This window comes from Styela clava, chromosome 1 (genome assembly GCF_964204865.1).
Source record: "Styela clava chromosome 1, kaStyClav1.hap1.2, whole genome shotgun sequence".
NCBI lineage: Eukaryota > Metazoa > Chordata > Ascidiacea > Stolidobranchia > Styelidae > Styela > Styela clava.
This window is the reverse complement of record NC_135250.1, coordinates 23,411,926-23,653,988: the sequence shown is the minus strand read 5'-3', so window position 1 is coordinate 23,653,988 and position 242,063 is coordinate 23,411,926. Positions and strand designations below refer to the sequence as shown.

The following is a 242,063-nucleotide window of genomic DNA, read 5'->3' as shown; positions in this document are numbered from 1 at the left end:
GATTAATTCCACTCTAAATTGTCTTGTTTCTCTCAAAACAATGCAATTGAACGAAACCTGAAAAAAGGTGATAAATTTGAAAATTGATATCCAACTCTGTAAGGCTCTCCATAGGTATGTGTACCAATATGGAGGTAACTAATTTTGTTCGCCTACTTTACATCAAGTTTTGTAAAGGAATGGAAGCCTATGGACAGATGGTGTATTCATTTGGCTAACACAGACAGTCTCCGAACGCGTAACAGAACTAAAATAAGGAAAATCGAATAAAATCATGGCCTTAACCCTAATCTGGTACACATACTACGGCAGTACCCTCTGTAATTCTGATCTGAATTTAACATTTTTAAGTTTATAATGTAATGGGTGGAGAATAAATTTTCTTAACTAAACTTGATCATATTTAGGAGCAGAAATATGCATTGCCGGGCATGAAATTACGCACTTTATAAATGTCTTCAGACAAAACATTTCATTTATTATGTTATGTACCAAGAGCAAACTTTCAACCAGTTTCTGTTGTCTCATTTTTTTCGTTAATTTCAATTTTTGGGTTCGATTTGATAATCTTATTCATTATATATATGACTTCTTGACATTGCAAAGACTCTATGTCTATATATGAATTACGTTAAAATTGTATTCAGTAGCCATCTTCCTACAGGGTTCAACGAGCAGAAACTTTCTAGTCGAGCGGTGGCCAATCCGCGGCCCGCCAGACAAATTTGCGCAGGAGATATTTTTTGTTGAACCTAACGGGAATGTAAGTCGGAAATGTCACTTTAGCTTGAAACAAACAGTCCACCATTATTCATAATTTTAATGTGTTCATTCTACATTAAGGTGACCTCCAGGCAACAACGGATTTATGGCACTCATTCTAGGTAAAAAATGTATACCAAACGTACGTTGTTGGGGATAAGTTCCCCATTTTAGGATAAATGGCAATGCATTTTTGATGTGTAAATGGGGGCAAAACTGAAACATAATTTGAGGCCCAAAAAAGCTTTTGGGTTAGACATGGATGCGCTTGAAGGTTCACAAGACGTCTAGGCTTCTCTGATTGAACAAATTCAACATATAACTTTGAATGGTGCTCCAGAAGTATGTGCACCAAGGTGTCGCACAACCTGAACATAGTAGGTGTACCAGGTTAGGATTCAGGTTGTGCGTCATCTTGGTGCATATACTTCTGGAGCGCCCTTTGAATCCCATATGTTAGAAGGCAGTGGCAGTCAGCAATCTCGCACATATATAATTATCCCCGCATGGGAATATATTAATGACTTCAGCTTTTTTATGTAGATTTCGCTTTGACATATTTCCAATTTTTCGTATAGAATAACAATATAAATGGTCATTTGAATGCTCTTGTCCACACAGAGTTAGCCATCATATGGACAGCAGTAATAAGCGAACACATAGGATAATATGCTTCTGATATTCTTCGTGTTGAATGTGTAAAAATAGATTATACTGCTTGAGGCACATGCAGGAACGAATAAACTGCAGTGTTATCGATACTCAGCGTTTCCCAACTTTTTTTGATCGCGGACTAATTTCTCACCGGCGAAAACCCTTGCGGACTCAAGGTGCGTTTATTGCAACCGTACTCTGTGTGAAGATTGAAGGAGCAATAAAACCAAACACAATGGAATTTGAACGAATTTCAAAATCGGAAATTCGCCGCAATTACGCGTCCGTTAAAACAGTCGATTTTGTTAGTGTGTATTGGTCTTTTCTGTCGCACTATATTCAATTCATGACAACGATGAGAATTTGAAATGTCTTTTTATTTTATTTGTGTTCGTGGTAACTCGCGGTTGCGTCGACTTACGACAAGATGATAGCATTACTTCTTTAAAATGCCACAGCAATCTGGTAACATATTGCCCGATTATTACTTATCGATTTTAATCGGTAAGTATGTTGATAGGTATTCGTCTGTCTGTGTGTTTGCCTGTGTGTTTGTCTGTCTGTTAGATGAACGCAATATCTCACGAAAGCAAGATTGAATCTGCTCCAGATTTTGCATGTGCATTCATCATATGTTGGACCAGAAACCTATTGATTTTGGATGAATTATGTCGTATAATTAGCGAGTTATTAATTGATTAGTGATAGGACACAAGGTGTCACTATGGAGTGAGAGCGCTGTTTTGGGGATCCCCTAACTTTCGATCGATAAGTCTTCGGTCTCTGACCGGTATTCTCGTATTTAGTTTTGATACAAAGTTTCCAGAAAGTGCAACTTGATTTAGTACTTATTAAAAATATATTTAAAGTATATATATTTGTAAATCAAAAATACATATTCACCGCCATGCTTTATTATTAATTTGATGGTAATCATTTTAATCTGCGGTTGTGTTGACGAAATAAAAGCAATATTAATCAGAAAATATCATGACAATCCGTGGACACAAAAATGCGTGATAATGTGCCCGATTATATTTTGTTTTGATTCGTATTTTTGTTAATTCGACAAATCTGAGCTGTTCGTACAACACTTACGGCGCTCCAGTACTGTACGTACCAATGTGGAGGCCTAAGGGAAAATGCCTGGTACCTATACTACAGTATCACCCGAAATTTTGCGATTTGCAGTGTCTCAAAAAGCGTTTTTAATCGGTCGCGTACAATCATAAAACAAAAGTTATGGTTTCCTCCTTTTTATTTTCAGTTTTTTGTATTGCCGCTTTTTAATTTAGAAAATTTGGGTTTCCACCATTGACACCTACTAAAAAAAACGAACTCGCGACTCGCGAGAAACGGTTCCATTACATTTGAACCCACATACATTTGAACCCATGACAATTTCACCTGTAAGCTATTGCACCTATGGAATTTTTTTTGTTTTACGGATACTTAAACCCATACTAACCCTAACCCATGGGTTTTAGCACCTGCATATAGATTGAACCCGTGGATATACGCATGGGTTCAAATGTACGGTCACCGCGAGAAACACCACGCGTGTGCTCGGGTTTTCGTCGGAAATTCGCATGTCAGTTGTGAAATTCAATCGTTTTGACCTGTCGTGTCACCTGTTACCAAATTGTCGAATAGTGAATTGCTATTCTAATAGTTGAATATTCGAATATATGCCCAGCCATACTCAGTAACTGGTAATAATTGACTTGAATAATGTGATGTGAATAAACTTGCTTTTGATGTTTTATAGTAAATCGTAACTTGGCTGATATTTAACTTCTGCAAAAACGTTTGTTATTAGCAGTGAATTTCTGGCTCGTTGCGGACTCATTCAAACGCTTCGCGGACTCATTTGAGACCGCGGATTCGAGTTGGGAAACACGGCAATAGATGTTATCTCCATGAGCGAACGTGATTCAGGAGCGCGTCAAGTAATAAACCCTGAATGCGTATTTTAGTTTTACGCTCTGGGCGTATTGTATAGTTTTCTAAGACACGAAAGGAATTGCATTGTTCCAGTAACCCAGTCGCTGACAGCAAACAGTTGTAATTGATTTCGTTGGTATTAGTATAAAATGAGTTCAAGCCTACCTACTTTTCAGTGTACGTGACTGGTCAGTAAAGATATCCTTTCATAATATAGTGAATGAAAATCATTATGATTTCTGCCAATTTATCCGCACTGGTAACAGTTAGATCAAACTATTTTCCTCCATTTCCATATACGTAAAGATCAGATCAGCCGGCTATTTCTACAACCTAATTTTCTTTCTATACGTATATCTCAAAAACATGCAGAATATCGAAAAAATTCTGAAAAATAAAACTAATTGTGTAATGAGAATAGCAATGCATTCAAATATCTTGAATCCGCATCTGAAAATATTTTCGCAAAAAATGATGGATTTGATATAGCACGAGCACCCTACATGTTGCATTTTTATCGCGTTCTTTATCAGAAACGGGTTAATACGTTCCTTATTATTTCACTCCTATTTTGCCGATGAAGTATGTAACAGATAGATCAGTAAAAGAAAAAGTTTTTGAAGTATAGAGAAAGCATGTTTACGGTTTGCACGTGACGTTTTTCTGGCGATTGAAGAGTTAGCCGACGCGTACATAAACGCTTGGTCTGGTTTTGTTTTTTCATTGGTGTTGTATACTTGCGTTACAGAGCATCTTAGTTTAAAAATATTATGAAGGTGTTGAACTATCATCTCCTTGTGTTAGGTAAGTAGTATTTCTCATATAGATTATACCGACAATTCGATCGAATAAAAAATATATAATGTTGAATAATAGTGGGAATTGCAGTTCACAACTAATTAAATTTTCAACCTAATTTTTATATTGCCATCGCAGCTTTAAATTTTTGAACATGTCACATATTACAGGCATTCTGAACATATAAGCATTCTAAAGGGTGGGTATTACATGTTTCCAATAATCCATTCGATATAGTATCTTGAAGGTTGTAAATATATTGCTACCAAAGATAATTGAACTGTAGGGATAGAAGATGTTTTTAATTACGGGATATTCAATGTAGTCGTCAGCATGCAATAATGTTGTTGATCACTTTCGTCTCGACTGCATGACCCACCCTTGAACCGTTCGTGCGTACAAGGTACACACAGTTTGGTGTACCCTTGAGAATTCCGTTGAACCGAGACTGTTAACCCTTCATGTGGCTAGCTGTGACTTTAGTAAAAGTAACAAGGACGCAGTCCTGATGAAAACATTTAGCCAATGCGAGTGAGTCCAATGTTTCATCTAATGATTTTACAACCTTTATATGCATTTCACTCCGACCGGGCCTCAGTACAATCAGTGTACAAGAAGCTACTCTATGTATATATCTTCCTGTTCGGCGTTGCTTGCCGAATTTATTACACCCTGTGTGAGTTGGTGGGCATGGCATTCGAAAGCATGATTTTTCCTGCGATACCAACATAGCTAATTCCAACGCTTTAGCTACGAAGCCAACTACCAGGTTAATTAAACAAATTTCAATTCATTAAGAGTAATAAGTATAATCAAGTGACTATTTCATATTTTATCCCTAAAACTCGTTTCTTTTTGCTAAAAATTAGCCCCGTTTGCGTTTGCGCTTTCGCCGTTTACGTCATGTACCAAAAATTCCTCTCAATCATGATTTCCTCAGAAGCAACATTAATATTATCTCATTATTCTGGCGATTGTGGTAAAAATGTTTTAATGCTAAAGTTTATTATTGATATAAAACACAAATAAAATACAATGTTACATTTCAGGATGTATCTTGTTCTCTGCGCTTTATTTCGTGAACGCTAAAGGACAGGAAAAGAAAGGATGTAAGTTTAGTTCATTCGAGTACCTTACTTAGAATAATCATTTCTACCCTGAATATTCGCAATAACTTTCACAGTGAAAAGTAAACAAAATATTAAGTATTCAAAAGACAAATAATGGGAGGTGCTGAACAGTATGTATTTGGGTTATAAGTCATCATTATTTATTTATTTTAAAGTCTAATACCATTGGCAGCAACTTAAAGTTGATAAAACATTTAGAATGTATATCATAGATGTCAGAAAATGAATGACCATAATGAATGCTACATGCATGAAATAATATTGATGTATGACGTCATTATTTTTAGATGATCCATGTTGTTCCTTTCCTTGTCAAAATTTTGGGATATGCACCAGAATAGGCTTTTCCGACAGATATACTTGTGACTGTTACAATACGGGACGCTATGGGGACAACTGTGAAAAACGTAAGTAAAGTAGTATCGCTGTCATTTGTGCCTCGTTGACAAAATGGCCACGGTCACCTCTGCTCAACTCTTCGATTCTCAATATAGTCCGGCAGAATCGATAAAGTTTTTTTTTATTGTTTAGATATAATGTATATGATATATATAATGATACCCAGGTAGATGTGGAGTATATATAATGTTGAGCAAATTTTTTTAAGTGGATTCAAAGCATCCGGTCCAAGATGACGCACATCCTGAACCCTGACCTGATAAACATACAATCTCCAGGTTGTGCGCCATCTTGGTACGAATACTTCAGGAGCGCCTTTTTGTTAAAAACAATTATTTCATAACTACGTGGTTTAGTTTTGCATACATAGTAACATTGAATCTCCTTACAATGCCAGAAATTTAATTTTAGTAGAATAAATGGTAGTTTATTTCACTAATAGAAGCCAAGATCCATCGACAGCATCTAGCCACCTTCTATTGCGCTCTTCAAACTATTTTTGCGTTGCCACGCGCGTTTCGTTTTTCTCGTTTAAGCTTAGGGACTTGGGAAACATTTCATTAGTTGAATTCGATTGGAATATTTGACCTCGTCTTTCACTCCGAACAAGGCCATGTAAAACCATCCACTGGTATCTAAAGATGTGTAACCTGTTTTCTTTTGGAAGAACCTCAACCTTTCAGTGCTGCATTGACTTTGTGGTAAAATTAATATATCCTTGTGGAGATAGAAGGTATGCGTATGCGAAACCGAGATGTTCACCTGTTATGCCAACATAGTTGAGTCAAACGTTTTGAATACTAGTACATCACACACCTATTCCTGCGTGCTTCGCTTGTACGTAGTAACATTTTTGCGCACATGCATCAAATTCCACTTGATTATTGAGCTATATGTTTTTGACGAGCTTTTGTGTATGATTTCATTCCATAGAAGTTGTATGCTGTTCTGCGTGTTGGTTTCCAACATCCTTAAATCGGTGATGCTAGTTAATCTTCAATACAAAAAGATCAGTAACATCTGCAATAAAAACAGCAGTACCCACTCAAATGACAGCTGGGGGATGGATACTCTTAGTATCTACTCCATCGCGTGCCTCTTACAGTCTTACATGAGTGCCAATTGGTATCTAAAAAGTTTCAGACTGCAGTTGGAGTGACGAAATGTTTTTAAATATATATTCTACTGCATACTACTGAAAGTTCCGCCTTATATGTCTTTTCCCATTGCACTATTCCTTTACTGATATTCGATAATATGACGCTCATCTGACATAGTTCTTAAAGTGTGTAGATGGGTATAATCTTTTCCACGCTGTTCGGACGGGATTGCGCGAATATATATAAGAATTGCTAATATTGGTTTGCAATGCGATAAAATCCCATCTCGGCATTTCTGCCTCTCGCAATTGCTGCGTATACTTATCGGAGAAGTTCTGTGACGTGGTTATCAAATGAAAAAAAAACATGGGAGTATTTTTTCTACTTCTCTACTACTATCAAACCTTGACATTTTGTGAAAACTTTTTTCCATGCAACCTTTTTTTTAAAACATCCCCAACAACCACAATTAATTCTGTTATTAAACTTCCGAAACTAACACATAAAATTATCAACAGATGCATATCACCAAGTAGATATTGCTGAATTAATCTTTATTTTAACATTTTTCATGTAATTCTTTTTGGTAAACCTGTTATCTATCGTAAATACAGCACATTTGACAATGTTGTAGTGTGAATTTTTTGGCCTCACATTTTTGATATTTGTAGTTAGAGCTCTTGGGGCTCTGTCAAACAAAGCTACATACAAAATATCGGTTGTAAATTGCAAAACATGATCATGTTGTTGGAATAACTTGGCATTTTACCACCCGTATTTCATTCATTGTTGAGAATATATTAAAATCTGTTTGCCTCTTTTGGTTTATGACATGGTTTCTTAAAAGTGGACCCCGTCCTCCTTGGAGGCCGCTGATCGGTTATCTTAGAGCACGAACAAACAGATGGAAATGCCAATATATAATAACAATGCATTTTTATACAAGAGAAAGCAAAAGTGTTGAGAGTCTTTGGTAGATTGAAAAGCATTGGCATGGAACATAGGAATGAACTACATTCTTTCCCAAGGATGTACTATAAAATGTAGCAATTTTCTCATTCTTGTTCTCGTGATATCATTATCTTCCACTGCGTCGTCGTGATCATCCCGCTGCATAACAATTCTCGCTAACAAATAATTGACTGTTCTCTACCGGGTGTATATCCACTTGAACCACTGGCGACTGCATTAGCAGGCTTGTATTGTTAATTGCAACGAAAACGGGTATTTTAAAATAGTACTCTTTATTTTACGCGTATGTTTCGACAGTATTTCCATATATTGTATAGGGGTCGCGACCCAAAACTGGCTCAACAAATACCTAAAAGTCATTGATTTTATTTCCTAGTAAATTTGGTGCTTTCGTAGTTTGTGCACCAAGATTGCGCACAACCTGAACATAGTATCGTAACAGGTTATGGTTCAGGTTGTGCGTCATTATAATGCACAGGTTTGACGAAAACCCCTAATACAATTATAGAGCCGTAAAAAAAATTGCTCAAGGCTGTAAACTCCACACCCATGTAGAAATGATGGGCAATGACCCTAAGATGAATAATCACAAATAAAAAAAACTTTATGTCTGAAATCAAACTTGGGCCAAAAAGGTCCCCTTATCTACCGAACTAATACTAAGTACTTATTGTGTTGAGTATTTGTGGTTTCAGGCGTACGATTTATGGTAAAAACAGTTTGCTATGTTTTGTATCCCGTACAATGATCTTTGACTGAAATACTTCATCATGAAAAGAATAATATTGATCAAGTCTCAGAATTTCAAGAAACGTGAATCATTTTTATTAATCGACTGTTCAAAATAACAACTCACTCGCAGTCAGGTTCGGCTGTCGCGCATCACTGAAGCGCGACATTTTAGTCATATTCGCCATGTTTGCCAAACAGCACACCACAATTTCGCCAAGCTTGTAACGCAAACTTGAAGCGACCCACGGTTTTTACACTCACAGTCGCATGTTTCAAATTCTTAAGTTAACAATTAATTTGAATTAACTTGAAGATTATAAAAATTGATTTGATTTTTTGCTTTTTAGAATATTGGAGTTCATGGATAGCTGACTTGATACAGCCATCTCCCTACACAGTCAATAAACTGACGACATACTACAAATATTTTTGGAAATTTATAAACAGTGTTGGATTCCTGCATTCTTCACTTATGGCAAAGATTTTACAAAGTAATATATTCTTCGCTATTCCTGTTGAGTATTTTTTGCAAGTGGGATTGATTCTCCGATCAGAATGAAAGACATAATGTTCAAAAATGTGCAATTCCAGATAGATATGTCTGCAAATCATTAATCTACCATAAGATCTATTTACTAACAATCCCGTAAGTGAAGTTACTATACCCTTATTTAAATAAATCAACCAGCGCTCGCATTGATATTTTGATCTGTAGGTGAATGAAATGAAGATCCGCAATCCATTGAAATATTACGGTGCTTAGGCCTATTCATACTCTGGATCACGAATGTGATAACGTTACTCTTTTTAGGAATAGAACCGGAATATATCAACGAAAAATCTAAAAAATAACCCAGTTTTACATGTTATTCTGTCTTTGGAACTACCCTAGAAAATATCTGCAGTGCCGTTGTGAACTTCTCAAATCGGAAAGCCTATTTCGGTTAAATAGTTCTTGGGTATTTCCCTTTTACTTTAATTTGTGAGACACAAAGCTGAGACAGCATTAATTGATTATTAAGTTGCATATATTGCAATATGTATTCTTACAATTGGGAATTATTTTCATCACTATTCTGTTCTTTATTCACGCCGATTGTTCGCAAAATGCTTAGTTCGACTTTCGATGGAAGAAAATAAATCAGTATATTCATATATTTCATATGAGTCATCCTGTTTTTCAAAATGTATCTTATATTGGTTGTTTATGGTCTATTTGGAATTCATATAACACTTCGCCACGGAGAGAATGTGTATAGAAAAAACAACATCACGCTTCGCTTTTGTATTGTTGTATTGTTTGTTCGCTGAGTTGCAATTATTCCAAGTATCATACCCTGAAATGGCGTAAATACAGCTAAAACTAAATATTGATAGCCAAGTGCGGCAGGAGTTAGAATTGCAACTGAGGCGGAACATACTACTGCTCGATGAGTCACATCGGGGAATTGAGAACTATCATTGTCTGCGATATTTACATACTTTGTTGGAAAACTCTTTTACTAACGCTTACGAGAGTTTTGAATTGAATCAGACAATGGTTACCTTGGTCCTCGACAAAACCTCAAATGCCTTATACTCAGTTACAGAGTTGTACCAAAGAATTTACCTGGACTGCATAATGATACACCATTCAATTCAACTATTATTTGTCATGGCAAAACGAAAACCTGGGAACAATCTATTTTTCAAAATAACATTACTCAACACAATGTGTTTTCACTATTGTTTTGTTCCTACTTCAAAATCTAGACAAGTGTCGTATTATTCTGGTAAAACATTATGTAAGTTTTATCCCTCAACGTGTATGTTTCATCGAAGCATATTTATTTACTTGAAGTCGTATTCATAATTTCTTCAAATATTACTACTGCATCTATTCATATATATTTATATTTCTCTAGTAAAAGCATTGAGACCACCATGGCCTGAAGCACACAATACTTTTGTCGACTATACAACATGGGATGGATACGCTAATAAAACTTATTATGCACTAACTCTACCTCCTGTGCCAAAAAACTGCCCGACTCCGCTTGGAATTGCAGGTAGGATGCTTACCACAAGTGTAGCGTTTAGAACCTAAATCAGGGGTGGCCAACCTATGGGGCATGCGCCAAACGTGGCGCATTGCATGATTAGAGGTGGCGCATTGCATCTTTAACCCTTTTCATGCCAAAATTGTTAATTGCACTTGGCTTCTCCACGCAAAGCCGTTTTTTTGCGATTTACATGGTGACTTTTGATTGTACCTAAAATCTATTCTCCTTACTCCACGTCGCCCACTTACGGCTTGTTGGAATTAGAAACAACAGGCGATTATCGACGTTAGCTTTTGGACGGACTTTATGACATTCATTCTAGACTTTTAGCAAAAATTAGTAAAAGTTACTATTTTTTCCCTACTGAAGTAAAAAGTTCAGAACTTCTGGAAAAATAGAAAATCCTCATTTATCAGCTTGAAACATGAATTTTTCATTGCCCAGACTTCCCAAATATCTCCCAATAACCATTGAACAACCAGTTGAATTGCCCAAGCCTGAAAAATTTATTATAAATCAACCCACAACATGCTGAAAATGACCCCTAAATACCACCTTTTTCATCCAAAGTTCAAATGACCGTTGTCAACAAAAGCGAAGCGTAAAATCGCTTGCTGTGACGCAAGTACTAATCTCGAAGAAGCCTGGAGTAAAATCACGCGACGCTAGGCCAAACAGCTGATTAGCAAAGGATAGGATAGGATAGGATTTACATATTTATCCCGGGGGAGAGGAAAGCCGATAAGACGGCTTATCCATATGGCGAACCACGGCCTCTCGTCCGGTTACCATTCCAAGTCGGGTATGGGATTAGTTTTTACTGTATTGTTTGTTTTCGGAAGCATGGACTTGGTGGTGGAGGAAGCCGTAACCGACCAGCGGTTACGTGAACCACCCAACGACGGCGAGGAGTCCAGCAATCCTCTCGCACATAACCATCCCTACATGGGATTCGAACCTGCGAACCCACGCAGAGTAATTAGAGGTGCGGTGGCGAGCGTATTCCTAACGCTTAGCCCGTTGAGCCACACCGCCGCGCCGATTAGAATCGATTAGAATTTGCCCAGGGTTTTATATGTCGTTTCGGAACGACATATAGATGTGAACAACCATTTTCTGCCATGAAACTAATTAAAAGCAAAGCGAGGTCTTACAGATTTAAATTTGAAGAATGCACTGCTCCTCCCAGTAACAACCTTAACTCCAAGAGTAAAAAAACTGGCGAAAGTAAAACAGCAGCAAAAGTCTCATAAAGGCGGTACTTAAATAAAATTGATCAGTTTTATTTATTATACTTCCTTGCTTAATTTCTATTCATGTGAAGTTATAAATTGTAAAAACTACATATACGTGTGTATATATGTGTGTGTATTATAAATTTATATAATTTCAACAAGAAGCGGACATTAAGCGTGGGAATACAAGAGATTTACGGCGCATCTGAAACATTATGTTTAAAACGTGGCGCATGGTATGTGAAAGGTTGGCCACCCCTGACCTAAATGATTTCCGACTCATTTCATATTTTTCTGTTAAAATATTTTGTAAACCTAGGATAATGAAGACCCGTCTTTTCCTGACATGTCCAAATGTTCAAATGCATGAATAAAGTGGGCACATTCCGACATGCCGACCTTATTCAGCATACATTTTTTTTAATTAAATTTTGCTCAAAGCAAGATGATGCGCACTTACTTAGAATTATGAGCGACCACTAAATACGATCGGAAAAATAGATATAGAGTAATGGGTTACACATGATTGAAGTTCTTTGAAAAGTTTCAGCATAAACTTATTTTGTCTGGTACACAGACTGAAAATAGTACTCATTTGGAATAGGCTAGTTATAGCCTAATGTATTCAGATAGCTCTTAACTGTTCTTAATGTAGTTCTTTCTACAACCATTTACAACACTTTGACAGGGCCGAAAGTACTTCCAGATACAAAAAAGGTTGTCGAAAAAATATTCACAAGAACTGAATTTAAACCTTGTCCACGTGGTACAACTGTGCTAACTCCACTTTACGGACAGCATTTCACTCATCAGGGATTCAAGAGTCTTCATTCGGATCACACTCTCTCATGGAGTGAGCACTCGGTGAGATATTATTTGCCGTCAACATTATTCTGATGAATCTGAGATAATTGAATTTTGATAAAAAGTGAAAGAAAACAGACAACTTTGTCTCGTACCCACAGTGAAAACTAAATTCAAAAATACTGTATATTTTAACCCAAATGGTTTCCATTGTTACTGCATTTGACCCGGCAACGATGCTCTATTATGAAGTGTAAAACCTTTCAATTTAGGAGAACCTGATACAAATAACCAGGGGAAACCGCTGGCCGCACCTTTATTAACAATATAACATGTGCTGCTGGCTTCGCACAAGCTAGCTGCTAACTGCTACGCCATAAGCATTGATAATAAAATGGACCCATGTGTATAGTATTTGCAACGCAAAGGGATTTGAGTTACTGGCATGTACAAAATTAAACTAAATTAAAAATTTGTTTTGCGGGCCAAACACCATTCCAAATTGGCACTTCTGCGTGGGCCGCATAATTTTTCTTGTGGGACGCATTTGGCTCGCGGGCCGCAGGTTGCTAACCCCTGCTCTGGTTTAATGATCGCTTAACTCTAATTCCCGGTTTACAAACTAACCCGTCATAGTTTATCGGCGGCCCGTCAAATCACAAGTTTTTGAAAAAAAAATCACATTCGGGCTGGGAAAAAGTTTGTGGGAAGTAAATTTAGAGAGTGTCAGTATACCGATACGCAGCATCTAGTTCTAGAGAAAATGTAATTTACGACGTTTATGACATGAAAATACAATGATAGTGTGAAGAATTTTTCAGTTATGAATATTCATGCGATCCATGTTTTCACATATGAATGTCATAAAATTGAGTACGATCGTCTCGGTCGAATTCATCCCGTAAAGCTTTTATACTACACATCGCACCCGTTTCGCCATACCTGCTCGTTTGGCTTTCTTGCTTAGTGTGATCGTATCTTAATTCAAATTTCAGATTGATGGTGCTCACATTTATGGAGAAACATTAGAAAAACAGTTTTCATTGAGAACAATGAAAGGAGGAAAAATGAAAATGCAAATGATTAATGGAGAGGTTTGATTAGTACTTAATAATATATGAATATGTGTGTGCTGTAGAGAGCCATGAATTACGAATCGATTTCATCTACGTTCTAAAACTGTATTTAATTGGTATTGACACATTTTAGTTATTAACAGCCAACTGTTACACTTACTTTTGTTTTTCTGATATTCCTCCCCAAAAATCGTTTCCAAAAAATTTCACCAAAAAAATATCTTTATGTTTTATACAATATTAACATGATTTTTATGTCATATTAATGTCAAATCGCCTTATAAATTTTGGTTTTTGTATGACCGCCCGACAATATTTATGTAATGACTGAGTTTGTATAACATACTCTATCCAAAATTCAGAAATATCCACCGCCGCTGAAACAATGCCCTGGAATTAAAATTAAATATCCACCTGAAGTTGACGAAAAACACAAATTTGCCATGGCTCATCCGTTTTTTGCAAAGATACCTAGTCTGTTGTATTACACCACCTTATGGTTGCGTGAACACAACAGAGTATGTGGTATACTAGCCGAACAACATCCAGATTGGGACGACGAACGCTTGTTTCAAACAACTCGACTGATCATAATTGGTGAAATTTTAAAAGTAACTGTGGAATCTTACGTACAACACTTTGGAGGAATGCATTTGCAGTTGACCTATGAACCCAATCTATTGCACGAGACACCCATGCCATGGTCAAGCAATCGAATTCATGTTGAGTTTAATACTGTATATCATTGGCATAATATGATGCCTGATTATTTCAAAATTGGAGGTAAGACGTTCTGAAAATTGAGTGTGAAAATTTGCATAACAAGAGTACACAAAATATACGTTTTTTAGGTTGCTCCTGACATTCTAATACTTCAGAATATACCAATTTGAAGTAGTCTGTTTAATCATTTATACTATTGTTTGATGATATCTGCAAATTTGTGGGTCATACTCAAGCAATCCATTCTGTCCACAAAAGCAAATAAAGTTTTGACAAAGGTTGCGAAGTAATATGCAAACTACACATTTATCATTTTTATTAATGTCCAATACCATCTTTTATATTTTCTAGATAAAAATTATAGCATTGTCGAAACATATTACAACATGGATCCTCTGCTTGATCATGGAATGAACGTTTTCACAACTTCTCTATCAAATCAATTAGCTGGACGTGTAAGTTAAAAATGATCAAACTGTTTAAAATGCACCAAGTATATTTTAATTTGAACAGTACGTGAATTCAACTCCGTTATGCGAGTCTACAAATAACATTTTCAAAACATCGACTCGGTCCACAATTTTGTTAAAAATAACTTCAGTCCTATATTTGTATTGTACATATGGTAAACGAATAGAATGAAATGTAGAAATTGGAAGATAAAAATGTCTTTCTCTTTACCTACTGGATCATCTGGAAACAAAATAATGCGCCCAATAGAAAGAGAGCCAATATATATATATATATTTTTTTTTTTTCATTTGTTCTTCCCCAAATTACACGTCAAATTTTAGGCAAATTTTGTTATTCATTGGGATCATAATCAGAAAAAAATTGAAATATCTGTTTCATACTTTAATTTATAGCATTGTAACTCATAACCATTATCAATTATCATTTTCTCACTGATTCCACTTCTACTTAGGGTGCTGGAGGTCGAAACATGCATAAATCATTGCATCCAGTCGCGATCAGAGTCTTGGAAATGAACAGGAAGGTTCGACTTCAACCTTTCAATCGATACCGGCAATCTTTACATCTGCCTCCATACAAAACATTTGAAGAACTAACAGGTAATTTTTACTCATTTGCAATGCAGTTAGTGAGACGTTCATCATTATTTTTTCATTAAGCTCCATGCGCGCTTCCAATGAGCCGTGCAAATGCGAATACACAGACTGTCTTTGGTTACAGTTCAAGTTCCCGGAGTATTCTGCAGTCAACCATGGTATATAGTTTAGCGGCTATAACTCGCAAACGGACCATAAATGCATGTCTCACTAGTTTGCTACAGTAGGCCCAAGAGATCAAAAAACACTCACTCAATAGCGCTGTGTTTCTGTCCTCATTTAAATAATTATCCACAAAGATGGAGATGTAATTTAAAACGATTTTTCAGCAAACATAACCTAATTCAACCACGAACGCTAAAACATTAGAGCATTGCTTTAAAAATGCGTATACTTCTATTGCTGAATTTTTCAGTTGTGTTGTTTCTGTTTATTTACAGGGGAAACAAAACTTGCTCGTGTATTGAGTGAATTGTACGAAGGCGACATTGATGGAGTGGAATTTTTTGTCGGGGTCATGGTTGAAAAACGACATGATTCGAAAGTATGGGGTTTAACACTGAACGAAGCAATATCCAGCTACTCTATGAGAAGGTACGTTTATCGTTTTATTCAACATGTATTGTACGCACAGCAATCGCTAGGATGCTATTAGTTTTTTCCCTTTTTTAATTCCTACAGGGCCTAATATTTCATATCATATTTTGCTACATTTTCATCACTCGCGGGCCAATTGTTTGCTTATTTGACTGGAATTGCGGTAGACATACAATTTAGGTGTCCATGTATTTGAATATTGTTCTCTTTTATGTCGTAAAACTAACTCTTAGGCTGCTCTATTGAACATTTCAGAAAATTTGAAATTTGTCGATATAATTTTCTCTGTCTCTACCAGACAATAACCAGTAACTGACTGCAGATAATAGTCCAATATCTTCAAATATCTCATTCGGCGACGGCGACATGTACAAAATATTCAACAATATCAACTTTGTGCTTATTTGTTCAGTATATTTTCCAACACTATCGGCTCTCCCTCGTACTGGAGGGAATCAACATTTGGTGGGAAAGTAGGATTCGATATAGTGAAAACAACTACGTTGGAAGATCTCGTCTGTAGAAACATCGAAGGTTGCCCAAAGATTCGTTTCCAGGTAAATTTTCAAATTTCATGCTTAAAATATTAATTTATTGTTTCGGACACAATTTATTGTAATCAATAATATCTCGGTAAGTGTTCCAAGAAAGCAAACTGCATTTAAAATAGTAGAGTAGTTAGTAAAGCAGCGACTGTGGGTTGCCAAAATAAACTCAAAATACCATTACTGTTGGAAAATGTATTTCTCGGTAAAAAATTGTTCAATAAGTCCAGTTTGGTTATCAAGCATTTTATTTGCACATAAAAAGTAAAAGTTATCGCAAAACTTTAACTATATGAAAATAAGCGAAATAGCAAAATATTGCACTGTATGTTACGTTTTTTTTTATTCAAGCCGTTTGCCTTTCATTTTAAATCCCAATGGCCAGCTGGAAATGAATTTGACCTTTAGACAACAACAACATAAGTTCAACAGTTCTTTCAAAGCCTGTCATATTTTGTGATATTTTTTCGAAAACTCAATTGAATTATACAGTGTATAACTGTTGTATTCCGATGGGCGCTAGAAGTGTGTGTACCAATATGGAGGTAACTAATACGCCTACTTTACATTAAGTTGTGTAAAGGGACGAAAGCCTATGGGTAGGGGTATATTCACCTGACTAACATAGACAGTCCCCGAATTTGTAATAGCACTAAAATAAGGAAAATCGAAATAAAATTTTGCCTTGACCCTATCCTGGTACTTACACTACGGTAGTACCCTCCGGTGTAGATGGGACTTCATTTAACAATGATATCTATGGGACAAGAAACAAGCTCTTGTGTTTCAACGTTATATGAATATAGAAAACGAGAATATCGGTCAGAGACCGAAGACTTATCGATCGAAATTTAGGGGATCCCCAAAACAGCGCTCTTACTCCATAGTGACACCTTGTGTCCCATCACTAAATAATCAATAACTCGCTAATTATACGTCATAATTCATCCAAAATCAATCTGGTCCGACATATGATGAATGCACATGCAAAATCTGGAGCAGATTCAATCTTGCTTTCGTGAGATATCGCTTGCATCAAACAGACAGACAAACAGACAAATACCTATCAACATACTTACCGATTAAAATCGATAAGTAATAATACAAATAAGTATAAGTGAGATATAACACGCCATTCAAAGATTTGTATTTATATTACACAATTATTAATTTTCATCTGGATTATAGATGGAAGAGGCGATCAATGAAGACCAAGCTATGGTATACAACGATATCGAATTCACCGAAACGAAAAAGAAAAATACCAAGACCGAGCTTTGAAAACAGTAGCGAAGTTCTAACGAACACTGAAACAAAAATAGTTTCTTTCAATGCTTTTGACACTTTAGCATTAATCATACTCCAAAGTTCAGCTTTTTTGAGGTTATTTAGTGCTGACGTTAGACGTTCAACGTTCAACAAATAACTCATTATACTTCATTAACTCCCTTTCATTATTATTTTGAATATATTACGGTATCAATCACTTAAAACTCACACTTCATTTTATGCACGTGAGTCGATGGGTCTTTGAGCCAAATTTTCGTTTTTTTTTGTTTGGGTTGTTGTCAAAAATTCGCTTTTTTCAAAAGTAATGGACGAATCCATTTTAAGTTTTAATTTTCATAGAAAAAATGTCACTAAGAGCCAACTTTTATTTTTTCTAAATTTCCTTTGACTTCCACGGAACCCGATATTTCACCCCAAAGTTTTTGATTTCTTATTTAATTTCCGAGAACATCTTTTATGACGTATGATGTCAAGTTTGTACACAGAAATTTTCTATGTCATACACAATTTTTGTAGAAAACGGTGATTTTTTATTCCGTGAATCTTGTTCGCCGATCTTTTTAGTCAACTCGATGCTCAGCTATGTCCTTACTGACATAATGATGCGTGTCGTATATCTGAGCATTGCACCCTTGATTCAAATGTATTGGTAACAATCACTTAATTAATGTAAGTCCAATAGATAGATATTGGATTTTTTTCTTGTTTGTCTTATTATTATATACTACCAGTCTATTAGATCCAAAATAACATCATGATATCGGTGTTCTGGACAATAGAAAGATTTCAATTTTGATTTTGAATTGGATGCAGCTCGAATGTATATACATAATAACGTCAGTTTCCGTTGTAAATTGAAATTTTGTCTGTTTGACTCCATGCCTTTTGTGATGCATCATAGCATGCATTTCCACAGAGTGATAGTCATCTACTAATGCAACGAATTCGTTTTTTTTTTCATTTCAAATATATACACAAATTTTGCCTGACGATGAAACGGAAATGCGGGGCTTTTGCTATTAATCATGATTGGAACGTAATTTCGTATTTTCGTTTCGTTTTTATTTCGATACGATTTCTTTCAACTCACTACTTTGTGTAAGAAGCACGTAGATTGTTTCTCAGCTGTTTGTTATACACTTAGATATATAAACGATTGAAATTTCTTTGTCTCATTTGGTAGCAACTATGGGAAAATATATTTCTGTGTTTAGAATTATCGGAGATATGACTGTGAATTGAAAAGGTATCTTTTTCAAAACTGCGAGTTGCAAAGAAATGAGAAATATTTGTTAATCTTAGAATTTTGCTTCGAAAGAATAGCAAGTAGGGGGCTATTAACTCGGCATAGTTTGCTGTGATCAGTTTGTTGGTTATGGACAGCAATGAGAATGTCAGCTAGAAATCACCATGCTGAATTAATCACGCTTATCTAGGTGGGAATTCGCAACATCTAAAATATTATAGGGACTTTACTTTATTGGATATTTAGATATAATGAGACGCGTCACGCGTGTATTTTTTTTTTGTAAATCATCAAGCTAAGTCCACCGTCACACGAGGTATCTGTGCCCTTGACATGGTATTTCAAATCCAAAATTTTGAAATAAAAATCAGAAATACAAAATTGACTGAAATAAATGAGCTATTTTTGTTTCTACTGCTAACGAGGAAGGAAGTAATCCAGTAATTCAATGTGTTAACCAGAGACCCGATTTCCAGCATCCAGATGCTAAAAAACAGCGTCACGTTACAACTCTACACATATAAAAATAGCAAATATCAGCATATATTTATGTTATCACATCAAATACTTTCCGTATTGTATTCCGCCAAGTATGAGCGCGTCAGATGAAAGATATGGAACAAACCCCAATAAGTCTAATATATTCCTTGCGGAACATTCCAGTGGAGTTGAATGACAAAAAAATCAAGTTTTATATGTTGTAGTGTTTTAGGTATAGCAATCTAATCGCACTGGACTATGGTACTGAATGGGTGATTAATATCGACAAAAACACAATTGGCTGTTGCACGTGAGGGAAGTATAGGCTCTGTAAAATACACGAGCAATTGTAATCTCAAATTCAGAACTGATGCGGAGAACAGTGAAGCAACGTTAACGTTGGAAAACTTGATATAAGTGCTAAGTATTGAGACAGTATGGGAGCGTTGAATGAATAAAGACGACAGCTGTTTTGTCCAGGAACGTAAAATCAGTGGTTGGTTGGCCAAGGGTCAATATTTATCGCGGCCCGGTTCTAAGGTTAACAAGAACACCCATTTCACATAGCCATGGTTGCCATAAGATGACGAATATGATAATCTGATTTGAGGTAAAATTGTTCCATACACATATGTTAGCAACTGTATAGTAGTAGCCTATGTTATCATGCGGTATTGTTGAATATTCTACCCTTAAGACGTTTGTTATTATGACCCTATTGAATCGCTGCAATCCTATGTCAGCTTTTGGGCTCAATGTTGAGTCCAGTAACAGTATGTTATTATATAATTTTTATTTTCATGGATGTTTGATTATTTGTCTTGAGCTTTCTGCATTTTTTTTCGAGTACCGGTATATATTTTGATTTTAGCCCAACGAAAAACTCAAAACAAGTTTATATAACGGACAATAACCGGTGCGTTGCTTCACCAAGTTCGTCATCAAACTTTTCATAGACAAGCATGAGATTGCCTGAAGTGCCGTTCAAACATAAACATAATCGTATTTTGTTTGCAGGATCAATGAATCAATCCTGTGGGCACATTGTTGGGTTAATAAAAATAGCCAGGTTAAAATTATCAAAAACAAAATTTCTATTATAATTCATGCGACTGTTAAAAAGACTGGTATCGTTTAAAACAAATTTGCCAAAAATTCCCTTCTGAAAATTTCCAGAATTTCGTATTTGCTAAATTTTATGACCGGGTGTGGACATCCACAGTGAGTCACCACTCAAAGCATAAGCCAATATGAGTTATAGACAGTGAATGTATTATTCATTTGCTATAAATAGCAACTGACTGCCTAGTGGTATACTCTGCTCGTGGATGCGAAAATACATAACTTCTGGCGTATTTTTCGGTATTTATAGATGGTCGCGATATCTTTTACTAGGTGATAGAGAAAATTTCACATTCATTTAGGAGTAATTCAACATTTTTTATATATATATTTTTTCAATGGGGAATAAAAAAACCTACACAATTACTCACAAACGAGAGAAGATTATTCGATAATTCTACACTGTATCCTAAAATGACTCCCATTAGGAAATCCTTGTAAACAGGCCATTGGTTCACGTAATAGGTATGAGATCACTGCGCACTAATTTTCAACTTGTTTACTGACCCGTTGCGAATTAAATATAAGTTATTTCCCAGCGGACACAGAAATAGTCACAAGTCATTTTTAAGTGTTAGAATAGTTCATTTTTATATAGTAAAAGCATTCCAAAACGTCATAAAATTTAGGTAAATAAAGGATAGCTATTATGTAGTAGGCCTAGTATATCACCTGCTGTTTTGATTATTTTTGTGACGACAGATCCTCTAAATACCCTTGGTTTGAAAGTATATATATATATAAACTTGTTCCCGTTGTCTTGAAACGTCTATCACTCTTGTCTGGTATGAATTGCATTTTCCGATCTATCAATGCTGGAAAAACTGAAGATTATGAAGCCTTACGTTACTATACTGATCTTTTTAGGTAAGATATGTAAGATAATTTTTATTTATTACATAAAATAAAATATATACATGAAATTGAAATGATACGAATAGTAGGAGCATTCCCGATTTCGCTGTCTTTCTGTAACTTCTTTATTATACCTTGGATGAATTAAATCATTCTATTTTCAGGTTTACTTCAACTGTTCATTATTCCGGCTTTATCAGAAAAGAAGAACTGTGAGTAAATGTATTGCTAGTGAATGATAGGATACTGTACCAATTGGCACCCTCGTCGTATTGATTAAGTTGAGCAATTTCCATATCACATACGAATTAAATTTTGCAAATTTTAGTGAAAATCTAAATTACCGCAGAAACAAGTAGATTTGATAAACCCGAAATCATATTCTCAACTTTTTAAAATTGCAATTGAAGTTTCGAAACCTTCGTTTTTCCTGGCTTATCCAGATCGCTTAGTAATTACGCGATGAATAAATAACAGTTTATGGTTGATGATTTAACATTTGCTTATTCAGTAACAACTTTGTAATAATACATGTTGATTGTGCCCAAAAAATAAAAATGAATGGCTGATTGGAGTATCGACTTGCGGAATACTGTTCATTTTTTTTCTGACTTTGTGTTGGTGGAACCATATGTACGGACTGCAAGAACACTGTTGTAAAAATCGAAATTGTTAGTATTAAGTGATTCTGCATGACCAAAGTAATACTTCTCATGCAAGTAGTTTACAACGACCATCAAGATCACAGAATAAAATTTATGAAATTGCGGAGTAAAACTTTTGAACCAACCCAAAATGTGATTTATAGATGATCCATGTTGTTCCTACCCTTGTCAACACTTTGGAATTTGCACCAGAATTGGTTTTAGTGATGGATACACGTGCGATTGCTATAGAACTGGTTACTATGGTGACAACTGTGAAATTGGTAGGTCCTTTTTGCTTGTTCAGGTTTATAATGTGTGTTGAGTATTTTTAATCCTAAAAACTACAAATTTTACTCAAAATAATGTTGCTATATGAATAGGAGGAAATTACGTTACAAAAATTTGAAAATTGAAAAAAATAAATTCAAATCTGAGCTTCAGAGTAATATGCTTGTCTGATTCCATCGTTGTAGTGATTACTGATTAACATTTAATCCTTAATTCTTGGCTGGGTGTAATAATATCATCATGTTAGCGTCAATATGATAAACGTACTTGCCAAAAGATTAATTTTGAAGAAAAAAATATCATTTAATGTTTTAATCCTATCAGGAAGCTTTTTGAACATTTAGCTTACAGTAAAGCCTCGACATAAGCCTTATTTCGTTTTGCACATTCCACCCTAGGAAAATGGTAGTGAATTACTAGTATAAATGAAATTTCATACGTAATTCAGTGACACCATATTTTAACTTAACGTCTCTGCACAGAAACTTGGAAGCATTGGTATTCCGAAATCATTCGACCATCACCGTACACTGTTCAAGCAATACTGACTAACGGAAAATGGTTTTGGCAAATAGTGAACAATATAAAAGTGCTACACTCATTCTTTATGACAAAAATATTGCAATGTGAGTTTATTAAATATGCTAAATGCCATTGAATTATTGAACTTATCGTGGTACTTATCTTTTTGACTTGCTAATGTGAGCACTACGCAAACGGTCCACTATTTCCCACGTACAACATATCTTACTTTAGGATAGAATAAGATGTTTATGATTATGAAATCCTCATGCACAAAGTTATCAGCCCACGGGATGCGACCCCGCGCTGGCTAATCGGTGATGCGGGGGCAACAAGCACGATGTGCCATACCGCCGACCCCGAGTTTAATTATGAAACCCTTTGATCATGATCATATCTACACTTTGTCAACAACAATACGTGCTCAATTGGTGATATTTCTTCATATTATTTTTCAAAACTCCTCAAGTTCAGAATACTGCAGTCGGTTATTGATTCCAGCTATACTTTTATTGTGTATTGGGTTATTCGCATTCAAAGAAAATCTATGCTTAATATTTTAGTGAAAGCGATGTCCCCTGTTTGGCCCGAAGCGCACAATACAGCTGCAGATTACACGACGTTCGATGGATACGCGAACAAAACGTATTGGGCTTTGACTATTCCTCCGGTTCCAAAGAATTGCCCAACTCCTGCTGGTGTTGCCGGTGAGTAAAATGCAGCAAAAGTTTTTATATTTGTTTTATAATTTTTGTGGATTTAGAAATGAAGTTTGTATTTGTAATTTCTATAATGAAATATGCCCTAGTAAATTTGGTTTGCTGCACCCCGATGAAAGCTTCGAAGGTATACATAAGCACAACTTTCGCACTAATTTTTCACTTTACAATTGGCAGGTCCTCGAGAACTTCCAGATGCTGAAACACTTGTGAAAACAGTGTTCACAAGGACTGAATTTAAGCCTTGTCCACGCGGAACATCTGTCATCGTTCCTTTCTATGGACAACACTTTACTCACCAAGGATTCAAGTCACGAATGCCAGATCGCTCGATGACATGGGGATCGCACATGGTAGTTGTCCACCCTGAGACATGTTTGAATTCAGATGTTTTTCATTCATTTTAATGTACCCCCCTCTTTCTCTCGTTCTCTCTCTCTTTAATCTGACAGCAGGAAACCCACGTGCTTTATTTAATCTTTGGACTGTTGACAAAATCACTTAGCAGGATTCTTTGACTTTGACCCATGCATATACATATCTGTTGAAACAATTCAAATCGAAATCTTATCCAGGTGGATGGAAGTCATATTTACGGTGAAACGTTAGAGAAACAGCACGCATTAAGAACTATGAGCGGTGGGAAGATGAAGATGCAAATTTACAATGGAGAGGTTTGATTTTTTACCCCACTTCGGATAACATTCCATATTTTTTTTTGCCATTTCAGATAAATGCAATATTATGACGAACACCGAATGCAATTACAATATATATATATTAGAGGTTTTGCGATGCACGATCCGTCAAATAAAATAGAGCATGCATCATATTTTTGTTCAAAGTTCAATACTGTTCCATTTCCTGGTATTACGTTCACGTGCTTATTTTCAAGCTTATAAAACTGAATTAGTATCCAGTAGTTTGGCATCAAAAATTCTGTTTTGTGTCCTTTAAATTAATATACCAATACCATGTTTGAATTGTTGTTGCGAGGAATAAAAACGCAGTCACAGTCGAGTTTTCCGACAGCTCGAAGTAGGCTCAAATAAAAATTTGCATGACCTGCACTCCGTGATGCCTCACTGAAACTCGTGACCAAATTGTTCCATGTTTTTCACAGGAATATCCCCCCAATGTTAAAGACTGTCCGGGAATCTACATGCAATATCCAGCATTCGTGAAAGAAGAAAACAAATTTGCATTAGGACATCCACTTTATGGAATGTTGCCCAGCCTCGTGTACTACACTACGTTGTGGCTACGGGAACATAACAGAGCATGCGATATAATGGCTGAACTACATCCGGATTGGGACGATGAAAGGCTGTTTCAAACTACAAAACTTATCGTACTCGGTAAATTATGATATATTGTGAAGGGAGATTTTTCACTTTGCTTTTCGAACTCTAGTCTAAATTTACACGCTTTTGAGTTACGAAAAAGCACAGGAGTGCAAATATTTACTTCGTAATGAATACTAACATTTAGCTACGTTTTTGGTCTTTATAACTTCTAAATATTTCTATATCATTTTCTTCTTTCGTAATATAGGATTGTGTAGAATTTAAGTATTATCCATGGAAGAGGCAAATTCCGATAAGATGTACTCGTATGGCGACATCAAATTACTTATAACGTTCTCGTTAAAAATGGAGTCTATAGATAGAGCATTCGTTTTGTATTATTAACACTAGCCATTACTCATTTATTTCTCAGGTGAAATAATGAAAATCACCATTGAAACGTACGTTCAACACGTTTCTGGGATGCATTTCCAGTTGACATATGAACCTCATTTATTGCACGACTTACCGATGCGATGGTCCAGCAGTCGAATTCACGTAGAATTCAATACACTTTATCACTGGCATAATCTGATACCAGACTATTTCCTGATAGGAGGTAAACAAACACATTTCCTGGTGGAATACCGGAAAGCTTTTATCAAAACGATGAAAGTATATTTTAATCGGGCAGATATTGGGAGGTTAAGCTATGAAGCATACGGAACAAAAACACATTTTGGACGATTTTATACTTACTTATTCCAAATTTTATTACATTATAGTTCCATTGTAAGCTTTGCTGTTTGATCTACTTTAATTTTTTGATTATAATCATAGAAAAAATTGGAAGTATATATGTGCAATGTGTATTAATGCTGTTCCCTTTTTAAAATACAGATGATAAGCATAATTATTCATTTTTATTTCAATTTCGTTTCAGATAGAAACTACAGCTTGCCTGAAATTTATTACAACATGAACCCTCTGCTAGATCACGGAATGAATGTTTTTACAACTTCGTTATCAAATCAAATAGCTGGTCGTGTAAGTCACGTTATGCTACCAACATGTAATATATAAGCGGATTTGAAATTTTGTTATATATGTTGGCAATGGTATGATTGATAAACGTTCCTCTTTATAAAATATGAAACAGTAACATCAAATCATGATATCTACATTTTGAATACAAGTGAATAAAGTTATTGATTTTATCTGCATCGCACCTTACAAAGCATTATCATTTTCAAGTCCATGTAACTATAGTAAACGGGCGTTCCTGCCCATTGATTTGATCAATATGACAGAATTCTATTCTCATACGGCATATATTTGTTATTATTTAGGGTGCTGGAGGTCGAAACATGCCAGAATCTCTTCACAGAATTGCAATTGAGACTGTCAAAATGAACCGGAAAGTTCGTCTCCAGCCGTTCAATAGATATCGACAATATTTTCGACTTCCACCTTACAAGACGTTTGAAGATTTAACAGGTATATATAAGACAATCACATTAACTCAGTTCAAAATAACTAGTAGAATAAACATTTACATTGAACCGAGAAACATCCCTGATTTTAAAACCAAATGTAAAATTTCAAACCATGGTGAAGCCTGTAGGAATATTAGATAAATCCAAATCGTTATTTATTGTATATCAGAGAATCGATGTTGTTTACATCTTAAAATATCAGAATATATTACCACCTTGCCCATGCTTTTGAAGAACTAATAATATCTTTCGAAAACTGTACTTCTTACCAGTATACTTTTATAAACGTCGATGTGTAAGAAGTAATGCTCGAGGCAAAGTTCACCTCTCAGAAATCTTTAATTGTTTACTCTTCAATTAAATATTTTAACAGGAGAAACTAAATTTGCTAAAGTATTGAGCGACATTTATGGCGGAGACATTGATGCTGTTGAATTTTATATCGGAATAATGGTCGAAAAACGGTACAAATCGAAAATGTGGGGAATCACACTGAACGAGGCAATATCAAGTTATTCTCTACGCAGGTATGGTGAACTAATCGATATTATGATATGGTTTGAAAAACAAATTAAAACTTGACTTTGTGTATTTCCACAACGCAGAGGTTTTCAACAATATGACTGTCACAAACTAATATTCACACCCAAGCTCCTGTTTAAATTAAGATTAGTTAAATTGTTTAACAATACAATATATATATGTGCTTTTCTTTTCATAGCGTGTTCTCCAGCACCATTGGGTCGCCTGAATATTGGAAAGAATCAACGTTTGGCGGCAAAGTTGGATTTGATTTAGTTAAAACAACAAATATGCAAAATCTTGTTTGTCGAAACATTCAAGGATGTCCAAAAATACAATTTCAGGTAAAATATATTTATAGAGCCTAATATAAGCGGTTTATTTTGTGGAGACAAAGCTTGAGGAAGAAAGCATATGTAATACGTTATAGATTTTAATAACATAATAAAAAATCATATATATGATACAAATGCGAATAGTGCAAATTTGGGGATCTAGTAAGGTAGTAAAAGTGTTACCTATATAAAGATTTCTTTATATCCAGAAGCAATCAAACACAAATTAGAATCAGTAATTTGTCCCATAAGTATAGTATAAAATGTTACTGTTTATCAATAGTTTTAAGGAAAACCACCTCGATTTTTCAGTTACCGCGTGTGTATTTTTGCATTGTCTGTATATATGAATCACATCGGGTATATTCTAATCAAAGAATTTGAAAGTAATGTGCGTTGAGTCACACTTTTCCTGAAATATCGATATTGGCTAGTTTTGGATATATTGCATCTGAATTGATGTAAAAATACGAATAGAAACATTGAAAATCGCATAGCATAGAAATATATTTTCATAATTATCCCATAATAAGAATCCATATGACGGCTCAATCACATGACCAGCCGTGGTCTCTCAGTCAGTCAGAAACTTCCGAATCCACATACAGGGTAACTGGTAGTATACTTGTTTAATTCAGATTCCAGAAGATGTCAATGAAGATAAGGACCCAGGGATGATTTATAACGACTGTGAACAATTAAAAGCAGAAACAATAAACCAGAAGACCGAGTTATAATGAAAAGCAGTAACATCGACGTACTAATAAATAGATAAGGTGTTTCTTATACACTGTATGAATTACACTCAAACTGAGTTTAATCATTTTGTCATATATATATATACACCAGAGGATAAATTTGTTTTCAGTTTTCGAATAAAATACCTTGTTTTAAAACGATGAGTTTGCTGGATTTTATTGGGAACGCTTTACTGCAAAGACAACGCTACAGTGTCTTGAATATTTTGATTCTCATTATTGTACGGTGAATGTTAGATTGAAAATTTCGACTGCATTGTTAACTACAATATCGTCCGTATAGACATGATTAGGCAGGATAGAACAACGCTTTATTGATAGATCTAGGGAGATATTACAAGTCGGGGTGCGAAAAACGAAGTGAATTAGTGCATTTCATATTACCTATGAGCACTCTTTGAGAAGGGACGCGTTAGTCCACTGAGTAAAGAAAATAAAAATAAAACGTTGAGGGGCTTTTGACTACTAACGGATCAGCCACTAAAATGTCAGGGCTTCTGAATGGCCAGTTATGGTTAGCGCTAGACTTTTTGTGGTCCAGGAGACAGCTATTCGCGGATTACCTTGCTTTTTATGTACGCTGGAGGTTGCACTTTTTTGGTAATTTAATGTAAAAACAAATTTAGAGTTTCGATTCAAAATCGAAGTTGGTATTGAATAGAATAGACTAATAGAGGCTATCTATTTTTGGCGCTCCCGAAGTATGTGAACCAAGATGGCGCACAACCTGAACTCTAACCTGGTACACATACTATGTTCAGGTTGTGCGCCATCTTGGTGCACATACTTCTGGAGGTCCAAAACTTATCATGTAACTAGGATTTGGATTCGGACAAATTTAACCTATACGTCACTGACCCGAATTTCTCCCAATTATCAATATGAGCGATCATTCCTAGGACAGAGAATTTATGCATTCGTCTCATCCTTCTGCACCGACTGTGGGTGGATAATTCTAGTGGTGGGGTTGGTCGGAACTCGTTTTCGAAATGTCGTAATAGTTAGCAAAATTGTTCTTATTTTTCGTTTTAGACGTTAGACGATTGTAGCAGGTGTGGAATGTGCGCCACAGCTGACGATTAGAGTTATATTTGGCGTTTCTGAAAGTTTTGTATCAGATTTATGTAAAGCGTGTCTTTTTATTGCGGCTTACATAGGGACATACATACATTTTCTGAAATGAGGAAGCCTGTTGTTTGTGCGTTCGATACAATATAGAGCCCGTTGTTAAAATTTTCAATCACATTACCCGTAAATATCATTACCTACTAGTAAAGTCTGTACAACTAAATACCGGTAATTGGTTAACTATTTCCAATGACATTAAACAACATGATGCGCAACTCCGGCATTTTTGTCCGAAGATCGTATTCGATAGCACGCTCCAATGCACATACTTGACGAGACGAAAACGAGCGGATGTGTGCTGCTTTCAAGGCGTAGCACGAATGGTGTTCGTGCCTGCTTTGACAGTTGTTGTCGATTTTAATGATATTTTTGAAAGTTGGGGTAAAAAGAAATCGGTAAAAGGTAAGGTGAATACTATTGTTGTATATCACACCCGGGCATCGCACTGTTAAGTACATGTGGGAAAGCCAGCCTTTGTCAAATACTACGAAGTTATTAATTCAGTACGGTACGTAGTTGCCCATTTGCCGAAATTACATATTTACTTACTCCTTATGGTTTCAAATAGTTCATGCACCTCCAGTTAGATTTTTTTAATCAGTGAGGATATATACTCATTGTTGATTGCTGCTCATTGTAACATACTATTACGCATTCACTTTTATTTGCGTATTTAATCAAAGTGTTAACAAGTTCACCTAACATTTCACTCATACCGGTCTATATTGTATAGTCTGATTTCTCAAGTATTTGGAGCCACGAATGCTTGTAATTTTCTGACTAAACCCTTTTATTAGTTGGTTTATTTTCCAAAATTCAGTAAAATATTTTTTAAATAAAACATGAGATATTGGATTTATTAGCTTTTCCATTCTGAATCATATAGACTGCTTTATTTATTCTTAACGAAAATTAATAAATCTCCTCTCTTTCTTTAGATGTGAAAGTTGTGGACAAACCTGTCTAAGCATTGTGAGACTCTTGCAGCACAAGAGGCAATAGCAGAAATAGTAAGTATATCAATCAAGAAATTAAGCCGACATAAAGCAAAACTTTCAACTATTCGTCTAATCTCAATTTCCTATTATTTATTCACAGGACAACTATAGCAGACGTGGAGATATCAGAAGTCTGGCGACATATCAGGGACAGTGTGATTCCAAGAAATATAATGCAATTGAAAATAGAAAATTGCAATAGAAAAACAACCTATGGAGGCATGCAAAGACATTTGACCCTCCGGTAGAGTTGTGTATGGCCCCCACATCCTGCAGGGCTTGAGGAAAATAACTAAAAATTCCAAAGCGTAAGATTGCATAAGCGGTCTTATTTGTAAAAAGGCACAAAACACGCCAGACATACTTAAAACAGCTTTGGAAATGAGGATTACGGGTACCTCACTGCACCTGTGTTATATTTGGTTCATCAACTTTTGGTAGTACTATAGAAGAAATTCCGAAAGGGGTATAATCATCATTCATGATAAAATACTATAATATATTTTTTGAACAACTTCAATCTAGACCAGGGATCTCAAACTCGCGGCCCCAGAGAACTTCCAGTGCGGCCCTCGAACGCCTAACAATAATTGTAATAGTATTTTGGAAGTTTTTTTTTTATCTAAATGTAATAGATTTTTCAAACCTTCTAAAGTGAAATTGATTATTCACACAGAAAACAATTTACTGAAAGTAGTTTTGGAATATTAATTTTTTTTGTCCACATTTTGACCCAATTAAGAATACACATCAAGCTAGCAAAAGAATACTTGAATAAAACACTTGAGTAATTAAATTAAACGCAAAGTACACGAAGAAGGTGGCATTTTCGAAGAAAATGGGAGTTGTAACATTTCTGCTCTTCACAAAATTCTGAAGCACATTGTTTAATTTGTCATATTTCCATCAATACAATCAAAAAACACAATAAGCTCAGCAGTCAATATGACAAATTCGAAGACCAACTTCGAACAGAAAATTTCCATGTGTTTGTATATTAATATAATTATACAACGACTTAGTTACTAAAAATCAATATCAATAATAATTCAAGCAATCCTATGCCACGCAATGTAGTGCGAAATGTCTTGTCGAAAAAATCTGTCATTTGTTTTTTTACTGATCTATACATGAAATGATAAAAGTAACTTTTTTGCATTACTGGAATTAATTAAACATTCGTAAAGATCCAGATAAACCCATGATCATGTGGCCTCGTTAGTTAGAGTTGGTACTATAAAATCATTTCAGACTGACCTTAGTATGCTGGTGACACAAAAAAGATGCCAAACGCCAGGACGAATGTAATTATTAAAACATTGAGTTTATACTGTAGTATTTTTGTTAATTTTAGGTTCATATATTTAGATTAAGTTATTTTTAGTGTATGTATTATTCTTTCCTTTTTCAAAGCTTGTTCAAAAATGATTTTGATGGCTGTACATAGAATTTTACGATTTTTTATAATAAATACTGTAACTTGCAAATGTTGCAATAATAGTGGAATGCAAATATTAATATGTAATTGCAGTTGAAATTGAAGAAAATAATAAAACTTAATCCAACTGTTTAGTTGCATCACAATATATGTCACAAACTAAAACTATCTTAAAAATATATTTTAAGTATACATTATCAAAAACTGTTTGCGGCTCTTTTTACAATTTTCAAAATGCAATGCGGCTCTCGAAAACCCATGAGTTTGACACCACTGATCTATTCTAGACGATTCAAGCATTGCTTTGGGAAATTATATCACTTCAATTAAATTGAAATAATCTCGCTATATTAAATACAAAATCGTTGCTATCATAGAGGTAAACCAATTCAGCCACTCGAAATATATTGGCCTTCACAAAGCAATGGAGGCAAAATTGAGAGTTCATGAGCTATGAACATTTGTTTTTTTCTTTGTCTTGAACTTTCCATACTCCACAGCCCCTATTAATTTTTATTAATTTTAATTACCATGTGATGGTCATACATATCTTTAACTTGTATTTTCTGTCATGATGTATTATCTCAATGTGCCAAACTATTAATTTGTGTGCATATTTTGCTTCCAGATGACATAAATGTATTGTCATGTTTATTACCTCAGCTTGGAGTATTGACAAGAAAAAGGTGCCAGTAAATTAGGTAAAAAAATTTTCAACTCATTGTTATAATCAGAATTCACAATCAATAGGAATTATAAACAGCCAACAATCAGTGAGAATTAGATGCGAAATCCCTCAGAATAAATTTGTCTAAAATCGGAGGAAGGCAAAAAATATAGGTAGTTTCCATTCACACAAGCATTTCAAGAAGACTTGCTCGAGCCAAACTAAATGAGCATCGTCAGGTGATCGGTAAGGCTGCAAGTTGAATTCAGCCCTGCAACCTCCTGCATAGAAGATAATATTAATTAGTGGGCTATGAGCTAAATTCCTAAATTTAAACAAACCTATCTACGATGCATTATGTACCAGCAATGTTACCTACGATTAACTGAATATGTAATATGTCTAATAAATTCACCTACAAAAGCAAGTTCGATAGGTGCAAACTTTGTGTTATGGAATTGTATCGCAGCACAGTTTTGTATGACACCCTCTTTAAATGAAATTTCAATGATTAAGCGCAAACATTAAAATTACTAACTTTGAACTTTGTCATTATCTGCAAAATGTTCCACACAAATCTTTCCGCTATCGCGTTTGTAATCTTTTCTGATAAAAAAAAAACGTCTATGATGTCCAGAATTGCTCTTTACAGCTTGCCTGTTATTCCAGCTTTCCAAGTAAGCAAAACTTCTTAGATATAGAGATTATTTTGTTTCGTTACAGGCGCAAAAAGGCAGGTACTACACGTAAAAAAGACGCCGAGTAGCAAAAGCGAGCGGAAAACGGACGCGAAAGGCGACGAGAAATATGTGCATTGGAGCGTATCATGAAATACAATGTTTTGCCTGTAGTCTTATGGAGTGACGTCAGAGTTGCCTATCATGTTGTTTAATGTCATTGCTATTTCCCTGTCGGACATGGACTGGTAACTGAACGAGAGGTCGTAGTAGTTTGCAATATATTTAATCCGCATCGACGATCGACTTTCCACTCTCAGACTCCGTCGAAATAAATATGAAAGTCGTATCGGTACTAGCAGACTAGTAAGTGTGGTTTGGTTACCTAGCTTCACAGTGGTTGTTTATATGAACGACTTTCATGGCGTGATTAATACTTTGCTATGCATGACTAAACATTAATTCTTGGGGAAGTGATTGATGAAAAGTGTTGTTCCCGTGAGGTCCGCGAGATCTCCAGGCTTATAATACCGGTACCAGAATACGGTCTGACGGTACCGGTACCGGTACTGTAATACCTGTAGTTAACAAGATTTCCACTCTCCAGTTAGGTGAGGAAATTTCGTGCGGGTAAAACAATTAAATAGTATGACGAGAGGGGTCTGTACCGGTATTCATTTTCCCATTTCAAATTACTGAATTATGATACCTACCATTGCTGCATTGACTAAGTACGGTACCGGTAATTACGGTAGGGGACGGTACCGGTAGTACAGGTACTGTGATAAGTTTACGACCTTTACCAGTACTGCGGCTCGTACAGACGTATTACTTCTTTATTATCTGTAGACTGTATTCCGGTACCATATTATCTGGTTTTACAAAAGTATACTATACCGGTACCGAACCTGTATACGAAGTTAGGATAGGATAGGATTTACATATTTATCCCGGGGGAGAGAAAAGCCGATAAGACGGCTTATCCATATGGCCAACCACGGCCTCTCGTCCGGTTACCATTCCAAGTCGGGTATGGGATTAGTCTTACTGTATTGTTTGTTTTCGGAAGCATGGACTTGGTGGTGGAGAAAGCCGTAACCGACCAGCGGTTACGTGAACCACCCAACGACGGCGAGGAGTCCAGCAATCCTCTCGCACATACAGACATAACCATCCCTGCATGGGATTCGAACCTGCAAACCCACGCAGAGTAATTAGAGGTGCGGTGGCGAGCGTATTCAGGTATTCCTAACGCTTAGCCCGTTGAGCCACACGACACAGCCGCGCCAGTTGATTAATCCAATTACAAAATTACGGTATGCTGTAATGTCAGAATGTTCTGATTTTCTGAATGTTCAAATGTCATAGGCTATTGAAAAATCATCAGCTTGTTGCAGATATAACTCGAACTACAGAAATACCAGTAGGCTTTATTAGTGCCCGAGGTACCGGTAAATGTTCTCAATACAAGATTAAATCCTAGTTTGCTTCTAAAAATATGACTGTATACTGGTACCGGTATAAGGCATAATCCATTCATGCGTTTCAGAATTTATAAAATCTGCTTTCGGGTCTCGTTAGCTCAAACATCGGTCAGAACATTCACCCTGATTAAGGTTGAGTGATTTGTCAGTTTGTATACATCAGGCACTAGCCTACTTTATTGTAATCATGTTTTTTCAAACAGAATTTTTTACTGAAATTCTAAGATATTCATTTGCAACTAAACCTTTTCAACATTATTGAAAAATTCAACATTATTACCTTATATTCTTCTTATTTGTAGAATATTTTTTCCTTGAGTCGAATAAATATATCAGTATATAGATACTGAGATATGGCGGGAGAATATGAAAGGATATTGACTGTAAAACCAGAGGTTTTGGTGTATCGGATTCCGCCAAGATCCACAAATCGTGGCTACAGAGCTGCGGATTGGGGATTGGACAAACCTTCATGGACTGGCAGAATGAGAATAATTGCTACCGGAAATAAAGTCGTTGTCAAACTTGAAGACAGGAATGGTGAATTGTTTGCTCAAGCGCCTATTGATAGTTACCCCGGCATGTCTGTCGAATCAGTTACAGATTCATCAAGATATTTTGTTCTCAAAATCGCAGATGGTTCTGGAAGAACTGCTTATATTGGAATCGGATTTGCAGATCGTGGAGATGCATTTGACTTTAATGTCACACTTCAAGATCATTTTAATTCTGTTAAGAAAGATAAAGAAATTGAACAAAACGTTAACACACAGCCTGCTTTAGACTTACAACTCAAAGAAGGACAGACCTTTAAAATAAATCTTGGCGGGAAACTTGGGTCAAAAACTCAAGGTTCTGCCCGACCAAGGACTAATGCTCCTTTATCAGGTGGTGGGTTATTGCTTCCACCTCCACCGGGTGGGGTAGCTGCGCCAAAGCCACAAACAAGCTATCAGCAGCCTGCGGCTAGCTCAGTTAGTGCCGATCTTCTTGGTATGAACGCTTCGAATTCTCAGCCCCAAGCGTCAAATCCTTTTGGACAATCAGATTGGGGTGAGTTCGCAAGTGCACAATCGAATCCTACTAATAATACAAATAGTGACCCAGGTTGGGTACAGTTTTAGGCAATAGAATATTACTTGAATCAAATGCTCTGCATTCCATGTGACAATTCATCGGTTTCTTTAATATTGAAATCATCATTGCCTATTAATAAAATCAAATAAAAGGATTTGTGTAGTTTTTGCCATTTTCGCTATACCTTGAAAGCGAAATGAAATTTTTACCCACTTCTCACGTTCACCATCTAAAACTTTTTCACTATTACTAATTATTATATTGTGGAGTGAAATCAAATAAACTTTGACCCCAAATGGGGTATCTAATCGATTCAAAACTAAACTTTTCTAGAAAAACTTTTCAAGTATATAAATTAATAAAATACAAATCTTTGAATATTATGTTACTGTTGTCTGATTTGTGATGAACTGTAATGTCATTTCAATCGCTGCTGTCATGTATAGAAGGTATATAAAAAAATTCAGAAACCGAAGGGCTTTATAGGAAAAAGGGAGGTTGGTATCAGTAATACTGTAATTCCATGGTTTCACAACACAAATTAATACAAGTTGGTTTGAATACACTGTATAAGTAAACAACACAAATTTCTCTATCTAATTAATCTTACCAATGGCAAGCCTATCTTAGTTTTGGTTATTAATTCTCCAATCATGATTTATAAATTGTTTCATTTTAATAATTATCTTGCGACAAAAATTCTAAATTATGTCTGGAATTGTGCTTTTTTGTTAATGGGTAAAAACCATAGATTCAGAGGCGAGCTTATGTATGTTGTATCTTTTTAGTATGTTGTATATTCCTCTCACAGCATGAGAAAATGTTACATTTACTATACTGATACTACTACTGTAGACACTACTGTACTGATCGAAATTTTTTGCATAGAATAGGGCTGCATTTTTATTCCATGTTCAAGTATTGAACTAACGTGTTTGGAGAGGATGCATATTGTTACAAATGATTATAACAGATCACCTGTTCATTTTATAGCTATCATTACATATCAATATGTCATGACTATGAGCGAATTCTTTACCATTTCAAATACATTCTGAAATAAAAGTAATACTTTTACATGTAAAATTGTGAATATATTCTAAATTTGTGAAGGTTCAACGGGTATAGTCTCACATATTCATGGAGATTGCCTTTTATAAGACAGAAAATTTTAAATAAACTGAAATACCATTATCGAAAGTAAAGTAGACGTTAAATGATCTGGACACCAGATGTCATATAAATTTCAATTGAAATATTTTAATTCTTTTCAAAATCAAAATTTCTTTACTAATTTTGAATATATTTGACTGTTTGATTCAATAATTTACACCTGGTCATGACATCTATTGCATTCCAGTTATATACCTATGTTATGGTCATATCATTCCCTTTATTTTCAAATCTGTATGTGACATAGAACATTATCAAATAAATTTCTATGATTCCAACTTTGTAGAGCTTCTTGCTTCTTAAGTAGTCCTAGTGTTATTTAATATTTATCATATGAAACTGTAAATAAAGTGTGGTGTACCGTACTTGTATATCAGGAGTATATATAGTAGATCCCTGATTTGCCATATCTTATTTCACTTTTCTCTCTCTGGGATAAATATGAAATCCCATCCTATATTTATATATGAAAAATCCTATAGCTATATAAGGCACTCTCTACTATATTCTCATCAAGTATCATACGAAGGTGCCAAAGTATCTTATGGTGGAAGATTTAACATATACGAAACACCTAATGTATTCTTTCACAGTTTGTGATTCACAATTCTGAAAGTTTAAACAAATTTTGTAGGTTCTGTGATCTTAGATTGTGGTGTTGTTAGATTTATTTATGATGGCATCGAAGATTAAAATCTCTGTTCAAATTCCATGTTCACCAGCTCACCCGGGGTGTACTGCCAGGTAGGCAATGCCCTCATCCGGAAGATTCTAGTTCAGGGGTTCTCAACCTTTTTCCTGTTAATTACCCCCGAGTCACGAAACAATCCATCCGAGCCCCCAGTAATCAGACACCAAACAAAGTTGTAATATATAACAATTTGCTGCAACAACAATTTATTGACCAACTAAATTTAATCTTTGTGTTGATGTTATTACCCTTGTCCTCCACCTAACTAATGAATTCTCAAGTTTCAATTAGCATATCACTTTCTGCAATGCTTGCAGCACATTGTCTTTTGACAGTGATTTCACAGTTTGTCTGCAAAGTGGTGTATTTCACATTGTTGTGCACTACAATGCAAGATCATGCTGAGTTTCAATCGGCACGCATTTTCCTCTGGTAGTATAGGATATTGAAAAATAGCGACACATGAAAACTCAACTGCCGACCAAGTACCCATGGAACTCTTCCTGTGAACCCCTGGGGGTTCGCGAACGCTAGGTTGAGAACCCTTGTTCTAGTTCTTCCGAACTATGAAAGTGACTGCTTGTGCAATCTTGCTCAGAGCAAGTGTCGTATCATTACGGCGCATACAAATAATTATTTCATAATTTGCATATTATGTCTATACCACGAAGTTCAGCGATTCCATTTTTTCCTACGTTTTGGTCGACATTAGTGAGAAAATTTTCATTTTCAGCGATTTGTTTACAATTGAAAGCTGAGGAATTTTTCATAATGTGTGAATTTAAATATGACAATATTTAATATAAACATTCAAAATATTTTCATCTCGTGATATTTGTATTCTAAAAGTTCTAAAGTGTATTGATTAGAATTCATTTTGTTATAAAAATGCACCCTTGATTCACAATATATACATTGTATAGTTTATTCTTTTTTTCTGTATGAAAATGTGCAAAATCAGCCAATTAGAGTGTAAAGTATAGTATTTGTTGCTTATTCAGTCAGAAATTGGTGAATTTAATCAAATATATTCACAATAAATATAGACCAACCATAACTATATTTTCCACGTAGTAGTATAATTGTTTATCAATTTCTGACTATCTTGCTATATTCAAATAAAATATTGTCATTTCCAAGTTAATTTGCATATTATATACATTATTTATCGAGAATGGCATCAACACGAGAGGTTCATATGTCGTCGTCTGTCGATTTGAAAGACTCCTCTCCGATACACTCTGGAGATTCACACGCCTCGCAACCTCAAAAACAAAGCTGGCGTGAAATTAAAGAAGCCGTCATGATGTCGAGAAAATTTCATATGCAGTTTGCAAGCAAGATACCTCATGATTTTCGATTTTTCAAAATTGATCCGGAGTTATATCCAGATAGAAAGTGGATGTTTCCTAAAGACGTGGAAAGTTATTCTCATAGAATTTTCTTTCTTGGAATATTACCAAACAAAAGGGAGAATGAACTATTGTATGTGGATGTTCCTAAAGAACCTAAAGCTGCATGGATTGATAAAGCTGTTGCTTGGAAGCCTGTCGTAGCAATGTATCAGGTATTTTTCATTGCGCAATTTTCTCACTGCTGTTTTTTGAGTGTTCTTTGCAATTAAATTTAGACTGAAATCAGATATTCATGATATAAAAATTAAGAACTTTAAGTTCAACCCAAATTGCGAAAACTAACTTAGAAAGCCTGTTTTAGAAAATAATGAAAACGTGTATTTCGAGGTTTTAAACTTAATGTCATTTTTTCTTAAAATATTGGATGAATATTGCTTCTACCAATGGTTAGATACCAGTTGCACCTATTTTTTATTATTATCAAATAAATTTTAACATTTGCATTAACTTCAGGAAAAAGTCCAACAAATCATAAATTTCATCGTATTTCATTTTTAACGCTATAAAAATTAAAAAGCTCAATCAAAGCAATGCCTATCTGATCAATTCTGTATTGACAAGATTTCCAAATCTGAAAAAACTTTCAGGATGTGTTTGGAATAGTACATTATTCGGTTTAAGTCATCCCTTATTATAAATACTGCACAATTTAGTGTTTTTGACTTTACATTCCATGGCTTAATGCAGCAAAGGGTGATTTCTCTCTGCCCTCGTGTTAGTGAATTCTTGTGCACTTACTCGAGATGCTATAACAAGAGTTAAGGCTGTAAACAGCTGAAGGGTTCAAAGGTCAATCACCACACTTTCAAATATTTTATTCTGTAGGATATTTCATGTAAGGTTTTTTTACAGGGTTCACTACAGCCTTCTTATTCGCGTGAAGAAGAGTTGCTGAGGGAGAGAAAAAGGGTCGGAGTTCACGGAGTGATTTCTTATGAAATATCCCAGGACAGATCCAGAATATTCTTTCCTGCTGGTGGAGATATGTACTATTATGATGCAAAAGAACTTGGACGGGTAGAACATAAATATTCAATTCGGACGGGACTATGGACTACGGTACTAGGGTGGAAAATATGCAGTGGTATCAGTTTGTGAATGCAAAATTCCATTGCTTGTTTGGCATTGATCAGTCAAATTTAGTTAGGCTTATCATTAATAATATAGGGTTCTGAGGGGAAAAAAGTTCGAAAAAGTTTTTTTTTTAGATTTTTATATTTATCCAAAGAAAGAGGCCCAGATTTTTAATGCATTAGTGCATTATCACCAAACATTTTTGACTGCTGGCCGGGTACGACTCAAACTGTGTTGAAACGGGCCAGACAAATATTTTTGTCAATGCAATACAATAAATTCACAAAAGTTTGGAAATCCATTCAATTTATTCAACAATAAATATAATCTAAATTCCTGAAGACTTGAATATTAAATTCTATCTCTATCGCAGAATATATAAGTATATTTTCCCGCAAAAAAATCATACACAAAACATAAACAATGAATACACAGAAGATTGGGAAAATCTGGGAAACTGGAGAAACTTTTATAAAGGTTTAATAGATTGAGAACATCCTAGTAAAACAAATATACAAGATTTCTATATCTATTCAACTATCCTGAGTTTAGCTGTTAGCAAAACGTTGCTGTCATGAATTAGGAATGTTAAATAATCCACTTTTCCGCGCAAAAAATATGTACGCCATCAAGTCTGCTAGTTACCGCTACGCCGCGTTGGAATATTGCTCATATAAACGACTACGGACTGCCTGCGGTACCTTGGAATTCCAGGAAATATTGACATAATTTAGATGAAATAAACAACTATTATCTGGTATTTGATTTTTTTTATTAGCGCATAAATTTCAAGTTATACGTGGTTCAAATTTTGATATTGTCTATGGACACCAATAAAATTTATGTGAACGTGTGTATTTCCTTCCTAACTTGATACTTACCAATTTATATGAAGTTTGTTATATCAAAACATCTTTAATTATTACCCACAATAAACCACTGTCAAACTAACATGCACAACTCCAGCGTTTATTTGCGACGATAAAATCCTGAAATAGTCTCAATATTCCATAGATGTGACGCAGAATGAAAGATTAGAGATTGATATGTGTTCTTTTTTCATATTTATTACAGTTATTATCTAAAAAGTAATACAATCCTTATGGAAAAAATTGGCATGTCGGGCGGTACTAAAATTCCGATATCTTCGTTGTTTCTAGACCGTTTTTTATAAACTTGTCATCTTATTTTCACTCAGATCTATCCACTGGCGCAAATTTTATTTAAATCGGATGAACTTTAATTTGTTTGTAACATACCCACTTGAATATCCGCATTTAGGCAGTACAAAAGTTAGTGTGACTTGTGAAATTGCAGCAGTACGCGAGGGATCACAGTGCTGTTAGCGCAACATGCACAATGCACATTCGACGTTCATTTCAGCACAAGAAACAGTTTCGTCGAAAGCACGCGCCACAAGTATACGAGTGCATCTTTCGCGAAAAGCGTTTTTCACCGGTAGATAATTTTAGTCTATTTTGTCACAGCTATTTCTAGACTAGTTTTTCATTACTACTATTAGAACTACAACTCTTGAGGAGAAAAAAATTTCGCCATTTTTGCGTGTTATTGCGGGCCGGATTTGGTGACCCCTGCATTAGTGAATAGGATAAAATTTTAGGTATTTATTTGAAAGGAAAGGAAAGACGATAAAATGGCTCAATCATATATTAAATCACAGTTTCTTTCTAATGTTAATATCAAAATGTGACGGTCTAAGAATAATGCAAGTTTCTGGATTGGTTTGTATGCTAATGATAATAGATTTACATGTTTTCCCGCTTCATTTTTTTTTTAATTTTCAACTTCTCTCTGGATGTTCTATTGAATAGGCTAGGAGTTTTATATTTATTCAAGTCGAGGGAAAGCCAAAAAAATGTCTTAATCATATAATTACAGTTTTAGTTAATCTTATTAATATCAAAATGTAATGGTCTGAACAAAAGTAAGACTTAATTTATATGTTAATGATAGTCTTGCCTCGTTAGTTTTGTTAGGTTTAAAAGCATTTTTATTTTTATTTCATGCTTTTACAAGCGTACCATTATGTCTGCGATTTGTTCATTCTTTGGCTGGCATTGTTCGATTCACAATCACATTTTGATTCTCTATGAGAAAGGGGAAGTCATTATTGTTTAATGTTATCTTAGACTTTACAATATCATATTTCACAATTCTGCACTAAATTTCATCACATATAAAATTTCACTTTAATTAATGTTAACTTTGACCTTAATGTTCCAAAACAATGTCGCCCCATTCCCATTTATATTATCTATTATACTTAGAAATTTTATTTTTTTTATTTTCTACAATTTGAACTCATTTTATTCATCCAACTACAACTATTCAGTCACTTGTTTCAAAATTTTTTAATTTACTGATTCATTTCTGTTAATACGCTACAGTCTTTATTAGGAATGCCATAGCCTTATCAAAGAAATAGTTTTTCTCAAATTTCGCCTGAAAATTGTAATTTAGAATATCAATACTGAATCTTTTTTGTCAAAAAGTAACAAATTTTAGCCCTAAAATAATAATAAAAAAGTCCGAATATGTTCTACCTTTTAAAAATAATATTGTAGAATATATTCAGAATTGGGTCTTGTTTGATAAAGACACATAGATGTCTGAATATTCAATTAGTTTGAAACATAGAAAAGTTAAGATAATCACTGATTCAATATATTCTATTCTACTCGGACATCTCTGATGCTATATTGAGTGTTGAATCCTAAAAAAATGAAACTATGACATATTTTATAGCAAGCAATAATATTTTTGATCTCATTTTTTTTTTAATTTATGTTTATTATTGTCTTCAAATTTATCTCAACATTGAACTAGATTAATAATTTGTGTGAATACTGGTTTCTTACCTTTCATTTTTTTTTCATCCAGATGAATCCAAACACTCCAAAATATTTGCAATTCAAACATGATGGAGTCAAGATTGATCCAAAAATGGCCCCAAACAACATTGATGTTGTTGCATATATTATGAACAACGATATATGGGTGAAGCATATTGTCACAGGTGATGAGAAAAGACTCACATTTGCAAACAAAGGTATATAATATTTTTTAGAATGCTGTTTTCTTTTCCTGTAGAATTGTGTCTTGTTGTTCTTTCATAAATAATTTCTCACTGCAGTGTTCTCATCATCAATTAACACAGTACCATCTTGTACACTCAAATCGTGTATCTGGACTATAACTATAATTATTGTATATTCTCGCATACAACCCGGACTTAAAGCTCAAATCGCACTCAAATGAAATAACATTATGCTAACTTAATTTCAACAGCTACAACTCGAACCATGCTGAGTTCTCACGATCAGATATTTTTAGGGTTTGCTTATATGCGTATTATTATAAGTTTGCTGTTTTAGGGCCGATTTTGAGGGTCATCTTATATGTGAGGATATATGGTAATTACTTTATTTAATTAGCTAAAAATCTAACTGGCATATTTACGAGATGAGATTATCGCTCAAAGATTCACTTTATTTTAATCTTCTTTTCTTAAATATAGAATAGCCTACTAATGACCTCTTTTTTGGTTGAAATTTGCCTTCAAATTTGTCAATCTTATCTGATGTTCTGTACTCTCATGACCCATACTCCCTGATCTTATCAATTTTGTTTAAATATTTGAATTTATGCAAAATCGAAGGATGTCAATAATAACAACCATGTTGATTCTTTATCATCACTGAAAATTGGATATTATGTAACATAAGATTAGCTTGTATGCAAAACATCTTATCTGCATATTTCTCTTATGAAATATGTTTATGTTTTACAATTAATTGAGAACTCGCTTGTTTTTATTCTGTATCGTCCCATAAAACAAATCGAATTTCAATTTATTTTTGAGTTAAATAAATTTAATATCATTTCAGGAATGGTTCAGAATTGTTTCATTTGAAAATATATTGTATATCGAGCCACTGAAGCCCTTTACAATTAAATTCATGAACACTCAAATCATTGATGACTAAACTTTCTTGCATTTTCACATTCTAACTCTAGGTCCTGTGTCGAATATGAGCCAATTTAAAATAGATTCGATATTCTTGATGTAACAATCTTTTTTAAATGTAATGTGGATAATAGATTACTCAAATATGGTCATGGCACTTGGCAACTGCTTGTATGCATTCAACTATTTAATGAATAAAATTGTTAATTGGGAACTATTTATACCTGTGGAGGTGAAGTTGTGATCAACTGTTTAATTGGTAACTCATAAAATTGAAATTTTTTAACCAGGTGATAAAGACAATATAAAAGAGCCAATATCTGCTGGTGTTACGTCATACGTTGTGCAAGAGGAATTTGACAGATATACAGGGTACTGGTGGCAACCAGGCACACCTAAAGGTACTTGCTGTTATTTGCTGTTATGATTATCATCTTGTCGGGTTTCTTCTCCACTAAGATATATTTTAAAATCCATTCCCAACTAACGCAAATGAGGAAACATAATATATTTGTTTTGAAATTTCATTTGGAAAAACACTCGATCATAATACCTCAAACTGTTTCTTCAATAATGAAAATGCTTTATATTTACTTTATAAGGAACTTTTGTTTGGTTTGTTCCTGTATTGTTGTCCTCTTCAATTTATTGAAATAAAAAGGCTTTATCTATGAAGCTATTTCTATGCTTGCACAAGATTACCTTAATTGTTGTATCATATTTTATTATTTGTGGCGAAACAATTGTCCGCAATTTAAGTCATGATTTGTTACAAATTACTTTCCTGTTTGGATAAATTATTGAGGTTATAGTGGGGAATCGTGTTTGGATTTTTTGGTTTCTTTGAAAATTGTAGATAATTGTTTCAAATGAAAATTTTAGATCCCCATTGTTTTCCAGCTCATTATAATATTTGGACTTAAATAAATAAATTATCATACCTCAGTTTTCAGCAAGAAAATCAGTTTTTTAAAACAAATAACTCATTTTATTTTGCGAATTCAGGCGTTCATCGGATCTTGTATGAAGAAGTTGACGAATCTCAAGTTCAAGTTCTTCATATTTTTAATCCTCTTACTGAACCCGACATTGATTCTTACCGCTATCCAAGATCTGGTAAATATATCATATTTCAATGTTTTGCATTAAACCAATTTTTTTGATGTTTAGACTCACTAAATGAAGTAAATGTGACATAACTATTTGTTAATTTATGCTGGCTGACAAAAAAAAGATTCTGACACTCATTCTATTCATTAGTTCAAAATTTTAAAATAATTTCCATCGACAAGCAAGAGGGACCAAGGAAGGTGTATTGTTCTTTAAAAATATGTGTGATATTTTTTAAACTTGATGATTTGTAACTATATTCTGAGTGTAACTTTTAATAAGTAGCTTTGTGACAAAAGTCTAATAAAGATTCGAAGTGGAATAAACTGGAAATATACCTTAATTTTTTCATTGCATCATTCCACAACTAGGGATTCCCATATTAGTAGGTTTTCATATTAGAATTGACCAATCCATTCTGATGTGGTTTAATCCCCCTTTGTAAGAAAAGTATTTTTGATTAAAGTGGTAAATTTTGTCTTAAATATTATTAATTTCACCTTTAACAGAAATAAATATTTCAATATAACAATTCATTTTAGGTACAAAGAATGCTTCAACTCAGCTAAAAATCCTAGAATTTACAGTGACAGAGGAAGGAATGGTAGGTGTTAAATTCCATTTTACTATGGTTCTTATTATTTTGAAGATGAAGTAAGATTTTTACCTGATAGTGCTTGTAATCAATTGGAGTAATTATTAATGTTTCATGAGGCACCCTCCGAGTACAAAATGTAAGGATATTATAGGTGGAATCAAACTCTATCACAATTTCAAATATGTACCTTGGTAGCATTTCATATGATCAAAACATGACACATTGTGATAAGCAATGAGAAACGTGTTTGCGATCGCACCTCGACCCGAAGGAATGCTTGATGTTGTGAGGTGGTCCACGCAACTGCTGCTTTTTGTATGGCTTCCTTCATCATTCAAGTCCATGCTTCAGAAACTAATAATCGTTTAACTATTCTACAACCTGACATGGTGCGTCTACCCGACAAGAAGCAATGATTGGCCATGTGATTATCAGCTGTCCTCTCCTCGGAGTTGATATGAAATTCCTATCGCATCAAAGATACACTCTCCCAGACGAACAACTAATGACTATACAATCTTTTTACTTAAAACTTAGTTTATGGTATTTTCTATTGTATAATTAGGCTACTGATTGTTTTGTAATTTTTCCTTGTAATATTTTACAGTCAATGTATATTCCTAAAATAATTTTATATAATTTCCTTTCTTCAGATATCAGATTCTGTAATAAAAATGCTTCCAGAGTCATTAGAATCATTGTTCCCATGGATGGAATATATTGTTAGGGTGGAATGGTTGTCTTCTGGAGATGGGTAAGTAGTAGAAGGAGTCAAAAGTTCATTGTCATTCTTTCGTAACCGCCCTTCGCTTTGAACAAGCCTTTTCTTGTTTAATGAGATGGTTTAAATACAAATTGTGGTTTAAGTGGCTACCCAAGTCGAGAGCCCTCGGGTACTGAATAAATTCTATTTATTTTTATTTAGAGTTCTTTGAAATAAATACAAAGCCTGATCACAATATTTATTGTATTCAAAATTGAATATTTTGTTAGAGATATTTGTATTCCAACAGATTTTTAGTCTAAAATTATAATCGTAATTGAGTTTCAAAATCATGAATATTTTTTTTACTTTCAGTATGTTGGTCCAGATACTCGATAGAATGCAACAACGTACAGCAATAGTTTACGTCCCATTATCTCTTTTTACAACTGTTGTAACGGAGCCCACAGTTCCTCTCGCTGAGCGAGTAAAATCTGGGGAACCTGATGTTGAAATGAAGGATTTAGCAACTCCAACGTCGGACCAGGATCCCTCCATAACAAAGGCACAATCTGCTCTGAATGGAATCAGGATTTTGTTAGAAGAAAGGAATGATATTTGGTTTAATGTACGTATAAATCAAATTAAATGTTAACTATATGGGAAACTGCAAATGTTATGAAAATATTAGGTTTTGAGAAAAAGTGTTCACAATTCAAAATGATTTAAATTGAACTTGGCTGATATGGCAATTGTTTTCTATTGTCTGCTTAAAGCCAACAACTTGCTCTTGAATAAAAATTACAAATTTAAAAAAGTAAATAGGGTGTCTTTTGAAAAGGTGTCATTTTGGAATTTCATTCAAGTTTTGATTTTGAAGTTTTAACATTTCTTTGGTTTATGCTTAAGTTCAATAGTTTATGTATCCTCTGTGTCTTTAGTATATCTGTTGGATCTCTGCTTTAGGAGACTCTTATGCTCCGTTGTTCTTTCTGTCTGTGTGTCAAAGCTTGTAGCGTCTTAACAGCTGGACTGATTTGTATGAAATTTCACACATGGTTTATCCTGTCACCCTAGTAATTTGCGTTTCCTAGAAAGTCCAGATTGGACATTCGTTTCTATGGCATTATTTCAATTAATAATAACTACGGTATATCACTTACATAAAAATGCACAGCGCTTCAAATGAACTGGCAGTTTCAGTAACTCGCACACTCAGTCACACTGCTGGTATAGATCCAGAAGTTTCTATGGATGTTAACCGGTTGCTTGAGTGCCGGCTTCAACTATCAGCGGAGATTTTAGGCGCCTACCAGCTTGTAAAAATCTTAATTACCATATTTTTCAGGTTCATGATACATACTACTTTTACAAGCATCAGTCTGGCTCAAACATCGTCAATTTTATTTGGTCGAGTGAAAAAACTGGTAATCGACATTTATATCACTTAACATGCAAACTCGATGAAACAATAGAAAATGATTCAATACAATGTAAATTCACTGAAAAAACATTGACTGCTGGAGAATGGGATGTCATGGAACACAATGATGCCGTATGTATTTATTTATGTTGAATGTTGATTTTCAAAATTTTGCATTCACAAATGTTTTTATTGGTTTGGATATTCAAATGATTAAAATTGGTGGTATTTCATTTAGTAATATGTGTTTTTATTAAATAAGTTAGTTATAAAAATTTGGACTATTTATTTTTTCATCAGTTTGAGAAATTTGTGAACGAAATCCAGCCCATTTTATATGACTATTGGAATTCAATGTAATGCGTTGAACTTAGACATAATTAAGTATTTTGCCATCGCTAATTAATAATCCACATTCAAATCAGAAGTAATACAAAACAAACATTCTTAACTTTCAAATTATTAGATTCAATCCCTATAAACAGGTATATATTTTCGTTAATTTGTCTGTTAAAATGATCTATATCAATGTAAAATATTGTTCAATATTTAGAGTTTGAAAATGTTTCGTTTAGGCTTGTAAAATCTTCTTCGGCCATCCATAATTAAATTTCTAATATGTTCCGTCAATAAATGAAGTTTTTAAATCTCACTATAACAGTTTAGTGGTTTTAAAACATTGATGTTGTAAAGACTGGAGTTCTTACTTGTTTTTTCTCTCCAAAATCTTTGTTTCATGATTGTTTTATTTGCCTCATATATTTTGAGTTAATAACTACCAATGTATTATTCAGAAAACTATCGTGCAGATTTGGGTGAAAGAAGAAACAAATGAAGTTTTTTTCGTTGGTTTAAAAGATACTCCACTCGAGTCACATTTGTGAGTAACTTATTCTTACTCAATTATTTTTACTGAATGGATATGGATTGTCTTCGTTAATTCTTGTAGTTGTTGTTCCGAATATTGTTGTTGTTGCAAGTAATTCACTTTTTCGCAGAACCTAATTAATTATACGATTTCAGATTTTCAGTACTTAAAAGCTGGTAGAGTCACTTTAGGACATTTTCTTTTATTTTCTTCAAATTGATTTGCCTGTGTACAACTGTTCTAGGACCATATTTTGCACCAATATTTTCTTTTGGTACTCCTGAAGTATGCGCACCAAGATGTCGCATAACCTTACCATAACCTGAGTTCAGGTAGTGCGCATCTTGGTGCGCATACTTCATTCAGGAGGTTCTTTCTTCTTATATACTTTCTCCTGTTTCAGGTATCTTGCGAATCCTGAGGAACCAAGTAATCCTATCAGATTAACTCAACTTGGCAGATCACACACTGTATCCATGGATGAGGTGATTATTTCAATTTTGTTTAAATTGCTTTATACACTTGTCGTATGAAAATATTTACTCAAATTTTGTCCGTTGGTGTTATTAAATTATGTGATATTGTTGAATATCAGTGCATGCCTATGAAGGCAGATTCAACTATATATTTACTAGTGATGCAAACATTTTCAGGATTGTACGATGTTTGTCACTGTATCAAGCAGCACGAACGAGTTATATTCCGCACAGTTGTATCAACTGACGTCTCCTCAGAAAAGACCTGCTATGACTATGAACATCCTGGAAGCTGTTCGTAAGTGATTTTATATCTGTTTATTTTACTAATCACAGCTAATATGTTCTTCCACTTCAGAGACGAATAATTTGCTCGGGAGATGTTCTCTCGGAGCGGTTCAGGCGGTCCATGAGCTTGGCAAGATTGTGTAAATATGAAATAGTTGAATGCAAATCACCATTTTGGTCTAGCTTTCATATAAGTAATATCAAGGGCAACTTTAGTTATAGGCAATTCAGGATATCTCTCATTATTTAAATTGCAAAGAGTCAGGTTCAAGCAAACCAGGTGTGAAATATGCCATAGTGTTGGAATTGCCGGACCTGCCAATTGCCAAATACACAAACTTTCCACGCTCTTACGTATTAATGACTCCTTGCAAATGGCCTTGTTCATAGTGTATGTGGAAAACATTTCAGATTTCGGTTCGCACCTTTCGAGAGCCTTATTCAGAGTGAAGTTCTGAAGTCATTCCATAAAAAACACTCTGTGCTCTTTGTGATTTGTTCATCTCAAAATATCTAATATCATGCTTGTCATATCTTCAGTATTAAAATAAATCCTTTGTCATCTTACCTAGACAAATTACACACAGTAAAATTGATTATACTCCGTTTGTTGAATTTATTTTTTGAATAAAACAATTTGTGAACCCCCCATATCACTCGCTTGCATTCTCAAATTATCATTTCTTATATTTTGACTTATTGTTTGTAAATTATTTTGATCATCAACATCTGGCAACATTGTTTTCTTCTGTAAAGCTCTCAATTTTGCATGAGCAACTGAAGCTACTATAATCGATATTATTGAGATGAAAACGGAGATTGAAATCGAAATGCAGACAATAAGAAGGAGTTGCTTTTGATTGAGTTCCAATTCCTGAAAATAAATAATGCTACATTTTTAGGATTATATGAATGATAAGTAGTTAGTCTTAGGGTAACCCCTACTGTTAGGTACTATATTTTGAAATATGTATCGATGATTTTTTTATCTCATTTAACTTTGAAGTTGTAATAAAATTGATTGACAGCTGTAATGTTAATCAATAGATATGAAACACAAGATAAATGAACCAGTTTGTTGAGAAATCTTTCGAGTTAATTAAAATTGAAAATCAATCCCTATAATTGATATTTTGAAAGGGTTTCGACTTGGATAGTACTGCGAATAGTTTGAACCAAATATTTTTTGAAAATAATATTGTGTTTGAATTCGGTTTTCCAACATTTTTATAATAGAAAATCATGTATTTCCTGTTTTTTAATATTATTGATTCAGATTAAAACCCCTTTCATTTATTATATTATTTCAATGTGTTACACTTTGAATAATTTTCTGTACAAATTTTCTGAGTCCACCATTTTTGGAAAGACTTGGAGCTATAAATTTAGAATTGCCTACACCCTGAGTGCGTTTGCATACATTTTCATTTTATCCCGCCATCTACATTTAATGTTACATGTATTCAAGGGTGACAAAAACTTAATAATTCAGCAAATACAATCTGAGATAACATATTCAAATTGAATGTCGAATGCGTTCTAATTTAAATGGTGTTCAATAAAATGTGGTTTGTCGAAAATTAAATTATTATTGCAAAAAGTTGGAATAAAAGTTACTTTGATTTTTCAATTTTCAATTTTTTAGAAGTTAAGTGAAGTCTATTTTTTGTCGTGAGAATTAAATATTCAAAAAATTGAATATATCCAATTTTCACTATATTTAAATTTGATTATTTTTAGACTTCCCTGAACTTATTACAGACCAAACATTAATTCTTACCTTTAATTTTTCATTCACCAAGTCATTTACTTCTTCCTCGCCAACACATTGATCAAACTCAGAATTTTCTCTTAAAAAATTTTCAATTAAATTCGCCACAGTTTCATAATTGTCATTGTCACCAGCAAAATCCAAAGCATTTTCAATGGCGTACTGGTTCTTGTCTGCTGGTGGAATCTTTTCACTTTGAATTTGAAAGAAGTTTAAACGTTTAAAAAAATACAGTAGTGGTAGCAACACTATTTTAGAATTAGGAAGATGCGCAGAATTCAGATTGAGAACAACTGCTCTTAAGGCATAGATTGGTGACTTGTTGGGACAAAATTTCAGAAGAACATAAACGTGCCTCGTGCAGTCAAGTTTCAATCAGATCGAGGCGTGTAGTGGAAGGAAAGGGAAGATATTTTGAAAAATAACAAAGAATTCTATTATTTATCTTTATAATGCTATTTTCTGCAGAAAAAATTTTTCTTCCTTACATTTATATTGTAGCTATTCCAATAAACATTTGTCTACACTTGGTTTGATCACCCTATTATATGTTCTCGGTCATCTGCCCCTGCTTGCTTCATGCATACAGGGTACCGTACGCTTTGCCTAATTGAAGACTTTTTAAATCACAGTAACTGTTGGTTTTTCAGTGGTCATCGATAAGTTTGCTAAAAAAGGTGTCTTCTTTACTTCTGAGTGAGTGTGCATAATCTTGCTTTGAAAAAATTCTCTTTGAAATGCAAATACAAATACTTTTGATGACTAATATCAAGTCCACTTACAAGGAGTCAAGTACAATTGATTGAAATGAATTATTGGTAAAATCGATCGATATTCCAATTGAAGAAACAGATTATTAAATGGGATGTTTAAAGACTTTCGATAATCAAAAAAAAGTTCAAATTTGAAGGTCCTGTAAAAGGTTTTTTAATAAAACTTGTTTGAATTTATGTAAAATTTGCTAGTTTGTGAAATTCAACATTTGACATCTCATAGGTAGACAAAAGACATTTCTTTAACATAAAAACAATCTTAAAGTTTCTGCAATATCAATTAAGATTTTCATGAATTTATAATGACTAATTCAAATTTGTTAAAAGTTCAGAATGAATTCTAAATATGGAATTAGTTTATTTGGGCGCCGCTGTAGATTAATACAGGTAATTGCAATCTTGTAACATTGCACGCATGCATAAAAACATAGCTTATTCCATGTACTTACCCATTTTCGTCTCTGAAAATACTACAGTTCGTGAAATTCTTTATTCCATTTTCCGCATTGATCTGAATTATCATAAAACATAGAATAAGAAATGCCACCTGTTTGCGAATCTGTCTTTTCATTTTACTTTCAAACTGTCTGGTAAGACGTCGCTGAATGAAACCAAATGAATGCTTATTCACTAAGTAGGAAATGACATCATTCATTTGAATAAGGGCAAAAATTTGACTTCATTCATGCAGTCCTCTGGTATGTTGAATTTGCAATGTAGTCTAGCTAAGCATTTGATGCATTCATAGTAACATGCAACGAGATTTCATTGGAAAATTGTCTCAAGCAAACATTTTTTCAGTGGAATAAAACAATATGCATAACTGCATATATGTATTTTTAACTATTTTTCTACAATGAATTCAAAATTTCGCATAATTATTTATGAAAATATTTGTAATGTAAATTTTGGAAATTTATTTTTTTTTTTTTTCAGTTTTCATTTTCAATAGGTTGCTGTTAATAAAATCGGTGTTTGGACAGGCCAACATACAATACAATCTGTATAACGCATTCACAAATTTCCTCATTTAGTATTAAATTATCATAAGAAAAATCTTAAAATATACTTACATAAATGATCATAACACGACTGAATACTTAGTATGGCCATTAATTTAATAAATATATAAATATAGTCCTAATTCCCCCATTAATTTTAACAAGATTTGATTTGGTATGTCAAGTTCTTAACATAGGTAGGCAAAGTAATTTTTTATGGAAGTAGATCAAAATCATCCCAAACTGTGCATTCAGAGGCACCGCACAGCTTGAGAATTTCTAACCTAGTTATCGTTGCCAACGTCATCTAAATTTTCTCTATAATTTCGGTTTCTACTCTTTCACTCCAATAAATAATTCGAAATTGAACCTTTTTTTTACATCTTTCAGCTCTCATTGCTGAGTACAAACCTCCTGAACTATTCACATACAAAAGTACAACAGGATTTGATATGCATGGAATGATTCATAAACCTCTGGAAATTCAACCTGGCAAGAAATATCCCACTGTGTTGTATGTTTATGGAGGCCCTCGGGTAAGAAAATTGTTTTTGTTTCAATAATTCTATGTTTGCTTTATTTGTGTTTAGTGTTGGGGAGTCAGTCTGTTTCCACTTTTTTGAGACTCGAATTGACTCTTAACCGTTTAAAACAGGGGTTGACAAAGTTCCTCGATCAGGGGCCAAAAAATTTGCCCATCCAGTCTGGCGGGCCATGTAAGGGTCTCATAAAAAGCTACATTTTATGAACAAAATTCACAGTGTTAAAAAAGCAAAAGCAGAAAACAAGCCTCTTGCCAAAACTAAATTTAATCACAACCTCAACAAATTGGCTTGATTTGAAGATCAAAACATAATGAGCGAGTTTTTGAAATTATAAAAAAATAGGGTTACCACATCTGTTAATATTATATTGGAAGTGTTCAAAATTTTCTAGATAATTACAAAAACTTGAACCCAACTTGGAATTTTGGTGTTTGTACCTAACACTAGTTATAGCCAGCAAAACGGAATATTTTATAGAAAAACAATTCAACTTCAATCATAAATTTTTTTATATGGCCAACCTTCTCGAGCGTCATTTTTAATTTTTTTAAAATAATTTTTATAAACATCCCAGAAATAAAATCTGGTACTAAATCCCATTCACGTTTGTTACAGGTACAATTGGTCACAAACTCATTCAAAGGACTGAGGTACGGAAGGTTATTCACTCTGGCAGCACTTGGTTATGCTGTTGTCACCATTGATGGAAGAGGATCAGCTCATAGGGGCTTGGCTTTCGAAGGAGCGGTAAAAAATAAATTGGTAGGTCTATGTACCCACATTTTCTAATGTTCTCTGAACAATGAAGTGTGTATAGCACTTCAGACAAGCTACTCTTTTGATGAAGTCTGGCTTTGGTGGTCAGGATAAAATTTGTGGAAGTGTGACATTTGAACTTCTACAGCACTGGTTCTGCTAACAATAAGCTACAAATAACAGATAGTAAAGCGAAAGTATTTTTTATTAAAAAAAATGTTGAAAATACGTGGATGGAACGTAAATTTCCAATTTTAAGAAATTTAAATATCTTAAATAAGGCGGTAAGATCAAATCTAGCGAACTTAAACTCTAAAAATTAAAATTCTCTTTCTTACAGGGTCAGATTGAAATAGAAGATCAAGTGGAAGGTTTACAGAAAGCTGCAGAAATATTTGATTGTATTGATTTGAAAAGAGTGGCAATTCATGGCTGGTCATATGGTAACTGATACTATGATATACTTTGTTACTGGTAGCCACCAGTAAATGGATTTTAAATCATAAGTTGGTATTTTCTCGGAGCCCTTTATGTCTGTTTTCTGCTGTATTCGTTTTTTTTCACTCAGTGTGCTCTCATAAAGTTTTGGTTCAAAATTTCAGGTGGTTATCTTTCTCTGATGGGATTAGCACAAAGGCCTGATGTGTTCAAGGTAAGTTTAAGAAAATCTTTGAGATTGAACATAATACAATCGGTAAAGGGTCACCATATTCAATAATGTAGAAGATCTTGCAAACTTGCAATGGCAACATAGCCAGAAACTGGAGCTTGTCCTCTAACGTCAAAATTTCTTTATCCAATGTCTGGTATTTTATGTATGGTTTCTTTTTGTAGTATGTTATTGTGTGGGCTGATAAATCTTACCATATTCCGTCTTCTAATTATCAGATGGCAATTGCTGGAGCCCCAGTTACAAGTTGGGAGTTATACGATACTGCATATACTGAAAGATACCTTGGTACTCCAAAGTCTAATCCTGAAGGTTATAGCAAAGGATCGGTGGTGAAGTCTGCTACGAAATTTCCTTCAGAGTAAGTTGTCAAATGATAAAAAAATGATCTCTTTTGCAAGTTGCAATGACGCTAATTATTCCTTTTGTCTAGTTATGTGGGTTATTGAAATGGCTCGGTGGTGGGCCAAACGTGTCAAGGAGTACACTTGCCATCGAACCTCTGATCACCCTGTGTGTGTGTTCACATTTGAATCCTGTGTGGGATAATTATGTGTGAGGGGATTGCTGGACCCCTTACTGCCGTAGGGTGGTTCATGAACCCGCTGGTTGGTTATGGCTTCCTCCACCATCAAGTCCATGCTTCTGAAACACATAACTGGCTAACTAATCCCATACAGACATGGAATGATAATATACATGAATTATATATATATCATTTCATCTACTCACCATTAACTTTTTTCTTTGACAGGCCAAACAGAATATTTTTATTCCAAGGAGTTATTGATGAGAATGTACATTTTGTTCATACGGCTCATTTAGTCAATGCACTTGTTCGATATACCAGACCTTACCATTTACAGGTAGGTGATCTAGTTATTTTTTTTCTTAGACTTTATGGACCGTAGACATCTGATGTTCTTTGAATGGAAATGACAAACATTGCTAGATATAAAAGTCATATGGTTGCGCAACAATTTTTATTAACTTTGGTTTGAAAAATGAAGAGCTGTATTGGGATCCGTAGGAAATTTGTAAAAATTAGATCGTTGAGTGGAGTATGTTGGCATCAAATCTTAAAGATCTTGTCGGCCAAATCCATCGCTTCGGCCAGGGTGCAATTTAAAATTTGATTGGTAACGTAGTACACAGCTTTCGGAATGAATATGTGAAAACATACCCTAGTTTGATTGTTTTTTTTATCCTGCTACCTATCAGAACCACATCTTAAACTCCTGGAAATTCTGAAAATCAATTGGTCATTTTATAAAAAACAATCCTTTGTTTCTATCACACACCGTTTTATGCTCTATAAAATGTCCTAATTTTCTTTTAGATTTATCCCGGTGAAAGGCACGGAATCCGCAGTCCAGAAAGTAACGAACATTATGAAGTTGTCGTTATTTCTTACTTGCAACAGTATTTGTAACTAAGTAATTCATTTTAATTAAGATTTTTAATCTTAACCTCCAAATACCTTTGTATTATCATGAGATTGTGTTTGATCAAGCATGTTCCTAGGATAAGGTGCGACTTCTCTGTGGCATTTAATATAACTGTTTTCCTATGAATTTGCCAATAATTTTGTTCAGTTTTGTTTATTTGAGTTATTTAAAAATGATATATTATTGGAATAGTATATATATTTGCGACATTTTTATGGTATCGATAAAATTATTTTGCTTTGGTACTGTTTTAGTCACATATATGATACAGTCAAGTGATGCTACAGGTCTGTATGGAAGATTATTCTTCAATCTGCCAAAATTTCCACATTCAGCTCATTAGCAGGCAATGAAAATGAACTATCATTGAGTTTTCACTATAATGGCAATTTTGATGCATTTACATTATATATGTTCATCTATGTCATCTGACAAGCCGGAAAGTGCTTCTGTACGCAAAACTCAAAGTCGTTTATTATTGAAAAACTGATTTAGCTTACATTTATTTTAAACTTCAACATATTGGCTTCTCATAGTTTTGTACATTCTTACCCGTATATATGCTCTACTATATAATGAGCTTGTCGCAGATAAGAGCAATCCAGATATAATTGGTTTTTTCTCCAATAGATGATCAATATATCCTAATTGTATGTTGCATAGGAAGATTTATCATTCAATGGTGATCCAAGAATGATTGTGTCATCAACTCTCAAAGGATCTTATATTCTCAATTCCGCTACTTGTTTATTCGATTGAAGCTATTGCCATTGAAACTTGATATATGCCAAGTGCACGACCAGTATAGATATGGGAACTAAAATTTGAGCTAATATCGTTAAAAGTAAGACATAAGGCAGGATTGTGTAACCCAAAATAGAAACATTCAGATTTCAGACATGGTCAATCCAAAACTTGGCTTTAAACAAGGCTTAAAGGTGCACAAAAGAGTTTGACTTAAGTCCTTTAAACTGAGACATAGAGTTGGGGTGCACATCTGGAATAGTCATGCAAGCGAAGAATTTGTCCTAAAATATTTAAAATAAGACAGAGCATGGGTTCAGAACTGAAATGACAATATGAGCCAGAATTTGGCTTTCGGTTGTTTAAACTGAGATGTAAAGCTGGGATGCACAACTGGAATAGGCTTCTAAACTGAAATTTGGTTTGAAACATTCAAACTAAAAACTAGAGCAAGGTTGCACAAATAAAATAGGCATGTAATCCAAATTTGGCCCAAAAGTTACGGTAGTTGTCATTTAAACTAACAATTCTCATGCAGTTTTCAAATCCTCGCAAGGCTGTGTGCCTAGCATTGTGCATCTCTGACATGGAACATTAAAGGCTTGTTGAGTGTCCTGTTTGAACAGAGAAATAGCGGTGACGAGTTAATGCAACGACTTCATAATTTTTCTGTTGTAAAATGTAAATCAAATTGTAAAATCAGAATATATCAAAACCTTCCCCTAAAAATTTACATGGGTCAATTGCGCAATATTTCTCGAATCAGTTCTCCTAACGTTGTCCAGCATATTCTTTAAATTTCTTGATTCCAACTGAAAGTATAGAATATTTTCGTTTGATAAAATTGTTTTGTCTGCATCTCGTGCCAATGACGTAAATTTTTGTTGTGAATTATGATTATTTATGCATATAACTCATTTTTAATACTTCAAATTTGTGTGCCCTGTTTTGCATTATTGACCCGTTATGTAAAAGTAATGCTTAATGATGAAATTAAGCAATTGAACTGAAAATTGATATTGTTTTGTACCAATATTTTAGTGTGCTGTACAAAAAACTGATCTCTTCATTTTCAATATCGTCTATTCCTAGGAGTTATATATATATATATATGGTTTGTAATGCTTTTATTAATTCGGAAATCGTTACTATTTGATGCAGGGTATGTTTAAAATTTTGCTGGCATTCAAGTCTGAAACTTCCTAATCTTTCTTGAGGGTAGGAAAGAAAGAAAAGTCTAAATTAGTACTATGAAAGACTCCAAATGCCAGACGAGAGTCGAAGTCTGTTTTGAACTCCGAGACCGATAAAACACCGTTTTTTTGTTTCCAAGGCTGATGAAACACTTCAAACCATATGTCTTGATTTAATGTGTAAACCGGTAACTCACCAAGTATACTTATTGCTCAAATGAGAATAACTCCAATTTGTTTTCTGATCCTCGTTGTTAGAAATTACTCTACATTCAATGTATCCTGGGGTTAATTAGTGTCTCATAGAGATGCAATTTTACTGTTGTTTATTGTTTCGTCTGATCTCATATCTCATGTATTAATGTTCTACGCCTGCACTGATGATTTTGGTTGCATTTAGGTAATTGATCATGAATAAAGTTTCATTATTTTACATATTTACATTATGTTTGTTGTCTGTTTGAATAAGTTCAAAAAGCAAACAGTCTCTTGGAATGGGAAATAGATTACAGCGACCAGGGAAGATCGTAAAATATTGGTCTATAGAGAAGAGTGCAAGGAGACTCGCATTGACTCAACTGGTATCGCTTTTTTCAAAAACTCAAGTGTGGCAAATCACATAGAAATTAAGATATACTCGACTAACCGCCAGAGATTCTAAGACAATTTGAGCAAACCATCAAAATAGAGAATAAAATTCAGATTTACCAAAATAAACCAAATAATCTGGTATTGGAAATCAAATATAGCTTGTTGCAACAACACTCCATTTTACCTCCAAATATTCGTACTCATGACTATTACAGAGTGCAGTTGCTGATTTCAAAATGTGACTCATGGGCTTAGGGACATGTGGACGGACTTGTACCTCTTTGAGGATTTAAGTCTTTTCCTCCTACAGCATGTACCTTAAGATGAAGCAACTAGACAAATATGAGAGCCTTTACTAGCATTTCATATTGATATATATAATAAATTTTGTGAGAAAACCTTGTGCGTGAGCCACCAAATTAAATTATTAGCCATGAATGCAGTTTTCTGATCTTAATCTAACCATGCTAGCTCACAACATCTTACACAGTCGTAAATGTATACAAAACATAAATTGGCATTTTATAATAAACTAACATGCAAAAGATAATATTGAATTGCACAAATTAAATACAAACAGGAAATATAACTGGTGAAGGTATATAAAGGTCTTTCCCCATTTTATACTAATTGAATAGGAAGATATCTGGCCAAAGATTTCGAGTTGTCTTAACATTATACGATCTCTTACAAACAACTGAAGCAGGCAAATAAATCTAACATACTGAAATTATTGTAAATTGCAATTACCACAGTGATGCAAATTAGACCCTGAAAATGAGCGGCAAGTAAATTTCATCAGGTAATTAAGAGAGAATGTTCTTCCTTAATTTATAATTTAAATCTTTTTCTTGAGATAAAAGTTTGTTGCTGTGTACTTTATATGCTTCATATTCTCTTTTTAATTGTGATAGCTCAGAATCAACAATATCTCTTTCAGCCTAGAATAAAAAAAAATATCCAAATTGAGTCGTGGATATAATTTTAAAACATAATTGGATGGATTTCAATTTGAGATTTTGGATGAAAACACTTCAATTTTTTTGTCAGTTAAGGCTACTATATTAGAATATTTCTCGTTGGTGTCAAAGAGAAATTTTCAGTCAATATTCTTTCGGTTAGAATCCAAATTTCCACAGACACTTAAACATACAATAAAATAACCGGATAGTACCAACGACTACAAATAAAGACTGCATACAGCACAGTTTTAGTCCTCCAAATTTCCTTGTTTTAAATTTTGAAGTCAGGGAGTCAAAATTCTATCAACACATAGTTTATTGAAAGACACATAGTAAGATCAGTCTCAGAGAAGAAGTCAAGACAAGTCCAGCCGCTGATGTCCAGGATCTTAAGTCGAGTCCAGAGTGCATAAACAATTTCCCAAACAACAGTGAAATGGACAAATTAACAAATCATACTTTAATAAAATTTCAATGACTCTCTGAAATTTCAAGTGTCAAGTTCCCCTGGTGGTTATTTAGCACTTTTGTTTGGATAACCAGAGTATTCGAAAAGCATGGTACAAGTCTATTCAATGACTAAGTAGATTTAAGCTTTTCAAAAACGTCACACGAGTCAACAACTAAATTTTCAAAACACTGATTGAAATTGAATAGAAGTTTTCTCTGATACAGTACAACTTATTCACTACTTACTTGTAATTTCTTTACTCTTGAGTTTAGGTTAACCCGATCTTCCATCGTTCTGAATTTTTCTTCAGCTTCTTCTATTTCTTCATCTTTCAGTATTATATCTTGTTCCAGTTTTTCAATATCGGACTGGCGCTCTTGTAGAAGTTTACCGCGTTGCATTACCTGTGATAAAATTTTGAATTTTCATCAAATATTTGTCAGGACTTTGCAAAGTTAGAAAGGATATATGATATAAACTACCTTCGAATCCATTTTGTTTACTAACAGTTTCAGATCTGCATATGACTTCAGTCACAAGCGTGTTTCGAATGAGACGATGCTGCGGCGCAATGGGCTAGGGGTCAAAGCGTTAGATTCAACTGCATTGGCATCACAGATTATACAATACAAGTTTAAATCTTATGCCCCTCACCCAGGGTGTAATATTTTGGATAGTCAATGCCCAACTGGAAAGACTTCTTCTTTTCCAAATTATGGCAACTTCTTTCATATCGTTAAATATCAGTGGCTGTTTGTGTATGGATTTGTTCAGAGCAAAAGGAGTGAATAAGCGTTGTATAGAAATATCTTATTCAAATTCAAAAATGTAAGTTTTTTGTAAAATTGTAATACAAATTATGAAAGGTGGCAAGGCAAAAGCGTGGTGGATGGGTAAACAATGAGCTAGCCCTTCTGAAAGCCTTTAATAGCGTGCAGCTTTTGATCAAAGAGCGCACAAAACATAGTAACATTGTAGAGAAATACCAAAAAAAAAGGCTCAATCGTGACATATACTCGGGGTGGCAATATGCTCATAACTTCGCAACTGCATCCCTGGGACGATTTTGGCCATATTAAAAAAAACGTAACCATTCATTCAAAGCCAGTCATTCAAAAACTTCTTAATGTGAATTATATTATTTCAATCATAACACATCAAAAGCTGTAACACATTACATATTCATAAAAGGGATTTCACCTGTTGCAATAAAATCTCATTTTCTCTTCTGAGTTGTGAATCCGAATTTTCTTTTTGTGATTTAGCAACGTCTCGTTCAGCTTTAGCTTTCGAAGCTGAATCTTCAGACAATTTAAGCTTCCGATATAATTGTTTCATTTCGTTTTTCAATGATTCAACCTGCAAAAGTGATAGAGAATGAAGTACGAAGTGTTCATGGGTTATGGTTCATCATAACATCATTATTTTCCAGGAAAAATTTGCAGTCCGACTGTTGAGTGAAAAAAAATTTAAACCACGAAAAAACTCCAGCTCGAAAATTCAAATTCGAAAACAAAATTTGTGCGTATGCAAGCTATTTTAATACTCTCAAGAACGCTTAGTAAATATGGAGCGTCTTGAGGTTTTGTAAATATTTTTGACTTCTTTCACCACCAGTGTGCTGTAAATAAAACTAAGAAAAACCAGGCAAGACCGTCTCTCTGCCACAGGATAATAATCAATTGTGCAAGAGAGTACTTTGAAATCTTCCATGTGATAAACAGCCACATTTAGTCATGTACTTGCTTGATTGCAAAATTCACCTTTGATGCATAAATTTATCACCAATCGCAAAGCCCTGAATTAAATGAATGGTCAATTGGCATAACAGGACATCTAATAACACAATACCATAATGGAGAGGTTAGCCAATGACTCTCACAAAACTTTTCTTAGGATCGTTTGAAGAAATCATCAACACTGTCATTATGAAACAATATACAAAAAATATCCTGTTAAGTTCACATACCTCATCTGTTAAATTAAAATTTGTATCTCTCATTTCATTAATTGCAGAATCATGATCATCTTCAAGTTGTCGTATCTGTTTCTTCATATTAGATATCATTAATTTCAAACTTGCAATTTGTTTATCTTTTTCTTCAATTGCACCTGCAAGGATGTAAAACATAATTAACTGTAAATAATGGAATTGAAACGACAAAACACATTGGAAAATGTTTACACCAATATCATCAGGCACAAACACATTATAAATTGTTAAACAAATTAATAAAAGTAAACTTTCAATTTGCATTTACTAGGGCAAAAATATTACAACTACAAAATAATTTATTGGCACTGAAATTCAACTGGGCAAAAAGAGTGCATTGTGTTTCAATACATGTAAGTTGAAGGTCAAAACATTCTGCATTTCCATCCAGCTTATCCTCGCTTCAATTTTTCCTAATTGAGAACTTGCAGCACTTAAATTAAAAAGGTTAAGTACTCACTTGAAAATAAACTTTTATTCTCTTTGAGTAATTTTGCATTTTGTTCCATTAAAATTTCATTTCTTCTTTTATGTTCATCTTTAAATTTAATCATTTCTTCATGATTTTCTGCCAATTCATTGAACCTAAAAAACAAAATTTGACAAATAAAAGCCAACAGCAAAAATATTTCTACAACCCTACCTTCCAAAAATTTAAATTTTGTATTTTTCATATTGTTCGTACACGGTGTATTTTCATGAGCGTGAAAAAATAAAATACTGATCACTGATTATCTGCAGTAATATTAGCCTAGACAAGCGTGTACAATAGGAAAATAACAAACTGGAAGCAATATTATGCTCCAGTTACATTGGAGGCATTTTAAAGAGTGATTAAAGTACCTGAATATTGTTACAATAAAAATGAAGAGTAAGGGATAAGTTCCATTAGGCCAAATATTTGAGGTGCCAATAGGTTCAGCGTCTTTACCCACTGCCCTGAAAAGATGCCCTCGATGTTCTTAATCTGTACCAAACTGGATGGTCTCACATACAGTATAATATGTAAAAAATTATATGTGAATATAATATTAAATTTAATTTGATATGTTGATGCACCACAGCATTGATATTTATATATACATATATAATATATAGTTACAATTGTAACTCAATAACCTACTAGATTTTAATCAGTATCAAACTGGCTAGCATCAAATACTGCATTAAAAGGAACTAATATTATATCAATAAAACACTGATGATGAAATACCGTTCATTTTATTTGTCAATATGCTGTAGCATTGACTATTATCTAAATGATTGATGTCCCTGGATTTCTTGTATGAACATCGCAGATTTACCTTAATTCCAGCATATCACATCTCTTGTTTTCCATTTTTATTTCTTCCAAAGCTTGTTCTCTGAGCCTTTCAAGTTCTTTGTTTATGTTATCAAGTGTCTAGAAAATAATGCAATTACTCTCAATAATTTCCACAAAGCTTTGTGAAGATATTGAAATTAAAACAGGGCATATGAATTGGATAGGATAGGATTCACATATTTATTTCGGGAGAGAGGAAAGTCGAAAGAACGGCTTAACCATATGGCGACAACGGCCTCTCGCCCGGGTATGGGATTAGATAGTTATTTGTTTTCGGAAGCATGGACTTGATGTATGACTTTTGGGATGAAGAATGAACTCATGGCAGAAAATGATTATAATACACATGACAAACATACATGATGGAAATTCAAGAAAGTTTCAAAAATTTTGAATGAAACACGATGAGATGAGATAACGTTACTCGCAAATCGGAGTTAGCTCGAGAATAAGCCAGTGTTAGCTTGTTTGCTGGTGCCAGAGTGTTTACTGATGCTTACCTTATTCCGTGTCATAAACTCATCTGCTCGTTTCTTCAAAATACAAATCAATTGTCCTTGCTCATCAATTCTTGATCTCAACATTTCAACTTCATATTTTGCATCTTCATGTGAAATGTGAAGTTTTTCAACTGAAATTGGCATCATTTCACCCTCCTAACAAAGATATATTGCATTGATAGCCTTTTTATGGACTAAACATAGCCGACCAATAAAACTCACAATTTGATCATTTTGATGGACTATTCAGAGATTTGTGTTATCAGTATACACAGAACTGCATACTGCAGATACAGCACAAGCAGCAACCAATTGTAAAAATTGTACTTACTGTATGATTCGAAGATATTATTGTCTTTAAATCTTTCGGATTTCTAACAGGCGACGCCATAATGCACGACCAAATCGATGTACAGCAGACAAAATACTCGGTTTGTTGTAAACAAATCCAAATATTTGTTTGATATGGTTCAGTAGTTCGTTTACATTTGTCGCTAGGCGATAGTATCCGGATAAGACTCCGTCGACTGTCGGATATCAAATTGAAGTGTCGGTTCTCTTCCATATTCTGTGATTTGATGTTTTTTTGAAGAACCTTATTTGAATAATATTCACTTATAATTCACCAAGTCAATATAAAAAATAGCTCAGTAGTTCAATCATGTTTTTTGAATGTACCGAACCGGATAACTTGCAATCCTGCTTAAATTCCCGGTTCCGCAAGTGGGCCTGCAGAGGGACTTGAGGCTCCTGTTTTTCTCTCGGGTATCGTTCGATTTTTATTAATATTACTGCAGGTGTGCGAGAATGGATGCCCAACATACTCTTTTTTTAATTTTACGGAGATTTGAGTATAAAGAGAAAAAAAGTCAAGCTTCCCACATTTGCTTCTCACTGGTTCCCCACCCGGATTAATCATTCTCTATGCCAAGATTCAGATTCTGCCAAGTGAATTAAAATCACCACAATGATGTTTTTTCCGAATTTGAGTCTCTCTGTCTGTCTGACCACATAACTAAGTGTTCGTAACTAAATATTTCATACCGTCATAAAGAACTTCATCTCACACAAGGCTGCTACTAACTCATTTAATCTACAACCATCCCCACACCACTGACTTGTCCCAGCTAAGATTTCCCATTTTTCAATGCAACAAATGCTGTTTTTAAAATGTTTTATAATATTTGTTCAATAATTTGCATGATTATATAGGTAGTACAAAGGTAAAAGTGCAATATACTAAAACTACTTTAATTATAATGTAAATAGATAAGTCAACTCATAATTTGCTTCACCTAGTAGCCAAAAATTATATTATATTACATACTAACTTATTGGGAGCCATTTTAAAGGTGTATTATATATTTATAATGAGGTTTGTCAATGTGAAGAAAATGATTGGTTGCCCTAAAAATATAAAAATGTACTGCATGGTTGAGTATTTCTATATAGCAAACGAAATAGAAAAAATGTGTCATAAAGCGTACCTTGGGCATTACTCCCAGGAATCAGGTAAAAAGTTTAAAAAAAATCACAATAGGATGCCTAATATTTTCTGAAAAAGCAGATAATAAACAAAATGAGGTATCTTGTTCGAATTCGCATGGAATTATTTTGAAGTAAATAATGACAAGTTTTTGAAGGAACATTGAAAGTCCTGCAACATAATTATTCTCATTTATCTCTGCAATATTTATTAACCTTGTTTTTATTTTTGGTACTATATTATTATATCCCAACATAAATTTCATTGCATGGTAAACTGCAGACAAGTAATTAGTGAATATAAAAAAAGGAATGACATGCAACTACACAATATCCTTGGCTAAATGAGATTATGTTCTGGTATATAGGTGGGAATATAAAGTATGTTCTTCTGTTTTATGTAATTTCACTTTGCGATCCTGTCAATGCAGTTGGCAACAAGTGCAGTCCAGCCTGTTTGATGACTGAAAAACAGAATGGTAGGGTTTGAATTCTAGTGTAAACACAAAGTTTAATAAAACGAGCAATGTATATCTAGTGTGAAGCAATGCTTGGTAAATTTAACGCTTATCTCCCAACGATTTAAGGGGGAACAGAATCTACATTTGTTTTAATAAAGGAGACTCATCACCAAGCTAGAATTATGGGCAACCAGTGATCAAAACCACATAAAAGTATGCACCAGACAATGTTGATTGATGTGGACTCGAAGCATTCAGTCGATACGATCAGGGAAAGTAGCTATGAAGTAATGAATTCAACATTACTTGAATTCTTGAAAAAAATCTCAAAGCCATGCACAATATTATGATAGGATATCATATTGATATTTTCAGAATCAAAATACTTAAATCACTGTCACAGCCCAATTCTGAAGACAACTACAATATCTAATATCACTGAAAAAGATAACAAAATTTTTCACCCACCTTGCACCACAACCTCTACCAGTATCTGCATGAAAGTATTCGTAAAACAATACAAGTTCTTTCCAATTTGGATCATTTGCATATCTCATGTCTTCTCCATGACATGGTCTCTTTCCAGTAACTGGGTCAGGTTCAAACAATGAAACTAATCTTCTTGACAATTCTTTTGCCACATCCTAGAAGTGCAAAGAAAAAGAATTTTTCACAGATTCATTCAAACAATTGTGAGTTGTTGCATGTTTTTTAACAAGGTCACAAATTTTGTTATATGAAACTCCTTTAAGTGGAGTTGCGTCAATAGGCCACCAGAGTCTCAGGTCAAGTTGATAACTGATATGATAGGTCTCACTGGTTAGTTGAGTAAAAGTAAATTCATTCAGAGTCACTTTGAGATATTCATAAATAGTGACTAACTCAAGTAGAGTTAATGATTAAAGCTCCCACAACACTCATTTAACCATCTCAATTTCATAATTTTCATAAGCTGGGATACATCACAATAGACATTAAAACTTGAAACATTCTATTTGTTCAACGGATATTGGAAATTGCTCGTTTCTAACAATTTCACCAACGAAAAAGAAAAGAGTTTCAGAAAACCATCATCGCTATACTGTGTATTCATTTACCTTATGACTGTCCACAATTACAAATTAAATCAGCTGAGAATGAAAGTAATCAAATACTTCAAATACTTGTCAGCTGTTCACAAATGCAAAAAAAATTCATACCTTCAATCTCATTTTATTCTTTGATCCAGTAGGACATTCAACCATAAAACTATCGCCGTAAAAATAATCATATCTTTCCAATGCTTCAATGATAAGATAGTTCACTAAAGATAACAATACAGGAATCAATTCAAATATCGCTAATAAGTTGGAAATCTTACAAAACCATAAATGAATTCAACTGATTACAGAAACTTACCACATAGCCATATTGGGCCTCTCCAATTGCTGTTTCCTCCAAATAAGTATGTATTGGATTCACCGGGTACATAATCTACCCTATGTTCTGATCCATTTACATGCATAACAAATGGATGATCCTTATGTACCTATATATTAAAGAATATTAAATGAAAAGGAATTCAATAATGTGATGCATGAACTATTGATGAATTAATATCATGGTTTTTGAAAACTTTTGTTCCACGATTCAGCTAGAGGTGAAAATTAAATAAAGAAGTACAGGATATTAACCAAAGGATTACATCTCGCAGTACGATGATAGGATCTCTATAGAAAAAGTAAATTGAATTTCTACATCATATGGCCAATCACATTTCGGGGCCCTTTTTGGTATGACAATATTTAATCAATTATTCGTTTCAGACGCATGGACCTCAACTGTAAAGATAACTATCAACCAGAAGATAAATGAACCACCTTACAACGTCCAGAAGTCCAGCAATCCTGCTGCAAAGATTTACCTCCCAAGAGTCAGACCTGGGAACCTTAGCAGTGTAACGAAATGTACACTAGCAAATGTGTTACTAAAACTTACACTATGCGACAGTCACCGATTATGTCCAATTTGTGAATAATAAAAGCAGTTTACTGTGTTTTAACGATATTATACTCACCAAAGACAATGATCTGATTCCATAAGGAGAAAGAAATTCTTTTTCATCCAACATGTATTCGAGTAAACTTTCCAATTGTTTACGAGTTGGTATAGCAAGTAATATACGATTTCCTCCTTCACTCATAAAAGATGACTGAAATAGGATTACATTTATTACTCATCGATTTTGATCGGTAAGTATATTGATAGGTATTTGTCTGTCTGTCTGTATGTATGTATGTCTGTTAGATGCACGCGATATCTCATAAAAGCGGAATTGAATCTGCTCCAGATTTTGCATGTGCATTCATCATATCTCGAACCAGAGAAGCCTATTGATTTTGGGTGAATTATGTCGTACAATTAGCGAGTTATTAATTAATTAGTGATGGGACACAAGGTGTCACTATGGAGTAAGAGCGCTGTTTGGGGGGATCCCCTAACTTTCGATCCAATAAGTCTTCGGTCTCTGATCGATATTATATTATTCCAAATTGTGTTGCACAATATATTCATATATTTATTTTTATTATGCGAGAAACATTGCACAAGTAAAATGAATGAAAAAATGGAGGGCCATTATTAGGTTCAGCTGCAGATGATAACCAACATAACAAGAACTAATACTATGATAAATGAAAACCCCAAAATTTGGAAGAATAACATAAATACACTAAACATTTAGCACAATCCTATCTTTTTAATATCCTAGTTATCCCCAAAATCATTTTGCCCAAAAGATTAAAAATATTTGTTCAAGTTTTTTGGATCAACTTTCAAAAAAATCCTACAAATAAATTACTCACCAATGATTTTAAATCTTTTCTGTTTTCTAAAAACCAACAAGTTCTTTTTTTAAATTCTGGAAGAGCTTCTGTGTTTTCTTGATCTAATACTAGACAAGCATATAATGGAATCAACCCAACCATAGAACGAACTCTCAATGGTTCAGCTTTGTCACAAAACCTTAAAACATCGTAGTAAAAGCCATCTTGTTCATCCCAAAGACCTGTAAATATTAAATATTGCCAAACTTCAATTTTTTCCTTGAAAATGGGCTTTAGACAAGGACCAATATAAAAGGCTATTATTGTGTTTTAGAAACCACTGGAATTTTGTTGATATCTTCCATTATAAGGTGTTTTGAGGAATGGTTGTGGTTTAAAATAGCCTCTTGTTACCTCTTGGTTTATACCTTACATGTGTAGGTATACATGGGGTTTGAAAACATATTTTAAAAGGGCAGGAGTCTTTCTGGACCCTCATAGGCCCTGAAATATTTTTAGTTCAAAATAGTGTAATGGTTAAAGTTTTGGACTAGACCCAAAATTCCAATGTTCTAATCCCATGCCCACCACCTCACCCAGAACGTAAAAATTGGGTGGGTAATGCGAAACCGGAACGATTACGTAAATGACTGTACAGACATTCTCGGAGTGAAAGGCAGAGAGGGCTAGAATAATTCTGGCTCCCAAGTATTTTCCATTTCAAAGTAAGTTTCTTTACATCCTTATCTACATGGTAAATATGGGGTTTGGACACATTGTCAAGTTGCTACAACGACAATATAGTCGGGCCAACGATCCAACAATTACAGAGCCAAAATATCATCTGAAATATACAAAAAAGCTACTTATATGAACCACTTCAAAAATTGAAAAAAGGTGTTGACATAAATCTATAAGTATATCCAGTACCGTAATCCTGAAAATGTTAATTCCAAATTACCTTTTCCATTCCCTGCTGCATTCATTGCATCTACAATCATAATGAAGTGCTCAAAGAATTTGCTTGCCATATCTTCATAAGCTCTGTTTTTCAACGCTAAATCAAGTGCTATATCCAACATCACACAACAGAAGAATGCCATCCAAGCTGTGCCGTCAGACTAATAGATGATTTAAAAATTGAATTAAATTAGATTGATTATTCAATTATATAGTTAGAACGTTTTTTCTCAATTTGAATGTATAAAAAAAAAGTTAGCTGTAATGGAATTTATATAGAACAAAAAAACAAAATCTATGAGCCAGATGTGAAAATGTATAAAAAATTGTTGACAAATACCACAACATGCGACAAAACAGTGAGAATATCCGTAAGAAAAAAACTGAATCCAATATTGCAGACAATGGCCTGCATTTGTTTGTTTTATATATTACGATATTCGAAATTCACTGTAACAAACTTCCAACATAGGAAAAAGCTCAGCACTGGATAATATGCTAAAGTAAATCAAACAAACATGTCATGTGCAAGTATAAACAAAGTACCTGTTCTAAAGTCCCACCAGTAGGAAGAGGCTTGGATCGATCAAAAACACCTGGAACAATAGAATAATAACAACATTAGGACGTAGTACAGCAGTGAGTTACTACTAGCAAAGGGGTTAATTTAATATTCATGGTAAGTTTTGATACAGTAAACATATCTATTGCCAAAAAAATATGACTGTGAAGTCGAAGTGCAATCTGTCATGTTTTCATTGACATAGGAATAAATAACACCATACATTGAACAATTTTGCTCACCTATATTATCAAGTCCTAAAAATCCACCAGAAAATATATTTTTTCCATGCGGATCTTTTCTGTTCACCCACCTTGAAATGAGTAAAACAATAGAGTTATCAAAATTTTGAATAAACAATAAAGCAATGCTTACAGACATGAAAGGTTGCGCATCAGCGCAGGTACGATAAGGCCCTAGCTGAGAACCCAGTTTACTGGAATAATCAGGGGAAAAGAGAGGAAATAAAGAGTTCCCATACGTCATTAAAAGTGTTCCCATTAATTGAACAAAACAGCAAAATTTTGGGCGAGATAGAATTCTGAAATATTCTGAATAAAATCCAAAGTCATAGACTATATGCATGTTGCAGAGAAAAATGATTTTTCACAACAAAGACAAATTGACAAAAAGGTCACTTTACGTCCATGTATAAAAAATGACTTAGTAAATAACACACTCACCATGTAAAATTGAGGATGAGTTTGTGAAAGCATCGCTCAAGAAACTTTTGATCACGTTGACCTTTGGGAGCGGTCATTTTATAAACTCGAAAAACTGACCAGGCATGAACTGGCGGATTTACATCATCAAATGCAAACTCATAAGCAGGAATCTGAAACAACATACAAAATATCCTCAAAAAAAGACAGTATCAGTCAATTTGGTATAAAATAGTCAAGAAGATTATATGGTAAACACAGTAAAGTCATTCACATAAAAGCATAACTTATTAGTGCGGAAGAATTTGGGCTGTGGAGTTGGAGCCTGTCGTCTTTGACGGTGTAAGAGCCAAAGTCTTATTTTCAAAACATAAATAGGGCGACGATAATTCAGACATCTCAATGTCAGAATCAAAATATTTAAATCAAAACCGAATAAGGCTGATCAATAATAAATTGAATTCCAGTCGCATTTTCCATTGTTTCAAGTTAGGTGTCTAAGATTACTTTTGAATATCTTGGACTATCGCTCTTGTGAAGAATCAAACACTAAATAAATACACATTCACAGCTATCTCTTCAATCCAAATAAATTAAAATTCTCAAGAACAATGGTTCATTTGTAACACGCAGTCAGTCCATTAGCAAAAATGAACAAACATTGAATCTAGAAAATGTTTTGATTCAGAAGAGGTAAATAAACATACTTGACCACTAGGTGACATGTACCATTCTCTCAAAAACAACATCAATTGTGATTTAGCAAATTCTGGATCAACTCTACAAAATGGAATCATATGGAAAGCAAGGTCCCAGCAAGCATACTGCGAATATAAAACAATATTGATAAGTAAGTTAAAACTAGTACTTTCTTGAATACTAAGTGGATCTATGGATCATTTTGCTGAACTGTTGTTATTGAGGATCTCGTTGTTGTTGTTGTTGACTTTTTTTCGCAAATAAGGGACTAATCGATTTCGAATTTACAGTACATAAGGTACAAGTATTTGCTTGAAGGCTAAAACCTAATTTTTCAGAATTCCATGTGGCTTGATTAGTCACCCATATTTTTGCTATTTTGTGCAAATTGTATCATTACGTGGTATTACACCTTTGCAATTTTGATTCGAAGATTTTGAATGATCAGATAACAGATTTCAATGTACCTAAGTCACTTATGCTACTGAAATTGTGGTTAGTAATTGGACCTTGTGTCCCCATATTTAAGCACTGCTCTCTTGTTTACATTATGAAATTCAACCTACCCACGGATATTCCCATTTATCAGGCATTGACACAACATCACGATTAAAAAGATGAATCCATTCATGGTTACGACCAGAAAATCTGAAAATAAAACATAAATAATATAAAGACTTCGATATGTCTGAAAAATCATCGCAGAAATTGTTGTAAATTGAGAAATAGTAACGCAAAATAGTTCATTCAAAACTGCCATTTATTCATTTCTTTGAAGTATCAGAACAGAACTTGGTTCCAAAAGACACATGAAATCAAAACAAATTAGGTAATGCAAACTTCAAATGCTATTTCACAATACATGTCTCTTTACTAACAATACAATATCAAATACACCTGTATCATCTATGATCAGAATTGTCTGAGTCTGCAAGACTGAATTTCACAACAAAACAAGCTTCATTTAAGATAGTTTTTTGTGCTAGATTATTAGACAGGATTTCATAATAACGTGGGATAGGAGAGGACAGAAGTACTCTTGAAAACTGCTAAAGCAAACAGATGAACGAATCTTACATGAACAAATGACGATGATGGAATGGTAACAATAATAATGACAGATAACACAAGCTAATGTTAAAAAAAAATTCAATTTGAGTTTACAATGTACTTAGGTGAGCAGATGCAAAAATAATATATAGCTAATATAGCTAACTAGAGTAGAGAAATCATATGAGATCTCATTGTTAAAATAATTGCTGTGATTAAAAAATTAATTAAAGGGCCAATGGTAAAGTATTGCTGAGTAGAAAACCCTAAACCACGAGTCCGCAAGTTACGGGTCATCATAGACTAGTGTCGAGTCCAAAGTCGAGATGATCACAGAGCGGTTTGTTGATGACGAGTCTTTTCATTCAGACGACTGGAGTCACTTCTAGTTTTGGAGAAAGGGTGACTTGAGTGGGACTCCCAGGTTGAGGCATAGACAAAAGCCTCCCTAAAGATGTTGTCAGCATTTTATTTTCATTTTTTATTTTTGTCTTCAGTTAGATAGATATAATATGCAATTCCTAAATACGAACATATCCAACAAACAGAAACTTTAGTTGTATGGAACTCATCGATCGTATTAATTCTGACTGCTTTATGCCCATGTCAGTTGGCATTTACTGGCATGTTATGCACCAACTCAAATCTATATAGTTCCAGCAGCTGTTGCATTTCAGTATTTGCTCGAGTATTGTTTATTCCGGAGTGAGTGCATGTGACCTACTCTCCTTATTAATTGAATTTCCTTAAATCCTTATCCCAAAATTTGTATCTATATTTATTACGAAATAAAATTGAACAAATTGAAAAAAAAAATTTCAGATTATAGAAATATTTCATAGAATAGTTTGAAAAAAAAATGAATGACGAGCATATTCATGCATGCTTCAAACTCAATTGTGAATCTCAAGAAAATAAAACACATTGTTGTGCAAGATATGATATGTTTGACCGAATAGAAGCTTTTTGTTGTAGTATTGATGAATTTATAGATCATCATCTGTTACCACAGTAAGTATAAAATAGAAAATTGTATAATACAATGCTTATTGAATAATTCAATAAAGCACACCCCATATAAAGACTTTGGTTGGTACTGAGGAGATGCAGCAGTACCAATAACATCATTTCACAATACTTATTCAATTATTATCAAATACTTTTTAGACCAGCTGTTGGAGATTTTATAATTTGAACTTTAATCGAGAGTATTCACAAGGTGAAATTTTTGAAGCAAATCCACTACACTGTATTTCACCGCACATTGTGATTCATAATTAAGATTTCTTTTGTCAGGATAGGAATGTGTATGGATAGGATTTTTATATTTATCCAAGAGGAAGTAGCACAACATAATAATATGGTGAACCGTTTCCTCTTATCCAATCATATCAGATATAGAAATAACGCATTTAATTCGGTTGGAACCAATTAAATATAGCAAACTAACGGTATTGACTTCTTTGTAGTGCCCGAACAAATTCTTGAAGTTCCTAGAATTTACATGGCACAAGACTAGTGAAATAATAAACTTGCAATAATAACTTTATCACTATTTGGGTAAAAAATTATTTATTTCATGTAGTGTTGAACAGCATTCTTTCGTTCCTCAACTCCACTATATTCAACATGAACATGAAGAAGAACCAGACTCGACCAATTCAATCACAGGTTTGTAATAAAATTTCTTATATTCTATCCTTATAAGCATCAACCTGCATTCAAAAGTGGTTCCGGATTCCACCAACATCAGGTCCATGCATCTGAAACAAATACCTGGCAAACTAATCCCATACCAGCCATGAACTGGAAACCGGATGGCTGTGGTTCACCATAGGATTACCCAGTCTTGTCAGTTTTCCACTTCGAAGAATACATATAAAAATCCTATCTTGATTAAATTTTGGGTAAATCTTTGCTATTCCCAAAGTATTTGTAGTATGCTTTGCTAAGTATTCTCAAATCAGAAATTTCAAATGATAACCAAAAATAACTGACTGTTTTGTAATAAATATAGTAATATAGTCTCAGAGTAACCTTGGTGATTGAAGAGTCTTGCTGCGTACTAACATAAATATATTACTGTAATGTTTCGTCTGACCTAGGTCAGATTTTCTCAGACATACATAGTTCAACTCCTTTTTGATATATCAGTGAATATAATACAAAAAATTACATAGGAGAAAAAAATTGGAAATTCAATAAAAAGTGAACTGAATAAAATATGGACATATTTGCTATTCCATTTACAGAAAGTCAAAACTTGGTGACAGAAGCGACACAGCATAGTAAATTGCCAGAACCTCATGCTCTCGGGTATACTTTGTTAAATGTATTAATATAACAACAAAAGAATAATATGATAATTCTGTGGCAAAATATTAATCCATTTCGTGAAAAGTTATTTCTCTCTTCCCCATTTGGAACTTGACATATAACTTCACACTGCAAGATAGTTACAAATGGTACATTATGTTAATAGGTGCATCAAAACAAGCTCATGATTGTATTGAATAAGTAGGCTATTATATTATTAAACTTTTCCTGGTCATTCTTCAATGCTAATAAAGTCAAATTTTTTTTTCAATGCGTGACATGATTTCTATGATGAGTCTCGAGCTAAAAATAATTAGGAACCTTTGGTGGCAGAATTTTGATACCATTTTCCCCACTGTTTTTTTAATATTTTGAACACAAACTGGTAACTTAAATACATTGTTACAGATGGACCTATATTGGGGTTGCAAGTGGGGTTATAGTATTGTTGATATTCGTTGCTGTAGTGTTGGCGATTGTATATATATTTTACCATTGGAGAAAGAAGTATGGTCGAGACGGTGGACAAGCATATTATCAAAGAGGACATTGTGGGCAAGAGGTTGTAGTGTTTAGATCAGTGCCACCTAATCAACCTGAGGTAATTTGGACTATACAGATTCATTTAAAATATCCAAAATAAGTCGCTGTTTAACAGAACCAGTATTGTTTTTTGCATCTTCCTTCATGATATGAAAAAACTAGATAATCTCAAATATAGAGAACCTACATTTTAATGAATTGATTGTCTTTCCCAATTTAAAACCATATTTTGTTTACAGCAAACAACAATGCTTTCAAATGAACCTGAAGTATTATCTTCAACTTCATCGAACAATGAAAATAGGTAAATATATAATATGTAAGAAGAAAAGCTAGAATTTCTCAAACCTGAAGGATATAGGATTCTTTGAGGGGATGTGGGTAGATTGAAATAAATATCTTATGCTCTCCAATTTAGAAGCTGACATTTTAAAAATGTTTTATTTTATTTTTATTTATTAAAAGGTCATTGAATCTTTTCCTCTCTCACACATTTTAGATTAATCAAATAAAACGTGTAGGAGTGATTTCTTGCTACCGACTGGGTCAAAAAAAAATTCGCGCTGTCGACTAGGTCATATTTTAAGGGAAGGGCTTGTATTAAAATCCTTTATAAAATTCAGGCTGGGTCTTGTTTCTGGACAAACACGGTAATTTTATGATATTCAAATGGATAGGATAGGATTTACATATTTATCCTGGGGGAGAGGAAAGCCGATAAGACGGCTTATCCATATTGCGAACCACGGCCTCTCGTCCGGTTACCATTCCAAGTCGGGTATGGGATTAGTTATATTGTTTGTTTTCGGAAGCATGGACTTGGTGGTGGAGGAAGTCGTAACCGACCAGCGGTTACGTGAACCACCCTACGACGGCGAGGAGTCCAGCAATCCTCTCGCACATAACCATCCCTGCATGGGATTCGAACCTGCGAACCCATGCAGAGTAATTAGAGGTGTGGTGGCGAGCGTATTCCTAACGCTTAGCCCGTTGAGCCACACCGCCGCGCCGGTGTGCAATGAAGTATTTTGTGTTTATTTGACAGGAGGGAAAGCCAACCACCACCATATTCATCATACACTAAGGGAACTTGTTCTTCATGTGGTGATCATAATGACAACGAAAGGAGAAATTCAACAAAAGAAAAATTATTTTGTTCTCTCCCTGAATCTTAATTACAACATGCTCTTACTTCATTTATTTGAGATTACGATTTCATCCAACAAATATAAGGAAAGTTATTGAGAAACGCTCAATGAAGTAAATTAGAAATTATATGGGGAACTACGATATCTTGTTTTAAACTGCAATCATTTCTTATCGTTTACTTCTTACTTTGTACATAGCAATTTCTACAAGGATGCTTGAACGAGATCGATTAGATTGATAAATAAGATAACATAATGCTTATTCACTGTTCCATTTCGGTTTTGTTTGGAAAAGTTATGAAAGAAAGCTTACAAATATACACCAAGCATTGAACACAAAGAGATTATATTTAGAAATTATACATTATTATTGCCATTGGTACTCCCGTAGTGTGTGTACCAGGTTAGGGTTAGGCCATAATTTTATTCTGATTCTCCTTATTTTAGTTCTATTATGAGTTCGGGGACTGTCTGTGTTAGCCAAGTGAATATACTCCCAGCCCATAGGCAGTCCCTGTACACAACTTGATGTAGGCGACCAAAATTAGTTACCGGTACTTCCATGTGGTACACACACTTCTGAAGCGCCTTATTTCATTTTTAACGCTAGGTATTTCTGTGTCTGAGTAATTTGCTAACACATAATTGATCCTTATTGTGTATTACTTGAATATTCTCCCCCAAACTGCTAAAGTTATATGACATAATAACATAATAATAACGATGGAATGGAATGATATTTTGATGATTCATTGTACCATTCCATTGTACTAAATTGGTTGCTTGAGATATATTTGGGTGCAGTAAAATAGTATTTTGGTGATATAGTTTATGTTAATGGGTTTGATCAAAAATATACACAGATGTGGTAAAATTGTTACTTTGGTCTATTGTGTAATGGAATTATGCTGAAATAGGATTTATACATATTTATCCTGTTGAGAGGAGAGTCGATTATACGGCTTAATCATAGGGCGAGCCACGGCCTCTCATTCGATTACCAGTCCATGTCGAGTATGGGATCAGTTAGCTAGTTGCTTTTCTTCGGAAGCATGGACTTTATGGTGGAGGAAGCCGTAACCGACCAGCGGTTACATGAACTACCTTCTTCAGAATTCAGAAACTGGTTAGCTCTTCATATCCATTGTGTGAATTATGACTAGACGAAATATGTGATTCACAATATAATATAAGTCAATTTTACAGTGCTCCTTGACAGTTTTTATTAAAGTCAGAAAACATAAGAAGTCAAAAACTATGCATAAAAGTTAGCAATAAGAATCCTAATCAGAATAATTTACTTGCCTTTCACAGGGTGGTTTAGGTTGATCAGGATCTCCATCCAACCAGTCATTGACTATGTAATGATAGAATTGTTTTGACCACAACAATCCAGCCATAGCTTGTCGCAATATCAGAGCATATTCTCCTTTCACACTTGGGAACTTTTTCTAAATATAACAGATTAGTGGAAAACTAACAAAAATCTTGCAAAAAGTGCAAAAATTGTAAAAAACAGTGTCAGAAATTTTACTACAAACCGGATTCAAAGAAAGGAAATATAACAAGGTAGCTTTCTCTTATGACGAACCTATTCAACAGTTTAATGTATCTAATAAATGAACTACCGTACATTAGCAGTAAGCTGTATTGATTATATCACACATATATGATGAATCTGCGAGCTCAGCATAACCATTGCACAGGATCCTGCCCAACAAGATTCAAACCGATCCAAGTCGCCAATAAAAGGCTATGTTTTTTTAAGCGGTTTTCAACGGTTGGACAATTTTCAAATCCTATAGTTATTTCATGAAGAAAATGTTTCCACGCATGTAAAAGTATGGTTACTTTGTAAAGATAAATCAATATATCTTTTGTGCCAAGTGAATGAGGCATATTTCATAGTCACTACTTATCACAAACATCTCATTGAGATACGATTTTCATTTTTATTCCAGAGGAGAGGGCATTTAGTAAGGTAGTTTTAATTCATACGCTGAAGTATGTCTAATTGTCAGTTTAGTTCAGGTGCATGTCTAGATCAGCGTTTCCCAAACTGTGTTCCGCGAGCGTCTTCGAAGTGTTCCGTGAAAAAAGAATCAAAAATATGTCTAGAATGGTCGCCATGGCAATCTATGGAACGTGGAGTTGCCACCCAACTAACCGGCGATATTGCGTCACCGTCGGCCTGAAGTGGACCAATTAGGGTGGGGTAGTGGAATTTTTGATAACCGTCGCTATTCTTCCTTCATCTTTGACTGGATTTACTTTAAAATAATTTCTTATTTGGCCATTAGAGGCAAACACTATGTAATGGAAAGTAAACGACATAGAATGGTAAAATGAATGAATTGATTTATATACACAGTATTTAAATTATTCAATATTAAAACATTCATAATATTCAATATGCAAAATATTCAGTCATTTTTTAGGTATGTTTAACACAATTCTGTTAGTTCTCGCGGCGCATTTGGCAACTCGCCACTAGATTGAGTAGCGGTTACATTACACCGTTTTTCTTTATCAATTTTATTCTTTCAACTTTTAGTGTTCCGCGAGGCGAGATGAAAAGTGCAAGTGTTCCGTGGACGAAAAAGTTTGGGAAACGCTGGTCTAGATAATCAGTTACCTTGATTTTCACAGATGCATGGTATTGGACAGTGACCGAAACCACAAGCAAGTAAGTACACATAATTATTCCACAGGATTCGGACCAGCGAATCCACACAGCGTGGTGCAATAGCAAGCGTACTTCTAGCACTTACCATAATGGGCAAACCATAATGGGCGACTGCAATCAATAAAAAAAAAAAATCGAATGATTAAATTAAATAAGAATATTTACTTTATAGAATTGATCAGCTTCTAGAATCCTCTTCTTAAAAATTTCTTCAAATTCGTTTTGACACCATCTGTCTTGACGTTGTGGTTTTTCAGCAGCCGCTACAAGTCTTGAGCGAAGAATTACACTTTCTGAATAAAAAAAATTGAATATTACAATCGGTCAGTCTAACTTTTCCATCTTCCATCAAATTTGTTGGGGTATGCCATTCATGTATAACTCATAACTGACATACATATTAAATATTGAAATTCTGAACTCCTTAGAAATCAGAATTTGACTCAAGAGGTGTTCGAGTGTAGGGCTCTGACTCGAATAAAACACCCTGAACGCAGACTCGGCTAAGAGTGTCTAACAGCTTTCTTTTTTCCTAGTTGATTACGAAAATCCCATCCCACAAAATATTGCAACAGGAAACACCAAAATATGTGAAAAAATCTAAACTAGAAAGTATAGATCGAAATATAAGATAAATAAGTCTGCAAAACAAAAAAACTGTGAGATGGCTAATTCAGACATTTATAAATGGATAAAAGCAGTGGAATTAAAAATGAAAACAAAAAAATTACCTCCTGGTTTTATAGTAAGCTTGTAATAAGCAGCAACTTTTGTGCCTTTTGTTTTGGATGATACTGCATCTTTGTCACCTTAAAGTGTAAGTAATGTCAAAGTTGAATGAATATACATACTTCAGATAGAAGTGTACACTGAAAATACAAAAAAAATTTGACCACGTTTTCATGCCTTCACCTTGAACTAGGTTTTGCACAAGCAGGGATTAATACAAAAACCGGTATGTTTTCAGCTCGGCAATGCCTGTACATCATTTATTACAAAGTGGGTAAAGTTGTGAGCTCATTTAGGATCGACACAATATAGAAAAGTGGGCAACCCTATACATAAAGTGAAATGAAAACAAAGATATATAACGGAGGGCCAAATTAGAAAGTGAGAAAAACATATTGCACTTCTGAATGATAGAATCAGATAGGGTTTGTCCCGTCTCGCGCCCCACCTAAAAAATAACTAGCTAACAATAAGCTATAAATAACATATAGTAATACAAAAGTATGTTTCATTTAAAAAACACGTAAAAAATATCCAAAATAATGAAATGTAAATAATTAAAATAAGGCAGGGAAGATTAAATTTAATAAATATTGCTATTTCACGCCCCCTCAGAAAATTGTCTACGTCCGCTTGTGGGGCGCACCCAACCGTTTGTGAACCACTGTTTTAAATGAACAGAATTGTACTGTTAGTTCAGGTAAAATTTTAAGTAAAATAATACAGATTTGCTTATTACTCATAACAGGACAATCAAATGTTCGAAGAAATCAATACAAATTAAACAAATTAAAAGAAGAATGAAACTTTATCAGTCAGAAGTAGCAAATGCTATATTGTCTTAATAATCATGTGAATAATCTTCACTATATAAAGCATATTGGAACCATACAAATCATGGCACATAGTACATACCATCAATTACATATCGGTGAAAAGCATCTTTAAAATATTTTGTGTAATGTTTCTGGCCAAAAAGTTTCTCTGTATTTGTTTCATTTTCAGTGAAAAGTAATTCTGGTTCATCATATCCTTCCACAGAATCAAAAAACATTGACATTTTATCTGGAATTAAAATGAAATTATAGTTTGTTATATGTAATATGTCCTACGGTAAGTATCATTCGTTACTGTGAAAACAGGCATATGCATCATGGTTAAAAATGCCTCTTTATTATTCATTCGTAAAAAATGAGACTGTTCAAACTACAAAACAATACTAAATAAAATGTCCCACCATACTGGCTAACAAACTGTGCAAATGTATTGTGAGAATTACTCTCCTTCTGCATGTGTTGACATAATATGATCAAATCCATTAAAATTAAAATTGAGAGAGAAATGCCACAGGCTACATATGCACAAAAACAAGCTCTAATATTGGATTAAAAATAAAAGCACAAATATTATGAAATTTTTCATTGTAGTAATAGTAAATAATATATTCAAATTCTCATCCTTGTGCATCATATTTGTATTACAAAAATATACCTCTGAATAAATGGAGAAACATTCAACTCATGTTTTTCCACCTACCTAATGTTTCATGAGTACAATCTAATGTGCCATCTACTGTTTTCTTGATGCTTGGTTTCATAGTACAACCTTCATGTCTGCAGCCCCATATCCAAGTATTTCTGTACCATATTGTTGGTAAAACATGTATGGTTGAAGTTTCAGGACCTCTGTTTGTAACTGGAATAAAAGTTATCAATCAGTATATTATAGAATATAGATCAATGGAAATGATTTCTAGATTTTGTATTGTATTTTGTACCCTATTCATAGATTCAATTTTGAATGATAAAAAAATGGATTTAATTCTTTGCAACATTTTTAATACAAAAGTTGAATCATATGAAAAATTGTGTGTAAAAAAATGTAAATTTGGAGGAAAACTAACATTTTCAGTATCGGTCTTCTTAAGGTACGAGTAAATTCTGTTTGTACTAATATATAGACACAAAGGTTTATTGAAGTTGCAGGAAATTTCAAACCTGTGATTTTACAAAGCAGATCGAATGGAGAATTTTTTGCATATTCCGCAGTGACATCCCAATATTTACTTTCATCAAAACATCCTGAAAAATATAAAATAGAATAATTGAAATAGAACCTTCGGTAGCCTAAATAACTGTGTTTTAAACAGCGCTATTTATTGTCTTCGAACATACCCCCACAGCCCCACTGAAATGTAAAAAGCTGTTACTACCGTAAAAAGACCGAAATCCGCATCAGCCACTCAACCTGTGATAACAACATGGTTTAGCAATTCTACCCTTTACTACCATGCCATTACCAACTGGTTTAAACAATGTGCTAGAAGCATACATCCATCAGTCTTAACTTTTGCAAATGTTTTTAAAAAATATCTGAAATCATTCATATGTGGTGATCGTCTCCCATGAACCAAGCAGTTAAAAAAAATTCATTACGATAATTTTGAATTCAATTCAAGCGTCTATATTAGGGAAATACAGATACTAAAGGAATTATACAAAATGCTGAATTAGGAGCATATCAGAAAACTTCATTTTTATGTCACCAGTATTTATGGTAGAAAGTAGATTGTGTGCCTTGATCTTCTTGTTCTAGTTTACACAGACATGTATGTATGAACCCTTTCAAACTTTTCATATTTTGCCTGCAAGGAGCCAGTCTCACAGAGAATATACATATGATGAACATACCTGTATCGTTCAACTCATATTCAAGTTCATGTAAACCTCTTTCTCTATTTGCATTCACTATCTGACTATATGGGTAACCATTCTGGGGATATTTATAAAGTGCTTTCATGTATGAATGAGTAGGTGTGCTGTCCAAATAATAATAATTCTCTTTTACATCTTCGCCATGGTTTCCTTCAGGACCTAAGAAAAGAGTAAAAAATTCAATTTCTGATGTTTGAAAACAGTCTATTATTAAGGAAATTAGGACCTAGAAATCTCTGATCTAACATTGAGTTTAATTTCAGCATTTTATATATTTTATTTTTTATAGAATGGAATTTATCTACAGTAAGAATTTTCTTTTTTGGTATCACCCTGTTATTGCTATACCAATAAAAGCCAGGATAGGAAAATTATAACAAATCTTCAGCCCTTATAAGATATTTGAAAATCAAGCTTTGACTTGTGTTTCATAAAAATTTAGACTACTACTCACGGCCACGGTATGAAAAATTTTTAATAAGAGCTCTAATAAAATCATTTTTCTATTTAATTTTTTTTTTAATTGTAAATCGAGAATGCTTAGTTCATGCTCTTTGTGTAGCACTGATACCACCAATAAAAATCTGAAATTTCGAGTTGATTGTATCACCCATAAAATTGATTTTAACTTCGACTTCAATATAAATAAAAAAAAATTGAAAAAACATGATAAACTCGAACTCCGCAGACAAACTCTTCTATATGTTTATCTTAGTAAGCAATCGCTAATAAGAAAAACAGATAAAAGTGTGGCAATAGATAACCTAACCTAAGACAAACAGAATCACAGATAAAGGATCAGTGGCACGGCAATAATACAAAAGGACTGAAATTATATATCAAAATTCAGTGAAAACTCTTGATTTGTAGTGATGACTGAATTATTAAAAAAAGGTAAAATTTTGCAAATAATCAATTTTTTTTAAAAATCTTGACTGAAGCGTTTTAGCAGTGTTATTGGTGTTTTTTGTGGTTTTTTCACTGTTTTTAAGCGTTTTAGCAGGGTTATTGGTGTTTTTTGACGGTTTTTCACTGTTTTTAAGCGTTTTAGCAGGGTTATTGGTGTTTTTTGACGGTTTTTCACTGTTTTTAAGCGTTTTAGCAGGGTTAATAACCTGATAGTATTCAATACAATATCACTATACCAGTCAATCCAAAAAGTCGTTCTTTTAATATGGGATCATGCTCATTCCATAATGCAACTGAAAAACATAATCTGCATTGTCTATCACAAATTCCCAGCAGTCCGTCTTCACCCCAGCGATAAGCTCTTGATCTTGCATCATCATGACTAAACGAATCCCAACTGTGAAAAAATATATGATGAATATTGGGAGTGTTTTGAAGCGTCATGACAAAATATCAATATTTATGACAAATAACACTGAATGGGTTTAGTTTACACTATATACAGTATAGCAATGAGATTATTCGTCCTCACAGTGGCGCTCCAGCGTTCCTACAGTTGGCGTATCCCGCCAAGTGTTTGCCATCGCCCCTTTGATGACCTTGCACTGGTGCAAAGATTCGAATCCCATTTTCAGATACATAATTCTAATAAAGGTTTCCAATGATATAAACAAATTAACTAGACTATGTATGACTATGCTGCTTCTTTCTATAAATTGATACAGTGATAAATAGCTGAGTGTCCATTGAATCCATTTTGACATTACCCTGATTTGAATTCTGAATACAATAGTGTACTAAACACTGAAACAGATATAAACTATTTAATTTTCGAAATAAAATTTCAATACTATTAGAATTACCATGAATTTAGCATGGACTATGATTCAGTCATATACATGGCAAGTTAAGTCTAGTGTAGTTTCGTACCTGAAGGACTTCTAGTGGGCGTAGCATAATAATTTTTGCATAATTCTAATCCTCACCTGACTTTGTCAACCAAAAATTACGTCACTACGACATCGCAGTGACGTAAATGAGCCCTACAAACTATACAAACTGTCATTCAAGACGCGCAGAGGATCACTCGAAATCGAGCAAGCTATTTCACCCGTTTCCTCGTCGCAACGATCCCGATATGAGAGAGATCGCTGACGTTAGTCAGTTCTTTATCATCGCCGCATATGCCATTTTGGGCGATCGTAGTTTTACTTGAGCAAGCTCTATGACAGTATGACGTGATTGTGACATCGTAGTTACGTAATTTTTGGATGGCGTAGTCAAGTGGGGGTTAGGATCGACATGTGAGAAAATATTTATGCTACGGCCACTAGAAGTATGTTAGGTACGAAACTACATGAGACCCGGCAAGTTTTACAGTGAAAAATATTGATCTCAATAATTTCAATTCAATTTTATCTGAATTTAATTGTTAAAATAGTATTTTCAGATTTTGGGTCTGGTATAGTTTAGTACCACATGTACTTCTAGTTGGCCTGGCTAAGCAATTTTTGCATATGTCAATCCTAACCCTCACCTGACTAAGTCACCGAAAAATTACGTCATTTCAACGTCACTGTGGCGTAATAAGGCCCACCAAAGTATGCGAATGATCGTCCAAAACGCGCAGACGATCACCAGAAATCGAGCAAGCTATTTCTCTCGTTTTCTCGTCACAACGATCACGATAGGAAAGAGTTCGCCGGCCTTAGCGAGTTCGTTATCGGCGGCGCAGATGCCATCTCGGGCGATCGTAATTATACTTTGGCAAGCCCTATGACGTGATGGTGACGTCTTACAGTCTTAGTGGTGTAATTTTTGGATGGCAAAGTCAGGTGAGGGTTGGAAATAACATATGCAAAATTCGTTATGCTACGCCCACTGGAAGTACCTGTGGTACCAAACTATACTAGACCCCAGATTTTAATGTCAATACTTCTGTACTTACCAACTTCCATCTGCAGAGTAATCTTCTCGAACAGTTCCCCATTGTCTTTCCGAAAGATACGGTCCCCATCTCTTCCAGTTTGCGATTCTATTCTTATCTTCATCTAATCTTACTTCTTCAGCGACCAAATCTTCTTTCACTTTTCCCTTTTTCGCCATCATTAAAATATATCAGTTCAAAATTCCTTCAAAATCTGTAGAGTAGGTGCAGTCACATTTGCAAAAAATGCTGAATCATGCGTCATTTCTTGACCACAGAAACGGTATTCATTCAAGTGGGGCCATCAATGTTCCAGCAAAAAATCGACAGTTGAGGTGAAGCACAATACTGACATCTAGCAATAAGTTTTATATGTATAGCGAAACTACAATGCGAGTTTAGGAAAACGATCAAAAGTTCAACCTCTTGTCCAAATATACGAGTATAATTATGAATATACAGTTGCATTTGGAGAATTTTTATAAATTTCAATTTATGGAAGATCATTGTTGTACTCAACACTCCAGAAATCCGCTTAGAACAGAAAATTAAACGAAAACCAGCGTTTCCCTAGACTTGGAGGGAAGGAATCCCTCTAGGAAGAAAATATTTGATCTTTTTGGAGATAAAAATAGTAGCCTACTTTGTATTTGGTGTAATTTTGTATAGTTTAGTCAATTAGTACTTTTGTAGTACATATTCCCGGGCGCATTATTAACTATTCAAACGGCGCAAGAGCCAAAGATCGACTTGCAATGATACAGGCGAAGGAAGATACAGTACAGATCGAACAAATACAGAAAATAGTTTTGCATAGTGAATGAGGAATAAAAAGTTTAAAAATTAAAAAGAGAGGATTTTATGAAAAAGGGTTGGAAAAGGGCCAGCTGTCACATGCCACAGATTCCGCTCGATATAATGAAAGTTGAAAAAAAAAGAGAAAAGTTTAATAACACGAAAACAAAAGTATACCTTGCATATCAGTTATTTCCAATGTTTCGTCCACAGGTAGGCTACTTTCGTTGTATTAAAACTTTTCTACAAGAATCGCGATGATGTGTGAAGGAAGTTAACTAGCTAGACGACGAATCATTGTCAATATCATTGATGTTACTGGTCACTGGCCGAGAATAAATCCTGCATTCTTGTAGGTTACAACTCGCATTGGACAGGGTCGAACGACCTTTCACCGGTCCACTGCTAAATTAATTTCCGAATATATTGTGGTTGTCATTTTAGTATGATGGGATGAAGAAAAAGACATATATGTGTTTGTGTGTTCAAAGACAAAATAGTGAGAATATTATACTTATGTACAGAACTTGGAACCGTTGTAAGATTAATTAAATGTCATTTGCGCGTAGTAGTTTTCAGGGCAAACGAATGGGGCCATAGTTACGCTTTATATAATAATTTGCACTACTGTGTTATATCAATATTGCAAAACAACCGCAAAGGTTGTACAGCTCGATTGTGAGAGTATGCATACCATGATCAAGAAATAGAATTTTCAGGTATAAATCGTGATGTAATATAGAAATCGAATGTGAAAAATACCATGAGGTATATATATTAGTAAAAGCGAAGTATATCAGTATATAAAGTATATCAGTGAAAAGGAAGTTTGAAGATTGTTTTCGTGGAGCCGAACTATTGTAACCATAACAGTGGTCGGGAATAACAATGTCACCAAAGCCAGTGATGATCGCGTCGCCTGCTCAAATGTTCACTTTTGAATATTTGTGGAAAGTTAGAATGATGCCAACGTTTGAAATAACAACAATTCGTTTTCAGAGAGTTTCCCAGAGTTTTTTTTCAATCAGTTTTAAATATCGATTAGTAGAATGTTGAGATGCCAGCCAGTCGACAACTATCGCTCTATTGTTGTACACCTAAAGCAAAAATGATCTCATATGTAAGACATTACACGTTTTATTTGTTTCTTCCAAATATTCATAAGTTGATCATAACTTCAGAAAGCAATGTTTGACCACATTTACGATCGATTGTGGCATCGATTGTGGTTCGTTTTCCACTCTCGAGTAAAATAGTCCAAGTTAATATTTTAATTGTTGAAACTAATAAACGATGACATTCAAGCTACCATTCTAATTTACGTTATTTAAATTTACATATAACTTCTAAGAAGCAAACTATGTATCTAATGTGTTCCACTGAGACGAATTGTACGATGCTTGATCGATTTACTAAAAGTGAATAATATTACGAATGAGGTAAAGCACAATTAAAAAAAATTCTTAATGTTAAAGGGTATTTTTTTAGAGTTGTCCCAACCCAATGCCGTCCACATATTTGACATGTGTAATCGAAACCAAGGCGGTGAGCTGGTGACGAAAGCGTTCATAAAATGTTTCATATATATCAGGGGTGGCCAACCTATGGCGCATGCGCCAAACGTGGCGCATTGCATGATTAGAGGTGGCGCATTGCATCTTTAAAACCTTTTCATGCCAAAATTGTTAATTGCACTTGGCTTCTCCACGCCAAGCCGTTTTTTTGCGATTTACATGGTGACTTTTGATTGCACCTAAAATCTACAACAGGCGATTATCGACGTTAGCTTTTGGACGGACTTTATGACATTCATTCTAGACTTTTAGCAAAAATTAGTAAAATTTACTATTTTTGCCCTACTGAAGTAAAAAGTTCAGAACTTCTAGAAAAATAGAAAATCGTCATTTATCAGCTTGAAACATGGATTCTCCATTGCCCAGACTTCCCAAATATCTCCCAATAACCATTGAACAACCAGTTGAATTGCCCAAGCCTAAAAAATTTATTATATATCAACCCACAACATGCTGAAAATGACCCCTAAATACCACCTTTTTCATCCAAACTCCAAATGACCGTTGTCAACAAAAGCGAAGCGTAAAATCGCTTGCTGTGACGCAAGTCTAATCTCGTAGGAGCCTGGAGTAAAATCACGCGACGCTAGACCAAACAGCTGATTAGCAAAGGCCAATTAGGATCGAGGGTAGAGTAGAGTAGATATTGATACTAAAGGCCTATTGTCACAATATTACGACTAACTTTACTTCTTAATCGTACCTTTTTCTCTTCGTTGTTAAAAACAGCTTTATTGCGTAATGCTCATAAGACAGAATGCGTTCCAGAACTGAGAAAATTTGCCCAGGGTTTTATATGTCGTTTCGGAACGACATATAGATGTGAACAAACATTTTCTGCCATGAAACTAATCAAAAGCAAAGCGAAGTCAAGACTTACAGATTTAAATCTGAAGAATGCACTGCTCCTCTCAGTAACAAACTTAACTCCAAGAATAAAAAAACTGGCGAAAGTAAAACAGCAGCAAAAGTCTCATAAAGGCGGTACTTAAATAAAATTGATCAGTTTTATTTATTATACTTCCTTGCTTAATTTCTATTCATGTGAAGTTGTAAATTGTAAAAACTACATATACGTGTGTATATATGTGTGTGTATTATAAATTTATATAATTTCAACAAGAAGCGGACATTAGGCGTGGGAATACAAGAGATTTACGGCGCATCTGAAACATTATGTTTAAAACGTGGCGCATGGTATGTGAAAGGTTGGCCACCCCTGATATATATAATATCTACACAGAAATGTGCTGGATTTAATGAGGGTTCTTTTCAGATTAGTAAAAGAGAATTTGTATTTGCTTTAATTAAGACTACATACCCGTTAGTATATTTTATTCGAAGATAAGTATATGAAATTAGTCAAATGTAAGAAAATATTCTATATGATGTCCATAAGCTCTGTTCGTTAATTATAGCCGTTGAATACAACGAACTACTCGTTATTTTCTACAATTCATATTAAAACAATGGAAAACATCAACAAACTAATACGATTTTTCGTTTTCGATTCTCGAAATTATTTAACGATAATTTTCTATGAAATATATTTGAGTCATCTTGTAGACGAAATGCATATACTTATCTTTTTTGATTGTGAATGACATGAAACAGATTGAGTCGAAAATAGCGCGTTGCAAACCACGGCTTATGTGCATTATTTATATAATCTTTTAAGAAAGGAAAATCTCGGTTCGATTACTTCGATGTGGTTTTGCTGATCGTCCAATTTCAGCACAGAATGCTGCTTTACGACACTCGCATTCTTGGAAGTCACCTTATGACAATTTTTATAAATATGACGTTGTTGGTGCATCAAAATCCAGCGTTATTTACGACTTTACTTCACTTCAATCCTATAATAACAATATATTTTTTTCACGATCTAAGGCTAATTATCAGATATAGATATCAATATCGAGAATTAAGTATAGAAATTTTAGAACGATAATTTTCGAATGTTTCACCGATTTTAACGTTAAATCAATGCACGTAATAGGTGAACGAGTTGTTAAATCTTAAATCGTTTTTAGTCGTTACTTCAAGAAATATATTTGCAATAATTACATCATGTTCATGCTATAATATAATCGAGGTGTATTGTTAAATTCCATAAACGTGACAAGACATTGCAGGATTGTCTGTGAAAATAGTTGTATCTTAGAAATCGTGATGCAATTAATACTAATAAATGTGACGAATATTCACACGATTATATATTTATGTAAATTAACATGAGCGGTATTGGGGTAGAGCTCCCCACAATTTCACTAATACAGAAAATCTCAAAACAGTTGCCTGTGCCACATTTAAATTAAAAGATGTCGCAATTGAGTGTTTCGTACCTTTTTTTCTAGTCGGAATTTTTTGTAAATTATTTGCATGGCTGTCAAAAATAAATTAGTTCATTGTCCGTAACAGCGTCAATAAATTTAAGCAAAAGACTTTTGTAGTTCCCTTGACAAAATGTATGAAACCTCAATTTTGCTTGGCGTGGTTCTAAAGGAAAATAATATCTTTGTCCATCATGATCACAATATTGTACAAATAAAATGCCCAAAATTTTAGGTGACCGGCTTTTTTCGTCACCACGTAATGATGTTCGTCGCGCAAAAAGAAAATAAACAAAGTTCTCATCCATAAAAGCATTTTCTAGAAAAGCGTCACGGACACTTAAATATGAAAAGCATGTGTGTGGAGACCTTGAAAACACGAACTTTTCTACGTACCAGAAGACGTTATTTCACCCGCTGTGAGAAGTATTTTTCAGGTTTTCAAGTATACGATACAATTGTACGTGACAAATATAGTTGTAGATTAAATGCTTATTTGGATTGGTTTGGAGTCTCGCGTTCGTATTATGCGCTATTAGTGAGATATGCCTTGATACTTCGCATGCTGAGCAGACTAAGTTCTAATCCACATTTAAGATGTGATATTGTATAAATAGACAAGGAAGAAGGGGCTTTAAAAGTTTGAAAAAATTTTGGCATGTCGTCGACAGAAATGATCGCCTAGAAGGTGAAAAAAATTATACAGCCTGTCTGAATCGTAGTCACGTATGACGAAACATTGACCACGGGGCGTTCGGCAATTATTCGACGAAACGTCATAAAGTAGGAATAATTTGACTTGATAGCCTCCGGCTTATGTCATAATTCAAAGGATTTTTAAAGACCGCGATATCCACATAACACTTATATATTCTTTAAATTTGTTTTTCCGATTTCATTCACATCTCGACCGTATCGTGAAATGTGGGGCCGATACCGTAATATTATTGTATAGCAGCTTATATGTTTTAGACTATTGATTGATGTATAATACAATTGGATATTCTTTTCACTGAGTTGCTGTGTCAATAAAAATTGACTTGAAAGGGAAAATTAAACCAGAAGACAGGCAGTACAAGTCGTGACACATCGCAAGACTTATAGAAAGTGCACAACATGGATATACATGTTACTGTGCTGATTATGGTATTTTATTTGACTGGACCGGTATATTCGATAGAAGGTAAGTTGAATATATTTATGCACAATATTATCATTCATGCATATTTATTTCTTCTTTGAATATTTCACGACATGGGTGAAGCGATTGTCTTGTATTGAAAAACGAACTGGCCAGTCCGTTATCTCACCATCGATAACAATATGTTTGTGTTATGGCACTACTACCAGTGGTTAAATTGTTTATGATTAGTCCATTTTGATTTAACAACATATTTCAGGTATATAGTTAACGCAAATATAGGGTAAGCCCAAAAGTAGGCTGACCGTTGGAAATATTTCAATTAGTTGCTAAGTTAAAAATTCCTCCTCAAACATTTGAAATTCATCTTTAGACATGAATTATCTTACATTTAATATTAAGGAGAGATGTAGGCCTATCAAAAAGATAGTGCCACGTCTTGTTTGCAGTTGTTCTTGTTCGTTTATTTTTACATTTTCCCGTCTTCTTAGTTCTATTTATTAGCAAGGAGTGTAACACATAATATGGAATATTCGGGACTCCCGAAGTATGAGTAACAGGTTATAGGGTTAGGCCATAATTTTATTTCGATTTTTCTTATTTTAGTTCTATTACGAGCTCGGGAACTGTCTGTGTTAGCCAAGTGAATATCCCCCTGCCCATAGGTTCCAGTCCCTTTACACAACTTGATGTAAAGTAGCCGAACAAAATTAGTTACCTCCATATTGATATTCATACTTCAGGAGCGCCGAATATTCATTTATGTTTATATATCTGTAAAGCATCAGATTACGATAGACCTAAGCCATCCAAAGACGCTGGTAAAAACTAAAAATCAACACACGACATGACACAACACTTAAGAAATATCGACTAATAAATTATGTATGATTGTCCGATTTCACATGATGTGGCGTAAACAAATTGTTGTATTTGAAATTCCTTTTCAATTTTTGAGTTGGAAAATTAGCAATATAAACGGCATATATGTAATAAAATAACTTAGACCTCGTGTAATGTTGTTCCTACCCCTATGTCAAGTTTAAGAAGTGGAATTACAATGTTAAATAGTATTTTGATAAAAAGAGAGAAATTCGACCACGCGTTTGGCAGGTGGCGGGGATTAAATGGAATAATATTATTCGCGGACTGTTTGTTTTCACGGTCCAAGTTCTTCTGATTAAATATTGAGAATCTCGCAATTTCTCATGGTGATTCAGCAAAATGATTTCTTTCCTCTTTAGGAAGTTAATCAAGCTTTATATCAGTAAAGGAGACAGCACTTACATATTCTCCAAGTCATATTGCTTTTATCTTATACAGAATCAGATAATTGGAGCTCTCTGTATGGCATCATTATAGCGCAATAATATTTTCGAAACTTTCAAACAGTGCCAAATAGCTATCTACGGCGCTACCAATTTTGTAATGACGAATAACTTTTTGGAGAGATGTATGGGCATAGCCTTCTCGGGAAAAGAGAAGCCGCGGGTTAGAGAATTGACCGGCCATTTTGTTCTACATTACTGTTACTGTCGGTGGAAGTTATTTTGGCGAATTTACCAAACTAAAATAGCCTCATGGAAAATTAACTTCTGTGTCGCCTGCACCACTGCATTAGTCACCATTTTACACTGAATTGTATTGGAATTCAATTTTGTAGTTGTATATATACATATGAATTTATATTACAAAAAATATAACTCATCTGTTTACAGACGTTCTTTCAAAAATACCTGATGGTTGCTATGAAAATAATGGCACTCTCAAAACTGGTGTGGACTCATGCTTTTACTGTTTGGACCGAAATAATGTAAGTACTCAAATCGAGCCTCAATTCAAACAAATATGAGTGCGAGTCAATACAAGAAAATAGTCTCGTGTTTGCAGGTGATCCTAGCAAAGCAAGTGTGTGACGGTATCGTGAATTGCCAAGACCTATCTGATGAATGTTTATGTGAGGAGAATATGGAAGTAGATTCAACCATGTGTGCGGTATTGTATGACTCAGAAGTCGATCCGGTCTCAATGTGTGGAAAAGGCACTGGTAAGACTGCGCAATGAGCATATGTACAATGAGTGGAAACTTCCAAATATTTGCTCATTAATCCATTGTACCCTGCATTTTTTACGTCGTCCAGCTAAATGGTTCGTTGCATATGGATAAAGCATATCGCTCGCTGCAAAAATCCCTTGCTTCGGCCGCGCCGGTTGCGAAATTGGCCGTATTGAGGCTTTTAATTTTTCGATTCGTGTTCGGTTTTGGGTTTCGAAGTATGGTACGTTGAAAGCATACTAACTATAAGCATATGCTTATTGGGAATGCATATCTATTAGCTATAGCACAGAATAGGAAGTCAAGTGCCGTTATTTCTGATTATAACATGGGATTTAGGTACATATTTATCCATGGGAAAGGAAAGGGATAAGAAGTCCTAAATATATGGCGAACCACAGCTTCTCGCAATCATAGTTTATGGGGCGCTCCATACGAAGCCCCAGGGCTCTCCGATTTCAAATCACTCTGGCAGTCTGGGATATCTTGACAATAAAAACGAAGACAAAAATTAGAAGAATAGCAGGGAATCGGCTTATCGGCTTTCCTCTCCACATGAGTAAATATGTTAACCCCATCCTATATCAATGAATACAAAGCCCCACGTCCCCCTTTACATGGGTCGTAACTCGTAACGAGTGGTGGGATTCAAATTTTTTGTCAGCTGGTTCCATCACAAAAGTCATAGATTTCGGCCGGTTCTGTTACATGTTTTTTAGTAATGCTGACCGATTCGCTGATCTCATTAAATTCCGTGAGACGGTTCTATAGAACGGGCTAAATCCACCCCTGGTCTTAACCAACCAACCCCCACCCAACCACCCTTTGGTTTGAGAAAAAATTTTCATGCGAAACTTCTTCCACAAAAAAGCAGCACCGTCGTTTTACGGTCGCGCATTATGGTTTCGTCAAAACGATATTATTCTGCGTATTATCACCGCAGCGCAATTAACACCGCCATACTTTTTTATCTTTACGATATGTTATTTTTTTGGTTGGCACTGATAATGACAAATAAGAATGCGTGATTGTTGATTGTTATTCAGTAACGCGTATGTAACCGCCGTTATGGCCGTTCGAAATGAAAGAAGGGTTATGAGCTAATTTCAGGTCAGGACATTCTCTTCCCGATTTCTTTTATTTTAACGCAAAGCAGGGCGCATTGAAAAGCAAAATAGAATTTATTAACATAAATTTACAACGAGTTACGTAAAATTTACCGACGGCTATCGCCAACAGACAGAAACGACGAATGTGAGAATTTTTCATTTTGTGTCATTTTTGCGCCATCATATTTTTCAATTTCTAATTTTGCGTAAATCGCGTCAACATCGTTTTTGTAAATTTAGAAACGTTGAATCAGATAAGCAAGGCATGTAAATAATGTATTCTATGCAAATTTCCCGAGATGTTGCGGAGAAATAATATTTTGACCACGTAGAAATGCCATTATTGCTGATTTATTTACGTGTTAAGTATATATCAGTGTTTTAAACCAAAGCTGAGTTACGTGAATACTTAACACTAAGTATTCTAGAGATTACCAATTTGCGGAGTTTTTTAATTATTATTTAATATGAAAGTAACACGGAAACGATATAAAATTAAAACATAAAAATGTCAACTATCAGCTTCACAAATATCGCATCCCGGGGTCAGTAATGATAATATTGTTTGCTCAAAATTGGGACCGTAACTGTGATACAAATCCAACACAGAAGATAAAAATCAGAATAAAATTAATTTTTGTTGTGAATACATTCCTTAATAGTTGTCTTTAACATCTTCGCCGATGTTCGTTAAAATATTCGAATAATTTTATATAAAAAAAATACGGTTTGCCCACCACTAATCACGGCGCATGTAAATAATCAATAAATGACAATAAAAAATCAACTTTGTTAGCATTAAATTCCAAGTAAAATTTCCACATTTCATGATTCGATCGGCGCTACACGCGAGCGTGTTTTTGTATATATTCACCAAACACCGTCAAGAAAACAGAGGCGAGCTACACGTGACTGTGGAATTTCGCTGTGAACGACGCATTGTTTTTAATTTATTACACGCCTCACGCCGTCGTGAATTGAACTTTTGGCGCACTGTTTTAATTTCACCGTATGCCCCCCACTCCGTTGGAAAAATCCTGGTTGCGACCCTTGTTCAAATTCTATATCTCACTGTTACAGACAAAGTTTCTTTGTTTTATTTTGCATATATTTGACCCGGGGTTATTTCGAGAGAAATCGGTCATTGCACTTTTGTCGAATGACCGCTAATAAACTACTCCCTTCAAGGCGATTGCACCATCTGTTCGTGGGTAGGAATAGGCCTGTCGGCGGGAACAAAGTCTTTTATCGATTTTTCTTTTCTCTCGTTTTTGTGTTTGTTTATTATTTCAAATCATTGCCAGTCGGCTGTTTACAATTTATTTGTGCTAAGAGTTTGCCGGTTAGTCTGTTAGTAATGCTAATTCATATGCCGTAATGAGCGGATTTATTCGCTTGTCTTTAAGTTAAATAATAGGGTTTGATTTGTTTTCATATTGTAATGTTGCTATTGTTTGCATCTTTAGAATTAAGTATGTTATAAACCTGCCTGTTGGGTTGGTCGTAAACTTTAGCAACCCTCAACCTCAACCTCAACATAACTTTATTTGGACGTCTACATTCTACAATACTGTGATCGTTTGTGTCTCTACAATACTGGAATTATTTGTTCTTATCATCACACAATTTCGTCGTTTATTTATTCGTCTATATCGTACTTGTGCATGTAGACTGGTATTTTATCGACTGCATTACATTTCGTTCATATTCAAAGTTGTGGAGTTGTTAATTATCGAGAAACCTGGCAGGTTATATACATCAGGGGAAGTTAATAGCGCGAAGTGTCACCGCCCAACACGTTATAGGCTTCTTGTAGAGCCTCATCATAAGTGTTAAGTCGCTTATAATCTACATTTGTTGCTAAAAATTGGCTTCGTGACACTCGCCGTTCGTGGATACTTCGATCCTGTGAACTCTATCTTCGATTGAAAGGAAATTTAAGCGTCTCTGCATTTATCGAAATGTCGTCGTCTCGGACATCTAGAACATCGTCGTTGAAGTCTGATCAAACCATGTCCGAGCGTAATCTACGTTTAGTGCAATTAAAGTTGGAGCGGGCGAAGAAGGAAGCTGCGCTTGAGAGCGAACGTGTCGAACATGAACTTGAGCGCAAACGTGTCGAACATGAACTTGAACTTGAGCGCAAACGTGTCCAACATAGACTTCAAATCAAACGAAGTATATTGGATGCCGAAACGGAAGCAGAACAAGCGAAGATAGAATTGGAAAGCGTCGCGGCAAGATCAAGCAAAGGCTCAACGCGGGATGATGAAGAAGAAGATGTGGAATCCTTTACTACCTTATCACCGAAGAGATTGATGGAATACGTGAAGACACCAGGGGGGAAGGGACTGTTTTCTGTGCCAAGTCATGATGCACAAATAATAAATAAACATGATGATAAATCGGAAATATTAGATTTTAATGAGGATTGTAACAGGAGTATTTTCAAAATTGTAAATACGGATCAGGATAAACATTCTACTGCGGAAGAAATTGTACAGCGGCCTATTTGCATGTTGGATCCAGGCATACCTATCCATTACTCAAGCCCGGAGCATGAGGTGCCTGTGACTCAGAAGATATTGGTGAGTCCTATTTTACCTGATAATTGCGAGCAACCACTAGATCCACAGATTAGTGTGGAGCAATTATTGTTGCCTAATTACGTCAAGCCAGAGATTAAGCCTGATTTCAAATCTGCCAAGCATGATATCGTGTATGATGATGTTAGGGCAGGCATGAGGGCGCCAGATGTGGCCAAGCCTTTTGCTACTGAAATGCCTAACATGACACTGAATGCTGTAGCGCAATTGACCAGGGCGATGATGGCGGGCATGACTGATGTGGCAAATATAATCAAGCAGGGATTCACATTACCTCAGATTAAGCTTTCTGTATTTGACGGGAACGTACTAAAATATCCTGAATTCGTTCGTGAATTCAATAACTATATTGGATCATGCAAACTGGACACTGCTACAAAATTAAATTATCTAATATCTCATTGCACTGGTGAAGCAAAGGAAGCTATAAAATCATGTGGAAATTTACCATCAGAAGAGGGATACAATTTGGCTCGTAATATTCTTCATAAAAATTATGGTCAAACTCATTTAATTATTGACACACATCTTAATTTGTTGTGTGAGGGACCCGCAATAAAAGTTAATGACATTGAAGCTTGGGATAAATTGCTTACTCAAGCAAGAAGTACATTTATAACATTTTCACAATTCGGTATTAGATCCAATTTGGATGACTTAACTGTACTAAGGAAAATTGTCAAAAGGTTTCCATCTCAGCAAATGTGGAAATTTGCAAATTTGGCCAACGATCGTTATAATGCTGGAGATTTGGTAAACTTCGATACACTGTTATCATTTATGGAATCTGTGTCAAATGTCAATCGATCAGGATTTGGCAAACTTGCTCGTGAATCACAAAGGAAGAAGAGAGTTGACGACTTGGGAGGTACTCGTAGTAATCGCAAGGTGTCATCCTTTCTCATATCCGAAGAAAACTCTAGTAAGGACATTCCAAAACGTAAAAGTCATGAGTTGAAGTGCATGATGTGTGACGGTAGTCATCGATTGTGGAATTGTGCAAAATTCAAAGAAAAAGAAGTTTCATTCAGACACAGGTTTGTGCGACAGAAGAATATCTGTTTTAATTGTTTGATTCCTGGTCACTGGACAAGCCGGTGTCAATCGAAAATTCACTGTAGAGTGGAAGGCTGTGATCTAAAACATCATACACTGTTACACTTTAAGCATTCAAAAAATGGACAAACAAACTCTAAAGTTGACTTGCGTAACTCAACTGACGACACTCAGTCTGAGAAACATGAAGTCAGTAGTTATTCATCATCGAAGGAGGCCGGGTCTGAACCAGCTGAAGAGACTGGGGCTCATGTTTCATCATCATTTTGTTCATCAAGGGAGACAGCATCACATATTCGTAGGAAGGTAGTACCAGTTAGATGTTGGGGATCGGATGGCCGATCTTGCGACACGTATGCCTTTCTAGATGATGGTTCTGATGTATCGCTATGTACAAATGATTTGATGAAGAGGCTTGGCATAAAAGGTATCAAAGATGAAATTGTTTTGAAAACCTTGGGTGGTGTCGTTAAGACTGACAGTGCTCGAGTATCATTGAATATCCGTGGATTGCGTGAAGTGCATTCAATTCACATCAAAGGCGTCAGAGTTCTGGATAGACTTCCATCCGATCTGGAGATTAACATTCCTTCGAATGCTGATTCGTTAAGATGCAATCACATTCAGGACTTGAATTTTCCAACGCTGGAAAATGCCAAAGTTGAGATTTTGGTAGGCGTGGATGCTCCAGAGGCGCATGTAATTTCTGGAATGAGACGCGGGAAAAAGGGTCAACCATATGCCGCAAGAACGGCTCTAGGCTGGGCGTTGTTCGGTCCTGATGATACTTACAATCAGTGTGATGAATCTCATGTTGACAACGTTTCATGGATTTCTTTGAACAATGAGAGGCTACATGAGCAAATGGAGAAAGCGTTTGAAACGGAGTTTTCAGGTTGCAATGCATACGATACTGCTCCTTCAATAGAAGATAAGGCTGCATTATCAATTATGGCAAATACTATCTGTAAAGTGGATGGTCATTATCAAGTGAGCATTCCGTGGAAAAGTAAAGACGCAGAATTGCCAAATAACATAAAAATTGCTGAGTCACGTCTCAACAATTTGAAGAAAAGATTGCTTCGTGATCCAGAATTGCATGATAAATATAAGAAGAAAATGGAAGAATACATATCGAATGGTCATGCAAGCAGAATTTCGGATAACAAGCTGGAACACACCAAAAAGACGTGGTATCTTCCTCATCACTGCACAGGAGGAAAGTTTCGGATTGTTTTTGATGCTTCTGCTAGATACCAAGACACGTCTCTTAATGACAATATTCTATGTGGACCTTCTCAAACTAATTCGCTAATTGGTGTCCTGTCAAGATTTCGACAAGAGAAGATTGCTGTGGTTGCTGATATCAAAAGTATGTATCACCAGGTTCTAGTCACACCTGAAGATCGTGAAGCATTGAGATTTTTATGGTGGCCAGATGGTGATCTCAAACAACCAGTAGCTGAGTATCAAATGAACGTTCATCTTTTTGGAGGAAATTGGTCGCCAAGCGTTGCATGTTACGCTTTAAAACGAGTAGCTGAAGATAATGCGAACCATGAAGATGAAGAAACCTTGAATGCTATTAGAAAGAGTTTTTATGTCGATGACTTAGAACGATCTGAGCCGACTGTTCCTCTTGCATTGAAACGAATCAAAGAAGTTTGCGGTCTATTAGAAAATGGGGGTTTCCATCTTTCGAAGTTTTCTAGCAATAGCATTGAAGTTATGAATTCTATACCGGAAGTTGACAGAGCTGTTTCATCAGAGAACTTGAACCTTGACAAAGTGTCGTCACAGAAAGTACTCGGACTGTCGTGGAATATTCCACTAGATTCCTTTGTAATTGAAGTCGATATTCAGCAGAAACCACATACTCGGAGGGGATTGCTCTCAATGCTGAGTCAAGTCTTTGATCCGTTGGGTATGCTGGGCCCATTCCTGTTGCCAATGAAGAAGTTATTGCAACGTTTGTGTGCCCAGGATCTCAGCTGGGATGATGACCTTCCTATGGATGCAATTAAACTATGGGAGAATTGGATTGGACAATTATCTGAATTGGCAAAAGTGAGGGTACCAAGATGGCTGCATGGAACTAGGTATGAATCATGCAAGATGCAGTTGCATACCTTTTGTGATGCCAGTGGAACTGGTCTTGGAGCAGTTTCTTACGTAAGAGTTGTCAGCACTTCTGGAGCAGTTCAATGTGAATTTGTCGCAGGAAAATCTAGAGTAACTCCTTTGAAGGCGGTATCAATTCCTCGATTAGAACTGTGCGCAGCGGTGGTTGCAGCAAAACTAAGTGCTATGATTCAATCGGAATTGGAATATAAATTTGAAAGGATCGTCTACTGGGCAGATTCAATGTCTGTTTTACAGTACATCAATAATGTATCAACCCGATTTAAAGTTTTTGTTGCAAATCGAATTGCAACCATTCATGAACTTTCAGAGCCATCGCAGTGGCGTCATGTGGGAACGAAGGATAATCCAGCTGACGTTGCTTCGAGGGGAGTAATGCCTAGCAAATTGAACAAGTGCAACATGTGGTTTCAGGGACCAAACTTTCTTTGTGATTCGGAGGAAAACTGGCCTGAAAGACCAAAGATATTACCACAGGTTTCAGATAATGATCCAGAAACAAAATCGACACGTCAAGTGTGTGCAACAACTGGAAAATCGAAGCCAGCTCTATTCAAAATCTTGGAAAGATATTCATCATGGACGAAGCTATGTAGAAGTGTTGCCTGGTTGTGTCGCTTCAAGAAATGTTTTCTGTGGAAGTATGGTAAGAAGGATAAACCTAAATTTCATCAAATTGGATTGAGTGTTGATGAACTCAAGATGGCATCAACTAATGTCATTCGACTTGTACAAGATGAAGCATTTTCTAGTGAAGATGTGAAACTGACTAAATCATCAAGTTTGAAGAGTTTGACACCATGCTTGATCGATGGAGTAATTTGCGTTGGTGGAAGACTTCAGCGCTCAAGTTTATCTCGAGAATCGAAGCATCAACTGATTTTACCATATCATCATCATGTTACAGACTTGATAATCGACCATTATCATCATCAAGAAGGACACAGTGGTGTATTGCACATTTTGTCTGTGATCAGGGAAAAGTTTTGGATAATCAAAGGGCATTCTGCAATCAGAAATCGAATACGAAGATGTCTGAAGTGTAAAATGATGCATTCTAAGTCTGGAACACAAATTATGTCACCATTACCAGAAGTTAGAGTAACACCAGGAAATTCTCCTTTTGCAAGTACAGGAGTAGATTTGATGGGACCGGTATTGATCAAGTCTGGCCGGAGTGAAGTCAAAAGATGGGCTGCTATATTCACCTGCATGGCTACTAGAGCTCTCCATATTGAAGTTGTCAATTCTTTGGACGCATCAGCATTTCTTGAGGCCTTTGATCGTTTTACTGCAAGACGGGGTTTGCCTTTGGAAGTGTTTTCTGACAATGGTACAAATTTTACTGCATCTAACAAATATCTGAAGGAGGGTGTGCAAAGATGGAACGAGTCGGTTCATCAGAGTCTCAGCCAAAGAGAAATAAAGTGGAATTTTAACCCTCCTGCTGCCAGTCATTGGGGCGGTTGTTGGGAACGCATGATACGCTCTGTCAGAAAAGTGTTAACTGCTCTTGTTGGGGAACGGCAGCTGACGGAGGCATCTTTCTACACATTCCTGACACAAGTAGAAAGGATACTGAATAACCGACCAATCACAGCCGTTGGAGATGACCCTAAGGATTTGAAAGCGTTAACACCTGGAATGTTACTGACTGGACGTCTAGATCCTTCATATCCATCTGATATATTTCTCAAGGCTGATGGATACAGAAAATCATGGAAGTTGGTTCAGTGGATGGCAGATCAATTTTGGAATCGTTGGGTGAAGGAGTATTTGCAAATACTACAGACTCGTCAAAAATGGCAACAACAAAAGAGGAATTTTGCTGTTGGAGATTTAGTGCTGGTTATGGACGAGAACTCTCCTCGTGGGTCTTGGCCTAAAGCTCTTGTGGAAGAGGTTTATCCAGACAAATATGGAAATGTTCGTCGAGTTCGCGTTAGAACAGCAAAGTCGACTTACATTCGGGACATAAGGAAGCTATGTTACTTAGAATCACCTTGATTTGTACATATTTTGATTTACACATTTCGTTTCGAATTGCACCAAATGTTAACTAGTGATGGGAAAGAAACTTGTCTGTATTTTGTTTAAATGTTTGAAAATAACTTTTGTTCAATTCGTTATTTTGAGGCCGGGAATGTTACAGACAAAGTTTCTTTGTTTTATTTTGCATATATTTGACCCGGGGTTATTTCGAGAGAAATCGGTCATTGCACTTTTGTCGAATGACCGCTAATAAACTACTCCCTTCAAGGCGATTGCACCATCTGTTCGTGGGTAGGAATAGGCCTGTCGGCGGGAACAAAGTCTTTTATCGATTTTTCTTTTCTCTCGTTTTTGTGTTTGTTTATTATTTCAAATCATTGCCAGTCGGCTGTTTACAATTTATTTGTGCTAAGAGTTTGCCGGTTAGTCTGTTAGTAATGCTAATTCATATGCCGTAATGAGCGGATTTATTCGCTTGTCTTTAAGTTAAATAATAGGGTTTGATTTGTTTTCATATTGTAATGTTGCTATTGTTTGCATCTTTAGAATTAAGTATGTTATAAACCTGCCTGTTGGGTTGGTCGTAAACTTTAGCAACCCTCAACCTCAACCTCAACATAACTTTATTTGGACGTCTACATTCTACAATACTGTGATCGTTTGTGTCTCTACAATACTGGAATTATTTGTTCTTATCATCACACAATTTCGTCGTTTATTTATTCGTCTATATCGTACTTGTGCATGTAGACTGGTATTTTATCGACTGCATTACATTTCGTTCATATTCAAAGTTGTGGAGTTGTTAATTATCGAGAAACCTGGCAGGTTATATACATCAGGGGAAGTTAATAGCGCGAAGTGTCACCGCCCAACACGTTATAGGCTTCTTGTAGAGCCTCATCATAAGTGTTAAGTCGCTTATAATCTACACTCACTATTGATTACATAAGTATAATTGCATTCAAATCAACAGTATCTATATATATGACTATATGAAGGATCGTTAAAATTAAATAATATACATGCAAAAATCATAATTGATAACGAAATGTACTCTAAATCAGTGATTCCCAAAGTGGGCGATATCGCCCCCCAGTGGGCGAAAACGATACAGAGGGGGGCGAAAAAGTCTAAGGGGGCGATAGGGGGGCGATTTCGCGAAACCTGTTTTATGTTCGGCGCACTTAATTCTGTACTCTGTGTGCATTGGCAGGCTTGAATCATGTGGGCGATATTCACACGCGAATGGATTTCTGGTCTCGTCTTCGCAGTAAGGTAAGGTAGTTTGCGTATCCCAGTGGTCGGCAAAATACGGCCGGAGTAAAATAATCTGGCCCTGGACGATTCACTGAATGGACCTTTGACTTTGACTGTATTTAAACTGAAACTCATGGAAAGGCAAAGTAATCATTGACTTATTTGATTTATATTTAAATTTCCGAAAAACAACTAAAAACTAACGAATATAATTAAAAAATGCGAAAATGAGTTAGTGTTCACGACCACGCCTGAAAATCTGTCTGAGTGAGAGTGTCTGAGCGCCTGAGCGGATGCGAAAGGGGGCATTGTTCACTTTTTTTGCATCTTGCTGATTGGCCAATGTCACGAAGTAAACAAGGAAGTCTATGCCCGGGGAAATATCCAAACGGCGGTTTTGACGATGAAAATTTTTTGTTTATAATCTACGCTCGAGGAGTAAATTACATTTTTTTACGTAACAGAATTTATCGTGAGACACGTTTAGACTCAATTATACTATATCCTAACAATCTAGTGAACAGCCAATCGTTTAACGAGCCTACAATGTAATTATAATTAGACAAATGAAAACACGCAGAAAAGTTGATGCTGAGTGCAGGGGTTCAATAGCGCAGTAAATATTCGAATATATTGCGAAGCAATAAGAAAATAAAATTCATATTCTAATCGAGAGATTCATCACTGCTTAATTTTTGTAAGAATGTATCTTCTTAGAGAAAATATTTATCAAAATTTCACAAATCATGCGAAAATATTCACTTCGATGTTTGGAAGTACATATTTGTGCAAATCATTATTTTCGAAAATGAACATTACAAAGAACAAGCAAAGAAGTGGGTTTGGTGGTGCCCATTTAGAAAATGTTTCAATCTTGGCGTCGTAAAGCTATCCAGCGTGATGCAGCAACGAGACAGTGTCACATTAAATATCATTGTAATATTTTTTTAATAAGACGACTGAGTTGAGTTCACGAATTGTCGCAGTTTTTGCGTGCTGTTCCGTTTTTAACTTCCAAAAAATATATGCGACCCGCAAAAGACTAGCAACCCTGAATTTTGTCCTGCGAGCGACATAAAACTTGCCGACCCCTGGGCCGTAGCCGATAGTCAGTCACGGCTTCTTCCACATCCGAGTCAATGAATCAAAAACAAATGGCTGGTTAATCGTGGAATGGTGATCGGACTGGAGGCCGTGATAGGATGAGGATTCAGGGATGAATTTTTCCGAAATATTTTGGTGCAGGTCATCAGGCTGTACGAATGAATGAGATGTACGAAAATCATTATTATAAGTTTGGGAAAATTAACTTTGTTTTTATTATTTTAATGTGAAATGGGGTGAATTTAGAAAGTGAAATGCTATAAGGCAAGAGTACACGGCGGTTTTTGAGGTGGTAGAACCCTGGATTCTTTTATTTTCGATCTATTACATGGTGAAAAAGGGGTTTTCAGCCGTGCTACTATTGCTATTAAAACAACGAAATTACCTTTCCATCAGTAAACGGGGTAATTTTAGATATAATAAATAACTCGCTGAAGAACACCAAGCTCATCTATTTCATTAAAAAAACACCATAAACTATTATTTGTCTTCTTATTTGGTCTGTAATATATTCGTTTCTGACTGTATATTTTTTTGTAGTGCAGGGGGGCGATGAAGTTGCATAAACTACTTTAGGGGGGCGATGGTCAAAAAAGTTTGGGAACCACTGCTCTAAATAATAAAATAAAAACAAACTTTTTTGTGTAAATTCACAAGACATGAAAATGGCAAACTTTAAATTTCAATGGCAAGATATCCCAGAGTAATTTATAGTTAAAATCAGTATTTTTAATAAGTATACGAATAGCTCACAAAGTCCAGGCAGCCTGGGGGTTTATATGGAGCACAGAGCTATTTGCAGAGGCCGTGGTTCGCCATTTATTAGGCTTTCGGCTTTATCGGATTTCCTCTTCCCCTGGATAAATACGTAAGTCCCATGTTATATCAATGAATAAATACAGCAATAACCGCACCCCACGTGGCGACTGATTCATATTCTGTTCTGTAGCTACGTTTTCTGCCTAATAGATATGTATTCCCAATATGCATATGCTTATAGTTAGTATGCTTTCAACGTACCATACTTCGAAACCCAAAACCGAACACGAATCGAAAAATTAAAAGCCTCAATACGGCCAATTTCGCACTCGACCCAGCTTAAACAAGGGATTTTTTGCAGCGAACGATGTGTTTTCTTCATATGCAACGAACCATTTAGCTGGACGACGTAAAAATGCAGGGTACAATGGATTAATGAGCAAATATTTGGAAGTTTTCACTCATTGTATATATATCCTCATTGGACTGCGCGAGCATTCGAAAATTAATAGATTTCACCATAATTGAATTGAATTGCAACTCTGCTTCATATATTATAAATTTATGTAGTGAAATACACAATTTGTATACATTTTAACATCCACAGGCGATATCTATTGCGGAGACGGGAAGTGCATAGACAGAACCAAAATATGCGATGGCAAGGCAGACTGTAAAAATGGTTTAGATGAAAAGTATTGCAAACCAAAGGTAACTATATTTTGAATACAAGTAAATTCTAACTGAAAATGGTTATTTTCATGTTCTTGCCAATCTCTCTTCTGGTGTAGAGCTATTACAGAACAAACCAAAGTATATTTCTCGTATTCAGCAAGCGAATATCATGTTATGAAAAAAAACTTAGAATAAGATAGCATTCTCTTCTTTCTCACAAGATGAATTTCTATTATAAGACTTTGATTCTCACTAGACAATGATTGCTAACAATTATAAAACAATGACCAATTATGACGCAATGAGAGTGACGATTTATAAAAATATCTTTAATGATATGTGGTAGCCGTTTTATTATAGTTTTGGTTAGGCCTCAATTACTGGCGGTTTAATCACTGAATGGATTTATCAAGTAAATTTTGTTATTCTAATCATTTTTGAGCAAAATAGAAAATCATTGAGAAGGTTGTTTTAGACAGCAAAACAGTACTTTTAGTTCGGCAGAGTTTTCTGAAATGAGGGAATCTGTTATTTTTAAGTTTGATGTAAAAAATAACCCTTTTTTTTTTTCATTTTGCATCCACTGAATCTAACCCTGACTAACTATAACGTTACAGCCAATACTGTTATATTTAGATATTATTCCTATTTCAGTATGATACAATACTCTGCAACAAAACCTCTGAAGACCATACAGTTGAAACTATAAAGGCAACTCTGTGCGACAATATACCAGAGTGCGACGGGAAAGCGGACGAGTGCGATGATAACTGCAAAGGACTGTCCGACATGATGCCAGATTACTGCAGCAGTGGCATTGAAGTTACATGTTTACACGATTCACTAATTTGTGTTGGTAAATGGGACAGCCAGAATTTGACTTCATGTAACAAAACGCTAATCAAAGAAGAAGAATTCAACTGTTTTGACAGATTTTATTGCCCAAGCAAAAACCTCATAAGCATATCAAAATCCCAGGTAACCTCTAGTTAGTATTGATATTGGTATAACAAGAGAGAAATGCTTAAACATATGAACACGGAGGTTTGGTGACTGATCGCAGTGACAGTAGCTTATGCGACATGAGCGGAAATCCGTTACTTGATTATTCAAAAGCTTCAAATCAAAACTGCAAATCAAGTCCCACCGTCACAGATGAGCAGTCCGCGCTGATTTGTCGGAAAGATGACGGACAGGTGGTGGCGGAATATTCTATGGTATTGCAAAATTTTATGAGATATCGCTTTTCATATAACCCAGTAAAGATTTTAAAAAGTAACAGTGACAGCTTTCTAGTGGCCTCGGCATTATTTAAGTACTGAAACTTGTTAACGATTATATTCGTGTCCAAAAAATATTACAATAAAATGCGTTACTTACAAAACCCAATAATACAATTTAGGTATGTGACGGAATCATCAATTGTGAAGATGGAACTGATGAACTACCCTTGCAGCGATGCAAAATGATACGGAAGATACGAAATAACATGACAACAAACAGCTCGGCAGAAATGTATAGAAAATTTAAGAAGAATAGATGGGATCACAAGTGCGATTATTATAAAATGGACGAATGTGAAGATGATATTCCTACATTTAGTTCTGAGAAGGAAATGGTAGTGTCTACTTCATTGCGATACATTGTATGGATTTTAGCAGTACTGGGTCTAACTGGCAATGCTTCTGTTATAATGTTCACATTGTATACTTTGGCGGGAAAAGTGAAGAAGTTGAATACGATCGAGCGTGGGCATCATTCTCAACTATTAAATTTATCAATATCTGATCTAATCATGTCGGTGTACTTGTTGATCATCGCAATCCAGGGAACTAGATTTTCCGGAAGGTATGGATATGAAGACTTACTCTGGAGATACAGCGATACTTGTTCAGCAATTGGTGCATTGGCTTTAATATCGAGCGAAGCGTCTGTTACCATGATGACTACGATGGCCATTTTTCGATTTTACTCAATTTTTAAACCGTTTGTGATATCCTACTCAACAAAAACTGATAAATTTATAAAGTTATCAATAGCATTTTCTTGGGTTCTTGCAATTATATTTGGTACCCTGCCCTTAATACCTACTATCAGATTACATTTTACCACTGACGGTGTAACTTCATGTCCGTTGTACGATGAAGAAGTTGTAGATATACGAACGTTGAGAAACGTATCCCAAAAAATTATCACATATTCTGAACGAAATAACTTTACAAACATATTCACTTTTTCTTTGGACGCCAGCACAATTTCGGGCATTCAAGAAATCCATGGCATAATTTGCCCTCAGTCTGATCCTATTCATTGGCTTGGATTTTATAGTCAAAACAGTGTTTGTTTACCCCGCCTGTTTGCGTCAAGGGACGAAATTGCTTGGGAATATTCCATATTTTTTCTGGTGTACAATTTTTCTGCATTTATAATTATGTTTATATTGTACGGTTTAATAATTAGAATATCGATTAGAAATGCAAAAAAGTTGGGATCTGAAATCCCACGTTGCAAACTGCAGAAACGAGTAACTCGTCTTTTATTATCTGATTTTCTTTGTTGGATACCAATTTGTATAATAGGTTTTATCTACCTATCAGGGGTCCATATTTACCCCGAAGTATACGCTGTTGCAGGAATAGTCTTGATTCCTATTAATAGTGCTTTGAACCCAATGCTTTATTCAAGTATTCTTGATAAAATATGCAAATTTATTAAAAATTCTCATTGTTACTCAAACTTCGACTGGAACAAGCGGAGTTATTGCACTAAGGCTCCGTCGTCTCAAAATACCGTTAGTCAGTCTCGTTCAACCCCAAAGACGACACCACGCATTATGAAGCGTGAAGTAGGTTTGAGAGTCTGAAAAACTCAATCTGCATTGTCTTAATCGGAGTGTAGTTTGGTAACAATGCAATACGATTTGTACCAAAATTCACCATGTGTTCACATGGAATGATCCATGACTTGGCTTTTTACACATGAACTCCATGTATTTTGCATATTACGCACAGCAATATAATTAATAATAAACCTTAAGGGTTAATGTTATTTTTATGCAAACTACCTCTCAGACTTTCGCTTGACTCTCTGATGTAAATTCCCTTACGCAAGAAAACCTCCTAGTCATTTTACACTGTAATGAATATATAAGCATGTTTACAGTATTTTACTTGCATTTCAGAGTTTTTTTATATAATAATATATATATTTATCTCATTTCCTATGAAATAAAACATTTTGAGAATAAAACTGGATTAGTAATATGAATGGGTTTTCAGTGTTGTATATTTCAATAAATTTTTCCGTACTCCCGAAGTATTTGAACCAAGATCGCGGACACCGAAACGTAGTATGTGTACCAGGTTAGGGTTAGCCCATAATTTTATTCCAACTTTTCTTATTTTAGTCCCATTACGAGTTCGGGGACTAGCCAAGTGACTCCTGTAGTATTTGTACCTGAGATTATTGGTGCACATACTACGCCCCGGTGTCCGACATTTTGGTTCACATACTTCGGGAGTACCAATTTTTCTTAATTTCAGAGGTTAGTGACTTTCAGTGTTTAGTAGCGACAAATTGCCTGTTCTTTTTTGTCTCGCTTCTACAATTCGTTCTGGGGTTGTTGTCCTATTGTAAGCTTGCCCAATCATAGCCATTAAGTCAATGAACAGCGTATTTAAATTCAACAAACTAAATCTGAATTCACTTGTTCTGTAATCTTGTGGAAAAGTGTGATGATAATTATGGAATCCTTCACCTAGATAGAAAATATAAATAGATGATCTGAAATTGTAGTGTCAAATCGTGCATGAGTTAGGTAAATATGATAAATTACGAATGAACTTTGGAACTTCTACGAAAAAAAAATAATAATAGTGAAGGTTTTCCAAAGACATAATATCTATTTTCCTTTTTATGGTTACACTATATTTAGGCTCCACTGTTTTCAAAACAATGTGAAATTTCAACACATCCCATATACTTTGCCACACAAGCTAATAATTGGTTTAATTATTCAATTACAATTTAAAATAGTTTTCTGAAATTTTAAACGTCTTAGAGATGCCCTTGGTTGATACCTGGGATACATTGATTAGATTGGACAAAACGGAATTTAAATGGAAAACTTCTACAAACTTACCCATTGCAAAAAATGAAACGATCTTGTTTTCTGCGGGATTTATTGTGACATCATACGGTCGATCTCCATACAAATGTGCGAAACTGTTCACTGAAAATCCGGCATGTAAGGAAATGACGTAGCGAAGCACACTACAGCATAACGAATACCATAGATTTTCATCCCAGCATAAATACGGAATCAAAGTTGGTAAAACGATACAAAGTAATATGGAGGCGGGTAGAAACACTCTGCAAACAAATTGTAAAATATAAATATGGAGGCGGATAGCAATACTCTGCAAACAGATTGTGAAGGTTAATTGGCGTGATTGCCCTATTTAAAGAAATTTGCTAGTATGCAGAAGACAAGTGATGAAAGCCAAAAGTTTCAGAACGGGTTCTCTTTTGTTTCGAACTTACTAACACCAGGTTTTCTCATTTCATAAAATGTATGTATCTCACTTCGTAAGCTGCCATAACATGACACGCTTTACGTAAATCTAAAACATAATTTTCAAACCACCAAACATACCGCTAATCGTCACCAGTGTTCACTTAACCATTTACTGTTGGTATATGTACTAAACCGGCACTGTTTCCGGCCACCATGCCGGTTCTAGGGAAAATTCGCCGTGGGAAATCTCGTCGTAAGAAATCTCGCCGTTGGAAATTTCGCCGCCTATGAAAAATCGCAAGAGCATTTTGCTGTAAAACAAGTATTTGTGAAAAAGAAAAGTTAGGTTTATAGAGTTAGGGTATGCTCTTGAATAACGAATCTTTTTTAAATAAGGCGATGTTTCCTATGCGGCGAAATTTCCTGCGTCGAAATTTTCCTAGAACCGGCATGATGACTGGAAACAGTGCCGGTTGAGTATATATAACAACTTACTTATTTTGCCAAATAACAACGGGATCATTGAGCAAATCGTCAAGGGGAACTGTTTTTCCGTTTTTGATGACATCAGGGTGTTTTTTAATTAGATGACAACCCAGATGACTGAAAAAGAATCCTCGTTTTGCGTTGTGTGGATCACCATCAGTCTCAGAGCATTTGTGGTGGGTTCTGTGTTCACGGCACCAGTACAAAATAGGCGCCTTTAAAATAAAATAGCAGTTAGACAAACTGGAATCAATCAAAAATACCAAATTTAATGACAGTGTACCAACCTGCCATGCTATACAACTGCCTGTCGCCAAGAAGATTCTTAGAGGGAGTTTTGCTTGGTACGATCGATGTGACCACAATCGATGTGCACCGGCAGCCAAACCAAAACCACCCACCAGATAAGTAACGAGACCTAAAATACAAGTTCAGATTTTTAAGAACCAAATTTCATCATTTATTTCTTTTATCATGATTTTTTCCAAGGGCCTCCATATTTGTGGGATTTCCTTCTACTGATCTGACTATGTTGAATTAGATTTTTCCCAGTCTTAATTTAATAAACGATTTATGCTGTTGAAACAGTATTCATCCTTATCTTTTCACCCGTCGATATTGTTTACAGGTAATCCGCGTAACTTGAGGTAAGGGCTTCCCATGTTACTCAGAGCAAATTAACACAAAAATATTTATCAACACTTCGAATGGAAGGTTCCACAGCAATAGCAGTCAATGGGGAATGGACATCGAATGTCCCTAAGACTTAGTTTAGGAAGTATAAAAATTTAACCATCGAAGTATTAGAAATTTGTTCAAATGCACCGATGTAAACAACTCGAAATTATTACTATTCTCACCCAAAAGAACAGTCTTCATATGAAAATTGTGCGATATAGTGAGAGCATACAAAGCTACAATGTGAAATAATGAAACATATATCACTCTGCTCCAGACGATTGAAAAATCATGATTTTTCGTTGGTTGGGAGGCTGTAAAAATAAAGTAACACCACTTAGACTTTGTACAACTCATTATTCTGTAAAATTTACAACATCATTATTGTATATGTGCCACTGGTTATAGTCAATTTATGGATTAGTGCAGTAAGACTTTCAGAAATACGTACTTGTCATTTCTGAATCGTTTGACGTTGTCACGTTTCCCTGTGGGTTATTCAATGACGCGTACTTTGATCCCTACCCAACTTTTCTCTTGGAACTTGCAGCACACAATTACGCGATATCGATGACGCATCAAGAATATTTAAAGACAAGCCTGCAAACCTTTATCTGTAATAGGCTTGCACGTAATTGACAAAAATCAATTCCGTAATTACGGCCAAATCGATTACGTAATGACCCCGTAATTGCGATATTTTTTTCACACATTTAAACCTATCATAACAACCAATTTAATCCACTTCTATTCCGAATGGGGCATCGAAGTTTGGTTTTCATATTCCCGGCAGTACTACACGCCGGCGACAGATGTTAAAGACAAATATCAAGGAGTGAATTCAAAATAATTTTATTCTGATTTTTATCTTTTGTATTAGCTTTGATTTTTTTATCCACTTTATCACCAAATTTTATGCGATCAATTTTATCATTACCAACACTGGTAATATAATGAAGAAACGATAGTTCACTTTTTAAAATCGTATTAACGTATTAATACGACTTTCGTATTAAATAAAAATTCCGGGTTGCTAATTTATTAATCAACTACAAGCGTATTCTCTTGTTTGATTATACTTTCGCTTGCCTCGCCACGAAGACTTTTATTTCACCGTTTTTTACAATATCCGACTTTACTACTTAGCTAGCATTTTATAATAATTATTGATGCCGACATATTGACGATATTCCGAATTCCATGCTTCATTTTACATTAAATCATTTCGCGGCCTAAAAGTTATAACATTATTTGCGATAAATTTAGATCAAATAATAATTATTTGCGCATTATTTAAAATACCGTACTTATATGACATGCCTTCTCCGAAAATACAAAGTTATATCGCAAAACAATGCATTTTGTGACATTTATTCTGCACTCATGAAAATATTAATTTATTTTTCTAACTCAAATCGACAATCCTATTTGCCAAGATTGACACAAGTTTGGTCGAGTGCCGGTGGTATTCGAGTCGACGATAAATCAAAATAAGTTGCCGCATTTGGTAAAGACAGATAATCATATTTGGCCGACATATTGCGAAGCATTGTGAAAAACATATTGAGCAATGCCAAATCCGGACAGATAAATAACGATAAAATCGGTAACAGAACATCAAGATTTTGTAATAGAAAATGAATCTCGCGCAGAATGAACACGGGAAATCCCGTCGTATTGTTGTTTCTCTGCCGTCTCAATCGCTTTACCGATGCCGAAAAGACTAAGTTGCGTTGGTTCATTACACAATTTCTCTTCCGTCTTCATTGCTGTTTGATAAGCGCGACATTAATTATCTCGGCATCTGCAAATAGGCCATGTTTTATAAGTTGATCTCTTACATTCTTTAGTCATTTCACCCGAAGAAGTTGAAACCAGGTGTGTTGACCTCCATCGGTCTCAACACAATTCTATTCCTTATCTACGGTTAATATGTACATTGGCCACCCTAGATAAGTTGATAATAGGTTAGTAAATGACGCGTTATGCCTTCTCATCTGCCTAACAAGAGAGAGAAAAACGGCTGAGAATACCTGAACTCTAACTTCTTTTACTAAAACTTTAATTTTTTACAATCGACGGAATTGACTGCTCTGAAGAGAGCTCGTTTCAATCGCGAAAGTGCTCGACCAATAATTACGACTTTACGTAATTCGTAACTTCGCTTCCGTAACTCGAAATAATTCCGTAAATCCGCAAATTACGTGCAAGCCTAATCTGTAATACCGTTCACTAAGGGATTTGAGCACGAAAGCATGTATGAAATTCTACATAAATTAATTTCATCTCAAATTAACCTATTGCACGATCTCAAATAAACTTAATTAAATGTCACTTGATTTTAATTTCCCTGAGAGCAATTAAAAGCCTCAAGATTTTACGTGTAGATCATTCGTTCTGCTTATAAACTCAATTCATTGCTCTCACCATCTTATTATTAACCCCTGGTGCTTTGTGAAAAAAATAGTTTAGAGAAAATTTTCCCAGTAAATGACTGTCTGATCTATTTCTTGCTACCAACCATAACATAATTTAACAAAAGTCTTCTTATTTTCACCAACTTATCGAGGCTCTAGCTTAAATGCTGAATCACCAATTTTGGATAATAAATTTAGTTGTAAAGAGCCATTTCTCGTGTCTTCGTTAAAGTTTATAACGACAACGATGTTTGCAATATCACTTAAGCTAAAAACGCGAATCGGAAATTGATGTGTCACCAGGCAATCTTGTACGATAAAGGCAACGAACATACGCTACTTGTATATCATTACATAACATAGGCTTTCACACATACAGACCAACTAGCAGACGATACGTCGAAAATCAAGCTGAATGGTTATTTATTTGTTGAAAATGGTTTTTAATAATACGCGTCAAGATTTTGATTTGTCACAATTTTGAGGTATTTTGTACTGAGCCCTCGCCACTGATTCAAAAATGTAAGCCACACCCGCTACGTTTAATAACAAATTAATAATTATCCCGTTGGAGTTAGGAATGATTTGAATATTTGAATTCCCAGCATAATCCGCTTTCCTAACCCGATCTCAACATCTAACTGGATAATTACTAATTTTCTCATTTTAAGCGTGTGCGAAGGTGTTTTGTAACGGGGGCTTTGTACAAAAGATCCTAATTTTTTTAAAGGAAGTTGCTCAAATTAGGGCCGCGGACAGTCTCACTCATAATTATGGGAGGCTGATGTCGGATCGCAGGTACGAGTGATAATTTGGCCTTGCGATGTCAAGAGCTACTGAGATTATAAAGAAGTATAATGTGGAATTAGCCGTTAGTAGATACATACTGACGCGAAACTTGAAGCGGTTCAGGTAAATGCAATCGGGATTACCTTTTCAAGAAATCTAACCATTTCGTATTTCGCACTCTCATATTGAAAGGAATTTTTATATACTAGCGAGACCGTTTGGGTTCAATTTTCAAATCGGCGATACCAACAAGTTGTCTTCCATAATTTTGCGAATCAACAAAAATATTTTTAGTCATCATCGTGGCATGTACATACACTTCCACGACTTTTATGTGAATAAATTAATAGTAGATCTATAATGTCATAGAGTTGAAAAGTTTTTCATGGATCATCTAGTATCGTCGTCTATTTCCGTTGGTTCTACTGACTCTGTCACGTTTTCATCGTCCAGCAGGTAGGATTTGTCATCGCTTGAATTAACCTGATGTGTAACACAAATAATTTTTGTTTTCAACAGTATCTAATGTGTGATTATTTATTAGCTTCATGCTAGGGAGATATAAATCTTGTTTCTATCAAGTTTCCACTTATATTTACTAAAATGTACATCAGCCATTGTTCAAATTCTGTTAATCAAGAGCCAGGGGTGTACAACATTTTTTTGTCGGTGGGCTGTAGAATCAGCTTCAGACACTAGCTGTGCCACATAGAAAATTTAGTTTTGAATTGCATGCACACGACGAATTAAACCAAGAAACCACAATGAAGTATTATGCGTCACAATATAATGTTGTGAAAAAGAGTTATAGAAATCCTGCAGCAACAAATTACTGTACATTATCGACAACAATAGCGTCGCGGGAAAGGCGACAGAGGAGAATGTGGCCATCGCTTAGCCTTACAGTAATAAAGGCACCAGCAAAACGGCGATTTAACGCAGCAACAAGAGTAAAATAACATTATGTATTAACAATTAACCATTTTGAGCGCCTTTTCAAATATAAACTGTGGAATATAAGATTATATTCTTTATGGGGGAAAATCTTTAGTGTTGACTAAGGTCGCACTAAATGGCTTGGGGCCGGGTTGTGGCCCGCGGGCCTTTTGTTGCACACCCTGGATCTATTCTAGACTTACCACAGTATGCTCGTCTGGGCACTGATGGATTGAGCGGAAGGTTGCCTCATTAATATTATTATGGTATCGAGTACGCGATATTCCAATGATGAAAAAAATCACAAAACATATGCAAGTTCTGTAATAAACAGTTTTCAGTAAACTTACCAAATGTACAATTTTGTGTATTTTACGTTCTGGTTGGGGCATAGATAATTCACTTTATCTACAATTTAACACCCTGTTTTGCCACAATGCATCAAAATACATTTGTCATGACTATAGTTTCAAAATTACTACGTAATATTTATTGTTTTACCAAACCTTTCAAAGGTTTTGTCACTTTTACCCTCCTCCGCCACATTCCACTAATTGGATATATTTTAGCCCCCTTGTGATTGCAATGAATCTCTGACGTTATTTCCTACGTGTATATAATTCCGTTATACACTTTTGTGTTGTGTCTTCATTGATTCTTGCATGATAAAAATAAATTATCTGAATCTAGCTGCATTAATATCAAAAATTAATTCATTTGACACACACGAGGTAAGCTATATGCGAAATGTGGTTCATCAATTTTTCCCTATTCGTGATCATATTTATCTCCTTACATTGAAATGCCAGCAATTCTTGGAGTTCTTTGATCTGGTTGTTTCGAAATAACACAGGCTGCAGGTCCATTCAGCTTGAATGTCTGAAAAAAAAATTGTTTTGAAATTTTAATTCGCTGACAAAGGGAATGTGTTAACGTAATATACAACACAAAACTAAGGTTGTGACATTGAGCTTTTACTATGTTACAGTGTTCTGAACAATAAATAAAATGGCAATGCTGAAATATATGGTCACAAAAGTCCGTTACTTGTAAAACATAACATTATAGGGATAACCTTGTTATTTTAGTTAGATTTTACTGTTATTTTTTAAATTAATAATATGAATCGTCGTAAAACCAGTCAAATCAGATTTCTTAAAATTATAAACCGTGAAACAAGTTCTGAGATACTTTTTATGTTCCTATTTGGGGTTAAATCTAATTTCTTTCTATATTTGAGTTCTTTCATACACTGGTATCATACACAGTTCATTTTATATACATTGGTGAGGACAACTTGGCCAAAAAATTCTCTCTCCCCATATTTCAACCAGCCAGTCAAGGTCACGATTTTATTAATGTCAGAATGTGCTACTTATAGTTAGTCTTCTGTTATAATCAGCTGTACTATGTGAGAATTCTGTTTCATATTCTGTCTCGTCGTCAATAAAGCTGAATCTAATTCTGACTCTGTTACTGCTTTTCTGAACTATTATGATCTTTCTCTTTGCTGTTTTTCTTTTTTTTACCAATCATATCCGTTTTAAGTGTATCCTATCAGTATAATGATATATACTTTCAACTGACGTTATATAGTTTTCGCCTGAATTCTTTTTCTGGGACGGCTGTTTTTTTAATATTACTACATGTTTTCGGAGATGACAGTGAGTGTGATTACGTCAACTATAGCCTTTGTAAATGCACTAAGTTTACTGGTGGAGTAGGACTCTGTGCTTGGCTTGTCCACGGCTTTCTTTTTTACTATTTTTTTTAGTTACAAGAAAAGAACTGCTTTCTCAAAATCTTACAATTGCCCGTTGTGGATTTACACTCATATTCATTAAAAATAGAAGCCTATATTGAAAGATGGACATGATAAAGGCTACAAAATGTGTCAGGGCTCAAAATAGTCACACAGAACCTCATAATCCTGTGTTATAGCAGTGGGAGAAGCCATTTATGCATATACCCGATTTACCCGACGGTAAGTTTCCGACAGACTCAATTTACCTCGATTTTTTCAAACATCAATAAAACACAAAGTCAATGAGTTACATAAAATTATCCAATAGGGCAAAAATAGTCTTTACTAAGGTACTAAAAGGCATCACAAAAAAATTAAAATATACTATCAGTATCATGTGAAAGTTTCCAAAACAATTTTTGTCACGAACAAAAAAAATTCACATACAAACATCTGAAACAATTTTATCCTTGGTAGGCAAGTGAGCTATGCGCAATGAAATAAAAGCATAGGATATGAACTATTGTTGCTACAAAGTACAAACCATTCACTCAACATACAAAAAAGTTACCGGAGTTTTTATACATTGTACTCAATTAACCCCATGTGCTCAATATACCCCACTCCCCCCTATAGTTTTTACTAATTATTTAAGAAATACTCACGAAAAAAACAAGCGCATATTCGTCTCCAAATTGAGTAAAAGTGTTTTCGTGAGACGAAGAGTTGCATTCCAAAAAAACAACAGCCTTTCTGTAGTATAAAATACAAAACATTTGTAAGAAACCTACAATCAAATATATTATCAGCGCCATATAAACAACTAATGTCGCGATAACAGGAGCCTAGAATGCGTTTTATTTGCAAGTGCTAAAATGGAAAAAATAGTAAATATGGGATAGTTAATATGGGATCTGAATATATTATGTGAACTACCTTTGCATATCATATGAATGATAATGAAGACTAATTTGACCATTCTCTTCTTCCACAAATGTTGATGAATTCATGACTCCAACATCCATGCACGGAATTGGATTTTCTCCCGGAATCATTACAATCTAAAATAGAATAATTGAAATAAAAATGTATAATTTTTGTTTTATTTTGGTCGATTATGAATAATCTGCCTAACAGAAATACGTCAAGTCATGCTTAATTTATTACACTAGAACGAGATTGCGGATACGAAGTTTAAAATCTAAACGTTTCCCCAATCAGCAAGGCTGACACAGTTACGTTCAACGCGCTCCTGCAAGCCACCAACCCGTTTTATTTCGACCAACAGAACATCAAATAAGCCTCACTATTCCACAATGAATTGCTTCAATTTTTGAAATATCAATTATTTTTACAACGCAAGATTTTTGATTGTAATATATTATAGTAGTTTACTAACCGATAATCCACTTATATAATAACAATCCGTGAATTCGTAACATGGATTATATGAGTACATGAACTGAAACGGATACATCGATGATGGAACGTAGCTGAACCTGTAAATTCATTATACAAAATGACCAATATATAATATATATTATATTCATGGTACTCACGAAGTATGCACACCAAGATGTCGCACAAACTGAACCCTAACCTGGTACTAGGGCTGGGCATTTTCGAATACCTTGTGATTTCAGAATCGAATCGAATAATTTTTTCGAATCGAATCGAATCTCGAATACTTGGAAATATATAATTGTAGACGACTTTTTATAGTAATTGGTCCTCTTAACAAATGAATTACTGAAGACATAGAATACATCACTCAGATAGATTACTGAGCGTTCACACAGAATAACAAACACGTTTTATCAATAACTCACTACAGAAATGAGTCATATGTTAGAATTTCGTTGAAAACATATGACTCCGATGAAAAAAAAATTGGGGAATTCACCTCGACCATTAACGGAAAGATAAAAACAAGATGGCGGCGATTCGAAATTTAGCTCTGAACCGATTCGAATAATTTACTATTCGATTCGATTCGAATATTCGATTCGAAATGCCCAGCCCTACCTGGTACACAACCTGAGTTCAGGTTGTGCGCCATCTTGGTGCGCATACTTCAGGAGGTCCATATTTATATTACTCATATTCCAACATGCTCGAAATGTAATTCAGTTGGAATGTGGTGAAGGTGGTACATTTTGAAAATGGTAGGCTACATCGTTTCAAATTTCAGTGACATAGGTCGGTTTCGGAATACTAATATTTAGCTCGTGCTATGGCAGTGATTACAACTTTGTTTATTTTTGTAAAATGGGATCAAAGAACATACCACGGTTTGTTGACTTTATTGCCGATACTTGTTAAGTCAATAGTTCCGGAATTGTCGGTTCTATCGCAGATGCATGTTTCCGTATCGCCGCCATTGCATACTTTCTGGAATGAGGCAGTTTTGAGCAATATTGCAAATGCAACACAGTAATTTAGTACTTGCATAATGGACCTGTTTTATGACAGATATCAGCTAGGTAATGTCTTAAATAATAATATTTACTGAATATTGCGTTAACATTGGTTTGCCATAAGTTTGGTAATTTATTATTCTCATATTATAACCCTAAATTATTCTCCAAATACAAGATTATTAAACACAAATAATACAAAATTGAAGAAAAATGTGAATTGAGAAAATTATAATTAGCCTTAAGCCATTCTAATTCTATTGCTTTTCTCACTTTGTGTCACTAATTCATAAATTGCCTAATTTTTCAAACCCAAAATTACGCATACTTTTTTTTTGTCCTCAAAGTGTTTAGTTATCTGAATAAACTACGTTTGATAAGATGAAGCAGATAAACTCTTATATATTGTATATTTTCTCATTTTTCCCTAAATAATTATTTTCAAATCGTGGGATATGATTGCCATCATCTGGAAATAAATCGTACCTTGATAACAAGCTTTACTACTAATAGAAAAATTATAAAAATCTATTAAATCGTAGTAGTATATATTTACGATTAAATATCAACGATATTACTAGTAGCAACCTGTGTCAGCTGCCATAAGTCAGTTGACTATTGTAAATAGCAAATGTTTGATGTAGCATGCAAGCAAGCACTCGATCCTGGTGTAATTGTAGACGAAAAACAGTAGACCTATCATTCTTATGGTTACTCTAAAGCAAATCAACGCCAGTACCACACATTACTGCAATAAAAGGGTGTATCTGCATAGAGCCATAGACAACGAAAGGCAACCAATTGCAGAATGAGTTTATCAACAACAGAAGTTTCGACGAGGAACTCAAAATTGTTGTTAATGTGTTAATTTAAAAACTCCACAAAGTCTAATTTAGCAACATAAATAGATGTTTGTATAAAATGGTGTATTATGATAATATATTTTTCATGAATGTTCATTTCGAAAGAGGATAAAGACGGCTAAATTGAATGAACAATAGCGGCTTTTTTATTTATTCCAATGTAGATGATATCCGGTAAAGCATACCACGAGTTTTTAAAAAAACTAACTACATCTCGTCTACTGTGACAGATTGTACCAAGTGCAGTTTTAAGTATTCCATGGCGTCTGCAGCTGCCACAAAACCATGGCGGTATTTCCATACCATGGCCGCTACGGCCAAACCTATGGCGACTGACTTTTTAGCTGCCACAAACCAATGTCGAGCTGCCGTTACCGCGGCAGCAAATTGAAAACCAATGGCAGGTCAAATTTTGCTGCCGTAACCGCGGCAGGTGGGCCGTAAGGACGGGGCTGTCCCTTATGGTGACAAATATTGGGTAAGTTGGAAAGTTTTTCTTATGGATACAGTCTTGATGGATTTGGGGTTAGGGTTAGGGTTTAAGTAGATATAATTCCGCATGATCAATTAGAATTTGGTACATTAGTTTGTGAATATACCGTTAATACTGATTACTTAATACAGAATAGCGCTATAAAACCATGGCAAAAGCTGCCGCGGTTCGTTCGTGGCAGGAGCTGCCATGAAGTGGTAAGAACTGCGCCTCGATTGTACCCATACTTCTTCGTTTTGACTGTCGTGTCCATATATTTGAGCATCTCGCTCTTGGTATTATTTCTATCGAACACGGAGTTCACATATAAATAACTGGATAACGTAATAAAATAAAACCTCGAGATATTCTCACTTGACTTCACTTCATAACACGAGTGTCTATTTTATTGAATGGTTTTGAACCAGGACTCAATCAAAAGGAAAATAGTAATAGTAGAGTATTAGACACCTAAAAAACGATTGGTCAGGTGAAATTCATTGTAATGACTGAAACAATTAATAATTAAGCCAAATGATACATGGATTCCAAGCGGGCACTACAAGTGGAAATCGAGATGCGCAGTTATGCACGGGCCACCGGGAATCCCCAGAATCGATTCTGGTGTTTTCCCTAGTGTGATGTTAGACTTTTGGTTTGGTTCCTGTTTCAGTGTTTGGGGTTCGATGGCGCCGTAGGCTTGGGCGTGGCTGGTCTATCAATCTTCCCCGTGGTAACTCTATGGAGGAAAGCTAGCCAATTAACTTTTTCGTCCTGGTATTCAACAGATCAGTAAAGTCTACCAGACGTACGGTAATATCTGAATACTGGAATACAGAAATAGCGGGTCTAGTATAGTTTAGTACCACAAGTACTTCCGTTAGGAATACGCTCGCCACCGCACCTCTAATTACTCTGCGTGGGTTCGCAGGTTCGAATCCCATGCAGGGATGGTTATGTGCGAGAGTATTGCTGGACTCCTCGCCGCCGTTGGGAGGTTCACGTAACCGCTGGTCGGTTATGGCTTCCTCCACCACCAAGTCCATGCTTCTGAAAACAAACAATATAACTAATCCCATACCCTACTTGGAATGATAACCGGACGAGAGGCCGTGGTTCGTCATATGGATAAGTCGTCTTATCGGCTTTCCTCTCCCCCGGGATAAATATGTAAATCCTATCCTAGTGGGCGTAGCATAACGATTTTGCATATGTTATTCCTAACCCTCACCTGACTATGCCATCCAAAAATTACGTCACTACGACGTCACCATCACGTCATAGGGATTGCCAAAGTATAATTACGATCGCCCGAAATGGCATTTGCGCCGCCAAGGCCAGCGATCTCTCTCCTATCGTGATCGTTGCAACGAGAAAACGAGAGAAATAGCTTGCTCGATTTCGGGTTACCGGTATCGTGTGCGCGTTTTGGACGACCATCCGCATACTTCGGTGGGCCTTATTACGCCACTGCAGTACGGCACACTATACAAATCGGATGACATTGTCCCGTTTCAGAGAAACCCATTTTACAGATGATCAGACACCCCACCTTTGGGAGACGTCTGGACATTGTTGTCCCTCAATATCTGTAATAATGCAGTATAAATGTATAATGAAGTTGCGCAAAATACTACAAAAAAGCGCAATCCAGTAATGTCATCATTGAATTCCTTGGGAAAAAATAATCCGATTTACCGGAGGAAAAAAAATTCTACCGTAGCATTCGAGAGTTTTTAGCAAAAAACGGCAATTTTGGTCATGTGACGGCCGCGATTAACTTAGATTATTATTGAGACAAGCATGGTGTGATCTGACGTGGTGCCAGACGCCCCTCGTTTGTGAGACACATAGAGTTTTTGTTTTTTTGAGCCAAATGGAGGGATATTCTTGGAATTTGGATAGTGCGCTGTACTGCACAGTGACGTCAGAATGACGTAATTTTTCGGTGACGTTTCGGTGAGCATAACATTTATGATTAATATACCCTTTCTAGAGCAGGGATGGCGAACCTTTTTTAATGAATGGGTCAAAAATTATATTTTTATTGCGGAGCAGAAGAGAGTGGGTCACAGATATATGATCAATGTTTGTATATATAAGAAACTTCTGAAGCAAATCTTTTAGGCTTCTGTTGGTGTAGTTTCAGGCTTTACTTATGAAGCACTTCTATCAGGGACTTTTATGGCTCTCGATTTTATGAAATTAGAGTACGAAAACACGCATATGAATTACCATAAACGTTTAGGATGATGCGGTAAATTATTTTACGGTTCCAAAGAGTTTGGAGGGAATCCCACCCTGACAGTGTTCTATTTTTCGATCAACTTTCAACCTCATTAAGGCACTTTTACACTGCCCCATTGTTATTTCAAATTTCTAGGCTTTTATTTCAAGTCTGAAAGATTTTGTTCTCTTAACGGTATTGTGGGCGAGAAACTAATAAAATACAATGCAGCATCTAGTTCTCGCATAACCCCTAAAACAGTCTGCAGATGAACTTCCGAAAGACACCAGATGTAACGACAAATTAACATATCAGTTGCATTGTTATGTAATAAACGATGTCAGAGCCAAAAGCTGAATAATGGTTCACAGCGGTGCAGACATGCGTCCAAGATTAGGGGTATTGAAAATTACCATACCAGCCCGAAATTAACAATTTGAATATGAGCCCTCGCGGCCCTGACTACCCAACTGACTGCCCAACTGACGGTAGATTATAATAGTTTAGGTATTGTTAGATTAATTTAAGGTCGGTTTTATCAATTTTGTCACTGATATGTTAGCATTTTTTCCTTATTTTATTCGTGCCTTGGTGAATCACGAATAAAACACGGTGGGTCACTTTGTGACCCGCGGGTCAGTGGTTCGCCATCGCTGTTCTAGAGGATGGAAAATTCATATGATCGCTCAAATTATGTAGTAAACTATGCTCATCATTTCTTATCTAGTTTTACTTTCTATATTGGTGAATGCTTTAATAGCTTTATTTCCATCTACATCTGAGTTTGTCATGAAGGTTTCGCAATTCCCATCATGGACCCCATTCGTTGTTTACTGTATTTTTTAAGGGGTTAGGACCTTTTACCTTTTATTATATTTATTCTATACTTCTCATTTATGCATCGTCATATCAGAATAATCATTGATTTGATCCAGATTTTTATTAACAAATTTACATTGTGTGATAAAATTTTATTTGTATATTTCAGTTATATCATATACATTCCTTTTGTAATAACGTGTAATACAACAATCTGTCCTATTATTGGATATATATTTGTGACAAGCCAAATGCAATGGAGAATAGATCTGTCACAATTTTTGGATTTCCTTCAGCACTAAATGTAATTAAGCTGAAACTGTTTATTGAAAAACAGGTCGAGTCTGGTATTGTTGAGAATGTAACGAAAAATAATGACGGCTCTGCCACTTTTTTATTCAAGGATCCAAGAGGTACGATCAATTTTCATTTTATTGTGTTTACATGATTCTTTTTTAATTTTTAAATTCCTGTAGCATCGGACATAAAAATAATGCCCATTTCCTATTGTCTTGGAAATTGCTCAAAGTTTGCATTATGATTGACAGCCATAGTTATGAATTTAACTTTGCAGTTTTTTATTGAAAATGGCCACAATTACACAAAAAAATGCCAGTAAAATTTATTTCATTATTGTGACATTGAATATGAGCATTTGAATTATTTATGATTGCTCAAAAATTAATTCATATGATTCTAATATGTTCTTCTACCCCCGCCGTCGATTTTGAACATTGGATTTATTTATAAAACAGCGCTTTAATTAATAAAAATAACGAGGTTGAATGGATGGTTTTAAATTTTTTCTTTATTCAGATTTACAACAGTTTTATAGATCAAACGTAAATGAATACAAATTTGGAACTTTAACTTATATTCTACGTGTTGTAAACACTGGAAAAGGTAAGTGAATTATTCGAGAGTTTTTTGACCGGCAGAATATTTTAGACTTGGGATAAGAGCTATAATTCTGTTAAATCATTTTAATTCTCTGTTTCATTACGATTTGAACAGTCTAAACAAAGAAATTTTAGTTTAAATTTTAATTTAAAATCAATTGATCCATTAATTAATTACGAGGAAAATCGATTCTTTGCCAAACAAAAGACTAACAGTAGCAATTTAGCAAAACGATCCATATGAACCCTATTTGCTGAAAATTTACCCTTATTTAACCGTTATTAATACATTTTTAAGCCATTTCTTTTCGACTTGTTCTATCTTTATATAACCATTATTTCATTAGGTGACCCTCATGGAGCCACAGAGAATTTACATTCAAGTTCAACATCCCATCAAGAACAAACAAAGATTCCTCCTGCTAAGAAAGTTCCAAGAACTAACATTCTTGATTTAATGACTCAGAAGAATTTGTATGAAAATTCATATTATTGGAGCAGTTTACCGGTGTTACCTGCTGATGAAGGGTCAAGGTAGAATAATGTTTAAACCAGCTATTCTCCATTTATGGCTTGATTTGTTAGTTCCGACTGAATTTTTTTTTTTTTTTAAGATTTAGTCATAAATTGAGACTAGGGCTGTCCAAGCGAACCGAATATTCGAAATCGAATCGAATTGCAAATTATTCGAAGCGTTTTTCGGCCAATTTACGAATCGCTAAAATTTGGTACATAATCGCCTCACGACCACCTTTACACCGCGTTTTTCACCGGGCAAGCAAACACATGTTTCTATCGCTTTCTTTGCTGTAAAAAGGTCTCTCCTATTGCCCGGTGACATGTAATTATCCATTTCATACATGGTCGTAAATGAAAAGTTATCGGTAACAATGATTTGAAGATGACAGTTTTTGAGAAAACACAAGGTGAAAAAGGCAAATTTTGTGTCAGCAAAAAACGCCAGTTCTGTAAATAAAATCTATTTGTAGCTGTTCAGTCAGTAATCATAGGAACAAGGTACGGGACTGAAACACGTTTTGGAGGTCCAATACCTTTTTCCAATAGAATTTGTAATTTCTTCTAATGGCAATACTTTGTTTCATTCATTTATTACTATGACAAATAATTGCACTATTGTGAAATGATGGCTGTTGTACAGCAACAATATGGCCATCAAACTAGCTCTGAATTTGTGAGTTCCCAAAATGCAATTTTGAATTTTTTGGGCAACAGTTATATCTATATTAATAGTTGTTTATCATTTTACTGAAATTACACAAAAAAATATGGAGTTAATAATAATACTAATGATAATAGGATTAAAATAGCAACTACGGGCATTAAAAGAGTCTGTGCAATTTCCAACTCTTAAACCTTGATAGTTTTCGAAACCCTAATTTTTTGACCAGTTCAAGAAGGCTTGTGTCCTTTTATAACTCTGGAAACATAGTTATGCAAAATATTTGCAATAATTTAGATGTAACTGTACATACGTTAACACAATATTGAAGAGGAAGTTTTTATTGTTCATTAGAGACAAATTTAGGATTGCACAATAATATTCGGTTCGATCCGAGAAAAATATTCGGTTCGATTTGAATCAAAAAAATATTCGATTTTGGACAGCCCTAATTGAGACCTTCTCTCCCTAAATTTTGAATGCATAGAATACCTTTATCATTGTTCCAGTACCAATCAGTTCTTCAGCGGCCATCCTGAGCTTTGCTCGGAGATCAGTCTTCTTTGCTTCTGATCAAGTGATAAAAATTTGCCTTGCTTTGAGCAAATATTCTTAAAAAAGTAAATAAATAATTAATAAGTCTTATTAAAATAAGGTAGAGCAATATAAATGGAAACTTTTGCACACCGATGTAAAATATTTTGTTATAAAGTTGTGCAAAATAGCAAATATTAAGGTTGACAAAATATTTTCAACACAAAAGTATAAACTTTTGAAAAATAAAATATAAATTGTTCATCATGCATCTATGTACATATTTTACCAGCATGTATGTATTTTGCGAGTGATGTAGTTTTGATTTTGTAGTTATTGGAAATTGTTTGCCAAGATTTTGGTTTGATTTAAGGCATATGAGATACTCCATGTTATACATGGTATCTCCATGTTATCTCTATGTCATCTGTAAAAACAATAAGGTTAATTTAGAAAGAGGATTGAGTCTACATTAAACATTAACAGATTTCTATTTGTATTGAATTATTCAGTTACACCAATTTAGACAAGAGCTCAATAAGTCAATACTGTGATGACTCGCACTTAGATTGTAGTAAATTGTATAATAATATTAAACCTAAAATAGCATAAATTGAACATTTACCTTAAATAAATAACTTTGGCAATCACGCAATTTTGAATTGGGAATAGGAAAGACCATAGTTTGTTATAACAGAAGAACAATGCTCAAATATATGGACACAAAGGTTAAATGACTAATATGGCCACCTCAATATCAGTTAAATATAAACAAGAATTGCATCGAATGTCATATGAAGGTGTTCCCAAGAAATATAAAAACTAACATAATATGGTGGGAAATATCAGGTCATGTAGGACTGAAAAATTGGAGAAAAAATGAAAGAAAATAGCCTTCTAGCACTTGGATACCGGTAACTAGTAACGGCTTGTATAGAAATTTGAAATCTATTGATCTTTTAGTCACTTAGGCAAACTATTTTTCACAACCCTAACAAGAGAACTATATTCTACTCATAGTGAATTGTTAAATCAATTATAGAGAATAAATTTTTTATATGTTTTATTCTACAGATGTGTATTGGCTCAAGGCATCGATACATCAACAACCCATATTCAAAAAGTGACAATGCATTTTGAATCAAAGAAACGGTCAAATGGGGGACCTGTGTTTTGCATCATTAAAATGATCGATGGACTTCTCATTGTATTTGGTGATCCTATAGGTATAACGTTGCTATTACTCACATTTATCTTATTATATGTTTATGATTATATGTTTATGAAGATTACCCGAAACCGATGTCACAACTTGGAATATTGAATTTAACATGTATATCCAACTATATCTGTTATATATATGTTTAACTGTTTAATCAGTATAGTATAGAAGTAATAGACTGAATTGCTTTTTGCAGATTGTGAATCTTGTCTGGAGAAAAACGATCAAAAATTTGATGTTGAGGAATTCACGATTTATCCAAAATTAATTCCTTCATATTTCGAAAAGATCTTTGTGTTGAAGGTGAGCCTTGTGTGTATATTGCTCAACATGTTTATACATAATTTTTCTCATTGTTCATCGCCCTTTGGTATTGCCAATTTGGTATCAACTTCAACAATAATCTTTGCATAATTTTCTTGATGAGACATGGTACAGTTATTTTTGTTGTTTTGTGTACCAACTCATCATTTTTTATTGCCAAACATGATCTCATGAGAGTTAAAAAAAAGAAAAGATATTTAAATAGCATAATACATTAGATTGAAGTGTCTACTACAGGGGTCACCAAACTTTTTTGAACGCGGGCCGGGTATGACTCAAACTGTGTTGAAACGTGCCAGACAAATATTTTTGTCAAAAAGAATGAAATTGGACCAGTACGCGAGGGATTACAGTACTGTTAGCGCAAAATGCACATTCGACGTTCATTTTAGCACAAAGACGTAAACAGTTTCGGCGAGTGCATCTTTCGCAGAAAACGTTGCCTCCCGGTAGAAAATTTTAGCCCATTTTGTCACAGCTATTTCTTAGACTAATTTTTCATTACTACTATTAAAACTACAACTCCTAAAGAGGCAAATGATGATTGACCTTTTTGATTCATACTTAAATTTCTCAAACACAACCAGAAACTAACGAATACCATTCAGAATCGCAAAAAACGAAGTATTTTTTACAACCACGACTGAAAATCTGTCAGGGTGACCAAAGTGTCTGAGCGGATGCGAAAAGGCCCATTATTACGTCATTTTTTCTGCATCTTGCTGATTGGCCAGTGTTACGAAATAAACAAGAAAGACGATGCTCGAGAAAATTTTTCTTGGAAAAATATTTGGCCACTTTTGTGTGTTATTGCGGGCCGGATAAAATGACGACGCGGGCCGGATCCGGCCCGCGGGCCGTAGTTTGGTGACCCCTGGTCTACTATATACCCTAGTTACTTTTCGTCGGCGAGATGGCCCAACGGATCTTTCAAAATAATGGTAGCTCTTTTGCCTCTCTGTAAATCAGTAGCTGCTTGTATTGGCCTTGAAAATAAAAAAATATATATATATTAAATTTTATCAATTTTCTCTTTTATTTCAGGGTGTTGGAGACCAAACAACCATGGATACATTAGTAATGTATTTGGAAAGCTGTTCTTCAAATGAAACTGCACCGAGCAACTGTGTGAAAACTGATCTACATGGTGTTTACAGAATTGAATATGGAAATGAATATGGTGCATACAACCTAAACTAATTTTCCTAATTATTTGTAACAGAAGGCATGTTAACTAAACTTCGCTTCCAACCATATATATACCTTCATGGATGCTTGCCTAAAGCCTTGTTCATTGTGAGCGTTCTGTTTTAATTTCCAATTGACCCTTTTTTTAGTTAATTAATAGTATTATCAGTAAATTTTTAAATAAACGTGACCCTTTCAGTATTCTTATTTTCGCTAAAAAAAATTTGAGTGCACAAAAACTGAGGTATGAGATATGAGTACCGGTGACTAATTCTGTTCGCCTATTTCAGATTAATTTGTGTAAAGGGACTGACACCTATTGACAGGGGGATATTCACTTGGCTACCACTTACAGTTCCCAAGCTGGTAATAAAACTAAAACAAGGAAAATCGGAATAAAATTATGGCTTAAACCTAACCTGGTACACATACTTGGGATTACCATATTTTCAATTCATTTTACATGTATCACATCTCACATTTTCAGAAGTATCAGAAACTGAAACTCTTCTTCGAAATATAAAAGCAAAAAGGTTGGAAGGAAATTCACTGAAAGTATGTTGAAATACGCCGTAAAATATTCTTCCAAATATTGCCACATTATGATACGTGTTTATTGAATATTTTTTAAAAATTTTGCATTTTTTTATGTAAACTACTGACGTCAATTAGAGTTCTGAGTACCATTATCAATGAATTTTATTTAGCCAAGTTCAATTCATGAATATTATAATCTTAACAATACTATGTTTAACCATTAAGTCCTGCGAACTATCTTGATACTCGATATGATATGATCACCAAAGAATAGGGTTGGTTCATTAACAATATGATCAGGCTATTTGATCGGCTTTTCTCTCCTTCTGAAAAATATAAAAATCTTATCAGATTGTGCTAAGAATCATATGTTATTTGTACCTATCCATGTTCTGAGGTTAATATTAGGTAAGTTACATCATATGTCTATTTAAATTGGACAGCTGTTTTTTGTTTACACATTTCTAATATTAGCAAATTATTAATTTTTCCATCAGGCCACACCTTTGCTGAGAACAGATTGTTTAAAAGTATTCGACATTCCTGCTGACGCAACAAATGACACAATAAGGTTAATATTTGAAAGCAAAAAACGTACAGACGGTGGTCTCGTCACCAGAATTGATAGATTGAAAGACAATCAGTCTTTGGTATATTTTGCACTGCACACAGGTACTTAATTGCTTATACACCATTTATTAAATGAGATCCAATATTGACAAGAGCATTGTGTAGACGTTGAATCTACCTATTCTTCTGCCATTGGTTAAACAAACCTCATGCCCACCAGCTCACTCAGAACTGAAAAAGACGTCGATATTATGTCAAAACAAATAGATAAACAAAACATGAATAACATGTCCTTTATCATGCCTTATTCTATATAAACCATCCCTAAGTGTGAAAATTTAATAATATTTTTGGTTACAAGAAATGTTACAAAATTATCATGACCATTGATAATTGTATTCAAATTGAAGTCCCCAAGTCCCCAATCAAAAGTAAAAAAAAGACTTCTAGAAGACTTACAGCAACCATTGGCATTTTAAAAGGTTTATATTTGCAATATAAAATTGTCAATAAACAGCGTTTAACATCAGATTTGAAATATTTCAATTCAACACTGTAGAGTAAAAATTGTAGAAATTTTTGGGCTCAATACTTTGATTCAAAAAAATGCAAAAAAATTACTGGTATATAAAAATAAATTCAAAATTATGCAAATTAACTTTTTCTTCTTTTCCCTTACTTTATTTTATTCAGACGCTGAAAGAATTTTTGAAAAATTCAAAGTACCTTGTGATCAACCAATTATTATCAATAATAAACCAGTTAAAGTTGAACTGTATCATCATTCTCTTGCAAACGATCATCTGAATATATTGGAAAATTTCAAACCAACACCTAAAAAGAAACCAGGTTTTACATTAATTCCTAGATTATTTTATATTTTCTCCAATAAATTCTATTAAAAATGATTTATAATGTTTTTGTACATTATGTGAATTGATAATATTGTGTGTTAGTTATGACGATATTTTACTTGGTGCTCCCGGAGTATGTGCACCAAGATGGCACACAACCTGAACATAATATGTGTACCAGGTTAGGGTTCAGGTTGTGCGCCATCTTGGTGCACATACTCCCAGTGCGCTTTTTACATTTACATTACACAGAAAAGGGCTGTAGAGTAGGGAAAAATTTACACTTGACTCTCGCTGAAAACTTCGGGCCGTTTAAAAAGGGCCTCAACTCCTGATTTTGAGTTATCAAAAATTTGACCCTGACATATTGTGAGAAAATTTTCGGTCCCAGGTCCCAAACTTCAAAGGAAATGAATTTCTGTAAAATAATGTATGATATTCTTCACTTGTCAGTTGGGAATGCTCATTTCAGTCAAATATATGATTTTAAATATTTTTCCTCTGTCATATTTGAAATAATACTGTTATAACTATTTCATGTTAGAAAATACCAAAATAATATTTTTTAGAACCAGCGCCTCAACCTGGTGCCAGATTGGGACCTTTCGAATTGAAGCCAAATTGTGATGAAAAGATCATCAAGTTTATAACTGGAAGTCAAAAGCATGATTCAAAATTGAAGAATGCTTTCAAATATCTGGCAACTGTCGAATTCAGACCACAACAGCAAGATCAGGAAATGGTGTTTGTGTTTACATCAAATCAGGTAACTATTATCTTGATGTGAGTCTCAAGTCACTGCCTCAAATATTCTAGCCTATTAAATAAAAAACTGATCATTTTGACCAACCCATTAACTGGAACGCTGAAATAAATTGTGAAAATGGTGTGATAACTTTGATAAGTACTGCGCTGTATGTCTACCAGTTAATAGCAGCTGTGTTTTCTGTCTGGTGTGGTTTTCCCTGACTCAGCAAAACTGAAGGGTCATGAATCAATCACTTTATTTCGTGGTAGCTTTTCTTTTTGAATTACCGGTGTTCGCACTGGCCATGTTTTTAAAAGGAATATTACAAATAACAGCTGGCAGTACAAAGTCAATTGAATAATCTTGATTGGCAGACAGTTTGGCAATACATTATAGAATATATCAACCCATATATGAAACTTACGCAAATTGTGTTTGAAAAAACTTGTGGAAAATAAGCCCATCCCAAAAAGAACAAAATAAGCATACCTGCCCAATAAGACGGACCAATAATTAACGAAAAATTTGGGTCCGGACAATCGACTTAATAGCCGCGAAATACAGTAAATGGGGCTTTTCTACTGTTCAGATTGAGAAATCTGATTGTTTTTTCTTTCCATGTGCATTTTTTGTGATTTCACATCTGCCTATATTTGAATTATATTATATTTCATGTTTTTTAAAATTTTCATTATTTTTGAAATCTTCATTCAAAACTATTCTACTATTCTCATGTACAATTTTTATTATATTTTGCTTTATCCAGAAACAGAGAAAAGAGGCACAAAACGATTTTAATGCAAAGTGTCAAAAAAATTTTGAGGATTTTCTGGTGGATTATACATCTTCATCTAATACATTCGAAAGATCGAAACTTCAAAAAGCTCGTTCTTATAAATTATTTCCTCAAATTGATGAGAAATATACTGGAAACGTTGACAATGATGATTTAATTGTTTGGTGAGAACTTATTATCTTTAAGTATATGGACAACAAGGCAAAATAAATAATACATATCAACTGCACATGGAGCAAAATCTGGGAATAAAATGAAACCGACCTATTTCATATTTGAGTACTGATCGGTCCATTAGTATTAGAATTTTTCTACAACTCCAACATCAAATTAGCTCATCTATCAACTGTGTGCCTTTTTTTACAGTTGGATGCAGAACGAACCAATTGTTGAAATAACTGGAATAAAGTCATCAGTTGATCTTATGATTGAACACATAAAAAATTGTGTGAATTCGAGTATGACTGAAATGTCAGTCAATAACGATCAATTTGGGTGAGATAGATTTTTCATCTATCACAAAAAGTCCTGAACTATAGTTTTATTTATGCAAATGCTTTAACTCGGAGATATCTGCTTAGGTAATGAAAACAACACTTTAATAATGTAATGAGCTTCTTCTACAATGTTTTTTCCTCAACTAAATAATAAAATATATTTATCTTGGGTGATTATTAGAAAGTCCGTTAGACGGCTAACCATATGGCTAACCAACGCCTGTAGTCTGTTACCAGTCAATATGAGATAGGGTGGACAGATAGCCAGTTACGTATGTGCTAACCATAATTCTCTTTCAGATCTTTATAGTCACACAATCACACCAATAATGTCATTGTGTTTTGGACGCCATGCATTTGGTTCATCTATCTGCCTATCCTGAAATTTCGAAACGGTTGAAGTTGATTTTTAATCAGCAAGCTTTTTTTTCTTAAAACATCACTCACAATCATCAATTTTGTTTTGCTAACGATGTTTAACCAAGACATTACAGGCCCTGGATAGAGTCAAATTAATTTTAGATCCTGTGTCAGGTTTCAATTCAGGAAATTCACTAGCTATGAACTTCCTAAAGACTGAATGTGTTAATTAAGTTGAATTTTATTATTTCAGAGTTATGGTGAACTGTGGAATTGTCGAACAACTGAGAATGAATCACAAAAACGTGCAGATAAAATGTGACATGAAACAACAAAAAATTATATTGACAGGACCCGAGTCTGCGCTTTCACTTTTTCAGATTAATGCCTTGACTAAGTTAAATGTATGTGGCTAATCTTTTACTATTCATAGTTTTCTTCTATGCCTCCAATAAAAATAAGCCTTTGTGAAATGATTATTTGCAAGAGGAGTCCTGAGCTCACCATTCAATCTATTTACTGGGAAGGCTTAACTGGTTTGCTCTAAATTATGAGGTAATGTGGTTCGGCATGCATGTTGGCACTAGCCTCAGCATTCAAAAAACTTTACTCAACTGCTGTGTTGGCATCGCAGGCTGCACAATTCGTGAAAGACCTGAATGAGCGTCTTGCAAAAATTGTATGATCTTTTTGGTAGATATAAAAAATTGTATAATTTCATAATTGTCATCGACTCATCACACAAAACAGTGTTTTGAGATGTCATTCGACAAATTGTGGTCAGGGACTTTTATCTATATTTTGCCCCTTGACAAATTTTAGAAGTAAAATTTACCCTCCTCACACTATCTCTTTCAGTATGCTGTGAGTGAAATATGATGAATACAACGGCCACATTAAGTCATGTAATCCGTTCTTGCAAAATTTATTTGCAACCCCAAAGCAGGTTGGATTTACCCCTGGTTGAGAACCTCTGGTATAGGATACATTGGCACGTTAAATAAATATATTATTCGTAACATAAATATTTAAATGTTGTTGATTATTAAACATTTATTACAAGCAAATAATCTAATTTTGTGAATTTTCAAATGTTATTATTCTTTTTCAGACCATTGAAAAGAAGCGATTGAATGGTTTGGATGAAAGTGTTGTGAGATATTTATCTGAGTCAATGTCAGGATCTGAAGTAATAACTAAACAAATTCAAAATCAGTTGATAAATAATAATATAAAAGGTGGGTATATGCTGACTAACTAGAAGCCTATTGGGATTCAATACTGTTTTTCTGTTTTATATCAAAGCTGTTTGTTTCTTCGACAGTTGTTATTAATCAAATTGTATCATTGTGTTCATCTTGTGTCTGTAGCTTGACCAGGTGTATGGAGATGGGTAATATTTATGATCGATTCTGACTCGAAAGGTCGTGGTTTGCCATATGATTATCATCTTTGAACGTTCTTCCGCACCCTGCAATTTGGTTTTCGAATTTCAAATAGTAGCCCCATACATATTGTGAGGTTTCTATGGCAGTATGCATGTAAGAGCCTCGTTTGAAGCAAAAGGCGTCGCAAGTAGGTGTCGCATAAAAAAATCACTTTGTAGAAACAAAATTTTCCTTTTAGTGTTCACTGAGGTTCCTTCCTATAATTATAACCCTCTACAATTTTTCTCTTTTTCTAGCTATGATTAGCTTGGATGGTGAAGAACCTTGTCTCAGAGTTGGAACAATCAATGACTTCAAACGAGGAATCAATTTGATCAAGGAATATATTGTTATTGAAACGATACGAACTGATGAACCAAGAGCTAACGTTGTAAAATCTCCTGCTTGGAAAGGATTTCATCAAAATTTACGAAGCACTACAGCATGTGGAATTTATATCAAGGTTGCAGACCTTTCTTATTACCTCAGAATTACCCAGAAAATAAAATAATTTGAATTACTGCCATAAATTAATTGTCTGTATTCAATCTTGATTGTCCCTCTACAGCTCATATGTAGGTGCAGTGTGCATATCTGTGCATTAGGATTGCTTGACCTCGTCCTTGCAGATTGTTTCACAACTGGCTTAATTTATTTCCAATATTCAGAATATTTTGAAGTAAACTCCTAGGATGTCTGTTAATTTCACCACAGTAATTTTATTATGGTACTTTTAATGGGGTAATTTTATTGCAATAAAAATACATCACAGTAATTCAAATTTTATGGCAGGATTAGAGTAAGCAAGCAGACTTTATAAATAGCTAGACATATGGATTACCATCAATATGTAGCACAATTCATGATTGTGAATTTAGAGTAAAATAATTTGATTTTATCACATTTGGTATTTAATCAATCGATCTATGGTTTATTAGTTCCGCTAAAACTAAAAGATATACCGTATTTATTCAATTATAACGCGCACTCGTGTATAACGCGCACCTTTAAATTTTGAATGAAAATTGGTATAAAATTCTTTTTTTTATTTTTTCTCTACTAACTACTGGTAAGCACATAAGGTAACAACTCACAGCATGAACAAAAATTTATTAAAAGCACACAGTAATTCAAAACTCTTCAAAATCGGATTCAGTCTCTGATTCACCAAACAACTGTTCGATTTCTGTTTGGGTTATGTTTAAATCAGTGTCCCAATCGGCGGGAACATCACTTTCAACCTCTTGCAGAACGTTTTTGTCTTGCCATAATAGATAATGGGTAATATATAATGGGTATCTACAGTACAGTACGATAATGGCAAATAAATATTCTCAACGCAGCGGGAATGTCAAACGCATGCTGAGCTGTCGCATGTGCGTGTGCTTGCACGAAATCGAACGCTTGCACGAATGTCAAACGCACGCTGAGCTGTCGCATGTGCGTGTGCTTGCACGAAATCGTCCTGCATTGGAATGTGCATGCGCGAGCGCACGCACGTTTCAGATGTTTAAAACCACATTTTCAATACCGCATTTCTGAGACCTCGTGTATAACGCGCAGCATTGATTTTTGCCTAAAATTCAGTTCAAAATTTTGCGCGTTATAATCGAATAAATACGGTAATGATAAAATCACTGACGACATAATTACCATATGATGAAAGTAGCGATGTTGTAATTTCATTGCAATGAACTATTCTTGAGCACATATGCTCCTGGAATATATAATTTTATCATTAGCTTGGTGAAGACTGTTATAACAAATCCAGGATAATTTCGATATTGCAAAACAGATACATGTAAACTATATGTCGTCGAAATAGATTTTAAATTCCTTGGAATTTTATCGAATCACATTTTTCTATATTAATGTTAAATTTGTAGATTAACTTATATTTATAATATTTTAGTGAATTCGTACTAAAAGTTTCTTTTTGGTGCCGTTTACTTAAAACGCCAAAGTCTTAACTTGATTGTCTCAAGAAATATTGTTATTACTGTTAAATAACCTTGATATTTGTATATTTTTTTAAGCTTTTGTGGTCATTTTTTAGCCAAATGAAGCCATCTTGATGGTTGGAATGAGATCGGAGGTTAAAATGCTGAGAGTAGAAATAAACAAATTTCTCGACAACAATGCGATTAAACGATATTTTATGCAATTGGCATATGGCAGTGCACGTTTCATCATAGAAAGATCTCCTCTGTTCACTCCTGAAGCTTGTGAAAAGAGAGGAATAAAGTGCGGATTGTCTCCTGAAGGAGGTGGTGGCGTTTTTGCAAATGGAAAAATGAGAGCATTGGATGATGGTAAGACTGGGTTTTTGATACCAAATTACATGAAAATTCAAGGCATAAATCGATCTTACGCTTCACTGATATGAAAAGGTTTTTTAAAAATCAATTTCTGGTTAAAACTTCATTTTTATTCCATTTTAGTTCATGCTGATTTTAAAACTTTGCGCACCACGATCCTTGAAATGACGCATATTTTGAACGAACCCGGAATTAAAGACTATTATCAGGGAGAAGAAGGTAGAAAATTTCTTGAACAAACAGGACGAGTCAATAATTGTATTATTCTCACCATGTCCAGAGAATGTGCAGAATGGATCGAATATAATAAGAAGAATTTGTTTTTGAGACCAAATGCTTCAAATTCATCACCTGTAGTGAGTTATACTTTTAAGTCAAATAGTGCTTTCACTCCCCCTAAACTTTCATTTTCCATGGCCTCATCAACACTTTCAGCGACCTGATCTTTGAAAATACCTAGGTTGCTTTTGACAGAATTATTGATTATTTTGCCGGACCCTAGTTTAATAATAAGCAGCCAAGAAACAAAAGCGAAGATATTAGCGTTATAGTCAAAAAGGTAGAGCAAATCATGATTAATTTACTTCAAAATGATTGCATATTCACTGCTATCAGTGCCAGTGAACCCTCGCGCATGGCCGTATAGGAGTTCAGTTTGGGAAACTCTGAACTACCTTATTACATACAAATGTCATGCCCAATTGATTCTTTCGTGGATTCTCAGAAGCCATAAACCACAGTTGGCAAGCACTGGTTTATGGATTTTAGAATATTTATTTTCCTATTTATTCGCAGGCATGAGAGCAATTAATCATATAATCGGCAAGTTACAATTCAATGTCCAGTTCCTCGCGCATGGCCGTATAGGAGTTCAGTTTGGGAAACTCTGAACTACCTTATTACATACAAATGTCATGCCCAATTGATTCTTTCGTGGATTCTCAGAAGCCATAAACCACAGTTGGCAAGCACTGGTTTATGGATTTTAGAATATTTATTTTCCTATTCATTCGCAGGCATGAGAGCAATTAGTCATATAATCGGCAAGTTACAATTCAATGTCCAGTTGAATGTCAAAACTATTTTTTACAGGATTTTGAAGAACAAAAACTTATCTCAGTAACTTTGGCAAAATCTTTAAATGTCAAACTGAGAGTATGGAAGACAAATATTATCAAACATAAGTGTGATGTTATAGTTAATGCTTCCAATCCTGAACTCGCACTCCTTCCTGGAGGGGTTTCTGGAGTCATCAAGAAACTCGGTTAGTATTCAGTTTTATTTCATAAATTAATTTTTTGTTGAGGTTTTCTCCTTTTAGTGTTGTTGGAAAAAAATCACTTTAACGGTTTTTTACCTGGAATGATTAAAGCAACTAGAAGGCTAATACCCTTTTTTCCAATTTGTATCGGAGCTGATATTTCATTTCAAAATTTTGCCTCTTTATTTTAATTGTTAGAAACACTTTTCGTGGCATACATTGATCAATTTTTTCCTCAACTCTCGTTTTACAGTTTCAGTTTTAATGCGTTGAACATTGCTCTCTCCCATTTATAACTCATAATATAATTGCACTCCCATGAATGAGTATACATCAAAAGTTGAATTGGTATTAATTAATTAATGTCACCGAATTTACTATTTTCTTCTATGTCTTCTTCAAGATAAAGATAATGGGAATTCAATTCAGAAAGAAATGAACAAACTAATTGAAAGGAATCATGGCAATTTCTTGGCAGGAAATGCAGAAATTACATCCGCTGGTAATCTACCTGCTTGCAAGAAGATCGTTCATGCTATTGGTCCAAGGTTAACTTAATCATATTTTATACTCAAATATAATTAGTTTGAGGTATGGATGTAAGTTTTAAAATTTCGAAGCGATTTGAATTAACACCGTTTTGAAACAATTTCGTGAAATACAGCTTGATATCAGATGGTAATTTTATAACAATTCATCTTTTGGCATATACTGGTACTTATTGCCATAAAAATATATTGTTCCTTTATTCCATATAATGAGATACTCCATTTATTTAGATTGTTCACATATTTGCAATAAGCAGATGAATGGTCATCTCTATATCTTATATAGCAGTGCAAAAGCAAAAATGCGTTCACAGATTCAATTAGAATATTTTGCTTTCCTAGATGGAATTCTATTTCCGACAGAGCAGATCCCAAACTTCTTTTGAAAGCCTGTGTGTTACGAAGTCTGAAATGTGTTGGAACTGCTGGATTAAAATCAGTAGCAATACCTGCTATAAGTTGTGGCGTCTTTGGTGGAGAAATTAGTGTCTGCATTCCACTTATTTTGGATGCTGTTGTTGATTATTTCAATGAAACTCCAAATTCAAGTGTTAAACAGGTACATGTTCAAAAGAGATCAGTATGCTAAAATTTGGGGGAAAGAAAGGTAATAAGTATATCTCAGCTTCTTGTCAGGTGATGCACAATGCTGTAACTGACCGTCAGTTACATGGTATTAAGTCTTTTTACACATAATTTATTTGAAATCAAACCTGCAAATCCAGAGGTTGGCACAATTTTAATGCTTAACATGAGTACCTAATCTTTGAGCCCAAAATGAGTTTTAGGCTTCTGACATCTTCTTTAATTTCATTTTATTCAGGGATGGCGCTTTTGATATATGGTAGTTGTTCCAATTCAAATAAATTTTAATTTTTTCAAGGATGATGCACCAACACTCAATCAAAGTCATTTTTTTCACTTGTGACGATTTCAATCACATTTAGTCCAGGAATGACTTTATGTATTTAAATAAAAGTCTGAATTTTTTTATTTTTACAAATTACAGATAGATTTTGTTGAACTCAGCAATCAAGCAGTACTTGACGCCTTTGTAGAATCTGTTAAGAAACACCAAGCTGAGGGAAAGCCTTCAAAATCTTCAAGTGTTTTTTCATCTCAACAGACTAACCAAGCATCCAGCTCTACACTGCAAACTCCTTGCTGCACTATTAGCGTTGTTGTAGGAGATATATCATCACAGCAGGTAAAAATAAGCTATTACAGTACATAAATCATAGGCAGATTTGTGTTTTAGCTCATGTTGTAGACTATCCAAACACCATTATATCCATTTGTTTGAGTTAATGGCTTTGAGTTAATGGATATAGAGGTAAATAAAAGTTCGATTTTCCATTTTCAAGGTCATAATAACAATACAAGCAAGGGTTTAAGTGATAATTTTGTGTGTCATGTGATTAAATTGCTTTACTTCTTGTTCCCTGGAATTAAGATGGAACTGTTGACGAGCATGGGTTGGCTGCAATTACTTTAATAATTATTACTTTAATTTCAGGTCGATGTTATTGTTAATGTAACAGATACACAACATGTGAATAATATTGCGAACGCTGGAGCTGTGTCAAAATTACTTGGTCAAAAAGCTGGAGCAAGAGTAATAGTATGTACTTCTTGTGCTTTATATAAAATTTTACCTATAAATATTTAAAGATCTTTCTGAGATGGGTTTTTAAGAGAAGCTTTGAGCAAAGTCACATTCACATGAATAGGTTCTATGCAGTAACTACACATAATTATGGCGTTGCTACATGCACCAATGAATATTGGTTGTCATGAAGCACAAGAGTCGGTAGAAGTGAAAGTACATAGTAGCAAATTCCACAGATCTAAAACATTTGACTCAAAATCTCTCTGATTAGAAGTACACCGACAATGGAACAATGGTGGTAGCCGATGGCTGGCGTTTCTACATAAAAAAGTCTGAAAGTACAGATTGTCACCATTGTAGATTCATGAGTAAATAGTAAATCACTCTCCCATTTCATGCTTTCTAAAAAAACAATATTAATATGTTTCTATATGTCTATATAAAGAGTCTGAAATGGAAATTTCACAAGCAATAATATATTAATTCTACAAAACTATTCTACCATGTATCTAATTTGTTTTTAATTTCACAATTTTTACCTTATTGTTTTTGTGTTTTTTACTTCCAGCAACAATGTGCAAATCTACAGCAGCCATTTAATGCTGGAGATGTTTTAGAAACTGATGGTGGATCACTACAGTGTAGAAAATTATATCATGCACTTGTGACAAATTATAATCAGAATTCGCAAGGAATTATACAATCAGTTGTATCGGATAGTTTACAAAAAGCTGAGCAGTCTGGATTCCAGTAAGATTGGACATTTTGTATTGCATGCTTTATGAATTGTTAATTTGCAAGTACTGGTAAGGTAAACTGTACATTGGAACAAACGTTTCATATTTTTTTGTATGTGCGCTGATTTTCCTACCAAGAAAGGTTTTTTCCAGATATTCTCAAATGGTTGTAAATTTATCATGTGGAAATAAAATTTTAATGCGTTGAAGGTCAATTTTGCTAAATTTTCTCCTATTACATGATCAAATGTTGCTGTTGAGTATTTAGCAGATTGCAACATTGTTGAGGTTGCAACTTCCTCTGTTGTATTGGTGGTGGTGGGTAGAATAAAACATTTAGAAGATCGAAGTAACCCCAATTCAATAGTCTAATTATTGAAAGCAAAAAAGCATCATTTGATTAATAAAATTATGCAAACTATAAATATGTATAAAAGCAAAACTAATGATAGCAAACAAAATGATCTTTATCTACTTGTTGCAAGTTTAATAACATAAGCAAACCTAATAAATGTTTGATTTTATTCAAAGAATATACACATATAATGCATAATTATAGAAACTTTCGGATTTGTATTCAAACTTGCGGAACCGTTGGACTATACTGGCGGAACCCTGACTGAAAATCACTCTTTTAGACAAACACTCAATTAGCTACACTTTTAAAGAAATGGAATCTTGGTTGTCCAGCATGCCATGAAGTAGTTTATATGCACTGTATATCAATAACTACATTTCAAATTATTGAAACTATCGTAACATTGTTTTTAGGTCCATTGCATTTCCGGCTATTGCTACGGGAGGATACAGACATCCCCCAAATCTTATTGCCCAATGGATGAGACAGGAAATATTTAATTTCCGAGGGAATAATTTAAAGCAAATTTTCATTGTGCTTTATTCTGGAAATCCAGCTGTTATATCGGTTAGTATGAGTTGAATTCACTAACAAGAGGTTCCCTTATTTCAAAAAATCATGACGATCTTATAGATCTATAACAATACAAGAACGTATAGTAACATTACTACATGATAAAGAACAATTTAAATGCCATAGTCACTATTCAATGACACTAAGTGAGCTATATTGAAAGGACACACTTTATAAGAATCCAATACATAACTTTCGAAGCGACAAATGTATCGCTATGGTTGACAAATGTCTAATACAAATGAGAATGGTATCACTGATTACCACGACATTCCATGAAGAGTTTCGCACGAACCCTCACTAGGAATAACCAAGTATACTGTGATCAATTTTTCATTGTAAGAGTCATCGTTCTTGCTTATCATCTTTTTTTTAAACATCTTTGTTGCAACTGCTAAATATGCATTCGAAGGAATTGCAGTTTGATACACAATACGTTACAGTTTAATCATCATTAAGATATTTTCTGAGTCTCTACTAAATATTATGTTTTTTATGTTTTTTTTTCTCAAACAATTGTTTTTGTTTTTTAGGCTTTCAATGCTGAATTCAACACAGGATTGGGTTCCAGTGGAAAACCATCATTCACTCCTACTGCTTCTGAAGAATCAAAAAATGATGGAATCACTTTCAGGAAAATTGATGATAAAACAACACGATATGGGTATTTGAAAGTATCAGTGATTAAAGGCGACATCACTCAACAAGATACTGATGTAATAGTTAACAGCACAAATCAACAATTTGATCTGTCCCAGGGTGAATATATAATGTTAATATTTTTAAAAACTATCAATTATACCCAATTTGGTAATATTTAGAACGAATCGAGGCGTAATGCAAAGCGTATGTTGAAAAATTTGTGTTTGAGAGTTGAATGTCTGCATTTATAATTGAGACTATAATTATTGAAATTTTAAAACAAAGTCTTGATTACAACACAGCCCAATATTTATAATTTAATATTTGTACTTTTGCAATTCATATTCTTATAATAAATAGGACTTGCTATGACTATAAATTTTCATAGTCATCTTTGAAGAGTCAGGCAACAATGTCAGTCTCAATCATGTCAGTGGCGCGGCGGTGTGGCTCAACGGGCTAAGCGTTAGGAAAACGCTCACCACCGCACCTCTGATTACTCTGTGTGGGTTTGCAGGTTCGAATCCCATGCAGGGATAGTTATGTGCAAGAGGATTGCTGGACTCCTCGCCGTCATTGGGTGGTTCACGTAACCGCTGGTCGGTTACGGCTTCCTCCACCACCAAGTCCATGCTTCCGAAAACAAACAATATAACTAATCCCATACCCGACTTGGAATGGTACGGTAACCGGACGAGAGGCCGTGGTTCGCCATATGGATAAGCCGTCTTATCGGCTTTCCTCTCCCCCGGGATAAATATGTAAATCCTATCCTATCCAACACTTGCCTGTCCAATGTCAAACTTGTGTCATTAACATAGTACCGTAGATAGGATTTTCATCATTAGGGCAGCTGATAAAATGGCTGGACAGTATGGCAAAAACTGGCACAACTTATGTTGTTACCAGTTCTGGTGATGCGTAAGAATAGTTAAATAGCTCATCTTGCCAGTTGCATAGACTAGGACTAATTTATAATTGTAGACAGAAGATCAAATTGAAAAGTTTTGGGATGCAGCGGCACTCTGAGCAGTTATGTTTTTATTAAAATATTAAAGCACTAACAATACATTTGAGTTGATTTAACAGCATTTCTGTCCACTAGAACTCATTAATCCCATCAAACATTGAGCAAGTCTGACAAATGAAAATTTACCAGGTATGGTGTCAACCCAAATTATGCGCAAAGGTGGTAACTTAATTCAAAATGAGGCGTGGAGTCAATCTGGAGGGGATTATGTTGTAACTTCCGGAGGAAAGCTTCCCTGCAAGAAGATTATCCACTTGGTGACGCCAAACAACCCGAAAGATCTTCAGAAAAAAATATTGGAAGCTTTAATTGAAGTCAAAAATTTAGGATTGTCATCAGTTTCCCTTCCTGCCTTTGGAACAGGTTTGGTTTTTATCGCATTGTTAATTTCTTAAGCAGACTTGCTATGTAAACAAGAAAAATGAGTGGCCCCAGTGGGTTACCTTGGCATATTCAGAAATCTTGTTTGTTCACCGATCACCCAATTATTAAGTGGACCAACCAATTTAATATGTCAAATACATTGACATGGTTGAAAGAAGAATCATAAGTAAATACCCTTGTGAAACATCTTATGGTAGTATAGCGTTTAGCAAATTTCAACTTCACAATGTGCTGAATAAACCGACATTTAAGTGGTCAATACGAAAAAGCCATATATACATTGCTTAGCATTGAAATTTGTTATCTTTAAGGATGAGAAAGTCATCCACTCTCTCATGTAACCGGGAAACTTACTTTCTGTTACTTTCTGGTTAGGTTCATGTGCACTTCTTGTGTGATTATTATATGTACTTTAAAACCTTAGAATTCAAATGTGGCGTTTGTCTGCCGGTTTTGAATTAAGATCTAGGGTTAACTATTTCTCGATTTTTATGGCCTTATCATAATATGCAGTACGAAATATTAGAAATTATAGAGGCATGTACATGGGCTGCAAATTATGCAAAATAATGTTTAGAAGACGTCTTCTCATCAACATAGTTATTTGTTCAGGAAATCTTCATATGGATTGTTCAACTGTAGGATCGATCATGCGAGCCTCAATCGAGTTGTTTGTGAAATCGTATCCAAATTCCAACTATCCATCGTCCGTGAAAGTTGTAATCTTTGACAAAAAACTGTTGAAAGATTTCAAAGATACAATTTTAAGTGAAACTGCGAAAAAGGGACTTTGGTCAAAACTTCTTGACTTGGGGAAAAGTAAATTATTCCTTAATTTTTTTTAATCGTTTAAGATAATGAAGACAAATTTAACTACATAGTATAGTTAACGGCCTATCAAATTTAGTCAGTGGCCTAATGCATGCCTAATTATATGGACTTTAGAGCTACAACTATTGCCTCCCACCTCTCCAGCCTCATTTCTTAGTTACATATCACTAGCAAGTAACAAGGCATTTCTGCATTATCGTTGTTCTTTCAAATATATGACAACATGTAATCATTGCTGCAAATTAAAACCATAGCAATCATGCTCTGCTGTTTGGATTAGTTACAAATTTATTGGAGGATTGTGAAATTAGACTTCATTTGACTGAAAATTCCAATTTGGCAGGTTTGTTCTCTTATGGTGGTAGTGGACCTGCAGAAGAAGTCATTGCATACAAAGATAATTCTCTTCCTTTATTTCTTTACTCAACAAACAGAGAAGATATACAAGAGGTAATGTAATAGATATTGGATGAATTTTTGTATTTCTATTCCGGCGCTCCAGAAGTATGTGCACCATGATGGCTGACATCGGAACGTTGTATGTGTACCAGATTAGGATTAGGCCATAATTTTATTTCTATTTTTCTTATTTTAGTTCCATTACGAGCTCGGTGACTAGCCAAGTGACTCCCGTAATATTTGTACCTAAAATTATGGCCTAACCCTAACCTGGTACACATCTGACGTTCCGGTGTCCGCCATCTTGGTGCAGTACCTCCATTTCTTGGTGGTTCAAATATTTGATATGATTATGCCACTGATCATGTGTAAAAATAACATTTTTGCTAGAACTGTGAACCCTTCTTTTCAGGGTATTGCGATAATTTGAACTACTATTTTCAGTTGGATGAAATTTTAATATGTAGCCTGGAGCAGTAGAAATCTGATAAATCATATAACATGATGAACCCAAGGTCTAGTTACCAGTTCATATTGGGATTAGTTAACTACGGTAGCGTGAAATTCATGGTCGGCATAGCTTTGACAGACCAACAATGAATATATGATGTACGTTATGATGATGAGGAGTCCAGCGCTCCTCTTCCACATAATTCACTGTCAAGGTATTGAAACCTGCACGCATCTTAACTTCCCACATTTTTTTCAGAATGATATTTTTTCTAAATAAATTCGAAGTATATTGAGAAATGAAGTTGTTTTGTGCCAGTTCATTTTGTCAAAGATCTCTACACATTTTCGAATTTAATATTATAATGAATATTAATTGTTTTTAACGTTGGCAGGCTATCAAATCTATCGATAATGAGATTCGAAAGTTAACTCACAAACAAGTTATTACTGATGATGTTATTGGTAGATTAGGTAAATGGGAATGGTTTGAAATCTCTGCGATCGCAAGAAGCGGAAAGATTGAAATTTCGGATGATTCAGACAAGTTTGTTTTGGTTTATACGATTTGTACTGGTACATTGAATCCTGGTATATTCAAATTCTGTCATTTTGTTAAATTGAGGCTAAATGCTAAACCTAAAGTATTACAGAAAGGATGTTATCTACTTTCATATAAGTGGAAATTCTTTGGACCTCTAACAAGATTTCAGTAACAGATATTCAGTTATAGAATAAATGTGCCAAAATGATATGCAGTTTGCCTCCATCCTATTTTATGTATTTTGAATTGTACTTTTGAACTAGTATATGCACCATATTGAGTGTGTGTATTTGTTTTTGAGGTTCTTCACACTGGTCCTTATTGTATTATAAATAATTATGTGTGTGACTCATTCTCATCCAAAGAAGATTTACAAAACATAATGACATATACTGCCTTTTCCACAATACAGATGTATAGGTTACTCCCATATGCCGTATGGAACAGTAGTCAGACACATGGATTATAGGAATAGCTTTCCTTTTTCTGAAGGACAAATATAAAAATTCAGTTCTATTCTAAAATAGTTTTTTTTTATCAAGGTATATAAAAAGATTGAGATTGGATGGTCTCACAAAAGATGTAGTCAATGCTCATGAAGCAATAAAGGATATTTTGAGAGAATTTGCAGCTGCGGAAACTTGTGCTGCTTTTGTCTTTTGGCAACGAAAAGATCAAGCTGGTGCATGGGAAGATTTTCCGATACGTACTGTGTATAAACTGGAAATGGCATACAAGGTGCTATTAGTATTTCTTTGTTCTTTAAAACAAAGAAAGAGAGAAAGAGAGAAACAAACTCTATAAAAATTCACTTTGAAATGAACCAAACTCACAAGCAGTCCTTGAGTTTTGAAAAAATTGTGTTGAAAATAGCAAATATTCAACAAGCCACCGTAAGATATAGATGTGATAAGTCGACCCTCAAAACAATTCAAGTTAATGTAGGTTGGAAAATTATGAGAGACCCTTGTCCATAATACCTCATAAGATATATCCGTTCTCTCGACTCACTTATTGTAAATCTTACTATTACAACAGAAACGTAATGGAGACAACACTAACCCAGCATTGAACAAAGTGCAAGTATCTGAATTTGATGGAGCCAAAGTGATTCAAAACACTATCGACCTCTCTAAACTTGATATTGACCCACATAGTAGCAATCCTCCAGATATTCGACGCAAGATAAAAGAAAAAAGTATCAGTGGTAAATTAAATTTTTATTTGCATTTTTATTTTAATGGAATATGTCAATGTACTCTTCTAATTCAACTTAAAAGTATTTGTTTTGTGTTAATGTTAGATATTAATTTTAATAAAAGTTCAGTGCAGTCGTTCTGTATACCGGTAGTTTGAAAACTGAACTCTTCATAAATACATTCCTAGCATTTTTAACTATTTATCTAATGCATCACTCTTTAGATATTCCTACACTTTGGGATGACATGTCTGGAAAACAAAGTTTGGAAGTAGTTTTAACACCAGGCTCTCAAGAATATCAAAATGTCTTAGCAAAGTTCATATGCGCTGGGAAATTTCATCAAACTATTGTCTCTGTGAGTTAAACTTTGTAATTTTTGGACATGAAAGGTACATATGGATAGTTTCGTTATTATGTTGTTGTCTTGTTAGTCATTTTTTTCTTCATTTTGTTTTGAAAAAATTGGTTTCCTTATTAACTACCGGTACCCAACCAATTGCTTTGATATTTTCAGTGGTTGGTTCAGTGGTATTTTTCGCTACTATTGGTAGTCTACTGTGACAGATTGCATAGACATTCGGCTTTCATTTCCATATATTTGAGCATTACTCTCCTGTATATATAAACATATATATGTATTTATGTAATACACTCATGTTTCTTGTTTTGGAAAATCAATGGTTTATTGCTATTAAGATATTTAATTATTCTGGATAAAGGAAAGATAATAGTCTTTCAACTGGTTATTATTACTCAGTTCAAGATTCAAAATGCTTTGATTTGAATGTTACAAATATAGAAATGAGTCTGTTGATAGTCTAAATCAGTGATTCCTAAAGTGGGCGATATCGCCCCCGTGGGCGAAAACGATACAAGAGGAAGCGAAAAAAACGAAGGGGGCTTTGGGAAACCTTTTTTGTTTGGCGGCTGGCGCATTGTATACTTGATTACTGTACTCTGTGTGCATTCGCAGGGGCGCGCCTGTGGGCAAAAATCACACGCAGGAGGATTGCTGGACTGCGGGCCAGATCCGGCCTTGGGGGGAGTGAAATAATCCGGCCTGCGACACTTCACTGATTTAAAGTGACAAATCGGCGGTTTTGAGGATGAAATAATTTTATAATCTATGCTTGGGGAGTAGATTATATTTTTTATGTAACAGAATTTATTGTGAGACACGTTTAGACTGAATTATATTATATCCCAACAATTTAGTGAACAGCTACTCCTTTAACGATCCTGCAATTTAATTATAATTAGACAAATGGCAACACGCAGAAAAGTTGATGCTGAGTGCAGGGTTTTCAAGAGCACATAAAATATTCTAATGGAGCTTCTTGAGATGCAACGCAATGAGGAAATAAAATTCATATTCTATTCGAGAGATGCATTACTGCTTGATTTTTATAAAAATGTATCTTCTTGAAAAAAATCTCTATCCAAATTTGACACACCATGCGGAAAAATTTACTTCGATGTTTGGAAGTACATATGTGCGCGAGCAATTATTTTCAAAAATAAACATTACAAAGAACAAGCAGAGAACTAGGATTAGTGATGCCCATTTAGAAAATGTTCCAATCTTGACTTCATTCAGTGTGCCGTCGAAAAGCTATCAAGCGTGATGCGGAAACAAGACAAGTGTCACATTAAATGTCATTTGTAATTTTTTTCTTTCAATAAGACGAATGAGTTGAGTTCACAAATTGTCGCAGACTTCGCGCGCTGTTCTGTTTTTAACTTTCAAAAATATGTGCGGCCCGCCAAGTCTTGCAACCTTTAATTTTGGCCCGCAAGCGACAGAAGGTTGCCGACCCTGGCATAGCCGATGGTCGGTTACAGCTTCTCCCACTATCAAGTCATCGGGCAAGTACCCGGCGATTTTTGAGGAGGTAGAACCCTGGATTCTTTCATTTCCGACCTTTTATATGGTGGAAAAGTGGTTTTCAGCTGTGACACTATTGCTACGAAACGCCTTTCCATCAGCAAACGGGGTGATTTAAAATTGTGCCTGACGAAAATGTCACCAAATATTAAAAAACTCGCTGAAGACCACCGAGGTCATCCATCTCATAAAAAACACTTTAAACTATGATTTGTCCTCTTGCTCTGCTTGTTCTGTAATATATTCGTTTCTGATCTTTTATTTTTTTGTAGTGCCGGGGGGCGATGAAGGAGTATAAATTACTGTAGGGGGGCAATGGCACAAAAAAGTTTGGGAGCCACTGTCTAAATTACCTCCAACATCTTGTATTTTGTAAAGCTTTTCAAACCTATCATCTGGTAAAATTATTACTTTAATGCTCTAAGATTGAAAGAATACAAAATCTGTCCCTGTACAAACAATATGTTGCAAAGAAGGCTGAAGTTACGGAAAAACATGGAAAAAATTTTGGAAAACCAATTGAACGACAATTGTTTCACGGTACTTCGACTGATGACCAAATTATGCTTCACGGTTTTGATAGAAGCTATGCTGGAAAAAATGGTATGCCATCAACGAATTTTTCTCGATCCGTTCCGTTAAAAATGGAGTGTTTGGTCTGGTGCTTAACAGCTTGAGTAGTATTCATAAGAAATGATAAAAAATGGTTCATTTTCGAATGATATGGGACGATTTATAAAATAACGTACTAAGATCAAAGATAGGAATTGTGCTTCTATGTATGGAAATAAATTTTAATGCTCTACAATCGTGTTTTTTACCCATTTTTCTTGATGAACACTTTAGACAGCAAGCAAAAATTGCGTTTATTTGGTATCAATCCCAATTAAATGAATGTAATCAGTGTCAAAAATACACCGAAAAGAAGAAATGTATTTATACATCATGAATTGACAAAAAAGCATCATTCAGAAAAGTAATTCAACGTGCATTATACTGTTAAAGGTATAAGATTGTTTAAGTATAAGGTGTTCGAAATTATCATGAACTTTAGTTGTACAAATGTTATATCACAGTTTTTTATATACCTGAGATGAATGTGTAATTAGCATGTTTTCATATTTCGAAGCTACTGCATATGGCCGAGGCGTCTACTTTGCAATTACTGCCAATTATTCCAATGGGTACGCAGCACCAAATCAATCTGGACATCGAAGAATGTTTCTTGCAGATGTTATAACCGGAGATTATTGCCAAGGAAATCGGAGTATACTCGCACCTCCACAGAGACAAAGCAACATAAAGAATGATTTGTATGATAGTGTTGTAGATAACGTGATGAATCCCAGCATATTTGTGATTTTTAAGGATGCAAGTGGTTACCCTACCTATCGCATTACCTATGTATGAATAGTTTTTTTTATCTTGGACTGTCTTTCTAAATAGTATATACTGATATCATGTTATCCAAGCAAAAATTGTACTAATTAAATTTATATTTAAAAAACAATCGAAGGACTTTTTCACATTACAACTACAGAGAGGAATTCCAACAAGAATCACACGATCATTTTACTGTTTGCTTATGTACCGGTGATGGCCATTTATAACCTAATTCTGATAATGGCTTGTAGTTTTGTCCCAAAAGAACTGACATCAAATTGTAATTGTATTGTATCACTCTTATAATTTATTGAACCTTCAAACGTTTGTATATCCACTGCTGAGCTAGAAATGTGCTTTTTTGCTATTTTAGGTTTGTTTTCTTTTTTACAAATTATCTGTTATCCACTGATTTTGAATGATCAAACGAAATTCTTCAAATACTGTACCACCGTTTGAAATTTGCTCCGTGTATGTGCTTCAATTATAATCGTTCCTAATTGCTCTTTACTCATCAATGCATTAAATATATACATATAGCAGTAGAATCAAATTTTGTTTGATCCGATGTAATAAATTGGGTAGATAATGCCAAACACAGTCTTTCCAGCTGACGGATTTTTCAAGCCACGATGGTATCAAGCATTGGGCGATGGAATACATGTGCTATTTTTGTCTTCAATGTCCGATAGCAACACTGAATGACAAAAGGGGGTTGGCGGTTTACAAACTTTCCTATGAGGTCGCACAAGACGGTTTGAGTTTTCTAATCATAAGACGACGCAATTATTAGATCCCCTGAGATGACACCATTGACCATTCCATCCTTTTAAGTAAGCTTCATCACTATGGAATTGGAGAAGCCCCACCCAATTGGATCAGGAGCTACCTGCAAGACAGAAAACAAGTTGTGCAATATGACAATTCATTCTCTACAGATATTTGTGTCATGAAGCACGGAGTTCCTCAAGGATCATTCCTTGGCCCGCCCGTTATTCTTTCTAGCTTACATCAATGACATGTCTGAAATCTTCGGAGTCAATCATGTTTGCTGATGACACTGATTTGATTCTTTCTGGGAAAAACTTGGAAGAGCTATTCACACTTGCGAACCAAGAACTAACCAATATTCATAGCTGGATGTAAATTATCCCTGAATGCTAACGATACTCAATTCGTATTATTCCATCCAAGCAAGCATAAAAGTGTGAGTTGCAGAAAACCTCTGCTGCTCAATGGCAATGTAATTCAAAGAGGCAATGAAATGAAACACTTAGGTTTAATCTTTGATAAAAATCTTTCTGCAAAATCACAAATAGCACATGTTATTGGTAAAACAAAAGTAAATTTAGCAGTTTCTGCCAATGTATCCCAGTGTGTTGTTAATCAATCAGCTTTACTAGCAATGTTTCAATCATCACTACTCAGCCATATTCGATGTTGTTGTTCAGTCTGACTTTATGGTAATAAAACACTTGTCTCAAAATTGCAGAATATTTGTAATACTTTTTTACGAATTGTTTTTGGTAAAAGACGACGTGAAAATGTAGACCATTACTTCAAATTGCTAAATATACTCAAGGTTGAAGATATGATGAAATTTAAAGTTTTATCATTAGCTTACGACTTCCATAATAATGCGCTACCTAATTGCTTTGGCGACATACTTGTTAAAAATACCTCCAACCGAAGAAGTAGTTCTGATTTGTTCATACCTTTCAAGGGTAAATTTGTGAGTCAGCATTCCTTGTCTTTTACTGAACCCAAATTTTGGAGTTCTCTTTCTCTAAATTTGAAGACGGTAAAGTCCAAAAAATCTTTCTAAAAACAAGTCATGTCTCATTTAGTTTCCAAATATTAAAAATTACCATTTGGAAACCATACTAGTGAAATCAACTTCTGGTGGTGTTCGATGACAAAAATTCAGATTAAAATAATTTATTTCTATCATGCAAGCGCGAAAGACTGTGACAGTCACCGGGTCAGCGACACCTGTTGGCTGAAGTTTTAGAGGGAATGACGAGAAAATTACACAAATTTAATCACACTCGAAAAATTAACAAAAACTTCACACTTGCACATTATTGTTTTCATGAGAATGTTGGACAGCTATAATAATATTGTTATATGTTACCGTAACTTGGTCAGACCAAGTCTGGTACAAAAGAATGGTATTGTGACATGCATGGCTATTTTTTCTATAACAAGGTAGCTCATATACCTGGATGGTATTTTCTTTGAACAGCTGTTCACATTCTAGCCTTAATGCGCATGTTTCTTACATTTTTGATGTGAGGTCCTTCTTATCATACATACATGGTTTTATGTTTGAGTGGTGGTATAAGGGTTAGGGTTGTAGATAATACAATATAGTTCCTACAAGGTTACTAATTATTGCAACTGAGCGAGCAATAGAGCTATGTTGAATTCTTCCCTTCATCTTTTAATTTGCTGTGAGTCATTTTAATTTGATGTGTTTTTTTATCATTTAAGTATCCATGCATTTCGGACCTCCAAAAGTATGTGCACCAAGATGGCGCACAACCTGAACATGGTATGTGTACCAAGTTAGGGTTCAGGTTGTGCGCTATCTTTGTGCGCACACTTCGGGAGCGCCTGCATTTTATGTTTAGGTATGGTATTGGTGTATGTGTATTGGTATGGTATTGAGTTGACTTGATGGCCAAGGTATAGATAGTGATCAAATTTTGGGTGTTTTTGCATGGTGTGATAAATTCTTTTCTATCCCAAGTAGAATGTGAAGTCAATGATCCATTGACTAGGTTCTCCTACTCTGAATACCAATGACATCCCTACGAAGAATATATTAATTCATCAAATAATTGTAACTAATTCTGTTGGTATTGTTGGTATATAGCGAGTATAAAATATACAAAACGCGAGTTTACCTATATGCAAATGGAAGAAGTTTGTTTTATTCAACCAGCAAAAAGCAAACACACACAATATAGAAAAAAAAATAGTAATCATATATACAATTTTACTTTGCAAGGGAAGTCGCGGGAAACCAAATCTAGGCATCGAGCAGCGACACCCACGATTCTAATATCTAGTTAAAAAGATCATGTAATTAAATGACGCTCCCGAAGTATGTGCACCAAGATGGCGCACAAGTGATAACCCTAACCTGGTACAAATACTATGTTCAGGTTGTGTACCATCTTGGTGCACATAATTAGGGAGCATCAATTAAATAATAATATGATAATAGGAAATTAAGAAATACTGTTTATTGGCGGTGTATACCGCATGGTTTTACCGAATTATATAACTAAAATATCTTATTAGAAAAAGATAATTATTAGATGCGATGTCATCATAGATCGTCGCTAAATAATGACAATACAGAAGCATTTAATTAAACAATTATTTTTGCCTGTAATGAATAGTTCAGCGCGTTTCCCTTCACTCAATCATTGAAACATCTACGCAGATTTATTTTTCGTTTTTCAGGTCACTCCAAAAATGATTAAATGAAGAAAACACATACCGGTTAGTAAATAATCATTTTCATACCCCATTGTCCTACCTTACTTAATTATAGTGACTTATACTGTTACCGGTAACTTCAAGTACTCATTACAATCTGAAATATAATTTGGCAATAATTGACTCTAATTTGGGGAATGAAGTGATCTACCCCTCTCTTTATGCAGCCAATTCTGGCAACCTCGGTTGGGCAATTTGGCATTTGACTCCGTCTATAATCAGCTTGGCAATATGTTTCCATTGAACTTTATTTTTACTGTTCACTCCAGACTAGAAAAACGATCAATTTGGCAGTGGCAAATATTACTAAATTATTGATGTGGTGTGGCAAATTATTTTTTCCTTTTTTTTTATCATATTTGTTTACTATGCAATTTACCATAAACTTATCGCGTTTTTTTTAGTTAATATCTCTATGGCTGTTTGTGTGTGTGATGCCAAACACAGCCTTTCTGGCTGATAGAATTTTGAACACGTTCCAATTCTTCTCGGCAAAAACTTCAGTCTTATATTCTAAACCTCATCTAATGTTTTGTTTGCTCTCCTGATTTCATAATCAGTTTTTATTGATTTGTTTTATCAACCATTTATTGTTATGTTGATTATGGAGTCGAAATATACCTATATAATGTTTTATTTATTAGCTATTGGGTCAAGCTTTTATATAAGTGAAACTAATTCGGTATCCAATTTGGTACGAGTCTTTGCAAAATTATGTGTGGCGAAATTTTTTAGTTTTGGATATTTTTCTTTTTACCTATATTTACCTTTGGATATTAACCTATATACCACTTCTTTTTGACAAGATCTTTCTTTCCAAAATCTGCATGTAGTAAACCTTCCCCTTGGTTTTGTTTGCTCTTCTGATTCTGTGATAAGTTTTTATTATTTTCATGCTGATTATGTAGTTTTATATACCTTGCGGTCCATAAAATTGCCAGCTGGAAAGTCTTTAAACCCCAGATATGCCCCACCGGTATTATAATCTACCACATACCTACCCAATTTATTGCACTTGATCTAACAAAATATGATTCTTCTGCTATATGTATATATTGAATGCAATATTTCGTAAGGATGTTAGGAATAATAATACAGCATTAATTGAAGAGCATATAAAAGAAAATTCCACCAGGTTGTACAGTACCATGGTTTAAGAACTTTGTCCGAATATTGAAGAAAATCAGTGGACGGACAGATAATTCGTAAAAACGTGATTCGTAAAAATCTGAACTTGAATATAGCAAAAAAGCACATTTAACTCGGCAGCAAAAATACGAACATTACAAAAGTTCATGAAATTAGAGTAACGTTAGGTTATAATCAAAAGCAGTTCAATGAAAACAAAGTTGACTTATGGATTGTCCCGCTAAGCATAGTTCTGTTGCAAAAAAACACTCTTATTCTTCAACTACAAACACAGTCGAGAGGATAAATAGGCACAAAAGTTACAAAAATACCAAAGGCTATCACTCCATTGTTTTAAATTTTTTCATTTAGGTCTCTTTTTGTCACCATTTATTTGTCCATAGCTATCTTGTCTAAATATACCAAATACTAGGACATTAATCAAAGTATAACGGTAATTTACACGTTCAATTCACTATACTATTCAAATATTATTTTTCTGTTAACCATTTCTTTCAGATATTACAATTATCCTTATTTGAAAGAAACTTGGCAGTGCATCAGAAATATTAAAATTCAGGTAATTTGAAAGATTTTATAAAATTACAACAAAACAGAAACGTCGAATAGATACTATAGATTCTGCTGGGCAGCGCATACAGCAAATACAATTATAGGCGATTAAAAGTTAATTCTATAAGGCAGTGCATACAACAAATACAATTATAGGCAATTAAAATTCAATTCTGATGGGCATTGCGTACAACAAATACTAGCATATTAGATATAGTGCAATATAATATATAACAATAATAAGCTTATCAACCACGTACATTTATATGTGTCGGTGATTTCTAGGAAAAATTGCCCTTCAAAAGATAAAATTTTTTGAATTGACCAATTTTATGTAACCAAGGCCTCCACACATATTTACAGAAAATGACTAACCGTAAGGTATCAGGAAATGATAGCTAAGAAATTTAAAACAGGATTATTTGTGATTCTTGATAGAGTGCCTCTTTGCTGTTGGTATAAAAAATCCTTTGATTGTTTTCTCTCTCGAATATTATGTCAATTAGCATCAATGTTTTGAAATTTTCTGTTCAGGTAACTAAATACAGGTATCATCTACTTTATAGGAAAACAGTTTAAGGTAAAACAAAAGCTAATCATACATAGGTAATGCGATAAGTAGGATAAGCACTTGCATCCTTAAAAACCACAAAGATGGTAGGATTCATCACGTTATCTACAACACTATCATACAAATCATTCTTCAAATTGCTTCGTCTTTGTGGAAGTGCAACAATATTTTGATTTCCTTGGCAATAATCTCCAGTTATAACATCCACGAGAAACATTCTTCGATTGCCAGATTGGTTTGGTGCTGCGTACCCATGGGAATAATTAGCAGTCGTTGCAAAATAAACACCTCGTCCATACATTGTTGCTATGAAAATTAAATACATGTGTTTAGGTTTCAGTATCACATACCCTGTATATTAATTAAGAACAATTTCAACGTTTTTACATGCATCACTTCTTCGTTTTTCATAAGCATTGTGAACAGAGTATTTCTGTACAGAAATAAGGCAACTCCAGATCACGAAGTACTAAATCGTTACATACTTCTTGTACCAAGATGAATATGATAAAAAAAACTATGTAGTACAGTAACTACGTCACATGCATATTTTTCAAAATCTACCTAAGCTTTAGTATTAACTACCCTTTTCAAAAGGTAAGAAAGAAATTATATCTTGAGAAAGCTACATTATTTTACCATTTTTTCCAGCGTGACTTCTATCAAACCCATTAGAAATAATTTGATCATCATATATAGTGCCATTAAACAATTGTTCTTCGATTGGTTTTCCAAGATTCGCTCCATGTTTTTCCGTAACTTCTGCCTTCTTTGCAACATATTGTTTGTACAGGGACAGATTTTGTATTCTTTCAATCTTAAATTAGAGCATTGGAATAATATCTAATGAGTCACAGGCTAGGTTTGAAAAGCTCCTAAATACAAGATAGTAATGAAGGCTGATAACAATCTTGGCGGACTCAATTCCATTTACTCCATTTACTCAAATCAACACATTTTGAATCTTGAATTGGGAAACGTTTCAAATACCCAGCCTAGATTTACAACTGGTTTCCTATATAAGCTTTCTATCATCTTTATTTTATCCAGAATCATGATAGCATTAAGTCATTAATTCTAAAACATTTTGATGACATCATTGCAGAAAAAAATGGATATCATAAAACCCAAAGAAATTTTTGAAATAAATGAAAGTTTTTAGCGTAAAATAAAATCTTCAACCTCTAAATTTTCAAAGCAATAGATTGTTAATGTAGAAAGCAATTTTTTCAAAACGAAAAAAGACTAACAAGAACAACATCAACGTAATAACAAAACTATCCATATGTACCTTTCATGTCCAAAAATTACAAAATTTAACTCACAGAGACAATAGTTTGATGAAATTGCCCAGCGCTTATGAACTTTGCTAAGACATTTTGATATTCTTGAGAGCCTGGTGTTAAAACTACTTCCAAACTTTGTTTTCCGGACATGTCATCCCAAAAAGTAGGAATATCTAAAGAGTGAAGCATTTAACAATGATAGGAATGCATTTAATGTGGTCAAATTACCATGAACAAATATTTTGTAGGTGAATAAGAAAAAACTTAGAAAAGTGCCAATTTTGAAAGAACATTCACAATTCAAAAAATATTTACCACTGACACTTTTTTCTTTTACTCTTCGTCGAATATCTGGCGGGTTTCTACCTTGTGGGTCATTATCAAGTTTAGAGAGGTCGATGGTTGTTTGGATCACTTTGACTCCATCAAATTCAGATACTTGGACTTTGTTTAATGTTGGGTTAGTACTGTCTCCATTACGTTTCTGTTGTCACAGCAAATAAAACTCATCACAAGTGATTTGATATAAATTATAGAGTAACATACTCTCAACTATGTTGACTTGAATAATTAATTACATTGAGGTTTGAATTATCCACATCTTATGGTGGCATGTTATATTGAATTGATAATTTCATCACACTTTCACAGGCTACTTGGTTTAAAGTGAGTTTTTTATGAACCTGCTTCGGGCAGATTGTATGAAAAAATATTATAAAATTCAGGATTTAAAAATACTTAATTTGAAATACACAAAACTACTGAAAAAAACCTTGAATGCTATTTCCAATTTATGCACAGCACGCATCGGAAAATCTTTCCATGCACCAGCTTGATCTTTTCGTTGCCAAAAGACAAAAGCAGCAAACGTCTCCGCAGCTGCAAATTCTCTTAAAATATCTTTAATTGCTTCGTGAGCATTGACCACATTTTTGGTAAGACCATCCAATATCAGTCTTTTCGTATACCTTATTAAAAAGGAAAGAATTTTCATATTTTTCCTAAGACATAGAAAGTCAATGGGACACTCTAGCTAGATAATGATCGGCTAATCAGCTGTTGTTAACATTGGTATAGTGGAAAGAGTCATATGTGACAATATGTTATATTAAAAATGTGACAATTGAAAGAATTGTCACACATTATTATCCCTAACAAAATAATACTCCATGTTTCAAACTAATTCATAGATTCAATGTTCCAGTACAGATTGTATGAACAAAAACAAACATGTCCGAATCATCCGTGATTTCAATCTTTTCGCTTCTTCCGATCTCCAAGATTTCAAACCATTCCCATTTACCTAATCTACCAATAACATCATCAACGATAGCTTGTTTTTGAGTTATCTTTTGAATGTCATTGTTGATAGAATCGATAGCCTGCAAACAATTGATACTGATTAATCTATGGAATTTTGAAATGTGCGAATATTTTTGATACAATGGACCAGCAAAAATTTCAGACCTATCAATTAAAAACAAATGTCATTCTGAAAATAAATAAGGGAAGTCATCATAAGGCCTTTGTAAGGTGATTCATGTTATCATCGTTGGTTTGTTGTACTATAGCAGGGGTGGCTAACACATTGACCAGTCGATCGCCACGTCTCGAGTAATCAATCACGTCTGATGTTGTGTGGATTTAATAACATATCCTAAAAAATTGTCTTTAAAAAGAAGAAATATGGTAGATATGCAGATCAGTATTTGAGTGTTGGCCAATTCAATATACATATTATTATATACCTAATGAAAGTTTTGCCGCTGCCAAAGGTTAAGAATAAATGTGCTGATTATCGTGCGAGTGATCGATTATTGACCCTACCCACCATACTTTCAAGCAAAATTTGACTACAAAAAAAGAGGAGCTGTTTAATCCAACACCTTCTTCAACAGAAGGTTACTAGCCCTTTGACAGCAATTTGTGGAGTTATCTTCATATTCAGTACTCATTTGTTTTTGCGTATAACATTATTATCAATCAGTGGCGAGCTGTTTTGAAGATTTCTGTCGATCACGATCAAAAGCAGGTTGGCCACCCCTGTACTATAGCAAAGAATTTAAATACAAAAATTTATTTAATAAGAAACCCTATACCTCTTCTATATATTCTTTGTTCGTTGAGTAAAGATATAAAGGAAAAGAATTATCTTTGTATTGGATGTCTTCATCTGCAGTTCCACTGCCAGAGGAGAAGAAACCTGCCAAATTGAACCATTTAGTTAACTGCAGTCTATTTTTTGCAAACCCTCAATCTTTCAATGAATTTTGTAACGAACCTAAACAACAGAAATACATGATTACTATTATCAATATTTCAAAAATTTTAAATTACAACAATGATTATATGTTATGAATATGATATCAGATGTTTGAAAGAACAATAAAAATGCACTAATGCCTTGCTAGTGATTTCTAACAGAGAAGTGAAACTGGTCGTCAACTTTGTCTCCCAGTTTGTTGAATAAATAAAAAAAAAAGGTTGTGCCATAATTTACTTTTCCCAAAGTCACGTAATTTTGACAAAAATCCCTTCTTCGCAGTTTCAATCAAAATCGTATCTTTAAAATCTTTCAACATTTTTTTATCGAAGATTACAACTTTCACAGATGATGGATGTCTGGAATTTGGATACGACTTCACAAACGACTCGATTGAGTCTCGCATGATCGATCCTATAGTCGAACAATCCATATGAAGATTTCCTGAACAGATAAGTATGTTGATGAGAAGACATACCAGTACATTGAACAGTTTGTAATAACTTGCAGTCTACATATGCATGTACCTCGAGATTTTTCAAGGAATATTACCATAAATAGGGCTCCAGAAAATTGAGAAATAAATTTTTAATGCAGTCCGTATATGAACACATATCTAGAATCTACAATTTTTTATGTACTGAATATTATGATAATTAAGGCCTTATAAAAATTGAGAAACAACTAACCCTAGATCTGACATTCAAAACCAGCACAAAAGAGAGCGCCAAATTTGAACGCCTTGATGACTTTCTCGTCCTTGAAGATACAAATTTCAATACTATGCATATGCAATGTGTATGTGGCCCTTAAAATGAATCTCTTAATTGTTGGCACATACACACACTACATTTAAAACTATAATTTTGTTAAAAACTGTACTAAAATCAGTGAATGTTTCACATAAGTATTTACCTACGCTTCCTTTAATACATTTGGAATATTGGAATGTTTAACTGACTTAATAATTGGGAGATCTGTAACCAAACAAGATTTCTGCATGTGTCAAGGCAACCCACTGGGGCCCCTTAATTTTCTGTTTTACATAGCAAGTCGTAATTAACGATGTAATAAAAATCATACCTGTTCCAAAAGCAGGAAGCGAAACCGATGACAATCCTAATTTTCCGACTTCGATTAAAGCCCGAATTATTTTTTTCTGAAGATCTTTCTGATTGCTAGGCATCACCAAGTGGATGATCTTTTTACAAGGAAGGTTTCCTCCAGAAGTTACAACATAATCTCCCCCAGTTTGATCCCACGCCTCATTTTGAATTGAGTTACCACCCACATTCAAAATTTGGGTTGAAACCATACCTGGTAAATTATTATTTGTCAGACTTGTTCAATATTTAATGAGATTGATTGGGAAAAATAACCAACCCCAAAAAATTCCAAAACGTTTCAATTTATTTTAATAAAAAGTTATGAAATGTAAACTACACTGAATATTATTTGTAACCTGTACTAATACAATTGTGATTTGCAAAAGTCCAAATATCAAAAATATAAAAGATGATCCAGTAGATGGTACCCCCAAAAAAGTGCAGCAGATTTCCAGTATTAGTACTACGAATATTTACAGACATCAATAAATTAAAAAACTTCTATACTATATCTTAAAAATTATTAACATTATATATTCACCCTGGGAAAGATCAAATTTTTGATCCGTGCTGTTAACTATTACATCAGTATCTTGTTCAGTGATGTCGCCTTTAATTACTGATACTTTCAATGACCCATATCGAGTTGTTTCATCATCAATTTTTTTGATAATGATATCATCATTTTTCGATTCTTCAGAAGCAGTAGGAGTGAAAGATGGATTTCCACTGGAATTTAATCCTGTTTTGAACTCAGCATTGAAAGCCTAAATATTTGTTTCAGAAAAAATGATATTTAGTAATGTTTTCTGAAAATATCTAAATGATGGACCCTAGTCTATTGTGTGTCAAACTGCAATTCTTTCAAATGCATATGTAGCAGTTGCAACAGAAATGTGTTAAAGATATAGTGTCAGATGATAAGAACAACACCACTTTCCATGGATTAGTAATGAGCCTTATGGATTGCAGTCTAACTTCTACCGCTGAAACAAAATATGACAACACCAGAAAACTTTGAGATAAAAAGCTTATTATATTATCATTTATTAAATTATCAATCAATATTATATTTCAGTGTCATTTAAGATTGAAATTGAATAAATACTATTCACTCTTGTCTTATTTTACTTTCAAATTGTTCCTCACCAATCTAAGCATTGATTGGCGTTTTAATGTTGATATGACTTCTTTATTGCCTTCTATGGGCCCATAATCTTATTTTTAATTACATTTTTACGCATTATTTCCATGAATGCGATAATATTTCGAATTACATCTGAAATGAGCTTGACTAATATCTGTGGTTCTAATTTTTCCAACATTACTTCTACGGATAAATATAAATTAAATGTTGATTCATTGTTTCATCATGATTTGAGATTTGAATTTAAACAAAATTTATTTATTGCTATATTTAAACTGCATGATTGTTCATTTCTTGCCATTGTTATAAACTGCTTGTCTGAGGAAGTCTGACTTTGGTCGGACGAAACGTTACAGAAATACATTTGAGGGAGTGTGCAGCTGGACTCTTTAATTGGATAGAATAGAAGGTTTTTGCTGCTGTTTTTTGGTTACTCCACGATGATTAGAATCAAAGATAAAGAACAGAAATATTTTAATAGAAAATGACTGTGAAAAAATTGCTGAATACGCAGCCGCAGGGTGTTTCACATACACAACTGTTCAGTTCCGCTTTTTTAATCGTTTGTGCGAATCTGTTTATGGAATGTCATGGTAATCAGTGAAACTTTGTTTGTTTGTTTTAGACGTTACACAACTATAGCGTTATATTTGGTGTTTCGAAAGTTATGTCACGGATATCTGTAGGCCCTTTTAATGTAGCTGGGATAGTGACATTCATTAGTGAATATGACATTAGAATTGTTCTTATCAATTAATGTTACTATATCTTCTCGTATTGTTATAGATATATAAAATCGACATGATTTTCTGAAACATGTTAACTAGTGAGTTCAACCCAAAGAAGAATGTGTTCTTCAAATTTGAAACTGCACTGGTTATTTCCATGCCTAATGTTCACTAATACAAGGGCGAGGGCCAGCACCCGATCCACGATTAGGGCATGTTATGGGCTTTCTTGTTCCGTAGATTGAATATGAAAAATCCTATCTTAATGTTGGGGTTGAAATAAATACACTTTATAATATAGAAATCAGTCTTCTTCAACCTAGATTGCACGGAAACCTAGTATTTCTTAAAACGCTTATTGGGGTTTTGTGAGAGTGAGAGTATGAATAGACTGTCCGAATTGTGTAATATTCTCCAAATTGTGAAACAGCATAATTTGCTAAGAACAAAAATCTTAACTAGCGTAAGTAGTGTGGATATGTGCATGAGTATTGCATAGGTAAGTCAAATAGCATACCAAGAGTTCCACGAGAAAACGCCGATTTAAATCACAAACACCACATTGGATTATTATACTAACCGATATAACAGCTCGATTTCCAGAATAAAGCACAATGAAAACCTGCTTTAAATTATTTCCTTGAAATTGAGATATTTCTTGTCTCATCCATTGGGCAATAAGATTTGGAGGATGGCTGTATCCTCCTGTAGCAATAGCTGAAAAAGCAATGGACCTAAAAACAAGATTACAATAGTTTCAACAATTCACAATGTTGTGAATTAAAAAGTTAAATGATAATCTAGTAATTGATATACGGTGTATCTATCTACCTGTCCTGCTTACTAAAAAAGGTCCATTTCCTTAAAACTGTAGCTAATTGTCTAGAACGGTGATTTTCAACGAAGTTTTTATTACTATGCATTATATGTGTAAACCATGGTTACCTTCATTACAGGCTATCACCCGACTCAACCAAATATTCGAAAAATTATTTCAGATTTCCAATACATTTTGGACAACTACAATAGACTAAAAAAATTTTCCAAAAACCACCTAGATTATATTATCGTAAATTCTCTTTTGGCAGATTAGTTGGAACAAAATGAGGATCAGATAGTACCCGTAAGAAAAAAATCCAGAATCTTTTCAATGTGGCAGAAAGTCACGCAGTACTTTTGAAGAGGTAAGAAAAATAGAATAATGCCACAGAAGATGAATATTAACGAAGTTTGATAGAATTATAAATCTGTCATTCATTGTTTAAATCATTTCCTGTGCTTAATGTTTTTCAGATAATTGAATCATACAAGGTCAAGTATGTCATCAACAGAGGAATAATCCACCAACTTATAATTTACACAGTTTCATTTCTATAAACACCTATATGGCCTCATGGGCTGAAAAGGGTTCAAAAAATAGAGTTTTAATGTAAATGCAACTTTTTTATATTCTCATTACTACGAATTACAATGAAGATGCATGAAAATTGATTATTTTGCATTGGTTTGCTAGTCTTAAGATAGCGTGCAAATGCGTTAGTCGTGTGCAGATCGCTGATTTGCAACTTTCATTGTTGATAAAAACTGCTTGCAAATATAAGTACTGCCAAACATAGCAAGTATGCGACGTGAGTGTGCAATTAATTATGCAAACCTTTTTTCGGACACACTGTCTGACCTAAAATCATTTATTTACTCACAATAAATATACCAAATACAATTATTGAATTTTAAGTATAACAATAGAATAAAATTTGATAAATGATGAAACTTACTCATAGTTGACATCGTACTATTTTAGGTTTTTGTGAAAAAATATCAACCATTATGCGGTCGAATAAATCTGCTCCTGTCACGTGTTGGACCCCTGGTCTAAAAGATAGTCTTCTGTGTAGTAAAAACATAATAACATTCATCATGCAACAGCGAAATTGCAACCCCAACAATGTTACAAGCTGCTACATGCTTAATTAACGGCAACAGTTGATTAGGTGAGAGTAGAAAATTTATATAGAACAGAAAAGTGTGAACTTCTTATTTGCAAAATTAAGCCTCAATGCAGGTAAAATGAACTCCCAAGCAGTAAATTTATAACTGGTTAAGAAACGTTTGGCTCAACAGCTTTTTCAGAATGGAGGTGATTGGCCAATTAAAATGATGAGAAGAAAGTTCCAATGTGCAGTTAGTTACTTGATTAATCATTCGTAAAGCATATCAAGTCTTACTTGAATCTGGACATCTCAGCTTTTTGTAAACTTTTCGACACAACTGATTGTATAATTCCTTGCGAATTCCTCTGATTATAATTTGTCACAAGTGCATGATATAATTTTCTACATGGTAGCGATCCTCCATCAGTTTCCAGAACATCTCCGACATTGAATGGTCGCAGTAGATTTGCACATTGTTGCTACAAAGATATATAATTGCAATAAATCAAACATAAGTAAGTGAAGGTGAAAAATAAATACATGGTAGGATAGCTTAGTATATGTCTCTAAGCCTAGAGTAATGCCATGTATGTGAGGGTGTGTTAATGTGAGGATAATTGATAGGTTACTCTAGAACAGACATGGACAAAGTGCGCCCGCGGGCCAAATCCAGCCGCTCGGTAATTCAATCTGGCCCGCCTGATGTTGCCACAACCAAAATCAAATGTTTGATGCTTTAGCTAAAATAACTCAAGGAATTTGTTGACGATTGTGGTTATATTTAGTTTTGGCCAAGACTTGTCGTTTTCTACCTTCGCTTTGTAATACTGTAAATATTGTTCATAAATGTAACTTTTACGTCACACTTTCATGCCCCACCAGTCTAAGTAGACAGAATTTTTAGCCCTTTGTTTCAAAACCAGGCCCACCTCTGCTCTAGAAACTAACATCCTTTAAGTTTTGATCTTTTTTGATCAAGAGTGTTTATAGCCATTGACTGCGAATTCTGTTCATTGACAGCAATGTTTTAGTAAAAGATATCTTTGAGTAAAACGCTTTGAATTAGTGAAGTTTGCTACCATGAAACTCTCAATCGACCAAATTGATTCTTGAGCTTCAAGTCGACCATAATTTATTGGTGCACAGAGCAACACCATAATTCTGTGGAATTTCTAATATTATTTGTGAACTATCTCCAATTTTTTATCTTAACCAGGTATAAAACTTCACACAGAAATACAAAATTTCATATAAAACACAAGAATTGCATACTATTATGTTTGCTCCAGCTTTTTGACCAAGTAATTTTGACACAGCTCCAGCCTTCGCAATATTATTCACATTCTGTGTATCTGTTACATTGACGATAACATCGGCCTGAAAATAAAACCATACAAGTTGTGAAAAAAATATGTTTTTCAGTCTACCTATGTTGGTCTGAGTTTCATATTCATCACAGGGGACAAAACAAGTGAGATAACGTAATCACTTGATACATCAAAGAAAAACTTAAACCCATATCTGTAATCTAAAAAAATCTGTGGCATTGGAAAAAAATAGATTAATCATACAACCAATCCCCACAACAATTTTGTATTCCATAAGAGAAATACTGCCTCATTTTTATTGATATTGTTTTTTTGCAAAAAATAGTTCATAAATGTGGTTTTAAATATGAGCAGGCTTGGTCAAAATTTCAAATTGAGCCCAACCGAGGCTTGGGAATGCCAAATTTTTATACAATATTTTTTGTCAATTTAGCACTTGAGAACAAAGAAATTTTTTTATTGTTAGAACCAGGTCTTGTTCGCTTCAGGTAGAATAATACACGCCGTATTAATTCTCACCAATAACTGGAAAGTGAAATACCTAAAAATATGATGTGATAAGTACTACGCGGTATGTCCAAGGGTTAGTTAACAGCTGTATTTTCCTTTCCCCTGAATCAGCAAAACCAAAATGTTCTAAATCAATCACTTTATCTGGTGGTAGTTGTTTTAGTTTTGAATTACCCATATCAGGCATAAACAGGGAGTACTGCATTGCACCAAGCAATTTTTACACTAAAGCTGAAACACAAAATATTGTTAACAATATAGCTACATGCTGTGTTGATATATCCCCAACAATGACGCTAATTCTACAGCAAGAAGTTTGCACTGTTGAGCCAGAAGCTTGATTGATCTGTTGAGATCTTGAAGGTTGAGACAAAAATCTTGAAGGTTGCAAAAGCATTTCTTTGGGTCGGTATTTCTTAACAGCTTTTACAAAGGCGTCCAGTACTGCTTGATTGTCGAGTTCAACAAAATCAACCTTTAATTTGTGGAAATAAAAAAAAAATTCGGACTTGAATTGGCAGTGTCCAAGCATTTATTTATATGCTAATATAAGGTCATTACTGAATTAAATGTCATATAAAACTCACTTGGCTCGAAAGGTGGTGCTTCATGACAAGCATTAGAAACAACACACCTAATCAACTTCAGCGAGTTTAGAGGTTTGAATTTAGCGGAAGATAAATATATGTGAAACAATATGGAAACATTACATTAATGGAAACATTAATACATGCACCACTGGTCAGTTATGTCTGCCATTAAGTTTATATAACTGAATCTAATAACTGGTTAAGTATCAGTCGAGCATTAGACATAAATTGAAAACAGACAAAAAACAAAGTTTTACAAATAATTAAGCAATTTTACCAGCTTTCGTTTCCCCAAAAATTAATATGAAAATTCTATCCCACTGTTTTTCGTGGGGCATTTACCTGCTTAACACTTGAATTCGGAGTTTCATTGAAATAATCAACAACAGCATCCAAAATAAGTGGAATGCAGACACTGATGTTTCCTCCGAAGACGCCACAACTTATAGCAGGTATTGCTACTGATTTTAATCCAGCAGTTCCAACACATTTCAGACTTCGTAACACGCAGGCTTTCAGAAGAAGTTTGGGATCTGATCTGCTGGAGATTGAATTCCATCTGGAAAAACAAAACATCTCATTTGTATATGAATAAAAACTGACTATAGAATCAGGAAGGCAAACAAAACAAAGTTTAAAGCGTACAGAATTTAAATTTCATTCATTTCATACAAATTGCAAATGAGCTAAACAATCTGAATAAATCAAGTATCTCAATATATTGAATGAAAAAAACAATTTTTTTTATACATATCATAAGGTAATTGTTGAAAAATACCAATTGCAAATACCAAAAAATTGTTTCCGAATACCAAATAGTCGAATGAGAAATATTTTTAATATAAAACAGTCCAGAATATCAGAGGTCGACACTCCCTTTGAAAATAATAGAAACATTGAAAAGTCGGTAACATAGCGTTTTTGCTGATTGTTTTTGTCACCGTATTCATTTTTTTATGACTTTATTTTATTGAACACATTTTGGTAAATTTTTGTTCTCGAGGTTTTACCTCTTTATTGTAGACAGAGAAAAAATCAATGCTCGAATAAATGGCCATGAAACCTGTGCTTTGCAATGAAACTGGGAACTGAGTTCCATGAAATTGTCAGTGAACCAGTGTTTCTGTAAATTAGAAAAGTGTTCCCAAAAATTAAAATTGAACAGCTTTTTTATAATGTGCTTGCATAGAAAAAAATACAAATGAAAGTATAACCCTTCAAGCAGCTTTATTCATCTCAAGTACTCAATATTCGAAGTAATTTTTCTCCTGTCAACAATAAAGAGGAAAAACCTCAACAACAACCAAATTGACCTTAATGTGTTCAATGAAATAGAGTCATGAAATATAAAAACTAAATACTAACCTAGTTCCTTGATAACCCCAGAAACCCCTCCAGGAAGAAGTGCAAGTTCAGGATTTGAAGCGTTTACTATTACATCACACTTATGTTTGATAATATTTGTCTTCCATACTTTCAGTTTGACAGAAGTTTTTGCCAAAGTTACTGAAATCAGTTCTTGTTCTTTAAAATCCTGTAAAAGAGATTGTTTTGATTGACAACGAGATATTAAGTTAGTTTTCCATTTATATGATAATGCCATATGTCTCGGGATTAATAGGGCACTAAATATCTTGAAATTTGTTTACCATTGCTTGTCAACTGGGGCCCCCGAAAACCCAAAAAAATATTTGAAAGAGGAGAGGCTTTGTGTACATCATTGTATCAGTTCATAGTTTCTCAAACCAAGCTACACAGTTGTTCTTGCAGGACAAGAGCAAAGGCCTTCACTATGTACTATGTGCAATTAATATGCAATAATTTTAAAGTAAATTAACAGTGATTTGTTTACTTTTTCTATCGTAACACTTTAAATCTTTCGCTTTTGTTTGTTGACCCTTTATTACTTATCGATCTTAAGATCGGTAAGTATATTGATAGGTATTTGTATGTATGTCTGTCTGTCTGTCTGTGTGTGTGTCTGTTAGATGCACGCGATATCTCACGAAAGCGAGATTGAATCTGCTCTAGATTTTGCATGTGCATTCATCTTATCTCGGACCAGAAGCCTATTGATTTTGGGCGAATTATGTCGTATAATTAGCGAGTTATCAATCAATTATTGATATAGTGATCTAGATTTTTGTAAAGCGAGAGAATTTTGAAACCCGCCGAGTGTGTGTGTGCGATGCGCAGTGCGCAAGTTACAAGAGCGGATGAATCGAAACTGCAGTTTCTGTTTTGGGGGATCCCCTAACTATCGATCGATAAGTCTTCGGTTTCCAACCGATATTCTCGTTTTTAAACTTTATTTACAAACAAAATAACTGGCGTAATTGTGACAAAAGCAAAAATTGGTATGTTCATGATAGAGCAGGGTGAAATAATAGCTGTGGAGAACCATTGAATTAAAAGATGCACGAGCCCAATTGACTTAAAATTTAAGTATGGGTATAAAATAAATTTAAGTATAACTTACTACAGATGAGGATATTGGAACTATCGGTTCCAAAAACAAATTCTTCTTATTATATTCAATCCATTCTGCACATTCTTTTGACATGGTAAGAATGATGCAATTATTAACTCGTCCTGTTTGTTCGAGAAATTTTCTGCCTTCTTCTCCCTGATAATATTCTTTAATTCCGGGTTCATCCAAAGTATGCGTCATTTCAATGATTGTATTGCGTAACTTTCTAAAATCAGTATGAACTGAAAGAAAAATAAGGTTGAATATCTAACAAGATATTAACTGTTAAAAAATCTTTCCATATCAATGATGTAAGTATATGGACTACTTATGTTTCAGAATCTTTTATGAAACGCTCATTCACACCTTTCATCTTGAATAAGGTCCTGTACAAGTACCAACAATTCAATGATATGAGAAGATGTGCTATTTTAGGAAGGACTGAAATCTGCCTGGAATGGCAAAGTCTACTAAATCTCTTAATCCCTGGGTGAGGTGGCAAGTTTGGGATTTGAATCATGATGTGTAAATTATATCAATAATTGAACACTTGCTGTTCCACGAACGTATATACAAGTAATTTGGCACATACCATTCGATGCTACAAACGTATCTATGGGCTTTCAAAAGAGAAAAAGTAAAAAAAAGAATAAAAGTTCAGGTTTAGGTGTTCACAAACAATTTTCTCTCATCTCTTGTTGCAGTGCAATTAGTATGCAGTCTTTACTAAAATCAAAAATTACTGAAATCAAAATAGTTACTATACCTTCTATGTAATTTTGTAGCTAAAACCAAAATGTTATAAAAGTCTTACCATCATCTAATGCCCTCATTTTTCCTGTTGCAAAAACTCCGCCCCCTCCTTCAGGAGTCAATCCACACTTTATTTCTCTCCTTTCACAAGCTTCAGGAGTAAACAGAGGAGATCTTTCTATGACAAAACGCGCACTACCATATGGCAATTGCAGAAAATATCGTTTGATCGCATTGTTGTCAAGAAATTTGTTTATTTCAACTTTCAGCATTTTGACTTTTGATCTGATTCCAACCATCAGGATTTCTTCATTTGGCTAAAAAATGACCCAAAAAGCTTTAAAAATATATACAAGTTCAATGTCATTTAACAGTAATAACAATATATTTTGAGACAATCATGATAGCCTTTGATGTTTCAAGCAAACAGCACCAAAAAGCAACTTCTTTTACAAATTTACTACAATAATATTATAAATGATATTGAAAATATATACATAGCTTACATATATCTGTTTGCATTATCGAAGTTATCATTGATTTGTTATAACAAACTAAAGATAAAAACTAATGATAAAAAATAGGGATTCGAAGAGTATATGTGCTCAAAAATAAGAACTACCGGTAGTTCCCTCTAATTTCATAACAATATTATTATTGTGGTACATTATAGCGTAATTAGTTACACTGTGATTTTATCACCATGATTCTTTTTTGATTTATATGAACAAAAACACCTAAGTATTTTACTCTAAATTCTGAAGTCTGCTTTAACCTTTCCATTCCATACCATTCCAAACATCTCAAGAAGTGTGGATTAGTGTGATGTATTTTCATTGTGATGGAATTACCCTACCGAAATCACCATAATGAAATTACTATGGTGAAATTATCAGATCCCCAGATAGGAGTTTACTTTGAAGGATATTAAAATAATTTTAAATTAACAAGCTCTCTTATGATACAATTTGCAGAGATGAGGTAAAACAATCCAAATATCATAAACCTACTTGGGGGCTCCCGAAGTATGCGAACCAAGATGGTGGACATCGGAATGTAATATGTGTACTAGGTTAGAGTTAGGCCATAATTTTATGTATAAATACTACGGGAGGCTCTTGGCTAGTCTTCGAACTGATAATAGGACTAAAATAAGAGAAATTGGAAAAAACTTATCGCCTAACCCTAACCTGTTACGTTCCGATGTCCGCCATCTTGGTTCGCATACTTCGGGAGCACCCCTACTTGAGTATGTATCTAAATATTAGTACACTGCACCTACTGATGGGACGAAGATGGGGGAACATAATTGAAGACAGACCAGAATTGAATACAGAATAGTAAGGTAAGTGTGATAAGGATGTGGTAAATTCAAACTATGGTGTATATTTGCTGGCTTGTTCTATTCCTAGGTAATAAATAATATATGCAACCTTGATATAAATTCCACATGCATTATCTCGTCGTAAATCTTGATGAAATTCTTTCCAAGCAGGAGATTTTACAACGTTAGCTCTTGGTTCATCAGTCCGTATCGTTTCAATAACAATATATTCCTTGATCAGATTGATTCCTTGTTTGAAGTCATTAATTGTTCCGACTCTGAGACAAGGTTCTTCACCATCTAAGCCAATCATAGCTAGAAAAAAAGAGAAATTGTAGAGACTCTTTAGAAAAGAAATATGGGTGTAATTATAGGAAGGAAATTCAGTGCAAATTAAAGAAAAGTGATATTTTATTTGACACCTACTCGCCTTTTACTCCAAACAAGACTCTCACATGCATACTGCCACTGATGCCTCACAATATGATAGACGCTATCATTTAAAATTGATTTGCAGGAAAGAATTTTATATGATTGACGCTATCATTTAAAATTGATTTGCAGGAAAGAATTTTCATATTCATTTATGGGTGCTCCCGAAGTATTTGTACCAAGAATGCGCACAACCTGAACATAGTATGTGTACCAAGTTAGGGTTCAGGTTGTGCGTCATCTTGGTATGAATACTTCCGAAATGCCCATTTTTGTGGGGAAGAAAAGTGAAAAATGATGTAATCAAATGGTCTCAGTTTCAGATTCGAGTCGAAGAATCCATGCATTTTTAAAATTCAAATTAAATTACGAGTCCACGTCATTTTTTACTGAGTCCAATAGGCGTAAATCATGCTTGTTTTATCAATTAATGTTCCTGTTATGTATTCTCACTTTCATAAATCTCAGTACAAACCATTTAAAGTTGAAAATCCAAGACTCAATGCTGGGAAAACATACACGGATACTACTTGTATATAGCCTATTATAAAATCTCACAATAAAATATTTTGAAGTCAAGTCAAAATTACAACCCGAATCATGACTCCCTGTTGGACCTTTTTCCTACTCTGAGTTAGAATCAGAGTAGACCGTAAATTTTACCCGACTCCGCAGACCTCGCCAAGCCACAAGTTACAGACACCAGATGAACACAATGATACGATTTGAAACTTGTAGCTCTGATAATAAACAGACAAACAGTATTGAATCCCAATTTGCTTCTAGTTGGTTAGCATAAGTATGTCTACCTATTATATTTTTTTCCCTCAACTGATTTTGAATTAGTTTGGTTATCACTTCAGATCCTGACATTGACTCAGATAAATATCTGACAACACTTTCTTCCAAACCATTCAATCGTTTTTTTTCAATGGTCTGAAAAGAGAATAAAAACATTTGGAAATTCCCAAAATTTGATTATTTGCATGTAATAAAAGTTTAATAATCAACAAATTTTAATATTTGTGTTTCGATCAGTATATCTATTGAACGTGCTAATGTATTCTAGACCAAAGGTTTTCAACCAGAGGGAATCTAACCTGCTTTAGGGTCGTTGATATATTTTGCAAGCCCATTGTATTTATTGTAATTCACTCAGGTCATACAGGTAAAGATAGTGTAAGGAGGGTAAATTTTACTTCTGAAATTTGCCAAGGGGTAAACTATGGAATAAAGGTCCCTCCCTGATTTCAAGGATTTGGATGTTTTACCATTGTCATGATCAATCTGAACTGGTAACTGTACAAAACTATAATTTATCAAAAAGCATATTAAAACGCTGTTTTGTGTGATAACAATTATGGAATTATAGAATTTTTTATATATATATGGGGTAGAAGGGAGAAGACTTAATTTCTTGGAAGACGCTTATTCCCGCCTCTCACAAATTGTGTAGCCTGCGGCACCAACACAGTTAAGTCGAATTCGTTGAATGCTGGGGGAAGGACATTGTAGGACATTGTGCCAACATGTTCGCTGAACCACATTACCCCACGATTTATAGCAAACCAGTTAATCCTTCCTGGTATACAGATTGGATGATGAGTCCAGAACTCCCCTTGCAAATCACACAAAGGCTTATTTTTAGTAAATTATTCAATGAAAACTGAAATAATAGTACAAGATTAGTCACATACATTTAACCTAGTCAAAGCATCAATCTGAAAAGCGGAAAGTGCAGACTCGGGTCCTGTCAATATAATTTTTTGTTGTTTTATGTCACATTTTATCTGCACGTTTTTGTGCTTTATTCTCAGTTGTTCAACAATTCCACAGTTCACCATAACTCTGAAATAATAAGATTCACCTTAATAAACATATTCAGTCATTAGCAAGTTCATAGTTAGTAAATTTCCTGAAACAAGTCAAAATATTGTCCCATAGTAATCCGAATGGCACAATGTAAATCAAATTCTAATATATACAAGCTTGTATGAAAGTTAATTGAACACCTTGCTTTTTTGCAAGGGCAAGCATGACCCTGAAAGTTAATTCAACCTCATCCAGGGTCTCGAATAAATTGGTTAATCATCATTACCAAGAGAAAATTGATGACTGCAAGCGGTGTTTAAAGAAAAAAAATCGCTTGCTATTTGAAAATCAACTTCAAACGTTTCGAAAATTTAGGGTAGACAGATAGATAAACCAAATATAATATGGTGGCCTTCTAAAACAAAATAACTTCTTAGGTGTAATTGTGTATTCATAAAGATAGGATAGAACGGGATTTACATATCTATTCTATGGAGACGGCAAGGAGTCTAGCAATCCTGTCGCACAGATTGAAGAAGGCTCTGTGGTTAGCACATATGTAACAGGCTAACTATTCCCCCCTATCTGATATTGACTGGGTCGAGTACAGGCGTTGGTTCGGCATATCATTAAGTTGTCTTACTGATTTTCTACCCTCTCAAGATAAATATAAAAATTCTATCTTATTCTATTATCTGATTGAAGAAAAAAAACATTTTAGAAAAAGTTCATTTCATTAATAAAATGTTGTTTTTGTATGAATTAAAGCATTTGTATAAATTAAACTATCCATCAGCCCTTTTTATAACAGATGAAAAATCTACGGTAACTCACCCAAATTGATCGTTATTGACTGACATTTCAGTCATACTTGAATTCACATATGATATCCATCATATGATCAACTGATGACTTAATTCCAGTTATTTCAACAACTGGTTCGTTCTGCATCCAACTGTAAAAGAAAACACAAAGTTGATTGTCTTGATAATTAGATGTTTAATTAAAATACCTTATTTTTTTGAAACTAAAGGACACTATCCAATTTTCAGTATTCAAAGATGGAAAAAGTCGCTCAAAGGCCATTACTTTCATTTCATTTCCATATACAAATGCGTGTCTGTATCCGTCACTAATAACCAGTTAGTTATTGCAAGATATCATCAATACTTCTGGCTTCTAACAGAACATTAAACTATCCAGATAAAAGAATAAAAACGCTTTCTCACCAAACAATTAAATCACCATTGTCAACGTTTCCAGTATATTTCTCATCAATTTCAGAAAATAACTTATAAGAACGAGCATTTTGTAGTTTTGATCTTTCGAATGTATGAGATGATGATGTATATTCCACCAAAAAATCCTCAAAAACTTTTTGACACCTTACGTTAAAATCATTTTGTGTCTCTCTTTTCTTTTTCTGTATAAAGCAGAATATAATTAAAATCGGGCATGCTAATGAATAGTTTTAAACAAAAGTTACAACAATAATAAAGATGACAAAAAACATGAAATATGTAATACTATTTTACCATAATTCAAATGGAGACAGACGAGAAATCACACAAAATGCAAATGAAAAAAATCTGATTTCATAAACTGAACTCAGATAAGCCCATTTAATTATATATCAAATCATATAATCAAATTATTTTTATAAAACTCGTTCTATTTATTAATCCCATAAAAGGCATAGTTTTAGGTGACATTAATATTTACAGCAATTGGCTTTTGCAATCGCAATTGACTTTTGAGTATCTTATGGAGAATGAACACTGATTTTTGTGTCGACACCTTTTACAATAAAAACTGATAAATTGAAATGATGTTCTCTTTTTCAATTTGCAATTTCAGTGCAGTTATATTTCAAAAGGTTCCAGTACAAGAGTCGTGAGTAAAGTTGAGTCATGAGTCATCCAAGTCTCGAGTCAAGTATGAATCTCAGCTATTCTACAAGTTTCGAGCAGAATCAATGAAGTCAAATCAAGCCAGTGCAGTTCCTAGGCATAGGCTGAGTTCCAGTTATAGTCAATTAGATGAATGCAGGTGAACAAATATGAGTGAGATGACACATAGAATCCCATATTTCAATAAGCCAATGTTAATTTTTTAGGTCAATTAATACATTGACTACTTCTACATGGTCCCAACAAATGAATTTTCAATTTAGAACATTAAGATATTCAGTAAATCCTATTTCATCAATATTGTTTCAAACACTTGATAAAAATTATATACAAGTCCGGCATCAGTTTTTTGTCTTGTTGACCCAACTCACTTTGAAGATGAGACAGTAGCTTGAGTCTCTTTTCAACACCAATAGTTACCTGATTTGATGTGAACACAAACGTCATAATCTGATCTTGTTGTTGTGGTCTGAATTCAACAGTTGCCAGACATTTGTAAGCATTCTTCAATTTTGAAATATGCTTTTGACTTCCAGTTATAAACTTGATGATCTTCTCATCACAATTTGGCTTCAATTCGAAAGGTTCCAATCTGACATCAGGTTGCGGGACTGGTTCTGAAAAGTATTATTTGTTATTTTTTAACTTAAAATAGTTATAACAGTATTATTTCTGATATGACACAGGAAAGAGCAACATTACCAACTGACAATTAGAGAAAAGCATACATTATTTCACAGAAATTTATTTTTCTTCGAGTTTAGGTCCTGGGGTCAAATTGAAAATTATCTTCAATATGTCAGGTCAAAATTATCGTTAACCAGAAAACAGGAGTCAAAGCCCTTTTGTGAAAAGCAAAAGTTTGCAGCTAGAGTCGAAGTAAATTTTTCTCTACTATAAAGACCTTTTCAGTATAATGTAATGGTAAAATACCATCATAACTGATACACGATATTATCAATTCACATAATGTACATAAACATCATAAATCAGGTTTTTCATTAATAGAATTTATTGGATTAAATAAAAAATAATATACGAATTAATGTAAAACCTGGTTTCTTTTCAGGTGTTGGTTTGAAATTATCCAATATATTCAAATGATCGTTTGCAAGAGAATGATGATATAGTTCAACTTCAACTGGTTTCTTATTGATAATAATTGGATGATCACAAGGAACATGAAATTTTTTAAAAATTCGCTCAGCATCTATAAAAAATGGAGTTCGGTATGTGAAAAGTTGAAAAAGTAATTTTGCATGATTTCCGGAATTCTACTTTTGAACTTGCTTTAAATTCAATGCCATGGAGTTTTTTATTATCAAAAAATGTTGCTTGCTTTTTCTTTGGCAGTATTGTCTTGGCAGCATTGACTCCTCGACAGGGTTGCATAACAAAAATTAATATCTGAATATGGACACATGTTTTTCTTTTGTTAGTAATCAATTTTTGGAACTCAAGAACTTTACACTTGGAGTAATGCTAAATAACATTAAATATTCATTCTGCAAATTTTCTAGTTTAAAACAGTGTCTCCATAACCATAATTCAGAAATGTGTTTAAGGTAGAATTTTGGTAAATTCTTGTGCTATTTAGTTGCTTAGCACCAATTAGCATGACAGAAATCTTTTCAAGTCAACTTAATATTGTGTACTTCTATAATTTTTGGCTGAGTTGTTGAGCATTGGGTTTGTTTAACAAAAGATCTTTAACTTATGGCAGCAACATAGTTAGATCCGAGGCCTACACAATATTTGATCAATTTCATTAAGTTAAAATAGAACAGCGAAGTACCTGTGTGCAGTGCAAAATATACCAAAGCCTTGTTGTCTTTCAATCTATCAATCCTGGTGACAGGACCACCACCAGTACGTTTTTTGCTTTCGAATATTAACCTTATTTTACTATTTGTTGCGTCAGCCGGAATGTCGAATACTTTTAAACAATCTGTTCTCAGCAAAGGTGTGACCTGATCGGAAAATTATTAATTTGCTTATATTAAAAATCTGTAAACAGAAAACAGCTGTCTAACTTAAATAGGAATGTATTGTAACAAGATATTAACAATAGGTTATGGATAGGTACAGATAACATATAATTTTTGGCACTCCCGTAGTATGTGACCAGGATGGCGCACAACCTGATATCCTTAACCTGGTACACATACTATGTTCAGGTTGTGCGCCATCTTGGTGCACACACTAAAGGAGCACCTAATGTTTAACACAATCTGATAAGATTTTTGCATTTATTCCGGGGGAGAGGAAAGTTAATAAAATGGTTTAATCGTGTGTCAAACAAACCACGGCCTCTATGTTGGGTATCAAGAGAGTTGATTGTTGAAAATAGTATTGTTGAGTATGCCAAACGACCTATATGATTTAAATTTGGATAAACAAATATTCGTTGATACTGGTACCAAGATTACTAAATTTTTATAAAACATACAATAAACACGTATCAGAATGTGGCAATATCGTCATATATTTTTTTCAGTGTATAACAACATACTTTAAGTGAATTTCCTTCCAATTTTTTTGCTTTTATATTTCGAAGAAGATTTTCAGTTTCTGATACATCTGAAAATGTGAGATATGCTACATGTAAAATAAATTAAAAAATTAAATTTTTGTGCACTCAAATTAAGTTGATTAATTTTTTTAACGATAATAAGTATAGCAGAATGCTGAAAATGATTTTTTTTTGAATTACCAATAATACTGTTTTTTGAAAAATCAGCCAGGCGACTTGTAAATTACAACTGGAAGTTCACAATGAACAAGGCCTTAGACATGTATCCATAAAGAAAACTATGATTCGAATCACAGTTTAGTTGAACCTACCTTTCTCGGGTCTTGTGATCATAGTCGGCATTGTTATGCAAACGAACTACTTATTTGATCCTATGTAATCTCTCGAAATCGCGAGATTTATGTTTTGTACTAGTTTTAATATTTCTATTTTGAATCAAAAATTGTGTGAAATTGGTGTACTCTTTGCGACCCCCAGTTTGGGAAGACCTGGTTTAACCAACCCACTGTTACAAATAATTAGAAAAATTTGTTTAAACAAGTTGTATGTACCGTATTCATTTCCATATTCAATTCTGTAAACACCAGGTAAATCAGTTTTCACGCAGTTGCGTGGTGCAGTTTCATTCACAGAACAGCTTTCCAAATACAATACTAATGTATCCATAGTTATTTGGGCTCCAACACCCTGAAATAACAGAAAATTGATAGAATTTAGTATACAAATGTTTTATATGACGCTTATTCACTCCCTCTACAAGCAGCCACTGATATCTAATGACATGAAAGGAGCCACTCTTGTTTTGAAAGAACCGCAAGGCCATTGTGGAGCCCATATTAATAATATGTCGACATTTTAATCTGATATCTCAGGCTATTTAAATAGCATTCCCTTTTTCTTTTTTCTAACTCTCAAAAGTTTTATATGTAGCACAAAAATGATGAGCTGATACACAAAACATGAAAAAACTATAATACGTCGCATCAAGAAAATTTGCAAGGATTACTAAAGTGGATACCAAATTGGTAATTGAGAGCAGTGAACAATGAGGAAAATTAGGTAGAACCATGTTTAGCAATATACACACAAGGCTTACCTTCAACACAAAGATATTTTCAAAATATGAAGGAATTAATTTTGGGTAGATTATGATTTCCCCACCATCAAACTTTTGATCGTTCTTCTTAAGACAAGCTTCACAATCTGCGAAAAGCAATTTAATACTACTATATTATACTGTACTGATTAAACATATATATGCTGAGATGTTCGGAATTCAATATGCCAAGTTAAACCATTTTTAAGAGAATATACTAAAAGCAAGAACACACATTCACTCAGGAGTAGGCTCATTTTTGAGAAAGGTTTAGGACAAACAGTGAAATGCCAGTCGCCACTGAGATTATTTATGGTGGCAAATATTTGGGCACTCTTATGGTACAATAATCATGCAAATAGCTCTTCTAAACAATTGAGTATTCCTAATATGGGCAATGATATATAAAATAAATGTGAGTAATAGCAACGTTATACCTATAGGATCATCAAATACATTGAGAAGTCCATCGATCATTTTAATGATGCAAAACACAGGTCCCCCATTCGATCGTTTCTTTGATTCAAAATGCATTGTCACTTTTTGAATATGGGTCGTTGATGTATCAATACCCTGAACCAATACACATCTGTGGAATAAGGCATATCATCAGCATTGCTTACCCATTTTATTACACCATTGGCAAGAATGAAAGCATTGGATTTAAATATGACTCTAAAATCAAAACTACATTGCTCAAATTTTTATACATGATATAATATGAAAAATGAATGCATGATAAATAGTTTTTTTTTTTTTTTCATTTCTCAAAGCTTTTACTTTTGTGTTGAAAATCTTTTGTCTACCTTGAAATTTGCCATTTTGCAGGACTTTTTTCATAACAAAATATTTTACATTTGAGTGAAACATTATTCTACCTTGACCCTCCATCAGCAGGTAACACCGGTAAACTGCTCCAATAATATGCATTTTCATACAAATCCTTCTGAGTCATTAAATCAAGAATGTTAGTCCTCAGAACTTTCTTAGCAGGAGGTTTGGTGTGTTTTTGATAGGATGTTGAACTTGAATGTAAATTCTCTGTGGCTCCAAAAGAGTCACCTAATAAAATATTGATTATAGAAAGATGTAATTTTTGTAGCGATCAATTAATTTTAAAATTTTCAGTATATAGATATCATAATGAAAAGAAGCATTCCAAGATAATGCATTAGAATTCCGTTGCTTAAAATGTTCAAATCCTAATAAAACTGAGAATAGAAATGAATTGAGAGAATTATAGCTCTTATCCCATGTCTAAAATATTCTGATGGTTGGAAAATTCTATAATCTCCTACCTTTGCCAGTGTTCATGACACGTAGAATATAAGTTGAATTTCCAAATTCAATATCATTTACGTTTGATCTATGAAACTGTTGTAAATCTGAAAGAAAAAAAAATTGAAAATTATACCATCAACTTGTTGTATTACATGAATTAAATTGCTGTTTTAAAAATAAATCTGATGTTTAAAATATTTCTACAGTAGGGAGTAGGAGTAAATGATAGAATCATTATAACGTTTGATGTATGAATTATAGTAACTTTTGAGCAATCATAAATAATCCAAATGCTTATATTCAAGTTCAAAATATTGAAATAAATTTAGATGGCAGTTTCTTCATATAATTGTGGCTTATACGTAATAGAAACCATCTAGAAACTAGCGCAGAGATTTTGCTTTTTTCACTATACAATATTTTTTACGCAGTGCAAGAGACATAATGGTCAAAATGTTTTAAAATTCAAGTATTATTTATTTTCTTCCTTTTACCATGTAGTTATTGTGAGTAGAGTACAAATGTATGAGTATAAATTTTGTCAAATTGATTATTTTTGTATTTGCCCAATTGAGATAAAATCATGACAATATATCACGAACGATAGCTTTAAAATAAATTACAATAAAAAAATATATATTTTCAGTGGAACACATCAGATGATAAGCAAAATGAATTGTGCAAATGACCCAATTGCAATATAAAAGATCCATAACAGGTTGGAACTGTTTTTCAATGAAATGCTACAGGAATTTGAGAAATAATGTAAACATGTAACAATAAACAATAAAAGTTTATCATACCTCTTGGATTTTTGAATAAAAAAGTGACAGAGCCATCTTTATTTTTTGTCACATTTTCAACAATACTTGATTCGACCTGTTTTTCAATAAACAGTTTTAGCTTAATTACATTCAGTGCTGGAGGAAATCCAAAAATTGTGACAGATCTATTCTCCATTGCATTTGACTCTTCAATACATGTCTATCCGAAAGTAAGACAGATTATTGGATAATGCACTATCAAAGGAATGTATATAATATATAACTGAAAAATAAAAATAAAGTTTTATGACATTATGTAAATAAGGATTACGAAAATTTGGAATCAATGATTAATTTGATATGACGATGCATAAAAGAAAATTATAGAATCGATATTATGATTTAGTTTTGAGTTTACAAAATGCAAGGTCCTGAGCACTCGAAGAATACTGTCAAAAGGGGGCTCCAGAAGTATGTGTACAAAGATGACGCATAACCTGAATCCAAACTGGTACATAACTATGTTCAGGTTGCGTGCCATCCTAGAACACATACTTCGGGAGCACCGACAAAAGAGATGTAAACAACAAATAGCATACTAAGACAACAACACATGTATCCTTTATGTGTAATAGTGAGATGTATAGCAATTACCACATGCATCTATATATAATACATATATATCAATCATATAATATCCCAAAACCCATATGTTGTGGTGTGGCCAAGTAATTTAGATCCCAGTAGTTATTCAACTGATTTACTCATCTACAAGTTCATTTCTGTAAATGAGAGCAGTATTGATTGGGAAGACTTGAGACAATAACTCAGTGCAATCAAGTCATCTAAACAAAATGATTTATTTTGAACTTGGCAAACTACCAGGTGCCAGAAAGATTCACTTTGAGACTTATAGATAAGTTTAAGCAACCCTTTAAAATAGTAAATATAAACTTTGTCCCACATCCTTTAATATGTACCTTGAAATCTGAAATTTAGTACATGGTTGCAGAAGTAACTTGCAACACAAAATCAAATCGTTGTATGCTTGTAAAAACTATTTCTGTTTATGTGTTTGCTTTGTCTCATATCAGCTAATATAGTAATACTGTAATAGCGCGGATGAGAATACGATTTTTGGATTTGTTATGATATTTCTGTATTCATTTATTTTGTGAGACGTCCTGTAGCCTCTTTTTCTTTTTTACTGATCTGCCGAATATCGGGACAAATAAAGATAATTGGCTAGCTTTTATCAAAAGTGACCATGAAGGAAATTGATGGACCAGCCCCACCCAAGCCCTCGTCGCCAGCGAACTCGGAACACTGAAACAGGAACACCGGAATCGATTCTGGGGATTCCCGGTGGCCCATGCACATCTCTATTTTCACTTGTTGTTGCCCACTTGGAATTGATGTATCGTTGTGCTTGGTTATTAATTATTTCAGCCATAAAAATGAATTCCACCTGACTAATCGTTTTGTAAGTGTCTACTGCTAGTAGTATTACTATTTACTTTCATTATATTCTCCCTTTCTGTACCGATGAGTTATTAATGGGAATTTAAGCACTATTCACTCAAATAAGTATATGTTTTTTAGAATAGGATTTACATATTTATATCCCAGAGGAGTGGGAAGCCGATAGGACGGCTCAATCATATGACGAAGCACGGCTCTCATTCGGTTACCAGTGCATATCGGATATAAGATTGTTTGCCGTTTTTCCATACATTTAGTGTCCAATAATAATAAGAAGATGGAGATTCTCAAATATATGAAGACGAAAGCAAAGCGAAGTAGTACGGGTATGCAACCCGATGTACCGCAAACTTCACATGTGACGAAAACCGTAACATAATACCGAAAACTTCCCGTAAACCCCGTAACCGCCACACGGCGCTAATTTTTGTTGACGTCATCGCACACAAAATACCAATCCCATAGAGCGCAAAGAAATAAAAGTAACAGCCTTTCAGCGAATAATACAATCTTTAACTGCTAAAAATTTCAAAGCAATTGATCCAGTAGATACTAATAAAAGTGATTTTATTCACACTGTAACAACAAAATGAAACATACCAACAAGAAAAACAACATAACAACTAAACGATCCATATGTCCACTTAATGTACAATATCAAAACGATCTGTGTGTACATTTCGTGCCCAAAAAGATTGTAGACTATAGTTTATAGTTCTATATACTTTTGGTGAATTAACCAGCCAACATTTATATCTGGTTGAATTTTTTTTCAATTTTAGGTAATAACTCGTTATATGTCTTACCGGCTTTCATCTCCCCCGTGATAAATGTGGAAATTCTATATTTTTATTTACATCTAGTGCATAGTGTACTTTTCTGCCTACCCTATCCTATCTCACTCATATCAAAACGAGAGCTGTTATTGGCCATTGGCCGAAATCCCATACTGACATCTATTTATGGTTCTGAAGTATGCTTCGCGGAGGTTTTAAAATCAACACATCGAATTCTGAGTTCTTCGTCGAAACTTCTGTTGGCGAAAAATTCATTCTACAATTGATTGCCTCTCATTGCCTATGTAATACACCATTTTATTGCAGTACTACAATATTTTGAAGTAACTATAAGAATGATACGTTTCTGTTGTTTTTCGTCAATAATTACATCATGGTTCGAGTGCTTGCTTGCATGCTACATCAAAAATCTGCTATTTACAATAGACAACTGACTTATGGCAGCTGACACAGGTTGAACATAGCGACTAGTAATTGTTAGGTTTAGTTTCTGCTATATATATGAAGCAAAATCTTAAATCCTTCAATAGATTTTTGTTGTTTTCCGATTAGAAGATCTTGTTATCAACATACGATTTGTTGTACGCCATCTCATTAAACTTAGGTTATTCGAGTAACTAAATGCTTTTAGGCCAAAAATATGTGTAATCTGGGGATTTGAACAATTGAGCAATTCATGAAACAGTGATACAACGAGAAAGGAGAAAGAATATAAATGATTGGGCATAATTATTATTTTCTCAATCCACAATTTTCTTTAGTTTTCGAATTATTTGTGAATGATATTCTTGTATCTGGAGCATAACTTAGGATTATAATATGAGAATAATAAATTAGCAAAACGTATGGCAATCCTATGATAATGCAATATTAAGTATATATTACCTTTTAAGACTTTAGGAACCAGTTGATATCAGTCATACAAAACATGTCTATTATACAAATACTGAATCACTGTGTTGCATTCGCAATATTGCTCAAAACTGCCACATTCCAAAAAGTATGCTTTGACGGCGATACAGAAACATGCATCTGCGATAGAACCGAAAATTCAGGAACTATTATCTTGACACGTATGGGCAATAAAGTCAACGGACCGTGGTATGTTCCTCGTCCTAATTTAAAACAAAAAAGCAAGCTTACGAACTCTAAAGTAAAGCTGTAATCACTACCATAGCGAAGGCTAAATGTTATCGTCGAGAAACGATGGGCTAGAGTTCCGCAAATTTGGTAAATTAACGCAAGCCAAAAATAAAAAATAAAAAAGTTAGTATTCGGAAACAGACGTATGTACCTGAAATTTGATTGATGTAATTTAAATTTAATGTAAAATTTGCCCATTTCAACCCCAAATTACGTTTCGACCATGTTGGAATGTAAATAATATATATATATATATATATATATATTTATGTAAATTTTGTATAATGCATTTACAGGTTCATCTATCTTCCGTCATCGATGTATCCGTTTGTATCGATGTATCAGCTCATGTACTCATATAATAAAATCACGTATTGTTATTATATAAGTGGATAACGGTTAGTAAACTACTTTGAATATTACAGTCGAAAATCTTGCGTTGGAAAAATATTTGATATTTTAATAATTGAAGCAATTTACTGTAAAAATAGCGAGGCTTATTTCGTCGGAAGTTATGTAACTTTTATAGGTTTTCTATTTTCTTCTTTTTGTACAAAAATAAGTGGTGAACAAATAGGACGGACACATTTTAGAGTATATATGGACTAAGCATGACTTGGCATATTTTTGTTAGACATATTATTCATAATCGACTAAAATAAAACAAATATCATGAACTATAGCGTCAATTACCCTATTTTAGATTGCAATGATTCCGGGAGAAAATCCAATTCCGTGAATGGATGTTGGAGTCATGAATTCATCAACATTTGTTGAAAAAGGGAGCGGTCAAATTAGTCTTCATTATTATTCATATGATATGGAAAGGTAGTTCACATAATATATTTAGATCCCATTCCAACTAAAGCCAATTGCTTTTTTTATGAATTTTTTATGCTATTTTTCCTATGTTAGCACTTGCAAATAAAACGCAGCTTTTGTTATTGTGACCGTTGTTTGTGTGTCGCTGATAATTTATTTGATTGTAGGTTGCTTACATATGATTTATATTTTATACTACAAGAAAGGCTGTTGTTTACTTGGAATGCAACTCTTCGTCTCACAAAAACACTTTTACTCCATTTGATGACGAATATGCGCTAGTTTCAGAGTATTTCTTACATAATATGTAATAACTATAAGTGATGAGGTAACTCATAAGCGTTTCCTATCACAATTCCAATCTGTGATCAAAAACTTTATCATTTTGAAACATTTTGATCTTTTGCTTTTGTTGGAGTTGTTGTCTCAATTGCCTCAAATCGTATTGCCTCAATTGATGGACCCGTCGATAGCAAATATGCGACGCTGCTACCTAATGTTGGAATATGTCGCCATTACTATTTTGGAACCTCCAGAAGTATTTACACCAAGATGGCGTACAACCTGAACATAGTCATTGTACCAGGTTAGGGTTCAGGTTGTGCGCCATCTTGTTTAACATACTTCTGGTGCGCCCTATTTTGTTTACAAATTTCATCTTCAGCTCCACAGGGATGAATATTTCACCCTAAAGTTTATGGATTTTATGTTTACAATTAACAGACTTCCTCTTCCAATATTGTACATTTATTTATTATTTATGAACCCTGTAACCTGGTAAAAGCTCTATGTCACGACCTTAGTTTTATGCTGTATATTACGTTAACACATTCCTATTGTCAGCGAATAAATTTTAAGACAATTTGTTTACAGACATTCAAGCTGAATGGACCTGCAACCTATGCTATTTCGAAACAACCAGATCAAAGGGCTCCAAGAGTTGCTGGCATCGCAATGTAAGGAGGTAATTATGATCACAAATAAGGCAATATTGATTAACCACATTTCGCATATAGCTTACCTCGTGTGTCAAATGAATTAATTGTTGATATTGATTCATCTAAAATATGTCCAATTACTGAAATTTGGCGGGAGAAAGTAAAAATGACAAAACCTTTTGAAAGGTTTCGGTAAAACAATAAATAATACGATTTCGCTCTGAGTAATTTTGAAACTATTCCTGGTCACACAATTCATGAAAATGTCTTGATGCGTTGGGGCAAACAGAGTATTAAATTGTAGATATAGTTAAAGATATATATATCTATTAATCAGAACGTAGGATCCACAAAATTGTACATTCGGTAAATTTACTGTTTGATACAGAACTCGCATATGTTTTGGGATATTTTTCATCACTGGAATATCGTGTACTCGATACCGTAATAATATAAAAGAAGAAGCAACTCTGCGCTCAATTCAATACTTATCAGAAAAGCGCAATGTGGCAAGTCTAACTCTAGACCAGTGATTCTTAACCTGGGTTCGATCGAACCCCTGGGCTTCGGTGAAGCTGTTCCTGGGGTTCGACGAAGGTCCTCTGAAACAGTTGTATATTATGGGACTTTTCCATTACCTATAGCCTACTAATTATGCAAAAAACAATATAGTTCATCCAGTGATTTCCCTACACCCCCCCCCCCCCCCCCCCTATAGGGGGTGAACACCCCCCCCCCCTAAAATTTCAAACACCCCCCCTAATTTTTAGGTGCGATTCGACACTGTTATTCCCAGGTGCGATTTCACAGTCCACACTGTAATTCCTAACTCAATTATATTTGCATTCAAATATAACGACTGTGGAATATTTTTCAGTGTAGACGAGGTGTTTCAAACCGCAGTCCGCGGGCCAATTACGGCCCGCGTAACGATTTGAAATGGCCCGCCGAACTTGAGTGAAATAGTTTAACACTTCATGTGGTACCTTTTGAGTTTTAGATTCCGTCTATCGTTACATCATTATCACAGTTTAAGCACGTTTATTTCGTAACCATTGGATTATTCCGGTATCTTATGTATACGTATGGGTATTAGGATTACACACTGCAGTATTTTAGATATTAGCCATATATATATATATTAAGAAAGCTTAAAGATGTCACAAAACGAAAACTAGGCACTGTAAACAGACATTTTGTAGATGAATGGCAGTGTTTTTATTTCTTTATTGGAAAAAATCAAACTTCAGCGATTTGTCTTCCTTGCCAACAAAATATTTCAGTTCTGAAGGAATACAACATTATGCGCCATTATGATCAGTTGACGCGCGTATTTCAAAATTTAATTCATTGCTTGATTCGTACAAAAGTCAAACAAACATGTTCAAAAAATGTAAAATGTGTAACAAAACAAGCCATAAGTAGCCATTCATACGATGCCATATGCTAGATGAGCAGGTAACTTCATTAGTCACTATAAGTTGTAAATTACTTGCTGAAAGCCGTGCTTGGTATTTATTCCTCGGGCATTCTATCAGCTAAATATTATAATTATTAATTTCATTACATAACAAACTGCGATGCTAGGTGTATCTAAAATCAAGCTCATAGCCTATTTTGGTGCCTATTTCTTAAAATTTTCTCAGGGCGCTTAAGCGCGCTCTGAACCCCAGCCGTGTCGTCGCGCACTTTTCGCTCGCCTTTTCTGGCCCTACATTTTTATTCTGCTGTGTATTTTGGCTCGCCGTCAATCAACTTGGGAGACCCCTCATGTACATTGTTTCTTAAATACATACCCATTTTTTTGAAAGTACAAATAGTTTCATCGCAATAGCAGATTATTTCCCACCCCCTAAACTTCGAAACACCCCCCCTAATATGAAAAGCTGGGGAACATACTGAGTTAATCGCTATAGCTTCGCACAGATATAAGTTTAGTGGACCTCTCGGTGTTCTACACGAGGGCTACTCAAATATTTTCACCAAAGGTCCGTGCACAAAATTTCAAATGCATGGTTTGACGAAATATAAAAGCAATGCCAATATCGAGCTTCGGTGCCGGTATGACAAGGCTTTAGTTATGTAGCTGAGCGCGAATTTGCTGAAAAGATGTAAAATGTTCGCCCCCATAGCACCCGTAAAAATATATATATATATGTATAAAAGTCTTCGAGCGACGTGAATTATCTTTAAGACTGAAAATATGTAATATATCAGTTGTGGAGAAAAACGTTTTTTATCTAGCGATGTTAAAAAAACGTCTACTAAAACTGACAAATATCCTGCAAAGCTACAAAAATAAGTTATTTTTTGAGCCATGTCTAAAAATATGGGAAAAATGTATCCAAGCGGTCGCTGAAATTTTTGTTTTTACGTCATCAGTTACATCTAACAAGTGAGTCGATGCCCTGAAATTATACGCTATGACAATTTTTTCTTCAGTGGTTTAGCGAAAAATCCATTACGGTACGATTGTGAAATAAAAAGAAACGATGAATTCAAAGTCAAGAAGCAGTCCAAATTTAATGCCCGAAAGGTCCGGTACATTTCATTGAAAGCTCATATCTCCACAGGTGTCGTACGCTTGGGTGTATGTACTTTTCTATGATAGCACTTTTAGATGCTTTCTGCTTATGACATTTAAATATCTTAGGTTGTTACGACAAATCAAGAGTTTTTAATATTAGGATTTTGCGTGACCCTTATTTATAATCTACCGCAGGGGTGTGCAAAGTGCGGCCCGCGGGCAAAATGCGGCCCGCGAGGGAAAATTGTGCGGCCCGCGGAGAAGTGCCAATTTTAAATGGTGTGCGGCCAGCTAAACTAGTTTTTAATTTAGTTTGATCTGGTTACCTTTGCATTGCAAAGTTCATATTCGAGTTCAATTTATTATCTATGCCTATGACGTTACTGCGTCCTAACAGCGAAGCGAACAACGCAATTCACAAAGCTGTCCCTTGCTGAGCAGCGAATAATTGAAAGGAAAATGCGGAGCAGACGCTCATGAACTTGTAAAAACGGGCAATTGAAGATTAGGCAACTGGAAAGCAGTTAGAAAAAAATAATATTAAGAGCTACAAAAGCTAAACAAGTTTTAGTTCCAGCCTATCAGTTGATTTTGTTTAAATCTAATCTAAAATAAGATATGACAGCAAATTATTTGCAAACGAATCCTGGCAATTTTTTTCTAAAAAATCTCAACCAAGAGAACTTTCCACATTTAAAAAAAAAACTCTTAAATATGGCACTATTCGGTTATATATTTTTTTTTCTAAAAATGGGCGTCATATCGAATTGCTAGCACTTCCATAAGCAAATTTGGATAAAAATAGTCGGGAAAAGAATCCAGCAGCAAATTTCTCACTGAATTCATTGAAATTGGGTGTGACAAGATATTTGAATTACAGTTTTAGGAAATTTATACATACGTTTTGACTCATCATTTCTGCAAGAACCCCTAATGAGATCAATAACAAAAGACACTATTTGCAACTAATAGAAACTAAATGAAGGTGCGGCCCGCGGTTTTACTCAGTTATTGATATTTGGCCCGCCTGCTAAAAAGGTTGCATACCCCTGATCTACCGTACTAATGAAATTTAACTCAGCTTTACGGATAAATAGAAGTTGGCATTGAATGTACATAAATGAATGCAAAATCAGAGTGCGTCTGAATTTTACTAGGTGAAAAAGAATACTTCATTGCGAAGCTTTGCTTAAAATTATCATCATCCGTTCTGGACAACTTCGATATGGCGCCAAGTCATATCCTATCTCTATTTTTGTAAAATAAAACAAGTGGCAAACACTTTTATCCACATTTCAATCCAGTTTGAAGTTTGAGAAACGAATGACTTGATCTTCTGAGGCATATTATCATCTTTTGGATATTCAAAGCTGCTATTATTTTTTATCAGTTTTTCGTATTTTCACCCACATAACTTATACAACAAAAAACAGCGCTTCCAGTGCCGCCGACACTATTGTGACAAAACAATGAATATATCCACACGGGTATTGGTCTCTGAGTTTACACCACAATGTTCATTTTCTATAACCTTGCACGAAATTTTCTTCCTTTTTGTAAAGTTAATTTCAACCGTTCAGTACATTGGGGTTCGACGGGAGCTCTAGTCTAGACCATGGGTGGGCAACATACGGCCCGCGGGCCGCGGGATTTTGACCGGCCCGCTGACTGTATCCAACCACACTCTGTAATGTGGTCCGACGCTTCATTCTTGAAAGTTGCCCATCACTCTACTCACACCGCACTGTCAGTGCGAGCTGGTGAAATAAACAATAGCCTTAGTGAACAAACAATTGCGTTAGCACACTTGTCAAACAAACAATACAAGGTCAAAGCAGAGAGCGTCGTAAACAATCGCTTCTACTATTATCATTTATATTCAGATTCTAAATATAAATAGATTTTAGAAATTAGATTTTATGGGGCCAATTGCGACCTCTAGGACGATAGTTTGCGGCCCCCGCCTTGGTATGAAAGTTTAACGTAAGTCACTCAGCTCAGTTAGATTGATTGATGCATTTAATATATGATCAAGAGAAGTAGAGCAAAACAAAAAATATTTTATAATCTATTCCCCGAAAGGAATATGCGGTACGGTAACCTACTAGTACCGTACCTGCAGGCATGATATTCGATGGCCCTTTGACCCCGAAGAAAAATTTCTCATACTTCACCATTGCAAATTCTTGGTGCTCATTTTAGAGGTGGCTTCGCGAGTTGAAGCCTATAAACTGGGGTATATGTTTCACGTCATCATTTTGATTCAAAACATCCAACAACCTATTTTTCGAAAGTACGTGTAGAGAAGTTTGGCCTAGTCTATCACAGCTATTTCTAGACTAATTTTTGATTACGGCAATTAAGCTACGACGCCCAAGCAATCAGAATGATCATTGAGTTCTTTGATTCATCTTTGAATTTCTGAAACACAACCCAAAACTAACAAATAGCATGCAAAAACGAGGTAATGTTTACAAACATAACTGAAAATCTTTCTGAGTGACAAGTGTCTGAGCGTTTGCGAAAAAGTCTATTGTTACGTCACTTTTTGCGTCTTGCTGATTAGCCCATGTTACGGAATAAACAAGGAAGTAGATGCTCGGGGAAAGGTTCATCGCGGAATTACTTACATTTATGTTTTTGACATGTTTTGCGTATAGAAAAACAAAGAAAAAGATTTAATTTTTTAAGTTTAATGCTTTTATTGTGAAAAACCGGATGCGGCCCGGACTCACTAAGGCTCCGTCTCGGCGGCCCCCAGGTAAAATGAGTTTGAGACCCCTGGTCTAGATCTTACATGGGCATACTACGACCGAGGGCCAAATCCGGGCCCTTGAGTAATTCAATCTGGCCTGCCTGATGCTTCCACATCCAAACTAAACCAAATTTTGATGTTTTGGCCAAAAAGTAGCTCAAGCAATTTGTTAAAATTGCCATCAAATCTAGTTTCAGGCGCGAGGCTTATTCTTTTCCACTTTTGCAGCACTGTAAATACTGTTCATAAAAAGTAACTTTCACGTCACACTTACATGGCCCGTCCGACTGGATGGGCAGAATTTTGGCACCTGGTCCAAAAACCTTGCCCACCTCTGGTATAGATTAACAGAATTTGAACAATGGCTAATGTATGTTTTTAGTAAACGCCAGTGGAAATTCGATAGAAACAAGATTTATATTTCTCTAACACGAAACTAATAAGTAATCACAAAATAGATATGTACTGTTTAAAAGTAAAATTATTTTTGTTCAGGTTAATTCAAGCGAGGACAAATCCTACCTGCTGGACGATGAAAACACGACAGTGTCAGTAGAATCAACGGAAATGGACGACGATCCTAGATGATTAATGAAAATATTTCAAATTCAATAACAATATACAACATTCAGACATAACAACAACATTCAACAACATATAACATTCAGAGTTGCATAAAATTTTAATTTAAGTTGATCCAACCCGAAATTATGGGAATCACTGCTTCAGAGTTGACCTAAATTTTGAAGTTCACTCAACCCAAAATTATGCGGACGTCTATGAATGTATTATTTTCAGCGAAGCCGAAATGATGAATAGAAACTTGAAGTGCCATAAGGGCTGTGGACGGCCGGGTGTCAAATGAAACATTTAATTACGTAATCTACTGCATATTTTATCGAACATCAATTTAATTCAATAGCGCTGAGTTCTCTCTTGCCCAGCAAGACATGTGGTTTACACTACTGACTATTTTCAACGAATTATACCTTGCGTCTTTCGAAATAAAATAGAGCAAAATTATATGAACTATCGTACTTAATGAATATGTGTTCACTATCGGACACGAAATGTAGTTTTATTATTATGGTACTGGTGTTGCTCTTGTTGTTGGTATTTTTCTACTCACCGTTATGAAAAAAACGCTATTCTCTTCAATTATCGGACCAATTACCTTGAAATTTCCAGTGGTTGAATATTGTATTTTTTGCTAGAGGGCTATTACTTTTATTCATTACATCAATTTCTATGAGCTCTAATCCAATGGATTCGTTTTTCTGTTTCTTGACGTCATCACAATTAGAAATTGCGCACTTTGTGGCTGTCCCATGTTAGAGATTTGGTGGTCAGACGGTACGGGTAACCTATTGTTACCACATAGATATATAAATAGTTCAGTGACTGTTAGAGATCGCCTACCCATACTACTTTGTTTTGGCTTTTGTGTCCAAATATTTGGGTATCGCTCTCTAGGTTTTATTGTCATTTTTTATTTCAAAATATTGGTAACATTGTTAGGCTCTTCTATTCAACTTATTGTTTCGTCCTGAACGCCATCGTCGTCTCTTGCCCATCCATTTTATACAACTGTTATTTAATGTACCTATGCTTTACCGCGATTGTTAATCAAAGCGAGGGCTAAGAACGTTACAATGGCCGATTTCCATAGGATTTACATATTTATCCCGGGTAGAAGGAAAGCCGATAAGACGGCTTAATCATATGACGGACCACGGCCTCTCGTCCGGTTACCAGCCCATGTCGGATATGGGATTAGTTAGTTATTTGTTTTCGGAAGCATGGACTTGATGGTGGAGGATACAGCCAATCCGAGTTGTGCAACATAAAGTTCTACGATGCATGACATTTGCAGAGAAAATTCGTGTAGGCCTATCTAATTTGTAACTTAACCAACAGTATTAACTCCTACAGCTGTCTGATATACATACGCTAAATTGCAAAGTTTGTGCATTGACATGAAAATGACCTTGCCCCTGTCTTTAAACAGTATTTCACCCCATTAAAAAAAGTGCATTACTGCACCAGGTCCCAAATAAACAATATTTTTTTAGGCCACAGGTGTCAACTGAGGTGAACAAAAATATCTTTTAAGTAATATTCCACCTGAAACCAAAAAAAACAAATTCTGTGCGTGTTTTTAGTAAGAAACTGAAAAAGTATTTCCTACTGGAATATTCGAATTTGTCCTAATATCTTGATTGATTATTTCTTTTGATATATATCTTGAGTGTTCCTCGTGTTGTGAAAACTGTATTACAATACTATTATAAATTTAACTGTCTCATATAAACACTGCATATTGAAGGTCATAGGCCTTTTTTTCAACTTTTGTATAATTGAAAGTTGCTGTTCTTTTCTCTTTCTTTTTTTACACCATTTATCGCTCTGTCATCAATGTAATGATTATTATTGTTCAACTTTAAGGCAATCAATCAATCAATCATCATTTATTCGTCAACACAATTTAAACATGGTAAGATATATGAAAAAATATTACAAATACAAGTGGAAACTAACTTAAATTGTGTGACAGGAGTCGCGAGGGACCTCAAGAGGTCTTCAGGCAGCGACACCTAAAACGCTTGTTGATTCAGGTTAATAACTTAAAAAGTTAATGAAACACCAAAACATTTCAAAATAAGTATTTTGAAGAAAAAAAGAACATTTTCAAAAAATACCAAATATCCATCATAAGTATTTAAAATAAAAAAAAAACATAACATCCTGGTTACGAGCATGTTTTTTTATTATTTAAATCAGTGGCCAAATTCATAAAAGATGAAATGCACTGCATGAATTAAACGGTTGCACGAAAAGACATAAAATATGTTATATATCGATGTGGAGTAAAAAAAATATAACGATTAACTATAATTCCCTTTAGACAGAATCTTTCAGTATCCCCTGACATGATGTACGCAATGTCTTTAACCAAAATTTGGTTTTCAAAAATTACGACTCCACGCACATCTGATTCGTTCGCAGAGCTGCGCTTTGTTTGGCAGAGTAGAATAACCGTACGTTATTAATACGTTGCGACCAAAGTGACTATAACACTTTATAGTCAATTTGGCTGCGACAGAGTAAAGGGACAGGCAGGATTCGAATATTTAACCCAGCGGACAGGTAAGCCGATGACATGGCTTAATAATATAGACTTAATCAAGTACTCGGGTCAGTTGCAAAGTACCGTATAGGTACCGGTAGGTGATTTTTTGGTGATCAATTCAAATAAAGGTAGTCATCAATGTATTTCTTTTTTAGTTCCCTTTTAAAACCATGATAGGATAGTGATCTCATTTCACCTGATATATTATTCCATAACTTTACACCCACGTATTTGATGGAATTCTGCGTTCTACATGACGTGTATCTCGGTACATGAAAGGAAGCTTGTGAAGCAGATCTTGTGTAATACGAATGAACATTAGTCTGCTTGGTGAAATATCCTACGAATGCGGTTGGAAGTTTGCCGTCAAAGTACTGGTGCATAAGTTTCAATATCTCAAATTTATGGACATGGCAAAGTTTCATTATTTTTAACCTGTGATACAATGGGTCAAGTCTGGATCGTAAAGGTGCATTGCCTATTGCTCTGATTGATTTATTTTGCAGTACCTCTAATCTGTGAAGGAGTGTGGAAGATGCGTTTCCCCAAGCTACGATACCATATTGAAGATATGATTGAAAGAGAGAAAAATAAACTAATCGCATAGCTGATGGGGTGAGAAACTTTTTAAGTTTGAATAATATACCTGCTGTTCTAGCAAGCTTGCCAGCAATGTAGTTAATATGAGCTGCCCATTTTAACTGGTTATCAATGTGTATACCCAAGTATTTGTATGAGTTCACATTCTCAAGTAATATACCATTAATAGTAATTTTAATCAAATGCACACTTCTTTCATTTTTTTTGGGATTAATTAGAAGTGATTTGGATTTTTCAATATTTATAGTTAGTTTGTTACTAGTCATCCACGTTGCAATTTTTTGCATTTCAGAGTTCATGTGTATTTGCAAGTCATTTGGCGAGACTGAACTTCCAAATAACCCGGTATCGTCAGCGAAGAGTTTGACCAATAATCTGGTGGCATGAGGAAGATCGTTGACGAATAATACGAACATTAATGGGCCAATTATTGTGCCCTGGGGAATTCCGCATTGTACAGTTGCAAGTTCGGAGCAATTTGATCCTATTTTGACATATTGTTGACGCGAATATAAATAGCTCTGGAAGAATTTTGATGCATGACCGCGAATGCCATAGTGGCTCAGCTTTCTAACTAATATGTGATGGTCGACAGTGTCGAATGCCTTTTTTAGGTCGAGAAATATTGCACTGATATATTCCCTTTTCTCTAATTTATCATAAAAGTAAGTTACCATATCTAGTATTGCATGATTAGTAGAGTGCTTCTTTTGGAAACCAAACTGTGACTTATTAATAATGCTATTTCGATCTATAAATTGTGTTAGTCTGGTATGCAAAAGTTTTTCGAATGTTATGGTCATAGTCGAAAGAACTGAAATGGGGCGATAGTTGGTTGCACATTCTTTGTCTCCAGCTTTGAACACTGGTGTGACTTTAGCAATTTTCAAACAATTGGGAAAAATACCATGGTCTAGGGAGGCATTAAACAACTTACACAGCATGGGAGACACTATATCAGCAGCGTATTTTAAAAATTTGGCAGGTATATTGTCATACCCCACTGCTTTGCCATCAGGAAGACTTGCTATGGTGGTAAATACTTCATTGATTGTCGTTGGTCTAAGAAACAAGGAATCTTTCACTGGATTCTTGAGATTATTCAAAAAAGAATCATTAGAATGGGGAATATTTTCAGACAGTTTTGGGCCTATGGTGGTGAAATAATTATTAAGGTAATTGGCAATACAAATTGGATCACATACTTTAGTTCCATTGTCAATTTTTAGCTCTTTGATTGAACATTTTTTTTCTTGTCTGATATTAGCTAAATGACCAATCAATTTCCAGGTGGATTTGATGTCACCACAAATGTGTTTGAATTTTCCGAAGTAATACGATTTTTTTGCGTTACTTATTACGATTTTAAGTAAATTGTTATAAACTTTGTATAAATTATGTTGGGTATTGCTACCATTTTTAAAGTGCGTTTTATACATTTTACGTTTTTTCCTAATGGAGACATGAATACCTTTCGTGAGCCACGGTTTGGCTAGAAGTTTCGATTCGCGCCGACTTAATGGTTTCATGGGTGCGTGTGCATCAATAGTTGTTTGAATTGTTTCTGTGAATATTTCAAATAAAGTGTTTAAGTTATCACATGTGATTTGACAATTTGTGATAGGACTCAGGGATGATTCTAGATTAGATCTATACGTGTCAACAGAAAAATTTTTCATATTTCGTTTAAATATATGATCTCGATCTTGACCCCCCTGGTAATTTGGAAAAGAGACTGTGCAGAATTGTGGATAATGGTCACTGATGTCACTAAGAATAATAAAGCTTGCCAAGTTATATTTTATTGCATTTGTGAAGATATTATCAATTAGTGTACTAGATGAACGAGTTACTCTTGTTGGTGATGTAATCAAAGGCAATGACAAATTAGCTAACAGCATATCAATATACTTCATGGTGGCCAAATCTGTTGTTGGACCTAATAAATTTATATTTAAATCTCCTAATATGATGAATAGTTTCTTTTCTATATTTAATTTTTCTAAAGTGATTGATAATTTTTCGGTAAATTTGGGAATATCTTTTCTGGGATGTTTATAAATTACTCCAATCGTAAATGTGACATTTGAATTAATTTTAAGATCTATCCACAATTCTTCACAGTCTGGGTGGTTTAAATTATATTCACAAGTCTCAGTGACGGCAAAACCTTGCTTTACGTAGAGTCCCACTCCCCCGGCACTCGTTTTGGACGGTTTATGAATGAATTCATAATTAGGTAGACTGATGTTTAAAATTGGGGTTACACCAAGTCTCGTTTCTGAGATTGCAATGAGATGAGGGGGGGTAATAAATTCAGATAGTAAATTCACTAGAGAATCATGGTTTTTTTGGAGAGACCGAATATTCATATGAAATGCAATAATACAGTTTTTTTGAAAAGACATACTAGTTGTTCTTAAATTTGACACTTCTATATTTTCGCACACACACTTAGTTATTTCATACAAGATTTTTGAGTTATGTGCAAGTGCACAATACGTCTGATCAGGCAACTGATGGGGTATTGCTAGGTTAGAGCATGATCCTATTGGTTGGCATGATGCCAGTAAATTTTCACATGTATAATACGCTAGTTCAGTATAAATTAACTAGTTGTAAATATATAGAATCACACTCACATTAATTATTGGATTTTAGAGAGGTCTTCATCACATCGAATATTTAAAGAGTTTTTGATGTCAGCGTTCTTTTTTACGTATACTCTTCCATTCGATGTCCAGATAAATTTATAACCACAATTATTTTTTGCAGTTCTTGCTCTGAAGTATAAGTCTTTATTAAGAGCTGTTAAATTCTCTGCGATGAAAATTTTTGATGGTTGACAAAAATGTGAACTTGATCTTACTGAGCGGAGAACTTTTCGTTTTTCGAAGATTTTAATTTTGTTCTTGCGATGAATAAATTTAGCAATTATAGCTGGAGTTCTTGTTCCTTCCCCTCCTGTTGGCATTCTATGGGACACTGAAATATCGCTGGCTTGGATGTTGACACCAACCAACTTTGCGATGTTGCAAACAATTTCATCAGTGTCCTCATTTTGTTCAACAGGTATACCATGAAACTCAAGGTTCTCCAGGCGTCCTCTCCTCTCTTGATCCTCTAGTTTTTCTGACACATAATATAAATCATCTTCTAGGTCATAAATTCTGTTTAGAAGACTTTCAATTGTTCTTTTGTTTTCAGTTGTTCGTTTTTCCAAGATCTTATTCTTTTCAGCCAAATCATCGTACATTTTGGTGTGAAATGTTTGGCTTTCTTTTATATCGGATAGTTCAGCTCTGATGTCCCTCATGGATAGGCTCAGATCATTAAGTATCTCTTGGATGTTGGGTGTAATAGGAGTGAGAATGTCTGAGTTGTCTGAGTGTTCAAGATTTTCCTCAAGACATTGGCCTATCATTGCTGGGAGTTGAAGTGTTATAGCATTTATGATATTTCTTGTGATGACAGGTAATATCCCACTCACAATTTCGTTGTATTGTGGGGAATCAGTCCTGGAACCTGGTACATGCTCTTCAACCCGTTCTTCACTCTGATGTTGCTTAGTTTTTGGTGATTTTACAGATGTATTCTTGGTTTTGCTAGATGTTTTTTCTCTTGATGGAGGTTTTGGTGCATCCATTGTTCAGTTCTTGAGTTATAAGTTAACTTATAATATTTTTATTTTACAAGATCTTAATCAAATAGCGAATAATAATAATAAATAGCCATTGTTAAAGATATTTCTATTTTTTTAATTATTGCTGAGTCTGTGATAATCTGATTGCATTATTATTATTTTTATTTTTCCATGTATTTGAATCGGGTACATGTCTAGTGAATATTTAATTACATCAATGACATTAAACAACATGATGCGCAACTCCGGCATTTTTGTCCGAAGATCGTATTCGATAGCACGCTCCAATGCACATACTTGACGAGACGAAAACGAGCGGATGTGTGCTGCTTTCAAGGCGTAGCACGAATGGTGTTCGTGTCTGCTTTGACAGTTGTTGTCGATTTTAATGATATTTTTGAAAGTTGGGGTAAAAAGAAATCGGTAAAAGGTAAGGTGAATACTATTGTTGTATATCACACCCGGGCATCGCACTGTTAAGTACATGTGGGAAAGCCAGCCTTTGTCAAATACTACGAAGTTATTAATTCAGTACGGTACGTAGTTGCCCATTTGCCGAAATTACATATTTACTTACCCCTTATGGTTTCAAATAGTTCATGCACCTCCAGTTAGATTTTTTTAATCAGTGAGGATATATACTCATTGTTGATTGCTGCTCATTGTAACATACTATTACGCATTCACTTTTATTTGCGTATTGAATCAAAGTGTTAACAAGTTCACCTAACATTTCACTCATACCGGTCTATATTGCATAGTCTGATTTCTCAAGTATTTGGAGCCACGAATGCTTGTAATTTTCTGACTAAACCCTTTTATTAGTTGGTTTATATACCAAATTCAGTAAAATATTTTTTAAATAAAACATGAGATATTGGATTTATTAGCTTTTCCATTCTGAATCATATAGACTGCTTTATTTATTCTTAACGAAAATTAATAAATCTCCTCTCTTTCTTCAGATGTGAAAGTTGTGGACAAACCTGTCTAAGCATTGTGAGACTCTTGCAGCACAAGAGGCAATAGCAGAAATAGTAAGTATATCAATCAAGAAATTAAGCCGACATAAAGCAAAACTTTCAACTATTCGTCTAATCTCAATTTCCTATTATTTATTCACAGGACAACTATAGCAGACGGGGAGATATCAGAAGTCTGGCGACATATCAGTGACAGTGTGATTCCAAGAAATATAATGCAATTGAAAATAGAAAATTGCAATAGAAAAACAACCTATGGAGGCATGCAAAGACATTTGACCCTTCGGTAGAGTTGTGTATGGCCCCCACATCCTGCAGGGCTTGAGGAAAATAACTAAAAATTCCAAAGCGTAAGATTGCATAAGCGGTCTTATTTGTAAAAAGGCACAAAACACGCCAGACATACTTAAAACAGCTTTGGAAATGAGGATTACGGGTACCTCACTGCACCTGTGTTATATTTGGTTCATCAACTTTTGGTAGTACTATAGAAGAAATTCCGGAAGAGGTATAATCATCATTCATGATAAAATACTATCATATATTTTTTGAACAACTTCAATCTAGACCAGGGATCTCAAACTCGCGGCTTCCAGTGCGGCCCTCGAACGCTTAACAATAATTGTAATAGTATTTTTGAAGTTTTTTTTTTTTATCTAAATGTAATAGATTTTTCAAACTTTCTAAAGTGAAATTGATTATTCACACAGAAAACAATTTACTGAAAGTAGTTTTGGAATATTAATTTTTTTGTCCACATTTTGACCCAATTAAGAATACACATCAAGCTAGCAAAAGAATACTTGAATAAAACACTTGAGTAATTAAATTAAACGCAAAGTACAAGAAGAAGGTGGCATTTTCGAAGAAAATGGGAGTTGTAACATTTCTGCTCTTCACAAAATTCTGAAGCACATTGTTTAATTTGTCATATTTCCGTCAATACAATCAAAAAACACAATAAGCTCAGCAGTCAATATGACAAATTCGAAGACCAACTTCGAATAGAAAATTTCCATGTGTTTGTATATTAATATAATTATACAACGACTTAGTTACTAAAAATCAATATCAATAATAATTCAAGCAATCCTATGCCACGCAATGTAGTGCGAAATGTCTTGTCGAAAAAAATCTGTCATTTGTTTTTTTACTGATCTATACATGAAATGATAAAAGTAACTTTTTTGCATTACTGGAATTAATTAAACATTCGTAAAGATCCAGATAAACCCATGATCATGTGGCCTCGTTAGTTAGAGTTGGTACTATAAAATCATTTCAGACTGGCCTTAGTATGCTGGTGACACAAAAAAGATGCCAAACGCCAGGACAAATGTAATTATTAAAACATTGAGTTTATACTGTAGTATTTTTGTTAATTTTAGGTTCATATATTTAGATTAAGTTATTTTTAGTGTATGTATTATTCTTTCCTTATTCAAAGCTTGTTCAAAAATGATTTTGATGGTTGTACATAGAATTTTACGATTTTCTATAATAAATACTGTAACTTGCAAATGTTGCAATAATAGTGGAATGCAAATATTAATATGTAATTGCATTTGAAATTGAAGAAAATAATAAAACTTAATCCAACTGTTTAGTTGCATCACAATATATGTCACAAACTAAAACTATCTTAAAAATATCTTTTAAGTATACATTATCAAAAACTGTTTGCGGCTCTTTTTACAATTTTCAAAATGCAATGCGGCTCTCGAAAACCCATGAGTTTGACACCACTGATCTATTCTAGACGATTCAAGCATTGCTTTGGGAAATTATATCACTTCAATTAAATTGAAATAATCTCGCTATATTAAATACAAAATCGTTGCTATCATAAAGGTAAACCAATTCAGCCACTCGAAATATATTGGCCTTCACAAAGCAATGGAGGCAAAATTGAGAGTTCATGAGCTATGAACATTTGTTCTTTTCTTTGTCTTGAACTTTCCATACTCCACAGCCCCTATTAATTTTTTTAAATTTTAATTACCATGTGATGGTCATACATATCTTTAACTTGTATTTTCTGTCATGATGTATTATCTCAATGTGCCAAACTATTAATTAGTGTGCATATTTTGCTTCCAGATGACATAAATGTATTGTCATGTTTATTACCTCAGCTTGGAGTATTGACAAGAAAAAGGTGCCAGTAAATTAGGTAAAAAAATTTTCAACTCATTGTTATAATCAGAATTCACAATCAATAGGAATTATAAACAGCCAACAATCAGTGAGAATTATATGCAAAATCCCTCAGAATAAATTTGTCTAAAATCGGAGGAAGGCAAAAAATATGGGTAGTTTCCATCCACACAAGCATTTCAAGAAGACTTGCTTGAGCCAAACTAAATGAGCATCGTCAGGTGATCGGTAAGGCTGCAAGTTGAATTCAGCCCTGCAACCTCCTGCATAGAAGATAATATTAATTAGTGGGCTATGAGCTAAATTCCTAAATTTAAACAAACCTATCTACGATGCATTATGTACCAGCAATGTTACCTACGATTAACTGAATATGTAATATGTCTAATAAATTCACCTACAAAAGCAAGTTCGATAGATGCAAACTTTGTGTTATGGAATTGTATCGCAGCACAGTTTTGTATGACACCCTCTTTAAATGAAATTTCAATGATTAAGCGCAAACATAAAAATTACTAACTTTGTCATTATCTGCAAAATGTTCCACACAAATCTTTCCGCTATCGCGTTTGTAATCTTCTCTGATAAAAAAAAAACGTCTATGATGTCCAGAATTGCTCTTTACAGCTTGCCTGTTATTCCAGCTTTCCAAGTAAGCAAAACTTTTTAGATATAGAGATTATTTTGTTTCGTTACAGGCGCAAAAAGGCAGGTACTACACGTAAAAAAGACGCCGAGTAGCAAAAGCGAGCGGAAAACGGACGCGAAAGGCGACGAGAAATATGTGCATTGGAGCGTATCATGAAATACAATGTTTTGCCTGTAGTCTTGTGGAGTGACGCCAGAGTTGCCTATCATGTTGTTTAATGTCATTGATTACATAAACTATAATAAATAATTGAAAAACTAATACTAATATTTGTCCTGATTCTCTGGACTTGTCCGCACCCCAAAACTTAATGTGACCTATTCACACCACGACTTGCATTATTAACTTTGGAATAATAAATTGCCGACTCGCACAAATGTATTTTATTTTTATCCGTTTTTCATCGCTAATGCTTTATCTGACTGATTTCTTATATCGTAAATATATACTACTACGCTTATATAGGCTACATCACGGATTAGGATCCTCGGTGACCTAACCGGTTTTATATAGGCTACTGACCCTCACAAATAATGATAACTAATTATTATTGGATCATTTTGTTTTGTTTCTGTTGCTACAAATGTTTCATAGTTTTGACATTATTTGTGAAATAAAATCTGTCTCTCTCTCTCTCATTTATTCCATATCGTATATTGGTTTTGCACAACAAAAATAAATATATCTGAATCTGAATAAGCTTAGTCTACCGGCACAAGTTGAATAAAATATGTTCGTTTAGTATAATTATAATTTAGGCTTTAATATGGTTTCTAGAATTCCAAATTAAACCAATTGATTAAAACAAGAAAGCTATGCTCAAATATATGGGCACGTAGGATAATTCATCATCCCTTCACCGAAAACCATAGAGTATCCTACACGAAGGTGAACAGTGAAACAGCTACATGGCTATGGTAACGTGACCTACTAGTACCCGTACCCAGTACGGCACAGTTTACTTACCTATTTCCAAAAAAGCCCCCCTATTAAAAGATATTAACTGTGACTGTAGGCCCCGCTTTCGAGATATTGTGCCCCATGTTGAAAGACATTGATTATAACTGTGACTGTAAGACCCGCTTTCAAGAGATGTTTGGGCTTTCATATCGGCACTGTTACAGGTACACGGATTTTCCAGGTTCTGTGACGATTCCGTTTCAACGTGAATTGAAATACCAACTAATTCGAGTTACTACGGTATCATAACGGTAAAATACCGCAGTCTACGATTATTTGGACAGCAAGCGAAGCAGTAGTTCACAACATTACGCGTACCGATTGTTATATCTTTATAACAAGTAATGAATACAGACTCGTTACAAAACTGCACGCTATTTATTTGGACATCCGTCCGTCAACTTAGTTCAGAACAAAAGACCTCTAAACAGAGGAAAAACAACTTACGGCACTAGACAGCATTGTGACGTAACAATATAGCACACAAGCAGATAGAGTAGTAAACAAGCTATGATAGTAAGCTCAACATAATATATAACACTCCTTCCCCCCTTTTTGGAAATATTGTACAAATTCAAGAACCAAATATTAAAAATAAATGTACAACACAATTACCCGAATTCCAACATTCCTAATCAAATGGTATAAAATATTGCAAAAACAAATATACAAGCAACGTACAGAATTTCACAAAGAAACTAAGTAATTCAAAGAAACTTTTACAACTATAATTCTGTCCAGTACAAAATTATAAAACTTCTTATAGAGATAGTTTTTCTGGCGGTTTTGATATTCTGCCAGATCTTGTTTTATAAGGTATGTTTGAATTACTGGACGATTCTGGAAAATTAGGAACTGGGTCCACATTGTCTCTGTCATTTTGAGATTCATCAGTCTCTTCAATAGCAGTAGAGGTAGGAGTTGAATTTCTATCTCCCACATCAACATCAGGTATTCCTGTTGGAATTGCAGCTGGTATTCTCTCACTCATTCTAAAATCTTGATTCCCTTCACGTACCATTACATCATCAGCAGAAAATCGATGTCGAATATGATCAAGATGACGTCTAAAAATTCTTCCATCGTTCAAACGAACACGACACATTTGACCCATAACTTCAGTTACTGTGGCAGGTAACCATTTGAAACGAGATCCAACGACTTCTGTAATAAAAACTGGGTCATCAATGTGAAAAGTTCTTATTATTCCACTTGGAACATTCTCTGCTGACTTCTTCAAACGTGATGAAGGTGCGATTAGATCAAGATGCGTTCAAATCTTACGACGAAAAAGTAATTCCGACGGAGTCTGACCAGTAGTTGTATGTGGTGTAGTTCGGTATTTAAATAACCACCGAACAAGTCTGACTGACAAAGATGCTGGTGCTTGTTTCTTCAATCCAAGTTTAACTTGTTTTACCATTGATTCAGCTTGGCCATTAGAAGCCGGATGTCTCGGTGGTGAAAACAAGTGCTTCACTCCATTTGCCTTTAGAAATGTTGCAAATTCGTCTCCTGCAAAACAACCAGCGTTGTCAGTGACTACAACTAGTGGTAATCCATGTGTAGCAAATGAAAGTCTGACTTTTTCAATAGTTTCATGAGCAGAAACTGACGATGTAATCCACACATCTGGCCATTTGCTAAACGCATCAACAATGACAAGAAGCATTTTCCCATCAACTGGACCGGCATAGTCCATATGTATTCTTTGCCATGGACCATTAGGATAAGACCATGGGCTAGCAGGAACTTGAGGTGCACTGGGACGTAACTGTTGACACAAACTGCAAGATTTCACCAACTCTTCAATATCAGCATCCACCCCAGGCCACCATACATGATTACGAGCAATTCTTTTCATAGAACAAATACCAGGATGACCATCGTGAAGTAATTGCAACACTTTCTGTCTTCCTTGTGGCGGAATAATTACTCGACAACCCCAAAATAAACAATTTTCATGGACACTTAGTTCCGTCTCTTTGCTTCTATAAATTTGTAATTCTGGGTCTATGTCAGAAGATTTTGGCCAGTCCATTTGAGTATGATGCATAACTGCGGACAGTACAGGATCTCTTCTCGTCCAAGACTGAATTGCATCAACTTTAACAAGGGTAGAATCGACTGCTTCAAGAAGATTCACTACATCACCACAAGGCGGTATATAATCCGGTTTAACAGGCAAAGGCAAACGACTTAGTGCATCGCTATTGGCTTGGTTTTTACCTGGAACATACACTAATTCGTATTGATATCCATCAAGTAATACTTTCCAACGGATCATTCTCGGTGGAGCTGCATCAGGAAGTGGCTTATTCTTCCCAAGTAAACCGAGAAGTGGCTTGTGATCAGTTTCCAAAACAAACGGTCTTCCATATAAAAATGAATGGAACTTTGTAACAGCGAATACTAGAGCTAATCCCTCTCTATCCAATTGGCTATAATTACGCTCTGGTTTTGACAAAGATCTGGATGCAAAAGCCACAGGACGTTCTCCTTCCTGCGTTATTACAGATAAAACTGCTCCGATTCCATAAGGACTGGCATCTGCAGAAACAATGACGGCGGCATTTCCGTCAAAATGAGCAAGGCATGGAGCATTACACAATAGCGATTTCGTTTTCTTAAAAGCTTCCACTTGCCTTTTATTCCAGTGCCATCGAACATTCGAACGAAGAAGTTCATACAAAGGAGCAGCAACAGTTGATAAATTTTTAATGAATTTACCATAATAATTAAGCATCCCCAGATATGAGCGCAACTGATGTATATTTTGTGGTTCTGGGGCATCCAGAACAGCTCCCAGATTATCTTCAGTTGGTTGAACTCCAAGTTTATTTATACGATATCCAAGATAAGTAATTTCCGAAACCATCCATTTACATTTGTTTGGATTAATTTTTAGACCTTCATTTGTAAGACGCTTGAAAACTTCTTCCAATCTGGCTATGTGTTCTTTATCAGAAGAACCGGTTACTCCAATATCGTCTTGGAAAACACCTACACCTGCTATGTCACCCAGCAGTGTTTCAAGATATCTCTGGAATATAGCTGGGGCACTTGATATTCCATAAACAAGACGATTTGTCGTGAATAATCCCTTATGTGTATTAACTACTGTGTACTTTTGACTCTCTTCTGCCAATGGTATCTGCAGATATGCCTCTTTCAGATCAATAACAGAGAACTTTTCCCCACCAGCAAATTTAGTCAATAATTCATCCACCTTTGGCAATGGATACTGCTCGAGACGACTTGCTTTATTTACAGTCAAGTCATAACTTCCACAGAGCCGAACTGACTTCTGATCAGCTTTTAATACGGTAACCATAGGTGCAGCCCAATCGGATGTTTTACATGGCTTCAAAACACCGATTTCAACTTGTCTATCAAGTTCAGCTTCGACCAATTCTTTGAGTGCAAGAGGTACAGGTCGTGGTTTATAAAATTTAGGCTTAACGCTGTCATCAATCTCCAATTTAGCTTCAGTTTTTGCACAACCTAATCCAGGTGAAGACAATTCAGGATACTTATCAAGCAGTGTACTGATTTTAACATCAGAATAGTTAATTTTGAAAATTGAATTCCAATCAAGTTTGATATGTTTCAACCAATTTCTCCCCAGCAATGGTTTACAGCGGTTACTATTTCTTACCACAGTGATTGGCAATACCATTGGGTTACCATTTTGATACGTTACAGTAACATCCCTTTCTCCCTCTACTGGAATAGACTCCCCCGTGTATGTAGACAGTTTAACATCGGTGTGGTTCAATTCTGCTTTTGGCCACAACTTTTTATATTGCACTAAAGACATGACAGATAGTGTAGCCCCTGTATCTACTTCCCAAGAAATGTTTTTGCCATCGATGTCAAGATCAAGATAGATTGGATTGCATTTCACACCCACATTGTTATTTTGCACGGACGACACTGTATGATGTAATTCGTATGATGAACCAGAGTTTTCATTCGTTTCACTTTCGCCCGGCGTATTCTTATCATCAGCGATACAACATTGAGAATTACATTGTTTACTTCTCTGGCCGTGTCTATACTGACTTGATTTCTTGAATCGACACACACTCTTGGTATGGCCCTTTTTACCACAACTAAAACACTTGGCATCTTTAAATGGACATTCATGGGCAAAGTGCTTAGAACTATCGCAACGAAAACATCTAAGAGACTTACCCCCTCTAGCCGAAGAAAGCTGTGGTGCTCTAGGCTTGAATTTGCTATCGGAATTCTTTTCACGCTGCACATCAATTTCATATAATTTCTCTGGTCTCGTGTGACGTTGTTCAATTTGTTTTGTTTGTTGCTTTGCTTGTTCTAGACTTTTTGCATAATCCAGAAGTTCTCGAAGAGACATACGCTGCTGTAGAGCTTTTTCCCTAACTCTAGAATCACATCCACCAGAAATAACCTGCTGTTTTATTTCACGATCAGCATCCGTAAAATCACAGGTAACAGCTAATTTACGCAAACGTGCCACATAAGTATCAATATTTTCGCCAAATTTCTGTTTTGCATTCCTGAAAACATCACATTCAAAATCAATGTTTATCTTTGGCACGAAATAATTATCCAATTTCTTAACGGTGTTGGCATAAACATTATCATTTTCATCTGCATTCGGCGGTGCGGGCAAATTCTCATGCAGGTCAAAAACTTCAGGTCCCGCAAAATGTAATAATAACGCCTTCTTTCTCTCTGCGTTGTCAACCGACATGGCGAGGCACATGTTTTCAAATCGTCGCAGCCATTGTTGCCATTCGTCTGGGCGATTAATGTTGAATTGCGCAACTTCCAATGATGCTGACGTCATTATTCTGTTAACAGTTGCAATCGTGCTTCAACGATGCTCAAATAATTTACTGCCGTTTAATTCAATATAATAACAGGCCTTGGGTTCCCAGTCCAGTGAATGCTGTTCACTATGAATATCCAAAGTCACTGATTATGCTGCAATATTCAGTTCTAACTCCGTCGCAGTCCAGCGACTGTTCTCTTATCTACCCTCGAAATTAAGCTGTAACTTCGATATATTTTTCTTCCTTCCTTCCCCAAGAAATGGCTACAAAACGGCACAAAAAGGCTTTTTAATCCTCGTCGCCAATTTGTTATATCTTTATAACAAGTAATGAATACAGACTCATTACAAAACTGCACGCTATTTATTTGGACATCCGTCCGTCAACTTAGTTCAGAACAAAAGACCTCTAAACAGAGGAAAAACAACTTACGGCACTAGACAGCATTGTGACGTAACAATATAGCACACAAGCAGATAGAGTAGTAAACAAGCTATGATAGTAAGCTCAACATAATATATAACACCGATAACCTTAAAAATCTTTGAGTTTTTGAGCAAGAATTTCCAGAATTTCCAGAATAAAAATCGTGTTCCCATGATTAAATGATAATAGTCAGTCAGTCAGTCAGTGGTTTATTTTATCACATACCAAAAGTACACAATAGACAAAAATAACTACGAATCCCATATAAAACAATACTTTCAGTGTGAAGGGAGGCGCGATAAACCAGTAGAGGTTATCGAGCAGCGTCATCCTGGGGGAGTGAGTCTAAAAATTAAATCAAAGTGAGATAAAAGTCAAACAGGATACTAGCAAAAGTCGTGAATAATAAATAAAATAATTAATAAATAGCGAAATTTTTGATGAAAATAGCAAATCTCATAGGATTCACAAAAAGTTTGACGGCGGTGTGGCGCATCGTGCTAAGCGTTGGGAATACGCTCGTCGCCGCACCCCTGATTACCCTTCGTGGGATCGCAGGTTCGAATCCCATGCGGGGATGATAATGTGCGAGAGGATTGCTGGACTCCTCGCCGCCGTAGGGTGGTTCACGTAACCGCTGGACGGTTACGCCTTACTCCACCATCAAGTTCATGCTTCCGAAAACAAACAACTGGCTAACTAATTCCATATCCGACATGGACTGGTAACCGGACGAGAGGCCGTGGTTCGCCATATGATTTAGTCGTCTTATCGGTTTTCCTCTCCCCCGGGATAAATATGTAAATCCTATCCTATCCCAAAAGTAATAGTCTTCTGGAGAAAAATTCCATCTTAAACCACTGAAAATTTCAATGCAATTGGTCCAGTATAGGATAGGATTTACATATTTATCCCGGGAGAGAGGAAAGCCAATAAGACGGTTTATCCATATGGCGAACCACGGCCTCTCGTCCGGTTACCATTCCGGGTATGGGATCGGGTATGGGATTAGTTATATTGTTTGTTTTTTCGGAAGCATGGACTTGGTGGTGGAGGAAGCCGTAACCGACCAGCGGTTACGTGAACCACCCAACGACGGCAGGGAGTCCAGTAATCCTCTCGCACATAACCATCCCTGCGTGGGATTCGAACCTGCGAATCCACGCAGAGTAATTAGAGGTGCGGTGGCGAGCGTATTCCTTACGCTTAGCCCGTTGAGCCACACCGCCGCGCCAGAAAAGCGATATTTTAATGATAATGATGACGAATAACAATAACAACAACATAATATTAAAACGATCGTTATGTCCACTAATGTGTCCAATTATTGCCAGATGAAACTGGTTGATGGTCAGAAAAAAACATTTGACCATATGGCAAATTTATATTCATGAACATCTGCTTCACCTTGCGCTTGGAAAAGGTAACTTATCCATTCACTGGATGGCGCCGTATGTCAACAAAACCTGAACAGGACGATTTGCCTGCCTTTTCACGGTCCCGTCTGTAGGTTTGTATGCGTTAATTATCAAGTTTTTTTACCCGATTAAATCGGCCAACTGGCCATTGCTTCAATCAATTATGTTGGTTCAGAATATGGATTGGATCTAGAATTATGCTTTATCGGTACAATATCCAATGCTTTTGAAAGAATATTCCTAGAAATATGACTAAAAAGCCAGCATGTTGATGTTTTAAAAATATTGTATTTTAAACAGGCGTCAAAGATGGGGAAGTTTATGAAACCCAACAAGGTGGTGATTGTCCTTCAAGGGAGGTACGCTGGCAGAAAAGCCATCATTGTAAAGGTATTTATCCCAACTTATAATTGTATTATTCAAGTTTCTGCATACAACTTTGTGAGTCATAGAACTAATTTGCCCCAATGGTCTGGTCTGGTCTGGTACCGTATAGTTTCGTACCTGAAGTACTTCTAGTTGGCCTGGCTTAGCAGTTTTTGCATATGTCATTTCTAACCCTGTAACCCCAACCTGACTGCGTCACCAAAAATCATTGTAGTGGCGTAATAAGGCCCTCCTAAAGTATATTGATGTTCATCAAAAGCGCGCAGACGATTACGAGCAAGCTATATTTCTTGCCGTAGCGATCCGGATATGAGGGAGATCGCTGGCGTTAGTAAGGCGCAGATGCCATTTCGGGCGATTGTAGATAAACTTAGTCAAGTTCTATGACATGATTGTTACGTCCGTACGTTGTAGTGATGTAATTTTTGGATGATGGAGTCAGATAGGGATTAGAAATGACTTACGCAAAATTCGTTAGTAAAATAGTATTTCAGTACGGCACACTTTACAGATCGAGAGACATTCTCTCGCTTTAGAGAAACCTATTTTAACGGTGATCGAATACCCCTCCTTCGATGGACGTCTGGCGGATTTTGTCTCCCGATATCGATAAATTGAAGCTGCGCAGTAAACTAACAAAAAGCGCAATCTAAAACCATCACCATTGAATTCCTCGTGAAAAAACAATCAGATCTACCGATGTAAAAAAAATTTTACCGGTGCGTTCGAGAGAAATGAGCAAAAAAACGATTGACGGCGTGTGACGTCACTGAATTTCAATCGACGCACGCAGGCACGCATCGACCGTTCCTCGACGTAAACCTTGGCGTGCCGTGTTTCTCTCATTTTCAATGTAGATAGGATGGCGTGTTAACGATAATAAATGGATCAGAGATAATAAAAATTACATTTTGATAACACACAATCGATAAACAGTAAAATTAATGCCTCGATATAGCATTAGATAAATTAGTTCATAAAGCAATAATTTAATCTAATGCCGCAACCAGACATTCATATGCCGCAAAATGTGCAACTTGCGTAATTTATACAAGAATAGATCGGCGAAAAACGAGAATCAAATTAGCAAAATAACTTAATATAATGCCACATCGATGTATTCAAATGCCGCAAATGTTCAGTTTGCATAATTTATACTAGTAGAAATCGGTAAAAAACAAGATTCAAAATAATATAATGTCCCATCGATACATTCATATGCCGCAAATGTTTAACTTCGAAAGCTACGGTATACGAGAATAATTTAATTCAATGCCACATCGAGGCATTCATATGCCACAAATGTTAATTTATACGAAAATAATTTAATTCATATGCCGCAAATGATCAACTTGCGTAATTTACACAATAATAGATCGGCAAGAAACAAGAATCAAATTAGCAAAATAATGTAATATCATGCCGCATCGATGTATTCATATGCAGCAATTGTTCAATTTGCGTAATTTATACTAGTATAGATCGATGAAAAACAAGATTCAAACTAATATAATGCGGCATCGATACATTCATATGTCGCGAATGTTTAACTTCGAAGTATACGGAATACGAGAATATTTTAATTCAATGCCACGTCGAGGCAATCATATACTGCAAATGTTAATTTGCGTGATTTATGCAAGAATAGATAGGTGAAAAACAAGAATCAAATTAATATAATGCCGCATTGATGCATTCGTATGCCGCAAATGATCAACTTGCGTAGTCTGTGAAAAACAAGAATCAAATTGGCAAAATAGTTTAATCCAATTAATCATCGAGGCTTTTATTTTACTATGGATTGTTGACGCTCAAATTTAAATAAAAATCTCGAATATAATTATTAAATGATATCGTAATTCGTAATCGTTGTGCGTTCTGGAAGTTTCAGTTCTAAATAACCGAAGATGCTATGTTAAATTGTTGTAATTACATGTATTAACGGGCATACAAAGTTTCACTATCGATATTAATTTAACTATTGAAAAAAAAACTTCGATATCGTGCATCTTTTTGACTTCGTTATACGACAATTCAAACAATGTCATGTAGTCACAAACACTTATAATAAAATTAGTTGGACTCGTAGACGTATTACTCGAAACGCATAATTTTATAATCTCTTGATATTATTTAAAAGTAATTATTTTATTCACAGACGTTTGCATTTACGCGACATTATTTTAATTAGGCACTACCAACAGTAGACTGAATATAATGATTCAGAAATACATCGTATATCTAACCATATAGGTCAGTATACATCGGTAAAAAACGAAAATCAAATTAGCAAAATTCGAGAGCCGTGCCGAACTGTCGATCTGTGCGTGACTTTCTTTGACGTCATATCCAGACATCTGACGCTCTCACGCATCGAGCTCGCAGACGACTCGACGCCCCCGGTTTCACAGACGCCTATTCATATTTTGGCTCTTCCGGAATGTAGACGCAAATCCGGATTCGGGATAGTGTGCCGTACTGTATTCGGAAGTACTTGTGATTCTAAACTATACCAGATTCCAGTAGTATTATGTTTCAGGCTGTTTGGAATGCCCATCTAAAGACCCGTTCAAGCAGGGAAAACGCTACATTGTCATTGGGTGTTTCAACCATAATAAGAATAAATCTAATACTATATTGCACTAGTCTATGGTATGAATGGACAGTGAAAAAGGGTTTGTAAGATGCTAGTGTGCAAATGTGTGGGGTCTAATGTAGTTTCGTACCTCCAGTACTTCTAATTGGTCGTAGCATAACAATGTTTGCATGTCAGCATATGTCAATCACAACCCTCCCCTGACTACGCAATCCAAAAATTTCATCACAGTGACGTAAGAAGACCCTCCAAACTACAAACTGTCAGCCAAGACGCGCAGACGATCACCCAAATCGAGCAAGCAGTTTTTCTCGTCACGGCGATTCCAAAATCGTTGGCGTTGATGCCATTTCGGGCGATCGTAGGTGTACTTTGACAAGATCTATGACGTCATTGTTGGGTGGTGTAGTCAGGTGGGGATTAGGATTGACATGTGCAAAAATCGTTTTGCTACGCCCACTTGAGGTACGAAACTACACAAGACCCAAATGAAAAGGAACGTCATTTCTACTGTGACAGGAAAGACAATTAAAGAATTGAGATATCGTATCATGTTTAATGTGTTTTCCTGCTTTAAATTAATGTTTTCATGTTTAGAATCAAGACGATGGCACAAGTGACCGTACATATGGACATGCTCTCGTAGCTGGAATCGACAGATACCCTCGCAAAGTAACAAAACCTATGTCAAAGAAAAAAGTAAAAAAGCGATCTAAAGTGAAGAGCTTTGTGAAAGTCATCAATTACAATCACTTGATGCCAACAAGGTATGGTGTGGTCTTGCTTTCATAAGAATTCAAACAAATTCATTCAATGTATAAACGTTTTTTATTGCAATGATAAGTATCAACATTCTTATTGACTGCACTATAATATTATTTCAACACTATTTGTTTTCTTTGCTTCTGTTTATCAAGTGGCTCAAATATTTCAAAAAATAATTTTTGTGATATTTCGTGACCCAAGGATATAACCAAATGGCATGCAGTGATTTCATGTCAACAAATAGTATAATAAACACTGGGTTACATTGTGATGTGTTTGGTCGAGTTACTGTTCCACTTTCTCAGTTTATCTTACTAAACTCAAATCAGATTATACTAGAATTATTGTACAAATAGTGGAAAATTAGTGTTGGAAAAATAACAGAATTATACCATATCATAGAATGTTAGTAATCTTTTTTACATTGAAAAAGATCGTTTAATTTAAATAGATACTATAGGTGGCCATTTAATAATAATAATATGGACATTTTGAAGATACTATACTAGGCGCGTTGAATTATTCTAAAAATCTGCGCACCATTCTTGTACATATAGATATATATTTACTGTAGTTACTCGCCCTGTCTCGAAACGATATTTGTAATTTCATAGCAGTAAAATTTTATTATGAAGTTATCTTCATGGTTTTCTTATGTTCAAGTTTGACAGAATAGAGATGGAAATAATCCTAAAACGAGTGTTCTACATTCTAATGTCTGTTTATCCTGAGTCTTATTTGCAGCAAACGTAGCTCCAGGTGTCTCAAAATAGAAAACATAAAACTACCGGTACCGGTATTTGAGCATGATATGTGTATGTTCAAATTTAGTAACTATATTGATGGATCAATGGTTTGGCAGTGGCACATCCATGCATCTGGAACTATCAACTGGTTAATGCAGTTGTTCCCAATTTTTTTTGTTCAATTCCTTCTTTGCCCCATTGAGAATTATTTATTCTTCCCTCACTATGCATGTAAACTATTTTTTTTATTCAATGTTAGTGTTATAGGCACGAGTCACACCTTCGTTTTGTATAGTTTAAGTAGTTGATTGTGTGTTCATGAATATGTGTTGTAGTTATAGTAAAAAATATTTGTAATATTACCTCAATACAGAGCAAAATTCTACCTTGAAACGGCAAAATTTCTCTCTTGAGTGCAATTCAGCCCCGGTTGGGTTAAATATCCCCATTTCCAACCTGGACTCGTAGGTGTTCAACCAATTTCCATGGTGTAGGAAACACTTCTATATCGAATATTTTCTATGTCTACCATAGATATTCCGTTGACGTTCCCATTGACAAACAAGTTGTTAATAAAGAGGCAATCAGAGATCCTGCTGGTCGACGAAAAGCGAGGCGAGAAGTTAAATCAAAATTAGAAGAGAGGTTAGTTTTTTTCTTTTCTCTTTTTCACGTTATTTTTCTAGATAAAGGTCTGGTGGCCTGCTTTTTTAATAAGGATACCAACAGAATTATTTGATTATTTTTAACAAACTTTTTAATGCAAATACCGTGGTTCTTAAAGTGGGCGACGCACAAGCACATTTTGTTGGTGCGTCGCAAAACTCTTCTTTGTTTTGTGGAATTGTACCTGTTTTGTGATTGAACATTTTTTTATTTGAACAAGAAATTATAAAAAGAAGATTCGCAAGTAGTCTTTGGATTTCTTCGGATAAAAATTATCATTTCTTGGTTAAAAATTGTTGCGCCATCTCATCCCCTTTGCGACTTCGTATTTATGTGAAGCAGGCTTCTTTACCATGGTTGTAATCTAGACGAAATATAGATCTCGAGCAAATGTTGAAAGGTAAATGCCTGCGGCTCTCACAATTCAACCACAAGCAGTACACCCGTCCCATTAAATGCCATTTCACTGACTTTTGTTATGTTTTGTATGATCGTTTTTTCGAAAAAGGTCTTTAGTAAAAGGTATCAAGATGTTTTATTAGGGAATCGCAACTTGAGCATATTTTTCCAAGAGTGTCCGATACAAAGAAGTTTGAGAACCACCGCTTTAATAGATTTAGCAATTATTACGTGAATGTGGCTTCTGAAGAAGCAGTATATACAGGCTTCAGTACTCCATATTTTTTTGTTTGAATATGGCTCATAAAAAATGAATGATCTGTTGGTTTTAAAGAGTATTTTAAAACATTTTCAATACTATGTACATGTAGTATAAAACTAAATTTTGAATCCGAATTTAACTTTTTTTGAAGCATACAACAGTTCTTTTTTTTTTAAAACTTGAATCTTCATTTGTAAATATTATTACGGATAATTTATACTTTACATATGTCATTAGGCATTAAATTGAGTCCGCAATAATAAATTTTAAAGCAAATTTTCAAGAATTTTACTTGTACTTGCGCTACTTATTCTAGATTTGTGAGCCATATAGTAGTTCATGGCAATAATCAAATTATATTCCCAACATTTATTTACTATAATGATTTTTACCTCACCTTGCTGAGTTCATTGAAGGTCAACATTCGATAAAATTAAACTTTCATAGCGATTAAAATGAAAATTATCAATTCTTTTTATGCCTGATGAAAGTACATTCAAGTCGAAGTCGAAACCTTTGTAAATTTTTGCGATACCTGGATGTCCCAGACACAAGCTATCCTTTCTGCTATGTTTTTGATGTTCATCCCCAAATGGATGGAGATGGAGTTAGGCTATATATTCTGCTTATATCCTATTTAATTGTGATTAAACTTGTATATATTCAATTGTTCCATACATGTTTGGTGATAATATACTGAATTATCATGTATATCTTTCAGATACAAGACCGGCAAGAACAAATGGTTTTTCCAGAAGCTTCGATTTTAAAATACTTACGAAGTTCGAAATATATGTCATAAAACCATTATTGTGTGTTTATTTCGTTGCAACTATCAGAGTTTACGCATTGATCAATGTAAGGCCAGACTGCAGAATAATACGACTTTCAACTTAAAGACGCCTGGGTGGCAAACAAAATGTTGGCCTTTTTCAGGATAAAAAACAAGCTACAAATAGAAATTTAAGTGCCAAATCCACTCTCTACTGACGTAACCTTTGCAAGATAGGTAGTTCATGTTTATCCAGGGCAATGTTATAGTCTCTGAGCTTTTGTGAATTTCATTTGTTGGTTTATTCTGGTCCCACTGACGGGAAGAATGGCAATGCAGAAAGAACAAAATGGCGGTACTAGCATAGTGTGTGTGTCAGGTTCGACAACCAATGTTCCCAGATCTAAATCAACAAATTGGGAGGGAAAGTCTCAAAATCAATGTTATTGATGGTAATTATCGTATGCGAATCAGCCAACTAGCGTCGATTATTAGAGATTAATATTAGAAAATTACCATGTATAAAATGACTCCGGACCTTTGACCCCCGAAAAATTCTACCCATATTTTACCATTGCAAAATGTTCGGGGTTATTTTAAGAGTGTTCTTGCGAGTTGGCGCCAGTAAACTGGGGGTATGTGTTCCAAACCATCATTATGATTCATCGCATACAATACAACAATCTCTTTTTTAAAAGTACCGATAAAAAATTTTAGCCTAGGCTATCAAAGCTATGTCTACACTAATTTTTTTATTACAGCAATTAAATTAAAACTCCTAGGAAGACAGAGTAGTCATTGAATTATCTGATTTATATTTAAGTTTCCGAAAACTAACGAATAGAGTTCAAAAACAAGTTAATGTTTACGATCAGGCTTGAAAATCTGTCCTGAGTGAGAAAAGTATCTGAGCGGATTCGAAAAGGGAGCATTGTTACGTCACTTTGGGCATCTTGCTGATTGACCAATATCTCGAAGTAAACAAGGAAGTTTATTCTCGGGGAAAGGTCCATATATTGCTGCGAGCGTTTCCACTACTCTTCGAAAATTTCTCGTTGAATTTCATTTATTATTTTGCAGCTTTCAATCCATTCATGGTTGTTTATCGGTGCTTGTACACCATCCCCTTATATATCACCACGCAATATGGTGAGAAGGTGTAAGATCAGGCGAACGTGCTGACCATCTTATATCACAATGCAAAAAAATGGAATGCCTTCGAAAGATTCCTGCCTGAACATTCATTGATGTTTGCCATATAGAGTAATCATAACATTGCATTTTCTATAATATTCTTAAGTCTTGGCAAGGAAACGTTTTGCAGCTTCTGCGCATAACAAGCTGGAGTAAGTAAATCGTATTTGTCTCCCCCAAAAGGTAAGGACGCCAAATTCACAACTACGTTCCGTTCTCTCTCGCTATGAAGCTTTCTAGGTTTACAATATGACACTTGCCCAGTAACGAAAAATTTGTTTATTGACAAAACCAGATATATAAAAGTAAGCTTTTTACTAATGGAACATTTTGAGTGAAAACATTCCACAATAAATGCACGGTGTTTACTTGTACATTAGTATTTATTGACGGTCCAATTCATAACTATTCATGCATCAAAGCTTTTAACAAATCATTCATTATTATAATCTTCAAAAAACAAAAACTGTTTATTAACTACATAAATTTACTTAAACTAGGTGAATACCTACAGCAGCAATGAAATAGTAATAATTTAAAGTGAAAGAGTGTTTTTGCCTCGTATTTTTAATGTAAATCTGATAAATATAAAATGATTTATTCAGTAAATCTTCTGTGTTGGTATAATAATACCGGGTTAAATTGAAATTAAAATTGATCAGTTGCGACTTGCTAAAAATTAAAGCTCGCGCGCCACGTTAAAAATGGATTTCACGAAGAAAATGCAGCAATATTTTAAATTACACGATCGACAAAAAGAATATGGTGCTCATACATCGAAAGTCCATTCTGTTGCTTGGAACTGTGACGGAAGAAGACTTGCTTCTGGATCTTTCGATCAAACTGCCAGTGTTTTTACTCTGGATAAAGACAGGCTGGTTTGTAAAAGTTTTACGTGCATATTGTATCAGACAATGCTGTATAATGGTATCTTGGTATTGTGAAAATGGGGGGGGGGATTTCCCAGAAACCAGGTTTCTCGTGGGAAAATGCGATATAAAATAAATAGAAAACTTTCATTATAACATAGTCTGTTGCTATTTCTTCAGTATTTTCAATATTCTAGATGTGAACCTGTTTGAGAAATTGATACAATAACATGTTAAATACCTTTCTTGCAACCATTCTGCCATTAGTTAAGACGTGAACCACCCTACGACGACGAGGAGTCCAGCAATACTCTCACACATAACTATCCCTGCTTGGGATAGGAACCTGTAAACCCATGCAGATTAATGTATGTATGTTTATTCGTCTCGTAAAAGCAATATAAAAGAGTTAGTAATTATAAATACACAAGACCATACTGGCCTAAAACACAAATGTAAGGCGTACACCCCTTTTGATATAAATAATTTATGAATAAATCAAATGTGATGATTGTCTTTTTAATGCACAATGAATGAAAAGACCAAGCTGGATTAGATATGACTATCTCGGAATGAATTGTCCATTTAACAGCAACGATAGATATCTGTAGACTAATATGCATTTTTTTGTGATTTAGTCCAGAGATCAATCATACAAAGGGCACACAGACAGTGTAGATCAGCTTTGTTGGCATCCAAGCCATCCAGATTTATTTGCAACCGCTTCTGGTGATAAAACAGTAAGAATATGGGACGCAAGAAGTGGGAAATGCTCAATAACGATGCAAACAAAAGGTATTGTTTAATTAGCGATTTCAACTTGCTCTCGGGAATCTCACCAAGCCATTTCCCAGAAAGTAGGGATCTGATTTGCTTTAGGAAGCTGTAACCGACCATGGAAACCATCCTACGCAGGGTGATCAGATTTGCGATGGCAAGTGTATTCCTGATCCTTAACACATCGTGCCAACCACTGATTTGAGATATATCTATAATTTAGCTTGACAACATCGATATTGGTATTCCAGGTGAAAACATAAACATATGCTGGAGTCCCAATGGGCAAACAATCGCAGTTGGAAATAAAGAAGATTTGGTGACATTTTTTGATACAAAAACATGGAAAGTAAAGGCATATGAGCAGTTTAAAGTTGAAGTAAGTTTCATGTATTTGTAACTAAGCCAACGTAGTAATGGATATTTTTGTGAAATATTTTTTATTTTATTTGTCCAGGTGAATGAAATTTCTTGGAATAATTCCAATGATCTATTTTTTCTGACGACAGGATTAGGTACTGTTAATATACTAAGGTAAGCAGCATTTATTTCTTTCAAATACATTCCTAAGCACTATTACTAAAATAAGTACTCTTTTAAGTAGGTTTGGGTGAGGGCTCGAGGCCTTTTTTTCAAGCTATATATAAATGAGTGTTAGAGTATCAGTAAAAAGAGTAGATAAGTATTATCGGTATCTGGGGCGAGTGGACGGTGTGGTCATTCAGGCAAGGTCTGGTGCTTTCTCTTCTCTCTCAGAATGGCTTGCTGAAAACAGTGGGCCAGTGCACTAAATATACTTCAGGCATTATTTAACAATTTGTGAAATTAATTTACAGTTATCCTGACCTAAAGCTGATTCAATCGCTTAGTGGACATACAGCCAACTGTATATGCATTGAGTTTGACCCTACAGGTCGCTATTTTGCAACAGGCAGTGCTGATGCATTAGTAAATTTATGGGATGTAACAGAACTTGTTTGTGTGCAGACATTTTCAAGGTAGGTTTTACAAAAAAACTTCAAGCATATACTGCATTTTCAGAGCCACTAAACATTTTCTTAAATATATTTTTGTGCTAGGCTTGACTGGCCTGTTCGAACATTGAGTTTCAGTCATGATGGCAAACTTATAGCTTCGGCATCTGAAGATCATTTCATTGATATTTCTAGCGTAGCAACCGGTGAAAATGTTTGTGAGGTAGGTACTCTGTCTATCATTTACTTGATTCAGACACAGAGTATATGGAGGCGGAAATACTAAACCAAAATCGAAGTCGCTAGGGGCTATTTTTGCCCTATTTGACTGAATATTTTTCTGTTTCTTGGTTTAATTCTTGGGAACACTTGTGGATGACACTGCTCTCTTTTTTTGTTTGCCATGCAGGTCAAATGTGAATCACCAACATTCACCGTAGCGTGGCATCCTAAGCAACTCTTACTCGCATTCGCATGTGATGACAAAGACAAGTATAAACATGATAGAGATGCCGGAACAATTAAATTATTTGGTCTCTCAAGCGAGTCCAACAGTGACAAAAAGTAAGGGTTTGAGAGCTCACCTTCTTTTCGGAAATTAGCAAGCAAGACGATGGGGTAGCGGGAGCGAAGCGTACACTCAACACATATGGATTGACCACCGTGGTCAAAGTATCACGCAACAGTGAATTCATTTGAAATTGGATATTAGAAAAATAATACAAATATAGAAAACATCAGGTCATTCATATAGAATATCGATTTCTATGTATATAAGCTTTATAAGACAGTTCTGCTTGTTTCTCATCATACGGTAGTCTATCATGGGGACTGTGATCGTAAAAACATGTCAGAAAAACCTTCTTAACCAATGGCTGAACAGCGTTCAGGTCGTAATCTGGATGCCTTGACAGAAAAGATTGTACTGCATTCCTTATCACACAGGATTGGTAACCCCTGTGAACAAATAATTATCATTACTGCTGAGAATACGGGAAAATAACGTGACATTTCAGAGTCTTGTTGTCCCACTACATAATTTGCTTTTTGATACATGAATTAAATGTAAATGAGGAGGGTTCCCGACCTTTTATGGCTCGTGGCCCCCATGTTTATCATTCCAGTGGTATATTTATGGTGTTATTTTGGTTGGTTGATTCTAAATCCCAATATGTTCAAACAATTCATGCTCAACAACCCTATCAAGCAATAAAACTAGAAAAAACAGTTCTCTTGGAAAGTATAATGTAGAAGGCAAGGCGTTTTGCGGCTAGGTCTGTGGCCCTCTTGGGGAGGCCACTGGCCCCCAGTTGAGAACCGCTGGTTTATGTCATTGAAAAGAGATCACAACTTTTATGTAAGCATTCTAGATTTTTCAAACTCTTGGGTATAATCATACACAAACATTAACACACAGAAGTTCAAAATTGTTAGTACCTCTTGCTAGATGCAACCTTTCTTGAACCCATCTGCAGAGTTTCCGAACTGCATTGTCCGCTAAGTGCTGCGGCACGAATGGAACTACACATGTCCATCTCTGGTTCCTTGTAGTTCAGGTTCGCTCGACAGTGATCGAACGCTGATACAAGTATATTACTGCATAAAAAGATAATAAGATAAGTTTGGAAAATGTTTGTGGGAGTTAACAGTGACAAATTTTGTCTATTTACCTCAATGTTGTCTGCATTGCCCTTGTTTGGCTAGCAAAAGAGGCTTTACTGAAGGAATCTTGACATATTTCTATTTCATTTTTTTCATAGTTGAAAGCTCCCAGCATTTCCTCCAGCTCCTCACCGCATTGTTTTACAGCAATATTAGTATCCACATCAACAAAACACCTGGATATATAAGAAATATTTCCAATTTGAAGCTGGCATTCACATTCAACAATCATACTCTCAGGTTGATGCATCCTGCAAAGTACTATGAGCATGGTTGCTACCACATCTCTGATTGAAATGTGTGGGTTTAAACCCCATTGAGGACAAATTATGTTCGAGAGGACTCTTTGCCACCTAGTTCACTAGCTGGCTATGCCTTTCTCCATCATCATACTGTCATCTCTATACGAATATCCACGGCCAGGACCACACGATCCACTGTAAGATTAAGCCAGCTTATCGACTTTCCTCTCACATAATTTACCATATCAGCCTATTGATCAATGAAATAAAGGCTCGTGCAGGTATTATATCATTGCAATCTTACCCAATGTCTCCCATTGCATCCATCATAATTGAAAAGTATGGATTTGACTTCTCATTTTTAAATGCCTTTTCCACGATTTCTTTCACGGTGTCATGTTCTAGTTCTTCCTTGGTTTTTCCATTTTTGCTGAAGAAGAGTGTTTGCAATACATTTCTTCTGGCTTCCCCGGATTTATTTAGAAAGCCGTCCATTTATACTTTTTTTCCGTTGATAGGTAGTAACTTAAGGGTATCCGACGGCGGTGAATTTAAATATCATGAAAATAGGAAAAAACCTAAAATTAAAACATACAGAATCATGCTAAATGTCAAAAGGTAACAAACCAAAATAAGTTATATACTGATATAACGTTACGATACCGCCCCGGCACCAGTACAGCATCATCGCCATCAAGGCGATACCGTAACACTTTCAATAAAGAACCTACTGACCTAGTCTTTTCAACGTCTGGTTTTATACTTATTCTGGTCGAGATATTATCGGATTGCGTCATGTGTGACGTCATTGTAAATCGTCATAATGGCGTCCGTGTCACCGCTTTCTTGGCGATGGCGCAATGAAAAGTGTACAAATGATGTCATAATCGAAGTAGTACAGAGGTAGAAATAACAATCTTGACCGGCGCGTCATTTCATTTTGTGCCCATTGAAGGGCAGTGAGATGAAACATGTGCACATCTTCAATTCCACACGGAAATTATTTTCATTTGGCATATTCAACAAAAATACAGGCGAGATTTTGTTATTTTATATGAATAAAGTATGTAAACTTGATAGCATGCAATTTAAAGATTATTTTGAAAAATTTTAACGGACCCGAAGGCATATGCTCCTACTATTAGTTAAGCATTTCCCCAATAGTTTTTAAAACCCCGGATATTTTCGTGTATTAGATTTAGAATTTAATCTATTACTACATGGAAAATATTTAGGAGAAGTCATAAGATAAACTAATGTGCAATCACTTACATTGGTAACAGGGAAATATTAGTAGAAAATAATAATCAGTGAAAAAAGTCGTTCAATATATATATGTTGTATTATATAATAAAGTTTAAAATCAGGCTAAGCTAGCAGTTGTTAAACTATCAAAAAAAATTTAAATGAGCTTTGATTGCGAACAATTTTTTCAAGTTGGATTTTTATTGACTGTAATTCTCAACAACTAACAACTCGTTATTGTGCTCAACTACAAATAAATGTTACACATACAACACATGCAATGTTCCTTACCAAATAAGATTGCCGGTAGTTTGATACCAATGTCCAGAGCAGAGACAAATGCCAATATCCCACGTCCACCATATTTCATAGGGATATCTAGAACACAATTATTAGGACAGGATAGGTTTTACATATTTATCCCGGGGAAGCTGGAAGTCGATAAGACGGCTTAATGATATGCATGGCGAACCACGACCTCTCGTTCGGTTACCGGTACATGTTGGGTATGGAATTAGTTAGCCTGTTACTTGTTGTTGTTTTTTCAGGTACGTGGACTTAATGGTGAAGGAAGCCCCGGTTACTAGAATCACCCTACGACGGCGAGGGGTCCAACAATCGAACCCACGCAGGATAATCAGAGGTGCGGTTGGAGCGTATTCCTAACGGTTACGATCTCATAGGAAATAACTGTTTTGACGCTTTCGGTATAGCTTAATGGATACAGCACGCACACTAAATATTATCTCATAGATTTAAACTGTTAATATGCATAGCATTTCTCATAAAAACTAATTGAATACTTTTTTCCGATAAACTTTAAAACGCCTGTTATTTCCATCTATTGAATTCAGAATTTAATTTATTTCCATATGGAAAAAATATCAGAAATATATAGCCATAACGATAGGAAGCCGTGAAAGAAACTATTATGCAATCACAGTAGTTACAGGGAAATATTAGGGCAGCGTTTGCTGTAATAAATAGGCTATATTAGATAAAAATGAGTCACGAATAATATTTCAACAATCAGTGGAATGAAGTCGCGCATATTAGGTCAGCGTTTGCTGTACTAAATAAACTCTATTTAGTACAGCAAACGCTGACCTAATATTTCCTTGTAACTACCGTTATTGCATATTAGTTTATTTTATGACTTCCTACCGTTATTGCTGAAGTATTTCTGATTATCGGTTGATATTTTCCATATGGGAATGGATTGAATTCTAAATAAATAGGTGAAAATAACCGACTGTTGCGAAATGAAGGGTATTAGTCGAGCAATATTACCAAATATCTTTGGTATAACAACAAAAATCGATTTTCTAGTTAAAAAAACACCTTCTTTACCAAACCTGTAGAAAAAATATAATATTAACTATATTGCTACTAAATTCATTTAAATAAAAAAGGCATTTGGAAATTTGAAGATAAACAGAACAATCAGTGTCTACATCATGATTAGTCTGTGCTCAGCCACCTACATCCATTTTCAATACTGCGCAATTCATATAATCTTACCATTTTTTTTACATAGATTCAATATAATAAACCTTATAAACCTACTGGTAACATTCTCGTGAAAAAATAATTTAAAATTTATGATAATATGTATGAATAATATGTTCTTTCTGATATATTTTTGCATTTGACTTAATTTATCTATATGTACTAGTGAAATTCGTTGTAAAAATTAATGTAACCCTTTTCCAATAATTTTCAAAACGCCGGATATTTTCGCATATTGAATTTAGAATTCAATCTATTTCCATAGGGAAAATATCAACCGATAATCAGAATTACTTTATCAATAACGGCAGGAAAACATAAAATAAACTAATATGCAATCACGGTAGTTAAAATTTTAAGTCAGCGTTTGCTTTAATAAATAGGCTATGTTGGATGAAAAGCTGTCACGAATAAAATTAAACAATTTGGGGCAAAGGAATCACCTCCAAAAAAATTTCCTCAAAATTTTTATTTTCATTCATGTAACAAAGTTGAAAATCAGGTCAAACTATTGATTGAGATTTTATAGACTGGATATTTAATTTAGAAACAACTACTAAAAGCTCAATATATAAACGAACCGTATATATAATAGACTATGAGAAAAATTGTTTAGGTATACCGAATCTAATTTACGAAGTAGTGAAAAAAGTGGTTCTTACTCTACTACACTAAACAAAAATTGTTAATTACGCATTGGCTACATTAAATCTGCGGATGACGTTTTTTCACAATATGTATCTGCTGAATTTTCAGGAAATTCATGTAAACGATCCTTGCGTTAAACCTAGTTATATATAATCTGCTCAAAATGATTAAAAAAAATAAAATTACCATGAAAAAAAAAACTATACTTTTCAAATTTCGATCCATAGAAACGCAATTTATGGAAACGACCCATCTGGAGGTTTGTCATTAATTTTAATATATTTAAAGTGTCATATGTTTTAAAAATAACCGGAAATTATTTCAGAATATAAGGCTGACAGGATCGTAACAAGTCACTTTTGTCGATGTTCATCGAGAGCAGCATATCGCGAAAAAGAGAAAATGGCATCAAAGATTTTCAAGCTTCTGCTGATCATGCAAGTTGTGGCGTTTTGCATCTGGTAAGCACAACGGAAAAATATGTATGATAACTAAATATATATATATTTATGGCACATATATATATGTGCCTGAATAATCATATATAGATTACTGGAGTTTATATGAACTTATAAACCCAAATCTTTTCAAATAAATTATAGTTTAATAAATGACTTGCCTTCTTACGAATCTATATAATATGCTTGCTCTTTAATATGTGTGCTATTTACGGTAGTTCGAACGTGTTTACAATATTGTAAACAATTTTATATTATTTACGTTATATTTGCAGTGCTGAGAGCGTTAACAACACCAAAGGGGACAATAATGCGACAGGTAAGAAAATTTATAACATTACAGAAAATATGATGCTGTCTGTCTTTTTATTCTATTATTCCTTTTACGATTCTACTCAGATAGTCTGTAATAGGAACAAATCATAGTTAATTTGAAAATGTTAAATAATAAATATCAAGCACAAAAGATTCTCTTTATAAACTTTTGTGATCTTTATTGAAACTTTTTGCAAACTACCAGATTTGAAATTTGAACAGAACTATTTCATATCTGACTCGGTAAACACAAAGAAACATTATCGAATGTCTTCGCGTACTAGCGTTTTGTTTTAAGGCTTCTTCTATTTTGACATGTACATTCTATTCATTACAGAGATAGATATCATCTTGCCTAACCTTGACCCAGAAAATCGGACTTGGATGCCAATAGTGCCGTGGTGGGATTCTGAAAGTGAAAAGGCCTTCCAACAATTGAGAGAAAGAATTCGAAAAAATATGGAAAATTAAAAGTTCAGACTACTTAGTTAAAACGATTTAGAGAACCATGGACAATCCATTTATTTTAATCGTGCTCACATTTAGAGGATCAACAATTTATATCTAAAACTACAACAACAACGGGACTTCAAAATATATGATTCGATATATTATTCGTGTTTTTATTTGCTTACTCAGAAGCTAGGTTTGTATATTCCCGAATGTAATACAGTGCATAAGGAGGGGTCTAATTTTTCTTATGTATGCAGTTTTTAGCCAGGATAAAGGCGATCAAGCAAGAAACAACTTTTCTATTTTTTCGGTTTAAAAACAAAAGTATGTCAAGGTCAATGTTCACATATTTTTGATTTTCTGTAGAGTTTGTGGGCAGGATTTACAGCTCCGGTTGGCAGCTATGGGAAGAAACCCCATACCAGAATTTATCATGTACTATTATGATGGTTGCGCTTATTCTTTGAAAAGCGATTTTGCGGCACTTGCCCTGAATCAAACCTGTACGTGTTTTTCTGCTATATTTCTCTCTATTCTGATCTATTCGCGAGCGATTCATCGATAACCCGACGTTTTTTGACTCACCATCTATCCTCCTTCCAAACGAACCTACTGAGATAGATGAAATTAAGCAATTGTATTGCTGAGATAACTTCGTCAGGAACGTAAGTTCGTGTAGTGCTTCTTTAACTCAAAAATTGGCCACGAATATTTGCAGAAGATTTTATTGATTGTTAAGAATTAGCAGAATAAGAGCCGGGCGATCAAAATCATCATGGCGTTAATCAGAAAACAAGCTGTTGAAGCTGTGCCATCTCCGTTCATATCGTGTCAAGACCAGAGATGTAGAGTAGAGAGTAGAGAGTAGAGAGAGGTCATTAGCAATATCGGACAATTTTAGGGATCGGTATCGGCTAGATGTAGACGGATATTTCCGTTATATTCAGCTCTTTGATCTGATCTAGGATGTTTTCAGAGGAAAAGTTAGGGTACTAATGTTGAAAAAAAAAATTTTGCGTAGAGGGATCATGATTGTGAAATCTGCCTTGTTAATTCTGAGTCATGCCCGATCTACCCTCACGAGTAGAAATGGGGAAAATATTCTAACCTGATTTTAGCTATTTATCAGTCAAACTATCTCAACTAATTCGGTCATTAGTCAGTCAGTGGTTTGTTTTTTCACTTGCCGAAAATACGAAAGTGTACAAACAGTAAGGTAACAAAAAAAAAATTTTATCGCAAAGGGACCCGCAATAAACCAGTAGGGCGTAGGCTAACGGTTATCGAGCAGCCTCACATATGTGACGCTGGCTATTTTGCTATACCAAAATCATCATTTTTAATAAATCATGGTAATTATGAATAAAAATATTAATCAAATATTAGTGGATTTTACAATGTGCAAAATACAAAATATGATATTATTTTTGCACAAAATTCTTTGTAACTTCATCGTATGTCAAGATGTACCTCAACACTTTCATTACATTCATTGTATTTTTGCTTATGCTTATTTGTTGTGTTATTTTTATATGGACCACAGCGGTCTGGAGTAATAAACGAATTGAATTAAATGAATTTGTGTTTTTTTTTTGCATGTGCTTCGTTGTGCATTTCCACAAGGAATCGCGGATTACTACAATAGCAACGCCAATGCATTGTAGGCAACAAAATTTTGTCTTTCACGACTTTCGAAGCCATGAACCCAACATTGACAAATGAGCCTGAGCCCTGAGCTGAGATTACCTCCTCTGTGACTATATAGAATACAAGAACATATAAATAGAAAATGCTGCGTTTGCACCCAAAGTGGATCTATAGGCATAGCCAGGGCCGGGGCATTACATTTTTTTTTATTTTATGTGTGTGGGGGGACTGGGGAGGGTTTCAACATTCAAATTTTTTATGGAGTCGAAATACACTTATCGTTATTATTACTTATTATTTCTCACAGCAGATTGACGCGGCCTCTCATTCTGCCAATGATATTAGAACTATTCGCTTGGTCGCACAGAAAGGACACGGTAAGCCTACTACGTTTTCTGTGTGTTTCATGATTCGGACAATATCATAAAATTTAGTTTGATTAATGGTGTGGTACAATGATGTTGGTGTTGCTCTTGGCAAGCGAACTAATTTAAAAATATAACATAAACCACAAATAAATGAAAATAGGCGGTAAACTTACTATGCCTGACCGCGTAAATTTGATTCGTATTTTGGCGGGGAGACGTTTGTTGTTGCCGCTCGCAGGATGTCAACAAAAAAGATCTTGCGGAGTCGCTCAATCTGGGATTGCTTCTCGTATTGCAGGTTAGTGACTTGCTTGGAATTTTGGCTATGCCTTTCCATGTTCAACTTTTGCATTTATTTAGTACGACATGTGCATATGTGAGTTTCCGGTATAATCAGGCCATAACGTTAGATGTGCAGGATAGGATAGGATTTACATATTTATCCCGGGGGAGAGGAAAGCCGATAAGACGGCTTATCCATATGGCGAACCACGGCCTCTCGTCCGGTTACCATTCCAAGTCGGGTATGGGATTTGTTTTACTGTATTGTTTGTTTTCGGAAGCATGGACTTGGTGGTGGAGGAAGCCGTAACCGACCAGCGGTTACGTGAACCACCCAACGACGGCGAGGAGTCCAGCAATCCTCTCGCACATAACCATCCCTGCATGGGATTCGAACCTGCGAACCCACGCAGAGTAATTAGAAGTGCGGTGGCGAGCGTATTCCTAACGCTTAGCCCGTTGGGCCACACCGCCGCGCTGTGCAGGTAGTTCAGTGGTTTATTTTAATTTTCATAAATGCTCCAAATACACTATTGTTACGGTATTCACTACATTCTGACATTGCAGCATTGTTCAGTCCCTCTGGTCCTCAATGCTCTATAACTGTACAATGCACATAATATTTTTAATTCATAATTTACAATGTTTTTTTTATATAATTTCCAACATGTATGCAATGTTATGTCTTTAGCTGGAAATCCTATTACAATGTCTTGTTTGTCTATCTCTGGTTTATCTCATAGTCCGACGAAAAATCGAGGACAAATTCAGGTAAAAATGTGTTTTTTTTATTTCAACTATTAACTGAACTGGTAATGAATAATGAAGTGTTTTGGCTGCTCCCTTTTATATCCAGATATCTGCTTAAATTCGTGAATTTCTTCTGGAAAATTATTGGATTAAGATGGTTTTCTCAATAAGTTACGAAACATGGACAATTTTAAGCATATGGGCAGTACAAACATTCAATGATCGTACAGGGCATTCAGCTTATGCTAATTTCAAGCAGACGTGTGCTGGTACTCTGATATCAAAACCTGTAGACTGTCAGAGCAGCAAAGTAATCTGGTGTCGAGGGTTTCATTTTGTGATGATCAATATAACATATTGTAGAAAATTTTTGAGAACTGGAAATAATATTATCCGTTAATCAAGGTTTACATTTGACGCCAAAGATCTTCGGTTTATCGCAATATCACAAAACAAACATTCAATTAACAGCGTACTGCTGGCATATACTGTACCTATTGAATTGGTCAATATTGCTGCAATACTGCAATATCCTAGGTGTTTCAAAAGTATAACAGCTCGGAAGTTCAATACATTCGAGTATCTTTTGTTTGATTATTTCTGGCCCAAGCCTCATGTTTACTAGGTTTGTGTTTTTGGGCGGGCACATGATATCTCTCATGTTTTTAACTTTCTTGAGGTTTTGCTCACCCTCCAGAATTCTCCATTTTAAATTTGTGTATATTATGGAGTATTCAAATAAACTATCTATTTATTGTACGGGAACAATATTAAGTTACATCAGTCTGTCAGTACTTGTCTGCTTGTGTAGTACGTCACAAATCTTCGATTCCAAGAATAATCCCTATATTTGAAAGACATCAATTATTTTGTCCAAATCATGAATTTCCCAGATTTTATGATTGTGTCCTGGAGTCAGAGTCAAATTTGCTTTCACAGTTTTAATGGTGATAAAAGAATTTTTGAGAAACTCCACAAACCTTAGGTAATTAAGCATTCCTACTTAACAGACAGTTTTGCAAATGCCAATGTTTTGGTTTCCAAAAGTCTATTTTTCCAGAGCTGGAGCCCGAGTCGAAATTGCAAGTCAAAAACCAAATTTTTTCAACCAGCAGATTGTGTCAATTTAAATTTTCCTTAACTTCGCAATTTTGATTATAATCCAAAGCTAATAAAAAGTGCGCAATTCTGGTAATACCAATCTGTTGGACAAGAAGTTTCAGATTTTGTGTCCCTCATCTGCAAGTTTTTTGGATGATCACTGTCAATAACTTTGAGTTGGGTTGCGCGAGACTAACTCCCTATCCTTCATCTTTGTCTTTATGCTAGTGGATCCGTATGCATTGACTGCAAGGATGCTATAGCAGGAATAAACATAACTATTCTATCCAACTAAGAAGTCCTGCTGCACACAAAAATAAATGTATTTCTGTAATGTTTTGTCCGACCAAAGTGCCATTGTTATAAACTGCATGTCTGACTGTTATTTTTCCACCGCCTAATTTATTTTTCAGGTCATTTTGGGTCCAATGTTTTCTGGAAAATCGTAAGTTCAAAGGTTAAAGTTTATATTTCTATTTCACTATCCCAGTAATAGGAAATTTGGTTCCGACTCTATTTTCTTAACAATAATTAAGGCATCTAAAATAAAATTTAATTTTCATCAATATTTATTGTAATTGATATTTTTTACTGCATTGTTATTGTGGACAATTTTCAAACCAATCTAACATTTTTTTTAGGACTGAATTGATGAGAAGAATTCGGAGATATAAATATGCAAATCACGAATGTTTATTGATCAAATACGCTAAAGATTCACGTTACAGTGATGATTTCATGTCTACTCACGATAAGTATGTATTTGATAGAGAATTGTTGATTTATTTATAATTAATTTTGTTTTAAGGAATACATTGAGTTGCCTTAGCTGTGGAATGAGAGGAAATTTTAAATTGGCTTCTGGCTTCGAATTGAAAAAATTTGATCAACTCCCATCTCCATCTTGTAAAAAAAATGTGACTTCGAATTTCAAAAAGTCAAATTTTGACAATCAAAACTATGGCATATGCTAACTGTCTTTGATAGACTGTTAGGAATGTTTGGTGAATTCGATGCCCTTTGAGCCTTCCTAGAAAACACTTATTCTATCACCATTGACAATCTGTGATCCTGACTGCATGGAACTCAAAATATCAACTTCCAACTACGACTTCATTTAATACTTCACATTCTGAGGAATTATTGGATGTAATTTAAATTTACTTTGAAGGTCCGCCTAAGTTGCTCTGGTTCTTTATTCAAATTTTTACAATTTCCTATTTCTAGACACATGCTACCTGCTGTAAAGACTGAAGTTTTATCAAAAGTTTCTATTCCATTGAATTGTTCAGTAATCGGAATTGATGAAGGACAATTTGTAAGTATTTTGAATTCTTTTGGCTCTGATGTGGAAACCTATCTAACCCATTACAAATCGACAAGAGGTTAACTGAACCACCATACGGAGGCGAGTGGAATCACGGACTCCAATCCTGGCTTCCCAGCCCTAGAGTATTAAACTTATTTTCAAAACACACCAAGCTGAAGTAAAAATTATTTTCAATATATTTTGTAAAAGTGTCGAAACTGTATAAAATTGAGTCTCATTTTTTTTGTAGTTTTTACATTGCAAATATGTATCTGTTAACTGTTATATAACATCAAGTCATTTGCTATTAATTCGTCTAATAGTTCTAAAATATTTTTTTAGTTTCCCGACATTGTTGAATTTTGTGAAACCATGGCTAACAACGGTTTGAGGGTTATTGTTGCTGCATTAGATGGTACTTTTCAAAGAAAGGTGAGAATAGCATTCTTTTTTGAGTAATTTGGCATTAGTTGTTTTAGCCATTCTAGGGTGATTTTGGAACATCTTCCTCAATTATGGATTGTTTACTTATTCTCAGAGGGTGGATAATGTTAGTTTCATATTAATTAGCTCGATGGTAATATGGCCATGGTTGGCCATGCCCCATTGTAGGAAAAATATAAAAATTCTATTCAATAATATTGTTTGAATTTTAATCAATACTAAACAATAAATTGAAAAGCAGGCCAGGTCAAAATCAGTTACCAGTATATTTTATTTTCCCAGGGATTTGGATCTTTTTTATCATTAATACCTCTAGCGGAAAGTGTTGTCAAACTTAATGCAGTATGTATGATGTGTTATGGTGAAGCTGCCTTCACAAAAAGAATCGGCTGTGAAACTCAGGTCTGAGTTTTTATTCTTCAGATAATGGTTCTATAAAACTTAAAACGATACTGTCTTTTCAAAGTGCATAAAAATATTGTTATGTATGTCATTCTCTATTTGAATGTTGTAATTTATGATTGTGATCCAATTTCTGAGACTAGCATTTATTTTTACTTTTCTCAATTTATAGCAGACTTAATACTATATATGAATTTAATTAAAAAGTCATTCATAGAGATTTATCTTTTTCATTTTAATACCATAGTTCCAATGTAGTATATATATTTTGAAAATAATTCAAGCATTAGGATGCATATTTGTGGGACAAAACCCAACATTAGGGCTTTAGAGCCGAGACGAGACTCTGGCTTTTGGTTGCCTTCGACTTCAACTCCCAAATAAAGAGAGGAAAATTTAGACCACGACAAGTTTGGCATATGAAAATCTTCTTTAATTGTCGAGAATGTTTGAATAACTATGTTTTTTTAGTTTGTGTTGGAAATTTTACCAGTCAAAGTCTGAAATTTTTATTGTGTCTTCCAATACGACTCAGGCGCCAATACAAGTAAACCATGTCCAACTCCGACTTCACAACGATGTGCAATATTAATTAATATGACTCTAATTGCTAAGATTCTTCTCATCAATAATTATCGATGACGTGGTGGCATCGCCGAAAACACGTCTCTGGTTTGAATCCCATGCACCCCACCTCAACCATGGGAACCTGAAAGACTATTGTCCTTTCGAATAGAAGTGACTCTTAATTAAGATTAGAGCTCGACCGATATCACTTTTTGACGACGATATCGATATATCGGCCAACTGGTGGCCGATATTACTATAAATCATATTTTGAGCCACGCTTTTATGATGCACCTTGTGAGTCTGTAGTTTCATTTTAATATTTATTATCATGGCAGTGGGACTTTTATTTAACTAACTCCGGTTTTTACTCGAACAAATGTTATTCTGTAACTTTTCCTGCTACTCTAATATAAGTCTAGCTATTTCCAGGAAAAAGTATTGTTAATGTGACGTTTTTAGATATAACTATGGACATATGTTGAGGGTATTAAAAAATTATAAATTGATATATTTTAAAGTGAATCGTGATAATGATAAATTCCTTCGATATCGTGATAGCATATGTGCAGTTACATGTTGCATTTTTAATAACTTTGTTTCCAGAGACTCTCAATACCTTATTTAGTCAATAATAATGGATTAGGTTTTAATTTTGTAATTTTCAGCAAAATGATAAACAAAACTGTTACCCCAGAAATTCAAAATTGAATTTGGGGAGGTCACAAATTCGGAACTGGCATTATTGCTTTGAGCTACCTGTACCATGTTTCTATGATTACTAACTCACCAGCTTCCAATCGATTCTATTTATAGAACCACCGTTTAATGCTGTTACTAAATTTGCCTTTTTCTCCTTGTGTAGTCTCTCAAAAATGTCACTTTATAAAAGTCATTGTTACTCAAGATAATAACTTTTCAGTTATGACTATGCATGAAATGGCTAATCATAAGATACCGGGGAATTAGGAGAGACACCTTTATAACGCAAAATGAAAGCGAGAGAAATATTGGGAAACCAGTTAGCAGGGGCGAGAGCCGTTGCAGCACGCAGCCCGGCGGTTGGCCGATATATCGGTCGAGCTCTACGTTAAGATATTGTGAGATATGAGAGACTGCTTGTATAGAGCCATCTTTATCTAGACATCTTTATTTCCAAAGTCCAGACGGCTTTAAATGAATATCATCTCTATTACAGGTTGAAATCATAGGAGGGTCGGATAAGTACATGGCTGTTTGTCGTGATTGTCACAAACAAGATCATAAAGAGAGTCCGTTGAAGAAGCGGACACCACTCGGGGAACTCGATCTTAACAAACAGCAAGATACAACGCCAGAAACAAACACTGGTGACGGACACAGAAAAATTTCTATCCCACGACAATTGCTTTTCACAAAAAGTTGAAATTGTGCAATTATGGTCAGAAAACTATAATAGTCTGTTATGTTTCTAATACAGTGATACCTCGGTGGTCCGACGACTCGATGCACCTCGGCTCTAGTCAAAAATGCTGCGGTTCTTGAACACAAATTCAGTGCTCGAACACCGAAGCATTCCGTCAAGTGAATTTAAATAATTATTGTTGTTGAGGTACACGTTTTGTTAATATTTTTGGTAGTGAGAACAAATTAATATACCGTATTTCCCGGCGAATAAGTCGCTTTTCTAGACCCATATTTTTGGCCTGATTTTGGGGGGTTTGTCTTATTAGACGAGTATGATAATTTTCATTTTTTTTCCTGTGTAGCTTTATTCAATTCAGACCATAAAATACCTTCGACAATAACATCCCCTAACGCGACTATGATAAATGTATAATACCGTTATTACGGTAATGTAAAGTATATTTAATTCATTTTTTTTTACATGAATTTTACTCGGTGGATATTATCGCTGACTTAATAAGGTTTTTTCCTACCGTGAAATTCTCAAAATAATGAGTGGCAGCTCTGCGATAAAGCGGAATTGTTGCAGCAACAGCTCAGATATGTTTTTCAAAACAACATATAATCGTACATGTTTATGTCCACGTTTCGTTGGTAATTTGGAGCAGTGATACTATTTATATTGTCCCAATAGCAGACGCGGCGACCGCTCATAATCCTTTGCATGGTAATTTGAGATTCAGATGTTGTTGCGATTTTACTGCCCGTCTTATTGGCAGGTTATATTTGCCGGGAAATACAGTAACTGCCATTGTTTCTCATGACAAAAAAGGTTTTTTCCTACCGTGAAATTCTCAAAATAATGAGTGGCAGCTCTGCGATAAAGCGGAATTGTTGCAGCAACAGCTCAGATATGTTTTTAAATTACAAAAATGCTAATCAAAACAACATATAATCGTACATGTTTATGTTTATGCCATTGTTTCTCATGACAAAAAAGGTTTTTCCCTACCGTGAAATTCTCAAAATAATGAGTGGCAGCTCTGCGATAAAGCGGAATTGTTGCAGCAACAGCTCAGATATGTTTTTAAATTACAAAAATGCTAATCAAAACAACATATAATCGTACATGTTTATGTCCACGGATTGCGATGGTAATTTGGAGCAGTGATACTATTTATATTGTCCCAATCGTAGACGCGGCGACTGCTCATAATCCTTTGCATGGTAATTTGAGATTCAGATGTTGATGCGATTTTACTACCCGTCTTATTACCGGAAATATTTAATAATAACAACCAAAGAGACCATGTAACCATATTATCATGTAAGTTCTTGGATTGAATTTTATATTTTTTATCCTATTCCAGCTAGAGGTCAAAGTTTATAACATGAAGCAGGAAGTAGTAAAATATCCTATTTCCTGATTAATTGTACTTTGGTACCATGTCTCCAATATCGACTAGTCTGTCTTAGCTGCTTTTAGCTTAATGATTGAATGTATTATGCTCGATGAATAATTTGTATATTTTGACTATGCACTGTATTCCACTGCCACTTTGGAAATGTCTATTTCGCATTAAATTATGAGCACCCAGGGGCTTCAGTGCTTGCAATTCCTCTTTAAATAATATTGATCCTACATGTAATTAGATTTGATGTTCCAGCAGTCAATTTATGGCCCACTCGTCCCAAAACTCGATTTAATATTCATTCATGATCATGGGAGAGGAAAGCTTATAGGTTGATTGTCAAATCGCCAGTCCAACTCAATTAGGGGAATTTGCCCAAATATATATATATTTTTGTTATATATATGATGCCATTTTTTTCACCCTGTATATATTAACCAATAATCAGAACTTTGGTACAAGTGACAAAATGGGACACATCATTTTTGAGACGCCACTGTCAAGTGAATTAATTGTTCGATGCATAGATTAAATAAATAGATGTTTTTCTTTGCTCTTCTGCTAGCTGCTATCTCTTTTCGTTGTCTCTTGCATGCGTTTCTATGCTTTCATTAACTTTTCTCCCTTTCGTGTATGACTGCTCATTATTGCTATTACTATAGGTTGTTGTTATGCTATTTCAGTCAGAAGTTTACTTTAGTATCATCACTTTATTCCAGATGTCCTTTTGGAGTCCAGTAAGTTTTGTTCTTTACTCGTATATGAACTGACCCTCTAATAACGGCCCAAAAACGGTGTATTTACAAAAATTCGCATATAAGCCAACCCGACAAATTGTACGCTCTCATCAGTGAGAACTTAGTCCTGAACTTAAGTTAGCATGATGTCATTTCGTTTGAGTGCGATCAGAGCCGACCCCTCAGTTTGGCAACTTTTTTTTTGAGTTTTTAAACTTGACTTATATGCCCGGGGATATACATACGGTAGGTATGATTGACAAAAAATCACATTTGCAGCCAGAAATCAGTTTTGGTGATTAAATTTGTAAAGTCAAAATCTGCAATAAACTGAATTGATTCTTCAAAATGAATTGTTTTTTTTTGTCAATAAACCATCTTTTTAGAGAATCATGCATTAATAGATTGGATATGTTGGTTAGTTGCTTGCTTCCTTATTTAGTTAGTAGTGGCTGCCTGGTTGAGAGAAAGAAATATCCGCCTTATTGAATCTAAACAAAATCTAAATTTTTTAATTTAATGATTCATTTGGAATTCGGTTGGTCGGACCAATATTGGCAACTCCCTATATATAACATCTAATATCAAAATTTGATTTTCTCTCTGCGTTCGTAGCTGGGTGTAGATTGCGGATTTCCACCACCCTGAATAGTATAGAGCATGTATAGGGGGGTTTGGAGAGTGGTCTGGATTATCAGCAATATTTCGTAGCTTGGAACCCAGGGGACTCTTGAAATCGCACGTTCTCCGGCCAGACTCGCTAGCTTGGCAATTACAAAATTTAAAACCCCACTCCCTTTGAAAATTCATGGCTTAGCTTGCCCCTGCCTGGAATAAAACTGGTATCGTGCGGTTTCGTTAAAGTTGCGATAGTTATCTATCTTATTATCCCGCGTGAGTTATGCAACTTTGAAACCTCATATCTCACTAACCTTATATTATATTTAGACAAGTTTTATATTGTTTGAGAGACAATCTGAAAAACTAATTATAATTATGAGATGGAGATAAAATGTCGCGATTATCGTACAAACATCGGCAAAATGGAAAAGCGTGAATTTTTTTTGAAAATTAAATTGTTGTTGTTAAATAAATTGTAAATTCAATCATTGACGAAATAAACAAGTTTCGGTCAGATCATTGAAGTGTGAAGTTTTTAATAATTTTTTCTGCATATGTGCAGTTAAAGCAAATCTAGATTATTTTGAACTTTTTATAAAGAAGTAAACCCACACGCAATGTCCAAGAAGCGTAAATGTTTGGAAGAGTATGTAAATTTTCAAGAGAAGTGAGAGGATCTGTATTTGGTATTAAATTGCACAGGGGGAAAACACCATTTCTATACTGAAACAATTAAAATTTTCACTGATGAAACAGAGAATTCTTTTTTTCAGACATAGACAAACCTTGTGAAGCTTCAGTGAAAGCAAGCTTCTCCATGAGTGAGATGATTGCGAAATAGTCGCTTTCTTTCGTTGAAGGAAGCTTTACTTAAGGGTTTATGTTGAAGGCCTGTGAAGTAATAGCAGCATTATTTTGTTTCAACAATTAAAGTTAACAAATCAGCCTTTTGCTCACGACTAACAGATGAGCGTTTGCATGCTGTCTTAAGACTAGCAAACCACGGGAACATTGAGTCTCTCATCGCTTCAAAACGGTGCCAAATATCCAGAACAAATAAATGAATATGTTTCATGTCTCGTTTTGTGTAAGATTCAAGTATAATTCAACAAATATATATAGATTTCGTTTGTAATTTTTCGTGTAAATATTTTGTACCTAATTTGTTGGTTTGTGGCCCGCGTCGTCGATAAATTTCAAAAAGTGGCCCGTGACGTATTTTAAGTTGGATACCCCTGATCCAAAACATACGTTTAAAGCAGATATTATTTCAACTGGTATCGTGCTACCTGTTCACACCATGCCGAACGTTTAAAGCCTGCGTTTTGCATTAATCATTCCAGAAGCTGATGAAATGTCCGAATGTCTCGGGACAATTTTTCTTGATTTAACAATCTGTTGCAACAGTTGATCTAAAAATTATAAAATGTAAACGGTCTCATGGCTAGCCCATTGTGCGGCCTAATGAATTTCATCGAAGTGTACAAGTTGTACATTATAACGTACAAAATGTGAAGACCAGTCGCCGCGACTGGTGTTACAGCACTTATCAACTTATTGGCAGGATATTTCGATTCTTTTGCGTCGGAACATGTAAAATATTTACTAGGTGATCTAGCGACGCCTCCATGTCTTCCACGTTCTCATTGTTAAAACTTAATTGTAATTTTAATGATATCCAACAGTGAAAAATTAGCCTTCATGTTTCCGGCAGAACCCTATAAACCGCGGCGTTCAAATTTTTT

The 242,063-nt window shown here is 34.6% G+C and overlaps 19 protein-coding genes and 2 long non-coding RNA genes across 23 annotated transcripts; 13 read left to right on the top strand and 8 right to left on the bottom strand.

The window, feature by feature from the left end:
• The first annotated feature begins 4,027 nt into the window (after positions 1-4,027).
• On the top strand, positions 4,028-19,095 carry LOC120348658 (prostaglandin G/H synthase 2-like). Its single transcript, XM_039418848.2, has 13 exons — positions 4,028-4,164; positions 5,208-5,267; positions 5,576-5,695; positions 8,839-8,982; positions 10,396-10,539; positions 12,457-12,632; positions 13,568-13,666; positions 14,011-14,431; positions 14,723-14,826; positions 15,297-15,444; positions 15,882-16,035; positions 16,451-16,595; positions 17,772-19,095. The coding sequence occupies exons 1-13, from the start codon at positions 4,131-4,133 to the stop codon at positions 17,862-17,864; spliced, it is 1,842 nt and encodes a 613-aa protein (XP_039274782.2). The 5' UTR covers positions 4,028-4,130; the 3' UTR covers positions 17,865-19,095.
• A 2,332-nt stretch (positions 19,096-21,427) lies between these two features.
• On the top strand, positions 21,428-28,270 carry LOC144422271 (prostaglandin G/H synthase 2-like). Its single transcript, XM_078112283.1, has 14 exons — positions 21,428-21,588; positions 21,741-21,788; positions 22,385-22,504; positions 22,994-23,137; positions 23,597-23,740; positions 23,930-24,105; positions 24,328-24,426; positions 24,876-25,110; positions 25,472-25,657; positions 25,982-26,085; positions 26,388-26,535; positions 26,908-27,061; positions 27,256-27,400; positions 28,030-28,270. Exons 1-14 carry the CDS (start codon positions 21,534-21,536, stop codon positions 28,126-28,128), a joined length of 1,857 nt encoding a protein of 618 aa, XP_077968409.1. The 5' UTR covers positions 21,428-21,533; the 3' UTR covers positions 28,129-28,270.
• A 1,203-nt stretch (positions 28,271-29,473) lies between these two features.
• On the top strand, positions 29,474-30,411 carry LOC144422343 (uncharacterized). The gene is made up of 3 exons (XR_013475304.1): positions 29,474-29,679; positions 30,216-30,287; positions 30,376-30,411. It is a non-coding gene; the product is annotated as an uncharacterized LOC144422343 (long non-coding RNA).
• Positions 30,412-34,847: 4,436 nt separating this feature from the next.
• Positions 34,848-38,622, top strand: LOC144422286 (adaptin ear-binding coat-associated protein 2-like). Its single transcript, XM_078112312.1, has one exon. It carries the CDS (start codon positions 34,895-34,897, stop codon positions 35,663-35,665), a length of 771 nt encoding a protein of 256 aa, XP_077968438.1. The 5' UTR covers positions 34,848-34,894; the 3' UTR covers positions 35,666-38,622.
• Positions 38,623-38,656: 34 nt separating this feature from the next.
• On the top strand, positions 38,657-58,759 carry LOC144422263 (dipeptidyl peptidase 9-like). The gene is made up of 19 exons (XM_078112265.1): positions 38,657-39,049; positions 39,750-39,914; positions 42,873-43,041; positions 44,250-44,360; positions 44,965-45,075; positions 45,612-45,673; positions 46,321-46,421; positions 46,746-46,998; positions 47,719-47,925; positions 48,588-48,673; positions 49,065-49,146; positions 49,315-49,435; positions 53,361-53,506; positions 54,131-54,277; positions 54,612-54,714; positions 54,874-54,923; positions 55,160-55,302; positions 55,696-55,807; positions 56,281-58,759. Exons 1-19 carry the CDS (start codon positions 38,657-38,659, stop codon positions 56,371-56,373), a joined length of 2,655 nt encoding a protein of 884 aa, XP_077968391.1. The 3' UTR covers positions 56,374-58,759.
• Positions 49,861-52,552, bottom strand: LOC144422322 (uncharacterized). Its single transcript, XM_078112318.1, has 3 exons — positions 52,419-52,552; positions 51,206-51,389; positions 49,861-50,299 (listed from the first exon to the last, which is right to left on the bottom strand). Exons 1-3 carry the CDS (start codon positions 52,538-52,540, stop codon positions 50,042-50,044), a joined length of 564 nt encoding a protein of 187 aa, XP_077968444.1. The 5' UTR covers positions 52,541-52,552; the 3' UTR covers positions 49,861-50,041.
• A 668-nt stretch (positions 58,760-59,427) lies between the features above and the next one.
• LOC144422277 (coiled-coil domain-containing protein 89-like) lies at positions 59,428-64,654 on the bottom strand. Its single transcript, XM_078112296.1, has 8 exons — positions 64,479-64,654; positions 64,148-64,303; positions 63,628-63,725; positions 62,784-62,908; positions 62,300-62,442; positions 61,531-61,689; positions 60,576-60,734; positions 59,428-59,858 (listed from the first exon to the last, which is right to left on the bottom strand). The coding sequence occupies exons 1-8, from the start codon at positions 64,536-64,538 to the stop codon at positions 59,724-59,726; spliced, it is 1,035 nt and encodes a 344-aa protein (XP_077968422.1). The 5' UTR covers positions 64,539-64,654; the 3' UTR covers positions 59,428-59,723.
• A 652-nt stretch (positions 64,655-65,306) lies between these two features.
• LOC144422258 (uncharacterized) lies at positions 65,307-86,153 on the bottom strand. The gene is made up of 21 exons (XM_078112258.1): positions 85,824-86,153; positions 84,112-84,272; positions 82,943-83,125; positions 82,250-82,333; positions 81,789-81,947; positions 81,168-81,317; positions 80,255-80,332; positions 79,689-79,816; positions 78,143-78,288; positions 72,347-72,428; positions 71,789-71,905; positions 71,103-71,254; positions 70,662-70,732; positions 70,404-70,453; positions 69,859-70,018; positions 68,937-69,139; positions 68,150-68,284; positions 67,492-67,621; positions 67,293-67,396; positions 66,562-66,737; positions 65,307-66,096 (listed from the first exon to the last, which is right to left on the bottom strand). Exons 1-21 carry the CDS (start codon positions 85,982-85,984, stop codon positions 66,039-66,041), a joined length of 2,688 nt encoding a protein of 895 aa, XP_077968384.1. The 5' UTR covers positions 85,985-86,153; the 3' UTR covers positions 65,307-66,038.
• On the top strand, positions 73,635-77,131 carry LOC144422292 (uncharacterized). The gene is made up of 6 exons (XM_078112315.1): positions 73,635-73,841; positions 74,416-74,501; positions 75,083-75,146; positions 75,555-75,747; positions 75,929-75,993; positions 76,735-77,131. Exons 1-6 carry the CDS (start codon positions 73,690-73,692, stop codon positions 76,862-76,864), a joined length of 690 nt encoding a protein of 229 aa, XP_077968441.1. The 5' UTR covers positions 73,635-73,689; the 3' UTR covers positions 76,865-77,131.
• A 5,098-nt stretch (positions 86,154-91,251) lies between the features above and the next one.
• LOC144422266 (lutropin-choriogonadotropic hormone receptor-like) lies at positions 91,252-109,653 on the top strand. Of its 3 annotated transcripts, none has more exons than XM_078112268.1 (6): positions 91,252-91,687; positions 93,364-93,458; positions 93,536-93,692; positions 106,337-106,440; positions 107,041-107,382; positions 107,807-109,653. In XM_078112268.1, exons 1-6 carry the CDS (start codon positions 91,621-91,623, stop codon positions 109,265-109,267), a joined length of 2,226 nt encoding a protein of 741 aa, XP_077968394.1. In that variant the 5' UTR covers positions 91,252-91,620; the 3' UTR covers positions 109,268-109,653. The 3 variants fall into 3 exon arrangements, with proteins under 3 accessions (XP_077968394.1, XP_077968397.1, XP_077968398.1); XM_078112271.1 differs by having other exon boundaries at positions 91,361-91,687; positions 107,059-107,382; XM_078112272.1 differs by lacking the exon at positions 91,252-91,687 and having other exon boundaries at positions 93,407-93,458; positions 93,522-93,692.
• Positions 109,654-109,795: 142 nt separating this feature from the next.
• Positions 109,796-113,142, bottom strand: LOC144422282 (stearoyl-CoA desaturase 5-like). Its single transcript, XM_078112304.1, has 6 exons — positions 112,536-113,142; positions 112,267-112,398; positions 111,694-111,824; positions 111,416-111,621; positions 110,546-110,775; positions 109,796-110,161 (listed from the first exon to the last, which is right to left on the bottom strand). Exons 1-6 carry the CDS (start codon positions 112,540-112,542, stop codon positions 109,950-109,952), a joined length of 918 nt encoding a protein of 305 aa, XP_077968430.1. The 5' UTR covers positions 112,543-113,142; the 3' UTR covers positions 109,796-109,949.
• A 3,834-nt stretch (positions 113,143-116,976) lies between these two features.
• On the bottom strand, positions 116,977-120,421 carry LOC144422180 (uncharacterized). Its single transcript, XM_078112074.1, has 5 exons — positions 120,258-120,421; positions 119,370-119,469; positions 118,907-119,031; positions 118,636-118,723; positions 116,977-117,105 (listed from the first exon to the last, which is right to left on the bottom strand). Exons 1-5 carry the CDS (start codon positions 120,419-120,421, stop codon positions 117,019-117,021), a joined length of 564 nt encoding a protein of 187 aa, XP_077968200.1. The 3' UTR covers positions 116,977-117,018.
• A 4,517-nt stretch (positions 120,422-124,938) lies between these two features.
• On the top strand, positions 124,939-152,604 carry LOC120342320 (protein mono-ADP-ribosyltransferase PARP14-like). The gene is made up of 34 exons (XM_078112246.1): positions 124,939-125,181; positions 125,585-125,671; positions 126,015-126,201; positions 128,456-128,607; positions 128,800-128,906; positions 129,972-130,107; positions 130,603-130,670; positions 131,150-131,324; positions 131,916-132,071; positions 132,646-132,842; positions 133,591-133,784; positions 133,987-134,115; positions 134,731-134,881; positions 135,589-135,715; positions 136,162-136,367; positions 137,961-138,216; positions 138,346-138,578; positions 139,315-139,486; positions 139,887-140,031; positions 140,374-140,590; positions 141,041-141,238; positions 141,548-141,652; positions 142,209-142,390; positions 143,149-143,302; positions 143,842-144,067; positions 145,110-145,343; positions 145,977-146,183; positions 146,539-146,645; positions 147,440-147,591; positions 148,131-148,326; positions 148,627-148,795; positions 149,011-149,144; positions 151,100-151,277; positions 151,804-152,604. The coding sequence occupies exons 1-34, from the start codon at positions 125,025-125,027 to the stop codon at positions 152,082-152,084; spliced, it is 5,775 nt and encodes a 1,924-aa protein (XP_077968372.1). The 5' UTR covers positions 124,939-125,024; the 3' UTR covers positions 152,085-152,604.
• Positions 152,605-156,607: 4,003 nt separating this feature from the next.
• On the bottom strand, positions 156,608-176,379 carry LOC120325486 (protein mono-ADP-ribosyltransferase PARP14-like). Its single transcript, XM_078114024.1, has 23 exons — positions 176,354-176,379; positions 175,405-175,555; positions 174,517-174,643; positions 173,385-173,590; positions 172,013-172,268; positions 171,208-171,440; positions 170,110-170,262; positions 169,739-169,851; positions 169,071-169,287; positions 168,404-168,613; positions 167,573-167,677; positions 166,595-166,779; positions 164,950-165,103; positions 163,036-163,261; positions 162,472-162,705; positions 161,626-161,832; positions 161,225-161,328; positions 160,356-160,507; positions 159,898-160,093; positions 159,441-159,609; positions 159,165-159,298; positions 158,479-158,656; positions 156,608-158,145 (listed from the first exon to the last, which is right to left on the bottom strand). The coding sequence occupies exons 1-23, from the start codon at positions 176,377-176,379 to the stop codon at positions 157,865-157,867; spliced, it is 4,017 nt and encodes a 1,338-aa protein (XP_077970150.1). The 3' UTR covers positions 156,608-157,864.
• On the bottom strand, positions 175,417-183,372 carry LOC144422247 (uncharacterized). The gene is made up of 13 exons (XM_078112240.1): positions 183,143-183,372; positions 182,357-182,443; positions 181,937-182,120; positions 181,496-181,647; positions 181,059-181,165; positions 180,514-180,649; positions 179,942-180,009; positions 179,225-179,399; positions 178,484-178,639; positions 177,850-178,046; positions 176,749-176,942; positions 176,354-176,474; positions 175,417-175,555 (listed from the first exon to the last, which is right to left on the bottom strand). Exons 1-12 carry the CDS (start codon positions 183,297-183,299, stop codon positions 176,381-176,383), a joined length of 1,707 nt encoding a protein of 568 aa, XP_077968366.1. The 5' UTR covers positions 183,300-183,372; the 3' UTR covers positions 175,417-175,555; positions 176,354-176,380.
• A 17,795-nt stretch (positions 183,373-201,167) lies between these two features.
• Positions 201,168-202,504, top strand: LOC144425543 (uncharacterized). The gene is made up of 3 exons (XR_013477534.1): positions 201,168-201,370; positions 201,906-201,977; positions 202,066-202,504. It is a non-coding gene; the product is annotated as an uncharacterized LOC144425543 (long non-coding RNA).
• Positions 202,505-212,385: 9,881 nt separating this feature from the next.
• LOC120342941 (large ribosomal subunit protein eL27-like) lies at positions 212,386-218,984 on the top strand. Its single transcript, XM_039411999.2, has 5 exons — positions 212,386-212,445; positions 212,654-212,743; positions 215,934-216,103; positions 217,382-217,492; positions 218,896-218,984. Exons 2-5 carry the CDS (start codon positions 212,663-212,665, stop codon positions 218,942-218,944), a joined length of 411 nt encoding a protein of 136 aa, XP_039267933.1. The 5' UTR covers positions 212,386-212,445; positions 212,654-212,662; the 3' UTR covers positions 218,945-218,984.
• A 1,525-nt stretch (positions 218,985-220,509) lies between these two features.
• Positions 220,510-223,477, top strand: LOC120342826 (THO complex subunit 3-like). The gene is made up of 7 exons (XM_039411818.2): positions 220,510-221,018; positions 221,648-221,804; positions 222,038-222,165; positions 222,244-222,320; positions 222,623-222,784; positions 222,866-222,983; positions 223,170-223,477. The coding sequence occupies exons 1-7, from the start codon at positions 220,845-220,847 to the stop codon at positions 223,326-223,328; spliced, it is 975 nt and encodes a 324-aa protein (XP_039267752.2). The 5' UTR covers positions 220,510-220,844; the 3' UTR covers positions 223,329-223,477.
• A 29-nt stretch (positions 223,478-223,506) lies between these two features.
• Positions 223,507-225,242, bottom strand: LOC120342880 (mitochondrial inner membrane protease ATP23 homolog). Its single transcript, XM_039411921.2, has 4 exons — positions 224,969-225,242; positions 224,431-224,598; positions 224,198-224,356; positions 223,507-223,717 (listed from the first exon to the last, which is right to left on the bottom strand). The coding sequence occupies exons 1-4, from the start codon at positions 225,157-225,159 to the stop codon at positions 223,507-223,509; spliced, it is 729 nt and encodes a 242-aa protein (XP_039267855.2). The 5' UTR covers positions 225,160-225,242.
• A 1,213-nt stretch (positions 225,243-226,455) lies between these two features.
• Positions 226,456-229,531, top strand: LOC120342966 (uncharacterized). The gene is made up of 4 exons (XM_078114882.1): positions 226,456-226,552; positions 228,392-228,527; positions 228,800-228,843; positions 229,177-229,531. Exons 1-4 carry the CDS (start codon positions 226,471-226,473, stop codon positions 229,308-229,310), a joined length of 396 nt encoding a protein of 131 aa, XP_077971008.1. The 5' UTR covers positions 226,456-226,470; the 3' UTR covers positions 229,311-229,531.
• A 1,767-nt stretch (positions 229,532-231,298) lies between these two features.
• On the top strand, positions 231,299-240,087 carry LOC120342857 (thymidine kinase, cytosolic-like). Its single transcript, XM_039411848.2, has 8 exons — positions 231,299-231,605; positions 232,281-232,360; positions 233,854-233,885; positions 234,082-234,195; positions 234,668-234,758; positions 235,092-235,181; positions 235,476-235,595; positions 237,361-240,087. The coding sequence occupies exons 1-8, from the start codon at positions 231,458-231,460 to the stop codon at positions 237,565-237,567; spliced, it is 882 nt and encodes a 293-aa protein (XP_039267782.2). The 5' UTR covers positions 231,299-231,457; the 3' UTR covers positions 237,568-240,087.
• The last annotated feature ends 1,976 nt before the right edge of the window (positions 240,088-242,063 follow it).

Bases quoted from the DNA above. Each gene is read 5' to 3' on its own strand.
- LOC144422180 (XM_078112074.1), bottom strand. From the start codon at position 120,421: ATGCAAGTACTAAATTACTGTGTTGCATTTGCAATATTGCTCAAAACT. The intron at 119,470-120,257 runs GTATGTTCTTTG...ATGAATTTACAG, and splicing joins AATAAAGTCAACAAACCGTG to GTTCAGCTACGTTCCATCAT. The intron at 119,032-119,369 runs GTTAGTAAACTA...ATTCTATTTTAG, and splicing joins ATTATATAAGTGGATTATCG to ATTGTAATGATTCCGGGAGA.
- LOC120342857 (XM_039411848.2), top strand. From the start codon at position 231,458: ATGAAAATAGGCGGTAAACTTACTATGCCTGACCGCGTAAATTTGATT. The intron at 232,361-233,853 runs GTAAAAATGTGT...TTTATTTTTCAG, and splicing joins AAAATCGAGGACAAATTCAG to GTCATTTTGGGTCCAATGTT. The intron at 233,886-234,081 runs GTAAGTTCAAAG...CATTTTTTTTAG, and splicing joins CCAATGTTTTCTGGAAAATC to GACTGAATTGATGAGAAGAA.
- LOC144422271 (XM_078112283.1), top strand. From the start codon at position 21,534: ATGCTGGAAAAACTGAAGATTATGAAGCCTTACGTTACTATACTGATC. The intron at 21,789-22,384 runs GTGAGTAAATGT...TGTGATTTATAG, and splicing joins TTTATCAGAAAAGAAGAACT to ATGATCCATGTTGTTCCTAC. The intron at 24,106-24,327 runs GTAGTTGTCCAC...AATCTTATCCAG, and splicing joins TGACATGGGGATCGCACATG to GTGGATGGAAGTCATATTTA.
- LOC120342826 (XM_039411818.2), top strand. From the start codon at position 220,845: ATGGATTTCACGAAGAAAATGCAGCAATATTTTAAATTACACGATCGA. The intron at 221,019-221,647 runs GTTTGTAAAAGT...TTTGTGATTTAG, and splicing joins CTCTGGATAAAGACAGGCTG to TCCAGAGATCAATCATACAA. The intron at 222,166-222,243 runs GTAAGTTTCATG...TTATTTGTCCAG, and splicing joins ATGAGCAGTTTAAAGTTGAA to GTGAATGAAATTTCTTGGAA.
- LOC144422322 (XM_078112318.1), bottom strand. From the start codon at position 52,540: ATGAAAAGACAGATTCGCAAACAGGTGGCATTTCTTATTCTATGTTTT. The intron at 51,390-52,418 runs GTAAGTACATGG...TCAAATTCAAAG, and splicing joins ATTTTCAGAGACGAAAATGG to TGAAAAGATTCCACCAGCAG. The intron at 50,300-51,205 runs GTAAGAATTAAT...ATTTATTTTCAG, and splicing joins TGGTGAATGAAAAATTAAAG to GAATTGGAACTCAATCAAAA.
- LOC144422258 (XM_078112258.1), bottom strand. From the start codon at position 85,984: ATGATGGCGAAAAAGGGAAAAGTGAAAGAAGATTTGGTCGCTGAAGAA. The intron at 83,126-84,111 runs GTATAGTGATAT...CTCTTTTCTTAG, and splicing joins ACGACTTTTTGGATTGACTG to GTCCTGAAGGAAACCATGGC. The intron at 71,906-72,346 runs GTAGGTTGAATT...TTATATTCGCAG, and splicing joins ATAAATGGGAATATCCGTGG to TATGCTTGCTGGGACCTTGC.
- LOC120342320 (XM_078112246.1), top strand. From the start codon at position 125,025: ATGGAGAATAGATCTGTCACAATTTTTGGATTTCCTTCAGCACTAAAT. The intron at 128,608-128,799 runs GTATAACGTTGC...TGCTTTTTGCAG, and splicing joins TGTATTTGGTGATCCTATAG to ATTGTGAATCTTGTCTGGAG. The intron at 132,843-133,590 runs GTAACTATTATC...TGCTTTATCCAG, and splicing joins TTGTGTTTACATCAAATCAG to AAACAGAGAAAAGAGGCACA.
- LOC144422282 (XM_078112304.1), bottom strand. The intron at 111,622-111,693 runs GTTGGTACACTG...TTTATTTTAAAG, and splicing joins GCAGTTGTATAGCATGGCAG to GCGCCTATTTTGTACTGGTG. The intron at 110,776-111,415 runs GTAAGTTGTTAT...ATTTGTTTGCAG, and splicing joins GTTGTTATTTGGCAAAATAA to AGTGTTTCTACCCGCCTCCA.
- LOC120342941 (XM_039411999.2), top strand. From the start codon at position 212,663: ATGGGGAAGTTTATGAAACCCAACAAGGTGGTGATTGTCCTTCAAGGG. The intron at 216,104-217,381 runs GTATGGTGTGGT...TGTCTACCATAG, and splicing joins AATCACTTGATGCCAACAAG to ATATTCCGTTGACGTTCCCA. The intron at 217,493-218,895 runs GTTAGTTTTTTT...TATATCTTTCAG, and splicing joins AAATCAAAATTAGAAGAGAG to ATACAAGACCGGCAAGAACA.
- LOC144422263 (XM_078112265.1), top strand. From the start codon at position 38,657: ATGGCATCAACACGAGAGGTTCATATGTCGTCGTCTGTCGATTTGAAA. The intron at 43,042-44,249 runs GTATATAATATT...TTTTTTAACCAG, and splicing joins ACTCACATTTGCAAACAAAG to GTGATAAAGACAATATAAAA. The intron at 45,674-46,320 runs GTAGGTGTTAAA...TCCTTTCTTCAG, and splicing joins CAGTGACAGAGGAAGGAATG to ATATCAGATTCTGTAATAAA.
- LOC120342880 (XM_039411921.2), bottom strand. From the start codon at position 225,159: ATGGACGGCTTTCTAAATAAATCCGGGGAAGCCAGAAGAAATGTATTG. The intron at 224,357-224,430 runs GTAAATAGACAA...CTTTTTATGCAG, and splicing joins GCAATGCAGACAACATTGAG to TAATATACTTGTATCAGCGT. The intron at 223,718-224,197 runs GTACTAACAATT...ATTTGTTCACAG, and splicing joins AAGGTTGCATCTAGCAAGAG to GGGTTACCAATCCTGTGTGA.
- LOC120325486 (XM_078114024.1), bottom strand. From the start codon at position 176,379: ATGTCAGTCAATAACGATCAATTTGG. The intron at 174,644-175,404 runs GTATGTGACTAA...TTCTCTTTTCAG, and splicing joins ATGCTTTGACTAGGTTAAAT to ACCATTGAAAAAAAACGATT. The intron at 158,657-159,164 runs GTGAGTTAAATT...CTCTAATTTAAG, and splicing joins TTCATCAAACTATTGTCTCT to ATTGAAAGAATACAAAATCT.
- LOC144422292 (XM_078112315.1), top strand. From the start codon at position 73,690: ATGAATGACGAGCATATTCATGCATGCTTCAAACTCAATTGTGAATCT. The intron at 73,842-74,415 runs GTAAGTATAAAA...TATTTCATGTAG, and splicing joins GATCATCATCTGTTACCACA to TGTTGAACAGCATTCTTTCG. The intron at 74,502-75,082 runs GTTTGTAATAAA...TTCCATTTACAG, and splicing joins CTCGACCAATTCAATCACAG to AAAGTCAAAACTTGGTGACA.
- LOC120342966 (XM_078114882.1), top strand. From the start codon at position 226,471: ATGGTGAAGGAAGCCCCGGTTACTAGAATCACCCTACGACGGCGAGGG. The intron at 226,553-228,391 runs GTGCGGTTGGAG...AAATTATTTCAG, and splicing joins CCCACGCAGGATAATCAGAG to AATATAAGGCTGACAGGATC. The intron at 228,528-228,799 runs GTAAGCACAACG...TTATATTTGCAG, and splicing joins GTTGTGGCGTTTTGCATCTG to TGCTGAGAGCGTTAACAACA.
- LOC120348658 (XM_039418848.2), top strand. From the start codon at position 4,131: ATGAAGGTGTTGAACTATCATCTCCTTGTGTTAG. The intron at 5,696-8,838 runs GTAAGTAAAGTA...TTTGCTTTTTAG, and splicing joins TGGGGACAACTGTGAAAAAC to AATATTGGAGTTCATGGATA. The intron at 13,667-14,010 runs GTTTGATTAGTA...TCCAAAATTCAG, and splicing joins TGCAAATGATTAATGGAGAG to AAATATCCACCGCCGCTGAA.
- LOC144422286 (XM_078112312.1), top strand. From the start codon at position 34,895: ATGGCGGGAGAATATGAAAGGATATTGACTGTAAAACCAGAGGTTTTG.
- LOC144422277 (XM_078112296.1), bottom strand. From the start codon at position 64,538: ATGGCGTCGCCTGTTAGAAATCCGAAAGATTTAAAGACAATAATATCT. The intron at 61,690-62,299 runs GTATGTGAACTT...TCACTTTTGCAG, and splicing joins ATTTTAATTTAACAGATGAG to GTTGAATCATTGAAAAACGA. The intron at 60,735-61,530 runs GTGAAATCCCTT...ATTTTATCACAG, and splicing joins ATGAGATTTTATTGCAACAG to GTAATGCAACGCGGTAAACT.
- LOC144422247 (XM_078112240.1), bottom strand. From the start codon at position 183,299: ATGGAGAATAGATCTGTCACAATTTTTGGATTTCCTCCAGCACTGAAT. The intron at 182,121-182,356 runs GTAGGAGATTAT...ATATTTTATTAG, and splicing joins TGTCATGAACACTGGCAAAG to GTGACTCTTTTGGAGCCACA. The intron at 180,650-181,058 runs GTAAGCCTTGTG...CTGTTATTTCAG, and splicing joins AAAATATCTTTGTGTTGAAG to GGTGTTGGAGCCCAAATAAC.
- LOC144422266 (XM_078112268.1), top strand. From the start codon at position 91,621: ATGGATATACATGTTACTGTGCTGATTATGGTATTTTATTTGACTGGA. The intron at 93,459-93,535 runs GTAAGTACTCAA...TCGTGTTTGCAG, and splicing joins ACTGTTTGGACCGAAATAAT to GTGATCCTAGCAAAGCAAGT. The intron at 106,441-107,040 runs GTAACTATATTT...TGTTATATTTAG, and splicing joins AAAAGTATTGCAAACCAAAG to ATATTATTCCTATTTCAGTA.